The sequence below is a fragment of the Mytilus galloprovincialis genome, chromosome 11, assembly GCF_965363235.1.
Source record: "Mytilus galloprovincialis chromosome 11, xbMytGall1.hap1.1, whole genome shotgun sequence".
Classification (NCBI taxonomy): Eukaryota; Metazoa; Mollusca; class Bivalvia; order Mytilida; family Mytilidae; genus Mytilus; species Mytilus galloprovincialis.
The window spans coordinates 22562837-22851194 of record NC_134848.1 but is presented as its reverse complement, the minus strand read 5'-3'; the positions used below and the strand labels follow the sequence as shown (position 1 = coordinate 22851194).

Below are 288358 nucleotides of genomic sequence, written 5' to 3'. Positions count from 1 at the left end.
TGTTCCTGAAACCGGAGGGAGTTTGAAACAATTTATCTTACTGTTTCATCGTATTTGTTGTTCCTAAAACCAGAATTAGTAAGATATTATTTCTCTCACTGTTACTTTGCATTTGGTGTCCCTGGAATCAGAAGGAGCTCGATACAATACATCTCACTCTTTCTTCGTATTTTGTGTTTATGGAATGGGAAGGAGTTCGATATAATTCCTCTCACTGTTCCGTCGTATTTGTTGATACTGAAACCGAAAGGAGTTTGATACAAATCCTCGTATTGTACCTTCGGGTTTGGTGTTTAGGAAACCGGAAGGAGTTTAATGAAATTCCTCTCACACTTCCTTTGCGAGTGGTGTTCTTGAATCGGAAGATACAATTCCTGTTAATGTTCGTTCGCACATAGTGTTCCAGTCAAAGAGAAAAGCCCAACTTATACAAATTTCTTTATTGGAAAACTAAAATATAATTTTCTTGAAAGTTGAAAAAAATCATTGAATATCAAAGTAAGACAGTTAAATATGTGCCCTTATTATTTTTAGATATAAATAAGACGACAGTAAATTTAGGTTAAATCTCAACAGATCAATAAAATAACCAAGTTACTTATCAACCGACCATTTATCCAAATAATTACAATTATAGTTCAACAGGAAATGAGTCCTCCAATATATGAATGTCGGCCTTCTTTATCATATGATAAATGTTTTATTTCCTTGTATCATTACTTTATGTTTTCATAAGTACAATGACAGAAAGCCAATTCAACAATGCCAATAAATCAAACAACTCACGTTTGCATGAAGATGGAAGATCTTGGTTTAGGGAGATAACCTTTAACTCAGTTATGCGCTTTTCAAGTCAGGTTTCATCAATGTGTTTAATGCAGATTTAAAATAATCTGTGTAACCTAAATACTAAGATATATTTATGATTTTAAGAGCTACTTCCCCTATCCTAAGGTCTACCTCCTTAAGTGCATGTCTCACACAAATCCACATCAAGTCATCCCGAACCAATATTAAGGAAACGTGCATTTTCACTTATGTATCTGCAGTTGAGATCACTTCTAACCTCTCATTAAATCCCGTCAGAATCTGTCAGGAGAACTGTTCTAGGGCAGTAAGTAGAACTGTCAGCCTGGCACCTTTCGGTCAGTTCTAGCTAGAAAAGTTCTTACCTAGAACTGATCCTACCACAGCTTAATGTCAATGCTTGTAGTATAATGTTCAGACAAAAACGTTATACAGTTGTATCGGATACATGTGAATAGTGCTGACATATATTCAACACTATAGTTTTATTAAATAGGATTTTCTTATCCCAGCCATATATATTACCTTATGCCTTAACTTTTTGGAATTTTGGGTTCTTAATACTCTTCAACTTTGATCTTGTTTGGCTTTATAACTGTTTTGCTCTGAGCGTCTGTGATGAGTTTTATGTAGATGTAACGCATGTCTGGTGTATTGAAATATACCCCTGGTACTATTTACACCACTGGAACGATGCCACTGATGGTGGACGTGTCGTTCCCGAGGGTATCACCAGCCCAGTAGTCAGCTTTTTGGTGTTGATATGAATATCAAATATATGGTCATTTTTATAAATTTCCTGTTAACAAAAGTATGAATTCTTCGAAATACTAAGGATTTTCTTATCCATGGCATAGATAACCTTACATGTATTGGTACAACTTTTGGTATTTTGGGTCCTTAATGCTCTTTAACTTTGAACTAGTTTAGCTTGATAACTTTGCAAACGACATTCTATACCAGCATTGTAATCAGCCCGATCATTCCATCGTTTCTATGACAGTACGCATTTTCGAAAAGATATACCATAACTCTAACAATCCTAATCTTTCAACGACTCTCCGTACACAGAAAGAGGACTACTGGATTAAACAATTAGGAGCTGCGACGCCTTATGGTTGCAATGAAAAAATTGATGGTATAGGTATTCTATCTAGTCCTGCGTGTAACTCGGTGAATGTGATGAATATTTTCAACTCGACTCCTCGACGCAGTCATGGTCATGTCATTATACATCACCTTCTCTGCATGATGTCTCTATTAATGACTTGCTGCCATTTATACAAAAGCCGTTAGGTATTCATCACATTCGCACGAAACTTTCTTCATTACCCCTTTCAAAACATTATTCTCTGTTCAATTTATGTTTGGAATCCACTGTTACAAACCCTCATTCAAACCAATAAAAACTTGAAGCTATACTTTCGGATATTGCAACTCACAGACTTATCAAGCAAGTCTGCATTGGAAAAGATGAAAAAGAGAAAAGATCTTTCCTTAATATTTCCTTTACCAACAAAGGTCTAGATGGCGTCAACTTAGGCAATATCCTTCATCATAAATTAGTTCAATCGAAAATACCTCCTTATTTCAAAGACCAGTATGTACCAATCATTTCTTATACCCTTACCAAACCTATTGCAACTAAAATTTTCAATTACAAACACATTTTGCAGGATCTCCATATCGACGACTTCAAGTCTAAACCTCCTGATTGCATTTGTGCTAGGTCCCAATTCACATATAATCCGGCTGGCCATGTTTTTACCGGTGACCTCAACATTGTTAATAACACTTCTCTACGAAATGTGTTATCGAAAGGTCCGAAATATCGTGAACCTAAATTAATCAATTGGAAATACAACTTTAAAATTTTGATGGATTCAGTCGAGGATTATGCCAGGCAATAGGCTAAGCGCGAGAAGGAAGACGTAGACACTCTTTCAGAATGGATTAAGGCAGTGAGGTCGTTGATACAAATCAGATTTAAGAAACTGAATGGGTCTATCAAAGCCCATGCTACGTCAATCTTTAAAGACCCAAATGTTGCAAAACACTTTATAATTACCTACCTCCATGACAAATATGTTCTTGTCCCCGCAGATAAAGCCCAAACAGCATCGTTTTGGGTGTAAAATTTTATTACATTAACTCTTGATAAACAAATTAGGTATTGACAATTCACTTGGAAACTCAACATATACCCTCACGACTCTTATCAAAGAGGAAATCCTGGATAATCATAGGTCTGTTCTATGTTCCTTTGGAATTTCAACCAAAGATGAAGAACGTGATATTCCATCACTGTATTGGATATCTAAGCTACATAAGTGTCCTTACAAACAACGGTATATTGCTGGGTCTTCCAAGTGCTCCACGAAACGTCTTTCTAAATTATTAACATCTCTTTTATCAGCAATCAAAGACGGGTTTCAAAGTTATTGTGAAACTGCCTATTCTAGAGGTGGCGTGAATCAGATGTGGATACTTAAAATTCCAAAGATCTTTTAGAGTACATACAATCTAACTCTCTTTCATCTTGTAATAGTATTAAAACATTTGACTTTCTACTCTTCACACAAGTATTCGACATTCCAAACTAAAGGACAAATTGAAAGAGTTGGTATTGCTTTGCTTCATAAAAAAGAATGGCCAACGTAGTAACAAGTATCTGGTCTGGTGGAGGGATAAATCCTACTTTGTAAAGGATCACTGTGATTCAAACAAAAAATTCTCTGAAACTGATATTATCAAGATGCTTGATTTCTTGATTGACAACATATTTGTTACGTTCGGAGGACGTGTTTTTTCAACAGACTGTCGGCATTCCAATGGAACAAAGTGTGCCCCTCTACTTGCCGACTTGTTTCTTTATTATTATGAGGCTGACTTTATCCAGGAACTTCTTAGGAAGAAAGATAAGAAGTTAGCGATATCCTTTAACTCTACTTTCCGCTATATAGATGATGTTCTTTCACTAAATAAATCAAAATTTGGTGACTACTAGTATGTGGAACGCTTCTATCCCATAGAACTAGAGATAAAGAATACTACAGATACAGCTAAGTTGGTCTCATATTTTGACTTACTTCTAGAAATTGACAATGATGGTCGGTTGAAAACAAAACTTTACGACAAAAGAGATGATTTCAGCTTTCTCATTGTGAACTTTCCATTTTTAAGTATCAACATTCCAGCAGCACCTGCATATGGGGTATATATCTCCCAATTGATACGATATTCTCGTGCTTGCATTTCCTATCATGATTTTCTTGATAGAGGGTTGCTGCTCACAAGGAAGCTATTAAACCAAGAGTTCCAATGGTGAAGTTGAAATCATCCCTTCGTAAATTTGACTGTTTTGCTAAGTGTGAATTCGCATTACTATAAGACGTGTAACGGTACTTATCTATCCCAAATTCATGTATTGTCAAATTTGTTGACGTCTTTTCTATTATATTCATGTGTTATGGTAAAGAAAATTAATCACCGCCTTCATTAAATAGATTTGATTTCGTTCAACGTAATCTGTGCGATGTTTTACGTTTGAAGTTAGATTCAAAACAAACCGGACATATATATAGTATAGTTAATTGCTATTAATAAGTATTGCAATGTGCATTGTGTTTAAATTTAATATCAGCATTTAGTTCTATTATAATCCTAATTCTATCTTATTTTTGAGATACAGTTTTTCAAATGTGACGTCATTTTTGTGCTATTTCAGAAATTCAAATGTGACGTAATTTTTGTGCCTTTTCACCACTTCGTATGTGACGTCATTTTTATGACTTTTTGCGTTGAGGCCTGGACTAAGTCGGGTGTGTCTATTTTCTGTGTTGGTCTTTGTATTATGTATTCGGGTTCTGTTTTCTGTTATTAGTTAAGACTTCAGTTTTATCATGTATATCTTTTATATTCATTTGATAAAATTTACTGTTTGCAATAGCATAAATTGTTCTAAATAATAAGGATGTTCTTATCACAAGCAGAAAACCCTAGCCGTATTTGGCACATCATTTTTCAACTTTTGATCCTCAGTGCTGTACAACTTTGTACTTTTTTTTACTTTCGAACTTTTATATCTGGGCGTCACTGGTAAGTCTTGTGTGGACGAGGCGCGTTTTTGGCGGATTGAATTTTAAACCTGATGCCTTTTGTTATCTATTATTCATGTGTTTCTTTGCCTTATACGTTCTCCTATTTATTTGTATTGTAGTCCTGTAATATTATTTTGTCATATTAATGTTATATTTAACATTGCCATTAAAGTGCGAGGTTTGGCATGCCACAAAACCAGGTTCAGCCCACAATTTTTTCCTTTAAAAATTGTCTTGTACCATGTCAGGAAAATGGCCATTGTTATATCATAGTTCGTGTCTGTGTGTGTAACATTTTTACGTTGTGTTTCCGTTTTGTCGTTTGTTTTCTATTATATTTGAGTGTGAATTCACATTACTATAAGACGTGTCACGGTACTTTTCTATCCCAAATTCATGTATTTGGTTTTGATGTTATATTTGTTATTCTCATCGGATTTTGTCTAATGCTTAGTCCGTTTATAGGTGTGTTACATTTTAATGTTGTGTCGTTGTTCTCCTCTTATATTTAATGCGTTTTCCTCAGTTTTAGTTTGTTACCACGATTTGGTTTTTGTCCATAGATTTACGAGTTTTGAACAGCGGTATACTACTGTTGCCTTTATTTACGGACGCCATCACGAGTTGGTTGACGCCTGATGTATTGAAGTTTTAAACCTGGTACCTTTGATAGACATTTTCCACGACCAAAAAAACTGCTAAGTTATATATTTATAACATTAACCTAAGAAAATGTGGTATAATAACAGATGTTGTTAATATCCACAGGAGACGTAAATGACGTCGATCTAAGCAAATCTACATCACACCTACAACATTTAACGATGAGAAAATTACATATCATATTGTAAGCTATGAAATATCGACATCAGAAACGCAAACAATCTCAAACGACCAAATCACGACATGTCATGGGTTTATGTACAAAAATATTTCTTTGTTTCACCCCTTACCCCCAAGTTCAGTCCGTTTTAACTCATTCTTAACCCCCGTTTCCTTCCACCTTGACTCCCGTTCAATTGTTTTTCATTAAGTGACACATATCACCCCGTCATCGTCATGTTCCTTTACTCCTATCCACCCCATCATTCTAATATTCTTACAAAATCAATTGGCAGAGATTCGTTGGGATAGAGGCTTGACAAAAAACAATGCTATACAATTATAAAGTTTTGTTTGATATTTTATTATAACTGTATGTCTCGTTGTCTTTTCGCTGTCTCCATGTGGTTAGTTAAACCTGCAAAGTAGAAAATAAGATATGAGTTATTTTCAGGAGAGATACTATAATTTTCATATTTTAAAATCAATTGGTGAAATTTTAGAAAATAATAAGAGTTACTGGTATCTATACTGGACTATGCTCTATGATAAAAACATAGTCCGGTAGTCCTACGAATAAGGTGTAAACATGTGTATGATCATGTTATGTATTGTTTACCATACGACAGTTTAAGTCCTCATTTTTCTTTTGATCTTGAGAGCATTGTGTTTGCCCAGGGTAGTAACCATGGTAACTTAGGATTTCTGGCATTATTTCAGAATCAATTTGTCGGGCAGATACAAACGAGAAAACAAAACTCCAGTTATATTATTTTTCATCTGTCTAATTCTACATCAGACCATTTTTAATTATTTTCACAGTATTAAATTTTGCTGTACATGAGTATATTTTTGTCCCATTAAAACCAATGACTCATGCTTTAATTATGTCATTGTGAAGACAACCTGTATATAAAGTAATTTGTCTCCAAAAGATTCATCCCCATGACATGTGACGCTCGAGTAAAAAAGTTAAAAAGGCCAAATAAAGTACGAAATTAAAGAGCATTGTGGACCAACAATTCCCGAAATTGTGACCAAATACAGCTAAAGTAATATATTCTGTAGGTAGAAAATCTTATTAAGTAAAAAGTATTTTTAATAATGTAAAGTTTTGTTAACAGTTATTTTATAATAATTATAACCATATCAATGATAAATTATGTCAACACTGAAGTAAAGACTACTGGGCTGGTGATACCCTCAGGGAATAATAACTCCACTAGCAGTGGCATTGAATGTCATTTTCAACAATTAAGTTTGTGAAATTGTTGCTATCTGTAATACTGTCCAGTACTTTTGAGTATGTCATTTGTGTGACACATCATTAGATTAAATAGTATACATTGAATGGCATTTTTTTTTCTTTTAATCTCATAGATGTTATGGAATTTTCAATACAATGGCATATATCTTGTTGGAAGATCAGTTGACAAAATACATTTGCTTACCATGTTCTAGGATATCATATTTATGTTCGTGCTTGTGTATTGTTTATTTATGGGTTTGTCTTGGTAGCAATCAGATTAAGTAGATTATACACAAAGACATATCTAATTTAAAAACAAAATGGACAAAAATCAAGTTTCAGTTATATTTATCTGTTTTAACAATTATAACATATCCTACCTGGATTCACATACAAATGGTTTTGCTTGAAAGAAACAATAATTATTATCCACGTCATCCCATTTTCGCTGGAGATTAATCAGCACACAACTGCTTCTTCCAAGAGCTATATCAGGATTGTTCACGTACCAGTCGTCAAACTCGTTTGATGCTGTCGTATTTTCAGATTGCCACTCATAATTAATGCTATCCCTTGACCGCTGTAATCCAATGTATGTGCGCAGAAAACCTACAACATGTAGTTGAAAGAAAGCTACCTTTATATATATATATATACATAGATATCAGCAAATTATTGGTTTTCCCTCGCTGGGATTCGAACTCATGCTTTTGGTATATCAAAACAACACCACCTGTACTGTGTCTATCTCTCTAGACTACTCAGCCACCTAGACTGAATTCAATAGTTTTGCTTTTGGTAGCCTAGTGTGACCTTTCATTGTCAGTATAATTTAGAGGTATAATATATCAGTTACTGTGTTATAACTCTATATTCAATTAAAAGAACAGGTAAAGCAGAAACGTATTTTTTAAACGAGATAAATCATATTTATATACAAAAAAGCTTCTGAGGAAAATTGAAAGAATCCCTAATTAAACTTTAGCTTTCGCATTAAATAATTTAAATTATGTTGACTATAAGAATGAAACTTTCATATTCGAATTAAAACAAAACAGTCAATAAATATAGTGTCTCATATCAGGATCTCATGTTTCAATTGTGAACATTTTCTAGCAATATTAAAACAGCACCTGCATATCAAGTAAATACATACATATATATATATATATATATATATATATATATATATATATATATATATATATATATATATATATATATATATATATATATATATATATATAAACGAGTCTTAATTGAAAACTACATTCAATTTCGTTGTAGAAGGGTCTAAAAACAGCACAAACAACATTTTCCAAAAGACCAAAAATGTGAAAAGGTATATTTAAACAAAACGCATTTGACTAACATGTCGAACAACTGATGTTCTTTAACCCTGCTGACTGCCATTGGCGATTGCCAAATAAAATTGATCACAAGATGTAACAAAATGGATCTTAATATAAAGGAGTAGGTCCGGTAAGGAACGATTTTAGCCTCAAATTTCAGGTTCATCCGACATAAGATTTTGAACACTTTTTAAACACTTAAGTGTCCATTTCATTGGAATAAATTAGTTTATGTGATAGATTTTAACTGTTTTAGTCATTAAAACGATCTGATTCAAGCTCAAATATGAAAAATCTACAAAATATGCCGAAAAATGTCACGTTTTAAATGTTTTTTTGTCAAAAATGAAAGGGGCCGCATTCGTGTTCATCCTCAACCTTAACATATGTTATGTATTATCATCAAATACAACTTATATTTCAATATTGAGGATGAACACGAATTTGGCCACTTTTGTTTTTCACGAAAACCGTCTAAAATTTAACTAAAATGATAGAATAGTGAAGATTTCAGTAATTTAGCATGACTTAATGGTGCTAGTACCCGATATTTGTGCATTGTATTGTCAAAAACAGGCCATACTTATGTAGCAGAACCATTCTACTGTCCAATAAATAACTAATAGTTTAAATTCTAACAATTTTGTAAAACTGCTATATTTTGGGGCCGAAAAGGGGTCTTACTGAACCTACTCCTTTAATACTAAACAGAAAATAATTAACTTATGGCCACGATGTTATGCCACAAACATACGGTGTCAATAATTTTTTAGTACACCAGATCCGGATTTCGACAATAAATGTCTCTTCAGTGATGTTAGGGATCGAAACGGTATTTGGAATGCCAAAAAAAAGTACCCTCATTTTTAGAAAAAGTACCCTCATTTTTGGATGAGGGTATATATATATATATATATATATATATATATATATATATCTTCTAAACATCAACCTAAGAATGTTAGATCTGTAAATTTGCTTTCGCAAATGTTTTGTTCTTCCCTCGCCGGGATTCGAACTCATGCTTCTTATGTATCGTGATACCAAATCGCCTGCACTGTATCCGACGCGCTAGACCACTCGACCACCTTGGTTTCACAAAATATAAAGCTTTTGGTGGCCGGGTGTTACATTCCTCGTCAGCTCTAACTCTAAATGTGCACAACTTTATGTTAAGGGGGTCTTGAAATCTTTTGGCACCTTCCAAAGTGCCAATTTCTTATCTTTTTCAGCTGGACCAAATCACTACTTTACTTTAAAAATCATGACCCAAAGGAGTAGGTTCAGTAAGACCCCTTTTTGGCCCCAAAATATAGCAGTTTTACAAAAATTGTTAAAATGTAAACCTTTAGTTATTTATTGGACAGTAGAATGCTTCTGCAACATAAATATGGGCTGTTTTTGACAATACAATGCACATATATCCGGTACTAGCACCATTAAGTCATGCTAAATTACTGAAATCCTCATAATTCTAGCATTTTAGTTAAATTTTAGACGGTTTTCGTGTAAAACGAAAGTGGTCGCATTCGTGTTCATCCTTAATATTGAAATGTAAGTTGTATTTTATGATAATACATAACATATATAAAGGTTGAGGATGAACACGGATGCGGCCACTTTCATTTTTACCAAAAACCATCTGAAAAGTGACATTTTTCGGCATATTAGGTAGATTTTTCATATTTGAGCTTGAATCGGATCGTTTTTAATGACTTAATCTGTTAAAATCTTTCACATAAACTAATTAATTCAAATAAAATAGACACTCAAGTGTTTAAAAAGTGGTCAAAATCTTTCGTCAGATGAACCTGAAATTTGAGACCAAAATCGGTCCTTACCGGACCTACTCCTTTGTTTATAGTATCATTTCACTCCCTACTTGCTATTTGAGGCAGACAATATTGGGAAATAGATTTGGAAGGGGTATGAAAAAATTGGTAAGTAACAACCTGTCCACACTAAGGACTATAATCATGGACAATGAAAATTACAGGACGATAACTGTGTACTCGGATCAGTTGTTCTACCTTTTAGTCAAATGCGTTTTGTTAAAATACACATTTTCACTCTTTTGGTCAATTGGAATATGTTGTTTGTGATGTATTTAGACCCTTCTACAACGAAATTGGTGTTACATGCACACGTATAAAATTGCGGTTCTATCACCATTGATTTAATAGTTATTTGTAATCAGAAATTCTCTATTATAGAAATGTTGATAGGAAATACAAGCTCCAAAACATTGAAGCATTTTGATGATATGTATTTCGTATGCAGAGCTGGTGGTATTTTCCTATATAGAACTAGACAGTTTACAATTGAGAAGCTTAATTCTACGATTTGTTCGGTATTATTTTTGTGTGGGACTTTTTGATAAAATGCATGTCAAAATAAGATCTACGTTTTTGTCCAATTATGTTGTACAATTTTCAATGCTATGACATATATCTAATTTTAAGATCAATTAACAAAATATATTTGCTAACCAAATAGTTCTTCAATAGCTGAAACAATGAACTGGTTTTCTTCTTTGTTGTTTATTTCCACCAGAGTTCCACACATAGAAGAGCACAAAAACTACAAAACATGATTTGATCAGATAATAATAATTTAATTTTGGATGTAACGCGTCTTCTGATTGGCTGACGTTATTTTGTTATCAGCCTATAGACATAATTTAGTCATGTGACCGTGACGTCATCGGCCTTTTTATCATTGTTTTCTATGGTTCAAAATGGAATTTAGAATTAAATTATAAGAAATGACTGTCATATTTTTTCTGTCTATTCGAAATAACCTTTAAAAAATGTGATGCACACTGTTAAATAACCCGCTACGCGCGTTATTCAGTGTGCACCAAATTTTTAATGTTATTTCTTCATAGACAGAAAAAATATTACTGTCATTTCTTAAGTTAACCACATTCAAAAGTTAATGTATACATTACTGAAATTAAAAGTTAAGAGTCTTCTATGAAATAAGATAAAGGTACAAAATAAATGAACACGAATATGCACACATTACAAACACATTTCAATCTTAAACACATATATCAATCATTTATATTTTTAATAATCAATATTTCGGTAACAAATCTTCGATATTACTGTAAAACGTGTTGAACTATCATATGTATGTATATAGATTCACCTTTGCATTATTAAAATTCTTGTAGGTTTTAACAAATGTGTATGTCGAACCCCTGAAATCTCGTACATAAGCTTCGAGATCATCTGGAACACCTGCAGATAGATAAAAGCGAAACCTCAAATGACATGCTATAGTACTGAGGAAACTTCTTGCTTTTAAGTTATCAAAATATAAATGCAGATTCACCCTGTTTTTTTGTAAATGCAATATTTGATTTTGCTTTTACTTCTTAGCACGAATATATAGTGTCGTTAGGAGTAACACTATTTTACAGTGTTTTGTGTCCATACTTGATATCAATGTTAATATGAAAAAACAAATATAATAATACTGATATAAACAATCTTTACGTACTATATTTAGTTAAACATTATGAAAGTTCGCTACTCAGTTTCAAAATAACAAGATTTTCATTACACTAGTATATAATGATAGATTTATATAGGAACCAAACGCACGAAAAAAAAATATAGGACTGTGTGCTAGTTTTCGAGATTTTAGCCATTGAAATTTTGGCGGGAAAAATTTCTCTCTTGATTTTTTTTTTTTTTTTCATTAGTTGATAGTAAAACGTGCTTGACCCTATACTGATCATTTTAACACTTGCCAAAAGCAGATAATTGGAAGATTTTTTTAAAACGGAAAGTAAAACGGAGCGATTAAAGATAAAAAAAGTAGCCAAATAAAACACATATTACATGTAGCATTTATAGGACTCCATACGCCCGACTCTAAACAAGTTATAATGGGATTCCCTATCAGAGAAAAACCAGCTAAACAGGTCAACTTTCCCGTGTCACCAACGTATTTATCTTTGGTGGTAACAATCATGCGCCAGTCGTTGCCACAGGTTCTGTTTAATTGGTCTGGACATTCAACTACAAATATATGTATAAAGATACATCGCATGAAAACATACATACCTTTTTCATAAGATAAAAACAAATTATCATATACTTGGACTAAATAACTTATGATTTCTACTTTATGATAATAACATTAGATTAACGTAAACTCCATATTTTTGGAATTGGTGCTTAGCGGGCTGATATGAAAAGTTTATCATATGCTTCGATTGTTATCACATGCCGTTCCGTAACGTTATCGCATGGCATTCCGGTGATACTCGGCAAATTCCGGAAAATACACATTAATGCTGCGTTTTCAGTGAAAAACATTACAAAGTAGTGTACCAAACAATTATTTAAATAATGGAAAGTATATGTGTAAAATAATAAAAACAAAAAAAAAATATCAAAATTAGAAAGTTACATTAAAAAACTTGACTTTTCCAAACAGTGTTCATTATGTATATTGTTGAATTATTCTTTATGTCGATTCGTCCATCTTAACATATTTTTCTTCTTTTTTGAAGCATTTGATAGAAAGATTTCATATCGAATGTACTTAATATGGGGTCCGACGTCCGTGAACTTTTCAATCTTTGAACTTCGATTTTGGAACCACGTAAACATGGTAAAAGGATCAAAAAGGGGGGGAAAACGAATCTGTTATTTTTTCTCCATTGTTGAAGCATATGATAAAAAGATCATAATGTAATTTTTCATATCTCATGTATTATCAGTTATCGTCATCATGCGGCACTTGGGCTGATATTGAACATCGGGCTGATAATACATGCGATATGCAAAATGTCATGTAAAATTCTGATATTATTCTCTTCTATTTTGTTATTTATTTGACCTTTTTTACCTTTTTTTTAAAGCGTCACTGATGAGTCTTATGCAAACGAAACCCGGGTCTAGCGTACACAGCCTATCGTGAGTTAATATACTATAGCAACATCAAAATATAGTTACGAATCAGTTAACAGAGGTATGTTTGTTCTATAATTCCTTGACCATTTTATAAACTCTAGATGGATAGTAGTCTGAGTCTACCTTATAATTCAATGTGTCCGCTATCCATTATCATTGATATGGTCATGTCAATTGTTAACTATTTACAAAAGTTTTGAATTTTTGAAGATTTTAGTCTTTCTACATCAGGAAAATTACATTTACCTTAGCTGTATTTGGCAAACCTTTTGGGAATTTTGGTCCTAAATGCTCTTCAAATTTCGTACTTTTAAACTTTTTTGATTTGAGTGTCACTGATTATACTTTTGGAGACGAAACACGCGTCTGGCGTAAATACAAAATTCAATCCTGGGATCTTAGATGAGTTTATTTATTTATATACATTGCTGGAAAAGCCAACAGTTAGGGAAATATTTTCGAAAGAGGTGTATCATAATCTCTTTTTATGTGTTATATCAAATGCGTTTCTAATATAAAATAAATTAATTATGTTCTATGAAGTGTTCAGCATTTTGCAAATATGAAAAACTATCCAATAAATAAATGTAAATAAATTAATAAAGAAGTCTACCAAAACATAACAAAATCAAACGCTCGATTAATACGACTAAATCAACCAATGGAAAGAAAGGATGACTTTATACCAAAACTGTGCGACGAAAAGATAGGTTAAGCCTGGTTTAATAGCTAGCTAATTATAAAGCGTACAGGTGTTTGCTAGTTGTTTATAATTTTGTTGATTAACAATAATAAGAGGGACAGGACCTTTTTCGGTAGGTCCGGGTCGGGGGCTTTTTATCCCGGAATTTTGGCATTGATCCTCTTTGGGTCCATGATTTTTTTATTTCGAATTTCGGGATGTCGGGATTTAAATGTATCCGACCCCCCCCCCCCCCTTCAATATTGAACGGGCAACCAAACAAATAGACATAGTAATTACTCACCAACAGTTGGTCTCTTGTGACATCTTTTGCTTTTCACTGAAACAATTAATATATTTTTATCAATTTGAAGTTTATTGGGACACAACAATTGTACAATTAAGGTACAACATTGTACTTTGTAATGACTTTTTTTTGTTAACATCAAAGTAAATGACATCAATACTCAAACTAAACATGCTCATAGGAAACATTGCTTAGCAAAGTTTATCCCATGTTTATCGGGATATTATTACCAATGTCATTTCAACTGATCGGGCGGAGCTTACGTTTTAATTTGCATAAGGACAGTCTATTTGAAGATGTGTGTGATAAGGATGATAGCCGTTATAATTATTACTGATTTCTAATCACCTATCAGTGTCATCAAAAGAATTTAAAAAACAATGACTGGACACTTCATTGATGAGTTTATCCTAAAACACCTATCTATAGATGGACTGGTTTATTGTGAGCGAATCGGTTAAACTCCGCCCAGTCAAGTGAAATAAATTGAGTAATAAACACATGTTATTGCTTAAGCAGCATGCACACATGTGCACTCAAGGTTTTTTTAATTCTCGAAAAATAGAAACGTTAGGGGAAAAATATCTAACAATCAGTCTTATCACAATTGAATGTTCGTAAATATCTCAATGGTGCTAAAATACCATTCTTGAATGAGCAGATATCAATATGTATCGCACCTCAGGTAAAATACCACGTTGTGATTGGTTTAACGCCGTCACGTGGTGGCCCCCTATGATACATCAACAAGTATGTTGCTGATGAACATCATATATGTCAACATATTATATTTTAGTATACTTTGAACCATAGAAACCATCGGTGAAATTTGATTTGGTTTCATATTTGATATAAAACATTATAATTATGACATGTACACATTTATATAGAATGTAACTCCATGGTGACTTATCTTTAACTCTAGTTTCTACATATTTTATATCTTGATCACAGATTAATAATAAAACAAATGTTCCTTTAATCTTAATAATTTAATATAAAATTGTTCGACTCTTTTAAACATTGACAAAATTCTATCAATCAAAATGAGTTGGCGGCTTCATTCGATACACATTTGAAGGTTCTAAAGGATGCATGTGGGATTTATTCGCTGTGTTGACGACACTGGAAGCCTTCGGCTGTTTTATGCACTTTGGTAGGGTTGTTGTCTCGTTGACACATTCTCTTTTTCTATTTGTTATGTTTAATAGTAATAACAATATGGATTACTTTATTAATTATCTTAGAAAGTCAATCCCGTTTGACAAGGTATTCTTGGAATTTATTTTTTTTCCATGTCGACAAATAAGTTTAAGATATTTAAAAATGATAACAATACTGATATTATGACACGATTCATATTGTTTATCCAAACTCAAACATAGATGTACAAGTAATCTGGAAGTTCAAATATTGTAAATTGTGCAAATATCTATATCACGTTCTTGTGACAAAAAGTAATTTATTAATTCCTTAATTTAATTCCTGAAGAAAATACAGTATCAGAATTGTACTAAAAACACAACAAAAATTGCATGGTAATATTATGAATATTGAAACAAAAATTGAAAATTGTGGAAATTTTTATTTCATGATCTGGTGTCAAAAGAGAACTCTATATTTTTATATGAAAATTACAAAATCAAATATCAACATGTGCTTGTTGAGTTTTATATGATAACTAGTGCAATTTAAAAAGAAAAAAATACATATTCCAGCTTAAGTCGTACAATATGAAAAACAAATGGTAATTACATTCAATTGCGATCTCTTGCATATTTAAGTTGGATATGGATATGAATATGCAATTTGAGTCTTTGAACACTCAATGCCTTTCATTACTTCCAGAAACTAATTTGATACAAAATTTCCATTTGAAGATTTTTATTGACTTCTATACAATGATGTCATCTTTATCTAAATGCAAGTGAAAAGAAACTGGACAAAAACGTAAAACCACAAAAATACTTAACTCCGAGGAAAAATCAAAACGAAAAGTACCTAATCAAACGGCAAAATCAAATGATAAAACAAATCTAACGCATGGAAAACAACTGTCATATTTCTGACTTGATACAGGCATTTTTAAATGTAGAAGATGGTGGATTGAACCTGGTTGAATAGCGCCAAACCTCCCACTTGTATCACAGTCGTATCAAATGACATTTTATTTAAAAAGAACTTTTTTCAATAATCAGAGAATAAATGTTTAAAAATTTTGCTCTTTTGATTCCTTTATTTATCCCCTTTCAATATATGTTAGTGTTTTGAAAGGTTAATTATTTTGAAACTGAGAAGCCAACTCCCTTAAGAGACTGTACTAAACATAATGAAACTTCGGGTCTATTATCGAGAAGTATATTTTGATCCGAGTATTACTAACGAGTCCTATGTAGACGAAACTCGCGTCAGGTGTAATTAATTATAATCCTTGTACATTTGACAACTATTATCACAAAAGAAGTATACTGATTGTCTTGAAAGTCTAGAAATTTTGTTAACAATATTGGATGAATATAGAAAACTTTTTGTGCGTTTCTAAATACATTCACGAAAAGTTAAAACGGCGACTGCATGAAGAAATATATTATTAACCATATCAGTATTTATATATTTTCTTATATCCTATCACGTAAATCAATCGTACAAATATTACTTAATACTTATAATCCGTGTCATATATTTTGAAATGTCATATGTTTCGTTTTTAACAAGCATACGAGATATTATAGTGTTTCTTGTCGTGCTGACCATCTATAAGAAACAATTAAAAGCTTCATACATTGCTTTTGATTTCAATGATTCTTTACAAGTGTTTGTTTTTCTTTAAATTCAGAAATAAAAACTTACTTTCAACGTCAGGAACAAATAACAATCCCAAAAGAACGGTTATGGTGAGAATTACTGAATTCATCGTTGACGCTTTTAATGATTCAATTTAATACGTTAATGTGTTGTACATATAGCCAACTGACAACAGTATATATACCCAACATCAGGTATTGATTAAGGAAAATATCTAACAATTAACATCATAACCAATCAGACAATTACATGTTACAGACCATTGAAATCTTATTTGTTGTTGAGCTAAAAACGGTTTTGAAATTTATTCAATCTTCAATCAAGCGAAACACTACTCTTTCTGCCGTTAACAATGCTACATGTGTTTGTATACCACAAGCAGCCAAACGAGAAGTTAAGGTTATGTGACAATTTAACACGTAACTGAAAATATAGGAATGAAACAAAAATATGATTAAATTTTAAAACGGACATGGAAACATAAGACCAGGTAGTAATTATACAAAAGAATCGTGTCATTTCAAACTGCAAACCCGGTAAATAGGCTAATTCACTGGGTAACATTCGTGCTGCAGGAAAGTGGGTTGTAGTTACGACATTTGGAACGTATCTGGTATCTTCTGTGAAAAGGTTATTCCAGAACGGTCAACCAATTCGTAATGGCGTCCGTAAAATTTACGAAGGGATGATTTCAACTTCATAATTTGGAACTTTTTGTTTAATAGCTTCCTTATAAAGAGCTACCTTATCTAGGAAATAATAATAGAAATACAATATCGTGTCAATAGATGAATTTATCCACAGCTATGATAAAAGTGATAATTTTAAAGGAATGTTGTATATTACACAATTTTAAGTAAATATTAACAGGTTTTAAAGTAATGATTTTGAATGTATTGATCAAGTTTCGCACTTTCTTGATATGCCTGAAGACACTGTTCTTAAATGAGCGTTTTCTCTATAGCAATTGAGCATTGTGAGACGCCACGGCTTTTTTCCTAACGCAATGCTCATTTATTCGGACGCCATAAATTAACCCTTTGTCTTCCTAAAATAATTGACGCCTTGTGCCCCTTTGTGGTATCCTGGTCGAGATCAGTTCATGTCTTTTACATTTTTATCATCTAGGTTAAAATCATTTTATTTTATTTCAAATGCTCATAACAAGAAATAAATATCAAATGAATTTGACAGGTTTCACAGATTTTCCCGAAATATGTAACAGGTATAAAGCCTTAAATGTATTCTTAGGTGAATTAAAAAAAACAAGAATTTAAATATGATATTTTATGTTGGAAGGGCACTAGTTCAGGAAAAAAAAACAGGCTAAAAATATCGATTGGTTATCGGGCTCATTTGCGAGATATTTGATTTTATATAAATACCTTATATTTATATTGATATTAGATGGGTCTCAATTCGAAAGAAAAGAAATCTAGAATCTGCTTAAATGTGTGTTAATGATTGTTTTAAGAGTTGTTGAAGTTTTATATGAAAAGACAAATGGGAAAAATTATTTTACCCTTTACTGACAGAAAAAAAACAAAGGAGTCCAAACATTTGACACCAATTTCTAGACCTCACCCAAGAACATCCTTAGTGGCAATTTCTAAAACAAAATGTAATAAGATAGATACTGATATTTGACAGATTCATGTAAAAGAAAGATAACATTACATTACATGTGTATTTTTTATATGGCTAACAGCAATATAGCGTCATTCTGAAACTAACTTTCATTTCAGAATGAAATATAACATTCATGATGACACGTGCTTCTGCCTCAAAAAAACATAATAAACATAAGAAAACTTCAATCGAAATCGTGTTTTCGTGATCACAGCAAACAAAATGATTTTATCCCGCAAGTATTGAATGCTAAGTAAAGAAATGTTATAAAGTTGCAAAATCATTGATAGTGCAAGCTTCATCATCAAAAATTTCTTCAGTCAACGCTTATACACTTTTATACATTTACAAAAAAGTATTCAGTTCTTAAATGAAGGGAGCTATTGCAAAGTACTAACTAGACTATTTCCCATTTTGAGTCTTGACCTTCTGGGGTCAAAAATAATAATATTTAAATTTAACCTCCTGTATTTTACTTGAACATAATTCGACCAGCAATACTTTAAGTTGTTAAGGTTCTGGCTCTCATTCTGTGTAAGTGTTTGTGCCATTGCCTCGCGCCGTAATTAAATACTATAAGAGTTTTCATTTCCAATGGAGGTATTTTAACAGTCTTGAAATGCGTTGATTTCCAATTAAACTACTATTCTTAGAGGCTAACTATTAGACGTTGATGTACATGTAAAATAACACGTGTACATGTGTGTATGTAAAATTACACATGTACATATGTACATCTAAAATTACACGTGTACATGTGTACATGTAAATTTATGTTATATACAGTAATGATCAACATTCTCTACACAGCAGATTCAGCTAAGTTATTTTCAGAAAGTTGAAATGATTGACAAAGCGTTCAAATATTTGTGATGCAAACATAACAAAAAAACAAAAACAAAAATTCATGAGGCGCGTAAAAGAGGGGGGTATCTGAATGAGAGATTGCGAAATAAAATTGCCATTTCACGATGAACGAACAATTAAAAGTTACCTTCACGTTGATCTCTATACTTATTTTTACGAAACACGGTGTATAACGAACCTTTTTCGCAGCTGCCCGTGAAATAACCATGGCAAAACACGTTGCACGAAAATAACCCTATACCTCCCTATTTTATCGATTTGGGTTTACATTTGTTTCATGTTCCTATTCCGGTATCTGATTCAAAATCTGATTGAAATGTACTAGAAGGGGCCAACGAGGGGAGATTACTCCTTAATAGACTATCATTGTACCCAAATGTGATGTAGAGAACCATAGAACTACTAGACTCTAAGAAAGAAATGATTTATTACTTCTTATTCAGGAACAGGGTTACATTAAAACAGGAAAGTAAACTTAGTGAGATTTTGTCCGGCCATGTTTTAAAAAATTTAATTGATTAATTAAATGATTTGAATAAATTCCCTGATTTTTACCAAAGCTGTCATTTAATGATTTAATTAATTAATTTTAAACAGATAATCTATAACATTTGTTTAATTAACACTTAATACTTTTGTTAAATTAATTTTATTTTCATCTAGGATGAGCGCATTGATAGAAAAGAACTGTTATTATCCGTTGTCGGATGTGTGTACGTGATAACAGATAGATGTATATATAAGAGTTCATTAACTTAGCAAAAGGTTGTTGCTACCCTGTACTTTTAATAATTTAGTTAGTCAATCTTCAGACAATGTAGAAGTACTTTTGTAACAACTGTTTATAATTACTTGATCATTATGTTAATATATTTTCATTTTTATCGTAGATGAGAATGTCAATAGATAAGAAATATAATTTATTCAATATTAACATATTGTTAGACACAAACAGCCTAAAAGAGCACAAGATACGTCAACCATTATGACCGAAAATGTAAAATTTTAAATTGTTTAAGATTGGAACATATTGTATATTCACCTGTTTTAATATATCTTGTGATCGAGAGAAGACATTTCAATATAATATTTTATGTATACAGTCAAACAGCTCATGTTAAGTAGTTGTCGGTTGTTGATGTTGTTCATAAAAAAATTGAAAACAACACGTTTAATAATTTCTTGCGTCCGAAGCGCTTTTCTGTATTTGCCTTCATCAGGAACGCTCAAAGCCAAACATTTGAAACCTGAAGATGTATAAGTACCAAAACCGTTGAACTAAATGTCAAAAATACCTTAAATAAATAGCCAAATTCAGCTTAAGTAAACTTTGCCTGCGGGAGTTCAAACCTTAATTTCTCAATGATTTCAAAATTCAAAAACGGACTATTTTAGTAAAGTTTCTAAAATCATGTCAGTACCGAAACACTGACTACTGAGCTATAGATACCCTCGGGGACTGATATTCCACCAGCGGAGGTATCGACCCAGTAATGTAAAAAATTGAAAACTACACGTTTAATAATTTCTTGCGTCCAAAGCGCTCTTCTGGATTTACTTTACCACAAGTGTTTCTCTGCTTTTTTATAAAGATTAAATCGTTTGTATTCTCGTTTGAATGATTTATAATAGTATTTTTAAAGCCCATTTTACATGTAGCTTGCTGTTTGGTATGAGTCAAAGATCTGTGGTGTTGAAGACCGTACTTAAATTTATAATAGTTTACTTTTACAAAATGTGACTAGGATATAATAGTTCACATTATGATTATTTTTTCATAATATTAATCATTTTCATTTTATAACTTCATTAAAACGGACTATACATTGTTTACATTCTTATCAACATTTGTTATACCCAGTTTCTTACTTCAATAAAAACAAAATAACAATTTAAACTACTACAAATTATAAAGTTAAAAGAAACAAAAAAACAAGAAAAGAAACAAATACACGTGCTTGTATGTTTAACAAGTTTTTCAAAAATGAATACTGTGGATTCCTTTAATCTAGTGGGAATCAATTTTCGTGGATTGAATAAATTATCATTTTCGTGGATATTTTATTTTGCAGTTTGCCAAAAGTCTGCATACTTTTCTATATAACATTTTTAATTTGTTAGAAAATATAGTTTGTTGCATCCAGGTAGCCACGAAATCCTCAAAAAATAGTATTTAACGAATAATAATGAATCCACAGTATATTGTGTGGTAAACTTCGATTCACATCCGGAAAGAGAAGCAGCTTAAGGAAACATCAATAAATTTTATAGTGCTATTTATATAATTATTTGTCATTCGAAACGTCATTGAAAAAAAGATCACTGTTTTCTACTGTTGCATTCAATTGGGTCAATACCATAACCCTAATGCGTTTTAAATTCCGGAAGTCAAAAGTTTAGCGGAAACAAAAAATGTCCGATTAAGTGATATTGATTTTTTTTTTTTTGCCTTTTAAAACTGACTGAACTTAACCGTTTGTGGTGATTAGAAAGGTATAGCATCTTGGCGAATACATTTAATCAACATGTTTCCTATTTTCCTTAATAATGTAAATACAAAGGTACGAACAGTATTATTAGGTAAACAAATAGTAAACATAAAATTTTAATTCTTAGTATCGATACATCACTAAATCAGATCTAAAATGAAATTATAAAATCCATGCATGGTAATTCATTTATAACATATAAAGAAGGGGCGAACTATACCAAAAGGGACAGGCAAACTCAACACTACATAGACTAAGCAACACGAATCCTACAAAAGATTTCGGTGACCTCAGGTGCCCCGGAAGGATAAGCAGATCCTGATCCACATATGGCAACAGTTGGGTTGCCTATTTGGCACTTTAAACATTTTTTGATTCCAGTGTCACTGATGAGTATTTTGTAAACAAAACGCGCGTCTGGCGTAAATATAAATTTTTAATCCTGGTATCTATATTGAGTTTATTTATGTTATTACAAATCTGGTAAATAGTTTGATTTAGGTCACATCTGTGAAAAAGAAACGGTGATTGTAATTACGACGCATTGAACATACATGTATCAGATATTTTTTTCTTCTACCCTTTGATTTGTTACTATTTCTGACTCTGTGTTAGGTTTGATACTGAATAAAGTATAGTATTTATTTATATTTTTTTACTGCCCCTGTAATACAGTAACGAAAAACCAGGTTTGCAATGTATACTTCTTAAGAATACGACAAATTATTCTAAAAACATAAACAATAAAAACTTATACATTGTTTCTTGTGTCCCAACAGAACAAAAATATGATAGATAAGTAGAGAAATTACTCTTTTTCAATATTCTACTACTGCCATTCAATGATTTGATTAGTCAATCTATTAACATTCCAAACACTCTTTTAAAGAGGGAAGAAATATACCAGAGGGACAGTCACTGAGTCAAACTCATAAATCGAAAATAAACTGACAACACTTGTCGAAAAATGAAAAAGGCAAACAATAGAACACATGACACATCATAGAAAAATAAAGAATAAGCAACACGAACCCCACCAAAAACTAGGGGTGATCTCAGGTGCTTCAGAAGAGTAAGCATATTCTGCCCCACATGTGGCGCCCGTCGTGCTGCTCATGTTAACATCTCCTATAAACAGTATAATTCGGTAGGTCACATTCATGAAAGTGAGGAGGAACATATCCGATTGTGGAAACGGTTATTTCATAACGGTCAACCAACTTGTGATGGGTCTGTTAAATTTACGAAGGGATGATTTCCACTTCACCATTTGGAACTCTTTGTTTAATAGCTTCCTTGTGTGCAGCAAACCTCTATCAGGAAAATCATGATAGGAAATACAAACACGCGAATATCGTATCAGTTGGGAGAAGCATACCCCGTATGCAGGTGCTGCTTGAATGTTGCTACTTAGAAATGGAAAATTCACAATTGGAAAACTGAAATCATCTCTTTTGTCGTAAATTTTTGTTTTTCAACCGACCCTTTGTTTGAGATGTGCTTGATTAAAACTTTATAATTTCGTAAAATTGTTTTTATTTTCATCCGGAATGAGAAAATAAATAGATTAGAACTTTTATTATCCGTTGTCTGATGTGTGTACGTGATTACAGATAAATGTATATATAAAAGTTCAATAACTTACTGAAAGGTTGTTGCTACTTTGTACTTTTAATGATTTTACTAGTCAATCGTCAGACCATGTAGGAGTACTTTTGTAACAACTGTTTATAATTACTTGATCATTATGTTAATACATTATCATTTTTATTGTTGATGAGAAAGTCAATAGAAAATGTAAAAATTCAAAATAGTTTTAGATTTGAAACATATTGTATATTCACCGGTATTAATATGTCTTTTGATCGAGAGAAGCCATTTCAATTGATATCTTATATGGTGTATTTTATTTCTAGTCCCTCTTTTATTTCAAATGTGTGATAGTACATCAGTGTTTCCTATAAGGGCTACGGTTAAGTACTTATTAAGGCGCTAAAACACGCTGCACCTGTATTCAGTCAGAAATCTGATGTTCATGTTGATGTTGGTTATTAATGTTTCTTGTCTGTTCTGTATATATTAGACCGTTGGTTTTCTCGTTTGAATGTTTTTGGTTGCACCTGTCCTAAGTCAGGAATCTGATGTTCAGTAGTTGTCGTTTGTTTGTGTAATTTATACGTGTTTCTCGTTTCTCGTTTTTATATAGATTAGACCGTTGGTTTTCCCGTTTGAATGATTTTACACGAGTAATTTTGCGGGCCTTGATAGCTTGTTGTTTTGTGTGAGCCAAGGCTCCGTGTTGAAGGCCGTACATTGACATATAATGGTTTACTTTTATAAATTGTTATTTGGATGGAGAGTTGTCTCATTGGCACTCACACCACATCTTCCTATATCTATTTACAATAGTATTTTGGAGCCCTTAATACATGTAGCTTCCTGTTTGATGTGAGCCAAGAGTCCGTGCTGAAGACCATACTTTGACCTATGATGATATACTTTTACAAATTGTGACTTGGATATAATAGTTCACATTATGATTATTTTTTTCCAACTTCATTAAAACGGATTATACATTATACATTATACATTGTTTACATTCTATTCAATATTTGTTTTACTCAGTCTCTTAATAAAAACAGGAAAACAATTTTGATTACTACAATTTATAAAGTAAAAACAAACAAAAACAAACAAAAACAAGCAAAAACAAAAGAAACAAATATACGTACTTATATTTTTTCAAAAATATTTCAAAAATGAATACTGTGGAATCATTTAATCTAGTGGGGGATCAATTTTCGTGGATTGAATAAATTATCATTTTCGTGGATATCTTATTTTGAAGTTTGCTAAAAGTCTGCATACATTTCTATATAACATTTGTAATTTGTTAGAAAATAAAATTTATGATTTCCAGGTATCCAGGAAATCCTCGAATATAAGTGAGTCCACAGTATATTGTGTGGTAAATTCGATTCACATCCGGAAAGAGAAGCAGCTTAAATAAAAATCAATATATTTTATAGTGCTATTTATATAATTATATGTAATTCGAACTTGAAAAACAGAACACTCTCAGTTTTCTACTGTTGCATTCAATTGGGTCAATATAATTACCCTAATGCGCTTTAAATTCCGGAAGTCAAAAGTTTAGCGGGAACAAAAAAATGTCTGATTAAGTGATATTGAAAATTTGTTTTGCCTTTTAAAAGTGACTGAACTTAACCGTTTGTGGTGAAAAGAAAGGTATAGCATCTTGGTTAATACATTTAATCAACATGTTTCCTATTTTTCCTAAATAATGTGAATACAAAGGTATGAGCAGTATTATTAGCTAAACAAATAGTAAACATAAAAGTTAATTCTTTGTGTTGATACATTTCTGAATCAGATCTAAAATGAAATTATAAAGTCTATAACATATAAAGAGGGGCGAACGATACCAAACGGGACAGGCAAACTCAACAAAACATAGAAAACTTAAGACTAAGCGACACGAACCCTACACAAGATTTCGGTGATCGCAGGAGCTCCGGAAGGATAACAGATCCTGCTCCACATGTGACACCAGTCGTGTTGCTTATGTTATTACAAATCTGGTAAATAGTTTAATTTAGTAGGTCACATTCGTCAAAAGGCAACGGGGATTGTGGTTTCGACACAAAGAACATATCCGTTATTACTATAGAATTATTTCGGTTTATGTTGCAATATCAAACCCATGTATGAAGGCACTGATATTTAATTTTTAAACAGCCATTTTTCTAGATTTTTATTCTTACATGACTCTGTCTTATGTAAATACTGAATCCATTTTAGTATTTTTTTCATGTTCTTGTTTTTACTGCCCCTGTAATTAAGTAGTGAATGAATTAGTTTTCAATGTATACTTCTTAAAAATACATTGAATACTTCTTAAAAATGAACAATAGGACAACACATACATTGTTTCTTGTGTCCCAACAGAACAAAAATATGTTATATAGGTAGAGAAAAGACTCTCAAGATTTTATTACTGCCATTAAATAATTTTAATTAGTCAATGGTCAAACATCCCAAACACTCTATAAAAGAAGGACGGAAGATACCAGAGGACAGTCAAACTCATGAATCGAAAATAAACTGACAACGCCTGGCTAAAAATGAAAAAAATCAAATAATAGAACACATGACACATCATAGAAAACTACAAAATAAGCAACACAAACCCAACCAAAAACTACGGGTGATCTCAGGTGCTCCAGAAGGGTAAGCAGATCCTGCTCCTTATGTGGCACCCGTCGTGTTGCATATGTTATAACAAATCCGGGAAATAGTATAATTCGGTAGGTCACATTCATGGAGTGAAGGGGATTGTAGTGACGACGTAAGGAACATATCGGATATCAGGTTTGAAACGGTTATTGTATAACGGTCAACCAACTTGTGATGGCGCCCGTAAAATTTACGAAGCGATGATTTCCACTTTACCATTTGGAACTCTTGATTTAATAGTTTTCTAGTGAGCAGCAACCCTCTATCAAGAACATTATGATAGGAAACGCAGGCACGGGCATTTCGGATCAATTGGGAGATATTTACCCCGTATGCAGGTGCTGCTGGAATGTTGCTACTTAGAAATGAAAAGTGCACAATTGGAGAGCTGAAATCATCGCTCTCGTCGTAAAGTGTTGTTTTTCAACCGACCTTCTGTTTGAGATGTGCTTGATTAAACATTTATAATTTTGTTAAATTATTTGTTTTCTTATCCTTGATAAGGAAGTCAATCAATAAGAACTTTAATTATCCATGTGTACGTAAATTAAAGATTAATGTGTTTACGTGATAACAGATATATGTGTGAACGTTATAACAGATACATGTGTATACGTGATAACAGATAGATGTGTATACGTTATAACAGATAGATGTGTAAAGAAATAACAAATAAATGTGTGTACTTTAAAACAAATAGATATGTGTACGTTATAACAGATATATGTGTTTACGTAGTAACATTTAGATGTATGTACGTGATTACAGATAGATGTGTGTACGTGATAACAGATAGATGTGTGTACGTGATAACAGATAGATGTGTGTACGTGATAACAAATAGATGTGTGTTCGTGATAACAGATAGATGTGTGTACGTGATAATAGATAGTTGTGTGTACGTGATAACAGATTGATGTGTGTTCGTGATAACAAATAGATGTATGTACATGATACGAAAAGATGTGTGTAAGTTATAACAGATAGATGTGTGTACGTGATAGAAGATAGATGTGTGTACGTGATAACAGGTAGATGTGTGTACGTGATAACAGATAGATGTGTACGTGATAACAGATATATGTGTGTACGTGCTAACAGATAGATGTGTGTACGTGATAACAGATAGATGTGTGTAAGTTATAACAGATATATATGTAAAGTTAAAACAGATAGATGTGTGTACGTGATAAAAGATAGATTTGTGTATATTATAACAGATAGATGTGTGTACGTGATATCATATAGATGTGTTTACGTGATAACAGATAGATGTGTGTACGTTATAACAGATATGTGTGTGTACGTGATAACAGATATATGTTTGTACGTGATTACAAATAGATGTATGTACGAGATAACAGATAGATGTGTATACGTGATAACCGATAGATGTGTATACGTGATAACATATATATGTGTGTACGTGATATCAGATTGATATGTGTACGTTATAACAGATAGAAGTGTGTACGTGATAACAGATTGATGTGTATACGTTATAACAGATAAATGTGTAAAGTTATAACAGATAGATGTTTGTACGTGATAACAGATAGATGTTTGTACGTGATAACAGATAGATGTGTATATCTTGTAACAGATAGGTGTGTGTACGTCATAACAGATAGATGTGTGTATGTTATAACAGATAGATGTGTGTACGTGAAAACAGATATAAGTGTGTATGTTATAACAGATAGGTGTGTGTACGTGATAACATATAGATGTATGTATGTTATAACAGATAGCTGTGTGTACGTGATAACAGATAGATGTGTGTACTTTATAACAGATAGATATGTGTACGTTATAACAAATATATATGTGTACGTTATAACAGATAGATGTTGTACGTGATAACAGATTGATGTGTGTACGTAATAACAAATATATATGTGTACGTGATAACAGATATATGTGTGTACGTGATAACAGATTGATGCGTGTACGTTATGATAGATAGATGTGTATACGTGATAACAGATTGATGTGTGTACTTGATAACAAATATATGTGTACGTGATAACAGATATATGTGTGTATGGGATAACATATTGATATTTGTACGTGATAACAGATTGATGCGTGTACGTTATAACAGATAGATGTGTGTACGTGATAACAGATTGATGTGTGTACGTGATAACAGATATGTGTGTGTACTTGATAACAGATATGTGGATAGGTGTGTACGTGATAACAGATAAATGTGTGTACGTTATAACAGATAAATGTATATATAAAAGTTCAATAACTTACCGAAAGGTTGTTGCTACTTTGTACTTTTAATGATTTCATTACTCAATTTTCAGACAATATTGACGTACTTTTGTAACAACTGTTTATAATTACTTGAACATTATGTTAATATATTTTCATTTTTATCGTTAATGAGAAAGTCAATAGATAAGAAGTATGATTTATACATTGTTAAGATATTGTTAAACACAAACATCCTAAAAGAGCACAAAATACGTCAACCATTATGACCGAAAAAGTAAAAGTAAAAATGTTCTCTTTAGATTGGGACTACATAGTATAGTTAATGTTAATATTTCTGTGGATGAAATTGGCCTTTCAATTGATATTTTATAGAGTGTCTTTCTGTGTTGTGATAAATAAGATTTACTACATTGGTTAGAGGTATAGGGGGAGGGTTGAGATCTCACAAACATGTTTAACCCCGCCGCATTTTTGCGCCTGTCCCAAGTCAGGAGCCTCTGGCCTTTGTTAGTCTTGTATTATTTTAATTTTAGTTTCTTGTGTACAACTTGGAAATTAGTATGGCGTTCATTATCACTGGACTAGTATATATTTGTTTAGGGGCCAGCTGAAGGACGCCTCCGGGTGCGGGAATTTCTCGCTACATTGAAGACCTGTTGGTGACCCTCTGTTGTTGTTTTTTATTTGGTCGGGTTGTTGTCTCTTTGACACATTCCCCATTTCCATTCTCAATTTTATAGGTTGGTACACATTTAAACGTTTAAACCCTCTGCAAATGTTTGCACCAGTCCTGTCTTAAGTTAGGAATTTGACGTTTGGTGGTGTGTTTTTTTTGTGTTTCTCGATTTTCTTAAAGATTAGACCGTTGGTTTTCCTGTTTAAAGGTTTTACGGTAGATAAGACCGTTGGCTTTCCTGTTTATAGGTTTTACGGTAGATTAGACCGTTTGTTTTCCTGTTTAAAGGTTTTACGGTAGATTATACCGTTGGCTTACCTGATTAAAGGTTTTACGGTAGATTAGACCGTTGGTTTTCCTGTTTAAAGGTTTTACGGTATATTAGACCGTTGGTTTTCCTGTTTAAAGGTTTTACGGTAGTCATTCAGGGGGCTCTTTATAGATGTAGCTTGCTGTTCGATGTGAACCAAGGCACCATGCTGAAGGCCGTACATTGACCTATAATGGTTCGGTGTGAGCCAAATCACCGTGCTGAAGGCCGTACATTGACCTATAATGGTTCGGTGTGAGCCGAGGCACCGTGCTGAAGGCCGTGCATTGATCTATAATGGTTCGGTGTGAGCCGAGGCACCGTGCTGAAGGCCGTACATTGACCTATAATGGTTCGGTGTGAGCCGAGGCACCGTGTTGAAGGCCGTACATTGACCTATAATGGTTCGGTGTGATATTATGTATGTTGCATTAGCGTTCGTGATTGTTACACTTCAGTATTTTTGTTGTTCAGTTGTTATTCTCTTAAAGTTGATGTTTCTCCATCGGTTTTCGTTTTGAATTTTGCTTTTAGTTATATCCATCGATTTATACCTTTTAAACAGTAGTATACTATCTGTGCCTTCATTTTTAAGATCTTGTCTTTGTATAAGATATTGAAGAGTGAGTTTGAATTGTAATTTCTGCTTCATACATATTGCTGTCTTTATTCCTACAGACAAAAGCTAAAACAATAATGTGAACGTTAGACAAAAAAAACTGGCTTACTCCTTAAAGACAATAGTTACAATGATATGTAAAAGTTTGGTGAATAGATTTTTTACAGACTTAACAATAATATAGACGTAAGAAAAAACAAACCATCTGTCTTTTTGTATACAGACAATAGCTGGAACAGTTAAATATATAAACGTGTCTTTTGTCTTATAGAAAATAGCTCAAACAGTGTTGTCATTGTTAGCAACTCGAGTTATCTTTTCTTGTACATATATAAGTTTGAACAAAAATGAACACAGTATAACGCAAACTTATATCAATAATAGTTTGTTAGTAAAACAGACAAAAATCGATAAAAATTTGAAAAATATTGTTTATATCCTGCGATATATCTTAAATAAACATGTAACATAGAGTTTTGTCAATCTTTTAGAATTGAATGTAAACAATAAAAGCACAAACTTTTAAACTGGGTTGTGGAAATGGAAATTATGAAGTTAGAGAGCAACTCTTTTAACTTTAATTTTGAATTTAAAACCAAAAAATAAAATATACAGTATTCCTTTTCCGACACTCAGTATATAACATTTTATCCTTAAATACTTTCTGTTCATGTGAGTTTCACATGTTTCACTTATGAATCATTTTCTAACTAAATGGTTTGAAATGATAAGGAAAATGATAGATTAAATGTAGTTATAACATTCTATATAGTCCATCCTAACTTCATGCATTGAACGCGCAGCCATTGTCACGAAAAATACGATCGTATAATGGAAAATAAACATCTATGTGCACATAAACAATATATTAGTTAACACATTTTTTGTATTTATAGTTGATTAGGAAATAAATTGCTCCAATTTATATTACTCCCTGATCCCATCTGGTGTGAGTGCTGCCGTGTAGCGGCATTAGTCTATTCTCTTTCGACATCTACATGGTGTCTTATTCGTGTAAAAGTTATTGCTCCCTTTTAACAAAGATAGACCGAAAATTCAGTTTCGGAAATTTTCTTCCCGAAACGGAGATCGAATCAATTGAAGGATTAAGCAATTCAATTTGCAGATAAAACGCGATAATGAAGTCGAAAATATGCCGTACTAGTATTTCAATCATACAGTTTAACTAATGTTTCGATCTAAACGACATCTGGAAAATCTAAATAATCAGTTATCAAAGAAAGATCATTTGAAAGTCAATTTTCAGACATATTTACTGTTGTTAATTCGGAAATGTTCAGTTGTATTTGTAGCTGAGGTTTTTAGTTTGTGTTGATCAGCTTGACGAATCAAGTTCGGCGACTTCATATACCATTTCACGGTTATGTTCCCCATATCGATTTTGATCGACTTTCCCATGTATTTCTAAATGTTTTCCAGTTAAACGATTTCCAGTGGACGATTTCCGGCTCTAAGTATCGTCCTTTTCCGAACACGTATTCTTCATATCGGTTGTGGTCGATGACCGACCTCCTAAGTATTGATGGTTTTCACTTTGTTTGCCTTTAGTAAATTAGTCTTGATTGTAAATATGACTGTCTTTTCGCATCTGGAATCTTGTAAGTTTCTTGTTTATCATCGGTCGATATCATTCGTCGAATAGAAACTATGATATATGTGCTGTAAAATTTAATGTCTATATATATAGATGTATCATTTTAAACTGGTATCACTGAAGTTGAACAAGATATACAGAAAAACATACTATTTTACATTACATTGGGTTGTACATTTGTTGAGGAATCAGTAATATAAGATATATAACAATGGTATCAGGACAAAGCTAAAGCTAAAGCTCGCAAGGGTAAAAAAATTGCAATACAAGGGCATTAGAGGCAAATTCACCAGGCAGTGGTAAAAAACATGCCAATTCGTTTAAAATGGGGGAAAAAAGACAGAATATGCAAAAAATACACTGGAAACCAACCAATAAAAATCAAGCATTCTCATATAAGGTGTTATTATGGTATTACTAAATACATTTCTGAATATTTTTCGTGTCTTCATACATGCAATGTTTTTGAGTGGAACAAATTTTACACTGAATTCGAATTTTCATCAAATCTATATTAATTACGATATTTTTTATCAATCGACAAGTATATATTAAGCCTTAAATATACCTCTCGCAACAGGAACTGTCGTCGCTTTTATATCGTGTGCAGCAACAACCACAGAACATTTATCAATTTATAAAAAAAAATCTCATATAAAGAAAATACATCATTGGTTTTTTGTTATTTTCAATAAGGTGATAAACTTTCAACCTGTTTTTTTAAACTACTTGTAAAGTGTATTCGTACTTACTTTGTTTTGACATAGATATATAGTATGATAAATGTAGTCATACTTTTGCAAACAGTAAATATGTAGGACTCGGAACCGCGATGGTACTCCGATCCGTGATGGTCACGCTGAAGTGCGATGGTCTACGCTGAAGTGCGATGGTTAACACGCTGAAGTGCGATGGTAACATTGTGACGTTAACTTGTTGATATTTACGCTGTAGTGCGATGGCCAACTTCAGACTTGAGTAAAAGCAAAATGCACATTGGCTGTTGTAATAAAATAACACCATTAAAATTTGGCTGCTAGCCTCTTATTTGGAAGATGTTTTAACATCTGTTTAGATCAAACCTAAGACTTTAAGTTTTGTTTTAATCTAATTTTCAAAGTCTCCAATTATTCTTTTAGCACGCAAGAGTATGGAATAAGGTGTTCAAAGGAGAAATTAAAAAAAAGATTCAGCGTGTAGGTCTTTATAATAGTACTACAAGTGTCCATCTCATTTACTTAAATATTATGATAAAACTTAGTTATTGCTCACATTCTTCTTCAATTTATATATACATGTTGTACTGACCTTGAATGTCGGAACAGTATCCACGAAGTAAAAATACCGACAAGTAAATTAATACTTTACTAATAGCGAAGCTTGTCAATTATTTCACGAAAAACAAAGATGAGGATGATAAATTGGGAAGTACACGTAGGGTTTAGTCAGGTTAATTTCTGTCTTGACATGTTTTAGACTGAAACCATAAAAAAAACCAAGAGCGACGGTGTTCTTTCAAAACAAAACAAAAATATCTCGGGAATAAAACAACATTATATGAACTTGATATAGCAAAATCATTGAAACATTGCTAATACTATCATATTTTTTTTAATTTTTAAATTGCCCACATAAAATCATGTGACGCCTACCGTAAGATGAATTAAGATTAATATTTAGATTAGTATACTGTATTTATCGTACAAAAAGTCTGCGGCATAATTCAGAATACGGGTTAGCCCATTTGGTGACCAAGTTCATCATTTAGCCGCTTTGCTGCCTAAAATGTTTTAATATATTTGTTTAACCTCAACATGTAATGCTTAAAACTGTTCGGGACTTGAATTGTTTGTTTGTTTCTTACTTCCTTATTTTTCTTTTTTAACATCAAACCTTCATCTACAAAACCCTATTCTCCTGCCTGCGAATCCATGTTGTATTTTGAAAACGTCATATTATTCAAACATCATACTCAAAACCATCGCACTTCAGCGAAAGGACCATCGTACTTCGGCGTGGACCATCGCACTTCAGCGTGACCATCGCACTTCAGCGTCCCCATCGCACCTCCGAGTCCTACAAATATATAAAAATGTCTACATAATAGATATACATGTTAACACTGAAGTGGTGACTATCATAAGTGTTTCTCGTTCTAGTTTATTATATGGATTAAACCGTCGGTTTTTTGTGATTGAATGATTTTACGCTAGTCATGTTTGGGGCCTTTTATAGCTTGTTGTACATTGTGAGACAAGGCTACTATGACCTATAAAATATAAAAAAGAAGATGTGGTATGATTGCCGCAGAGACAAATGTCATCAAGAGACCAAAATGACATAGAAATTAACAACTTTAAGTCACCGTACGGCCTCCAACAATGAGCAAAGACCATATCGCATAGTCAGCTATAAAAGGCCCCCGTATGACAATGTAAAACAATTCAAACGAGAAAACAAACGGCCTTATTTATATAAAATAAAATGAACGAAAAACAAATATGTAACACATAAACAAACGACAACCACTGAATTACAGGCTCCTGACTTGGGACAGGCACATACATAAATAATGTGGTGGGGTTAGCCATGTTTTCGGATCCCAACCCTCCCCCTAATCTGGGACAGTGGTATACCAGTACAACATAAGAACGAACTATAGAAATCAGGCTTAATTCATCAGATGGACAAAAATTCAAGTGGACGTGGCCGGGTACTTGTACATCCCGACAACAAAAAGACACTAAGAACAGATCTGAGAGTACTCGGAGTTATCTAACAGCTAGTTCAAAGCCCCTAACAACTAATAAAAAAATCATGCATCTAAGATTAAACAATCAATCCGTACACATCCAACATCCAATGGATTTAGTGTAGAGACGTCATAAACAGTCAGAGAAAAAAACATTACCTTGTGCAATGCCAAGTTACAGGTATCGACAGATTGTAGATCCATGAATGTATATGTGTATAAAACATACTAGTAATATTTAGGTTGCTTTTAATTTACTGATAACAAAATCAATATTTATACCAATAAAAACAATATTCAATGATCGTATTACAGTGTTGAATTGGTAACCTTTTAGAATAGGTTTATTTAAAGGAGCGATACGTTTACAGGGATGATTTCTAAATTTCCGGGCACGATTAACAACAAAATTCCGTAAAAATGAGGATGTGCTATCCCGGTTGAAATAAGTTTTCTACAGGTACAACGAAACTTCAAAACCAAATCTTTATATCTATCGAAAAATTTAGTAAAGGTTTTAAGTAATTCATGGTAACGATATCCCTGGTTTAATAATTTACCAGTAATACATAGATTGCGTTCGTTAAAAGAAAAAACGTCAAAACAGACACGGGCATAACGAACGAGCTGTGAAATATAAACACCCTAAGATGGTGCCAAAGGAACATCACCATCTAAAAATGGAAAATTAACAATAGGGAACGAAAAATCGTCCCTTTTGTCGTTAATTTAGTTCGGAGTTTCCTGTTTAAAACCGAAATATCTAAATCCAGGAAAGGACAGTTATTATCGTACAATTTGATTTTTTTAAAGTAAGTTCCTTGGGGTATATTGTGAAAATTCTTGAGTATTTAACGAAAAAATATCATCAAGATAACTGTGTTGTTGAATTTATCAATTAAATGCAATTTCGACGGGTCTTTACTGAGTTTAGTCATAAACTGTGATTCGTAACAGTACAAAAACAAGTCTGCTGTTAAAGGGGCACAATTAGTGCCGATGTGGATACCTACAACCTGTCCATAAAATTTGTTACCGAAACGTACATAAATATTATCAAGGAGAAAATGAAAAGTCTCAATCATCTCATCACACCTCCAGTAAGTATATCTAGCATATTTACCTTTCTCATTAGAGAAGAAGGCTTTAAATGAGTTGCAGCAAATATATTTACATTCAGCTTTACCAAACGACCATTTTATTAAATAGGAATACTTTTAATTAATAATATAGTGCGGAAGTGTAGTGTAAAGAGGAGAAAAATCAAAACTGTCGACAGAATCAAAAGGACCATCAAAAGCACGTAATTTATCTAAAACATCCAAAGAATTTTTTACACTCCAAAAATAGTTTATACCACTATATATGTTCATATATTTTAATAGTTTATGATAAGCTCTTTAATAGTAGTTAACGAACTTGTTAAAAGCACTGAAATATTAGTTGTAGAACACTTACTAGAGGCCGAGATGAACCGACATTTAAATGGTTTGTTGTGTAGTTTAGGTAGCAAATACATAGTAGGGACCTTCAAATGTTCAGAAGAAGCCTTAAGCTTTAATGTGGTTGTTATGTGTTTGTTTACAATATGACTCTCTGTGGAGCGGATGGACCTCAATGTAGATGAATTTAAAATTTGATTCTTAAGAACGTCCGTGTAGTATTTACGGCAGACTACAACCACATTGTTGGTTTAAAGCTTACTTTTACAAATTGTGACCTGGTTGAAGAGTTGTCTCATTGGAACTCACACCACATCTTCTTATACCTGTTCATTCATCAGATCGAAACAAAATATTGTTTATTTATAACTGTATTTGGGTTCTTGTATGTACAATACAACTACGAAATAAACGTGACTGCTTCTATAACTACATTTTATTAAACTAAACTATTTCTTGTATGTATAATACAACTACTAACTAAACTATTTCATAGATACTTAGATAATGACAGGTATGAAAGATAGAAAGACATATGATATAATTAATTGCCGTATTATTTACCATGTCAGAGTCTCTTCTGTAGGTGAAAACTGCGTAGTATTTATAATATGTTTATAGATTTATAATTGATAATATACAGATAAAATGTCAATACACTATACAAACCTCAAACAACATCTACAAACGAAGTTAAAGATACAAAAAGAATTGAGAATGGAAACGAAGAATGTGTCAAAGAGACACAAAACCGATTGTAGATCAGAAATTACTCCAACGGTTCTTCAACACAGCGAGAAAATCCCACCCAGGTGGCCGATTCAGCTGGTCTCTAATCAATAATTTTATACCACCCCAGCTAAAATGGACGTCCCAATAAAATCAAAAATACATAGATAAGCCAAAAATAAGAAATTCCTGACTTTGGACAGGATAAAAAATGTGCCGGGTGCAACATGTTTAGTGAGATCTTGAACCTACCCTGTACCTTTAGCTAATGTGGAATAAATAAACACACAGCAATACACACAGTTAAGATCAGTTTCAAAGATGTCTTCATTAGATGAAAATCAAGCACGATCCCTCCCGATAGGGGTTAAGTGTCATACCATAATAAAATGTATGAGAAAAATAAAACCCATTCATGGCAGCAACTGGTTTCAAATGTGTGTTTTTCTTTCCGATGAAAAGACCATATGAGTGAATAAATATTACAGTGGATTTATTTATTTTCGTAGGTACCAATTTTTGTGTCTAAGGGAAAACTTGCATGTTCGTATATATTTAATTTCGTGGTTTTGATGAAGACATACAAGCCTATAGAAAATTTGCCATTCGTTGAAAATTTTATTTCGTGGTTCACCTGTCACCACGAAAATTGGTATCCAACAAACATTAATGAATCCACAGTAATATCAAAATATGCCATCCTTAAGGATGTTGTCATGCTTGTCATGTTTTGGATTTTTTGTCAGATTTTCGGAATCCTCTGGTTTTATCCATTTGAATGCCTTGAAAAACTTTGTCCGGTGACCCCCATTTTTCTTTTTGTTAATCTTTTAGATGTATAATGATAAGCCATCTGTAAAAGTCTTCTAAAATTTGAATTATTTTTTAATAGTTTTACAGAACTTAAATTTGTCAATGATAAAGCTATGAAAAGTCAAGAGAGAATATTTTCCCGCCAAAATTTCAATGGCTTATATTTCGAAAACAAGCACGGTGACCCATATATATTTTTTTGCTTTTTGGATTCCTTTAACAATCCCCTATCAATATAAACTAGTGTTTTGGAAAGTTAATTACTTTGAAACTGACAAGCGAACTCCCTTAATGACCCGACTACAGTATCGTAACTATATCCCTTCTGCATACGTTTGTTTAAAAGTTTGGTTAGATTTTGAGATGGATGAAGACATGTTAGTGCTTTGTATAATAAATTACCATAAACAAAGGCAACAGTAGTATACCGTTGTTTGAAAGTGATAAATCGATTGAGAAAAAACAAATTCGGGTTACAAACTAAACTGAGGGAAACGCATCAAATATAAGAGGAAAACAATGAAACAACAGAAACACTAAAATGCAATAAAAAAAAAATACAATGCAACACACTCAGAAACGAACTATAAGATAACAATTGCCATTTTTCTGACTTGGTACAGGACATTTAAAAAAAAATGGTTTGTTGAAAAGTTGGGATGTGAAATACCTAAACGTATAGGATGTCTTCAAGTTGATTTATATTTACGAATGTTTTTATGTTAGTATTAGCGGTGATATTGTTTATGTGTTAAGTCAAATTGTAAGTCAAATTGGAAAGTGATGCTAAAATATTTTAGTGAGAATACATATTTTAATCAAAGTATATTACCATAAAAGATTGGGTGTGAACTACCCGAACGTACAAGATGTATGTATGTTGATTTATATTTTTGAATGATGTCCATGTACCGATGATAACATTTGGTAAAAGTTTTGACTAGTTTTTGATATCGAAACCCCCTGTTGACGTCAGACACGCGAATCAATGAATGTGTTTGTAGATGTTTTTGTGTTCTGTTAAATTGTTCCTTTTAAAATTGTTACATGATGATGACTGCTGTACCCATATTTTGACTATTTTATTTATTATGTCTGTTTAGTTCACGCATCAATTTAAATATAACGGAATTTGATGAGACTGTCATCAAAGTGAGATGTTTAGCGCTTTAAAACCAGGTTTAATCCATCATTTTCTACATTTGAAAATGCCTGTACCAAGTCAGGAATATGACAGTTCTTGTTCTTATCCGTTCGTTTTTGATGTGTTTTGTCATTTGATTTTGTCATGTGATTAGATTTTCCTATGGGTTCAGTATTTTTGTGATTTTACTTTTTACATACAACAGCGCATCCAATCAGTTGAGAAAAGTTAGCACCTTCCGATGTTGACATAGGAGCGTGACCATCTAAAACTGGATAAGTAACAACGGCAAATGAAAAATCATATAATTTTTCATAAATTTGTGTTTTACGCTTCTCGTTAACGACAAAGATATCAAAATCCAGGAAAGGGCAGTGTTAATTGTTCAATATTAACTTCATTTAAAGTAAGTTCGGCAGGCTAAATCTATTTAGTGTACAAACTGAAGTTGTCATTATTTAGAGCCAATACATCATCAAAAGATCTTAGAGTTATTAATGTTTTGCATCAGATGTTTTTTTTTCGATGGGTCTTTGCTGATTTGAGTTATAAATTGTAACTCATAACAATACAGAAAAGGGTCCGCAATACTGGTATACAGTAAGTACCAATTTGAATTCCAATAAATTGACGATATGCAGAATCTCCATAGCGAATAAATATTTTATCAAGTAAAAATGCAAGGATAATTATAGTTTCTAAGTAGGTCCAATTTACATATTAGTTATTTTGTTTGGTGTTTCTAAGAAATGACCTCAAAGAGTTTGAACATATGCATTCTGACTGTTTAAATGCCATAGCTTGAATATTATTATAGATAGAGATAAAATGTGACCAGCAATCATGTTCAGCAAAGTAAGATCCACAAATAAGTTAATAAGACCAAAACTGTTAATAGACCCGATAATGAGTTATTGCCATTTATAGTCATTTCTAAAACAATTTTTCAAAAACTTTTGTCATCTTTCACAAAAATATTTTCCAGTTAAATAATTGGGCAAAATAGAACGAAACTTGGCTACAATAACCATTAGGATATTGATTTTTAGAAATTTTCCCGGTGACCCCACCTGCTATCAAATATGGTGGACGTGGCTAAAAATAAAACCTACGTGGTAAAATGCAAGTTTTGTCCATCATTCTGATAACCGTTATAAATGAAGGAAAACTGAATAGGTATGTTGAGATCTATCAACTGTCCATACATGTCAATTTCCTGTAGGAGTTATTGCCTTTTTTTTAGAATTACAAATTTATCTCTTTTTTTTAATTTTGCCTATATCTTTAATTATAATACACAGAGAAACTTTAAATTGCAAAAATTATCAGCAAAAGAAGTTTTACAATTAAGTTAACATTGTCGAACTAAAGTCTTATAATTGAAATCGTCAGTTGACTAGAGTTATTGCCTGTTAAGGACGATTAATACACTTTTTGGCGTTTAGCTCTTATAACCAAAATCTTTAACTTGATAGAAAGAATCTACAATTAAGGCAAATGGCGGAAATTGTCCGATGACTCCTTATTGGAGTTAATGTTCTTCAATGACGATTATAACCATTTGATTTTGCTTTGCCCTTATCATATAATGATAAAAAATATGAAACTTTTAAGATAGATTGAAACTTAGATAATCAAAACCTACTAAAAAATTAAATGTTGTCGATGCTTTAAGTAGATTGTTACTTTTATCCCAGTTAGATAAGGAGCTTTTTTTACCCTAAACATAAGATAAAAAAGGGAGATTTTTGTCATTATTTCTATTATCGTCTACAGTGTCCTTTATTGAATATGCATATAAACCAAGGTGAACGACACAGGCTCTATAGAGCCTCTTATTATTATTTTTTGAATTATGCATTTTTTTCATGTTGATCCAGTGGTTATAACCCCCTTTTCAAAATGGGTTGATTCGGACATAAGTGTCAAATGTTCGGACTCCTTGGTGTTTTTTCATACGATACAAGGTAAAACATTTGCCCATTACACCTATCTATCTTTTAACATTAGACGTAATAGCTCATAAAACGTCATTTGACAATATTAAGCAGATTCTTGATTTTCTTTTACCCAAATAATACCAATGCAAATACAAGGTAAAAGTCAGAGACAGCCTTTTCTCGCCATATTTTATAAATCAAATATCGCAAAAAGGAGCTCCATGACGTATCAATATGATTAGCTTATTTTGATCCTTATCTAATACTCTTCCAGGTGAAAGTATCAATTTTGAATTCTTGATTTATGCAATTTTACCTTAAATCACCTAAGTACATCCATAAGATCAGAAGGCATACGAATATAGTCCCTAGTGTTGACAGTGGGTTACTTGCCAATATTTTTCATACCCCTTCCAAATTTATTTCTCCATGTTTGATGCTTCAAATTGGAAGTAGGAGGGTGAAATTACACTGTAAAAAAACTTGGGTCCAGAATTTTAAAGGAAAGTAGTGATTTGGTCCAGCTGAAAAAGGTTATAAATTAGCACTTAGAAAGCTGTCAAAAGATTTCAAGACGCCCTAAACATAAAATTGTCCATATTTTGAGTTAGAGGCGATGAAGTTTTCTATAATTTTGATATAATTTGTCCCAAAAGTAGTACAACACACTGTAAAAATTTCATTGAGAAAGCGAAGGTGGGATTCTTTTAATTTTCATTTATGTTCTAAAAGAAATGCACTACGAATTAATTGTGGTCTCGTACCTTATGTTTGGTAAATTGTGGTCTCGGACCTTATGTTTGGTAAATTGTGGTCTCGTACCTTATGTTTGGTAAATTGTGGTCTCGGACCTTATGTTTGGTAAATTGTGATCTCCGACCTAATGTTTGGTAAATTGTGTTTTGTAGTTTATATTGAACAAATGTATTTATATAAAAAGAGTATACACATAATACATCCTGTTGGTTCAAAATTGTTTATTTGTTTGATGATAGTTGTACTAGGGTCTTGTTGGGTTTTTTTTCAGAATATAGAAATGCGGGACCTTCCATTCAGACCATCAGTTGCGATTAATTCCTGATATAACGTGAATGTTAAGTCATTGGTTGCATGCAGGACTTTAAACATATGTGACATAAAGACCGCCATAAAAACCTTAGTTAATTGTAAAACGCAGAAAAAAATCTTTAAAATAATAATAACACCAAAAAAGTTCGAACAAGTATTATTTTAAAAAGTCAACAAAGATCAATTCGATAAAGTAACATAACTGAAATGGAAAAAAAAAGAAAGTTAAACGACAGTCCACTGCACAAGTTTTATAAATCTTCTTAGAGTTCTTGATTCTCGAACAGTAACTTATATTATCTACAAGAACAATATACAGAAGTATAGTTTATATTAGAAGTTACCATTAAGTACCAGTATTACAATGTTTGTAGAAGAGAAGATGTAGATCATTATCTAATGCAATGTTTTATTTTGTGTTTACTGTTTTAATTAACTTCTTTGTCGGAAATACAATTCAAAGACAGCTTGATTCCATCTACTGGTTACCAGCCCGTTATGACCATTATCTGTTTATTGATTCTGACATCTACATGATCTGAATGCTTAACAGTTTATTATTGAATCCGAAAGCCTAAATCAAACGTTTTATTGTTCATTATGAGACGAAGAATATTTTTCTCAGATTTCGTTATAAGAGAGAGAACAAGCCTATTGTTGCCTTTGAATCTTTGTAAACTCGTTTGGGAAGCGGTTGTGTGCTCTTTTTTGTGCTAATGCTGTTGACATACTGTCTCTTCTTATCTATGTTGTGTGTGTGCAGACATTTATATCATATATATATATATATATATATATACTACTAACAGTTTATTGTTGAATCAGAACGTATAAATCAGCGTTTCGTCGTTCATTTAAAAGATAAAAACAATTCTGAATAAAGGAATATAAGTGTTCAGTTAACAGTCAGATAACCGGTTATTTCACTTGAAACATATGTTAAGTTTAATCATTCAGAAAAAAAATCATGGTTTCAGAATTTAACGCATGCTGGGTAATATTTTCAAAATCGTACATTTAAACGTAGTGATTGGTTCAAAGCGGCATATACAGTGGAAATTTAACCAATCCCGAGACGTTTTTTTTTTTATTTTTTGGGGGGTTACTAACAATCAATTTACTCATAGTCCTGAGGATTCTGGAACGCCCAAATAGAGAATAGGACTACAATCTCCATTATATGTTGTTGTTCTTCGATTAATGAACTTCCAATGGTATATTTATAATGTGTGTAATTACCTACCTGCATCCGCACGTTGGACATCCATGTCTATCTTTCAAAGGGCCCCCACCATGGTAACAGTGTCTTGTCAGACACATAATCCTAGGACATGGATAAGCTGAAATATAAAGATAATTGATGGAAAGACACATAATCCTAGGACATGAATAAGCTGAAATATATTAAAGATAATTGATGGACAGACACACAATCCTAGGACATGGATAAGCTGAAATATAAAGATAATTGATGGACAGACACATAATCCTATGACATGGATAAGCTGAAATATAAAGATAATTGATGGACACATAATACTAGGACATGGGTAAGCTGAAATATAAAGATAATTGATGGACAGACACATAATCCTAGGACATGGATAAGCTGAAATATAAAAATAATTGATGGACAGACACATAATCCTAGGACATAGATAAGCTGAAATATTAAGATAATTGATGGACAGACAATAGAAGAACCGCCATCATCGGCAATGAGATACGTTTTCATATTCCTTATCCATGTGTACGTGAGTAGTGAACACAACAAAGGGAACATGCAGATGAGGGTCAGGATGGTGTCCACAGAATGGAGAATAATTGCCAAAAAAATAATTGATAGAGAAAAAGAAGGAAAAAGTATAAAGATTAAAGAATAATTAGGTGCAAAAGAATAAACAATAACGGTTGAAAATAAAAGAATTAAGTAATAAAATATTGAAAACAGTAATGAACTATGTATCAAATACAAGGGGAAAATCATGTTTACGAGAATTTTACAGAATACTAGTAAGCGTTGTTTTTTAGAAATAAAGAAAAAACTGCCTCAAATATTTAATGATAAATTACCAACCCCAAAACCTGGGAACAGTATACCTAATATATGTTCCTGCCCAAACCAAGGCCCTCCAAGATGTGCCTTTTCAATATTCCAATCAAAAGAAGCCCCAAATTGTAAAATGCCCAAATTCCAACATGCCAACCAACAATACACATCCTATCGACTGATTGATTAATGGTTGTTTAAAATACGACAAGCGGCACATGTGAAGTAAGGATTGCTTATCCTTCCGGAGCACCTGAGGTCACAACCGCTTTTTGGTGGGATTCGTGTTCAGTTGCTCCGTCTTTAGTTTTTTATGCTTTGTTTAGTGTACTGTTGTGTGTCGCGAATAACAATTTTAAAATCGTTGTTTTTTATGCTTCATGTTTGTTTGTCTTGTACACATGATAAATTCGCCGTTTCAGAATCTAATGAATTCTGGGTAATATTTTCAAAAGCGCACACCAAAATCGTTTGTGATTAGCTAACAGTGTTCTAAACAATTGTAATTCAACCAACAACATGACGTAATTTGCGTTTTGGGATACGAACAATGAAATTACCCATAATCATTTAATTTCTGAAATTGCCAATTCTGTTTCAACTTACGTATTGGTCTAGGTTTCGGTTTACAGCGGCATGTTTCGCAACCACGGCTATCTACGATATTTCCGTACGGACATGATATAAAACACACTCCCGGTCCGCACGCCGGAGGATATATCAACGGTCCATGCTTTGGATAAATACACTTCCTATTACATCCAAAAGTGCAACATTTCTTTCCTCCACTGCAGTCGTAGTCAGTATCACAACTATGACTTAGCTTAGCGGGACATTCTATATTTGACTTAGAACTTTTTGGACATTTGCCAACCTCAGTTTGAAATGCTGAAAAAATATCAAATAACTACATAAAGCCTGCAAATACATTCTCAAAGAATCTGTCTTTAAGTCGTTAATACATTTGATTTATTATATAAATGTTGTCTGCGCTTTTCTCTTTCGTTTTATTTAAGTGCACTCGTGGTTTCATTTAACATCCTGCATTTCGGTAGTACTTTTTATGATTTTTTTTGTTTTTGATCAAAAAAAAAAAAAGAGAATGACTCAGTATTTGAAATTTTCGTTTATTGGATTTTAATAAATAAAAAAAAAATTGTGCTGACTTGAGTTATCATTGATATAATCATAATTATAAATTAACTGTTAGCAAAAGTTTGAATTTTTGAAAACTAGGGCTTTTCTACCTCAGGAATATATTACCTTAGCTGTATTTGGCAAAAGTTTTAGGAATTTTTGGTCCTCAATGCTCTTCAACTTCGTACTCTATTTGGCCTTTTAAACATTTTTTTGATTCGAGCGTCACTGATGAGTCTTTTGTAGACGAAACGCGCGTCTGGCGTAATTATAAAATTTGAATCCTGGTATCTATGATGAGTTTATTTATTAACTTTCACAAGCACCAAACTTTCCGACCTTGATAGACCTTGGTTTCACAGCGTGTAAAAACATATCATTGAAAGTTCATCATCCTGTTATCGTAATCAACAAACGATTCCAGGAAATGTTGTACGATCTTCCATTGTCCGTTATTGTTCAATGGGTGTTCTTCGTGACTTGTGGTTAATATAGACCCTCGTTCAATCACACATTTTCCTATATTCGAAAATAAGCTCTCCTTTATGAAATTTCAATTTAATTTTAAAACGCGTGTTGAAAATTGTTTAATGCATTAATACAGATTATAAGATTTCAAATATTTGCTTTTGAGGGCCCTCATGGGGTTTTTGATTATGTGATTACTTGGCCGTTTTTTTAATGATTATTTGATTATTAAGCCAAATATTTCATGATTATTTGATTACCTAGGACTGTATTTTTAGTTTATGATTATTTGATTACTAAAGATAAGCAAATATTTAATGATTATGTGATTATATTGGCAAAAAAATGGTGATTATGTGATTACTAGGACCCCCCCATGAGGGGCCTCATACTTTATTTTTTATCTTTTTTTGTTTCAAACATTGTACATCAGTATCAGATATAATGTTGTACTAACGTTTTGGCTTACAGCGACATGTTTATCTAATACATTCCCATACATACACCCAATCTTACAAACAGGTCCACAACTTATAGGTCCTATAATCGCTATAAAATTTGACATGTAAAAGTAAGATGACCATATATATAAATATATATATGAAAAACAAAGCCAAATGAAGCAAGCAAAAATGCACAAGAAATCTTTAAAGAGTAGAATTGAATCAATTTAGAAAAGAAGCGACGCAAGGAGAAAAACAAGTACACAAAGAAAAAACACGATTTCACAATAACAGAAAAAAATATTTAAAGCCTATTTCTTCATTTTTTTTGTTTACTTCGCACCTCTCTAAATGATCAAGCAAATAAGCAGAAAAAGGTTTGCATGAAGCTTATTTTTTAACAAAATATCATTTATCATGAAATTGTAATTTCATCATCTGATACAAGATTACATGCCACTGTATTCAGTTAAACCGCCCTTTTTTGTTTGACAATGTGTGCTTTCGAATGGGGATAAATGGTTAGACACCCCTTTTTTATATGACTTGCATGTGTTGTAACCCCGTCCCCCTCCCTTTAAAAAAATTTCTGGATCTGCGCCTGGTATTTTGAAGCTAGTTCACACAAAAAAAAAAAAGAGTGGTTATTTGAGATTCTTAACAATACAAGTCACTTGACATGATAAAAAGCATTATAATATTTACTGCTTTAATCTTCGTTTAGATAAATAGTAAACTCTCAGAGATATTTTTTAACAGTCACAAGTGGTCCGAGAACACAATTAATTCGTAGTGCATTTCTTTTAGAACATAAATGAAAATAAAAAAAATCCCACCTGCGCTTTCCCAATGAAACTTTTACAGTGTGTTGTACTACTTTTGGGACAAATTATATCAAAATTATAGAAAACTTCATCGCCTCTAACTCAAAATATGGACAATTTTGTGTTTAGGGTGTCTTGAAATCTTTTGACAGCTTCCGAAGTGCTAATTTTTAACCTTTTTCAGCTGGACCAAATCACTACTTTCCTGTAAAATTCTGGACCCAAATTTTTTTACAGTGTAATTTCACCCCCCTACTTACAATTTGAGGCATTAAACTCGGAGAAATAAATTTGGAAGGGGTATAAAAATTATTGGCAAGTAACCCACTGTTAACACTAGGGACTATATTAAGGGACGACAATTGTGGTCTCGGACCAAGTACTACATCTATGAATATCATGTGTGTATCTGTGTATACTTAGATGAAGGTTTACAGTCACAAGTATTACATCTATGAATATCACATTTGTATCGATATCTATGTATACTTACGTGAAGGTTTACAGGCACAAGTATTGCATCTATGAATATCATATGTGTATCTGTGTTAGTCCGAGATTACTCTGATGTCCAACGGCTGTTTTGCCAGAGTAATCTCGGACTAATCTGTGTATACTTACGTGAAGATTTACAGGAACAAGTATTGCATCTATGAATATCATATATGTGTATCTGTGTATACTTACGTGAAGGTTTACAGGCACAAGTATTGCATCTATGAATATCATATGTGTATCTGTGTATACTTACGTGAAGGTTTACAGTCACAAGTATTGCGTCTATGAATATCATATGTGCATCTGTGTATACTTACATGAAGGTTAACAGTCACTATTAAGTATTACTATGAATTTCAAATGTATTTAAATATATACGTAAGTGAAGGTTTACAGTCTCAAGTATTACATCTATGAATATCATATGTGTATCTGTGTAAACTTACGTAAAGGTTTACATTCACAAGTATTACATCCATAAATATCATATGTGTATCTCTAGATATAGGGAGGTGTGGTATGAGTGCCAATGAGACAACTCTCCATCCAAGTAACAATTTATAAAAGTAAACCATTAGAGGTCAAGGTCCGGCCTTCAACACGGAGCCTTGGTGTTTCTGAATATACTTACGTGACGGTTTAAAGTCACAAGTATTGCATCCATGAATTTCATATGTGTATCTGATTATACTTTCGTGAAGGTTTACAGTCACAAGTACTATAGCAAAAAATATCATGTACTATGTATCTGTATATATACTTATGTGGAAGCTAACAGACACAAGTATTACATACAGGAGTATCATGTGTGTATCTGTGTATTCTTACATATGAGTTAACAGTCACAAGTTTAACATCTATGAATATGTTGTACTATGTATCCGTGTATTCTTACGAAGAGGTTGACAAGTATTACATTCATAAATATGATGCAAGTACATGTTTATACTTACGTGAAGGTTTACAGTCACAAGTATTACATCCATGAATATCATATATGTATATGTGTATACTTTCATGGAGGTTGACAGTCACAAGTATTACATCTATAAATAGCATGTATGTATATGTTTATACTTACGTGAAGGTTTACAGTCACAAGTGGTACATCCATGAATATCATGTGTGTTTCTGTGTAGGCTTACGTGAAGTTTTACAGTCACAAGTATTACATCCATGAATATCATGTGTGTTTCTGTGTTTGCTTACGTGAAGTTTTACAGTCACAAGTATTACATCCATGAAAAGCATGTGTGAATCCGTGTATGCATACGTGAAGATTTACACTCACAAGTATAATAATAATTCATATCATGTGTGTGTGTGTATTCTTACGTGCAGGTTTACATTCACAAGTATTACAGCTATGTATACCATGTGTGTATCTGTGTATACTCTCATGAACGTTTTCAGTCACAAGTATTACATGTGTGTACCCATATATACTTACGTGTATGTTTACAGTCACAAGTATTACAGCCATGAATATCATGGGTGTATCCCCGTGGACAATCCTCACTACATTTAACTTCGGGGCAGACATAATCTGTTGGTGGTCTTATTACTGAAATCATTAATTGGATAAATATATGTGCTTAGATCAAGTTACAAAATTAAAGTAAATGAAAACAAATGTTTTAAATTAAATTAAGTTTTTCGTGATTCTATCACTGTTTTTCAAAGTTAACAGAAACCCAATGACAAGAAGCTACATGTATTACTAAAATAATATTTTTGAAAGGATTAATAGAAGTGAGAAACTGATGCCCCGCAATCTCCTCGTCCACATAGATCATAGGTACTTGAGAATAGGACAATTATTTTCAACCCTCCACTTTTTTTTCTAAAATCCGTTTTGTTATTTATTTGTTTTTTTACATTTCTGTTGTTTTTGCGTATTTCTGTGAGATATTAACACAAATATAATAGAATATTTTCACTTTATATTATCAATTCAAAGTTTACTATCCACGGCTGTTACTGATAATATATATCTATATCAGGGGGGGAGGGGGCAAAATAATTGTCCTTTTCACCTAGTTCCTATCATCAGTAATAAATGACGTGTGTTGACCAAAAAATATACGTTTCAATAAATTTAGGAATACCATTTCCATCAATCGCCCGCTGAGTCAAGTCGGATATGCTGCAATAGATTTGCTATTCATGTAAACGAAATACATTTATGAATAAAAAACCTTTTGTTGATCAAGGTGTGTTATTTTATTTTTTAAACAAAGAAAAAACAATAAATATAGATTGTTTACTAAATGAAATATCACTTACTCGTTTTCGATGACACTGACTGAAATGTAAACATGATAAATGAATTACGCACTGTGACTTTGAGATGAAGAACAGCAATACAGTTCCTTAGCTTTGTGTGTGTTTTGTCGCTGTGCTTGTACACCGTACTAACTCCATACGTAGGCATATACTATAGGTAAACTAAACTTTTGTTTATAGATATAGGAAGATGTGGTGTGAGTGCCAATGAGACAACTCTCCATCCAAATAACAATTTTTTTAAAAAGTAAACCATTATGTATACTTACATATGTCAAGTTACGTTTTCAATCAATCAATCAATACAAAAACTCAAGTGTCCTGTAATAGCCTATGATCTTGAATACATGTGTCAATGAAACAACAACCCGACAACAGAGAAGAGAACATCCAAATGCCATCGTTTTTAACGCTTCGAGAAAATCCCGCACCCGGAAACAGGTAAAAGATGGTCCATAATCAATTAAATATTTGTATAGTGTCCTGTATTTGTCATCTTTTATCCCAAAAATCAATATAGAGTTATCGAACTTAGTTGTCTAGATGTGAACTTAGATTCCGTGTTGAAGGTCTTATACTGTTACTTGAAGTTGAAGAGCAGCAATACATATAGAAATATGCAAGTCATAAAAAAATAAAATCTTTACATGATTGGTCCCTAATTCTTACTATCGGTTAAATGGACAGATATAATAAGCTATTGTAATATCAGTATCAACAAAGAACATATTCTTATTCGATAAAAAGTTATAAAAATTGATACGCTTAAAAAGTAAGAGTCCGGCTCGAAAAAAATGAATATGTTTTCAGTTTTAGTAAATGTAAATAATTATGTGAACCAATGATGTTAACAAAGTAAATAAAACGTGTCATTTTAAAATACATGTATTTACCTCAATGTTTAGCGACAATAGTAAACTGCATATAATAATCCGTAACATGTTTACAGGTATAATACTTTGCATTCTATGTCTAAACTTTTTATAACAGGTAGATTTATTAAAACAAGCATGAACGTCATTCTACGCGTCAAATGAAACGACAAAGATGAAACTAAGGCCAACACAATTACATTTTGGTTTTTCTAACACTTATACTAAATTTTGACGCAGACAGTTTTTAAATATTTTCATGAATGACCATTAATTAACGAAGACTATTCAATATCTTACAAGTTTTCAAAATACGAATTAAAAGCACAGGCACTTGTCTCAGGGAAAAAAATCTGAGACAAGTGTCTATGTTATATTAAGGTTGATAGGGAGACAAGTGTCTATGTTATATTAAGGTTGATAGGGAGACAAGTGTCTATGTTATATTAAGGTTGATAGGGAGACAAGTGTCTATGTTATATTAAGGTTGATAGGGAGACAAGTGTCTATGTTATATTAAGGTTGATAGGGAGACAAGTGTCTATGTTATATTAAGGTTGATAGGGAGACAAGTGTCTATGTTATATTAAGGTTGATAGGGAGACAAGTGCCTGTCATGTTATATTAAGGTTGATAGGGAGACAAGTGCCTGTGTTCAAAAGCCTGCAATCTATAAATTAGACAGAATTTGTTTTTCTAATATAAAATTGAGAATGGAAATGGGGAATGTGTCAAAGAGACAACAACCCGACCATAGAGCAGACAACAGAAGAAGGTCACCAACAGGTCTCCAATGCAGCGAGAAATTCCCGCACCCGGAGGCGTCCTTCAACTGACCCTTAAATAAATATATATACTAGTTCAGTGATAATGAACGCCATACTAAACAAACCTTCTCCCTTTTTCTGAAACAATAGCATAACATCACAACATAGAAAACATGTTTATGAGATCTCAACTCTCCCCCTCTACCTCTAGCCAATGTAGCCAATGAAGAAAAGTAAACGCATAATAATACGCACATTAAAATTCAGTTCAAGAAAAGTCCGAGTCTGATGTCAGAAGATGTAACTAAGAAAATAAAACAAAAAATGACAATAATACATAAATAACAATAGACTACTGGATGTTAACTGACATGCCAGCTCCAGACTTCAATTAAACTAATTGAAAGATTATGTCTTCATCATATGAATATCAGGCACAATCCTGCCCTTTAGGGGTTAAGTATCATACCATCATAACATATATGATAAGAACATAACCCGTGTCATGCCAACAACTGGTTTTTAAAATAAATGTGCTTAGTTCCGATGCAAAGACCCTATAAGTGAATCAATATTAACGCCAAAATATGCAATCTTTATTGACCTGACAACAGTATCGTAACTATATCCCTTCTTAATAAGACTATTTAATAAGTGGTGCACAGTTAGTCCCCATTGGAATTCCGATAACCTGACAATATACGGAATCTCCAAAGCGAATTCAAGGCTAGATATAGTATCAAAGCATTTCCAATTGACATAGTTTTTTTTGTTTATTGCTATTAAAAAATGACCTAAAAGAGTTTGAACATATATATTCAGATTCTGACTTTTTTAAATGCCCATTTAATTAGGTGTGTAAATTTTTACTTAATGAGAATGTGAGGCAATGTGGTATTTAGGGTAGAAAAATCAAAACTTTGAACAGATCCAAAATCACCAATATAAGACAGATTTCGGTGGGGAAGAGTAGACGGTCGATTCAGGATGCATCACCCTAAGGGAGCTACATATATATATATTTATATATATAAAGTGCCTAGAAAATCAACCCAACGATGTTAGAGTAGATTTGATTCGTTATAATGGATGAGGTACAATAAAGGTCCACAGCATTATTTGTCATCTGAGTCGACTTAAAATTTTTAATGGAAAAGAAAATCGCGTCCAAAATCCAAATCTAAATGGCCTACACAAGTTTCCAACATCCTGTTACGTTGTCATTCATGTATGAATAATGAATACATTAAAACAAGAACAAAAACAACTTAAATATTTTTTAAAACATTTACAGCTTTTTGTTGTGTATCAGTCAATTAAATAGCTTAGACAGTCACGTGATATGCAAAGAACCCTAACCAAAAAAAAAATTAACAGTGGTGGATCCAATGGTGATATACTTGGGGTTGAAACACCCCTTTTTGACGATCGATGTTTTTAAATGAGACCATATATGGGTAGACCCGATGCAAAGACCCTATAAGTGAATCAATATTAACGCCAAAATATGCAATCTTTATTGACCTGACAACAGTATCGTAACTATATCCCTTCTTAATAAGACTATTTAATAAGTGGTGCACAGTTAGTCCCCATTGGAATTCCGATAACCTGACAATATACGGAATCTCCAAAGCGAATTCAAGGCTAGATATAGTATCAAAGCATTTCCAATTGACATAGTTTTTTTTGTTTATTGCTATTAAAAAATGACCTAAAAGAGTTTGAACATATATATTCAGATTCTGACTTTTTTAAATGCCCATTTAATTAGGTGTGTAAATTTTTACTTAATGAGAATGTGAGGCAATGTGGTATTTAGGGTAGAAAAATCAAAACTTTGAACAGATCCAAAATCACCAATATAAGACAGATTTCGGTGGGGAAGAGTAGACGGTCGATTCAGGATGCATCACCCTAAGGGAGCTACATATATATATATTTATATATATAAAGTGCCTAGAAAATCAACCCAACGATGTTAGAGTAGATTTGATTCGTTATAATGGATGAGGTACAATAAAGGTCCACAGCATTATTTGTCATCTGAGTCGACTTAAAATTTTTAATGGAAAAGAAAATCGCGTCCAAAATCCAAATCTAAATGGCCTACACAAGTTTCCAACATCCTGTTACGTTGTCATTCATGTATGAATAATGAATACATTAAAACAAGAACAAAAACAACTTAAATATTTTTTAAAACATTTACAGCTTTTTGTTGTGTATCAGTCAATTAAATAGCTTAGACAGTCACGTGATATGCAAAGAACCCTAACCAAAAAAAAAATTAACAGTGGTGGATCCAATGGTGATATACTTGGGGTTGAAACACCCCTTTTTGACGATCGATGTTTTTAAATGAGACCATATATGGGTAGACCCGATGCAAAGACCCTATAAGTGAATCAATATTAACGCCAAAATATGCAATCTTTATTGACCTGACAACAGTATCGTAACTATATCCCTTCTTAATAAGACTATTTAATAAGTGGTGCACAGTTAGTCCCCATTGGAATTCCGATAACCTGACAATATACGGAATCTCCAAAGCGAATTCAAGGCTAGATATAGTATCAAAGCATTTCCAATTGACATAGTTTTTTTTGTTTATTGCTATTAAAAAATGACCTAAAAGAGTTTGAACATATATATTCAGATTCTGACTTTTTTAAATGCCCATTTAATTAGGTGTGTAAATTTTTACTTAATGAGAATGTGAGGCAATGTGGTATTTAGGGTAGAAAAATCAAAACTTTGAACAGATCCAAAATCACCAATATAAGACAGATTTCGGTGGGGAAGAGTAGACGGTCGATTCAGGATGCATCACCCTAAGGGAGCTACATATATATATATTTATATATATAAAGTGCCTAGAAAATCAACCCAACGATGTTAGAGTAGATTTGATTCGTTATAATGGATGAGGTACAATAAAGGTCCACAGCATTATTTGTCATCTGAGTCGACTTAAAATTTTTAATGGAAAAGAAAATCGCGTCCAAAATCCAAATCTAAATGGCCTACACAAGTTTCCAACATCCTGTTACGTTGTCATTCATGTATGAATAATGAATACATTAAAACAAGAACAAAAACAACTTAAATATTTTTTAAAACATTTACAGCTTTTTGTTGTGTATCAGTCAATTAAATAGCTTAGACAGTCACGTGATATGCAAAGAACCCCAACTTAAAAAAAAATTAACAGTGGTGGATCCAATGGTGATATACTTGGGGTTGAAACACCCCTTTTTGACGATCGATGTTTTTAAATGAGACCATATATGGGTAGACCCCCCTTTATTGTCCTGGGTCACTTACTGTAAGAACACCTTTCAGAAATGGCCAGATCCGCCCGTCAGCATATTACAGAGAGTGGTTACTGTTTAGTATACAAAGAAGCACGTGTAGAGGTCAACATATTACAAAAAGTGGTTAGTGTAAAGTCTTGTCACGGATCATATTCTATGTAAATGTTCGTCCCTGCAAACAAAGTTTTGGGGGAATCACCATATCCGTCCGTCCATTAGTATTTCTGTTGTTTGCCTGTGTGAATATCCGTGTGTCATTATTTATTAAACCGCAAGTCACGCAATTCATCCTTAACGGGCAAAACAAAAATTATCGCTAATTAATGTGTGCTTTTTCACTTTTTCTTTGTCGCTGGTCTTATTTATTATCTATTAAATTTACTGCTTGTACTGATCTTTGTCTGAGGTCGACAACATCAGCACTTCTTTATGGACCTAATTCTGATTTTTTTAAATAGATATAGGAAGATGTGGTGTGAGTGCCAATGAGACAACTCTCCATCCAAATAACAATATATAAAAGTTAACCATTTATAAAAGAACATTTAAATACTCTGGTCTTATTACCTGGAATAATTTACCAAATAATATTAAAGCAATAGATAAATTAGACCAACTGTTTAAACTATTTTCTAACTGAACAGAATAAAGATGCACGAAACTAATGTTTTTTTCTTCTTCTATTGAATACATATGTACTTATTTATGCTATATATAACTGTATTGTGTATTTTAATTTCTATGTATTTTTATGCCCCACCTATGATAGTAGAGGGGCATTATGTTTTCTGGTCTGTGGCTCCGTCCGTCCGTCCGTCCGTCCGTCCGTTCGTCCGTCCAGGTTAAAGTTTTTGGTCAAGGTAGTTTTTGATGAAGCTGAAGTCCAATCACGGGAGGGGGGGAGGGGGTAAGTTCCTATTATTTGGTATACGGGATGTGCTAAAAATATGGGTCATAATTTTGCGAGATTTTATATAAAAATGACCCTCCTTTTTAATGACATCCTATATTAAAATGCATTTACGTTTGATAACTGTATATTGATTTGGGGTATGATCTACATATCATATATAAATATGCTATTGAGAATCCATGCGTATATATAACGATAAAATATATGTGCACCAAACGATGTCAATTCATATATAAAAACTTAAGGATAGCTGGTATATTTATGAATTATGAGTGATGATGAGTAAGTGCTTATATATAAGCATGGGTCATATTTTAAATATTGTATATAAGTATAGGTCATTCTTTCTTAAATATTGATATAACTATAGGTACTGAATTTCAGTGAATGTTATATTAAAATGGGTACGTTTTTTAAGGCAAAAATGGCACACCCCTACCAAAAAAATATTGAAGTTACCCCCCCCCCCCCCCCGTGAGTCCAATCAACTTGAAACTTAGTACACTTGTTGCTTATGAGATGATCTTTCTAATTTTTAAGCCAAATTAGACTTTTGACCCCAATTTCACGGTCCACTGAACATAGAAAATGAAAGTGGGAGTTTCAGGTTAAAGTTTTTGGTCAAGGTAGTTTTTGATGAAGCTGAAGTCCAATCAACTTGAAACTTTGTACACTTGTTGCTTATGATATGATCTTTCTAATTTTAATGCCAAATTAGATAATTACCAAATTTCACGGTCCATGCATGGAACATGGAAAAGAATAGTGCGAGTGGGGCATCCGTGTACTTTGGACACATTCTTGTTTTTTGTATTATTAGTTTTTGAAGGCCTCATGGAAGATTAACATGTCATTGTTATATGTGTTACTTTCGAATTCGTTATTTAAAGATTTTTATTTATTATATGTTACGTGGTATGACCCACATATACATAGATAGATTGTGGTACCGGCGTGGACAAAATTAGTAATCAACTTTATGATGGTGGTATTGTAATGGACAATCATTGGGGCTTAGTCTTATAAAAAAGAAGATGTGGTATATAATTAAGAGATAACTGTATTGTATTTGAAGCTTTAAGGACGTCCATCGGTAGTTTTACTGTCGCAAATTTAGTTTACCTGGCGACGCGGAGCGAAGCTATAGATAGAACGGCGGACCAGTTTACTGTCCACAATAGACCAAAATGACACAGACATTAACAACTATTAGTCATCGTACGGCCTTCAACGATGAGCAAAGCCCATACCGCATAGTCTTCTATTTTAGCGGTAATTGGAGATCATCCTTAATAAGGGACTCGGGGATTATTAATGCTATTTTCCCGGAATTCAGGTGTCAAACTTTATTCGGTTTCTAATAAAGAAAATTAGAGATTAAAATGTTCATTATGCAAGTCACCGTCTATCCAACAAAAACTAATTCGTGGCCACGGTACTCTCAAACAAATCGATTAAACACCAATAATCGATTTTTAATGATTTTAGATATAAATGTGCCTTACGGTTTCCTATAGTTGTTAATTTCTGTGTCATTTTGGTCTCAGGCTTGTAGAGAGTTGTCTCATTGGCAATCCTACCACATCTTTTTTTTTTATAATATCATGTAAAAGTTTTTAAAAAATCAGTTGTGCCGATGTGCAAAATGAATATGTATGTTTTAATGACATTGAGCATATAGATCAGGTTTTTTTTTTTATTAAACGTCTTCTCTTTGTCATTGATCATGTTGATTAAAATGTATCTTGCCAAATTTATTAACATGTGTAACCGGAGAGCACGATTTTTAATTGCTTGTCTCCACCAGGACTCGAACCTGGGACCCCTGTGTTACAAGGAAGCGCGTATACCGACTGAGCTAAAGAAGTACTTCCTTAGCTCAACCGCTTATGCTGACTAAGTATCTACCAAATGTTCTAAGGGAAGCAATCCCGTCACACATGTATGTTAAAGTTGTTTCTCTTTTCCCTTAAGTTTTGTTAATATCAGTGGCGGATCCATCCCTTTTTATATGGGAGGCCAAGTGACTGACCTAAGGGGTCCACTTCAGTCATTCTTCAGTGATTTCCAATATAGTCAACCAAATTATTCCCAATAAAGTCAACCAAATTATTCCCAATATTATAGTCAACCAAATTATTCCCTCAAAACGGGGTGTCCCCCTTTTTATCCCCTCCCTTTCCCCTTTTCCACCTATGGATCCGCTTATGGATATTAATTTTCTATACGCTTAACAAAATAAAAAAAAATGAATTTCTCATATTCATAAAATTACTTTTTTCATTAATTTTCTTTTTGAAAGACATTATCCTTATTAATTAGCGGAAATCCCGGAACTTACCTTTTCCGTGTTTTTTTAATTTATTATATAGTTTGTTATTGTGAATGTTATTTCAATTGGTCGAAATATATCAATCAACCAATCAACGTAGTCGTTTCAAGTTAGATCGGCTAGCATTTCGACAATAACACGATCTTTATTTCCAAAAATACTGTTAAAAAAGATAAAATACTGTAAGTAAACATGTCAGTGCATCATTCAGGTTGAAATTATGATTTTACCTGTATCGAAGTCTATATAAATAAATAACTACTCAAATGCTAATATTTGTAAAACGAAAACCACAGCAAAAAGTTTTCCTTGAAGTTGGAGTTGCAGTTCTGTACATGACTACATCTGTGCTGTAAATTTGTTATTTTACTTTTATTTAAGAGTAAAACCATCATTTATTTAAAAATTTCATCTTATTGTGAAAAATCACTCTTATTTAAAATACAATCAGATAATACTTTTATGTGTAACCATAGTCATGATAGCCCAAATAATTATGATGTCTTAGGCGTCAAAGAAAAAAAATATAATAGCCTTTCAAGACGTCATAATTATTTTCACTAGTGTAACCAGAGATCGTGATTCTCCTTAGAATACAAAATCATCTTTGTCTTCATTGGGACTCTGTGTTACAAGACAATGCATTTACGGACTGAGCTAAAGAAGATGAAGATATCTTCATTTATATATAACTTCCCTGGCTAGGTTCTTCTTTTAACAGTGATTTTATTGTTTGGCGCCAATGTAACAGGACTGTCGAGTTTTCACGAAGCAGATGCGTGAGATTTGGCAAAAATTGTAAATGTCAAAGAGAAAAAAAATATATATCAAAGGAAAATGCCGCCAAATTGTAGAGCATGATATAAAATTATCTCCTCCAGGACTCGAACCCAGGACCTCTATATTACAAGACATGTATACCAACTCGTCCAACTGAACTAATGAAGTCCTTCTCTAGCTCAGCCGCTTATGTCTGGTTAACATGGTCAGTGTTCGAGCTTAGCCATTTTCAGAGAGTGCGTCGCCCACCCTTTCCCAAGTGCCGCTCTGTGCCCTTTTTACAGTTTCCAGGGCGCCCTTCCTTTTTTGAAGATGGATTGTATATTATTTTGTTTGTATTGATATGATCTGCTAATTACTAAATTTTACCGGGCGTAAAGTTTATAACTTTGTTTACGACCCCAAGCTAATCAACAGTTACAGGTGGTGTCATAATCTGTTGTTATAGGATTATCCGTTTATAGGATGGGTCATTACTGATCATTAACATTAATTCATTCAAATAGAATCAGACAGTCAGCAATTATCTTATTATTAAATGCCAGAAAGTTGAAAACCAAAAACAACTCGTGGAAGACATCGTTTTACTTGTTCTCTGTGAAATAAATAGCAAATTCAGACGTACATATGTATTTGTCATTGACTGCCCTCATTTTTAATACGAAAATAACAAAATTGGCCGCAATATTGTTGATCATATTTAAATCTTCTACATACTGTTTATAATCTTCCAAAGAAGGAGAACACCAGAATAAAGAAAGATAACTCAATCTGATTTTTTCCTTGCATTGAGTAACCCACTTAACATATTCTAAAATATGTCTACATACTTCTTTGTCATATATGATTAGGTATTTTGAGTTATGGGAAAAGTTAAAGAGGGTCTTAGTACATGTAGCAGTGTTGGTAAGGTGCCTTGGTCATCTTTCTCTGTTTTCTTTATTTTCAATACAAATTTTCAATGCTATATTATGCTAACATTGTGCTTTTACTGAGCATTAAGCACAGAATAGGTAGAAAGGTCAAACTGGTAAGGCAATGTGTGTCAGAGTCAGACCATAGCAACAGAATGAAGCAGGACACCTTTCAAAACATGCTGCATATAAAGCTTAAGCAATGATTTAAAAACTTATGTGACAAGCTGCTTGACAAGTTTTTCAGCCTAAAAAGTAGAAAGATAGAGTTATAGATGGGCTAATGACAATGAATGATGTAGTTCTTGTATAACTAGTGATTTCAAGAAATAAACACAATGTTTGATTAATATCTTTATTAAAACATGCCCTTTTCATATAATCATATCACAAGTTAAATGCCCTTTTTCAGGATTGGCACCCTGCCCTTTTGAAATTATCCTAGCTGGCACACTGATGGTTCAGTATCTATCTTACATACCAAGGGAAGAAATCCTGTCACACATGACTTAGGGATGGCCTACATCAAATATGAGGTTCCAATTTTGATTGTATGAATGATCTGCCTCAGTTGACCTGGTGTCATTCTAGAGAGCAAGTGTATAGGATTTGTGACTAGAAGATATTTGCTTTTTAACATCTGTAAAAAGGCACCAGTTGATCATATTTTTGTTTGAGACAATCAAAACCATATGGGACTGACTTGATATCTGAATGTTCAAAGCCTTATCACTACCTTTTTTGATACACAAAATATAGTGCATTGATCAAAACATTCTATACATCCTATTCATCATGTTCATGAACATTTCACGAAATTTATGGATTTAATATATGCTCACATATTCAAGGCACAAAATATTGATACACTTGTCAAGAAAATAACATAACATTTGCAAGGTGCATGAATCTAATATGATCACAGGGTTCAACACTAACGGTAGTCCGGTGCCCTCCTAAAATCTAGGAGGACTACTAAAACATGGTTAATCAGTAGTCCTGTGGACCACCTGGAAATTTGTATATGGTCTTGCTATTTCAATGCTAAAAAATGGCATAAAAGTCCTCCCAATAATGTTTACATTTTCAAAAAGTGATGGCATTGACAGTAAAGAACGTAAATTTCATTTGATATTACGAATTTCAAAGCACTTTTGAGGTCCAGGTTTCTGATCAGAATCATCACAGTGTTTGTAACACATGGGATTTTCAATGAAAATGTCTGATAACCAAAATATATGTGAACTGCAGAAAAGACAGCAAAGGTCAAAAATAAAAACGTAGATGAGTTAAAAAAAACACTTTCCAAATTTGGATAACAAAAATCATTACCCCCCTCCCCCAAAAAGAAACTAGTAGAGGTAGTTTAAAAAAAAAAAAAGATAACAATATCTTTTTGGAAGCTTTCCTGTTAAAAAAAACATAAGCATGCCATTCAAAATAATATTAAAGGCATTTTGTTTCAGCAACATATCCACTGAATATGGATTTCAACAGTGGTGATGAAGTTGACCTCTAGTACACAAACAAAGACATTGTATCACTTCAACAAAAGTCTTATAAACTGATTGAAGAATTAATGTAAACTAAAAACATTGACTGATCTTTATCTTTTTTTCTAAATAATTCTGGAATAAAAGGTCAAATGTAAACTAAAAACATTGACTGATTTTTATCCTTTTTCTAAATAATTCTGGAATAAAAGGTCAAATAACTCCTCCAAACAAGGCCTTAGAAATTGGCTCAGAATGCAGGATTTTGCATCGCATTTTTCAAAATTTTCTGGCGGGAAAAGTTTATGAGTAATAAAACTGATTCACTGTCACTGAATGTTAACTTTATTTTATCAGAAATAAAACCAAAATATTTTCAAAACTCAAATGAACATTTGTGTGCTTTTGAGGTGCTCAGAGGACAGGAAATTGCATCTTATTTTTTAAAAATTTCTTGGGTGGGGGGGCATGCCCCAAAACCCCCCTAGCTAGTTCGGGCCACGATGCGGCCCTCAACAGTGATAGAGGTGGCCCTACAGGACTACCCAAATCATTTTCTTGGTAGTCCTTTGGACTACATATCCTTTAATGTTAGTGTCAAACCCTGTAATATCCAGTCAAGGGTCTAACTTAAATAAGTTATTAGAGAAAAATAACATACATATATCGTTATTGTGGGCTAAAATATAAAAAAAACTGTGATAACATATGTATGTTACATGTTTCAAAGAGGCAATATACATCCTTTACTTTGTTAAATTGTATACAAGTTCTATTGGTATTATTATTGTTTTTATGCATACTAAACTTTGGAAAGATATAACAGTTTATAATTTGCCAAAGATGTACAGTTCACCTATGTTATTATAGAAAATATATGCCTGTAATAACTAAAGGGTGTTATTACAGCTTTTTTAATCTCTTCAAAGCCATTTGTCAGACATATATCACTATGTATTTTAATTCATTGTAAGAAATAATGATCAGAGCATGTAATGAGGTTCTGTACAGGCTTCCCAGTAATTCCCAAGTGTCTCATTTTATAAGTTACATGCCTGTAATAACTAATCCTTGTTATTACAGCTTAGTCAAGTTAGTGTATCCCTTAAATTTGGAGCTATCTTACTTTGTCTAGAATTTCTGTTTAAGAATCCACTACAACCAATGCAATAATTAATTTTACTAGAGAATGGGATGGTAAGCAAGTCACAGTGTTATGGTCTCTCATAATTACATTTGCCTTGGTTTTTTGTTAACTGCCTACAGTGCTTACAGTGCTTTGATTGTTATTTTGCAGAGAGAAAATGTCTTTATCCCGTAGAGAATGGGATGACATGAAATCCCAGTTGGAGGGGACTGTCAACAAATTTCTGGGATTTTCAGAGCCAAGTCTTGTTACTGCAGCATTGAATTGTATAGACAAAGGATATGAAAGAGACAAAGCTATTCGTAAGTAATATTAAAACAAAAAGGAGGTAATAAAAGAATAAAGGGACATAACTAAAGGTAATCAAAGAATAAAGGGAGATAACTTACGGTTTTCAGAGCTAAGTCTTGTTACCGCAGCATTGAATTGTATAGACAAAGGATATGAAAGAGACAAAGCTATTCGTAAGTAATATTAAAACAAAATGGAGGTAATAAAAGAATAAAGGGAGATAACTAAGGGTAATCAAAGAATAAAGGGAGATAACTTACGGTTTTCAGAGCTAAGTCTTGGCACTGCAGCATTGAATTGTATAGACAAAGCTATTCGTAAGTAATATTAAACCAAAAGGGAGGTAATCAAAGAACAAAGGGAGATAACTAAAGGTTTTAAGAGCAAAGACTTGTTACCGCAGCATTGAATTGTATAGACAAAGGATATGAAAAAAGAAACAAAGCTATTCATGAATTTCATGTATTTGTCAGAGTTTTCATTAGGGTGTCGTCATTTTTGTCCATGGTCAGCCCAACAGGGAAAAAATTATTGCTCTATAATTAATTTCCTAATTTAGAGTCCCCATGACAAATTAAAGCAATTAAATGTTATCCAATTTTTATTAGTTTTAAACTTTAAATAAAATGAAGATACAAGTACATGTATATGCGTTGAATATCCAAAACATATGTATGTTCAAACAAACTAAAAACATACAAGACTGACAAAGACCAGAGAATTGTCTAATTGGAAAAAAAACAAAGGAAACATAAGACAGGTCTCCATAGATATTTCATTTAGCATCCTGGTATACAGGGGAAAAGGCTAACAACAGTACACCAAGCACAACAATATATAAACTACATAAATATATTATCACTATTTTATGAAATTTTCTTTTTGATCTTGCTGACTGATAATTTCCTTTCTCAGTGAAGTCAAGTGATATGAATACTATCGCTAGAAACTAAGGGGGCATGTGGCGTTGCTAATGAAATTGATAAGAAATTGACAACGTCTTACTAGTTTAAATACACCTTATCGGTAATCCCGGCTGACCCGCCCACTTGAACTTTTGACGCATATAACAATCACTTTTTCCATTGTGGCGTCAGATATTTTGTATTTTGACGTCAAAGTTTTACGGGAACCTGTGTGATATCCAGTAATGGCGGACAAATAGCGATAAGGTGTATAGCGATAAACAGATTATCATTGAGTAATGTCGTTGATATAATTAACAATAATCCATAAATATGCATCAATATTCTGTTGTTATTTTTAGGGAAATTATCAGAAATTCTGGACGACTCCCAATCAGAAAAATTTGCAGATAAACTGTTCAGAGTGTGGGACGAATTCAAAGCTAGTAGTAGAAAAAGACAAAAGAGAAAGGTAAGCTCAGTATGAATGATGTAAACATATTTACCTCTCATACATTTATCATAAACTTAGTCGCACGATTTTATCATTTTTTTCGCATAAAATTTTGTAAAATCGTCAAAAAATATATCATTTGGTAAGTGTTGTTGTAAAAATATGTCAGCTTATTAATGGGCGTGTTTTGAAGCCAAAGTTTAACAATTGTCACCCATTTGTAAACAATCAGCATTACAAAGAAGCGTGGATATTCAGGTAGGCATGTGTATAACAGGTACATTAAGGTGGTACCTAACACTACAGGGAGATAACTCTGTAAAGTCAACTTAACGTTTTAATTACGTTGTGTTGTAAAAGGAATATTAAGCTTCTCAATGATCAAAATTGGTGTTTGTCAAATTGCTATATAACCAGTGTAATTTTTCTGGAAAAAACGGTTGGTTCAAAAAAAAAATATTTTTTTTATTTTTGTTAAAGTCTCAAAGTAAATACTATGACAAAATTTTATGAAAATTAAACGAGCCAAATTGATTTTAGTGAAAGTGTTGAGATATAGTTTATCTTGATGACGGAGCGATGTTTACACTTGGTTTTGTATTTGCAATTGCATATTGCAATCACCAGATTTTTATGAGAAAGGTCATGCTGCATACTGAAAACATGACAAATGTTTGATGGTAGCGAGCAATTTAAAAAAAGTAAATTTCTTCTAAATTTGGACAAATTATAGAATTTTCTTTGAAAAAAAGTATATGTACCGGTACATAAGTTTTATAATAAAAACTAGCCATTTAGATAAATAAAAAACATTTACCTAATTTTTTTTTTAATTTGAAGTTTCATATGACAAAAACTCATCATGTTCAAAGTTCATTTGATGTAAACTTAAAAGTTAAATTGAACCTGAAGTCTCAAAGTATGAAAGTTGGAAAGTAAAAATATTTTTTAAAAGTCTAGATGTAAACTTGATGATCAAAATTCAAATCAGATGTATAAATTTCTTAATCAACTGAATTATTTAAAAAAAAATTAAAAGTGGTGTTCTTGGTAAAAAAAACCATCAAAACATTAAAAAATAAGTGTAACATAATCATGTTCATTGTGATTTAAGAATTTTAATTTTTGACGATTTTAGTTCCAACTACACCGTGTATCATCGTACAGCGGATATAGGTACTAACCAGGTGAGCGTGAGTGATTTTCACCTATAATTACACGGTAACAAAAATTTTTGTTTTGTTCACATAATATCAATGTGTACTTCAATCTAAACATAATTGCTGTTTTAAGAAATGATTTAGTCGTAGCTTGATGATTAGAGATGTCTCATTATTATCCCAAAACAAGAACGATAACTAAAAACATGTGCAAATACTTGTCAAAGAAGTTGGCGCTCGTCTCATCCGATATAATTCTATGTTCATTGGAACCTTTTTTCTGATAGAAGGCCACTGTGTGTGTGTAATATGTATAGCTGTTTCAATAATTGGCATTGAAATCTTTAATACATATGCTATTTTTCGATATTTTATTCTGAAAGAAGCGTTGTGTACGGCGTTTAGCTGACCACATAAATCCTTCTGTACAGTGCATAGTTAAGTTGTTGTACACCATACACAAAAACTTTATTTTCATACTCATTTATTACCCAAAAAGTTTCAAGGAATGAGTAATCACAGGTAGGTTTATGATTGGTAACTATTACTTTTGCCCTATATTAGCTTTCTTTCAAGTAAAACATGTAAATGTCTCGACAACTGTATCAAAAATTGAAAGTTTGTGTGGACATTCACAACTATTTGCGCATGTACAAGTTAATTGTTCTTATTAGAATATCAAAGTTGTTTTATAAATAGGAAAAAATCGATGCAAAAATTATTTGGGAGCAGGAATTTCAAATGTTGACAAATGTACATTGAATATTTATAAAGCAAAACAAAGATTTTCGTTACCGCGTAAGGTCAAAATCGATCATGCCCACTTTATAACTATTTTCTCTTATGTAGACGAAACAAGCTTCTGGCCAACTTAATTATTATCCTGGTACCTTTGATAACTATTGGTTCAGAAGTTTCATATTAAATGGTCTTATAATTTGTAGGAATATGAAAGTGCCGCATCCACAGAAGAAACAAAGAAAAAAAGAAAGTTTGTAGATGATACACCAGAGGCAGCTATAAACCCAAGTCCTGGTCAGCTGACCACAGATCAGGTAAGAAAGGCACTTAAAGGAAGTTCGCTCCCCTTTTTTAAGCTCACTTCGCCCAAAGGGGCCAAGTGAGCTTTTCTCATCACTTGGCGTCCACGGGGTATATCATCATTGGGGTATCTAGTTTAAAAAATGTGTCGGGTGACCTGGCTAACAACCAAAATGGCCGCCATGGCTAAAAATAGAACATAGGGGTAAAATGTAGATTTTGGCTTTAAACTCTGAAACCAAAGCATTTAGAGCAAATCTGTCACGAGTAAAATTGTTTATCAGGTCAAGATCTATCTGCCCTGAAATTTTCAGATGAATCCGACAACTGGTTGTTGGGTTACTGCCCCTGAATTGGTAATTTTAAGTAAATTTTGCCGTTTTTGGTTATTATCTTGAATATTATTATAGATAGAGATAAACTGTAATCAGCAATAATATTCAGCAAAGTAAGATCTACAAATAAGTCAACATGACCAAAATGGTCAGTTGACCCCTTAAGGAGTTATTGCCCTTTATAGTCATTTTTTACCAACTTTTGTTAAATTTTTGTAATTTTTTACAAAAATCTCCTCTGAAACTACTGGGTCAAATTTAACCAAATTTATCCACAAACATTATAAGGTTATCTAGTTTAACAAATGTGTGCAGTGACCCAGCCAACCAATCAAGATGACCACCATGGCTAAAAAAAGAACATAGGGGTAAAATGTAGATTTTGGCTTATAACTCTGAAACCAAAGCATTTAGAGCAAATCTGTCACGAGTAAAATTGTTTATCAGGTCAAGATCTCTCTGCCCTGAAATTTTCAGATGAATCCGACAACTGGTTGTTGGGTTACTGCCCCTGAATTGGTAATTTTAAGTAAATTTTGCAAATCTGACAACGTTAATTTGTTGATCAAGTCAATATCTATCTGCTGTGAAAATTTCAGATGAATTAGACAACTGGTTGTTGGGTTGCTGCCCCCTAATTGGTAATTTTTAAAGAAATTTTTGGTTTTTTGGTTATTATCTTGAATACTATTATACAATACAATACAATACAATACAATATTTTTATTTTCCAAATTAAAGGGCCCATTAAGAGCATAACATTAATTACAACATGACATAAACATTACAGAGTGATTAAAGAAACATAAAATAATAATTGAAATTCAAATGCATGAAGAAAGGATCAGTGGTCAAGGGGAGATAATTTTGATATATTTTAGAGTATCTAACTAATTTTCTGATTTTCTTAGTTGCAGGCCTTTATCCAGGTATGCACATAAAATAGATAGAAATCTGCTATCTTCATTAATCATGATCCATGAAAAAAGATCATTTATATTTAAACTATCTAAACTGGGGTATTTTTTTTATATAATCAGTGATATCTCTTCTGAGGTTATTGTAAATATGGCATTCCAGAAGAAAGTGCATTTCATTTTCAATACAATTTGTATTACAATATAAACATATCCTCTCATGTCGAGGTAATATTTCATATTTACCACATACATTGGTAATTCGTTCATGTCTGCCAGTTTCTATTCTTAAACAGTGATTGCTAAGTCTGTAGATAGAGACAAACTGTAAACAGCAATAATGTTCAGCAAAGTAAGATCTAATAATAAGTCAACATGACCACAATGGTTAGTTGACCCCTCAAGGAGTTATTGCCCTTTATAGTAAATTTTTAACAATTTTCATTAATTTGGTAATTTTTTGTAAATTTTTACAAAATCTTTTCCTCTGTATCTAAAGGGCCAAGTCTATATAGATAGAGAAAATTGTAAGTAGCAAGAATGTTCAGTAAAAGTAAGATCTACAAACACATCACCATCACCAAAACACAATTTTGTCATGAATCCATCTGTGTCCTTTGTTTAATATGCACATAGACCAAGGTGAGCGACACAGGCTCTTTAGAGCCTCTAGTTTTAATTTTTGTAAAATATTCAGAATCCTCTGCTTTTATCCATGTAGTTCCATTCTAAACTTTTGCCCCTGTAACCCTACTTTTTTATTTATAATTTTATTACATATAGTTTCAGAAGTCATAAAAATCTTATCAAAATCCTTGCTACTTTTTGTAGTTTTTGATAGAAAAAAGGTGCCAATGTTAAATATATGAAAAATCTAGAAGTATTGCCCTCCAAATTCTAAATGGCTTATATCTGGAAAACAAACACACTGACTCTTCATTTTTTTCTGCTTATTTGGATCCTTTATTTGTATAATATCAATTTGTAACAATCTTTTAAAAAGTTTGTTATTTTGAAACAGAGTAGCGAACATCCTTAATGGTTCAAAATAGATATTGAAGAAAATGTGGTATCATTACCAATAAGACCAACATCCAACATGTCCCAAGTACAGATAAATTTAAGGTCAACATATAGATTTAAACAATGACTTTTATCATGTCCTCTATTTGTTCTTTATAATATTTTGTCTCCTATAAAAATATTGCACCTGCTTTTTTGTCAATTTTTTGTTTGCTTTATGTACAGTACAAGTCCAAAAATATGGCCAACTTTTAGAAAAATTGCATGTTTACATCTTACAAATTTAGCCAATTCACATTTATACACCTATAGACGAGATGTTTTTGAAATTTGTAAATATTATCTTTTTGTACCTGGACTAATCACAATCGGTTGATGTAAAACATCTAAAAATTTATTTCAGCTCTTCTTTCATTTCCATCTCATTAAATCTAAGAAATGTATGACATGAATGAAAAAGGAAAGAAAAAAAAAAACCCCAAAAAACCTTGAACTATATGCTGGGACGGAAAGCCAAACAACAGTAAACAAAACACAACATAGAAAAATAGACTTGGCGTCCATAATCATTGAACTATACATTTTTGTTTAAGGGCCAGCTGAAGCACTCCTCTTTGTGTAGGAATTTCTTGCTGCATTGAAGACCCTTCCGCTGTTGTCTGCTCTATGGTCAGGTTGTTGTCTCTTTGATACATTCCCCATTTCTATTCTCAATGTCTCATATTTCTCAATGTATTGTTAACAATTTCACATATTTCTCAATCTATTGTTAACAATTTCACATATTTCTCAACCTATTGTTAACAGTTTCACATATTTCTCAATCTATTGTTAACAATTTCACATATTTCTCAATTTATTGTTAACAATTTCACATATTTCTCAATCTATTGTTAACAATTTCACATATTTCTCAATCTATTGTTAACAATTTCACATATTTCTCAATCTATTGTTAACAGTTATACATATTTCTCAATCTATTGTTAACAATTTCACATATTTCTCCATCTATTGTTAACAATTTCACATATTTCTCAATGTATTGTTAACAATTTCACATATTTCTCAATCTATTGTTAACAGTTTCACATATTTCTCAATGTATTGTTAACAATTTCACATATTTCTCAATCTATTGTTAACAATTTCACATATTTCTCAATCTATTGTTAACAATTTCACATATTTCTCAATCTATTGTTAACAATTTCACATATTTCTCAATCTATTGTTAACAATTTCAGTTTCACATATTTCTCAATCTATTGTTAACAATTTCACATATATTTCTCAATGTATTGTTAACAATTTCACATATTTCTCAATCTTTTGTTAACAATTTCACATATTTCTCAATCTATTGTTAACAATTTCACATATTTCTCAATCTATTGTTAACAATTTCACATATTTCTCAATCTATTGTTAACAATTTCACATATTTCTCAATCTATTGTTAACAGTTTCACATATTTCTCAATCTATTGTTAACAATTTCACATATTTCTCAATGTATTGTTAACAATTTCACATATTTCTCAATCTATTGTTAACAATTTCACATATTTCTCAATCTATTGTTAACAGATAAAGAAGATGATGACCAATGCCACAAAGATGATAGAAGAAAGAAAAGCACAGTTAGCAGTCACTATGCCAATTAAACAACCATTGGTTTGTATTTCACAAAATGAGATGTGTCTGATAAAAATCGATCTATGAGTAATTCCATATGTTCGAGTTCTAACAGATGTATCTGAAATGTTGATTGTTATAACAGTCTGCAGTTAAAGTTTATAAATAAATGCAACAGTAGTATGCCGCTGTTCGAAATTCATAAATTGATTGAGAAAAAACAAAACAGGGTTACAAACTATAACTGAGGGAAACAAATCAAATATATTAAGAGAAGAACAACGACACTACTGAAACACTAACACACAAAGAAATGAACTATAATATAACAATGGCCATGTTCCTGACTTGGTACAGGACATTTTATAACATTTTTAAACATTTATTAGATTCATAAACCATCCTGGATTTTTACAAAACTGTGACAGAAGCGTCTTAAAATCAAAAATCTAGAGATAATTTTGGATTATTTTTTCCCCATTTTTGTTAAGCCTGCGACTTCCAGACAATCTATCGATTTGATTGCATACTGTTATTCATTATTTACAAGCATAACTTTTTTCAATCATTTCAAGCATTTCATTTCATTAATGTAAATCTATTATGTGCATTCCCCTATCACACTAAAAAAAAAAGACAACAGCAAAAGTATGCAGACGCTGGGTTCCACGGAAACTGTACACATTTTTCTTGTTTTCAGCCCCAGTTGTCCCGTGATGAAATGTTGATGAATGAAGCTATGGAAAAAGTTAGGAAAACACAGGAACTACAGTCGAGGATTCAGAAACAAATATCTGGCCTAGGAACAGCTGTTCCTGGGATGTAAGTATCTCTATCAGCCCTCAGTTCTTAGATCCTTACAATGTATATATGCATGTATATGTACATGTATATCCTTGAAAACAGGCAGTAATTGAGTTATGCTTAAAAAGAATATGACATTACTGTAAAACAAATCACCTTCGCGGATATTTTATTTTGAGTTTAGTCCTTCCTAGTACACTTTGTGGCGATTTAGTTTCACAATTTTCAAATTTAGTCAATGTAATTATGTAAGGATTTACATTTTCACAACAACTTATATTCCCGTTATTTTTCTATTCGCTAAAGTCGTGAAAATAAATCGCTCGTGAAAATAAATCACTTGCGAAAATAAGTTGGTTTAAAATATTATATGGCCTTGAATTTGTAAAGATGGTAAATTCTACTAGCCTTTCAAACTTCTTTTTATAAATTGATATATGAAAGGTTTAATGCAGAAATGTCAATTGGATGTTTAAATTTTGTATAATTTACCTAAAATACTTATCTTGACATATATTTTGGATAAAATAGAAGCCTTTTTTTAAGAAGGGTATTTTACAAATATTTACATTCTAAATAAACATCTTGTCATGCTTGTAGCAAAATATCTCTTTTTTTGGTAAGGATATTATTGCATATTTCTAAATAGTAAAATTTTACCATTTCAAAGTAATGTTATTTTGTCAATTTGTTTTATCTTACTTTTAACACAAGAAGTTTAAACATGAAAGACAAATGATTAGGATAACTCTTCCTCTGCATCAAGTGTGATAGTTCTTGTAAATTTTGTCCTTTTACATACTGCGGATTTATTATTTAAGGAATGACTAATATTTTTTCTGTTTATGAAGAAATAACATAAAAAATTTGGTGCGCACTGAATAACGCTACGTGCGTTATTCAACAGTGTGCACCACATTTTTTATGTTATTTCGAATAGACAGAAAAAATATTACATTCATTTCTTATAATTTAATTCTAAATTCCATTTTAAGGTGGTACCCAACACTTTAACTAAAATTAATTTGGCTCGTTTAATTTTCTTAAAATTTTGACAAAGTATTTACTTTGACCCTTTCACAAAAATATAAGAATTTCAAAAAATTTGAACCAACCGTTTTATCAGAAAAATTACACTGGTTATATAGCAGTTTGATCATTGAGAAGCTTAATATTCCCTTAACAAAACAATGTAATTAAAACGTTTAGCTGATTTTACAGAGTTATCTCCCTGTTATGTTAGGTACCACCTTAAACCGTAGAAAACCATGAAAAAACGTTGATGACGTCACGGTCACATGACTAAGTTATGTCTATGGGCTGATAACAAAATAACGTCAGCCAATCAGAAGACGCGTTACATCCAAAGTTAAATTATTGTTTGTTGGATACTTATTTTCGTGTGAACCATGAATTCAAATGTTCAACAAACTAAGTGTTTTCTATAGGATTGTACCATATATTTGCAAAACCATGCATGTAATCAAAAATCCACAAAAATGAAAACTAAAGAAAAATGAATTAATCCACAGTGGCTTGGGTAACTCGTGTGCCTAACCTAAAGATTTTAAAAATCATTTCTTTTTATTTATAATAAGAATTTAACATTCATGTACCTTAGAAAATTAAGTAAACATTGGAATTTAAGGGGGTAGACCTTGGTTCAGGGAGATAACTCTTTAAATCAGTTAAGCGTTTGTAAAAGTCAAGTTCATCCATGTATTTTAAGCATTTACCTGAAACAGATTGAAAATAATCTATGTAACCTAGAAGCTTAGAATATATTCTTAAAAAATGGTTGACATAAACGTACTGATGATTTTAAGAGTTATTTCCCTTAACCTAGGTCTACCTCCTTAATATACAAAATGTATAAACTAGTTTGTTTTTATGGTTGTAATATTTATTGGTTTTTCTTTTCATTTCAGAAAAAGTGTGCCTGGTGGTTTAGCAAAGTAAGTTAATAAAATTTATAATTATAAGTTTAGATAACAATGGCTGCTTTCAATTTAAATTTATAGACTTTTCCCTAAAATTAGAATCTGTCACCTTTAAATGAGGTTGTCACTGTAACACCCTCTCTTTGATAATCTTAAAATATACATATAATGCTGCATTGCATATGACAAAATTTCCACACATTACTAGTCATTGGAATGTAACCGTAATCATATTTGATCACAACTTTTGTTGATCATTGATTTGTATGCATGAGGGTGGTTTTTGAGTGCTGAATAAAATACTTTTATGTGATTGCGACCATACATGGATAAATGGTCAATAGGAGATGACACTGAATAAAATACATTTATTTAATTTTTAACTGATATAGATGAATGTTTGTCTTTTTCTTTGTATTTCAGTCCACCACCACTGATTTTAGACAGAGAAGGACGAACCATTGACTCAGCCACAGGAGAAGTTATACAGCTTACACAACACACACCAACACTAAGGGTAAGTTTACAGGAGAAGTTATCCAGCTTACACAACACACACCAACACTAAGGGTAAGTTTACAGGAGAAGTTATACAGCTTACACAACACACACCAACACTAAGGGTAAGTTTACAGGAGAAGTTATACAGCTTACACAACACATGCCAACACTAAGGGTAAGTTTACAGGAGAAGTTATCCAGCTTACACAACACACACCAACACTAAGGGTAAGTTTACAGGAGAAGTTATACAGCTTACACAACACACGCCAACACTAAGGGTAAAAATAAATACTTTGAACTTTGCACATTGACATCCACTGAGCTGTGCTGTGCTTATTGTAGCTGATGCTGCACATTGACATCCACTGAGCTGTGCTGTGCTTACTGTAGCTGAAGCCCGCCCCCACTGTATTGAAGACCAATTGGTGAACTCGTTGTGTTTTCTGCTCTTTGATTGTGTTGTTGTCTCCCTGACATATATCCCATTTCCAATCTCAATTTTAGTGTAATTTTTGTATTGCCTGCAATGAAAGTTGAGGAAAGCGAGACTTATAATGGCGGTGGTGCCGATTTGGAGACGTCAACCATTTTAAAGTTGTCTCCTTAAGTTAGTTTGATAGTTGTGATAGATCAGTGATATTTTCTTTAAAGTTGCATGGTCCAGTAACTTTGAACCAATTATAAGAAATGTTGATGTCTGTCAGATTTTCTTAATCTAATTTTATGCTGACGTCAAGACATATTCCTGTGTCAACTATTTATAATTCATCTGTCTATAGATATTTCTCTTTTACAACGAAATGCAGAGTTTATTTTAACAATTGCTTATTTGATTTCTAAGTATTAAAAATTTGTGACTGTAAAATCAAAGATTGATAGTAGCAAATTATTGTAATACAAAATATGTTCTATTTTCACAGGCAAACATCAGGGCAAAAAAAATCAAAGATTTTAAGGGAATTCTTGAGAAACCTCCAGAGGAAATAACTGAGGGCAACTTCTTTGATCCTAGAGTTGAGTATGTATTAAAAAAAGGAGATGTTTAGTATTTAAATGAAACATCAACCCGACGACACAACACAACACAAGACATCCAGAGGTCAACATAGACATCAGCAATAAATAATTTCTTAACAAAATATTATTTTGGCCAATAAGTAAAGATGCAAGAATGATAAATGTATAATTAAACTTTACGATAAAGCTCCTCATGAAGGATTTAAACTGGTTAGACTATGAACCATTGCAAGACTCTGTTAATTGTATGTTTTCACAGTTTACATTTTCACATTTCTACATTAGAAAATGCCTGTACCAAGTCAGGAATATGACAATTGTTATCCATTCGTTTGGTGTGTTTGAGCTTTTGATTTTGACATTTGATATGGGACTCTCCGTTTTGAATTTTCCTCAGTATTTTTGTTATTTTACTTTTTTACAGCATTGCCTATACTTTTTATTTGTCATACATTCATTTTTGCCGATACACATAGTTTAAATGTCTTCAATTAACAAAATCAATAATGTTGTTTTTAGTTAACTCTATGTTAGTAATTCCTCTTTATTACTGATCTATATTTTAAACTTTATTTACAGTGTGAAAGCTGCACAGAGACCCAAAAGAGGATTTAAATTTCATGAGAAAGGAAAGTTTGAGCAAGTGGCACAAAGATTAAGGACAAAAGTAAGTAGGATGTTTCTCTATTTTCATTTTGACTTCTGTCAACAAGTCAACAACAAAAATCTAGAAATCAGAATAAGAAGATGTGGTATAATTCCAATGAGATAACAATCCACTAAAGTTCAAATATTAAAGTGGATTCAACTATAAATCTTAACTTCAATGAAAGAGAAATTTGATAAAAACCTAGCAGAAGTCTATTTTTCTGCTTACTTTTTCTGTCATAATACAACTAAAAGATTAAGATTGTAATAAAATCTGGAAAATTCAAACAGTGCAATGACATAGATATCATCTTCGTCAAGAAACAACAACCACTGAACATCATGAACATAATGTCTATGTATTCATTAATGTAACCAAATAACTTTGATATTTATATTTCAGGCACAGCTAGAAAGATTGCAGAATGAAATTGCTTATACTGCAAAGAGGACTGGTATTGCATCAGCAGCAAAATTAGCAACAATAGCTCCAAAGAAAGAATTAGTAAGTTGTCAATGCAGAATGGTGACAGACTTATTGCGTGTTTTTTTTTTTAACGTTTTCATTAATAGGGTAAGGCAACAGACTTGTCACGTTTTGATTTAAGAAAGCATGACACACAATAAGCCACATAAAAGATAAGAAGTTGTAAGTGTTTGTGTTTATATAATTACATAAGGCAGCAATGATCTAAGTTTGCAATATTCCTCATTTTGATTCAGTACCACTCAGGGCTTTTTCAAACAGCTCCACACTAAACAGGACACTTGCCGAAAATGCTAAAAAAAATCAATATAAAGTCTGTTGCCATTCTACACACTGAAGTTTTTATTAAAAATATTACCAAGCACAAAAGTCATGTAGTGGTCAATATCTGTTCTCAACATTGTTTGACCTCAAATGAGTTATATTTATGAGATTGAACAAGAATTCTAGGAACAGTTTTTAGAGAGAATATTTTGAGTGGTAAATTTAGGAATAGAAGAAATATAATTTTTATTTGAAATTCGAAGTTGACTTACGAATCTGCTGTTGCTGTAGAATTATAAGGATACAAATCTCAAGCAATTGGGAAACTTAAAATGTAGCATGAAAGAAAAACTATTAACAAAATAAAAAGAGAGGAAGTCATGCTTCAGTTACCTTGGTTTTTTGTTAGGTACATTGTTCAAATGAAATGGGTTTTGAGAGACATGTTTTTGCCTTACAGGGTGAAGGAGAAATACCAGACATAGAATGGTGGGATACATATATTTTACCTTCACACACGTAAGTTTTATATATTTTACTATCACATTATTAGAACGTTTATTTACACATTCATTTTACAATCGGAATTCAAATTTTATGGAACACATGCACAGTGCTAAGCCAAAAACTCTTAGAGTTGGGATTTGTGTAATTAGTCACTCACCATTTGAGAGCCCCTTATTTTGTCGTTACTGCACTTTTGATAGATTTTCCTTCCAACTCCATTTAAACTTAAGTTTGCATCAAATGCTCCCAAAAAAAATTATTAGCAAGCTTGAGTGGTGGCATCCATGTCCTCAGACACAACATCATTGGGAATTCAACTTATTTTCTGTGCTGCTTTTCGAAAACAGAAAATAATAAACCCAAAATAAATTAACATATACACAATGCTTATTGCCACAAAACTCAGATAAAGTAAGAATTTGTGACGCATCACTTTTAAAGTTTTTGAGGTATGTCCCTTTATAAGTAAGCAGGGGCATCATCTGGGTCCCATGAACACATCCCCTATTTATTTTCTTAATCTTTTTTTGCAGGTATAATGATTTAGAGAATCTTGTAGAGTCTTTAACTGGTATCACAAACCTTGTAGAACATCCCATACAGATGAAACCTCCAGGTATTTATGTGCCTTTGTATTAAAATTACAATGCTATAAAAAGTTAACACAAAACCTGTATGTACATGTACAAAATAATCTCAGGTAGAACCTCCAAGATAACACCCTGGTCACGGCACCAATCTCATGATGATACAGGTTAGGCGTTGCATTTATATAAAGTAGAAAAAAATGGCTTTAACACATAGATACCATGCCGTTATTTATACTGCAACTAGTTGTGTTTATTTCCTTAATATAGTAACATAGCTTTATTTTGAATAATGTTAATTTCATCATGGAACACTTTCTCCACAATCAGGGGTTCATTAAGGGTTGAAAATAAGTTTGACATTTGTGTTACGATTTAAAAAGCTATCAATGTAACAGTTTAAGTTGCAGTATAAAAACAAAACTAGGTCACTGACATTGACCTAATATTGTATTTATATATAGACAGCCCAAACACTTCTAGACATTTATATATCCCACAGTACTATGAAAGTCTCTAATCTCAATAAGAGGTTTAATTATTTAAATGATTTGTCCGAATCATTAATGTATTTGCTCCTCTAGATATATTTGTTGGGGGTATATAGGGTTCAATATCTTAGTTTAAAATGAGTAAAAGATAAAGGATCACAGTACCGGTAACTGAATGGCAACCTTTTCTCCTAGCTCTGTAAAGCTGGTTGATAAATTTGAGCCTAGACCCAGTATAAAATTATCAATATTTAATTTTCTGTTTTATATCATTTCCTTAGCTGAGCCTGATAAGGAACCAGAAATTCCAGTCTACCTCACAAAGAAGGAGAGAAAGAAATTACGTCGCCAAAACAGACAGGAAGCTCAGAAAGAGGAACAAGAAAAAATAAGACTTGGTTTACTGCCCCCACCAGAGCCAAAGGGTAAGGAGAAATAAGGCATTGTTTAACTGCATCAGGCTAATTGTTGAAGGCCTTACAATGACCTTTATTTGTAAATTTCTGTGTCATTTGGTCCCTTGATAGAAATCATACCACATCTTTTTTTTTTTTTTATATTTTAAGGGTTTTATTAGGTTCTCCAAATAATGTTTTCCCCTCCAATCAAATGTTATGACATTATATATATAAATAAATGTTATATGTGAGGATACTGCATAAAAAAGATGTTAAAAGAATTGAGTTTTACTTCAAATGCATTAGCTACAAATTACAACTGAATTTGACAGCTTATGCTCCTTAAATGCAATGATTAGCCTGTTGTATTATTCAGTTATTACTGTAAAAAAAAATCATATGTCATTTTGTTGTCCTGTCATGTTGAAGATCTCCTGTTTTACTTTTTTCTGGTTTAAATGTATGAAAAGTATATTTATTTTACTTTCACATCAACTTAAGATAAACCTGTGTTGTTTTTTTTAATTTAATTTATTTTTATGGCCCGGCAACGAAGATGTCGATGCCATATAGTTTTACCCTTGTCCGTCAATCTGTCATTTATTCCGTCATTCAGCATCAAACCATTATTTTTGGTATGTGAGTTAACCATGATGAGTCACACAGATCAAGTGTAAGTTTAGCTCCAAATTTTTTGCTGATTTTTATGCGACCGCAAAAATTATTTTTTACTGTCGTATATTGGTATGACGTTGGTGTGGTGTCATCGTCATCGTCGTTCAAAGACACATTGGTTTTCGAACTAAAACTTTAGTTTAAGCAAATAGAAATCTATGAATTTTAAACACAAGGTTTATGACCACAAAAGGAAGGTTGGGATTGATTTTTAGAGTTTTGGTCCCAACAGTTTAGGAATTAGGGGCAAAAAAGGGGCCCAAATAAGCATTTTTCTTGGTTTTCGCACCATAACTTTAGTATAAGTAAATAGAAATCTATGAAATTTAAACACAAGGTTTATGAACACAAAAGGAAGGTTGAGATTGATTTTGGAAGTTTTGGTCCCAACAGTTTAGGAATAAGGGGCCCAAAGGGTCCAAAATTAAACTTTGTTTGATTTCATCAAAAATTGAATAATTGGGGTTTTTTGATATGCTGTATCTAAACATGTACTTCGATTTTTAACCGGATTTTTGTGACAAAAATGTCGGTTATTGATTTGGGGATGTACGGCGGGCGGGCGGGCGGGCGGCAATCAAATGTTGTCCGTGCATTAACTCATGAACCGTTCAACCAAAGCTTTTAAAATTTTAATATGTTATTACTGACAACTATACGAAGGTCAAGTTCAATAATGGCGATTTTGACTTTTACCGTTCAGGAGTTATGGTTCTTGAAAGATTGAAAAATGGAGTTTCCAGTTGTGTCCGTGCATTTACTCATGAACTGTTCTACCAAAGCTTCCCAAATTTTAATATGTTGTTACTGATGACAGAATGGAGGTCAAGTTCAATAATGACGATTTTGACTTTTACCGTTCAGGAGTTATGGTTTTTGAAAGATTGAAAAATGGAGTTTCCAGTCGTGTCCGTGCATTTATGCATGAACTGTTCTACCTAAGCTTCCGAAATTTTAATATGCTGTTACTGATTACCAAATGGAGGTCAAGTTCAATAATGACGATTTTGACTTTTACCGTTCAGGAGTTATGGTTCTTGAAAGATTGAAAAATGGTGTTTCCCGTCGTGTCCGTGCATTTTCTCATGAATCATTCAACCAAAGCTTTTGAAATTTTAATATGTTGTTACTGATGACAAAATAGAGGTCAAGTTTATTAATGACGATTTTGACTTTTACCGTTCAGGAGTTATGGTTCTTGAAAGATCGTAAAATGGCGTTCCCATTCACGTTGTTGCATTTACTCATGAACCATTCAATTTAAGCTTTTCAAATTTTAATATGTTGATACTGATGACAAAATGGAGTTCAAATTTGATATTGACGATTTTCACTTTCACCATTCATCAGTAATGGTTCTTGTGATATTGCCAGGACACAAATAAATGTTAATAAATACGGTTTGCTGTCGTTGTGACAGCCTCTTGTTGATTATGGGCCCATTTTTCAAGTTGGTCCAAATCGAGGTCCAAAATTAAACTTTGTTTGATTTCAACAAAAATTGAATGAAATGTCAGAAACCTATGTTGTGTCAACGATTAAATCACAATCCAAATTCAGAGCTGTATCAAGCTTGAATGTTGTGTCCATACTTGTTCCAACTGTTCAGGGTTTAAAGTCTGCGATCTTTGTCTTTATTTACCTTGATAGGCATGTATGAAGTAGGATATTTATTGATATTTTATGTTTTTTCAGTACGGATGGCTAACTTGATGAGGGTGTTAGGAACAGAGGCAGTCCAGGACCCGACAAAAATAGAAGCTCATGTGAGAGCTCAGATGGAGAAAAGACAGAAGTTTGTATACTTTAGTTCTCAGTTGAAATACTTTAGTTCTTAGTTGAAATACTTTAGTTCTTAGTTGACACTTAGGAATATACTTTAGCTCTTAGATGAAATTCAGAAATATACTTTAGTTCTTAGTTGAAATTCAGAAATATACTTTAGTTATTTGTTGAAATTCAGAAATGTACTGTAGTTCTTAGTTGAAATTCAGAAATTACTGAATATAAAGATAAAGAGATGTGGACTATGCGGTATGGGCTTTGCTCATTGTTGATGGCCGTAGGTTGACCTATAGTTGTTAATGTCTGTGTCATTTTGGTCTATTGTGGACAGTTGTCTCATTGGTAATCATATCACATCTTGTTTTTTATATTTAGTTCCTAGTTGAAATTCAGGAATATACTTTAGTTCCTAGTTGAAATTCAAAAATTACTGAATATAAAGATAAGGAGATGTGTTATGATTGCCATAAGTCACCTATCCACCATAGTTCAAAGAAAGTTGAAGTGAGAAATTATAGGCAACTGTGCAGTTTCAACTAGAGGCTCTTAAGAGCCTGTGTCGCTCACCTTGGTCTATGTGCATACATGTATTAAACAAAGGACACAGATGGATTCATGACAAAATTGTGTTTTGATGATTGGGATGTATTTGTAGATCTTACTTTACTGAACATTCTTGCTACTTACAATTTTCTCTATCTATAATAAACTTTGCCCTTTAGTTACACAGAGGAAAACATTTTGTAAAAATTTACCAAATTAATAAAAAATTAGTAAAAATTGATATAAAGTTTAACTCTATATATAATAATATTCAAGATAATAACCAAAAACAGCAAAATTTCTTTAAATTTTTATTTAAATTTAAATTTTACAGAGCTCATGAGGAGGCCAATGCTGCCAGAAAACTGACAACAGAGCAGCGACGAGAAAAGAAAATGAGAAAAATTAAAGAAGATACCACGCTTGGTGTTCATGTTTCTGTATATAGGTAAGGCCAGATAAGATATAATGTGTTTCCTATCTCTCTACCTACCCTACCCTATATTTTAAGCTTAGAAATAGCCTACCTTAAAGGTTTTTTTTGTCATTTTTCAATCAGCAGTGTTAAAATAAGAATTTCTCTCCCATATATAGAATAAATGTAAACAAAATAATTGTAAAATAAATTCCCTATCTTCGTACCTATCTTTTTCTATGAGGTAATAGGAAACTTAAAATATATGTTATTTGGCCTAATGTTATAGAAAATGTGATGTACTACCTTAATTTAACTCTAGGCAACTTTTAACAGATTACTGTTAATTTAGAAATTATTGTATGCATTTTCTATTGTCATTTTAGACTAAGATGGAATTTCATTTTTGGCAATATTTAGGAAAATCCTGTTTATTTTATATAAAAAAAAATCAAAATGTGAGTTTAAACTATTGCGATTATAACCCTGTTGCATTTTATGCAATAATGAAAACATTGCAAAAAATTTCTAAATTAACAGAATATCCTACACAACATAATTGGCATAGAATATAATGTTTTTGACTCATTCATCTTTCTTAAATGGCTTCTTCATGTATGAAATGGAAAGATTTTAATATTTGGCCTGGGAATGATCATTTCTGCTACAGTATATATAATACTTCAATTAATTGCATGCAGCAACGTAGGTTCAAACTCACTATTGGTCATGTTATATCACAACTTTAGAAGACATCTTTGTATGATAGGTTTTCATGGAAAATTGATATACAGGAATATGCTTTTTAATTGCAAAACTGATTCATAATATTAATTTGTTAATGACTTTTCCCAAAATGGCTGCCAAAATACACCCAAAGATCTAGATAAATCAGAACTATTTTTTATATGGTGTCAATTTTTTGTAAATGATACCCCATGAGCATGCTTTCCTTTGTTTACCTCAGTACTTGTTTCTGTGCCTCACACAAATAGTTGTAGGCAAAAGTTGTTTGTTGTGATTATTTATAATAGTACCTCATCAAATTGATTAAAAATGATTTTTTTTTTCAGATTGAAAGATTTAAAAAATCCAGCAAAGAAATTTAAGGTAGAAGCTAATGCAAATCAGCTGTTCATGACAGGAATTGCTGTCTGTCACAAAGATTGTAACGTTGTTGTCGTGGAAGGAGGTATGTATACACTACTGTCAGATAACATAAAAAAGAAGATGTGGTATGATTGCTTATGAGACAGAAATTAACAAAACTATAGTTCACTGTACGGCCTTCAAGAATGAGCAAAGCTGATACCCCAAAGTTGGCTATAAAAGTCCCAAAATGACAAATGGACAACAATTCAAACGAGAAAACTAACAGCTTAATTACCCCTCTTGATTACCTATGCAGGATGTCACACCCTTTACTTTGAATAATCAATTTTGAAGAGAAAAAGGTAAAAAAGAATAAAAGAATAAGAATTAAATGAAATAAATATGATAAACGTCTCCAATATACATAATTAATGCAGAAAAAACAATTTTTTTTTTTTTATGGCCCCGCAACGAAGTTGTCGGTGCCATATAGTTTTATAGTTTTACCCTTGTCCGAAATTCCGTCATTCCGTCATTCCGCAACAAACCATTATCTGTTTTTTCTAAATGCCTTCAGATATTGGGCTGATTTTTGGTATGTGAGTTAACCATGATGAGTTACAGATCAGATTTAAGTTTTGTTACACTCCGCTAATTTTTGCTGAAATTACGGGCTTTGGACTTTGATAAATTGTTGAAAATCACAGTTATACAGAGTTTTTTTCTAAACGCTTTCAGATATTGGAATGATTTTTAACCGGATTTTTGTGACAAAAATGTCGGTTATTGATTTGGGGATGTACGGCGGGCGGGCAGGCGGCAATCAAATGTTGTCCGTGCATTAACTCGTGAACCGTTCAACCAAAGATTTTAAAATTTTAATATGTTGTTACTGACAACTAAATGAAGGTCAAGTTCAATAATGGCGATTTTGACTTTTACCGTTCAGGAGTTATGGTTCTTGAAAGATTGAAAAATGGAGTTTCCAGTCGTGTCCGTGCATTTACGCATGAACTGTTCTACCAAAGCTTCCCAAATTTTAATATGTTGTTACCGATGACAAAATGGAGGTCAAGTTCAATAATGACGATTTTGACTTTTACGGTTCAGGAGTTATGGTTCTTGAAAGATTAAAAAATGGAGTTTTCAGTCGTGTCCGTGCATTTACGCATGAACTGTTCTACCAAAGCTTCCCAAATTTTAATATATTGTTACTGATGACAAAATGGAGGTCTAGTTCAATAATGACGATTTTGACTTTTACCGTTCAGGAGTTATGGTTCTTGAAAGATTGAAAAATGGTGTTTCCAGTCGTGTCCGTGCATTTTCTCATAAACCATTCAACCAAAGCTTTTGAAATTTTTATATGTTGTTACTGATGACAAAATAGAGGTCAAGTTTAATAATGACGATTTTGACTTTTACCGTTCAGGAGTTATGGTTCTTGAAAGATCGTAAAATGGCGTTTCCATTCACGTTGTTGCATTTACTAATGAACCATTCAATCTAAGCTTTTCAAATTTTGATATGTTGATACTGACTACAAAATGGAGGTCAAATTTGATATTGATGATTTTCACTTTCAGCATTCATCAGTTATGGTTCTTGTGATATTGGCAGGACACAAATAAATGTTAATAAATCCGGTTTGCTGTCGTTGTGACAGCCTCTTGTTGGCATTTGAGTTAACCAAGATGAGTTACAGATCAAGTTTAAGTTTTGTTCCGCTCTGCTAATTTTTGCTGAAATTACGGGCTATGGACTTCGATAAATTGTTGAAAATCACACTTATACAGACTTTTTTTCTAAACACTTTCAGATATTGGGATGATTTTTGGTATATGAGTTACTCATGATGAGTTACAGATCAAGTTTTATGTTTCTTTCCGCTCGGCTAATTTTTGCTGTAATTTAGGGCTTTGGACTTAGATAAATTTTTGAAAATCAGTTATACAGACTTTTCTTCTATACATCTCCAGATTTTGAGCTGATTTTTTATATGTGAGACTACCATCATGTTTGTGCCCACATGTGTTATTGAAATTGCAGATTTTTCAACAATTTGAGACGGGGCCATTCGTGTCGCTTTGACGCATCTAGTTTTTTTTTATTTAAATTTCCAAAACCGTCTATAGTTGTGTATAGTCCGCACCCCTTGTACAAACTACATATTTAAGGAAAAAAAGTGTGAACTATACATGCCCAAATAAGGTACTAAAATATGAACCAAAAATAAATATGTAACACAGCAACCAGAGGTGTAGCTAGTGTAAAATGATGTGCAAGCATATATCTCTCCAGGGATGATTCCACTATAGCGGCCCTGAAATCAGCCAGCGGCCTCCAAAAAATGTTTGTGAATATAAATTCCCAATTCCAGAAAATAGAATAAAAATCGGTATTTCCGGAAAAGTTTCTGTCACCGATTACGGCAATTATAATTTTTCATAGTTTGTCGTCAAAACATAGTAAAATCTGGATAAGAATGCTGACTACGATTGCATTTTATTAACAACGATTTGATTATGTCAACATCAGGTAACAATTTTAGCAGCCGGATTCAATTGATTAAAATGTTACGGGAGTATTTGATCTCGTAAAAGTAGATCACTTAGCAGGTTGGTCAAACACATGCTTTTTGTCAAAATGGGTGTCACATCAAACCTTGGCAAAGAGCAAATTTTTGTATTACATTGATGAATAAATTTTAATGGGCGCCGATCTCGTAAAAGGAGAATGCCTAATAGAGCCGGTTATGTTTTTGTTGAAAATAATGTTGATGATAGACCATTCATGAAATACGATGTCATCAGTATGGATAAAGTATAAGATATCTCATATGATATATAAGATAGCTTTTAAAAATGAAATTATATAAGATATCTCATATATTAAATGAGACATCTTACATGTATATAAATCTTATATATTATACAAATCTTATATATCATATAAGATATCTAATATATTATGAGATAATTTGAAATTCGATTGACTTGAATAAATAGCTAAAGGGCTTGCCATAGGTTTATGTTAGCTGGTATATATGTTTTTGTAATAGGCGTCGTTTACCAAAGTTAAGATGATAGTGAATCATGTGTAATGATATTCATGTATTACAACATGTACAACTTCCCTGGTCTGAATCCAATAACTTCTTCAATCAGTGTACAGGTGAAACTTAATATACATTTTCTGTTTTTGTCGAGCCTGCAACTTTTGTTGCAGAAAGCTCGACATAGGGATAGTGATCCGGCGGCGGCGGCGGCGGCGGCGGCGGTGTTAGCTAACTTCTTAAAAGCTTTATATTTTAGAAGGTGGAAGACCTGGATGCTTCATACTTTGTATATAGATGCCTCATGTTACAGAGTTTCCGTCAGTCACATGTCCAATGTCCTTGACCTCATTTTCATGGTTCAGTGACCACTTGAAAAAAAAGTTCAGATTTTTTGTAATGTTGAATTCTCTCTTATTATAAGTAATAGGATAACTATATTTGATATGTGCGTACCTTGCAATGTCCTCATGTCTGTCAGACAGTTTTCACTTGACCTCGACCTCATTTCATGGATCAGTGAACAAGGTTAAGTTTTGGTGGTCAAGTCCGTATCTCAGATACTATAAGCAATAGGGCTTGTATATTCGGTGTATGGAAGGACTGTAAGGTGTACATGTCCATCTGGCAGGTGTCATCTGACCTTGACCTCATTTTCATGGTTCAGTGGTTATAGTTAAATTTTTGTGTTTTGGTCTGTTTTTTTCATACTATATACAATAGGTCTACTGTATTTGTTGTATGGAATGATTGTAAGGTGTACATGTCTAGCGGGCAGATGTCATGTGACCTTGACCTCATTTTCATGGTTCAGTGGTTATAGGTAAATTTTTGTGTTTTGGTCTGTTTTTTTCATACTATATTCAATAGGTCTACTATATTTGTTGTATGGAATGATTGTAAGGTGTACATGTCTAGCGGGCAGATGTCATGTGACCTTGACCTCATTTTCATGGTTCAGTGGTCAAAGTTAAGTTTTTGAGTTTTGGTCTATTTATCTAATACTATATGCCATAGGTCAACTATATTTGGTGTATGGAAATATTTTATGATCTTTATGTCAGTAGCGCAGGTTTCTTTTGACCATGACCTCATTTTCACAGTTCATTGCACAGTGTTAATTTTTTGTGTTTTGGTCTTTTTTTCTTAGACTATAAGTAATAGTATAACTATATATATTGTATAGAAGCATTGTTAGCTGTACATGTCTGCCTGGCATGGTTCATCTGACCTTGACCTCATTTTCATGGTTCATTGGTCTTTGTTTAGTTATCTTGGTTAATGTTAAGTTTATGAGACAGTTGTAATAAAGCTTTATACTTAGGGCTATCAACATAATATCAATGATTAGTAAAGAAGGCGAGACATTTCAGCGTGTGCACTCTTGTTACGGTATAATGACATTACTTCGTCTTATATTGTATGTATAAAAAAATTCCCAATTGGGATAAAAATTCCCAAATTGATGTTCAAGGGACCCATTTGAAAACACCTGGAATCATCCCTGCTCTCTGAACAAAGTGAGGCAAACAAATTTTTGGGACCTATTATGCAGATTTTTTTTTCAGTCATAGGAAGTTTCTGCTACATAGAAAATTCATTAATGGAAAACTATTCTATTGAATAGGGTAAACCATTGTACATTGAATACATATGCAACACATATTTGGGAGACATAATTTACTCAAAATTGTCCAAAATCTGCTCTTCGGGTCTTAGCAGAAATGAACATCTCCATTACTAACCAGTACACTGAAATCCTGATGAATATGCATTAATGCTTGCAATGATAACCTATCATTATTCTTGGTTGATCGTACATATGTTTTCAACCGACGTACTCCACTGAACGATCTATCCCTGGTATCACTTGTTACAGGCATTGTCAACATACTACTCAAAATAGTGGTGTAACAGTACAACATAAGAATTAACTATAAAAGTCAGTAAGGCTAGCTGTGTTTCCTAAAGTTGCAGTGTAATTTGTGGATCTAATTATGTATGAATAAATGGAGATGTGTGGTAAACATTAATGAAACACAATCCTAATGACAAAAGAAATCTACATACAGTCTACAATAGACCAATAAATTTAGAGTAAATAAAATAGTAGATAAAATGAAAGTATGAATAAAATGATATTTAACATACTATGATGGAATGCTGACTTTTATGTTCTTATTTCTAGGTCCTAAACAGCAAAGAAAATTCCGTCGGTTAATGATGCACAGGATTAAGTGGAATGAAGACACACAGAAAAGATCAAAAGACGATGGTCAGTTCTAAAACATGTTTTTAGCTCACCTGGCCTGAAGGGCCAAGTGAGCTTTTCTCATCACTTTGCATCCGTTGTCGTCGTCCGGCATCGTCTGTTAACTTTTACAAAAATCTTCTCCTCTGAAACTACTGGGCAATATTAAACCAAACTTGGCCACAATCATCATTACGGTATCTAGTTTAAAAAATGTGTCCTGTGACCTAGCCAACCAACCAAGATGGCCGCCATGGCTAAAGATAGAACATAGGGGTAAAATGTAGATTTTGGATTATATCTCTGAAACCAAAGCATTTAGATAAAATCTGACAAAAATTGGTTATCAGGTCAAGATCTATCTGCACTGAAATTTTCAGATGAATCGGACAACCTGTTGTTGGGTTGCTGCCCCTGAATTGGTAATTTTAAAGAAATTTTGCCGTTTTTGGTTATTATCTTGAATATTATAATAGATAGAGATAAACTGTAAACAGCAATTATGTTCAGCACAGTAAGATCTACAAATAAGTCAACATTACCAAAAGTGTCAGTTGACACCATAAGGAGTTATTGCCCTTTATAGTCAATTTTTAACAATTTTTCGTAAATTTTTGTAAACTTTTACAAAAATCTTCTCCTCTGAAACTATAAAGACAAATTTAACCAAACTTGTCGACAATTATCATTAGGGCATCTTGTTAAAAAAATATGTCTGATGACTCCACCCACAAACCAAGATGGCCGACATGGCTAAAAATAGTACATAGGGTAAAATGCAGTTTTTGGCTCACATTTCTGAAACCAAAGCATTTAGAGCAAATCTTACAGGATAAAATTGTTTATTAGGCCAAGATCTATCTGCCCTGAAATTTTCAAACCAGTCAGGCAACCCGTTATTGGGTTGCTGCCCCTGAATTGGTATTTTTTTAGAATATTTGGCAGCTTTTAGTTATTATCTTGAATATTATTATAGATAGAGATAAAAAGACCAAAGAGCATCATAAAATCTGAGTCCACTTATTGGTTTTCAACACAGTGAGGAAATCCTGTACTCTGAGGAGAGCTTCAGCAGGCCCCTTTAAAAAAAATGTGTACTAGTTCAGTGAAAATGGACGTTTTACTAACTACAAAACTTATAAATGAACTAAATTTAAAAATCATACAAGACTTACAAATACCAGAGGCTCCTGACTTGGGATTAAAATTTGGTTGGAATAAACATGCTAAGTGAGTTCCCAAACCTTCCCCTTTATTTGGTTTGAGAGGAGAACGTAATTTCTATTGTTGCAAAAATTAGTTTGTTATTGTAGCTCAAATGTTATATGACTTTTAATTGTCCGACCTTTTTTTCCTCTTCACATTATGGTCGAGCCCTGACCATATCTTATTTAATTATAATTATGTGTTTTGTAGAAGACAGTGACTCAGAAGAGGAAACAGATAAGAGCAATAAATGTTCTTTGGTTTGGGAGGTAAGTTTACTTTTTAAACAAATTAATTCTTTTCTTGAAGTCTCCTAGAGGGACCTCTGTGCCCAAATGGTCTTAGTAGTTCGTTACTACTGTAAATTCAGATATTATTGCGATGTTGATATTATTGCAAAAAATGCGACAGGGTAATAAAAGCAGTAATCTACACTAACATTATTTTTATTTTTTTATGAAATAATCTGGATTTTCTCAATATCGCAAAAATTAAAAATCGCATTATATTCTAAAATAACAACATCACAATTATAAATGCACACAATAATTTCTGTACAGTATATCACTAGCTTTTCAACACTTAGATAATGAGTTCAAACCCAACATGTGGCATCGTGACAGTTTGTTGAAATTCCAATCTTAAGGTGGTACCTAACACTACAGGGAGATAACTCTGTAAAATCAGCAGAACATTTTAATGACGTTGTGTTCATAAGGGAAAATTAAGCTTCTCAATGATCAAAAAAGTGTTTGTCAAACTGCTATATAACCAGTGTTATTTTTCTGATCAAACGGTTGGTTCAATTTTTTTTTAATTTTATATTTTTGTCAAAGGGTCAAAGTAAATACTTTAAGAAAATTAAAACAGCCAAATTAATTTTAGTTAAAGTGTTATGTACATCCTTAATTTACTAGGATTGTCAGTTTTCCTGTCGAGGTCATGATCTCTATGGGCTACTCCATATTCCTTCACCAATTAAAAAAAGCCTGGATTTAGACGATAGTGCTGGAAGTGGTGTTAAATAATCAATCAATCATTGAGTCTTTGAAATGTAAAAATAATGATTGCACACCATTTCATGTACAGTCGAACCTTGTTGTGTCAAAGTCAAAGGGACCGGACCAAAGTATTCGACTCATCCGAGGTTCGACTCATCCGAGGTCGAGTGTGTCGTCATAAATTTTGAATGCATGAAATACGGTATGAGATTTGTGTAAACTAGATACAATGAACAGTGTGCCTTTTCCATTCAATCTCCATTTTAGGTCTTTCGTAATAATTAAAAACACAAGTACAGATACAAATCATGCACAAATAAAATCAATAGTCTACACAAATATTTACAAAGAATCAATAGTCTACACAAATATTTACAAAGGTCAGTCGCTGTAAATTATGAAATCATGTGCGGCACGAAATAAGTTCTGAACAGTCTCTGATGAGGTCGTCTGCTTTACATTAAATTATCATAAATTTATTATAATTGTCCTAATCCTTTTATCTATTGTAATAAATGAGGTTTAAATCTAACGATTCAATCTCGGCTTGGGTCATTTAAATTCGTTTCGTTTTTATCTCAGGTGAAAAATGTTCAACACACTAACATTCCGCTTGAACGATCAGCAAAGGTGTTAATAAGCGGGCACCATAAACATGTCATTTTAACTGTTATGCAAACAAGTATGTTTACTCAGATTTAATCTCTTTTGAAAATGATTAGTTGACATAATTCTTACTTTCGAAGTTCGAGACATCAGGGTCAATTTACATTAATTTTACTTCGACAGGACTATAAAATTTACTCGACTTAACCGTGTATTCGAAACAACCGAGTTCGACTCATCAGGGGTAATTATGCATTGATCAAACGGAAATTTTACCGGGACCGCTAAATTACTTCGACTCATCCGAGTTTTCGACAAAACCGAGTTCGACACAACGAGGTTCGACTGTACATTTAAAAAAGAAGGATTGAAAATGACGCAACTTTTCACAAGAGATCAAATGACACAGCTATAGGTCACTTTTCAATTCAACAATTCAAACTGTTTTTAGGACTTACATTTTCAAGATGTTGTAAACTAAAAACACATTACATTTATATTTTAATCTACTGTGCCTGTGGATTCATTAATTTTCTTGGGTCCAAATTTTGAGAATTAAGAAAATAAAGTTATTACCTAGGATATTTAATTTGGTGGTTGTACCAAATTTTGCAAACAAGCCTTTTAGCAAATTTGAACTTAACTGAACATTTGAATTTGTGGTTCACCTTAACAAATAAATATTGGTCTCCCATCAATAATAATGAATCCACAGTTATCAGATTTTATCTGCATGCAAAAAATTATTTGTAATATGTCTCCCTGTGTTAAAAACATATTTTTCTTACAGGGTACCACAAAGAACCGAGCATTCGTAGAAATTAAATTCAAAGTGTGTCCGACAGAAGCTTTCGCTAGAGAACAATTCAAAAGATTTGGTGTTGAACATTACTGGGACTTAGCTTACAGTGGTGCTGTCATGGAAACTACAGGAGATGATCTTTGATTCTCATTAAATTTGTTAAATTTGATATGAAATGTAGTCTTATTGAGGAAGGTTCACATTCAGAAATATGTCTCATGCATGACAACCTTAATATGAAAGTAGAAGATTTTGTTTGATTGACATTTAGACAACTACCAACCAGAGTTCAAATGATGTGCCATATTATTAGGCCTGAACATGACAAAATGTGAAACAATTCAAACGGGAATAAAACAGCCGGATTTTTAACAAAACTATAAATTAAAAATATATTACAACCACTAAATAACAGGCTCTTGACTTTGGACATGAACATGGTCAAGAACGAATTGCTGACATCTTTAACCTTTTAACTGATGGTCCTCAGAGTTTATGTATGATTTGATTGTCTGGTAAACATACCTTTGTTGCAAAGTTCATCGGACCTTTAACCTCATTTTCATTGATTATTGTTCCATGTTACTTTTCATGGTTTCTCAGATACAATAAGCAACATGTCAGCTATATTTGGTGTATGGATTGTTTGCAAGTTGTAAATGTCTGTCTGACAGAGTTTATTTGATCTTAAACCTTATGTTCATGGTTCATTGGTTGATGTTAATTCTATGTCAAAAGTTTATCTGAAAAGGAGGCTGTATGATTATCCCAGTATCTGTTATTAGGGTCATGAAGAAATTGCAATAAACAGGAGCAAAAAATGCCCATAGTATTTTAAATTGGTATTTTAAATTGGAATTTTGTAAAAGGCATTCGATCAAAGACTACTAAAATAGCCCTGAAGAGGAAAACTTATTAGACATAAAGTCTCATACATGTAACTGAGCAAAGCAAATCAGAGAACCTTCGAAATCAAAACAGAATTTTAATTCATCAAAGACAACAACAATTTTAAGTTTGAAGTCAGATGCTCAGAGCATACACAAGTAAATATGGTGAAGTCAGATGCTCAGAGCATACACAACTAAATATGGTGAAGTCAGATGCTCAGAGCATACACTAGTAAATATGGTGAAGTCAGATGCTCAGAGCAGACACAAGTAAATATGGTGAAGTCAGATGCTCAGAGCATACACAAGTAAATATGGTGAAGACTATACTCAGAGCATACACTAGTAAATATGGTGAAGTCAGATGCTCAGAGCATACACAAATACATATGGTGAAGTCAGATGCTCAGAGCATACACGAGTAAATATGGTGAAGACTATACTCAGAGCATACACTAGTAAATATGGTGAAGTCAGATGCTCAGAGCATACACAAGTAAATATGGTGAAGACTATACTCAGAGCATACACTAGTAAATATGGTGAAGTCAGATGCTCAGAGCATACACAAATAAATATGGTGAAGTCAGATGCTCAGAGCATACACAAGTAAATATGGTGAAGACTATACTCAGAGCATACACTAGTAAATATGGTGAAGTCAGATGCTCAGAGCATACACAAGTAAATATGGTGAAGTCAGATGCTCAGAGCAGACACAAGTAAATATGGTGAAGTCAGATGCTCAGAGCATACACAAGTAAATATGGTGAAGACTATACTCAGAGCATACACAAGTAAATATGGTGAAGTCAGATGCTCAGAGCATACACAAGTAAATATGGTGAAGTCAGATGCTCAGAGCATACACAAATAAATATGGTGAAGTCAGATGCTCAGAGCATACACAAATAAATATGGTGGTCAGATGCTCAGAGCATACACAAGTAAATATGGTGAAGTCAGATGCTCAGAGCATACACTAGTAAATATGGTGAAGTCAGATGCTCAGAGCAGACACAAGTAAATATGGTGAAGTCAGATGCTCAGAGCATACACAAGTAAATATGGTGAAGTCAGATGCTCAGAGCATACACAAGTAAATATGGTGAAGTCTATCTTCACAACTTCATGTCCCATAGAAGATTGGTCAAAAATGGACTAATAAAAGTTATAACAGGATAACACAGTGACAGGACAACAGAATGCATAACAATTAAAAACTAGTTGTAAGGTGATAATCTTTGTACTACAAAAGTTGCTGAACATGAATTGCTTAATCACACATGAATGCACTATTATTGAATAAATTGTTTTGTCACATCTCAGTAAAGTAAGAAAATTGAAATGCATTTCAAAATTTATTATCTATGCACAATATTGCACAAACAAGAATTTTACATCACTTAGAAAATAGCATTGAAAATTGATCATCTTATTTATACATATAAGCACACATACTTTTAACCATTCCAGTTGATTTTGATTCCTCATGGCTTCTTTACTTTCAACTTTAGTGAACTTTTTTTTTTATTCGAATGTCACTGATAGTCTTTTGTGGATGAAATGCTCATTCAGTACAAAAAATTTCAATCCTTTAAAGCTGGTATATATGATGAGTTTTTTACAAGTTATATATACTAGTATAACAAATGCAAAATAGCATAAAAATTTAATAATATGATTACAGTTAACATAACTGTACTGTTGACAAACTTTTTTCAAGATAGCATTAGCTTTAAAAGAATTTTTGTTGTCTGTAATTTATAAACATTTGTTCCATGTAAAATCAAGCTGGATGCATTATTCCTCAATTTAGCTACAGAGAATATTTCATACTTTTTTTAACAACTTATATATAGGCTTTGATCTTGAACAGACTCTTAAATATATATAACTTAAGACATTTGTTTAGATATCATCTTAGACAATTGTTTAAATATTGAACAAACATGCTAGTTATTTTAGTAGTGTCTTCGACTGGATGCATCTTTGTATAAGTTATAAACTGTCTTTTGTGTCTTTGTAACTCTGCCAAAGTATAAACACGAGTCATTTGTATCTGTAGAATATTAAGGAAAATAATAAAAATAAACATAGAAAACATATTCCTTAAAAATACTGATGTTTCTATTCACATATGCTCCGTGTATGAACGAAATCTTTGGTTTAATTTTAAAACCAAAACCACCCATATTTTGCCAATCATTTTCTATCCCTATAAATTTTTTCACACAGCAGAGTGGACACATTGATTCCAATCCATTCTTTGCATTGGTATTTTTGAAACAAGTCAGTTAAATTCTAAAAAGAAAAACAAGAGGTTCTAAAGTGCTTGTGTTGCTCACCTAGTTCTGTGTGCATCTTCAACAATGGACACTTTCCATTATTGTAGACTATAATATAATTCATGACTTTTTCAGATTTTCTCTATTTGAAGCAGTTTTCAAGATGACAAGACAAAACTTGCATTTTCCCCCTATGTTATATTTTTAGCCATGTTATTTGGTAGACAGGTTCATCAGACACATTTTTGAGGGGGAACTTGGTCAGATTACCACAACTCCTGGATAAAAAACTTTTAAAAAACACCACCCAAAATATTTTATTTGTACTTTTTTCTTCCCAAGATTCCACCCTCATGACTAAGTTTCTGCCCCCTCATTTCCATGTTTCTCTACCCCTGCCAAATCAAATTATTTACATGTATATCTGACATAAAAGGATACTTTTTCCTGAGTTCCTGGTATTGATATGAAGTCCCCTGGTACACCTGTCTTTTGGCTTTCCATTATAACCTGTCAAAACAAACATGTGATCATTTTTATAATTATATTTCTATCTGATTTATCATAATACTTTTGTACTCTTTTTGCTTCATCAGAGTATTTCTTTAAAGAAAATACATAGCACCCATCATTTCTATAACTGTCAAACATTCTATATATCTGTCAAAGATCTTTTAATAAAGATAAAATATTTAAGATCCTAACTGAATGCACAGTACATGAGCTAGAATAACACAATCCTAAAGGAACTCATTTCTGTAGAAGTTTTACATATTCTAAAAATAAATTTAAGGAACTTAAGAATAATTCCAGCAGCACCTGCATATAGTGCATATATCTTACAGTTGATATGATGTTGCAGTGCTTGCATTTCCTATTTACAATGAAGCTTTTATATGAGGGTAGTAATGCCTTTTAACATCAGGCATCAAACAGTCATTTTGGGCTACCGTAAGGGTCAAATTGGTAAAAAATTTACCGTGATTCGTCAAAATATCCTTATTGTGATATTATCCTGTTAAAAAATTTACCGTGATTCGTCAAAATATCCTTATTGTGATATTATCCTGTTAAAAAATTTAAAGACAGATGATGAAGGAAATGTTCCAATTGACGTAACCACAACCCCTTCCTTTTTTCTGGAATATAACCTACAGAATTAGACTATCTATTCCCGTTTGGGATGAAAATTTCAGGGACTGAATTTTCGGCTCTCGCTGGACACCATCTGCGAGTATGGTCTTGAGGAAACGATGATAGTCCGTCGGAAGGGGACGATAAATGGCTGACCCGGGTTAAGAGAGAGCCATATCTCTTGCACGTAAAAGACACCCTTGTAGATTTCAAAAAAGAGCAGGCTAATGCCACTAAAAGGCAGCACTCGCACCCGCAAAGTGGAAAGGGATTAATATAACTTGCAAAACTTGTTTCTCAATCCACTATAAATAAATATGTTTAAACTAAATTATATTAACATCCAAATTAAACTTGCATGAGTAACATGATGGGTGCCACATACTGAGCAGGATCCAAAAATCATCCCCGATTTTTTTTTCCAGGTAATTATATATAATTCTAATGCAACAACGTTTGTAACGTTAATTTTGATTGGATAACGTCACTTTCTTACATGGCATCAATTAACAATTGATGCTATTGGACGTACGCGCAAGCGTTTTAATGTTGTTTTCTGTTGGTTTCATTTGAATGGAGATAACAATATTGTATTTTAAGCTCCGATGGCATCAATTTGGGATTTGACAGTAAACTTAATTTGCGACCATCAAATCCCCAATTGATGCCGTCGGAGCTTAAAATACAATACAGTTATCTCCCAAGTGTTGCTCAGTGTTTTGTTCTCTATGTTGGTTTGTGTACTGATTTCATTGGGTTTTTCCCCAATTAGCAATATAAGTTTGTTTTTAGAATTATGAGTTTGAATGTGCCTTTGGTATCTTTCAGTGTTTGTTAAGGTGGTACCTAACACTACAGGGAGATAACTCTGTAAAATCAGCTAAATGTCTTAATAACGTTGTGTAGTTAAGGAAATATTAAGCATCTCAATGATCAAAATAAGAGTTTCTCAAACTGCTATATAACCAGTGTAACTTTTCTGATAAAACGGTTGGTTCAAATTTTTTGAAATTTTCATATTTTTGTCAAATTGTCAAAGTAAATACTTTGTCAAAATTTTATGAAAATTAAACGAGCCAAATTAATTCTAGTGAACGTGTTGGGTACCACCTTAAATGAAATATACTTACGCTATTAGTTTCTTGTGTAATTCTGTCTAGCTCGTAAAGAAAATTTGTTGATGATAAAGGTTGCTGAAAAACATCAATTCAAATTTGTTGACTGAAATTCTATGCAAACAATCTATTGTTCCACAAAATGTTTTCTTTTCGCTTGACATGTTAATGTAGGAGTTTGCACAATTTGTACAGATAAATTGAAACTTACCTGAAATATTGAAAATTGATTGTTCAAATGATATAACTTATAATATGTCACGTTTGAATACAAAGGATGAGAAAAAAACTTATTGAACAGGATTAAAATCAGCATATATATCCAGATGTTCTGCAGGGCGCAGCTTTATACGACCACAGAGGTTGAACCCTGAACAGTTGGGGCAAGTATGGATACAAGGTCTAAGGTTTTGATAATTTTACACCAGTCAGTAAAAACTGAAATCTTTTTGTCGATTATTTAGAATTAAATATGTATGTTCCACTGTATGTAAAAATATCTGAACTTCTAACCAATCAATTACCAAGACGAGCAAAAATTTCTGCACCTATATTGTATGTTTAAAGCTTTTCATTATTTCTAAGCTATATTAGCTTTGAGAACCTAACACTGATAAAACTTTACCTGTTATTATGTCAGCTGATGTGCCATGTGTTTTTCTTTTGAGATATCATATTTTCGCACTACAAATATATCACCAATCCGACTACACTTTTTCGTCACGTCAGAATTTCGGGTTAATGATTGGTTAGAAGATCAGATATTTTTGCATACAGTGGAACATACATATTTAATCATAAATAATCGATAAAAAGATTTCTGCAAAAAATTTAGATACGAGGTTTTTGCATAGCAGCGACGATATATATAATAAACAGCTGCGCCATGAGCGTATGATACGCCGACGTCTTGTGTGGAAGTTTTATGCAATAATCATAAATAGTTTCTGATGAAGTTTTAAGCAATAACCATTTATTGTTTTTGAGACACGGCGGGACATGTGAAACTACACCCCCCTCCCCCCCCCCCCCACCCTGTTTTTTTTTACAAATATCACTAAAATAAAATTTTGAATCAAACCAAAAAGTATACAGATCTTTAAATTAGTATAACAAAGAAGTGTGTACAGGTTCAAGCAATAATCATAAATTGTTTTTGAGATACGGCGCGACATGTAAAAAAAACCCTCCCCTTTTTTACAAAATACTCAATAACTCAAAAATAAAATTTTGAGTCATCACCAAAAAGTATACAGATCTTTAGATTAATATAACAAAGAAGTGTGTAAAGTTTTAAGCAATAATCATAAATCGTTTTTGAGATACGGCACGACATGAAAAAAAACCAACCTCCTTTTTTACAAAATACTCAATTACTCAAAAATGAAATTTTGAATCATCACCAAAAAGTATACAGATCTTTAGATTAATATAACAAAGAAATGTGTAAAGTTTTAAGCAATAATCATAAATCGTTTTTGAGATACGGCGCCACATGTAAAAAAAAACCTCCCCCTTTTTTACAAAATACTCAAAAACTCAAAAATGAAATTTTGAATCATCACCAAAAAGTATACAGATATTAAGATTAATATAACTAAGAAGTGTGTAAAGTTTTAAGCAATAATCAATAAACGTTTTTGAGATACGGTGCGACATGTGAAAAAAACCACACCCCTGTTTTAGTTACAAAGTGCCGTAACTCAAAAAGTTTAAATCTTATTTTCACCAAAAAGTATACAGATCATTTGACCATCATAAGAAACAACTATATTAAGTTTCATGAAATTTGGATAAGTCGTTCTCAAGTTACGGTGCGACATGTTTACGCCGGACAGACGGACGGACAGACATCGGACATTTGTATACCATAATACGTCCCGTCATAATTTTGACGGGCGTATAAAAACCGATATTGAATAATAAAAGTCACATGAGATTTAAGGGAATTGGTTTAACAGCACTGATAGCTAAACAAAAGCCTCATTATTATTTTGAGAAAAAGATTGGTTTCAAATTTTCAATGTATTTTTGTTGTTATTATATATCAGGCGTGTTATATAGAAAACGACCTTAATGCAAGTACACATACCGGTAGACATATACATGATAAAGTGGTTAGTGCATCGGACTACTAACACAAAGGTTCCTGGTTCGATTCCTGTCTGGGATGAAAATTTCAGGAAATTAATTTTCGGCTCTCCCTTGACACCATTTGCGAGTATGGTCTTGAGGAAACGATGCTAGTCCGTTGAACAGGGACGATAAATGGCTGACCCGTGTTAAGAGAAAGCCATATCTCTTGCACGTTAAAGACACCCTTGTAGATTTCGAAAAAGAGCAGGCTAATGCTGCTACAAGGCAGCACTGTCACCCGCAAAGTGGAAAGGGATTAATATAAGTTGCAAAACTTGTTTCCCAATCCACTATAAATAAATATGTTCAAACTAGACATATACATGTATAAGACTTTGACTAATTTTGGAATATTCAAATATGGCATAAAAGACAAAATTTGGCCAGTTTTGTATGGTTCTTGTATCAACTCAAATTTCAAACAGTTAAAGACATTGTATAGAGATTTCCAAACAAAAAAAATAAATAAACAGTGATATTCATTTGCATAAGGGCTATTCCAGAAAAAAAAATGTATGGGGGTGTTGGAAGGCACATTATATTAATAATACATGGGTGATGGGTATCAGAGCAACTTTTCACACTATAATGCACTATAATTCTCAATTACAATTGTCTGGGTGGCGGGTGCTGACAAAAACTGCCTCCCCCCCTATACATTTTTTCTGGAATAGCCCTAAGGTTGATTACTATCCAAGTATACAGTTCATATGTTTGATAAACAATTTTTTTTAAATCTTACATTTTGTGTCGCCATATTTGGAGGAGGTGGTTTCCTGTTAAATAAAGCATCTTCTATCTGTTGAAATGGTAATGTGTCGTCTGCCTGTATCACAAATAATGGACTGTCCCATCTCTGGTTTGGATTAGGTTCCTCAAATCTCATAAATAAAGCATCTAATCTAAAAATAGACAAATAAACATGTATCTTCCCCCTGTATAACAAATAACGGACTGTCCCGTCTATAGTTAGGATTAGGTTCCTCAAATCTCATAAATAAAGCTTCTAATCTAAAAATAGACAAACAAAAAAAAATTATCTATCAATTACACGCATGATGAAACTATATAACAAACATAGTATTTGTATGTTGAGACCCCCACTGTGACATCATAACATGGCCTTTTACTCATAGCTTGAGGACAAAATAGATATTTGACATTTTACACACCTAAACATCATTGTATTTTTTTTAATTTTCATGACAAGACCACAAAATCTGGTTATTTCTTTCCAGTTTTGCAAAAAACAATTAATGCAAATTCAAACTTTAAATATTAAAACCTGTCTAATGAATGTAGATTAATAATACATGTACTGTCAACTGACTTATTTTCACAGATGCTTTATTTTGCGTTAAGCTCTTTCTAGCCAACATCGCTGCAATTTAATATTCATGATTTTTAAATTCAATTGATGTAGGTTGATAACAGAAGTTTCAAGTTTTAAATTTTTGTGATGATTTATATTCCAGTTATTTTTCTACTCACTTAAGTTGCGAAAAATTAGTTGTTTGAAATAAAATCCATTATCCAGCCTTCTCTTTGGATGATCTTTGCTATTACAACATTTACGAAATACACTCGGGTAATCAGAAAATAATCTTATCTTAAGTATTTGTTTGCCAATAAGATGGAAGCTCAGCAAAAAATTAAGTGAAGTCATGCAGACATTTTTATGCTGCTTTGAATACTCATTGGTGGCCTTGTTTTCTGCTCTTATGTCAGGTGTTGTCTCTTTGACACATTCCTGATTTCCATTCTCTATTCTAATTATTAGATCTTATTAAGTACACAAGAGATAAAACAAGAATGTGTCCAAAGTACACAGATGCCCCACTCAATCATTTTCCATGTTCCATGTTCCATGGACCGTGAAATAGGGTAAAAATCTAATTTGACATTAAAATTAGAAAGATTATACTATAGGGAACATGTGTACTAAGTTTCAAGTTGATTTGACTTCAATTTCATAGAAAACTACCTTGACCAAAAACTTTAACCTGAAACTCCCACTTTCATTTTCTATGTTAAGTGGACCGTGAAATTGGGGTCAAAACTTTAATTTGGCACTAAGATTAGAAATATCATACCATAAGCAACAAGTGTACTAAGTTTCAAGTTGATTGAACTTCAGCTTCATCAAAAACTACCTTGACCAAAAACTTTAACCTGAAGCGGGACTAACGAACAGACGGACGAATGAACGGACAAACGAACGGAGCAACAGACCAGAAAACATAAAGCCCCTCTACTATTGTAGGTGAGGCATAAAAAATGTTATCTAGTGTTCAGTGAATTGCTCTGAAGTGGGTGTGGGTAATTTTGAGTGTTGTAAAATCAATTGAATAAAAATAATGCCAAATACATGTATCTCATTGAATCAAAATCATCTGTAATCACTTAAATACCTGAACACTGTCTTACATTTCATCAGTATATTTGTCCTCCTCTGGTTTCAAACTGTTCCATTCTTTAGCCTTGTCTTTGCTTATATCACATAGCAACTAAAAATCAAGGAATAAGACATTTTACTAGATATGGACACACAAAAATGGCTTTATCAGAAATCACAAAACGACAAACATCAAGGAATATGACATTTAAATGGATGTGGATACACAAAAAATCACTAACCTCAAATCACAAAACAACCCAAATCAAGGAATATGACATTTTTATGTGGATGCATAAATATGGCTTTATACATCTGAAATCACAAATCAACTTAAACAAAGATGACAGTTATATTAAAGAGCTTTTAAGCACTTTAAGCCGTGAAGGTCAAGATTGCAACCATTTTCTGGAACAAGAACTTTAATTACTGAATTAGTCTTATAACCAACAGTATAGGTGCCACATATGTGTACAGGGTCTGCTTACCCTCCCAATTTGGCAAAGCACCTGAAATCACTCCCATTTTTGGTGGGCTTTGTGTTGCGCAGTCTTTGGTTTTCTATGTTTTCTTTTTTGTGCTTTTGTTTGTCTGTTTGTCTCCTTCTTTTTTAGCCATGATGTTGTCAGTTCATATTAATTAGACTGGTATTTTTCACACCTCTTTTTTTTAATTAAGGTGGTAACTAACACTTTCACAAAAATCAATTTGGCTTGTTTAATTTTCATAAAATTTTGACAAAGTATTTACTTTGACCCTTTGACAAAAATATAAAAATTTCAAAAAATTTGAACCAACCATTTTATCAGAAAAAATACACTGGTTATATAGCAGTTTGACAAAGACTAATTTTGATCGTTGATAAGCTTAATATTCTCTTAACAATGCAACGTAATTAAAACGTTAAGCTGACTTTACAGAGTTATCTCCCTGTAGTGTTAGGTACCACCTTAATCAATGGATTGTAAAGGATTCAATTATACATTGTATTTGTTCACCAGTACTGACCATCACAGACAGTCCTGTAACATGTTTATGCTATAAGCCTGATAAATGAAAATGTCTGATGCAACATGCAACAATGCAAAAGTGATTGGAAAGTCTATAGTGTTGCAGATTCGGAAATGGTACAGTCTGTGTTTGTTTGTTGTTTTTCTGTGTATTGATCTAATAAGTTAATCCTTTTTTAACTGCTTTTTATAGTTCGTTATTATGTTGTGCTGTAACACCACTGTCCCAGATTAGGATAGGGTTGAACTTGAGTGCACACACATGTTTAACTCCATAACAATCTTAATGTGGCTGTCCCAAGCCAGGAGCCTTTAGTTCAGTGATTGTCACTAGTTCAACTTCATGTCTGTCAAATTAGTTTTTTGTCAATTATTTTGTTATACTGCACCTACTCATATATGAGATCCAGCAATCAGAGGGAAAATCCAAGCTTAAGAAATGTGGTCAGGAGTGAACTTCCTGATCAAAACTATGTTGGTTATTGCCAATTTACGCTGTTTTCTCAATTGAATTGTTTAATTAATTTTGACTTTATGGTATGGGATTTTCTCATTGTTGGCGGCTGTATGGTTGCTTGCATCCACTCCATATGAACATTAGTGGATAATTGTCAGATGTCTTATTGGTGATAAAATCATGACTCTTTATTTTTATAAAGTCTATAGTATACTTATATTGCTTGAACTTACAACACAATGTGGAGTTTTACATGACTTTGTTATACAGTATAATTCATATCGGTATCCTGTAAATAAAAATGAAATGCTGTTGTACAAAATATATATCATTGAAACAGTACCGTATCCAGCCATGTATAATATGCATTTGTGTTTAATGGGCATCACTTTTCTGTTCCATAAAATCAAAATGTAACTTTTTAAATACAGAATATTATGCCATTAAAGCACATTTTCTCAAGCTTATGATATTTACATTTTACATTTCCTCTTTCTTATTTTGATAATGAAAAAAAATAAATTCAATAGAATCCTGTTTGAATAATTTTAAACTAGTCATATTGGGGCCTTAAGGCCTAAAATAAAATTTCATTTGTTTGGCATTGCCGCCCGACCCACTGAAAAACTTGCCGCCCAAATAATTTTATTTGCATTTCAGAAATTATTTTTTTTTTATTTAAAAAAAATCGAAATTGTGCCGGAAAATTGATCGTATCCACCGAGTTTGTTCCTGGCTTAACTTATTTCAAATCACGATCTTAAAAGCGCTTGCCTTACACTGTATTGGGAGCAAACATTTAAATGACATGGAATAGAAAACGTCTGCCAAAAGTAATGTCAACGAGGCCGGCAGGGGAAGGCATCTCCCTATGCTGCAATGCATTGGTTAAGGGAGATGGATTTTATCAAAAATCAAATTTCAGCTATTCTTTGAAAGAAACGTTCTGAGAGACCTTGTAGAGGACTCAATTTTATCTTTTGTAAAGCAGAAACAGATGATTTCTGCTTGACTTTGTCGCTTCATGAGATAGAAGTTTTTCACCGGGACATCACAGAACAAATATGCGTGACTCTTACATTTGATGAACTTATTAAATATTTGAAATTTATCATTGACAAATTTTCCCTTGAACAAAGTATCTACTATAGTCAGAACCACAATGATGCATTCAAGATAATTATGGCTGTAAGCACCAAAGCTTAAAGACCATAATGATTTACAGGTTTATAGTAGTTTTGTACAAGGAGCCGTAGTGGTTGAGCCATTTAACTTATGGTAATTTTACCAAACTGTGACCACAACTTCAAGATGTGACATCAGGCCTCTGTTCAATGGGCAGTCCCACAATAAAAGTTCAATTTTCACGTCATACATTTTATATGGTTAATTTGTCAGTTTCCTGCCTCAGTTCTGTGTTTTTTTCTGGGTACTTTGGTTAACTTTGCCAATAAAACTGACTGTCTTACGTGAAATTATCCATATGATGTAGAATGTGACATTGATGGTTGACCCCTTTCAAAGAAACCACCAGCATGTACACACAACAATGCTGCAATGCTTTAGACAACATTGATCTGGAGACTTCATGATTTACATGTATAAGGCTTTTAAATGTAAAAAAAAAAAAAAAAAATCCCTACCTACCTACCCACCTGCTGATAGTGTGGGTCGGCAATGCCAAACAAACAATTTTTTAAGGGTGGCCTAATAGATTGCTGTTTGGTGTGAGCAAATGCTCTGCATTGAAGGCTGTACTTAGACCAACAATTGTTTACACATGTGTTTCCAACATGTCCAATGCAGAGTTGTCTCATTGCCACTCATACCACATCTTCTTATTTATATTAACATTCTTTTCATTGAGATCAAACATTTATATTCAAAAGTTAAGTAAGGATTTTAATTTCTCCAAAAACTCAGTAATATCAAAACAATACTGCTTACCTTTAATATAATTTAAGGAATCTAAAATAACTATATCATCTGTGTTAAGTAACCTGATAAAAAGAAAATATACCGTTATATAGAATAACCATACATTGTCTCGAAATATCAATGTTATTTGTACAAGGCTAAGAAACAGGTAGAAAGCGAGGCTGAGCCGAGTACAAATAACTTTTATATTTAGAGACAATGTATGGTTATTCTTTATATACTGCAACTCTTATAACTGTTCTAAATGAAGGATTTAGGGTAAAAAACATCATTTCTTAATTTTGAGCGGAAGATGTCAAATTTCCGCGAACCTGTATGTTTTATTGACGTCATAAATAAAACTCTACGGAAACGCATTGTCAACGTCATAAAAAAGGTGATATACGGTCAGTGACTGTATATCACATATGAATATACGGTCAATGCAATTTGACTGCTCAAATAGCACAGTTGCAGTATATAAATGTTTATTAGGATGACAGACTTCAAACCATGGGTAATATTTATTTTTCCTTCAAACTTTATAAGTTTTAAAACATTTGATATTAACATGTATAATATAGTCATTAAATTTTGAGAATATGATATATTTTTTTTAATTTTGACATCTCAAAAAAGAATATTTTTTAAACAAAAATAAAATGTTTTGCTAAAGTTGTGAAATCTAAAGTTAGTTTTCTATGTTGTGCCATGTGTACTATTGTTTGTCTGTTTGTCTTTTTCATTTTTAGCCATGGTGTTGTCAGTTTATTTTCGATAGTTTGACTGTCCCTCTGGTATCTTTCGTCCCTCTTTTGTATCTGGACACCTGACAAATTATAAATTAGATTTTCAGTTGCTTTATCAAGTTCTTGTCTGATTTGAAATTGAAGTTTCACAGACTTAAAACTTCTTATATCCATGGTGCATTATTTGTGTTGTAAAGATTGTGTATTCATAATTTGTTATAAATTTTAAACCATATCATTCACCCACCATCTTTTTAGTATTCTCCCATATATATTTTACTATTACATGTCTGAAATGATTTTTTTGTGTAATTATATCAATATTTGGTTCATACGTACCCTGATGCTTTAAATTTCAGAAACAAAATACTATTTAAAATTTCTTCTGTTAAAACACCATGAGTATGCTACTTATCTTATGATGACTGGTATCATTTATGGGCCAAGTGTTACTGAATTAAGAATAAGTAATAAGGTATGAATACATTTTTTACCTTTGTACTGAAGATTTTAAAGTTCCTCTTATTTCCTTTTCCTTTTTAGAATCTGAAATATGATACAAGCATTAATTGACAACTAATAGTGTTTGGCGAAAGGTGCTTGATTATAATAATGCAATAATATACAATTATACCAAACATGGTATCAATAAGCAACAATGAACAAGTGTCAATATGAAGCACCTTAACCCAATCTGGGTAAGATTAAATATAAATTATAAAGAAGAAGAAAAAAAAATAATCAAATACATAATAAAATGTGGCTGGAACATGCTCTTTGCTTAAACCACATGCTAACTAAGCACCGGATGACGCAACAAGGGGAGGCAAATCTAGTACACGGCATTATCAATTAGGTACAATGAGAGTTGCCTCCCATTGTACACAATGAATTATTGTAAACCAATTTCACATATCCGTATTTTTGTTGTTGCTGTGAAATTCAGTTTTGAGACAATTTCATTTCAGACTAGCATTCAATATATGATAATGAATTGACCTAAAACTTTTGTTCAGTTAGCATGGTTAGGAGACACGATAAGGGTAGCTTTGACTGGTAAAATCATGTCAGATCCAAAAGGTGTTTGGCACAAAAGCTTTTGATCAGCTAAATGCCATACATATTATTCAAGTTTTTACACTTTCACAACACAAACTTAGTTCGAGCATCAATCTATCAGGGATCAAGGAGGGTGGTAAAGGGTTATTTTCATGCAAGGTTTCTCTGCCTTTATTTCAAGTGTTTCCATGGTTTGACATTTATTTTCTCGTTTTCACCTGTTTGGTTCCATAAACCTGCTTCATGTTTCTTTTTATTTATTTTCCCTGTTTCATGTCGGTACTCTTATTTTCATGCTTGTCCCCTATTTGATAAAAAAAAAGTAATGCAGGAATAATAAATTCAAAGTTAGCCCGGATATTATGTATTTTTTTTTAGTAATTTTATTCCAAGTGTTCCCTGACGAGAAAATCAATTCTGTAATGAAAATCATGCTCTCAGGTTACATTTGCCGCCCAACTAAAAGACTCATGGTACATTGGTTGTTAGAGCACAAGTTTTTTTCCGAGTTTGTATGGTTAGTATGAAATAGAAAGCACTCCCTGTGGTTAGAGTGAAAATCTAGATATATTAAAATGAGGGCCCTCATGGGGTTTTTGATTATGTGATTACTTGGCCGTTTTTTTAATGATTATTTGATTATTAAGCCAAATATTTCATGATTATTTGATTACCTAGGACTGTATTTTTAGTTTATGATTATTTGATTACTAAAGATAAGCAAATATTTAATGATTATGTGATTATATTGGCAAAAAAATGGTGATTATGTGATTACTAGGACCCCCCCCCCCCATGAGGGGCCTCAGATATGTTATGTGTTGTTTGAGTCGTTATGGTATGATTACTCTTGAGGTGTGAGGTGTGATGGGATTTCTAGTTTTCTACCCTTAGCCAGTCAGAGCTCAGACATATGTCAGTCGTGACATAAACAAGTCGATTTTTGTTTTTGACTTAAAGAAGTACATGATGTATTTATTATAAAAATGTGTTTTCAATTTTAGACTTATCTACGTCAGAAAATGACAGACTTGTTTAGGTCTATTTATGTTGATGAAAAAACTTAATTTTACTTGGTGGCTAAAGTATTTATTTTCTCTGTTTCATGTCGGTACTCTTATTTTCATGCTTGTCCTGTATTTGATAAAAAAAGTAATGCAGGAATAATAAATTCAAAGTCAGCCCGGATATTATGTAATTAGTAATTTTATTCCAAGTGTTTCCCTGACGAGCAAAAAGCTGTCTGAGAGTTCACAAGGACTTGAGCTATCTATATTTAATTATCTAATTGAACATCCTTACTAAACACAGATGTTTTACCTCATTAACTGTGGTTCCAGGTGGTTGCATTGTAAGGTTAATTAACATTATCTCTGATTTTTTAGACTCTCATTCATATTTTTCTTTAGAAGACAAAGCATTGTCTTTCAATGTTGTCATTATTTGATTTAGATGCATGACCTTTTTATAAATATGCGTGGGTCTTGAAGTTAACCAATTTTGATAACTTATAGACTTGTAGGAGTCGATATTTGCAACTATTTGATTCTGGTCAAATATTTCTTGCTTAACAATATTTGACTTATAAAAGTCGTATTTTGTCTTGCATTAAAGGGAGACAAATCCTAAAACTTACAAATTAAGACCTCTATGAGTCAAAAGCAGATTCATACTTAATTATGTCTGAGTTCTGACTGTTAGCTAGTAAATACTTTATGAATGATCAGCCGTAAGCAGTTGAGCTAAGTTAGTACTTCTTTACTGACTTTAACTCAGTCAGCCACTGCCTTGTAAATGTAGTTGTAACACAGAGGTCCGTCGTTCGAGTCCTAGAGGAGTGCTGGGGGAGGGCATTCATGGGAAGCAAGTTAACTCGTACCACGGAAAACTCATACCACGTTAACTTGTACCAAAAAAGTTAACTCGTACCAACGTAAACTCGTACCACTGGGAAGTCGTACCATTAAAAATATATTAAAAACATGAATGTTTTATGTTGGTTTTTTTTGTGAACTTAATAAAAATAAAGTTGAATTACTTGAATTTTATACTGGATTTTAAGGAAAGCTTAGACAAAAATACGAATGTTTTTATAAGCTTTATTTTTTAAACTGATCTTTCAAACTAGCTTTAATCCAGAAGAAAGTAAAAAAACATTGCTTTAACTGTACCTTAAGTTGAATATCTATATCCAAATTAAATTAATTAAAGCTGTAATCCATGATCACAAATCGAATGCTATGTTTACAATTGTTGAAAGCCATGTGCTTTTTGGCGGGAAAATTCGGGGAACCTCTTCACAGGAAACAGTTACATTTCATTGTTATTTATAGACAGTAAGAATTTCATTTTGGAAATCATTTTGATTAACCGTTTTAACTGCTAAGATTTATTCATGAAAAATAAATATTTTCTTGGGGTGAAACTTTAATAATATTACAAATATAAGTAATTAAAAAACCAGTCTGAAGTATTTTCTATCCAGGACCAATAGACAAGGAACATTAGCTACAAATTGGTCATTGTACTTTCAAATTATATATATTTTACAGACTTAAGAGGTATTGAGTGAAAGTAAAGTATATATTCATTATTTAACACCATTTAAATGCATTTAAATAAGTTGGTTCGAGTTAGCAGTGGTACGAGTTTGCATTGGTACGAGGTTTTTTATTAGTGGTACGAGTTGACGTTGGTACGAGTTTACAATGGTACGGGATAACTATAATTCCATTCATGCATACATGCAGTCAAAATAATTATGATGTTAATAAAATATCCTTGCCAGACATTATAATTATTTGGACTAAGTCATGCGCTCCTCTTTTCAAAAGCAGCAGGAAACACTATTTTCATTGCCATTGGCGTAACTTGATAAAACTACAAGTATATGAGGGTTTTTTTTTTATAATTTTAACCTGCATAGACTGAATTTCTGTCAACTCCAATACTATGGTCACTTATAACATTAACAGTTTTAGCTTTGAAATGTTCCTTTAGTTGTTGTGCTCGTGTAGATTTGCCACTGGATGGAAAGCCACAAATCAAAACAAACGGCATGTTTTGACCGGAAGTAGATATTGCACACTATCTTCGAAACACAAACCGGACCGGATTTCAGGATCCGGATGAGAGTTCGAAAATTATACATGAGGCTCCTCATGGGGGTGTCCAAGTAATTACATAATTACAAATGTTTTGCAAATATAATCATATAATCATAAATATCTTGGTCTTGTAATCAAATAATCACTATCAAATGGCCAAGTAATCATGAACATGATAATAAAAAAAAACATGATTCAGGGATGATTCCACTATATAGTTTAGGGCCGCTTGGCGGCCCTGAAATCGGCTAGCGGCCCTAAAAAAATATTTGTGAATATAAATTCCCAATTTATGAAAATAAAATAAAAATCGGTATTTCCAAAAAAGCTTAGGACTTTATTCGTTATAGGTTGAAAAATATAGGCAAAGTATAGATGTTTATGAAGTGTCCTATATTTTGACTTCAGTGGACGATTTGATTATGTCATAGATATTTATGATTATGTCAACATGTGGTAAACAATTTAAACAGCCGGATTCAATTGATTAAAATGTTATGGGATTATTTATTTGATCTCGTTAAAGTAGATCGCCCAGCAGGTTGATCAAAAACATGTTTGTCAAAGTTGGGGTGTGAAAGCAGATCTCGGCTAGGAGCAAATTCAAATTTTGAAATAATATTGATAAATCCATTCTATTGGGCGCCGATCTCGTAAAAGCAGATCGCCCAGAAGAGCTGCATGGTTATATAATTTGATGAAAATAAATTATTTTATATTTTGCTCTATTTCATCAAAAGACAAAAGTTAGAGCGTTTTGGAAAAATAATGTTGATGATTAGACCATTCATGAAATGCGATATGTCACCAGTTAATATGGAACTGTTTCTAAAATTATGAAATGATCCTTTCTTCTTCTTTAGAATACCATCAACTTTTTGAGAATTACTTTCCGGTGCATGCATAAATCGTTTCAAGTTAATTTCAAATATTCTTTTATTTATTTATGAAATCTACAATTTTTCCAAATAATTTTAAAGTTCACTGGTCAGTTGCTTTTAATATGGTATATAAACTTTTGGAATTGTCTTTCTGAATATGACAATGGACAAGTTCAATTTTAAATCCATTTTAATCAAGGTAAACTTATAAAGATGACCTGTTGAAAAAATACCAAATGAATGATTGTTCTTCATTGGTTTATATGGCAAGCCATTTTTCTATTTAATTTAATTTCAAGATATCTTATACACTTAATAAGATATCTTGTAGAGTTTATAAGATATTATATGAAATATCTTACAGATTAAATTAAATATCTAATAAAGTTTAGGAAATTTAAAATTTTTAAAATAATTTCATAAAATATAAGAGATATCTAATAATTTATATAACATATCTCATAGATTATATAAGATATCTTATAAACTATATGAGATATCTTATTAACTATATAAGATATTTTATAAACTATATTGTTTATAAGATATCGTATATGAAAGATATCTTAATAACTTTAGGAGATATCTTTAAAAGTATATGATATATCTTATAAAATTTAAGATATAAGATATCTTATATAATTTTCTTTATAAGGTATCCCATAAACTATATAAGATATCTTAGAAACTATATGAGATGTCTTATCAACTATATAAGATATCTTGTAAATTATAAAAGATATCTTGTAAATTAGATATTTATAAGATATCTCATATACTTTCCGAGATCTCTAATAAACTTATGAGATATTTTAAATAATATATAAGACATCTTATGTATATGGAAACTATAGAAGATATCTTATATTAAATGGGATATCTTATATAACAAATGGAATCTCTTATATATTACTCGAGATATCTTGACATTTGCAGGGGCGGATCCAGGATTTTGTAAAGGGGGGGGCGAAGATTATAAATGTCGCCGAGCGAAGCGAGGCGAAAAATTTTTGGGACCTTTTTTCGGCTAAAAACATAAAATAAGTGTAATATGCACAATTTAAACGGTTCCTGGCTTGGGGCATGTATATTTTATAGTTGCTGTATTAAAAGTGTAAGGGTTGGACATTTTTTTATGGACATGGACATTCGATGAAATTTACAATACGACCAACACGAGTTAAAAAAGACAAACAAGCAGTTTTTATCAAAATGTTTGATTGATATATGTTTCACCCAACATAACTTAGAGAACGGAAGTGAGGGGTTCCAAATCCCCCAAAGATTACGAAAGTGTCTGAAATGACAACGAATTTAGACTGATGGTCGACAAATGGAGACATAAAGGTCACACCCAGTAGGCAGGTTACAAAGTATTCAATATATATAAGTCCGGCGAAACAGACATTCAAGTCAGACACGCAAACCCCGGCCCCAAAAAAACTACGCCCGTTTTTTTCATCATGTTCATTTCATGCTAAATAATTTTGTTGGAAATTTTCGTTTTTAATAGCAAAAAACTGGACAAGACTATTGTTTTTAATCCAGATACGGTTCAGAATTTTTGTTCAAGGCAAGAATCAGAGTCAATTTTTCTCTCTCAAATATCTAAGACTGTCTCCTCAAATCAAATGGTTCGTACCTGAGACTTGAAATTCTTATAGAGCTTATACTAAAATTGAGAATGGAAATGGGGAATGTGTCAAAGAGACAACAACCCGACCACAAAAAAACAACAGCAGAAGGTCACGAACAGGTGTTCAATGTAGCGAGAAATTTCCGCACCTGGAGGCGTCCTTCAGCTGGTCCCTTAACAAATATAGTTCAGTGATAATGAACGCCATACTAATTTCCAAATTGTACACAAGAAACTAAAAATAAAATAATACAAGACTTACAAAGTCTAGAGGCTCCTGACTTGGAACAAGCGCAAAAATGAGGCGGGGTGACAGGGGTTCTTTATTCAATTTGTTATTTATAAAATAAGCTGGTGCATTTGGGGTTAAACATGTTTTCGTAGGTAAATAATATTGTGGAATTTCTTTTTCTTGAGGGTGCAATAGTCTATAGAGTATTTACTATTACTTTCTGTTTGGTGGAATAGTGAAATAGAAGTCAATACGTTCTTGCTCAATCCTGTGTTGCTTTGAAGGTTTCCTGATTGTCATGACATCCTCAGCCTAAGCAATGTTTATTACTGTAATTTTAATTTCAAAATGACCGTCGTGTGCCGTTTTTTCAACGCACTGGTCAACTCCACCATAGCAAATCACATGACTTTGACAATCAGTAAATACCACCGAAAAATATCTTTATATTAAGTAAAGAATTGTCGTATAAAAATTAAATACTCGGGAAATGGCAAAGTTCACGAAGTCTAGTCTCGACTGATAAAATAATTTTACAAAAAAAAAAAAAAAAAGTCCGAGCAAAGGGGGGGCGTACGCCCTCTACGCCCCCCCCTGAATCCGCCACTGATTTGATTAAATAGTAAAACGGCTTGCCATAGATTTATGTTAGCTGGAATATATGATTATGTATATGTAATATGCTTAGGTTACGTCCAAGTAAGGTGTCAAAGAAAAAAATATATAATAGCCTTTCAGGACGTCATAATTATTTGGACTAGTGCATCATGTGCAATGATATTCATGTAATACCACTTCCCTGGTCCCAATCCAATAACTTTCAAGTAATCTGGTGATCATATCTATGAGGTCAGAATCATATATATCATAATCAGTAGCCCATCCATAATTATTTAAAATGTTATAACTTCTTAAATAAGTGTAGTCTAAGAGGTTAAACTTAATATACATTTTCCGTTTTTACAAGAAAATGATATAATTTCGTCTTAGATTTTATGCATAAAAAAATCCCAATTGGGATTAAAATTCCCAATTTGATGTTCAAGGGACCCATTTGAAAACACCTGGAATCATCCCTGATGATAAGGCTCATACATGGGAGAAAATTCTTATTACTTAATTTTACGTTTGTTCTTAAAGAGAACATGTCGATACTTTGAACGACCCAAATTAAAGACTCGTTTGCTTCGCTCACTCGATAAAAAGCTTCATTGTGTGACTCGCATGCAGCTGATATTTTACAATATTAACATGCAGGTAACCTGATAATCGGTACCTCTGATAGACGATACATTTTATAAATTATTTTCAGTGAGGTTAAAACATTGATAAGTTATTCGATTATTATTCGATTTGTCGGATTATATTTATCTATGATATCGTTTGCATGAAGGAAAAGTGCGTTTCTTAATTCTCAAGAAAACTGCCGGATAATTAATTTCAGTTGATAACTTCGGGTCAAAATTCAGTATCAGCTTCGGCGGGTAATATGTCTGGACTCAGTTGAAACGTTATTTAGTTCGGTTTAGTCAGGGTTAACGTATTTGGCGTCTTAATACAGTGCTAACAGAGCAAAACCTGGGAACAGTATTAATTAAGCTCTGGTTCCTTTCACAAATTTGTCTATACTTTTTGGACCTTTTGGATTATAGCTCTTCACCTTTTATATAAGCTTTGGATTCCAAATATTTTGGCCAGGAGCATCACTGAAGAGACATGTATTGTCGAAATGCGCATCTGGTGCAGGAAAATTGGTACCGTTAACTTAATGTTATTAAGTAAAACAGGCGAGACATTTCAGTGTGTGCACTCTTGTTTGATTGAATTTGTGGAATAAGAAAACTCTCGTCCACCCATTAAAAGACATAAATGATCCGCCACACTATTGTTGAAAATGCTAGAAGTGTGGCATATATAGAATTGAGAATGGAAACGGGTAATGTGTCAAAGAGTTAACAATCCGACCAAAGAGCAATAAATAGCCGAAGGCCACCAAAGGGTCTTTAATAGGGCGAGAAAATCCCGCAACCGGAGTTGTGATTCAGCTGGCCTCAAACAAAAATATGTACTAGTTCAGTGATAATGAGGTGATAATGGACGCCATACGAAACTCTAAAATATATAAAAGAAATTAAAATTGAAAATCACACAAGACTAATCATAGGCCAGAAGCTCCTGACTTGGGACTGGTGCAAAATTGCGGCGGGGTTACACATGTTTTTTTGGATGTCAACCCTCCCCTATACGTACCTCTAGCCAATGTAGAAAAAGAAATCCACAGTAATATGTACCCATAGCCGTCTTTAGTGAGTTGAGTTACTCTGTTTCTCTAGTGTAAACTAGTAAGTTGAGTTACTCTGTTTCTCTAGTGTAAACTAGTAAGTTGAGTTACTCTGTTTCTCTAGTGTAAACTAGTACAAGTTGAGTTATTCTGTTTCTCTAGTGTAAACTAGTATAAGTTGAGTTACTCTGTTTCTCTAGTGTAAACTAGTATTAGTTGAGTTACTCTGTTTCTCTAGTGTAAACTAGTATAAGTTGAGTTACTCTGTTTCTCTAGTGTAAACTAGTATAAGTTGAGTTACTCTGTTTCTCTAGTGTAAACTAATAAGTTGATTTACTCTGTTTCTCTAGTGTAAACTAGTATAAGTTGTGTTACTCTGTTTCTCTAGTGTAAAACAGTAAGTTGAGTTACTCTGTTTCTCTAGTGTAAACTAGTATAAGTTGAGTTACTCTGTTTCTTTAGTGTAAACTAGTAAGTTGAGTTACTCTGTTTCTCTAGTGTAAACTAGTATAAGTTGAGTTACTCTGTTTCTCTAGTGTAAACTAGTAAGTTGTGTTACTCTTTTTCTCTAGTGTAAACTAGTATAAGTTGTGTTACTCTGTTTCTCTAGTGTAAACTAGTATAAGTTGAGTTACTCTGTTTCTCTAGTGTAAAATAGTAAGTTGAGTTACTCTGTTTCTCTAGTGTAAACTAGTATAAGTTGTGTTACTATGTTTCTCTAGTGTAAACTAGTATAAGTTGTGTTACTCAGTTTCTCTAGTGTAAACTAGTAAGTTGAGTTACTCTGTTTCTCTAGTGTAAACTACTAAGTTGAGTTACTCTGTTTCTCTAGTGTAAACTAGTATAAGTTTTGTAACTGTGTTTCTCTAGTGTAAACTAGTAAGTTGATTTACTCTGTTTCTCTAGTGTAAACTAGTATAAGTTGAGTAACTCTGTTTCTCTAGTGTAAACTAGTAAGTTGAGTTACTCTGTTTCTCTAGTGTAAACTAGTAAGTTGAGTTACTCTGTTTCTCTAGTGTAAACTAGTAAGTTGAGTTTCTCTGTTTCTCTAATGTAAAAGAGGGACGAAAGATACCAAAGGGACAGTCAAACTCATAAATTTAAAACAAACTGACAACGCCATGGCTAAAAATGAAAAAGACAAACAGAAAAACAATAGTACACATGACACAACATAGAAAACTAAAGAATAAACAACACGAACCCCACCAAAAACTAGGGATGATCTCAGGTGCTCCGAAAGGGTAAGCAGATCCTGCTCCACATGTGGCACCCGTCGTGTTGCTTATGTGATTACAAATCCGGTAAATAGTCTAATTCGGTAGGTCACATTCATGAAAGGGAAGGGGATTGTAGTTACGACGTAAGGAACATATCCGATATCATGTAAACTAGTATAAGTTGAGTAACTCTGTTTCTCTAGTGTAAACTAGTAAGTTGAGTTACCCTGTTTCTCTAGTGTAAACTTCTTCTAGTCATGATAAGTTGAGTAACTCTGTTTCTCTAGTGTAAACTAATATAAGTTGAGTAACTCTGTTTCTCTAGTGTAAACTAATATAAGTTGAGTAACTCTGTTTCTCTAGTGTAAACTAGTAAGTTGTGTTACTCTGTTTCTCTAGTGTAAACTAGTATAAGTTGAGAAACTCTGTTTCTGTAGTGTAAAACGGTAAGTTGAGTTACTCTGTTTCTCTAGTGTAAACTAGTATAAGTTGAGAAACTCTGTTTCTCTAGTGTAAAACAGTAAGTTGAGTTACTCTGTTTCTCTAGTGTAAACTAGTAAGTTGAGTAACTCTGTTTCTCTAGTGTAAATTAGTATAAGTTGATTTACTCTGTTTCTCTAGTGTAAACTAGTATAAGTTGAGTAACTCTGTTTCTCTAGTGTAAACTAGTAAGTTGAGTTACTCTGTTTCTCTAGTGTAAACTAGTAAGTTGTGTTACTCTGTTTCTCTAGTGTAAACTAGTATAAGTTGAGAAACTCTGTTTCTCTAGTGTAAAACAGTAAGTTGAGTTACTCTGTTTCTCTAGTGTAAAACAGTAAGTTGAGTTACTCTGTTTCTCTAGTGTAAACTAGTATAAGTTGAGAAACTCTGTTTGCGGACAGTCAGTTGAACCATATACAGAAGCTGTACAAAGTCAGTATTATGACAGTTGTTATCCATTCGTTTGATGTTTGATTCTAGTGTTTGACCTTTTGGTTTTGTCATTTGATTAGAGACTTTCCGTTTTGAAAGTTCAGTATTTGTGTTATTTAACTTTTAGATAATATTGAAACAAAACTTGTTTATGCGTTATAACAAGCATTAAACTGTCTTCACCCTTAGCCACTAGTCCGATATCCCATACAAGTAAAAATAAATTCGGACTCCCTGATACGGACTTGTGAGTTTTTGCAAAACTTTATAAAAAATGTTTGAATATTGGTCTTCAGACTAGTAATCAGAAAAGTTTTAGTTAAGACTGTCATTGTTAATTTTGTGATGGAAGTAGATCGTAGAACTGGAGTTACACCTTTCTTTCCGTATATTATTTATTAGAATTGAACACATCAGATGTGCAGCACTCTCAATTTATTTTTTTGATAATGTTACTACAGATCACATGATGTAAACATGGTATCACTATGGCATGCATTCTATCGAAACTTGCTATACCACGTTTAATAAATTAACACCAAATATAAAAAAAGAAGATGTGGAGTGTAGGTACCGTACGGCCTTCAACAATGAGTAAAGTCCATTCCGCATATATATGTTACAGTAAATAGGTGAAATTAGGAATTACATGTAATTACTAAAATTTAGGAATTACATGTACTTCCCGATGCACTTAGTAAATACAAGTAATTCCTAAAACTGCACAGTTATTACCAGTAATTACTAATTTTTAAATGATTTTTTACACCTATTTACTAACTGTTAAAACAATGTTGTAATATGGTCAGCTGATCAAAAGTTATGGTAATACCTACTCGAAGATCAGTGAATACTCTTCGAAAGTGATCAACCTAAAATGTTCTTTCTTGTTATTGGTGTATAAGCTACGAAATACATAAATATATAGCAAATTAAATATGATTTTTGTGTTGTTAAGTCATTAATTATAATGAAATTAGAATTCAGTTTTAGCAGGCAATCTCACTGGTTCTATTTTGTTAAATATGCTGAGAAACATGGTTGATAAGTTGTGCACTTGAAAGTTAATAATTGAACCTCTTTGAATGTAATTTAATAGTAACTTGGAAAAAACTAAGATCAACTATAAGTATTATACGATAAAAGTATTATTTTACAAACTTAACTTCAATATATTATCTTATGATCATAAACAAACTTCTGTCCAAGTTTGATGGAAACCCAGTCATAGTGAAAAGTTAATGTTAAATGGGATGAAAACTACAAACATGTTCATTATAGCATGTATAATAAAATGCGGAAAAAAAGGATTTCATTTTTACATGATTTATTTACCTCTTAATATTTGTCTTATGATCATAAACAAGCTTCTTTTCAAGTTTGGTAGAAATCCAGGATAATTTAAGAAAGTTATCAAAATTTAGCCGCTGATGACGGAACATAGGTTGGTTCGCTATGTCTCGCGTTTTTGCGATAATAGTCACATGCATGCTCGACAAAAATGAAAATAATGTCAACAAAAGGGGTGAAATTTTAAGGTGACTAGATTCATCACAAATGTCTGACAGAATAAGTCATTGTTGTCGCTTTGACACATTCCTCATTTCCTTTCTCAATTTTATAGTTAATAGATATAGGAAGATGTGGTATGAATGCAAATGAGAAAACTCTCAATTCAAGTAACACATATTTTTCAAAAGTAAACCATTGTATGTCAAGGTATGGCCTTCAATACTTAGCCTTGACTCACCGAACAGCAAGCTATAAAAGCCTCCCAAAAATACTAGTGTAAAACCATTCAAATGGAAAAAAGGAAAGTTCCCCTATATAAAAACGAGAAACTAGGAAAACTGATGAACAATTTAAAAAAAGGAATTTAACTTTTGTCATTGGGCAACTTGAAAAGCAAAATTAATATAAACAATAGGCTCTCAAGATCCTGAATCGCTCACCTGATTTTTTTAACTCAATTTATTCCTCAATCATGATTTATGTTTTAAAGTTATAATGTATATCAGTGTTTTTTTACATTGCTTTTTTTTGTGTCATATATGCCACAAAAGGAATATATAAAGTTATGTAGAAATCATCAGATATAAACTAAATTTGAACTTGATCTGCAATTTGTCAACTTAATACCAATTCTGAAATCAATATTTACAAGCATAAGGGGTAAGTGTGTAGGTAATTTTTAAAGTCCAAGGACCACAACTCTGCACAAAATCATCAGCCTGAAACAAAATTCCAACGTCATCTATAACTTGTCTGGATAAAACTTTTTACCAACTTTCAAATCAATATCACTTCAAACTTCCCACAAATGTCTGTCTAAATTTTGGATTGATATCAATGTCTTGCATGCTGATTTTAAGGGAGTTTCAAAACGTATTAAACCACCATTTTCCAGTTTCGATTCACAAACTCTAAAGAGTATGCACTTTTGATGTGCCTTATCAATGCTTATATTCCTTGATCCTTAAGTATAAGCCATAAAAATCCCTATCCCTTTACTTTCTTGTTTGGTAACTTGAATTATGTCTTTAATTTTAAAACAAAAAATCAAGTCACTTAGTCAGTAAATAGCTGTAAAAATGACATAAATAATCAGTAAATACCAGTAATCACTGAATCAACTAGTAAATACATGTAATTACTAAATTGGCTAGTGATTACAGGTATTTACTGAAATGTTTAGTAATTACGTGTAATTCCTAATTTCACCTATTTACTGTAACATATATATAGTGAATTATAAAAAGGCCCTGAAATAATGTAAAACAATTCAAACTAGAAAACTAACAGCGCGCGTCTTGAATTGTCTTCACAGTAACGCTTAAAACAAAACATTTGGAAGCCAATAATGTAATGATATGTCTATATTCCAAATGATCCCTACCCCCCCCCCCCCCCCAAAAAAAAATAATTGTAAGGATAGACAATTTGATCTTTTGCTAGTTGCATTTGTTTTTAGCTTTGTGTCGATTTGATAAGTTCAGCCTTTCAAACTGATGTTAAAGGTTTTTATCACTATTTTGTGCATTTTTCCTTTGATCTTTTTTGTGATAATTTTTATATCATGCTACTCGCTTGAGATGATAAATTATCGCTAGAAACTAAGCATGCACGTGGCGTTGCTAACGAAATTGACATGAAATTGACAACGTCGTCATAGGTAAAATAGCGATGAAAAGATTATCATTGTTCATCTCAACTCGATTGCCTTTCTCGCTTTCACCGTCCCGGCTCAAGCGAGAAAACAATATCGTTGAGATGATCACCGATAATCTACAAGTACATATATTACATATTGGTGAACCGTGAACGTGGATTAAAGAAACGCACAGCAAATTAAAACTCAGCTTTAAAGAAGTTTGGGTCCGAAGTTAGCATAGTTAACAGAAGAAACCAAGTAAAATGATAATGATTAACATAAATTACCGTGACAGAATGACAGTAATAAAAATTATTTGATAAGATAATTAAATATATATAGAGGTATGGTAATTTTTGTATATTAAGTGGGAATCCGACTAGTAATATAAGTTTTCTAAATGAGTCTGTATCGAGTCAACCAATCGTATTATGAATCTCATTAGTCTGTCCAATTTGAATCAATACAATGTACCCCTAGGCTAAGGATTTTTTTAATACATTCAAATTATGTGTTATTTATAAAAATAACAAGATGTGCCTGGTTGCTAATGAGAGAACCCTCCACCAGGGACATGATATAAAAGTTTACAACTATATATATAGGTCACCTTCAACAATGAGCAAACCCATACCGCGTAGTCTATAAAAGGCACAGAATTGACAAATGTAAAACAATTTAAACGAGAAAACCACCGACATGATTAAACTACCGTTGAAAATAATGAACGAAAAACATATACTTTGGTTCGTTTGAATTATGATCAGAATATCTTGATAGAACGTTATAATATAATTCAGTATTCTTTTTAACAAACTAATCATATAAGCTTTAAAATTCGACAGTGGCTTTTTTGCCAGCTCTGCCGAATAAAATATCTTTACTATTCAAGCTGTTAAATAACATATTCCTATAGAAATGACTATTTTACTACACTGGCCGCAATATAATTAATTTGTTATTTTGTAGGTTCCTTGTGAATGAAATTTGATAATTGCTTTTGAAAAGTACTACGAAAATGTGGATATAAAAGAATAAAATAACATACCCATGATATCGAAAAAAAACATCCACCATTTTTTAGATACATATACATATATAATCGATAAAAAAACCACATGTATCGGTCAAAGTGAAAATAAAAATTTATAACCAGAAAAAAATATTGCACATCCACTTAACAAAATTGCAATAAAATCATATCAAAACATCTGCTAAGTTGCAATTATTTCTGAAATCAGTCCGTGACAATATAATCTTATGCTACATGTATGTATATTAAGAATAAACTCTCATTTTTTTTAACTGTGTTATAAAAAAAAACATAAGTTAAAAATCTCATCCCATCATCCCATCATAAATTTGAAGAAAAAAAACCCAAATATAACAAAATGAATCACAAAGCTTCAAAAATGTTTAAATTGAATTTGCTTTTGAAATACATACGGTAGTGACAATAGAGTTCGTATATATGCACACAAAAACATGACAGTTTTTAACTTGGCCTCCGCATACCTAAGGCTGGCAAAATACGGCACTCTTGCTATTTTTGATGATGCGCCAACAACAACTTCCCTATATATCCCTTGCCGGTAAAATTCCAATTCTATAGAAAATATCCCTTGCCGGTGAAATATCTTTTCTATAGAAATATGCTACTGCGCAGGGGCGGATGCAGGAATTTTCGAAAGGGGGGTGCTAACCCAGGGCAAAGGGGGGGTGCAGGGGGGGTGCTAACCCAGGGCAAAGGGGGGTGCAGGGGGGGGTGCAAAACATATGTCCCGATACAAATGCATTGATCGGCAAAAATAAAGGGGGGTGCGCACCCCCGGAACCCCCCCCCCCCCTGGATCCGCCACTGCTGCGTCAGCTTGAATTAAGTTATTTTCACAGTGGCGGATCTAGAAATTTTCATAAGTGGGGTCCACTGGCTGCCTAAGAGGGGGCCCGATTTCGTCAAGCTTCAATGATTCCCTATTAAAAGCAACCAAATTTTTTTCTCAAACGGGGGGGGGGGGGGGGGGGGCTCCCCCTTCCCCCAAACCCGCCTCTCAGTGTTTCATATCAGAGCAGGCAAAATAGCTTTCAAAAATAAAAAAAATATAAAAAAAATATGACACGGTAACGATAATTAACAGTGGCGGATCCAGAAATTTTCATATGTGGGGGCCCACTGACTGACCTAAGAGGGGGCCCGCTCCAGTCACGCTTCAGTGATTCCCTATATAAGCAACCAAATTTTTTCCCAAAAAGGGGGGGGTCCTCTGCCCCCCCCCCCCTAAATCCGCCTCTGATTAAAAACATATTTTAATATATTTTTTTTATTGGGTGGATTTTTGAAAGCTATTTTGCCGGCTCTGATGAAAATAACTTAATTCAAGCTGGCACAGTACAGCATATTTCTATAGAAATGATAGTTCACCGGCAAGGGATATTTTGAGGGCACTGTAATAAAGAATGGTAACGTTACTCGTCAATTTCTTGGTTTAGATTACAAAATTGACAAAGCTTTTCACAATATCGTTTTTCAAAGTTTCCCGTTTCTACATCCTTGGTCAAAGGGAGATAATTATTTTTTATGTTTATTGCGCCAAAACTGAACAAGTTAAAAAAACTAGTCGATATATGTCATATTTTTTTTAATAATGCTAAAATATGTTATCACACTAAAAATACACTTTGCGAGGTCAAAATTCTTTATCATGTGTGTGTGATCCTAAATTATGCCCAAAATTGAAAATGACAAATTTATATGTTGCAATTCTTCTTTTCTTTTTCGAACATTTTAAATGAACAAAATTTATACTTTGATTAGGTTAAGCAAAACACTTGATGTTCTTTTATAAAGTTTTTCAGGGGCGGATCCAGGATTTTGTAAAGGGGGGGGCGAAGATTATAAATGTCGCCGAGCGAAGCGAGGCGAAAAATTTTTGGGACCTTTTTTCGGCTAAAAACATAAAATAAGTGTAATATGCACAATTTAAACGGTTCCTGGCTTGGGGCATGTATATTTTATAGTTGCTGTATTAAAAGTGTAAGGGTTGGACATTTTTTTATGGACATGGACATTCGATGAAATTTACAATACGACCAACACGAGTTAAAAAAGACAAACAAGCAGTTTTTATCAAAATGTTTGATTGATATATGTTTCACCCAACATAACTTAGAGAACGGAAGTGAGGGGTTCCAAATCCCCCAAAGATTACGAAAGTGTCTGAAATGACAACGAATTTAGACTGATGGTCGACAAATGGAGACATAAAGGTCACACCCAGTAGGCAGGTTACAAAGTATTCAATATATATAAGTCCGGCGAAACAGACATTCAAGTCAGACACGCAAACCCCGGCCCCAAAAAAACTACGCCCGTTTTTTTCATCATGTTCATTTCATGCTAAATAATTTTGTTGGAAATTTTCGTTTTTAATAGCAAAAAACTGGACAAGACTATTGTTTTTAATCCAGATACGGTTCAGAATTTTTGTTCAAGGCAAGAATCAGAGTCAATTTTTCTCTCTCAAATATCTAAGACTGTCTCCTCAAATCAAATGGTTCGTACCTGAGACTTGAAATTCTTATAGAGCTTATACTAAAATTGAGAATGGAAATGGGGAATGTGTCAAAGAGACAACAACCCGACCACAAAAAAACAACAGCAGAAGGTCACGAACAGGTGTTCAATGTAGCGAGAAATTTCCGCACCTGGAGGCGTCCTTCAGCTGGTCCCTTAACAAATATAGTTCAGTGATAATGAACGCCATACTAATTTCCAAATTGTACACAAGAAACTAAAAATAAAATAATACAAGACTTACAAAGTCTAGAGGCTCCTGACTTGGAACAAGCGCAAAAATGAGGCGGGGTGACAGGGGTTCTTTATTCAATTTGTTATTTATAAAATAAGCTGGTGCATTTGGGGTTAAACATGTTTTCGTAGGTAAATAATATTGTGGAATTTCTTTTTCTTGAGGGTGCAATAGTCTATAGAGTATTTACTATTACTTTCTGTTTGGTGGAATAGTGAAATAGAAGTCAATACGTTCTTGCTCAATCCTGTGTTGCTTTGAAGGTTTCCTGATTGTCATGACATCCTCAGCCTAAGCAATGTTTATTACTGTAATTTTAATTTCAAAATGACCGTCGTGTGCCGTTTTTTCAACGCACTGGTCAACTCCACCATAGCAAATCACATGACTTTGACAATCAGTAAATACCACCGAAAAATATCTTTATATTAAGTAAAGAATTGTCGTATAAAAATTAAATACTCGGGAAATGGCAAAGTTCACGAAGTCTAGTCTCGACTGATAAAATAATTTTACAAAAAAAAAAAAAAAAAGTCCGAGCAAAGGGGGGGCGTACGCCCTCTACGCCCCCCCCTGAATCCGCCACTGTTTTTATTCATTAATCAAGTAAAATAACCTTTGAATTATTTTTAGCACTGACCACATGATCATAGGGGGCGCTTAATGAATCAATGTTAATGGTGTTCTTACTTTGCATGTCCAGTTACATTCATTCAAACGTTCTAATGACTATGACGTAATACATTTTTGGGTGGATGACGGACGCGCTGGATTTTCCGCCATTTTGTTCCCGTTTGAACCGATTTGAAAGAAACCTGATAAAATTACATGCATCCATATTTGTGTGTTATAAAAGTAAGAAAGGTAAACAATAATTTATTTTGTTTATTCCAAAAATGTTTTAAGACAAATATGGCTCTAAAAGCTGAAGCTCCGTAAGGTGGCTAAGCGATAAAATGGTGCGTGGTCGAACCCGTATCCGGCCAGGAAACTTATTTGGCCCAAAAAGTAATATTCGAAGGCAAAACAAAATCCGCAATTTTGAAGTTTAGCAATATTTATTCAAATATTTTCAAGATTCACATCTTCTATTCAATAAAATGAAGCCTCTCCGTTTTCATGGATAATCTTTCATTTTGTCTTTACGGTGGATCTCTGCCAAAATTATCTGACTTAAAGAGGCCTCAAAGTTCATATATCGAACGAGAACTACACTAAACTAAGTCTATACCAAGATTGTCGTAGCTCAAAATTGGTTGTTTGGACTACTAATCTCAATCTTAAACATAACAGCTGCTCTATGTCCTCTATCCCTAAAAGCATGAAAAGTAAAAGAGTACAAAAAATATACATGTCTTAAGTGAAATTATATTCGTTTTGACTTTTGTTCTTCAAAACAGATTAAAAATATATCGGTGATCTTTCGCAGTTTTAACTATTTCAATTATTTTTTCTGGTGGTGCAGTGGTAACTAGATGGTTAATCCCATGATGGTTTGAGGTTTGATAGTTTGACAGTTCATCATTATGATAGGAGATAGTCAAAATAGTTATGACGTCTGGCAAGGCTTTTTTTTCTGAACACGGAAACACCTGAAATAAAAATCGCAAAAACGTTGCACCGAAAATAAAAATTGAGAAAAATGATGCACGAGAAACATAATCGTAAATATAAAGGAAAAGTTATTACTCAGCTCTTCTTGGAAATCAAATAATCATTATTAATGGACATGAGGACCCTGCAGTCATCTTTTAGTATCAGCTACTTGCATCTGATTTGAAAGAGACAAAAATATTCAAAAATAATTTGATAGAAATTGATATTCCGGGAACACATGCTTTAAAACAATCTTCATAATTTAGTCCCTGTTTATTTTTTAATCACAGACATGACAAGCACGAGAAATCAGGTGTACAAAAACAAAACACGGGGGAAAAAATAAGGGGAAACACGAAGCACTCATGTCGGACAAAACACAAGAAAACAAGAAATTTTATAAAATGTCTAAACACGAAAATACATGAAATAAAAAGGAAAATAACCCTTTACCACCAGGGTTTAAGCTAGGATTTTGAGGGCTTTAGTCACTTTTGCGCGCTATTAAAATCAACCTTATTTTGTGTAAAAGCAATGGAACAATGATGTATATTAATACTAGCTTCATCTTTTGACTTACATGTAGTCAGATTTTAAGGGATTGAGGCACCAGCTTGATTGGCAGTTAATGTATGATTTGACTGTATTGGCCATTATTATGAAAGATTCTGACATGGAATCCAGAAATTTAGTTCACAATTTCTCTTCAGTTTGTTCCAGGGGTCATTCCTGATCAACAAAAGTTGGATTCTATTTTTTTTTTAAACAAGGAATCACAGCAGAAATTAATTTGCAATGATTATTTCACTGCATAATTATTATCCTTATAAAACGTCTAAGTCGATATTTGGAAATCATTTCTATCAAGTTGGAAATGTATAAAAATCCTTTCTGGATCGATTATAATGACTGAAAGGAGGTTGTAAACAAATCAACACTAGATCACGTTTACTACTTTCGGTTTTAAAATGAAACGAAAACGGGAAGTGACACGTGGATAATAAATTCAAAACGAGTCCGGATTCATCAGGAAATTATCATTTTTCGATTTAAATTCCTTTAGTAAGAGATATATATTTGTCTCTCTCGTTTAATTGATTCTAAATGATTTCGTATTTTACGTTTTTAATGTCTATAAATAGTCAAAGGAATACTTTCACACATGCGTAAAACACAATACAGGAAGCACCTGTTTAAAACATTTTCTCGTGAACTTTTTGAATAAAAACATTAAAGTTCTTTATTTTAGAAAGTTTTTTAGGAAAATTTAAATCAAATATGACGAAAATGCCTTCGAATGACGAATCTACGACAAACTATCTTCAGATTGTGATCGTTTGGGAAATATTGAAATTCAAATGCGAACTGTCCGGGTTGTTACATTTTTGATTAAATGACGAAATTATACTCCTGGTTGTTGAAATGCCGACTGACTGATTTTCCTGGGGAAATAATAATGATGGTCATTCAATTATGGGGTTAATTAATAAATAACGGATAAGTGACCCATCTGATGGCGATAAGCGGATTAGTTGTAATCAACTTGAAACACCTGTTGAAAATGTTAATTACCTGGAGGTCATAAACTTGTCAAAAACATGAAGACAGGTAGATTTATAGTTTTTATTGCGAAATTCTTTTTACACTTTCAAAATTAAAGTGACGAAATTGATTTGAAAAACTTTCGTCAATGAGAAAACCCTTTCGTAAAATACGAAAGTGACGAGCGCTAGCAAAATCACTGTTTACCACCCTCTGATAGGGATTCATTACCAGGGACGATTCCAGGTGTTTTCATATCAAATGGGTCCCTTGAACATCAAATTGGGAATTTTTATCCCAATTGGGAATTGTTATATATGCATAAAATCTAAGACGAAATAATATCATTTTCCTGTAGAAGCGGAAAATGTATATTAAGTTTAAGGAGGTTTGCAGGTATAAGATTTTCAGAATAAAATTAAACATTTATTTTTCATTACAAATTTTATTAATTACCTTTAGTAGTTGTTACTTTATCATATGGTACAAAAATTATTCCAAAAAATCAATTTGTGTTGGCCCCAGGTGACTTTTAAAATGTAGATATCATTGAAAAAGCTCCAAATTTTTTACCTTTGGTGCAAAAATGCCATTTTTTGGCATTATACATTTTGTAATTGAAATATCTTTTTTAACTCATCGGTGACCTATGTTTTTTTATTGTTGTTTTCAAATTCCAAAAAGTTGTGCCACATACTGCTAAGGTAATCTATTCCTGGGATAAGAAAATCCTTAGTTTTTCGAAAAAAATAAAGTTTTGTAAACAGGAAATTTATAAAAATGACCACATAATTGATATTCATGTCAACACCGAAGTGCTGACTACTGGGCTGGTGATACCCTCGGGGACGAAATGTCCACCAGCAGTGGCATCAACACAGTGGTGTAAATAGTTATCAATAGTTATTTGTAACATTTTGAATAATTATGAATAGGCTACTGATTATGATATATATGATTCTCAGAGATATGATCACCATATCACTTCACAGTTATTGGATTGAGACCAGGGAAGTTAGATTTTTGATTATAGGCCCAGTTTTCAAGTTGGTCCAGATTGCGGTCCAAAATTAAACTTTGTTTGATTTCAACAAAAATTGTATATATGGGGTTCTTTGATATATGTTTTTTTTTAAATCTAACGATGTATTTAGATTTTTAATGTTTGGGCCCGGTTATCAGATTGGTCCACATTGAGGGATTAAGGGTCCAAATTTAAAATTTATTTGATTTCATCAAAAATTGAATTCTTGGGGTTCTTTGATATGCTGAATCTAACCATGTATTTAGGTTTTGGATATTGGATATAGGTAATGTCCAATTTAAAATTTAAAGTTTTTAATTTAAGTTCTTAGACCACATTCATTATGTGTCAGAAACCTGTGTTGTGTCAACTATTTAATCACAATCCAAATTCCAAGCTGTATCAAGCTTGAATGTTGTGTCCATACTTGCCCAAATGTTCACGGTACGAACTATGTGGTCGTATAAAGCTGCGTCCTGCGGAGCATCTGGTTATTGATTGCATTTGAATAAACTTTTTTCAACTTAAAAAACCAGGATACAAATCCAATGATTGCATGTACACTGACAGGCCTATTAGACAGGGCCTCATGTGTAGAGTCTGAGAAGACTTTGGCATTGATGAAAACTGGAACCCAAGTCCTGTGACATGACTAGATTCAGTTGTTCTCGACTCAAATTTTTGAAAAGTATTTCAAAAGATATTAATCAAATTCTGTTCTATTGTTTGAATTCATTTTGTTCCTTGAATCAACTTAAGGGAGCTACCATTTGATTTTTATGGGGGGGGGCTAGGATGAAAAATTTTGTCCTGCATTTTTTTTAGCTGTAATCTTTGTCCTGCCTTTTTATTTTTCACTCTGTTCGGTCCTGCCTTTTTTTTTTGTTTATCCTGACTTTTTTTTACCGAAATTGTCGTCCTGACTTTTTTTTTTGCAAGTGTCTCATCCTGCTTTTTTTTTACTCAAAACTCCTGTCCTGCCTATTTTTTTCAAATTTCATCCAACACCATGGCTTAAAAAGTAAAAACAAACAGACTGAGAGACAGACATTAGTACATAAAACACAACATGGTAAACTAATGACTAAGCAACACAAAACCCCACCTAAAAACTGGGGGTCATCTCGGGTGCTTCCAAAGGGTCAGCAGATCCTGCTCCACATGTTATATAAATTGAAAGATGTGATTATGATTGCCAATGAGACAATCAATGATCAAACGTAGACCAAATGATGTTGATTCATGATCATACACTGTCACATCAATGACTACACAAGATTTCGTTTCATAGGCAACATCATGATCTGGTGAGAATGTGAGAAGGTTGAGTAAATTTTTGCTGAAATAAGTACTGTAAATTCAGAAGTTATTGCGATGTTTTTATTATTTCGAAAAATGTGATAGGGTTATAATTGCAATTTAATTTAAACTCACATTTTGAAATTTTTATATGAATTAATTAGACATGACAGGGATTTTTCTCAATATCACAAAAATTCAAATCGCATTTAAGTCCAAAAATGAAAATGACAAAATCGCAATAATCATGATAATAGATGCATGCAATAATTTTCGAATTTACAGTATAAATACATGTAATAGTACTATTTAGTAATTATGTCTATATAAATATTTGAATGAACTTTAATGCATTTCTTTTTCATTCTAGGTTTTTAGTTAATGGCTGTACAGAAATAACGTCAAGAGGTCAACATGCCTACCACCCCGAGAAGAGCCGCAGCAGCAAATAAAAAAGTAGAAGACTCAGATGGAGATTTAAAGGATGATCAGAAAAAGGATACAAATAAAAAAGATGCAACGGCTGAAGAAGTATCTGATGGAAATTCAAGAGGGCGTGGACGACCAAAGAAAGACTTGTCAACTCCTAACAAGGATGCAATAGATGAGGAAGAGGAAACCAGTACGGATTCTACAAGGAAGAGGCAAGGGAGGACAAAAAAAGACATACTAGTACCAGAAACAACAGAAACACCTGAAAGGAGAGTCCGAGGGCGATCAAGAAAAGACACACCTGGGACACCTGCTGTAAAAGATAGTGAAGAGTCAAAGAAAGGCAGGGGTAGACCAAAGAAAAATGAGGAAAAAGATGGAAACGATGAAATTGGCTCTCCTAGCGATGAAAAAAGAGGACGTGGTCGACCTAAAAGAGATTTAAATGACACAGATACAACAGAGTCTGATCTGAACAGTGGGAGTGATAAAGAAAGGATTGAAGTAACGTTACCAGGCCGTGGGACAGTCATAATCAAGTCTGAGCCAGATGATACCTTCCACATGTCAACTAGAAGGAAGACTGGTTTTAGTTGTGAATGTGGGCAATCTTTCTCCGTAGAATATCTCCTTGAGGATCATCAGCGGAGATGTAAGAAGGCTGAAACAGGTACTCCAAATATGGTAAAAACTATTAAGAAAGAGCCGGGATCAGCCACTTCTACACCTAAGGCCAGAACTAACAGAGAAAAAGCTAAAGAGACTCCAAAGGAAAAGGCCAAGGACACTCCAAAAGAAAAGCCTAAAGTGACATCCAAAGAAAAGTCTAAAGAAACACCAAAAGAAAAGCCTAGAGAGACACCAAGAAGAAAACCAGAATTAAAAGCAAATATAAATCCAAAGAGTGGAAATGACAAAGCAGAAACAGAAACTAGCAAGGACCTTAAAAAATCTGAGCCTTCTGAATCGGAAAAAGATTCTGCTGACACAGTTGAAAGCTCTGTAAAGGAAACAAATGATAGTGATAACCAAAATAAATCTGAGGAAAAAGACATTGATACGCCCATGGAAACCATACTAGTCAGACCTCCTGGTGTTTCTAAGGAAATTTCAACACCTGTTTCTCGTAGTAAGGCAACTGAGGTTAAGAAGATTCTTGTTGTTACGCCTGAAGGGCTGAAAAGACAAAGTGTTCCCCAACCTGCAGTTTTAAAAGTAGAAAAGAAGCCTGTTACCCCATCCACAAGAGTCATGGTCATGCCGAAGCCAAAATCGGCAGAAAAGAAAGTTGTTGTCCTCATGGGAACGAAAGAAACAGAAGTGAGTATTGATGCCATTGATGATGATAAAGAGGAGGTAGAATTAGAGGCTGTAACATATCAAGCAGTGGCAGTAGAGGGTCAACAAGAGCCCGTCATAGAACCGGAAGAACCATCTTCAAATGTTGAGACAAATGAAGAGGAAACGGAAGATATAAAAGCTTCAGAAACCATGGAAACAGAGACTGTAAATGATGGAGATGTACAGACTGCGCAACAGGAAGTACAAATAGTAGAGGTTGATGCTGTAACAGGCCAGGTAATAGTGGTACAGGAAGGTCAGCAGAAAGTTGAGAGCAATGAAAGTGCTGAACAGGTACAGGTAGTAGAATTAGAGGCAAGTGCAGAGAAGATGGCATTGCTACAGGAGAGCTTAGGGTTAATGGACATACCACAAGAACCTGTGGAACATTCTGTTGAGGAAGGAAGCTCTGAAGAAAAGGCTATTGAAGAAAAAATGGAAGTTGATCCGAGTGAAGAAGGGGTGAAGACAGAAGAACATAAAGATCAGGACGAGAGAGAGGAAGGCGAGGTTAGTACTTAGGGAGCTACCATTTGATTTTTATGGGGGGGCTAGGATGAAAAATTTTGTCCTGCTTTTTTTTTTAGTTGTAATCCTTGTCCTGCCTTTTTATTTTTTACTCTATTCGGTCCTGCCTTTTTTTTTACTAGTTTATCCTGACTTTTTTTACACAAATTGTCATCCTGCCTTTTTTTTTACCAAGTTGCTCATCCTGCCTTTTTTTTTTACTCAAAACTCCTGTCCTGCCTATTTTTTTCAAATTTCATCCTAGCCCCCCCATAAAAATCAAATGGAAGCTCCCTTATACAAGCAGTGTAAACACTTTAAACGAGTTTTGCTTGAACAGAAAAAAAGCAGATAGTTATAAATATGATTCAAAATGATTGCCAATTACAATGAATGAAACAACTCTTCACCAGAGTTCAAACGTTTTGGATATTATGCATTTGTAGGCCACTGCACTGCCTTCAATATTGAGAAAAACCCATACTGTATCGTGTGTTTAGGGCTATTCCAGAAAAAAATGTATTGGGGGGTTGGAAGGCACATTGTATTAATAATACATAGGTGATGGGTATCAGAGCAACTTTTCACACTATAATGCACTATAATTCTCAATTACGATTGTCTGGGTGGCGGGTGCTGACAAAAACTGCCTCCCCCCCTCCCCCCCCCCCCATACATTTTTTTCTGGAATAGCCCTTAGTCAAATATAAAAGCCACAAATGAAAAATGTTAAACAATTTAAATTAGAAAATTAATCGCTTAACTTTTTAAAAAATATTTATTTGTGAGAGCTTAACCTTCCAGTAACCTCACTGTCCTGGAAAGTAGTGTAAGAGCACAACATAAGAACAAACTTTTAAAATCAGTTGCAAAAAGGGTTAACTCAATAGATCGGTTCAAAGCACAACAAAATGTGAAATGAATTATTTCAGGAAATGCTCTGGAATTTTGAAATGCCACTGATTTGTGTTATAGTATCAATTTTTGCAATAATAAAAATGTAACAAATATTTTTTTTTTTAACACAATACATATATACCTGTACTTAATTTGTCCATGCATTTTATTGTGCAGTGTTGCATGTGATCGTTTTTTAAAAGAAAACAAAAGAAATCATAATAAACACTGATAAAGACGATGAAAAAAAGTTTGTTTTTTTTTAATTTTTAGTATTTATAACTTCCAATTTACAACATAATATACACAAATATAATAGCAATATATAATATATAAATCTATAGATATTATCTACTCAATACCTCTTTCTATTAGGAAAAAAGTTTTATCTAGTCTGTTTATACATATATATATATAAGATATGTGTGGCATGACGGCCAAGAAGATAACTCAACACCAGATTTCAAATGATGTTGATTAAATGCATTAAACTCACTGCCATGACCTCCATCAATGGGCAAAACTCACACCACATACAACATGTACAATAAAGGCCTGAAACAGTTCAAACTTGAAAACTAATGGCCTGATTTATGCTTGAAATAATGAACAAAAAAACAAATATATATATGATATATATATATATATATATATATACAGCAAGAAACAAAAACCACTTTGAATTACAGGCAAATGTGGACAGGTGGATATAACTACATATATTTTGACAATTTTATTTTAGGTGAAAGAAGGAGATGAAGACGACGAAGAAAATGAGGAGGATGAGGAAATTTTAGATGACGGAGCTTTGGATGGTAAACGTAAAATTACTGATGACGAAACATGGACGCCTCTTGCAAAAAGGATCAGGAGATCACTGGCTACACCAGCAACTGGTACGAAGATAAAGAGTTCTTACCGACCAAAAAAACAACCAAAGAATGCTTTATCCCTGTTATCTGAAGCTGCTAAGAAAACAATGGAGAAAGCTAAAGAGGAGAATGTTGAATTGGATCCAGTTCAGTTGAAGATTTTTGAAAGTCTTGTTTCTGTTGCCGTTAAAGATGAAGATATTGATGAGGACGAAGAAGATGATGTGATGGAAGTACGAGTGATTAAACAAGAAGAATCAGCTGAAGGTATTGAACTCGATGAGGATGGTGAAGTGGCTGCGGTTATTTACAACGATGATGAAGAAGCACTTGTAGATATTTCAGTTATTGAGTCCATGGTCGATTTAGAATCAGCTGAATGTGGCATCTGCTTCATGAAATTCAAAAATTCTAAATACATGAGAAACCATCTTGTCACCCACACAGGAAATAAAAAATTCACCTGTGAGGTCTGCTCCAAAAGATTCATGAGAAAATACGACTTACAACAGCACATGATGAGAGTCCATTCGTTCATCAAGGCTGCTCGTGGGAAAATTATTTCTTCAGAAGAAGAACTTTTAGCCAGTAACAGTGAAGCAGACTTAAAGACCTGTCAGTATTGTCAAACCCATTTCACCACTCAATTTATGCTGGATGCTCATTTGGAGGAGAAACATTCGGAAGAGAGGCCATTTGAATGCCCTGTTTGTCAGTCCAAGTTCCCAACACAGAAGAAACTTGTTCGTCACAAGGACTCTGTCCATTCTGAACGGCAACACCAGTGTGAACATTGTGAGAAATCCTTCAGGTTTCTATATGCATTGAAAGAACATGAAAAGACCCATAACGAAGCCAAGCCATTCTTGTGCGACGACTGCGGAAAAGGCTTTGCTTTGGCTAAATATCTGCAGAAACATAAACAGCGCCACACAGCTCCAGAAGTGATGGACAAAGTTTATAATTGTAGATATTGCGATAAAACGTTCGACAATCTGCATGAATATCAACAGCATATAAGGACCCATACAGAAGCTGAGGACAGAATATTCCAGTGTGATCAGTGTCCGAAACGTTTCTTTAAACAGGTAACGTACCATAGTTGTTTAGTCTCAATACTAATACACACAGTTTAAGAAAAAAAATTATTTTATTTTGTGGTGGGGATTTAAAAAAAAAACCCAGAATTCTCATATAAAAATGTAGCATAGAACTAACATGACTAAGAAGATGTGATAAAATTGCCTATGAGACAACTCTCCATCCACGTCACAATGAATAAAAAGTAAAGAATTTGAGGTCAAAATACAGCCTAGCTCACATGGAACATGTACATATACATATTCAAAGGGATTTAAAAAAAGCATACATTTTCTTGATGTGGGTTTAGTATTTTCTAATCTTATCAATTTCCACCCAGTGGCGGATCCAGAAATTTTCATAAGTGGGGGCCCACTGACTGACCTAAGAGGGGACCCGCTCCAGTCATGCTTCAATGATTCCCTATATAAGCAACCAAATTTTTTCCCAAAAAGAGGGGACCTCAGGATTTCATGTTTTTAAACCCGGGATTTCGTGAGACCCCTCCTATCCCCCCTCATGGCTAAAAAAGAAAAAAAGAGATAGTACACAAAACATCTCATAGAAAACTGAAGACTGAGCAACAACAACTTGTGCTAAAAAATGCACCACAATTTAAAATGGATATCACTAGAGGATTCTGAATAAATTACCAAAAGTCAAAAACAATATTGTAGCTATCATCTTTATTTAATGAATTGTACCTTTTTCACAGGCACATTTGAAAAGACACATCATGACTCATTCGACTGTCCGTTGTTATGAGTGCACGTACTGTGCCAAGGCGTACAAAGATCCAGATACACTACGGAAACACATCAGGTTTATCCACAAGTCCGCTGAGGAGGACGGCAACAGGAAGGAGTATCCATGTCCATTCTGTGACAAGGTCTTCTATAGCAATGGTCATCGTAAGAGACATTTGATTAAACATACAGGTTGGTATATCATCATTCCGTTTTATAAATTCTCTGAGTTTGACTAATTGAACGAAAGTCTGATGATCACAATTACTAGTAGTCAAGAATTTCTGCAGACACATTAATCTATTTTGAATAAGAAACATATATATAGAAAATCCAAAGTTGACGAAACAAATCAGAATTTAGTTCTAGAAAAAAGGAAGAGAACATATTAAGGTGGTACCCAACACTTTAACTAGAATTAATTTGATTTTCATAAAATTTTAACAAAAGTATTTACTTTGACCCTTTGACAAAAATATGAAAATTTCAAAAATTGCTACCAACCGTTTTATCAGAAAAAATACACTGGTTATATAGCAGTTTGACAAACACTTATTTTGATCATTGAGAAGCTAAATATTCCCTTAACAACACAACGTAATTAAAACGTTTAGCTGATTTTACAGAGTTATCTCCTTGTAGTGTTAGGTACCACCTTAAATAGGAGATAAAAAAAATAGCTAGGTACATTGTATATTCAAAACTCATATACATATTAGTCAAAGAAAAATTGACAAGAGCCACGGTAAAAAACGATAAAAAGACAAACTACTGTGAAAGTACTTTAATTTGTGGGTATAATCAATTTTCGTGGTTTGAGCAATATTTACATGGGCGTGGGTTTTTAAATTCATGGATTTTAGTTTCTAAAAATAAAAATTAAGGCCTTTAGAAACGAAGGTTACAAATAGTCTGGATTGAAGGAAATTGCAAAGTAAACATGAATCGTGTAAATCGAAGTGATAACACTAGTTAACCCATGATAAAGTAATCAACAGATTAAAGACCATCAAAGGTGTTAATTAGACCATAAACATGTCACAATTGAAAATATATGCAGTTGTAATAGTGGTCAATCAAATTGTGATGGCTTCCAAAAGTTTCAAAGAGAAGGCTTCAACTTTACCACTTAGGACCCATGGTTCAATAGCTTACTTGTAAAAAAATCCTGCAGAAAAAAATGTACAAGAGTAAATGGAAATAGTATTGTTTGATCATGTTAGAGATAAAAATGCAAAAAAATATTACCTCAGGAATATGTGTGACAAAAGAAAGAAAAAAAGGAACATCTTTAAAGTCATGACAACTCAAGTGAATTTTAATTTTATCATGTTTCTTTTTTTTTCAACAGGTGAAAGACCATTCAAGTGTGAAGAATGTGGGAAAGGTTTTACAGAGAAAAGGAGTCTTCAGAATCATCAAAGAATACATAGCGGTGAGTATACAGATTACAGGACAGAATAAGCATGATTAAAGGGGGGAGGGGGCGTTATAAATGGAATAATTAAAATGGGAGGGGGAGGGGGTACAGAACAGATCTAGAATAAGGAGGACAGTTACAGTAGAAAGGGAAAAGATCACAGGTGGAGGAAGTAAAGGACAGAATAAGGGAGAGGTGTTACTTGACAGAATAAGAAAGGGGAGTTACAGGACAGATTAGGGGGGGGGTTACAGAACAGAATAAGGGGGGACAAAGGACAAAATTTGGGGGAAGTGTCACCTTTACAGAATAAGGGAAGGGATCACAGGAGTCTAGAAATTACATTTTAATATAATGAATGATTTAACATGAATTGCATAGGTAATCTTTTAAAGGATATAAGACTCCTGAAATGAGTGGTCATGTAATATGAAAATATGTTGGTGGGGGTATGACATGTTTTCAACAGAGACCAAATTATGTAGACCTTAGCAACTATAGATCACCATAGTGGCTTCATCAATGAGCAAAACCCAGAGTACATAGCAATTAATACACAACTAAAAATAGCTGTCTGATTTTTGTATAAAACAAAAAAAAACAAATATGATTTACAAGTTCACAATTTCAATGTTAATCATTCCTCTTGTACAAGTCTGAATGTTTGTCAACTTTTACAGCTTACATCAAAGATGTGCTAGTTTTGAAAATGAATAAAAAAATGACATCAATCTACTGTTATTTAATAATTACAAATATCTGTTTCAGGTGAGAGACCTTACTCTTGCAAGATATGCGGCAAGGCATTTATCCAGCTCTCACATTTAAATCGCCATACCTTCCTCCATACTCAGATACGTAATTTTGAGTGCGAGGAGTGTGGCAAGAAATTCTTTGAGAATGCTGACCTCCAGAAACATCAGCGAATCCACTCAAAGGACAAGCCCTACAAATGCGAATTTTGTGGCATTGGGTTCTCACAGCCAAACATATTAAAATGCCACAGGAGGCGGCACACAGGTGAGAAACCGTACGTCTGTGACATTTGTAATCGTGCATTTATCCAGATGGGGGCACTGCAGACACATCGGAGATTACATACTGGAGAACGGCCCTTTAAATGCAGTTATTGTGGACAGGGATTTGTGTCGAAAGAGAGGATGAAATTCCACACCTACATTCATACGGGTATCACACCCCATATTTGTCACATTTGTGGTAAAGGTTTCAGGTTAAAGTTCAAACTTCAGAGCCATCTAGATTCACACGAGGGCGTCTATAGGTACCAGTGTAAAATCTGCAATAAAGGATTCTTAGAGAAGACGAAGCTCAATCGTCATATTAAACAAATTCACGACGATCCATCTAATCCAGATACTGATAGCTATATTGAGAATAACATCCGAATTATACAACGGCCAGACCCAGCAACTCCAAAGTTTCAGATCGTTGAATTGCATCCAGATGACGAAGCAACTACGACTCACGTCATTGTTGAAGACGATACACTTCGTAACTTCAGTGAAATTGCTGTCAACAGCATGTCGCAGCCTGCGGCCAATGAGGAGGTCATAGAGACAACACAGACGGTCCCAGGGTCGTACGAGATACAGACTTCAGAAGGAGACTCGACTAATGCTGTACAGCATATCCAGTTCGATTCAGAGTCTGGAGAAATCACTGCCTCAGGGGGGACAACTCTATTTGATGGTACTACAACTATCAACTTGCCAGAAGGAATCATTTATGAAGGAATGGAGAATGGGGAGGAAGTGGTATATGTGGTGATACCAGAAGATAATCAAACTGTTATCCTTTCATAGAACTGATATTATTATTAAGGAAGTGGTGTGTATGGTGATACCATTAGATGTTCAGACTGTTATCATGGTTATCCTTTCATAGAACTGATATAATGGAAGGGGTGTTTGGGGTGATACAATTAGACTTGTTCTGTCATAAAACTGATGTGAAGGAAAAAATCATTTTTCTAAATTATGTATTAAATTAGGAAGAACGATTTAGGAAATCTGCATTAAAATACTCATAGACATTTATGTTTTAAAACTGAAATAAATCTATTATAAAAGTGCAAGGCCAAAATCAAAACTACCTGCAGTGTTTCGGGTTAACAATACAACCCTTTTTACAACTTTGATTGGTGTATTGTAGAGCATAATGCATGGAATAATTCTGATATATGTACAAGTAATTAGGTGTTAAATTAGAGTGTTGTCGCTGTTTGTCAGGAGTTATCACTTGTTATAAAATGATTCACTGAACACTAGCTATACAGCAGAAAAGGTTTGTTCCGGGCTATTCCATTAAAATGTTATGATAGGGTAGAAGGGAAGTTTAATTATTGAATGTGGGTCATTGGTCTTTTTTCAGTATGCCTCTGATACCATTATGCAAAATTATCTAAAAAATGGTTCTTGGTTGTAGGGATATATATTCTAAAGTCCTTTCCTACCTTCCCCCATATATTTTAATGGAATAACTTTTTCAGAATCCTCTTGTTTGTACATGTATATATCATGTAAATACATGTAGCAATACTGAAATGGAATTGTTATGTATAACATTAAACATGTATAAATTTTTTTGAAAATTGTATTGTGTTCATAATAATAACTTCATTTTAATATTTGAAATGATTATGAATTTAGGGCAACTTTAATTACTTAGATAAAAAATTACATTTATTAACAAGCATTTAGAACACACTGTTCTTTAATTTTGCAGTAAAATTTAATGAATTCTGATGTAAGAAATGATTAATCATGTTGAAGATGAATAAAATTAAGAAAGGAATGTCTATTTTTAGAAATGATTGACAGCATATTTTTAGATTGAGGATACATTATTTTATTATCATGGTTATTTTACACTACAAGTTGATAAGTCCCCCCAAGTAAAAAATGAAAACCATGTTTCCTCGATCAGGATATTTGTGGCGGCTCAAATTCATCTGAAATCATGTAATTAAAGATAAATTTAATCGCAAAGAAATTTTTATGAAAATTTTACTGATTCAAAATATAATGAAATGAAAGATCCTCATTCAGATCCATGGGTTAAGTTTTATAGAGGTTGTTTATCCTGTTTATATATATGATTTACGTTTAAGTAAGTTATACAACATTGTACAATGAAAGCTGTTTTTTCTTTGTTAAGTTATTGGTTTGTATTTAAAATGATTGTGTATATTGTGCATATGACATGTTTATTGAGATATTTATGCATGCTATTTGCAAGATGATTTTTATGACAAAAAATTATTGGAAAATCAAATTTCATTCTTTATATAAAAGGTCAAGGATATTCCTATAATTTTTTTAACAATGTCTATGTTTTCTTTTTCCTTTAAAAGGGGATATATTCTTGCATTTAAAATTTAATCAAATTGCATGCAGAAAGTTGTGTATTTTATATCATGTATATTTACTTGTGTCATGTGCATTTAGGATAAGTATTCAAACTTGAATAATGTTTTTATTTTGAATAACATGAATTGCAATATTGTTTGGAATGTGTGCTATTTCGCTTATGTGTAACAAATTATAAAAATGCATTTTAATATTTTTTTAACAATTTTCCTTGTTGGGAATATAAAAAGATACGTTTTTACAAAACAATTTTGAAAGGGTTTTATTTTTTCTTCAGAGTTTAGTTTATTTTTTGGCAAACTTAAATTTGAGCTTGTTTAAAAGTACATTGAAAAATTCTATATAACTTTGAATAGTTTTATCTGGTTTTTTTCCCCTTCATTTTTCCAAATAAAATATTAATATAATGTTTGTTACTTTGATTTTTGAAGCAATCGGCATGGTTCAGTATTTACATTATTTTATATTGGAACATTTCTTCTTTCAAAAACAATGAAAAAATTACAAGGATTTTATAAGATTTTCAAAGTGGACATTTTGAACTAAATGTAATCAATTTATGGTAAGAACAGTAGTGGTAAGTGAACAAAAGGTTTAAGGGATAAAACCAGAGGATTCAGGATATCTAACAAAAGTTCTAAAACTATAGAAGTGAACATACTTAATTTATTTGTTGTTGAAAAATTGACTATAGACACCCGTTGTTTCATTGTTTCAAATATGTACTCAGAAGTATCAGGATAAAGTAACTTTTGAAATTTATATTCACTGATAATTACCTTACTACATTGTATTAGTTAACGTTTCATTGTTAATCAGTTTGAGTTACATTGTTGATATAATTACATTAAAATATCAAACTTCACTTTTTAGACTATTTTGACCTTTTTAGCTCACCGTTCCGAAGGAATCACTTGGCCATCACTTGGCGTCCGTCGTTGTCGTCTGTCTGGTGTGAACTATTTCAAAAATCTTCTCCTCTGAAACTACTGAACCAATTCTAACCAAACTTAAGCTGAATGATCCTTAGGGTATCTAAAATCAAGTTTGTGTTTTATTTTCTGTTTTGTCAAAAAACATGGCCACCATGGCTAAAAATAGAACATAGGGGTAAACTGCAGTTTTTGGCTTATATCTCAAAAACCAAAGCAGTTAAAGCAATCTGAAGTGGGGTTAAAGTGTTTATAAGGTAACGTTCTATCAGCCCTGAAATTTTCAGATGAATCTAATGACCCATTGTTGGGTTGCTGCCATTAAATTGGTAATTTCAGGAAATTTTGCAGTTTTTGGTTATTATCTTGAATACTATTAATGATAAAGATAAAGTGTAAACAGCAAATATTTTCAGCAAAGTAAGATCTACAAATAATTTCATATGACCAAAAGTGTCAATTGACCACATAAAGAGTTTTTGCCCTTTAAGGACAATTTAACACAATTTGTTATACGACCGCAAATTTTGAAAAAATTTTCGTCGTATATTGCTATCACGTTGGCGTCGGCGTCGTTGTCGTCGTCGTCGTCGTCCGGCGTCCGAATACTTTTAGTTTTCGCACTCTAACTTTAGTAAAAGTGAATGGAAATCTATGAAATTTTAACACAAGGTTTATGACCACAAAAGGAAGGTTGGTATTGATTTTGGGAGTTTTGGTCCAACATTTTAGGAATTAGGGGCCAAAAAGGGCCCAAATAAGCATTTTCTTGGTTTTCGCACTATAACTTTAGTTTAAGTTAATAGAAATCTATGAAATTTTGACACAAGGTTTATGACCACAAAAGAACGGTTGGGATTGATTTTGGGAGTTTTGGTCTCAACAGTTTAGGAATTAGGGGCCAAAAAAGGGCCCAAATAAGCATTATTCTTGGTTTTCGCACAATAACATTAGTTTAAGTAAATAGAAATCAATGAAATTTAAACACAATGTTAATGACTACAAAAGGAAGGTTGGTATTGATTTTGGGAGTTTAGGTCCCAACAGTTTAGGAATTAGGGGCCAAAAAGGGACCCAAATAAGCATTTTTCTTGGTTTTCGCACCATAACGTTAGTATAAGTAAATAGAAATCTATGAAATTTAAACACAAGGTTTATGACCATAAAAGAAAGGTTGGGTTTGATTTTGGGAGTTTTGGTCCCAACATAATAAGGGGCCCAAAGGGTCCAAAATTAAACTTTTGTTTGATTTCATCAAAATTGAATAATTGGGGTTCTTTGATATGCTGAATCTAACTGTCATGACTGTGTATGTAGATTCTTAACTTTTGGTCCCGTTTTCAAATTGGTCTACATTAAGGTCCAAAGGGTCCAAAATTAAACTTAGTTTGATTTTGACAAAAAATGAATCAGTTAGGTTCTTTGATATGCTGAATCTAAAAATGTACTTAGATTCTTGATTATTGGCCCAGTTTTCAAGTTGGTCCAAATCGGGGTCCAAAATTAAACTTTGTTTGATTTCATCAAAAATTGAATAAATGGGGTTCTTTGATATTCCAAATCTAACTGTGTATGTAGATTCTTCATTTTTGGTCCTGTTTTCAAATTGGTCTACACTAAAGTCCAAAGGGTCCAAAATTAAACTTAGTCTGATTTTAACAAAAATTGAAATCTTGAAGTTCTTTGATATGCTGAATCCAAAAATGTACTTAGATTTTTGTCGAGCCTGCAACTTTTGTTGCAGAAAGCTCGACATAGGGATAGTGATCCGGGGGCGGCGGCGGCGGCTACGGCGGCTACGGCGGCGGCGTTAGCTAACTTCTTAAAAGCTTTATGTTTTAGAAGGTGGAAGACCTGGATGCTTCATACTTTGTATATAGATGCCTCATGTTACGAAGTTTCCGTCAGTCACATGTCCAATGTCCTTGACCTCATTTTCATGGTTCAGTGACCACTTGATAAAAAAGTTCAAATTTTTTGTAATGTTGAATTCTCTCTTATTATAAGTAATAGGATAACTATATTTGATATGTGCGTACCTTGCAAGGTCCTCATGTCTGTCAGACAGTTTTCACTTGACCTCGACCTCATTTCATGGATCAGTGAACAAGGTTAAGTTTTGGTGGTCAAGTCCATATCTCAGATACTATAAGCAATAGGGCTAGTATATTCGGTGTATGGAAGGACTGTAAGGTGTACATGTCCAACTGGCAGGTGTCATCTGACCTTGACCTCATTTTCATGGTTCAGTGGTTATAGTTAAATTTTTGTGTTTTGGTCTGTTGTTCTCATACTATATGCAATAGGTCTACTATATTTGTTGTATGGAATGATTGTAAGGTATACATGTCTAGCGGGCAGATGTCATGTGACCTTGACCTCATTTTCATGGTTCAGTGGTCAAAGTTAAGTTTTTGAGTTTTGGTCTTTTTATCTAATACTATATGCCATAGGTCAACTATATTTGGTGTATGGAAATATTTTATGATCTTTATGTCAGTCGCGCAGGTTTTATTTGACCGTAACCTCATTTTCACGGTTCATTGCACAGTGTTAAGTTTTTGTGTTTTGGTCTATTTTTCTTAAACTATAAGTAATAGGTCAACTATATATGTTGTATAGAAGCATTGTTAGCTGTACATGTCTGGCTGGCATGGTTCATCTGACCTTGACCTCATTTTCAAGGTTCATTGGTCTTTGTTTAGTTATCTTGGTTAATGTTAAGTTTATGGTACAGTTGTTATAAAGCTTAGCTTTTTTACTTAGGACTATCAACATAATATCAATGATTAGTATAGAAGGCGAGACATTTCAGCGTGTGCACTCTTGTTTATTATGGGCCCAGTTTTCAAGTTGGTCCAAATCAGGATCTAAAATTATTATATTAAGTATTGTGTAATAGCAAGTCTTTTCAATTGCACAGTATTGCGCAATGGCAAGAAATATCTAATTGCACAATATTGTGAAATATCAAATTTTTTTTTAATTAGAGTTATCTTTCTTTGTCCAGAATAGTAAGCAAGAAATATCTAATTGCAAAATATTGTGCAATAGCAAGATTTTTTTTTAATTGGAGTTATCTTTCTTTGTCCAGAATCAACTTAAATCTTTGTTATATACAATATACAATGTATATTCACTTTTTACTACCAACTGATAAATTAAAATAATCTTTACCATTCAGTGATAACAAGCAGTTTTTTTACATCTTAATGTTTTATGATGTATTTAAATGAGTAGTTATTGTTGCAAACTCCATTAGAAATTTTAATTGAGATTAGTTTTGGAATAAGGGAAAGGGGGATGTGATTAAAAAAATTGGGTTCAATTTTTCTCATTTGAAATTTCATAAATAAAAAAGAAAATTTCTTCAAACATTTTTTTGAGAGGATTAATATTCAACAGCATAGTGAATTGCTCTAAGAGAAACAAAAATTTTAAGTTCATTAGAACACATTCATTCTGTGTCAGAAACCTATGCTGTGTCAACTATTTAATCACAATCCAAATTTAGAGCTGAATCCAGCTTGAATGTTGTGTCCATACTTGCCCTAACCGTTCAGGGTTCAACCTCTGCGGTCGTATAAAGCTACGCCCCGCGGAGCATCTGGTTTATCATGTTTTCTAACTTTAAAATATCTTCTTTTCTGAAACCACTGAACCAATTCAAACCAAGCTTAAGCTGTATGATCCTTAGAATGTCTAGAATAAAGTTTGTGTTTTATTTTCTGTTGTAAAAAAACATGGCCGCCATGGCTAAAAATAGAACATAGGGGTAAAATGCAGTTTTTGGCTTATATCTCAAAAACCAAAGCAGTTAGAGCAAATCTGACGTGGGGTTATAGTGTTTATAAGGTAATGTTCTATCAGCCTGAAATTTTCAGATGAATCTAATGACCCATTGTTGGGTTGCTGCCACTAAATTGGTAATTTTTAGGAAATTTTGCAGTTTTTGGTTATCTTGAATACTATTAATGATAAAGATAAAGTGTAAACAGCAAATATGTTCAGCAAAGTAAGATCTACAAACAAGTTTATACGACCAAAATTGTCAATTGACCCCTTAAAGAGTTATTGCCCTTTAAGGACAATTTAACACAATTTGTTTATAATGTAAAGTTCTATCAGCCCTGACATTTACAGATGAATCTCATAACCCATTGTTGGGTTGCTGCCACTAAATTGGTAATTTTCAGGAAATTTAGCAATTTTTGGTTATTATCTTGAATAGTATTAATGATAAAGATAAGCTGTAAACAGCAAATATGTTCAGCAAAGTAATATTTTTTCTGTCTATGAAGAAATAACATAAAAAATTTGGTGCACATTGAATAACGCGCGTACCGGGTTATTTAACAGTGTGCACCACATTTTTTATGTTATTTCGAAAAGACGGAAAAAATATTAGTCATTTCTTATAATTTAATTCTAAATTCCATTTTAAACCGTAGAAAACCATGAAAAAACGTTGATGACGTCACGGTCACATGACTAAATTATGTCTATGGGCTGATAACAAAATAACGTTAACCAATCAGAAGACGCGTTACATCCAAAATTAAATTATTGCCCTTTAAGTACAATTTTACACAATTTGTTTATTATGTTTTCTAAGACTTATTAATATACATTAAACCAAAAAAACAAACTACAATGAAATTGGACACTTAAACTCTTAAACGAAAGATAAATGCCAAAAAATCAAGGTGAGAGATTCAGGCTCTTGAGAGCCTCTTGTTTGACAACTTGGCAGTAGAAGGCTATAATTTTTGTACTCTGGTTAATTCAGCCCTTTTTTTCTTGCCTAAGGAATGATTGTAAGGTGTACATATAAAAAAGAAGATGTGGTATGACTGCCAATGAGACAACTCTACAGGAGAGACCAAATGACACAGAAATTAGCAGTTATAGCTCACCGTATGGCCTTTAACAATGAGCAAAGCTCATATTGCACAGTTAGCTTTAAAAGGCCCTGGAATCACAAATGTAAAACGATTTAAAAGAGAAACCTAATGTCTGTCTGGCAAGGTTCATATTACCTTGACTGTTTTCATGGTTCATGGTTAATGTTAAGATTTTGTGGTTTGATTTGTTTCTCAGGTACTATAAGAGATAGGGCCACTATATTAAGGGTATACAATGATTGAAAGAAGGTCAAGTCCGTGTGGCTTGGTTCATCTGACCGGAACTACATTTTTATAGATCATAGATAATGTTAAGTTTATGTGATACTCGTGGTACAGACATGAAATAAATCTTCGGTAAAACACACGAGACATTTCAGAATGTGCTCTCTTGTTGAATAAGTCTATAATTTTGAAATATTTATGTCTAGAGCATCACCAAAGAGACATTTAAGGCTAACACGTGCATCTGGTGCAACGCAATTGGTGCAGTTAATGTTATTACCCTTCTTGTGCATTAGATACTGAATTTGCAGTTACATAGATGTAAGAAAATTTGTTATGAGTGCCAACTCTTCACCTATAAGCCACAATGTGTAAAAGAAACTCATTATAGGTCAAATTATGGCCTTCAACACGAAGCCTTTGCTCACAACGAACTTACTGCCACACAGTCACAAAAATTACTTAGTGTGAAACCATTCAAACAGGAAAACCAACGGTCTAATCTATATGTAGCTTGCTATAAAACCAGGTCTAATCCACTATTTTCTACTTCAGAAAATGCATGTACCAAGTCAGGAATATGACAGTTGTTATCCAGTCGTTTGATGTGTTTGATTTGAAAGCACTTAGATATCTAGTGTAAATAAAACTTGTAATTTAGCTAAGACCGCTATTTAAACAAGACGGGGTTAAACTAGTTTTCATTACTTGATCCATTCTCATTAACATTCTGTGCATGAAAAACAACCATATTCCCTATAAAAGACGTTCACCTAGGTATGTGTGCATACTAGTATCCAAACAATGACACTCTCCAACTTTGTAGACGAGCACAAAATTTATGAAAAAAATCACTTTTTCGTTGTACTTGTTTTGCTGACCTTTTTGTCTGGTTAGGTTCTCTTTTATCTGCTTTATTGTTTGCTAAAAAAGTCGTCATTTAAGGACAATAACTCCTATAAAGAGTGACAGTCTACTGTTCAGTTTCTGTACAGCTTGACTTATTTGACCAATATGGCTAACATGACTAAAAATAGAACATAGGTGTAAAATGCAGTTTTTTGGCTTATATCGCTGAAACTAAAGCATTTAGAGCAAATCTGACAATAGGTATAAATGTTCATCAGATTAACATCTATATCATACTTATACACAAAAAGTATTTCTTTATACAATTTTAACTTTCATATTTGACTGTTTAAGTATATATAATTATATATTCTTTTAAATGTTATCTCATCCGATAATATTTTATGCATTTTATGAATGTGACCTACCGAATTCCCTTTCATGAATGTGACCTACCGAATTAGACTATTTACCGGATTTGTAATCACATAAGCAACACGACGGGTGCCACATGTGGAGCAGGATCTGCTTACCCTTCCGGAGCACCTGAGATCACCCGTAGTTTTTGGTGGGGTTCGTGTTGTTTATTCTTTAGTTTTCTATGTTGTGTCATGTGTACAATTGTTTTTCTGTTTGTCTTTTTCATTTTTAGCCATGGCGTTGTCAGTTTGTTTTGGATTTATGAGTTTGACTGTCCCTTTGGTATCTTTCGTCCCTCTTTTAATGCATTTTTATTTTTGTTATTATGTATATTATTTTTTAAACTTCTCTGTAACCTTTGTACTATCATGGTTTTATGAGAATAAACTATCTACCCTTAAATCTGCGTTTTAATGGTGACGGATGTGCAATCATAACATAAAAAAACTGTGTCATAATGTCGACGGATGTGCCGTCATAACATGAAAGATCTGCGTTTTTATGGTGGCGGATGTGCCATCATAACATTTAAAAATCTGTGTCATATTGTCGACGGATGTGCCGTTATAACATGAAAGATCCATGTCATAATATTGACGGATGTCCCGTCAAAACATAAAAGATCTGCGTTTTAATGTTGGCGGATATGCCGTCATAACATGCATGATTTTCGTTTTAATGGTAACGGATGTGCAATCATAACATTAAAAAATCTGTGTCATAATGTCGACGGATGTGCCGTCAAAAACATGAAAGATCTGTGTCATAATATTGACGGATGTGCCGTCAAAACATGAAAGATCTGTGTTATAACGACGATAAATGTGCCGTCATAAAATGAAAGATCTGCGTTATAAAGACGGCTGATTGCCGTCATAACATAATAGATGAGAGACTTGTAATGGAATAGATATCTCCTAGTTGATATGATAGTCACAAGTATAAGGTTTACCATTAAGTTGGTTAGTGTTTTTCTCATTGTTAAATTTCCATACAGAATCGGACTTATCGACGTAAATTAGCTACTAACGACATGGAGGATGTATGTAGGTTATAGACATTTATTGCATACCTTCCGAGGCACAAATACAGACATTAGTTTACATCAGAGCTCAATCTTCAGTTTTCTGTGTTATGAAGACTGTTCGCATGTTTGTTCTCATTTTTTTCTCATCATTGATGGAACTTCCTTCAATTAACGAATTTTAATAGTCCATTGGTAGTGGGTTTTTTTTTTAATTTTTTTGAAAAAATATCTAAAACCAAGTGCAGGTCCAGCATTTATTGATAATGCGGATTCTATGAATAGTCCAATGTACAATTATTTCTTCCCAAAGCCATTCTACAACGATTTTCAAGTTTTCATACAACATTTTGGAAGCAAACTTTACAAAAAAAAGACATTGGCAATTTTGTAATATGTCTCATTTCACACATTTTGATTGGTCTAACTGTATGCTATTTTGTAATACCAAAGATTTCCTCCCGCCCAGACCATTGGTGTCAAAAAGTAATTTTAGCCAAAAAAGTCATATATACGACATTTTAGAAGCCCAGCGACGATAGGTATACTTGTTATTTTTTAAATTTTAATAATCAACTTCTTTACAGCATTTTATTTTGTTATTTTTTTGCATCCGTTCTGTTCTAGGATACAGATAATATTCTCATCAATATAACATAAACATATTAAGCATTCCATACGATTTATTACGTTAGTCTACATATATCCGTGTAAGGTTACAATATGGACACCATTTTACACAGGGTAGCCGTAAGCAATGTCATTGTCGGAATCGGCATAGATGATAATTCCGGGTTTCACTTTCATAATCATCGGGTATAAAGAACCGATAGTATGATGTCCCGGTCCGATATCCGCCCTCGCAACAACGTAAGAAGAATTTAAACTTTGTGTATCGTACACATGGGGATTTTTATAAATAATACCTTTGCCGTCTATCTGAAGAAATGGGTATTCGGTACTCTTCGTAGTAATAAGAATATGGTGTCTTAAACCATCATTGGGAATTGTAAACTCCTGAACTCTTCCCAGCTTCCCTTCCGGTTTAATAATAACCATGAAAGGTACAACAGGTTTAGTTTCTCCCTGTTGATAATAAACTGCCATAACTGGTTTGTCAGATTCTACTTTTATAGAGGCGTTGCTGTTGATATCTATGTAACCCCCAATTTTGTCTACTACTTTTGTTGCTTGTTTGAAATGTTTGCCGAGGAGAGTGATGGATGTATTTGGATGTGCAGCGATTAAACGTAAAATGAATTGTTTGTTATCAAATAATGGTGGTATAAAAAATGACGTTCCTAGTTCTTTAACTGGAGGTACCATTTCCAATAACTGATTCATCAAACCACTATTCACGGGTACTTTTGCACCATCAACACCAGACTGCACTCCTATAGCTTTGTTTGATTGGACTACCGTACCAGTCAGGTCAGTATTACTGGGAAGTTCAATGGTTCCCCTTTCTGGTAAATGAATTGAAATTGTATCACCATCTCCATACTTTGTATTATTATAACTAATCGTTTCAGTCTTTTCGAGTAGTTTCAATGTTATATTTACGTCTGTATCGACGGATGTTGCAACGATTCCGATAAACGATTCCCCACCCCCAGAAGGGACGAAAGACGGAATAACATACGACGTTGATAGCTTTTCTTTTGGTAAAACAAAAAATCCTTCATTGGTTATCGTATCCTTATATAAGGCATATAAATCAGTTTTGCTTGATGTAAGTATATGTACTCCTTTCTTTTCAATTTCGTTTCTAATGACTTTGAATTCCGATGGAATATCGATTACTTGTGAAGTATTAAAGATCGATATGTTTTGACATAATCCGATATCAGGGTTGTATATAACTAACCATTTAACTTTAGACGATGATAAATGTAGTTTAAAGGTTGACATAAAACTAAGGAAACCATTGTTACGCATCAAGTAAAATTGTCCAGTATCTAAAAAATAAATGTTAAACTTTTGATCATATAAACAATAAGTTTTAGTACCACTATGAAATAAGACCATTTCCAGGCAAGAAACTACATTTCTGTAAATATAGACAATGCAATTTCCCATAGGAACTCCCTTTGCGGATAAAACTGTGACACTTACTATGTAGTTTCGTGAAAAATTATATCCTAGAATGGAAAACTGATAAGCTCCTATTTTTTCAAAGCTCAACATAACGGGCCTGTGCGGCATATTTTCAACATGTATATGCCCTGAAGTTGTTAAAGTTTAAACTTTTACTAAAATTATGTACCACCCCTACCTTTACATTTTGCCTACTTCAGAATTTATCTTTCACCACAATATAATGTTTTTATAGTTGTTACAGTCCGAAGTTATGTCTCTATGAGATGAAACATAGAGATAATATCTGGGAACCAGTATGTCAACAAATCAAATTATCTATGAATATTATATTAAAAGAGGCGTGGTTTGAAAAACATCTGTAAGTGCAACCTATGAGGTACCACTTACGACATCTCCATGTTTCATCGTTGTGATACTCTTTGTTGTCATTTTAGCGGTATATGTATCATTGCCATAAAGCACGAGGTTTAGCTAACCACATAAACCAGGTTCAACCTACTATTTTTTTTTTATTTCCTGTACCAAGTCAGGAATATGGCAGTTGTTATCGAATAGTTGGTTTCTATGTATGTTGCATTGTCTTTTGTTTTTTGTTGCACTTCAGTGTTTCTGTTGTTCTTTGTTTTCCTCTTATAGTTGATGTGTTTCCTTGGTTTTAGTTTGTAACCCAGATTTGTTTTCTCTCAACAAAATTTTTAACAGTGGTATACTGATGTTGCCTTTATTTATTCAATCACATGGGTGAATTTTGATAGAAGTAATAAGTTGTCGGCTGCAATTATTATGTCATTTGCGATTACAAATTTCGAATATTTCACAATTCGAATGCCAATTAACAAAAAAATCAATAATGTTAAAAAAAAATATGAATACCTTATAAAATATAACCAATTTTGATACGTTAGTAAATGGTTAATCGGTTTTCCTCCAATTTTTTTGTCTAATAAAGAATTAAGAATAAAGCCGTAACCTGATATAAGCGTCATTTGCTATGATTGGTCCAACTGCCAGTTAATATGCAGTTGTCACGATATGGAATAAAAAACATTGGTAAACAGTCTTGAATACAATAAATATAAGAAGATTTGGTATGAGTGCCAATGAGACAACTCTCAATCCAAGTCACAATTTATAAAAGTAAACCATTATAGGTCAAAGTACGGTCTACAACACGGAGCCATGGCTCATACCGAACAGCAAGCAAAAAATAAAAGGGCTCCAAAAATGTATGAATTAAAATTCGTCTTATTCTTACTTTTTGAAATAGGACCTTTGCATGCTGCGAAAGGATCTACTGTCGTCGTCTGCTCAGCTGTTGTCGTTTGCTCAACAGTTGTTGTCATAGACTCTGTCGTCTGTTCGGTTGTCGCTTCTAATGTGGTTTCCTCTGTTGTCGAAATTGACTCAGTCGTTGCTTCCTCTGTGGTTGAAAGCTCGTCTGTTGTTGACACCTCTCCTGTGGTTGACACCTCTTCTGTGGTTGATACGTCGTCTGTTGATGACACTTCGTCTGTTGTTGATATTTCGGCGTCGGTAGTCGACCATTCTTCTGTAGTCGATAGTTCATTCGTCGTAGATGATTCTGAGGTTGCTTCATCTTTAATGGTAGTGGTCTCCAAACTTGTTGATAGTTCACTATTTGTTGTTGTTGGTGAATTTAGAAGATCTATTGAAAGCAAGATCAAGTATACAAATGACAAAAGAAAAATAATAATCTGTACTTAATACATTAATTTTATCAACGTAGTGTATTTGAAAAAGTATTTTGTCATCATTAGAAAAGATGAACCAACACATTATGAAATGCATGCGTCCGAATCGCTTAACTCGATTTACCTTTATCAGCCTCAAAGCTGAATGCTTGACTTCAATGTTGTACTTTGTTTAACCTTTTTGTTTTTTCGAGCGTCACTCACGAGTCTTGAGACGAAACGAGCGTCTGTTGCAATACAAAATTTCAATCCTGGTATCTATGATGAGTTGATTTGAAAGCTAAGGAAGGATGTATATGAACCGAAAAAAAACGCCGTTTTAGAATCTAATGCATTCTGGGTAATATTTTCAAAAGCGTACATCAAAGCATCGTGATTGGTTCAAAACGTCATAAACAATCGAAATTCTGCCACTGACGTGACATCATTTTCATTTTGGGGTACGAACAATTGAATTACCCACAGTCCTTTAATTTCTGAAACGGCCAACTAAAGAGCAACATAGGCAACCCCACGTGAACAAATAGCTAAATACTTCTCAGTTCAACTTTGCATAAGTTATGTTGTTTAAACATTTGTTATCTCCAATAGGCATAGGTCTATTGTGTGTCAATTTTATGACGCGTGATTGCAAATGAAAAGATAACCAAAGCAAAGGAAGATTGCTTTCATTGTTTTTTTTACATCTGCAAGCATTTCAACATGGGATAAAATATCACATAGCTTTAGGGCGGACTCCCAGCATCAAGTGCAGTGACAATATTTATCCACCTATATAAAAAAAAAAACGTTTCTCCAGGACACTGTGGCTTTAAAACGACTTAATGGTATGTCAGTGACATTGTAAATATGTTATTTTGTTTAAACGTTAATCCATGCTTTTATCTTAATATTTTTTTCGATCACTATAATCTTTCTAATCATTAAATGTGATTTATGTGTAATAATTCATTTGATTGTATGCTGAAACTTTGATCCCTATTTACATTCGGGGCTCCTTTAAAGGATCATATGATCATTTATGATGCAGGAGTGATTATGTATCTTACCACAGCGAGAACAAGTAGAAAAACAACCATAACTCTTGATGTATAATTCGTTCTCACACACTATATCTTTATCTAGAAGATGACAATAGTGCATGTGCTGATTTTCATGGTCTAGACATGACTTGTCACCAGAGGGAGTCGTTTGAAAGTTTCCCGGTTCTTTGGTTACCAAGGCAACCGTTGAATCCATTGTAACCACAGGAAGTGTTACACCAGAATTTGGATCCAGATCTAGTTAAAAGAAAGTTTATTTCAAAATTGCACAATAGGAGAGAAAATGAGGAAAATGTTTAAAGACCATAAAACGATAACATTATCATGGCACGCTTTTGGGTTTTTTTCTTTTTCTTTATGCATGGTCTTGGTTGTGCATTTTTAGGTGTGAATTTCCATTATTCCTAAAAAAATAATTTACAGTAATTTCCCCACTATTATGACTTTTGCTGTAAGCCCTTCCTACAACATTTCACGGCGATTTAATTTCGCTATTTTATGTTATCATGAATATTTTAACTTGATGCTTTTGAATAAGGGTAGATTCTTTTTTTAAATATTTGCGAAGAGTTAAATTCGCCATTATTTATTTACTCGCAAAAGTCGCAAAAAATAAATCGCTCGCGAAAATAAGTTTAAAAGAGGGACGAACGATACAAGAGGGACAGTCAAACTCATAAATCGAAAATAAACTGACCAATCCATGGCAGGAAATATAAAAAAAAGACAAACAGACAAAATATAGTACACATGACACACATAGAAAACCAAAAACAATAAGCAACACAAACCCCAACAAAAAGTAGGGGTGATCTCAGGTGCTCCGGAAGGGTAAGCAGATGTGGCATCCGTCGTGTTGCTTATGTTATAATAAATCCGTTTAATAGTCTTAATGTTTCTCACCACAACGATGACATGTTGAGTAACAACCGGAAGTAATTATATGCTGTTCGTTGAAGCAGTCCACATCAATGTTTATATCTTTGCAATAATGTTGTGTATCGTGGTCTTTACAGGCTTTATCACCAGCTGGCGTTGACGTTTTGATAGGCTGGCATAATAATGGGTTGATATCACAGAATAAATCTGAAAAGGAACGTAATGAAAATCAACAAATATTATAATAATAACTTAATAAACACAAACTACACTTACAAAAGAAGCAAAGGCAGCACATAAAGCAACGATTAAATTAGAATTGAAATAACATATTTATTAACCCAACACAACAAATGACCACTAGTGTTCCTTGTCTTCAGTTCCAAATAGACGTTTTTTTATTATATTTTTTTCGATGTGTCTTCAATGGCGAGGTAGCATAATTGCCCACGATATGCGAAGTTTTTCCATTACCTGCAAAATTTGTCATGCACTCTTATCTTTGTATTTGGTGTTTAACTCATTAAAAAAGACATGTCTTAAATCAATATACATTTTATTATGTAACAGCAACAAAAGGATTTTGTACTATCTGTTATTTAACAGTTCGTTTCTATGTATGTTGAAACTTGCATTTTCGTATGTTTAATGTTGCACTTCAGTGCTCTGTTGTTTCGTTGTTTTCCTCTTATAATTTATGTGTTTCCTGAGTTTTAGTTTGTAACCCGGATTTGTTTTCTCTCAATAGATTTATTACTTTGAACAACGGTATACTATTGTTTGCCTTTATTTGTTTTGTTAACCAATGTTTGATGTATACGTATATTCCTGCCAGAACCGAAGTACTGGCTACTGGGCTGATGATACCTTTGGGAACAAACAGATCATAAACAGACGTATCGACCAAGTGGTAGTAGCGACATTACCGGTACCATGCAATTCTACTGTAGCAGATGTGTATTTCGACAAATAAGTTATTTTCACTGATGCTGGAGGCCAAATATATCGTATACGTTGATAAGTTATAAGTTACACATATACTCACTACAGCGTCCACATGTAGAATAACACTGAGATTTAAACACTGATTGCTCATCATAGCAGACAACATCCCTCGATTCATATTGACAATATTTTGTCGAACCATCCAAATCGGCACAAGGAAAGTGGTTACCTATAAGATATCATTCATGAATAATAAAAGAAAGAAAAAAATGACAAATTGATACAAACTTTTTAAAGTGTCGCGTTTCGTACTAGTATGCAATATTATTCACATTCCGGCAACAGATGATCGTATTTACTGTATCAGAACAATCAACCAAACCATTTAAACTTTAATTTCAAATGGATCACTTTCTGTTCATCACTAGGAAACTTAAGCAACAACCATCTATCAAGGATATCAAGATAGGTAACGTGAGTTCTGAAATATTTGATTTACTTGGAGATACCTACTTCGAATGCAGACGATGCTGAAATGTTCCTACATAGAAATGGAAAGTTCACAATTGATAAATTGAAATCAGCTTATTTGTTTTAAATTTGGGTTCTCATAGGACAATCGTTGCCAATTTCCTTATGTATCGGAAGATACCAGACACACGTAAATATTTGAGAATTATGATTAAGTAATAGTTTTGTGATAATTCATTCTGATCAATTATTTTCAAAAGTGAACACCAAAACGTTATCGAATTGGTTCAATTCGTCGTAAACATTGTAAATTCAACCAAGGACGTGATTTTTTTTTTCCATTTTGAAGTACGAACAATAAAATTTACCCACAATCCTAAATATTCAGAAACGGCCTGAAAAACTTAACTTACTGCAATATCCACATGTAAGATGACATCCTATACCGAGGGCAACTTCAGCATTCGAACATATGTTGACACTTTTTTGCAAATATGGACAATTTGGGTCAAGGTCACGGCAGTGTGGGTGGGTTTTCACTGGTAAACTGGTTGTAGATGCAGTAGGACTAGTGTTGTTGTTTGTTTTTGTTATACCACTTGATTTATTTGAAGAACCATTTCCGCTAAAATTAGGAATCCCAGTTATTGGCGTTATCCTGTTTGAGACTGTGGTTGTTCCGTCAGAAGTGGCTCCACCGGAAGTTGGCATGTCTGTACTGTTCATGGATGACTGCACTGTACCGGAAGTATTACAAGTAATTGGACATATTTTTGATATAAGTTTATCGCTACAAATGATTTTCTCATTATATCGCGATAACAGATCTTTACATGCAGTACTTTCATTAGTGCCAGCTGTCTGTGATGTAAGAATAGATTTTACAGTAGTCATTTTTTCAGAAGGCATGCTATTTGTTGAAGGCAAGAAGTCACCACATCTTTTGCAGGTTTGCGGACAGATGTGCACTGCTGTTAGTTCGTCTGAACATATAGAAAAACTTTTGCTTAAAACCGGACATATTGATTGGTCTATACACACTTTTTGTCGATCAGTTGTAACTTCAACACCACAGCGTCCACAAAAATGACGACACAAATTATTCGCCACTTTTGGCTCATTACAAATGTCCAATTTCAAAGCATGCGCCCATACTGTGCAATGTTCTACATCTTGTGACTGACACGAACCTGTAGAGACATCAGGAACAGGAGTCGTAAGCGCTGAAATAAGAAGCACGCAAATTATGCTAGCACGCATAAAGGAATTAGTAATCTAAGTCAAAAGAGACCAAACATAAGTTTTTATATTCTTATCTATATTATAGTAGAAACCAAAGACATTTGAAGACGGTTTTTTTTATTAGATTTATTTCACTGTGTGTATCATAAAAAAATACTCAAGCAATTATGGGCGCAAGCTATTCGGTCTCTTCCCACCTTTAATATTTCGAATACTCAGAGTGCTTTTTAACCATTTGTACTGAAGAGTCAGAATATTTGCATTTGTGTAACCTCCTATACACTTCTTAAAGTTATCAAAGGTAGCAGGCTTATATTTTAATACGCCAGACGCGCGTTTCGTCTAAATAAGACTCATAAGTGACGCTCGGACAGATCAAAAGAGTTTTAAAGCCAAAGCTGTACAAAATTGAAGAACATTGGGGACCCAAAATTTCAAAAAGTTATGCCAAATATATGGCTAAGGTAATCTATTCCTGGGATTAGAAAATTCTTAGTATTTCGATAAATTCATAATTTCGTAAACAGTAAATTTATAAAAATTACCATTCTATTGATATTCATGTCAACACCGAAGTGCTGACTACTGGAACTGGTGATACCCTCGTTCGGGACGAAACGTCAACGAGCAGTGGCATCGACCGAGTGGTGTTTAATAGTTATCAAAGGTACCAGGCTTATAATTTAATACGCCAGACGCGCGTTTCGTCTAAATAAGACTCATCAGGGACGCTCAGATCAAAATAGTTTTAAAGCCAAAGATGTACAGAGTTGAAGAGCATTGAGAATGTCATGGAAAGGTAATTACATTGAGGCTTCAAGCTTTTTAACAAATATATTGTATAAGTCAATTTGTAAAAATAAAACTGAATCATCAACTGGTGTTAGGAAATGGATGCGTATTTTACAAATTGATGGGAATCTTGGTATTAACCAACTATATGTTTTCATGTTTCATTATTTAGAAGAAAATAAGTTAAAAATATATAAATGGAAACTTTTACAATTCATATTAACAACAAAACAATTATTGTTTAAATGGAAACAGAAGAATGACAGTCTATGTAATGTATGTAACGAATAAGAAGATTATAACCACTTTTTTTTTATTTTTGTCGAATTTTAGAAACTATTTGGAAAAGTATTTATGAGTTAATCAAATAATCAAATTTAAATTTTAGAGTATCGTTAAAGCAAGTAGTCTTTGGATATAAAATTTTTGACACAAATTATTTTGGTCTGAATTATTTCCTAACAATTTTAGGTTTTTCTATATACAAATCATATTATGTATCTAATCAGAAATTGACAAAGGTAAATGTTTATAAAATTTTTGTTCAAGAATACATTAAAAGATATAACGAAAACAGAACAATGAAATTTAATCCTTTACTGAAGTCACTAAAATGAAATTTAGCCGATAACCTGGGTAATCAGTGGAATATAACAGGATACACCAAGAAAAGCTTGGTTTCTTGGTGTAACAATGTAACAAGCATATTTGGTGAATAAATATATAATGTTGTTAAAAAAAAGAATGTCATTCGTTACAAGCAACACATTGAAACCTTGTATATTAAATATCATGTCAGTAGGCGTGTTTATTATTTTACATACTAGGTCAATGGTTGTGTTTAATTATTAATACACGGTTTGTAGAAATGCTTCGGTACTTTAAAATAACGATTTTGGTTCTCAAACTAATATACATTGTAAACATCAGAATTATATTTTTTGTCATTCGTTTTAAACAAAAGAGTGTAAATAATTTAATGTTTTTTTTTGTAATGTTGTGCTAAAATAGTGATATCAAAGTCTACTACAACGTCAAAATTCCCCAAATTAAGAAAGTGGAAAATTTATTTTCACAGTGCGCGAATGACCTTAAACGGTTGGAAAGGAGTCATTACATTACCTATTAGAGGACGTACAAAATTCACAAACATATTGAACTCCAAGGAAAATTCATAACGGAAAGTTTCTAATCAAATGGCAAAATCAAAAGCTCAAACAGATCAAACGAAGGTACAACAAATGTCATATTCCTGACTTAGTACAGGCATTTTCTTTTGTAAAAAGTGGTGGCTTCAACCTGGTAGCTAAACCTTCCACTTGTATGACAGTCGTATAACATTCCATTTTATTGACAACGCTGTGTGAACAAAATAAACAGACATGATAGGTAAAAATGACAAAAATAGGGATACAGCAGTCAACGTTGTGTTATTATCTTTACATACGATAGTACTTTGTCTGACATATTTGTGAAAGCTTCATACCTGGTTTGAATTGATCTTTATTGCAATAATCAGTATCGCAGCATTGTATGACATCAATGGCCTGGCGACGGCGACGGCGTCCGACCGGACTGAACTGGGCGATGTTTCTTGAATTCGGACACATCTGATAAAAAGTGCAAAACATTAAACTATTTGTATCAAAATATTCTATTGAAGCAAAATATTGATTAACTCTTTAAGTTTGTCTGTAAATTTAGGAATTTGTGTAGAGGGTTAGATATGAAATGCTTAAATACAATAGCATTGAGAGAGAGGTGTAAATGGTATAAACCATAATATATTTTCGAATTGTTTAGTAGAAAGTAGAAAGAGCTGTATCATATATAAATGAAGAGGTTTTTTTCAAACTTTGACAAGCGAACTGAAATTCCAGGTCAATACAAACTGACAAGCTTAATCGTTAACAATTAACCGAACAAATGTAAAACAACTACAGTATTTCTGACTTATTATTTATATTATACCTGGTTTTATAGCTTGCTAAACCTCCTACTAATTTATCGTTCCGTAATAGTGAAAAAAATTGGAAACGCAACCCAAACGGATCATATCTGACTTGAGAATTCATTATAAAAACAAATAAATCCTCCCTCCCCCTTTACAGTGATGGCGCCTTTTCTCCATTTTATTAACTATGATGTATTTGATGTCGTATGTATACACAATCTATATAGTGAAATATTGTACTCACTACTTTGGGTACGCATCCTTTTTCATATGTTGTATGTCCATATATATCCATGTATCTGCGAGTTCCACAAAGTTGGTCGTTCTGAAAAAATAAATAGATAAACGAAATTCAGGAAACGCGACATAGTTTAAATAGTATAGATGGATAAACGTATCGAAAGGTAAGAAACGAACATTAAGTAAAACACAATTCTTTCAACCCTACTCATTCGGATAAGATATTTCCAATCAAGTTCTTTGATGGGTCAAAAAAGCGACTAGATATATGATAAGGACGAACGTACTCGAGGAGTTTGTCTATCTGTTACCTAAACATGCAAGGAGAACATTGTTTAATCACAACACCTGCACCCAAGTCGACCAGTTAAAGGTTCAGACAGTTATGCATTCATCTAAAATGCAAAATTGAATAAATATCTCCACCGTACGAACAAAGATGGAGATACGCAAAAAGTAAAATAAAAATACCGAACTCCAAGGAAAATTCAAGTCCCTAATCAAATGACAAATTCAAAGCATTTACATACTCGTTCAATCTTCCCGTGGAAACAGACAAGCAAATTAACCCGCAAAACCCTGATCTGAAATCTGGTGATATATTCAAATGCGATATAAAAGTAAAATAGCAAAAATAACGAACTCGAAGGAAATTTCAAAACGGAAAGTCTCTTATCAATTGGAAAAATCAAATGCTCAAGCACATCAAACGAATGGAAAATACCAAAGGAACAGTCAAACTCATAAATCGAAAATAAAGTGACAACGCCATGGCTAAAACTGAGCAACACGAACCCCACCAAAAACTGACTATCATACTCCTGACTTGATACAGTCATTTTCTTACTAATATGTAAAAATGTATAACAATTTATTACAACCACCCACGATCTTAAATCAGTCATTATATGTGTTACCTTTTCTAGTTCACATTGTGTGTCAGCATGACAAAGGTCTGGATTCCTGGCTTTAAAACACGTGTAGCAGAACAGTCCTGCAGCAAATGATAACACGTGTTAGACATGTTTAAACAGAAACTTAAAGTACTATATAAACTGATGTTAGTAATACACAAAAGATAGATAGTAAAATTGTACATTTTTTCTGAACAATTTTATCAGTTTTTTTTTATGACTGTGATTTTAAAATGCATCTAACTTTCAAATTTAATATAGGAATTTTCAGTTTCGATGTCTCTTTGTGCGTTCTGATACAGTACTATGTAGTGACTTTAGTAGGGAGGTACCATTTGATTTTTATGGGGGGGGGGGGGGGGGGGGGGGGGGGGCTAGGATGAAATTTGAAAAAAATAGGCAGGACAGGAGTTTCGAGTAAAAAAAAAGGCAGGATGAGACACTTGCAAAAAAAAAAGTCAGGACGACAATTAAGGTAAAAAAAAGTCAGGATAAACTAAAAAAAAAAAGGCAGGACCGAACAGAGTGAAAAATAAAAAGGCAGGACCGAGATTACAGCTAAAAAAAAATGCAGGACAACATTTTTCATCCTAGCCCCCCATAAAAATCAAATGGTAGCTCCCTTAGCTCATTTCCGGCAACAAAAATCTAGATCCAAGCAACTCATAAACTGTTTTTGACCACTGTGTTTGATTGGAGAAAACTATTGATTTCAATCTGTTAAAGGTTAGGGTCACGGTTGCTAGAATCGAATAAAAACAATTTGGTATATTTTTCTGTAAAAGTAAAGAATCTCGTTGGTTCCTTAAATATAAACATGGAATCTCATTGGTTGACGATTCAAAGCAATGACTTTCATTAGCTGTCATATAAAAGCCAACGCAACACGTTGATTTCAAATTTTTGATTTATATGAGCCTCCTCATGGTGTTTTTGATTATGAGGTTACTTGCATTTTTATAGTGATTATTCGATTATCAGACAAAATATTTCATGATTATTTGATAATCTAGGACTGTATTATCTTTTTTTTAATGATTATGTGTTTATATTGGCCAAATCATTGTGATTACTTTGACACCCTCATGAGGGTTCAAATGACAATCTGAATCAATTTACCTCTTTCTTCTGATGGAGAAATCCAAGCAAATAAGATTGTTGCTATAACCAGACCTGCAAAAAGGTACAGATAGTATAACAACACAATTGAAATTAAGTACAAAGCTCGTGATTCCAATATTTACATGTTTTAACACTGACAGCAGTTTGGTTTATTGAAGTTACATTTTTTTGTTGTTGAAATATTGACCCTAACCTTGAAGTAATTACAACAGTAGATTTTTAAGTTTTAATCTTTAGCATTATATCCCAAATATACACAGAAAAGAGTCCCATTAAATCTAACTTGAAGAAAACTAAAATTAACGATTTTAAAGTTCCTATGGATATTTGCTTTGCTATGGAAGAAAACTCTGCAAAAAGGCAGAAATATCAATAAAAATTGATACAAAATTTTACCTTTACCGCTTCTTTTCAACAGAATGTATTGATCCTTGATATTTCAGCCATCTATAGAGTATGACAAACAACTCTAAAGGTGTTTTCATACCTTTTATCAAGCTTCAACCTAGATTTATTAATTCATTAGTTGACCTTTTATTCGATTTTTAGCATGTCAAGATAAAGAATCTCAAATTTAATAATACTAATTAAGCATATAATTTCTTCTTCTTTTTATCGTTTGAAGTTCCTAAACAAGGAAGATGCTGAACAAATATAACTTACAGATATAAACAATACCAAATATTCACATTATTTTCTCAAAATGGTCACAAAGCCATGAATCGTTATTGGGTAACTGGGGTATTTAAAATCTAGTTTAACTAATGATATTCAAGCGGATTTTGTTTTGATATTTTTAAAATGAGAGGTTGTTTTTAATATTTCGTTTAAAAAGTGTTTTCTCATTGCTAAAAAGTGAAATCACAAAACTACTAAACTCCGACGAAATTTCAAAAACGGTAAGTCCCTAATCAAATGGCAAAATCAAATGATAAAACAATCAAACGAATGGACCACAACTGTCATAATCCTGACTTGGTACAGGCATTTTCAAATGTAACAAATGGTGGATTGAACCTGGTTTAATAGCGCTAAATCTCTCACTTGTATGACAATTGCATAAAATTCCATAAATTTACAACGATGTGTGAACAAAACAGACATAATAGGAAAAATTATCAAAAAAAGGGGAACAGCAGTCATCACTGTGTCACAATCTTCATTAGAACAAAAACAAACTAATATTTAACAAAAATGGACAAAAAGCATTTATCAAATTTAACAACCACATTCATTGCTTACTTATATATGTATTTGACATCAACCCATACAGGATTGAAATATTCAACTGTTAGTGTTTGACGTCGCAGTAAGAAATAGAAATAATTTTATCATTCAAAGTATTTTCAAAATTATAATAGAAAAATAACATAATGGCAGGATCTTTAAAAGTACAAGGCCATGTCATATGTACAAAAGAAACACAAAAAGTCACACGTACAAAACATACCAGTAAAAATGGAAGATAATTCAAACAACACATTGACGGGATGTATAAGTACCGAGCCATCTTTAATGAATATCACAGAAAACAGACCAAACAAGTAATATTAATAATAGAACAAAAACAAATAAAAGAACAATATAACACGTTATTAAGATGATAAACAACGTCAGTACGCAGAATCTAGACATCAAGACCATCATATATTATTTGTGAAGTTGATACGGAATATTTATCAACAAAGTCTTGGTACCTTCCGGTAATCTTTTTTAGAAAAAGGACGAGACGTTCTTTGGCCTACTTCTGGTTCATCAACTTTCTGCTAATACACTGGTTACGTTTTCCAAATGTCTGAGTAGGAGCTGCAAGCTCTTGAGTATCGAATAAGTGTATATGTATATGTATGGAAATGTGTATCCCATTTAGAGGTGAAGTTGGTATAGTGCTATTAAGGTGGGAAAAATTGATAATTTCAAAATTAAAATCACTCGTTTGTCAAAGATTCTGGTACTGAGATGACTGTGTATGTCAATTTCGAAGTATATGTCTGAGGCGGAGGAAGCCGTGTAACTTGTTTCTTTAATTTCTATTTCCGGTTGATATATTAATGGAACCCAATCAGAAAAGTTTGGACTGTTATTGAAAAGAACACCATCAATATATCTGAAAGCGAAATTATATAATCTGGCTTCTTTGATTTTCTTGTTTTTTGACAAGTGTCTGAACGAACTCCGATTCATATGGAAATAAGAAGAGGTCTGCAATGAGAGGTACACAGTTTGTTCCCAAAGAATGCCAAGGCTATGTATTGAATACAGTACTTTGGACTCTTTGTACTTTTTGTCGTGAAATTATGACTTTGATGAAGAGTTGTCTCATTGTCACTCATATCACATCTTCTTATATCTATGTTGAGAGTATAACTCTTGCTGAGCAAGACAACATAGATACACGCTCTAAATCACTAACCATTGAAAAGAACCGTTTCAAAAACCCTTCACCTATAGGTCACGTCAGAGTTGGAAGTTAAAATTATCATCCTTAACTTTTTTATTCAAACGTCACGGATGAGTTTTATGGAGACGAAACGCTCGTCAGTCGCATATACAAAATTTCAATCCTTGTATCTAGGTTGAGTTCAAGTCTAACTCGCCACATTTTTCTAGTGACGAAATTTCCAACCAAATATACTACAGCCCCTCCCGCTCCAAAAAACTACCAATATAACAAATAAGAAATATGGAGTATAATCAGAGACATATAATACAATTATATTATATGTCTCTGGTATAATCATATAATAGTACAAAATAATGCGAACAGTTAGATATAGACTAATTATAAAAATATAGATATAGGAAGATGTGGTATGAGTGACACATGTGCCAATGAGACAACTCTCAAAGTCACAATTTAGCAAGCTATGAAGGGCAGAACTGAATTACTTGTGTAAACCATTCAAAAGGGAAACGGTCTAATCTATATTAAAAAAAAAAGAGAAACGAGAAACATTTATGAACCACATACAACAAATACTGAACATCAGGTTCCTGACTTAAGACAGGAACAAACAATTACAGAGGGTTTAAACGTTTTAATGGTTCCAAACATTCACCCTTATCTGAAACAATAGTGTAACTTCACAACATATAACTAGTTACACTTTGGGGCTAGTATCATGTCTTATACTATAATAAAGGATCGCTATGTCTCGCCTACGTAACGGAAAAGCGAAATATACCGGAGGGATATGCAAACTAATGATTTGAAAATAAAACTCGTAAGTAAACGCTCAATGTTTCTATCTATTTATTTATTGTTGAAAAAAATCTTTGTAGTTCTATATCAACTTTTTCTTTTGGCTTTATGTAAAATTTTATATGCTTTCTTTCAACTATCTGTATTCCAAAGTTGTATTTTGAAAATTTGAAAGTCTAGACTTAACTAATTATAATCATACTACCTTTAACCGTCATTATCTCCTGAAACCAGCCAGCATTTATCGCTATTATATGGATATATAAGTGCTATGACTAAAACGCCTCTTATCTCTATTTTGTATAGGTATAGTTGTATATTAGAAACTGTAATATTTTAATATTTAATTTTAAGAATATGTCATATTAATAAACGGTGTTGTCGGTATTTTATTGACGTAAAATCAATTGATTTAAGATTTAACACTTGTTCGTATGATCTGCGAGAAAACTACTTAAGAAAATTACCATTTAACTGCAAATAGGGCTGGGGGTATAATTTTTTTCGAAAATGTATTTTGAGTCCGAAATTTGATTCCAAAAAACATTGCGGTTTGATTGATAACGCCGATTTTTTTTAAATTTTGACTAACCCCCCCCTCTTTTTTAAGTTAAATCGTTGCTCCCAACGTCAATTTGATAACATTCAAGTCATTTGAGATCTGGTGAAAAGCAATCGTACCTATGAGATGGCAAGATAATGACTGTCGGTATCGTAACGAAAAAACAACTTATCTGCTTTCGTAAATGATGTACAAACTTATAAAGGTTGTGGTAAAAACATTGTTTCATCTTTACTTTACTCCTAATCTCAAGTCCGAAAAAAGAGAGGAAAAAATACCAGAGGGACATTCAAACTCATAAATCACAATAAATCAACACCATGGCAAAATAATAAAAAGAAAAATAATAGTACACAAAACACAACGTAGAAAAATAAGGACTACAAGCAATTCCACCAAAAACAGTCACAAAAATCACCACGCACACCATTTACGAATTGCTTTTAATGAAGAATTGTTTTTAATGAACAAAAAAGAATTTTGGTGTGCATAGTTCTTTGATTTGATATATTGCGTTATTGAAATGTGTAAATGTATTTTATACAACTACATTATAACGATATAAATTAATATTCGATATAGCAGAGAATAGAAACATTGAGTGATGCTTCATTTCATTTCAATAATTATTTTCCACTGGTCCTGCCTAATGTTAGGTGCATTACTGGAAACACAATTTGTTTACTTTCCTTCCCAAAACTGTGTCTATTTTTTCACCTATTTTGTAACAGTGTCATAGGGTCACACGAAGTATTCGTTTAAATTGAAAAACCGAAAAAGTCAGTCAGTTTAAAGATATTAGATAATTTTCAAATGTTCACTTGAATTAAAGTGGTATATATTACTTAGTAATGCAATAATTTATCTTAAAGTTGCATGGGAGTTTTCGCCTATTAAAATATATCGATGATTACAGATTTAACGAGCCTCTTCATGTGGTTTTTGATTATGTGATTTACTTGGCCATTTTTATAGTGATTATTTGATATCCATGCAGGCCTAATATTTATGATTATCTGATAATTTGATAATCTAGGACTGTATTTTTTTCATTATGTGTTCATCTTGTTTAAAAGAATAATTGATGATTACCGGTATGCGGTTATATTGGCAAAACATGTGATTACTTGGACATCCCATTGAGGGGCCTCTTTAGCAGAAAAACTTAATCCTCGAAAGACTCATTATACAAGTTATTTCAATTAAATCATGAGTCTCAGTTTTTTGTTCTTTGCAGCTATTATTTTTAAAACACTTATAAGATAGAAACTGTAAACGACTAAATGATCAATCAAGAAAAGATTCCAAATTAATCAACCTCACCAAAAATACTGATCTTTATATGAGTTTTTGCCTTGAATGACGATTTTGATAAATGTTATAAATTTTATATGACCACGCAAGATTTTGCTTATTTGGTATGCATTTTACAATGGTAAAACAAAGAATATGATACATTTATGACACAAGAGAAGAACATGCACAGGAAAAACACATAAAAAGCAAAGAAAGTATAAAAAGCAAAAAAAGAGAACTTTTATTGCTGTCCTTCATCTCAAAGTCACAATGAGGTCTTTAACAAGGATAAAAAATAAAACCTTCTTACCTCACTTAAAGTTTAAGACGATCCTAGCACCGGAGTAAAAAAATCAGATCGACTTTGTTATATGTAACAACATCCCTACAGTGTGTATATATTTCTACATATGTTGGTATTTGTTTTGTTAAAGTTCGGTGATTCTGTTGTTCTGTTGATTTCATTCTTATACATGTGTTTCCCTTGTTTTGTGTTTGTAACCAGGATTTGTTTTCGCTTAATCGACTAATGACTATTGAACACAGGTATGCTACTGTTGTCTTTTATTTCTTAAATGCGGTATAAAATAGAAGAAGACAAATTAAAATTATGAATAGTGGTCAAGTACTAAACGAACAAGAGGCTCTTGTGTTCCTGTCTCGCTCACCTGGTATTTTTTGGCCAAAATTAGATGTGTAACAAGGTTATGAGTGTTGCATGGAAATACTGTGTATCGAGATCTGCCATGTTGATCATCTAGGCTTAGTTTTTTCGTTTGAATTGTTTTACAGTCATTTCGGGGCCTTTTGAAGCTGATTATGCGGTATGGGTTTTGCTCATTGTTGAAGGCCGTACGGTGACCTATAGGTGTTAATTTCTATGTCATTTTGGTAACTTTTGGAGAGTTGTCACATTGGCAATCATATCACATCTTCTTTTTTTTTATATTGACTAAGTGTCTGTTTGTATATAAATATTATAGTCAAAAAATTAACAAACAGAAAATACTCTTTTGGAAGCAAAATTGAAATTGGTAAAGTGGTTTCAAAGAGAAGATCTATACCAGTTTCCGACAGACGTCACCATGATACATTTGTCGGTTTAACACAAGCGTCGAACGATGTGCCAATGCTGATACAATTGCATACCTTTTACCATTGACTTATGATCAGTTGTTTTTTTAAACAAACATAAACACAAACCTGAACTTTTTAACTATGAACAAGTTTCAAATTCAATGTACCATGATGAGGGGGTGGAGCTATATAATCTCCATGGAAACGATAATTGTAAATGCCAATAAATTTAAATACCAAATATCATTGATTTGACATTAGCTGATCTTACACAAAACAAAAACATGTAAACTAAGCAAAAATTTTCAAGTCAATAGACCATGACTGAGGGGTCGGGGCCAAATATTTTCCATGGAAATGAGAAGTGATTATGCTTATACAACTGCATATAAATTACCATTTGCCTACCACTAATGGTTTCCCTTGAGCTGACCTAATCACAAACCAATTAACTAAGCAAAATGTTCAAAGTCAATAGACCATGACCTAGGGGGTGGAAAAAAATAATCTCCATGGAAATGAGATATGCCATTGCTTATACAACTGCACACTAAACATCATTGACCTACCACTATAGTGGTTCTCTGTAAACTGACCTAATCACAAACTAATACATATGTAAACCAAGAAAAATGTTCATAGTCAATAAACCATGACTAAGGGGGCGGAACCAAATAATCCCCATGGAAATTAGATATGCCAATTAAATGTCATTCAAACACGTGACGTCACATTGTAAAGTGATGCTATTCAAACAAGTGACGTTACATTGTTAAGTAATGTCATCTAAAAATGTGACGTGACATTGTAAAGTAATGACATCTAAGCATCTGATTTGAAATTGTAAAGTAATGCCTTTGCTTCTTTGTTAGAAATTAGAAGTTTGTTGGTCTGCTTATCAAAGTAGATGGCAGACGGTTGACACAGACCATCCTCTTTAGTGAGTATTTCCTTGTAATGCTTTCCATCGTTTGTTATAAAGACTACATTTGCAGAAGCCTCTCCGACCACGAAGACGTTTCCTTCATTATCTAAACTAACGCCGGAAAGACACTGTAAGACTGAATCATCTTTAAATGTCCAAATATGTGACCCATTATAATCACAACATATCACACTGTGCATGTCTCTATTGGTGAAGTAAATCTTGTCTGCGAAAACAGATATGCTCGAATTCATGGGCAAGTCATAACTGATCACCCGAGAGGGAATGTTATCATCAATGTTAAGTTTAATAACACCCCGTCCTTCAACACAGACAAACATTGAGTCGTGATCACGGGCAATACCCCATGGACGATTATGAAGGTTAATAAACTTAATTTTCTTTTGGTTTTCAACGTCTATAATGTGTATTCCAGTCTTCTTTAATGACCCACCGGATGTGATAGCCACAGTTTTATCATGGATAAATATAACGCCAAACCAGCTACTATGACCAAACATCATGTTATAACTCAATCTACCTTTAGACGGCACAACCTTCAGCATTTTATGGTCAGTGAAAAACAAATCGCAATAAGCTGATATGCAACAACCTCGTATATTGTTCCCGCCAGTTTTAATTATCTTCTGAAGATCTAATTTCACATTAATGATGGTTCTTGCTGGATCTTTCATCATTTCTTTTTCAACATTGTTAAATTGTTTATTTATTTGAGTTCTTATTTGTTGAATATGTGAAAGATTTTGTTTCTTCCTTTTTCCGGAGTCTAGCCGTCTAGTTTCTAATTCTTGAAAGTCCGTGGATGTCTTGGTGACTTCAAACCACCAAAGAGATTCGGATTTAGAAATTGGAACTCCTTTATTATTTCGGGGTGCACAAATGACTCCTTCACATGAGTCTATTTCTGAAAGTCTATCTTCAAAATGTAAACAGTCCGTAGATGTCTTAGTGACTTCAAACGACAAGAGAGATTCGGGTTTTGAAATTGGTGCTATTTCATTATTTACGATTGCACTAATGACTTCTTCACATGATTCTAAGTCTGAAAGTCTATCTTCAAAATTTAGAAAGTCCGTAGATGTCTTAGTGACTTCAAATGACAGGAGAGATTCAGATTTAGAAATCGGTGCTTGTTCATTATTTCCGATTGTACTAACGACTTCTTCACATGGTCCTGAGACTAACGGTATAGTTTCCAAATCTTGAAAGTCCGTTGATGTTTTAGTGACTTCAAACGACACAAAAGTTTTGGAATTATAATTCTGTGCTAGTTCAACATTTTGAGTTGCACACATGGCTTTTCCACATAACTCGGAATCTAACGGGCTAGTTTCCAAATCTTGAAAGTCCGTGGATGTCTTCATGGTCTTTATGACTTCAAAGGACAACCGAGATTCGGTTTTTGTCATTGGTGCTAGATCATTATTTTTGGTTTTTGAAATTGGTGCTAGATCATTATTTTTGGTTTTTGTAATTGGTGCTAGATCATTATTTTTGGTTTTTGTAATTGGTGCTAGATCATTATTTTTGGTTTTTGTCATTGGTGCTAGATCATTATTTTTCGTTTTTGTCATTGGTGCTAAATCATTATTTTCGGTTTTTGTCATTGGTGCTAGTTCATTATTTTCGGTTGTAGAAATGATTTCTTTATGCTCTGATTGCCAAATATATGTTGATATTTTGGACATCGGGATACCTGAAATATAGAAATATGTAACCTTAAATAATAAACTGGATATTTTCGTTTAGTCCCATGATAGATGGTTTATTTCAATTTAAAAGTTTTTCCTCGATGTAAACAAATATATTGATATAAGAAGATGTGGTCAGGTATGAGTGCCAATAAGACAACTCTACATCCAGTGCAATTTCAATTAGATATAGGAAGATGTAGTATGATTGCCAATGAGACTAATCTCCATTCAGGTCACAATTTATAAAAGTAAAAGATTATAGGTCAAAGTACGGTCTTCAACAAGGAGTCTTGGCTAACATTGAAAAGCAAGCTACAATGAACCTCAAAACATATTAATGTAAAACAGGAAAACCAACGGTCTTATCTATATAAATAACGAGAAACGAGAAACACTTATGAACCACATCAACAAACGACAACTACTAAACATACATAACAATATTACGTCACATGTTTAGATGACATTACTTTACAATGTGACGTCACTTGTTTAGATGGCATTACTTTTTAATGTTACGTCATGTGTTTGAATGACATTACTTTACAATGTTACGTCATATGTTAAAATGACATTACTTTACAATGTTACTTCACATGTTTGAATGGCATTCCTTTTCAATGTTACGTCATATGTTTAGATGGCATTACTTTACAATGTTACGTCATATGTTTAGATGACATTACTTGAAAATGTTACGTCATATGTTTAAATGGCATGCCTTTACAATGTAATGTCATATGTTTAAATGGCATGCCTTTACAATGTAATGTCATATGTTAAAATGGCATGCCTTTACTATGTAATGTCATATGTTAAAATAGCATTACTTGATATCAGCCAAATTCAACTTGTTATACTGGTCAATGTTACTTCACATGTTTGAATGGCATTCCTTTTCAATGTTACGTCATATGTTTAGATGGCATTACTTTACAATGTAATGTCATATGTTTAGATGACATGCCTTTACAATGTAATGTCATATGTTTAAATGGCATGCCTTTACAATGTAATGTCATATGTTAAAATAGCATTACTTGATATCAGCCAAATTCAACTTGTTATACTGGTCGCTAGACATTATAAAGGGCGTTTTTTTCTGAAAATTTTGATATTTTGTTTGGACTTGCTTAATTGATTAATCACTACCATGTAGTAATGATCTCTTATCAGACTTGTGTGTATGTTTGGCAGGGTCAATTAGGATGTAAAGTCAGGGTATCACGATTTCCCGACAAATACAAGAACAACGTAATATCCCAAAAACAAACTGATATATCCTTATAACAAGATTTTTTTATGGTGGCATACTGTGTTAAATTAGTGTAGTAGCATACAATTATAACAATCAAGGCGTTCATAATTAATAAAAGTCACACAAAAAAAAGTCATAGGACATAAAGTCACAAATTTGATAGGACAAAAAGTCACAGAACAAACAGGCACAAATTATTTTTTGACAATGGTTTGAATATATATACAAGAAAGATCCGGAAATATTTTCTTTTTATTGCATACATTCATTTCTAAGTTTAAGACATTTTCATAAGTCCTGATAAAAGAAAGTTTATTAAATTGTAATCCTGCAAAGGATTTATTTCATGGCACCATGAAGCCATTTAGATACAAAGCCACTTTGACAAATTGTTTTCATGACAATTATTTGATCATTATTAGAATTTATTAAATAAATAATAATAAAAAAGTTGCCTTTTATAAAATATTTCCAGAAGAAAAAAAAAATGTCTTATAAACATTAGAGTGTTTTGACATGAATATCAATAATGTGGTCATTTTTATAAATTTCCTGTTTACAAAACTGAATATTTCGAAAAACTAAGGATTTTCTTATCCTAGGCATAGATTACCTTAGCCGTATTTGGCACAACTTTTTGTAATTTTGGATCCTCAATGTTCTTTAACTTTGTACTTGTTTGGCTTTATAAATATTTTGATATAAGCGTCACTGATGAGTCTTATGTAGACGAAACGCGCGTCTGGCGTACTAAATTATAATCCTGCTACCTTTGATAACTATTAACACCACTGGGTCGATGCCACTGCTGGTGGACGTTCCGTCCCCGAAGGTATAGCCAGCCCTGTAGTCAACACTTCGGTGTTGACATGAATATCAATAATGTGGTCATTTTTATAAATTTCCCGTTTACAAAACCTTGAAGATTTAAAAAAAAACTAAGGATTTTCTTATCCCAGGCATAGATAACCTAAGCCGTATTTGGCACAACATTTTGTAATTTTGGACCCTCAATGCTCTTTAACTTTGTACTTGTTTGGCTTTATAAATATTTTGATTTGAGCGTCAATGATGAGTCTCGTGTAGACGAAACGCGCGTCTGGCGTACTAAATTATAATCCTGCTACCTTTGATCACTATTAATACCACTGGGTCGATGCCACTGCGGGTGGACGTTTCGTCCCCGATGGCATCACCAGCCCAGTAGTCATGACTACGGTGTTGACATGAATACCAATAATGTGGTCATTTTTATAAATTTCCTGTTTATAAAACTGAATATTTCGAAAAACTAAGGATTTTCTTATCCCAGGCATAGATTACCTAAGCCGTATTTGGCACAACTCTTTGGAATTTTGGATCCTCAATGCTCTTCAACTCTGTACTTGTTTGGCTTTATAAATATTTTGATATGGGCGTCACTGGTGAGTCTTATTTAGACGAAACGCGCGTCTGGCGTACTAAATTATAATCCTGCTACCTTTGATAACTATTTGTTCAAGGAAAATAATTTCAAAACTGAATTGTGATTTTCTGTCCTACATTCAATTAGGAGAGTCTGGATGGGGTATACAGAATAACTGAAATTTGGGTTGAAAATGTTTTTCATTGCAATTCTGCAATTCTGCTATTCAAATACCTTTATCTTTAACCATTTCTAGGAGAACACTAAGACAATCTTTGTGACCAAACAGTGAAGCCAAGAAAATCGGTGTTAGTTCCTGGCCAGTACAAATGTCAAGTTGAGCACCATATCCCACTAAATAAATAAGGATATCAGCATGACCGTTCATTGCAGAAGTGTGGAGAACACTGTAACCTGGGAAGATCTGATGGTTTATATGTGCTCCGTTCTCCAGTAGCAGTATAACGCATTCTAAGCTGTTCACATTTACAGCTGAAATTACAATGTAAACATGTTTATTATATAAAAAGAGAGAGAGAGAGAGAGAGAAAGGGGGGGGGGTAACCGTACAGCATTCAATATTATAATGTTGTCTGTAGTTAAGCCATTTCAATTGATATTTGATCATATTTTGAAGTGTGTCGTTCTAGGTTGTGATGTTACACTATTGTTTCAGATAAGGGTGAAGGTTGGTACCTATTTAAAAAAAACGTTTAAACCCACTGCAATTACAAAGGCAGGAAGCTAATGCTCAGTAGTTGTCGTTTGTTGGTGTGGTTCATAAGTGTATTTAGTTTCTCGTTTTTTTATATAGATTAGACCGTTGGTTTTCCCGTTTTAATGGGCCATTTATAGCTTGCTGTTCGGTGTGAGCCAAGAGTCTGTGTTGAAGACCTTACTTTGACCTATAATGGTTAACTTTTACAAATTGACTTGGATTGAGAGTTGTCTCATTGGCACTCATACCACATCTTCTAATATCTATGATAGAAACCACTATAATCTTCTCCATCCCATAAAGTCCTTTATTTTAGGTCGTTAGTTTTCTCGTTTGAATTGTTTTACGTTTGTCATTTCGGGCCTTTTATAGCTGACTATGCGGTATGAATTTTGCTCATTGTTGAAGGCCGTGCAGTGACCTATTGTTGTTAATTTCTGTGCCATGTTGGTCTCTTGTGGATAGTTGTCTCATTGTCAATCATACCACATCTTTTTTGTTATATTTAGTTACCTTCCCAGAGAGGAACAAAATTTTCCTTGGTTGTTGTGTTAACATTGGCAGAATATCTAATCAGGGTTCTGCAACATTCAAAATTGCCACCTCTGGCTGCCAGTAACAATGGCGTCTCTCCTCTCAATAATGTTTTACACTCCACATTTACATCTAAAAAAGTCCATTTATAAAAAAAAAACTATTTGTTTAACCAAAAGTTGCCCTAGAAACTGTTATAAACAATGTCATTATTGCTGTTTCCTCTTATAAATATTCTATACCAGGAGCGGATTCAGCCATTTTAAAAGGGGGTCCTAACACAGGACAAAAGGGGGGTTCCAACTACATGTCCCCATTCAACTGCATTGATCGTTCAAAAAAGGGGGATCCAATCCCCGGATCCGCCACTGTATACCTTTTATTCCGTAAGGAACAAATACTGTAATATTTGTTCAAACGGAAACAACATTTATTATAGAATAATTCTTCCACTTGGAACTCATGTAGGAATTTCTATTCCGTGTCACTACTAGTGTGGACACAGATGAGTGTTGATAGTTTGTGTTACTAGATTTGCAGTGTTTTCTCCACCTAGTTTATGATTGGTTGTGCCCCAACCAGATTATTCCTAAGCTACCTGTTTGTTATCTCATATATTAAGCTTTTTTTCAATGAAACATTCATCTTATCACAGAACTGCTTCATATTTGTTTAGGGACCAGCTGAAGAACGCCTCCGGGCGCGGGAGTATCTCGCTGCATTGAAGACCCATTGGTGGCCTTTGGCTGTTGTCTGCTCTATGGTTGGGTAGTTGTCTCTTTGACACATTCCCCATTGTCATTCTCAATTTCATCTTACATTTTCAAATAAGTATTAAGCAAAAGCTAAAAATTACTACAGTAAATAATACGGTAAATTTCTTGTTTATAATAAGCAGACACATGATGACGAGTTGAATACTGATAAATTAATTACAAGAACACATGTCCACTACAGCGGTTTTATCAAGATGTAAAAATTACTATCATATAGACTATTAAAGTCAGGGTTGTATAGTTTTCGCATAAAACTTATTTTACTGCAAAACTTTAATGGTCACCAAACATGACATCATTATTTAGATAGTCAATTATTATCAGGCGTATTGTATGATCAAAGTTAATTGAATAAGTCATCCATCAGCATAAGTAAAATTTCACCCCATCCACACCCCCCCCCCCTTCCACCCCCCCCCCCCCCCAATTTGTTTTAATGTTTTAAAGTTGTACTACCTTGCCTCAGTAAAAAGTCTAAACAACCATTGTTCCCATGAGCAGCAGCATCATGTACTGGTATCCATCCCTTGTTGTCTTGTACATCTACTGGATCACCTGAAACATTATTTCATGCTTTAAATACAGTTAAGGATGTACTAAAGTGAGTTTTAGTTATTTGTGTCATATGTTCGGACTCCTTGGTGTTTTCCCTTAAATTCAGGGTAAAAAATGTTGGCCCATAACACCCATTTTTCTTTACATATAAGACTTTATCAACATGTTTAGCTTATTTTGTCCCTTAACTAATGCTCTACCAACTTATAGTATCAATTTTAATAATAAATTTTTGATTTTTTTAAATTTCACGTAAGTACATTCTAAAAACTATATGATTCCAATTCACAGTGTTCGCATAATAATATGGGTTAGCCGTAGGTATTGTCTACCAACTGAATAAAGAAATTAGAGGACTTTAAAAAAAAGGGGGGGCAAATTTAATTCTATCATCCCTATTAAAATACATATAAGTTAATCAAAAACAAACTGACAATATTATGTAAGAAGATCCTGCTCCACATGAGATACCCGCATTCGTCACAACTCGGCAGATTCCGTACCTCCATCTAACGGATAGGTGGATAAATGCGGAGTCACCCAAGATTTGCCGACTCTTGTTAAAATGAAGATGCATCAAACGATAGCTGATTTGTATTAACTCTTATCTAACCCTAAAGCCCAGATCACATAATGGATAGTACGAACGGAGGCCGAACGGATATTTTTTTCAGTCCGTTCATGTCCGTTAGACGTCCGTTCATTTCCGTTTCATGTCTGTCCAGCGTCCGTTTTATACGTCGACGTCCGTTCTGTCCGATGGAAAATTTTGATCATGTTCAAAACTTTGAACGGACGTTCAACGGATGTAGTGTCGTTTGTACATCCGGTAGAGTCCGTTTTTTAACAATACTTGTCCGTTCCGTTTCCGTTTTGTATCCGTTACTTGTCCTTTGTTCGTCCGTTAGAGGTCCAGTAGACAAATTCACCAACGGAGACTACTACCGGACGTATCGTACTGGTATGGATAGTAAACCCTATATTGACAGAAACATGTGCCTATGCCAGTAACACGGAAACTTTTTGATTGTATATGCGATGTACATGTATTATTAGTGTCGCTTTTAATTTTTACTATATCTTGTTCATCGTTTTTATCCAGTTCGCTTCCGTTAGGTATCCGGGGTTGTTTTTTTTTCGGTACTCGTCCGTTGCATGTACGCTCGACATCCATTCTGTCCGGTGTCCTATAGCCATTCTTCCCAAATGCCAATTTTCCGAGGGGAAAATTGGCATGATCCAACTTTTCCCACTCAGCGTTATGGGGGGAAACCAGGATCAGGCCAATTTTCTCCCTTGTAATATAACGTTGATGTCAGTTCGAAATTTTTATCCAAAATTAGCAACATTTTTATTATTATTCTAGCGGTACCAACCCTTCATTGTATTAATAAACATGTGTTATATATACATGTTTATATTTTAATGCTGTCTGTTCGGTATTAAATGAAAAATTAACTAATATTAACAAACAACATAATTGTACTGCATGCTCAAGAAGGTGGCGGCTTTAAACATTGGCTTCACTAAAAATGTTGGTATGGTACACAATAATCACTTAGCATCGGTATAAGAGAACTCTCAGTTACTGAAACCAATTACAACTATTTTTAAGAACCATATTATTTAATAACGAAATGACTACTAACGATTTATTTTGTATGAGACATTGCTACATTTCATATAAAAAAAAGCATGCAGAGACAGACTTCAACTGCGAAACCATATATATTTAGTATGGGAGGGAAATGACGAGATAGATAAGACTATTTTGTTTTTAAGCTTTACTTGCATCATTGAAATGCAAGTTTATTCGTCTTACTAGCCTGTTGTCAAAAAAACTAAATCTGCAACGTGAATTGTTGTGGCAATACATATTAAAAATGTTTCTTGGCTTATAATGAATTTCAGCCAAAACGTTTTGGCATTTCAAAGCATGAGGGTATTAGTATGGAGTATACAAATATAGCAAGTTTTCGTTTCAAAAGAATGCATGTAAATGTCAGCATAATGAAGATTCGGAATATTAGACAACATAACACAATAAAATTGCAATTACAGACGGACTGATGAACATGTAGACAGACGGATGGACACGTGGACACATTATGATATGGTAGTCATGTATAGACCGACTAGTGGACACATACACAGTCAGGTATAGTAATGCAGATTGGTGGATATGTAAACTGACTGGTAAACATGTAGATAGACTATCGAACACGGGGACAGACTGATGGATATGTAGACAGAATAGTAGACACAAAGACGGACTGGTGAATATGAAGTCAAACGTGAAAATGCATACAGACTAATAGACACATAGACAGACCGATGAAAATGTAATCGGACTAGTGGACAAACACAAACTTGTGAAAACATATCCAGACTGTTGAGAATGAAGACAGACTATCATAAAAGACTGGTGAAAATAAAGACCAATCAGTTGACACATAGACAGAATGATGAACATATATATACAGACTTAAGTTAATGTTAATTGACAAAAAATATTTGTCAGCGTAAAAATCTAATTCTAACTCTATTGTGTTTAATTTTCAGACTTGTATAAATATAGTGAAATCTATACTATGGGGGAAATTTTGGCATTGGGAAATGTGACTATATGTATACGTATTGCTAAATTTCCGAGGGGGAAGAATGGCAATGATCCAAAATTTCCCCGGGGGAAAGATTGGCTCATGCCAGTTTTCCCCCGGGGGAAAACTGGCATGGGGGAATAATGGCTATATAACACCGGTACGTTTCCTTTTCACGTTTGTTGCATATCCGGTGTGTGTCCGTCATGCATTCGTTACGGGTCCGTTTCGTTTGGTCTGTGCATCAACGGACTCCAAACGGAAAACTCTTTTTGTTCATCCGTGAGACGTGCGTTCGTGCTATCCGGTAAGATGTGACCAGAGCTTTAGACATCACAATATCCGAAAGCCATCAGTCATATAAATTTTCTAACCTTGAACTTCACCGAGTGTTACATTTTGAAAATGTACAAAAGAGGTACAAGTATTAACAACAGACATTGAGAATTTCAAAAGCTCAAATATAAAAATCTTGGGTATTAAATCGCCTTTAAATAACTTCAAATAAGGGGTCCATTAACAATTTCGGTCATGTTGACTGATTATATCAGTCTGATTTGTAGATCTTGTCTTGATTTTGTTATTTATTATAGCTCTCAAGGTAATAGGCAAATATGAAATAAATGGGGAAAATAATTGTTTACAGGCAGACGCTGTCTGAGAGTTTTAATGTCGATAGACAGAAAGAAGGTCTTTTACAATTTGTTCCGTCATATTTTCTAAGTTTTTTTTTAAGATAAAGACAACAATGCATTTTAGCCATGTGTTCTTTATTTAGCCATGTCGGCCATGTTTGTGGGCAAGCAGGTTCAACGGACACATTAATATTCTAACCTAGAATGATAGTTATGACCAAGTTTGGTTAAATTTGACTAGTCTTTTATGGGAAGATGTTTGTAAATGTTATCGGACGACGACGAACGATGGACAACGGACACCAATTGAGGGATGAGAAAAAAAAAACCAAGAAAAGACATTTGGGAGTCAACAAACCAAAGTTCAATCTTGAGAGCAGAAAAACTAGAAGTCATCAGCTATTCAAGGATCAAAATAAACATCCCCAAAATAATAATCATTGGTGCTGGAAAGGAAAAAACTAACCATGCCATACTAGCTGCCATTCCGACTGAAGCACATGTGGCCTGGTGTATTTCTTTAGTTTCTATTGAAGCACATGTGTTCCGGTATATTTCTTTGGTTTCTATACTAAAGCACATGTGTTCTTGTATGTTTCTTTAGTTTCTACTGAAGCACATGTGTTCTGGTATATTTCTTGGGTTTCTACTGAAGCACATGTGTTCTTGTGTGTTTCTTTAGTTTCTACTGAAGCACATGTGTTCTGGTATATTTCTTTGGTTTCTACTGAAGCACATGTGTTCTGGTATATTTCTTTGGTTTCTACTGAAGCACATGTGTTCTGGTATATATCTTTGGTTTCTACTGAAGCACATGTGTTCTGGTATATTTCTGTTGTTGCTACTAAAGTACATGTGTCAGACTCCTGGTATGTTTCTTTGTTTCCTACTGAAGCACATTTGGCCTGGTATGTTTCTTTGCCATCCATTACATAGCATTACTATTAAATTAAATTAGATGTAAAAAAAATATGTGGTACCGTATGAGAGCCAATGAAACAACTACCCACCAGAGTCCAACTGACGAAGATAAAAGCAAATATAGGTCTCGGTACGGCCTTTAAGAACGACAAACATCCGATGAGCCTTTTAAAGCTTACTTTGCCGAATGAGTTTTGCTCATTGTTGAAGTCCGTATGGGAAACTTAAGTTGTAAACTTCTACGTTATTTAGTCTCTGGTGGAGAGTTTGAATCTTCTTTATTTTTAGAAGTTATAAATTATATGTACAAATCAAATGGCTCGCACTAGAAACAATATTTACAACTCAACAGAAGTATGTAAGATATTCTATATTGATGAAGGTAAATCCTGTAAAGCGATTCGGTCGCATGGAATTCAATAAACTTGTGTTGTTTTCATTTTCTATTATGTACAATTACAAAGCAGCAAATTAAAAAAATAAACTATGGTAAACTAAAACAGAGGTCCAAAGAGTATGTATAAATTTCATCTGGATCTATGTATATTGTCAACATTGAATTTAAAAAAAAGATGTGGTACATGATGATTTTCAATGAGACAACTCTTCACAAGAGACGAAATAGCAAAGAAATTAAAAAAAATATAGCCCCCCCTTTTTTTAGGCCAGTCAGCGGGGCCCCCTATAAAAAAGTGGTTCCGCCACTGATCATAAATGACATGTAAATCATATCTTATAGCTGATAATGTTTGCTTTTTTTGTTATTGTTTTCAATTAAGATCATATAAACAAATGGTATAAAACAAATCATCATTATTTAAGGGCAATAACTCAAAGATAGACTGGCAGTTTTGTGTAGATAGACAGACATCTGTGCACCTGGCAGATGTTTTCTATCTATATATACAGGGGCGGATCCAGCCATATTTAAAAGGGGGAAGAAAGCCCATATCGCATTGTCAGCTATAAAAGGCCCCGAAATGTCAAATGACCGAAGGTAAATCAATTCAAACGAGAATGTAAAGCCTCGGTCACACCTTACCGGATAGCACGAACGGACGCCTAACGGATGAAAATAAAAGTTGTCCGTTGACAAAATTGTTATCCGTTGGGAGTCCGTTGATGTACTGACCGAATAAAACGGACGTGTAACGGATGCATAACGGACACACACCGGATATGAAACGTTCGAGAAACGAACACGTACCGGACAGAACGGATGTCGAACGTACATCCAACGGATGAGTACCGCATAAAACGGACACCTAACGGAAGCGTACCGGATAAAACGGATGAACAAGATATACGGAAAAAGCAAAGGCGACAATAATAATACATGTAAAACGCATATATATTCAAAATGTTTCTGTGTAACTGATTTTGGTTTATTCTTCAAAATTCCAACAAAGGGCAGTGTCTGGCCTGAATAAGAACTGCTTTATTGTGAAGACGTGCCTATACTCTAAGATCGATTATGAATAATAAGAATTCATGAACCTTTAGAAATCTGACATACCAATAATTGGAATTTCTGATGCGAAATTTTCAATTGGCATTCATCCGTTTCAGATCCGTTCATCATCCGTTTTATCCGTTATACATCCGAAAGAAGTCCGTTTCTCATCCGTTCAACATCCGTTTTATCCGTTAAACGTCCGGTAGAAGTCCGTTGGTGAATTTATCTTCCAGACCTCCAACGGATTTATAACGTACACGTAATGGATACAAAACGGAAACGAAACGGACGAGTACCGTACAAAACGGACGCCTAACGGACATTTTATCCGTTGGACGTCCGTTCAAAGTTTTGAACATGCTCAAAATTTTCCACCGGACATAACGGACGTCGACGGATAAAACGTACGCTTAACGGACATGCAACGGATATGGACGGACGTCTAACGGATAAGAACGGACGTCTAACGGACATGAACGGAATGAAAAAAAGTTATTCGTTAGGCGTCCGTTCGAGCTATCCGGTAAGGTGTGACCGAGGCTTAAGCAAATAAAAAGACTCCAATTTGAATGAATAAACTGTCCCGATGTCCCGATTGGCCTGTGTCATAGGACATTTTAAAATATGTAACGTAAAGATATAAATTTGCATTTTGACGTATCCCCCCCCCCCTCCCCCCCGGAAATACATCAGTATTTGTGTTCGTACGGTATAAGGTATATACATGTACTTTTAAACAATTGTGTCACATTACTTTGCCCTAATTGGAGAAAATGTGTCATATATATAGAACATTTATTATATACATGAATATACTGTGAAACGTAAAGATATTTGCATTGTAACGTCATTCTATTCCGGAAATGCATCAGTATTTTTGCCCTTATAAGGTAATGCACTTTTAAACTATTGTTTCACATTACTTTGCCCTCATACAGAGCCTACCAAAAACTGTTAATATTATTCAACATAAATAAATTATTTATTGAAAATAAAGTTTCAGCACACTCAAAATGGTTTTATTTATCCGAGTCAGTTATTTTGTTTACCAGTTTGATTTTGTGTGCCATTTTTTGTTTGTTTATTATACACGTGATCACATGTAATACTATGTCATCTTGCAAAACCCACTTGATGTCAATGACAGTCGTAACTGTAAAAAACAATCAAAGGTATTTTTCAGATATAATTATGCCTAAACTTTGAAGTAAATGATGTATGAGGCTACAAGAGCTTACCTGTTCAGACTCTTACCTAAATTGACACAGAACGATTCTCAATCGTTGTTGAGCAAAGGGGCGTGCCAATTCAATCGAGTTTGCTAGATCGAAATAAAAGTTGATACGCCCCTTTTGTGGACTATACTTCAACATCAAATTGGAGTAGCACTATTGTCGCAAATACAGACCGTCAAAAACTTCAAAATGCTGTATAGCCAGTCAAGGTCGTAAAAAACCTCCATCATCATATAATTTTTATATATAATTATATGCAGGTTAATGATGTTTTTTACTATCATCTTATTTTACAAATAGCTTTCTGAATTACGGCAAGTTATGAAAAAGAAAAAAGAAAGAAAGAAGGTTTATTTGATTTTCTAACACGTTATATATATCCGGAATGCACATAAGGTTCTGCAACACGCAGCGTGAACGTCCCACACCCAGAGATGGGCCTCATCTATCAGCCGAAGGCTACCAATGGGTCTTCGACGCATCGTTAACATCACGCACCTGGAGGTGGGCCTCATCTTTCATTAAGATACAGAAATAAATCTTCATTTTGCCATTTCTTTATTTGGAAGATTTCATATTTTTTTTCAAATTTATTTAAGCTATGTTCACACTGCCGATCAGATCAACTCGATCAAACTCAATCAAGACGATTTAAGCGATCGGGAGACTGGTCTGACTCAATCGCCAATAATGTTCGGGGTGGTCTACCATGGTCGTCAGGCGTTACCTGACGAAGCCGCACGACAACTAATCTGAAAACATCGCAAATCAATCGTATGCGACACACAGATCGTATATATTCTTTCGACAAGTCTTTTTGGGGAAAAGATAAAATTGAGAATGGAAATAGGGAATGTGTCACTGTGACAACAACCCGACTTAAGAGCAGACCACAACCAAAGGCCATCCATGGATCTGCAATGCAGCGAGAAACTCCCGCACCTGGAGGCATGATTCAGTTGGCCCCTAAACAAAAATGTTTACTAGTTCAGTGGTAATGGACGTCATACTGAACTCCCAAATATACACAAGAAACTAAAATTAAAAATCAAGCAATAATAACAAAGGCTAGAGGCTCCTGGCTTGGGACAGGCACAAACACGCGGCGCCGCAGTGGCGGATCCAGGGGGTTTCCGGGGGTTGGAACCCCCTTTTTTGACCGATAAATGCATATAAATGGGGACATATAGTTGGAACCCCCCTTTTTTTGTCCTGGGTTGGGAAACCCCCTTTTCAGAAAATTCTTCTTCTTCTTCTGTTAAGGAGTTGACCTCATATTTGAATGCTTTAATAACTCTGCATCTGGGTTCATACAAGGCATACTGGGTGGCATGATTGCCAATGAGACAATTCTCCAAGTCTAATTAAAATATAGATCTCCGATTTCGTTATACTATAAATTCCGCTATACTTTGTAAAAATTTTACTTAAAATTAAAATGAAAATTTACATTTTTCACGGTAAAGTCGTGTTTTTTTTCTCACTTATTGATAGTTAAAATTGAAAATGGAAATGGGGAATCCGAATGTGTCAAAGCGACAACAACCCGACCATAGAGCAGGCAACAGCCGAAGGCCATCCGGCAATGGGTCTTCAATGTAGCGAGAATCTCCCGCACCGCGGAGGCGTCCTTCAGCTGGCCCCTAAACACATATGTATACTAGTTCAGTGATAATGGCATCATACTAAAACTCCCAATTATGCACAAGAAACTAAAATAAAAAATCATACAAGACTAAGAGTATGTATATAGTATAATGAAATCGGTACCTATATATTAATTAGATAACTGATTGACAACTCTCCAGAAGAAACCAGAGACATATATACACACATGTACACCAAATAGTACAGTTAACAACTGCATGTATAGTTCTTGAAATATTAAACATAAGCACTTTTAATGGATTATGATTTCTATGTTAAATGTTAAAAAAAATTATATTATTAAAAATGTCTTGAAATATTTAACTTGAATATTTTTTTACTGACATGATTTCTTTTCTAGAACATGTAGAACAAACAATATATTTTTTAGGAGTACATGCATGCACCGTGATTTAGGTTTATACAATGTATATCTGAAAAAAGTCAACCGTTAATTTTATGGTTCTAAAATTGAGTCATATTTGGAGAATCGCACTTTTTTTTTATAAGCAACAAATAAAAAAAAAGAATAGAGAAAGATGGGAAATAAGGAATAGAAAATATTGACGTGATAAAATGTAAAATAAAAGAGAAACCGTAGTCAGAATTTGTAAAGAAAAAAAAAAGCATATATATATAGATAGAAAAATTGCAAAAAAAAAATTAAAGGTCCTACGTACCAACCTAGGTTGTCCTCTCCTTAAAATATCCAGTATGCCTTTTGGAATATACAAATTGTCAAGAATTTCAATAACAGCCGGGAAACAGACTACCACACAGACCCCCAATGATGAGCTCCCCTCCCCCCTCCCACCCCCCTCAATGATTGCAACGGTATAAAATCCAGGCTAAACGGGGAACTAGGATACAAAAATATATTGACCAATCACAAACCGAGAGAGTACTCTGAGAATTTAGACTTCACCATATTAAACCATAGTTAAATCTGAGAGTATCCGAATGACATTGTAAGAGCGGGAAATAATTGCGGAAAGGCAGCTGTGAAGCAAGAAAGGAGTCTACTGTCTACGAATCTAATGGGTGTAGAATCGGAACCTGCGAGCAAGAAGCCAAAAATGCCCCTTGACAATGTGGTTTTAAGATTTGCTAAATTGACAGCCAATGCTCTATGTCCGACTAGAGGTTCTAAGTTGGCCGCTGGATATGATTTGTACAGGTATTGAAGAAGTAAAATGCGCCTATATTTTTCGCTGACCTTTACGTTTTTCTATATCTCCAGTCATCTAAAAGTTTAATGGACCGATGATCATGTCCATTCGAGTCAGTCGAGGAAAGCGATTGTTTTAACTAAAGAAAGCCGGGACATAAATTGAACATAAAAAAAGATGTGGTATGATTGCCAATGAGACAAATTTCCACACAAGAGACCAAAATGACACAGACATTAACAACTATAGGTCACCGTACGGCCTTCAACAATACACCTTATCGCTATTTGTCCGCCATTGCTGGAAATCACACAGGTTCCCGTAAAATTTTGACGTCATAAAACAAAATGTCTGACGCCACAATGGAAAAGTGATTGTTGTTGACGTCAAAAGTTCAAGCGGACGGGTCAGCCGGGAATAGCGATAAGGTGTATGAGCAAAGCACTCTGCCATATTTTTTTCTCCAAAAATAAATATACAATCTTTTAAACATTGGGTATCTTCAAAATTGAAATTGTTAAAAAAAAAAACTCAGAAATGAACTTGTCGACTCATATGGAAAATATTGTATCAAATATAATGATAAATAAGTTCCCTTTACGTATTGAAGGCGGTAATTATAGTAGAAGTAGAGTTAGCTTTGATGCCAGAAGTAACATTCATACTGTCAAGACGTCCATGGGACGTATAAACTTATTTACACTTTTGGTATTTATCTGTATCTTGCCTCCGAATGACCATAAATCTACTCCGAATCACCTTTTGACATCAATCAACAATCACTTTTAAATAGTGACGTCAAATTATGTTGAATTGTGATGTCAAAATTTATGGCGGACAAATTTGCATACAAGTGTAAATACGTCTATTGACCATACCTTGAAAATATGTGGCAGCCTCAAGACGATATCATTTATGATTTAATGAACTGGTGTCGTCCATGTTGTGTTAGAAATACGTATTTATCAATAAAGCATTTAGATATATGTAAATGTTTGTAAATCTATCATGTTGTAAAATTTGTCATCATGAAGGTTGTTAATTGCTTATTTTTTTTAACATAAGTATTAATTTTGTCAATAAATTATAATGGATAAACAAATTAAGATCACTGTTATTTTAAATACACAGCAACTTAACTGTCTACAGGCAGATGCAAAACGCATTTAAAAAATTATTCGGGTAGTGTTGTAATAATATTTTATGTTACAACCTTGTGCATGTTGTGGTCTTTACATGTATGGTCAATGAGGCAGTATAACCGACACATCTTATAGATGTCATAGAAATGTGGCCATTGCGTCTCAAAAAACTTTGTCATAGTATACCAATATAAGATCTAATAAGCTGTTTACTGAGGCCACAATTAGAAATATTTAGGTTTGCCCAAACCCTACCCAAGGTTGAGACGGTGGGTAGGTAGGTAGGCATTTTTTTTTTTTTTTAAAGAAATTGAAGTATCGGATGTTTATTAGTCTTCATGCCTATCTGATTAAAAAAAACTTCTTCAAATCGGGACAATAAAAGAATTTGAGTAGGCAGCTTTTTTCAGGGTAGGTAGGGTTTGGGCAAACAAACTTATTCTCTTTTATGGCCTGACGCAGAAAACATTACAATACAACACAATAATCTTTATTCTTAAACATTGTTTCTATAAATAGTCTTGAATTTAACTATTAAGTGTTGACCAGCATATATTTTTCCCATTGGTCAGTGTGCTCAAAATAGATTAAGGAGAACTAATCCATTGTTTAAAAGTTTAAAAAATATTGTCTATGTAAATTTTTCTTTTCAGTGCCTATGATTATAAGATTCCATCGAAAGGGAAAATTTGTGCAATGACAGACATACAGATAGCTTTACCAGAAGGCTGTTATGGTCGTGTGGGTAAGTACGACAGACATACAGATAGCTTTACCAGAAGGCTGTTATGGTCGTGTGGGTAAGTACGACAGACATACAGATAGCTTTACCAGAAGGCTGTTATGGTCGTGTGGGTAAGTACGACAGACATCAGTGTTCTCCCCAGGATTTTTTTAAGGCGCAAAATTCAAGGGCGCTTAACTCTTTTTTTAGAGTGAACTTTTGTGATCTGAAGCAATCAGTCATTAATCCATGACATGCAATATGAATTATAATGCAGAGTATTTAATAATGAATTACAAGAATATATATATGAAATAAATTGATTTTAAACACAAAAGTTATAAAATTTATAAGTCAAAATACAAATATTCATCTCTGTACTCTGCTACTTCTAGGGATAATGTTTCAAGATAGTGTTATTTTGTTGGACAGTCTGTTCCTCAATTTTGTCTTTATCCTCTTTAGGGTTGAAAACCCCCTCTCACAATAACTTTTGCTTATACCCCCTTTAACATTTGTAAGCCATGAAAACTCAGTCAGCCACTTGTCATTGAAACCAGAAACATGGTGCTTGCTGTTATCACTTGCTAAAACTTTAGCTAGGTTGAGATTAGGAGAAGCAATGACATCTGCTTATACTGACAGTGAAGAGGAAGGTGTAATATTCCCCTTTTCATTAGAAGTCATTAGGCTAAAAAAAAAACTTCTACTTCCATCATCTGCCTTTTGCTAAGTAGAAGTCACCCTTTTGTTATTTGCAGAGAACATGTTCATTCAGAATTAATAAAATCGAATATGGTTAAGATATTTGATCATATTTGGTATACAACTTTTTAAAACAAAAATATGTTAATGAACAGCTGACAAGTTTCCGTAGTTTTACATTACGCTTCCGTGTGTTGATCTATTATTGTTAAAACCTATCTCTGACAGGCAGATATAAACGAAACTTATGCAAGTTTTTTAAAGTTAAGACCATTGAAATTATCAACTAGTGACATTATATAGAAGCTGCAGCAATTCCGTACCCGTGTTGATTGTCACAATGATATTTCCTGACGAACGGAATTTTGCGATCGATGTTCAATGATCATTTTTATTTCTAAAAACACGACAGTTTGAGACAATTTACCTTGCAAGTAACATTTTTTCACTTTATATTAAAAATAAATCACTTCTCTTTATCTTTAATCAAAGTTTATTTTATTTTTTTTTAATTACAAATACTCTCATTCATAATTTTCATCGAAAATATCTTAAGCAATGTGTATTCAAATTTATCACGTGTATTCATCACGTTCATTGGTCGTGTTAAAATAGATTCTTCTTCTCGACGACCAATAAAAAAATTCGTTATTTAAATGGTCAAGTGATCACACACACAATGCGTAAATACAATGTATTTGCGATCTATTTCTTCAATTTCTGCACTGAAGTTTTTAAATTTTTTAATTTTCTTCTACAAATATCTATCTTCTTGATGATCATGTACGCTATTACATGATAACAGTCCGATAAGGCTGAGATAAGCGTGGCTCAGGTAAAACTAATTATCAGTTATTGCGTAACACTGACCGACCTCTCAGCGGTGATCAGCAACTTGACAATTTTAACCAACATTTATAATGAAAATGTGAAAATTAACACGCTGCGGGATCAAGTATTAAGGGACAGCGGACAATTAAGACGCTGCGGGATCTTCGAAAATATTATTAAGGCGCTGCGGCACCGCAGCGTCATATCGGCCTGGGGAGAACACTGGACATACAGATAGCTTTACCAGAAGGCTGTTATGGTCATGTGGGTAAGTACGACAGACATACAGATAGCTTTACCAGAAGGCTGTTATGGTTGTGTAGGTAAGTACGACAGACATACAGATAGCTTTACCAGAAGGCTGTTATGGTCGTGTGGGTAAGTACGACTGACATACAGATAGCTTTACCAGAAGGCTGTTATGGTTATAGAAAGGGAATGGTTTTATATTTGGTCTGCAATTTTTTCATCTGCATCTGAGTACCTGCTTACTGTTCATGTTTACCAATAGAGTAAAATTTACTTGTATATCAAAAAAACTTTCGTCAAAATTTTCTCGACTTCTGATGAGTTGTACATGTTGTAGTCTGTAAGCAATTTGACATCTGGATTGCTAATAGTTTTTTGTACACCCGACAAAGAATTTTTTTATCAAAGTTTGAGTGGCTTCATTGAAAATGAAAGACGATTTATGCTTCAATATACATGTTACCTAAACCAATTGCTTGCAGCAAGATGAATGGTTTTGTTTCTACATTAACATTAATTGAACTTCTTTTTCAAGATGTGAATGAACTGTCTAAATTTTTAAATGATTTAAACGAGGAAATACATCTAAACTAGAAGATGAGAACTCTACATCCAGTCGCAATTAAAATGTTAACAATAATAGGTCAGAGGCCTTCAACACATAGCCTTAGCTCATAACAAACAGCAAGCCATAATGACTAGTGTAAAACAATTCAAATAGGAAAACAGCAACATTTACAGCGAATAATATTCAACACAAATGATGATAAACTGCACCACTGGACCTCCAGGCACAGAGGGAATAATTTGCCAATGAGTCATTTACTACTTTATATCAATGAAGATGTACAAAATCATAGTGTATTGGTTTTGTAATTGCCATGCTTCTCATCTGACAATACAACAATAAGTATTGTTATTTAAAAAAAGAATTATATCTGGTTATAGATTTGTACGATCAACCCTATATATGCGTCTGTCTATTTAAACATTTCATCTGGTTTTGTTTTTCAGCTCCAAGATCTGGTCTTGCAGCCAAGCATTTTATTGATGTTGGAGGTAGGTTCCTGTTTGATCTTGTATAGTGTTTTCAACTGGAGGGGATTTGATGGTATTGCCAATGAGATGACTCTACATCCAAGTCACAATGTGTAAAAGTATGACTTCAACATGGAGTCTTGGCTCACTCTGAACAACAAGCTATTAAGGGCCCCATAAATGACAAGTTTAAACCATTCAAACAGGAAAACCAAAAGTCTAATCTATGAAAACAAAAACAAAACACTTGAGAACCATATCAACAAATGACAACCACTGAACATCAGGTTCCTGAGTAAATGTGCAAAACAATGACAGGGTTCTAATGTTTTTATAGACACCAACCTGAAACAATAGTGAGTGTAACATCACAACATAAATGCACTACACAGCTACTTTTTCCTACATGTAGGTACTATTTCTGAACAAAAAATATATAGTACTGGAAATTTACTTTTAATATTTAGTACTATTTCTTTACATGTACTTTAAAATTATTGTAATTTTTAGGTACTTGTATTTTACAGTACTTGATTAGTATTAAATATTTTGGTACAGAAATAATACCAACAGTGATCACTATATTCCGTTTGAAAATCATAATTTTAAGAGATTTTAAATAGAAAAACTTTCAAAATGCCGAAAATGTAACGGTAGTAACCAAAAATCTGTAGTACCTATTAATTTTCAAGTACAAATAAAGTACTGTAAGGCTTAAATTAAAATATTGTTTGTTTGCCCTTTACCGACCGACCCTATCAATTCGTTCCGCCTGAAAATCTTTTATTTGTATTTACCAGCAAGATTTTATTTTATTTTATTTTTTCGTTCCTACCAAAAATCTTATATATGTATTTCCCGCTCAAAACTTTTTTACCGGAATCCTCGGGTTTTATCTTTACGTATAAGGTCCAGTCCGTTTGGTATCACCTGAGCGTTTGACATGAACACTTGCATTTGAAGTTTCAAAGCATTTGTTTGAAATCGATGTTGAACGCTGAAATCATGATATGAAGTACGTTACTCTGTACCTTTAAACTTAAAGAGCAGGGTTCATTTATAAAAAAGTTTGTTTGATACAAAAGTATTTACGTGTGTACAAACTAATTTGTAAACGGACGTTGTATTCTATGTAGTGATGGCCTTTTGTGATCCGCATATCAGAATGATTATGTTAACGATGCCGCTAAATTATTTATATCTGACATGAACCAAAAGTGACAAAACCCTGTAAAGTGGAGAATATCTGGCAGTAAAATCGCCAAGTTTTCCATACAGATCATTTATAAATGTGATGCAAAATACGTGACAATTGAGTTTTAAGTCTTGTAGCATTTTTATTGGAAAAAAAGGCACACACGAAATTTGTAACACTCTAGGGACTTTTTCTACTAGTAATTTATGTCTGCCCGCACATTATCTTACCAGTACAAAGTTATCTCTTATATATTTTTTTTTCAAAACTAATAGTCCCAGCGGAAAACTTATTTGCAAAAACAAACGGACAAAAAAATGACATTATGCAGATTTTGTATCTATAAAATAAAATATTTTACCTACCTGCCTACCCATGACAAATAATATACCGAGCCAAGTTATTTTTTTGGGGAAAAAAATAAAATATTTTACCTACCTACCTACCCTGTTTCAAAACATAGGGTCGGAAAAGGGCAAACAAACAATATTTTAATTTAGGCCTAAAATAGAGGTACATAAATGTTACAATAATTTTAAAGTAACAAAATAGTACTGAATATTAAAAGTAGATTTCTAGTACTACAGATTTTCAGTACAGAAATAGTACCTGAGAAAGTAGCTGTGTATGAAATATTTATTGAAAGACAAAAATCAATGACCATACACAGAACAAATAAATATGATCTTTGGCAATGCTGAAAAACAAAATGGTCCTATTCTGTTACCCATAAAGGGCGTTCTCACTTCTGATAAAAGTTAGACAGTCTCAAATTCTTGATTAAACTCTGAAACCATTCATATGTTAATCACTATGTTGTTTTCTTTCAGCTGGAGTAATTGATCAGGACTATCGTGGTAATGTCGGAGTTATCATGTTTAATTTTGGAGAACAGGAATTTGTTGGTAAGAGTTATAACAAATATTATAAATGAAGAAGAAAAAAAACTTGATCCCAAAACCAATTTTACATATCACAAACTGTTTATCAGGAGATATACCATATTTTTGTTATTTGACAACTGCCATTTTTAGTCTTGTTTGGTTAACCCAAGTTTAAATCTAAACCTAATCTTATTGGCCATTACCTTTTCTTTATGCAATGATTGTTAACATGAGAAATCTCGTTAGTACTTTGGCCAACCCAGATAAATAAAATAAACATAAACATGGAAGTTTAATGGTGTAATTGATTTTGAAAGAAAACATTGCACACACAAATTCATATAAGGGTTTTTCCAGAAAAAAATGTAGGGGGGGGGGGTTTGGAAGGCACATTGTATTAATAATACATGGGTGATGGGTATCAGAGCAACTTTTCACACTATAATGCCCTATAATTCTCAATTACAATTGTCTGGGTGGTGGGTGCCGACAAAAACTGCCTTCTAACCCCTCCATACATTTTTTTCTGGAATAGCCCTAACAACCAATATGACAAAGTTTTAACAAATAGAAATGCATGGAAAAATTTAAGAAAAATATAAACTGCTCTCTAATTTGCTTACTTTTCCTACTCCATGATTCTGTGTTAATTGTTTGCTAAGGCCATGTTCAGTAAAACTTGAGATTCCTTTTGTCAATTATATGTTGCGGATTAGCAATAATTGTTAAATAAACTCATCATAGATACCAGGACGAAATTTAGTATATACGCCAGACGCGCATCTTGTCTACAAAAGACTCCTCAGTAACGCTCGAATCCAAAAAAGTTAAAAAGGCCTAATAAAGTACGAAGTTGAAGAGCATTGAGGACCAAGTAGGGAATAACTATTTCAACCCATACCTTATTTGTTGCTACAATTATAGAATTGTCAAAAAATCTTAAGGAAGAAATGTGAATTTCCCAATACTTCAGGAGTCGATTTCACAAAAAAAACTTATGACTAAGATTGATCGTAAGTATACTGATTTGTTCATGCATGACTTGTGATCAATCTTAGACGCAAGTTTTTTTTGTGAAATTGACTCTAGGTATGTTGTATGTTGAATTTTTATCTATTGTAGGCTCAAATTCATATCACTGGACTTACTTGTAACCAATAATTAAGTTTAGATTTATAGTAGCTTAATTTAATTCAAAGAATATGATGCTATTAATTAGATTGACATTGTGTTTAATAATTTTAATTTCAGTAAATAAAGGTGACAGAATTGCTCAGCTGATATGTGAAAGAATTTATATTCCTGAACTAGAAGAATGTGAGGTAAAAAAAAATTGTTAAATTTATGGAACTGTTTTAAAATAATGAAAGCTTTATAAGTTGACTGTCCTACAAGCTACAGGTTCAATCCCAGTGATATTGTTTGCATTAAATTAGTGGAAAATAAAGATTTTTCCCCCTGGAGAAGAATCCCAATTTAAAAAAAAATGGCTTAGAATTATTCCCCAAAAAACAACTTTTTTCCCAAACAGTGCAGTCTCAGTAGTAATTGTGCAAGAATAGAAACTGAAAAACACTCATTTAAACAATTTTCTTGCCTAAAATGACTATATGTGCAAATTTGAGGGTCTATTTATGTATCATCACTGACAAAATGGGGTCTTATTTTAAAGCAGGGTTTGACTGTTGAAATTGGGTCTGTAAATTGAAGTTTCAGTCAAATCATGGTTTATTTTAAATTTCCCAATTTGATGAAAATGACGCATATTTTCCCAATAAAAAAGGGTAGAGGTAGTTTTTAAAAAAGCCAACAATATCACTGAATCCACCATGTCTACCAAATCGGGAAAATTACTCTTTTGATGGGTTTGAGGTTTGTCATTTTATAAAGGACATTTTGAATTTTCCATGGTAGTTTAGGTATTTTGTTATTATCTTTTTATTAGACAGCAAGAAAAAAATCAGGAGACATCTAGCAGCTGTCATACAGAATTCATCTATCTTGTCTTCACAATACTTTGAATCTATAAAATACACATAACAAGGGTTATTTTAATTTGTTGGTATACCAAATAGACAGAAAATAGACAGAAAAAATTTAAAAAAATGTTTTCAATTAATTAGTCTTTAAAAAAATTGACAGTTATCCCTTGATGATGTGGTGTACTTCGAAAGCAGTATTGTGGTTAGATACTTGTCAATGTGTTCAATCTGTACCTCTATCTTAACTTCTGGAAATCTTTATTTTACAGAACTTGAATGCAACTGAAAGAGGAGATGGTGGATTTGGTTCAACAGGAACCAATTAAAAGGGGCATGATGATCATGGTAAACCAATCAGATCAGATGTTACAACAGATCTTGTTACTGTGTCAGCTTACATTAACAAGACAGATTTAAGGTGGTACCCAACACTTTCACTAAAATTTATTTCGCTCGTTTAATTTTCATAAAATTTTGACAAAGTATTTACTTTGAACCTTTGACAAGAATATAAAAATTTCAAAAAATTTGAACCAACCATTTTATCAGAAAAATTACACTGGTTATATAGCAGTTTGACAGACACTAATTTTGATCATTGAGAAGCTTAATATTTCCTTAACAACACAACGTAATTAAAACGTTTAGCTGATTTTACAGAGTTATCTCCCTGTAGTGTTAGGTACCACCTTAAGACACTTTCTGAATGATTGAGACCATTGATATAATATATCTATGATTTGTCTACTTGTATGTTTTCATCTTAATTATGTGCATGTAAAACATGTATGTTGTCTAATATTCATGAATTGTTTTGTAAATTTCATATAATTGTGTGTGTGTGTGTGTACTGGTGAGTGCTTGTGTAAATGAATCATCATCTGAATGGGTATTAAAATGTTTGAGTAAATGAGTCGTTATTGTGAATGCTTGTGAAGATCAATCGGATAATTGTGTATGTGCATTTGTGTAAATGAATCATTATATGAATCGGATAATTGTGTATGTGCATTTGTGTAAATGAATTATTATATGAATCTGATAATTGGGTTTTGTTTTGTCATTTAGACCTCTATCGCAATTAAAATCATGTAGCCATACAAATACTATGTCTTTCAAAAGAATTTCAACTGTTTAAATGTTAAAGGATTTTTCATTTAGAATTTGGGCATAAACACGATTTTTTATCATGATCTGTGCAAAGAAAAAACCCAAGTCCTATTGATACTAAAATAAAAATGAAAAGTGATAGTATTAACTCAAATTTTACCAATAATACAACTTTTGATACATGTTTTCCGCAACCAGATGCACAAAGATGTAGTAATAGACACTGAGATAAATTAAAATGTATTAAATTAGAATTGATTATTTCACAAAGTTTGAGTAAGGGCTATTCCAGAAAAAAATGTAGGGGGGGGGGGGGGTTTGAAGGCAGTTTTGGTCAGCACCCGCCATCCAGACAATTGTAATTGAGAATTATAGTGTGAAAAGTTGCTCTGATGCTAATCACCCATGTATTATTAATATAATGTGCCTTCCCCCCCCCCCCCCCCCATACATTTTTTTCTGGAATAGCCCTAATATTAATAGCAGTTAATTGTTGAAGCAATATTGTTGACCGTTTCCATGCACTAACTTGTGTTCAAATTGTTTTTAGTGCTGTTTGTTTTTCTACCTCGTGTAAGAATTTTGTTGCTTTGTTATATTATGTTTGTAAGGTCCTGTACACCACCAGATTTTCTCTGAATTGTTCTTGTATGGCTTAACTTAGCAGCTGAAAAGTTTTTTGATCAGTGATTCAAAGAATGAAAGTTATAAGGCAAAATTACATACTATTTATAAATGAAACATTTATCTGCTATGAAAAATGTCTTTTTTCCCTAAAAAGATACAGATTTTTGTTAAAATAACCATATGACTTTTTAGTAAACATGAGTCTTGCCACAATGGCAAATTTCGTTGACATGAAATTCACCTTCAACAATAAATTACATATTTTAATGATTTGAATTAAAGTCATAAGAAACGAGTGACCGGTGAAAAATAATGTTCTTCCAATTCTTGAACTAATGCATACAAACATCCTAAACTTCGTCTTCTGTGCTCGAATTTATCATTTTTTTCGTGTAAATTTCGTATAATTGACAATTTTTTTTCTCAATCGGTCAGTGTTGTTGTGAAAATATGGCAGGTAATTAAAGTTCGTGTTTTGAAGCCGAAGTTTAACGATTGTCACCTGTTTGTCAACAATTGACGAAAAATAAACAAAAAAGCATGGAAATTGAGCACGTGTTTAACATGTAAATTCAGATAATAGTTTATTTTAAGGACATCCATGCGTATTGTGGTCACCGGATTTTTACGAGATGGGTCACACTGAGGTCACCTTGCATACGGAAAATATGTCGGGGGAATATCTTGCTGGAAGGAAGCTATTCAAATAAAGTAAACTTCTTCTAAATATGAATAAATTAAAGAATTTTCTTCAGAAAAAAGAATATGTACATAAGTTTTATAATGAAAACTATCCATTGAGTTATAAAAATCATATGCATTATTTTTTTTTGATTTGAGGTTTCTTATGACTTTAAATTAAGTTGTTATTTGAATAACTTCAATTTCTAAATTCACATGAATTTCACGTGAAAAAAAGCAACTTGATTTTTTTCCCCATATAAGCTCTTTTGTGGTAAAATTTACTCGTTGAAATTTCACACATTTTCATGAAACACTATAAAGGGCATAAAGAAGAATAACTGGAGTTTACAGGACCTTAAGATACCACCGACTTGTGTTCAATCTGTAAATAGTATTATTGCAATTGTAGTATAGTTAGTTATGGTACCAGTTTTGTAGTATATTTAGTTGTGGGGTACCAGTTTTGTAGATTGATTATGGCTATATAGCCAGTCAAGGTCGTTAAAAACTGCCATTATCAATGTAGATTACATAGTTATTGGGTACCAGATTTGTAGTTTATTCCCTAATAAAGAGAACCAGTTTAAATGGCATTCTAGAATCTCTGGTTAAGGTTGTACCAATATTTTAAGTAAAAGTACTGTACCAGTAATTTAGAATCTCTGATTAAGGATGTACCATTATTTTTAATAAGTGTTCAAATTATGAAGTATATATTCAATCATGGAATTTATGGAGACAGTGGTGTAAATTTGCTGCTCCTTGTCAGGAAAAACATTATAAAGACCAAATTTTACAGTATATTTGGAAGCTCCTGCATACTTGAGTAACAAAGATATCTGACATACTTTTTTTCCGATCATATTTGTTAAAAACACAGTTGTCTTGATAATATAGAGCAAAGACTTCTGTACAAACTCTGGTGCTAGGGGCCATTTCGAAATTAAAAAGTTGTACCATTTTATGTACAAAATTTAGTTCAATTTGTGGATGAATGGTATTCCAATTTTGTATTATCTGCTATTTCATTTAAGAGAAACAACACACCAAATTTTTGTTTACAACTATGATTTTGCCAGCTTCCTTAAGATGTAAACAAACTAGTGCAAAAATAAAGAACAAAAGTAGAATTGGTTTTCATAGTTGTAAACAAAAAATTGTGAATTTAAAGAACAAAACTAGAATTCCTTTTATGAAAAGGTTTATGAACAAAACAAATCCGATTTTTTTATGTGTTTTGAAAGGACTTTAAAAAAGTTATTATATTCTTAATAAAATGTTCATTAGTTCACTAGTTTTACTTTATTATGCCGTGATAAGAATTATATGAAGTTGATAGATGAGACATTGGTGTGTTGTTTCCTAGTGCAGTGGCTTCAACAATGCATTATGTGTGATAAGTTCATATCAAAAGTGGTTGTTCAATGATATTTGTTATGCTGATGCATTAGCATTGGCAAATACTACTTGCTTCCGTGCATGGAGATTACTTGACCCCTACCCTTTAGTCATGGCCTATTGACTTTCACCTCAAGATGAAGTTTGTTCAGTATAGTTGATTGACTAATGATAAGTCAATAATGTTTTCCCCGGCACATGCTTTTGCAGAAGACATAGAAATACTGGGTGTCTGTCCGTCCATTCTTGTAAGGCCACATTTAAAAGAATGTCTGTTTCCCCTTCCCGGGTCTACCCTTTGTAAACTGACCGGACAGGCAGGTCTTCTTTTTTTTTTTTTGATGATATTAACTTATTTGTAGATCTCACTTCGCTGAACATCACTTCTGTTTACAGTATATCTTTATCTACTCAATATTAAAGATAACCAAAAACAGCAAAATTTTCTTTCTTTTTTTTTTAACTGGATGTCAAGATGGCCCCCTTTTTTTTTTAACTGGATGTCAAGATGGCCCCATGGCTTGAATAGATCATAAGGGTAAAATGTCGATTTTGGCTTGTATCTTTGAAACCAAAGCATTTGGAGCAAATCTGACATTTGGTTAAAATGTTCATCAAGTTGAGATCTATTTGCACACAAATCTGGCAACCTATTGTTGGGTTGCTGCCCGTGAATTGCTAATTTTTAGAAAATTTTGCTGTTTTTGGTTATCTTTAATATTGTAGATAAAGATATACTGTAAACAGAAGTGATGTTCAGCGAAGTGAGATCTACAAATAAGTTAATATCTGAAGGAGTTATTGCCCTTTTTGTCGAGCCTTCGACTTAAGTCGAAAAAGCGAGACTAAGCGATCCTACATTCCGTCGGCGGCGGCACCACAAATATTCACTCTGAGGTTAAAGTTTTTGAAATTTTAATAACTTTCTTAAACAATACTGAATTTCTACCAAACTTGGACAGAAGCTTGTTTATGATCATAAGAAAGTATCCAGAAGTAAATTTTGTAAAAATAAAATTCCATTTTTACCGTATTTTACTTATAAATGGACTTAGTTTTTCTGCGAGGAAACATTACATTCACTCTGTGGTTAAAGTTTTTAAAATTTTAATAACTTTCATAAACTATCCTTGATTTGTACCAAACTTGGACAGAAGCTTGTTTATGATCATAAGATAGTATCAAGAAGAAAATTTTGTAAAAATAAATTTCCACTTTTCCGTATTTTACTTATAAATGGACTTAGTTTTTTTGCCAGAAACAAAACATTCACTCTGTGGTTTAAGTTTTTAAAATTTTTATAATGTTCTTAAACTATCCTGGATTTCTACCAAACTTAGACAAAAGCTTGTTTCTGATCATAAGATATTATTCAGAAGTAAATTTTGTAAAAAAAAAAATCACTTTTTCTGTATTTTACTTATAAATGGACTTAGTTTTTCTTCCAGTTAACATTACATACAGTCTGCAGTTAAAGTTTATAAAGCATTTATTAGATTCATAAACTATCCTGGATTTTTTTACCAAACTTGGAAGCTTCTTTCAATCAAAAGACAGTATCGAGAGGGAAATTTTTATTGATGTTTTTCTTCATTTTTGTTGAGTCTGCGATTAACAGCAAAAGTAGGCGAGACACTGGGTTCCATGGAACACTTACGAATTTTTAGTTAATTTTTCACATTTGTTCGTAAATGTTTGTATTCTTTTACAAAAATCTTCTCCGAAACTAATTGGACAAATTAAACCAAACTTGGCCACAATCATCATTAGGGTATCTAGTTTAGAAAATGTGTCTGATGACTCTGTCTGCACACCAAGATGGCTGGCATGGCTGAAATGGAACACGGGGGTAAAATGCAGTTTTTAGCTCACCTGGGCCGAAGAGTCGCGTGAGCTTCTCCCATCACTTTGCGTATGTCATCTGTCGTCGTTAACTTTGACAAAAATCTTCTCTGAAACTACTTGGCAAAATTAATCCAAACTTGGCCGCAATCATCATTAGGGTATCTAGTTTTAAAAATGTGTCCAGCGACCCGGCCAACCAACCAAGATGGCCGCCATGGCTAAAAATAGAACATATGGGTAAAATGCAGTTTTTGGCTAATAACTCAAAAATCAAAGCATTTAGAGAAAATCGGACCAGGTAAAATTGTTTATCAGGTGAAGATCTATCTGCCCTGAAATTTTCAGATGAATCAGACAACCTGTTGTTTGGTTGCTGCCCCTGAATTGGTAATTTTAAGGAAATTTTACTGTTTGGTTATTATCTTGAATATTATTATAGATAGAGATAAACTGTAAACAGCAATAATGTTCAGCAAAGTTAAATTTACAAATAAGTCAACATGACAGAAATGGTCAGTTGACCCCTTTAGGAGTTATTGCCCTTTATAGTCAATTTTTAACCATTTTTCGTAAATCTTGGTAATCTTTTACAAAAATCCTCCTGAAACTACTGGGCCAAATTAATCAAAACTTGGCCACAATCATCTTTGGGGAATTTAGTTTACAAAATGTGTCCGGTGACCCGGCCATCTAACCAAGATGGCCGCCATGGCTAAAAATAGAACATAGTGGTAAGATGCAGTTTTTGGCTAACTCAAAAACCAAAGCATTTAGAGCGAATCTGATGAGAGGTAAAATTGTTTATCTGATCAAGAACTATCTGCTCTGAAATTTTCAGATGAATCAGACAACCCGTTGTTGGGTTGCTGCCCCTGAATTGGTAATTTTAAGGAAATTTTGCTGTTTTTGGTTATTATCTGGAATATTATTGTAGAGATAAACTGTTAACAGCAGTAATGTTCAGCAAAGTAAGATTTACAAATAAGTCAACATGACCGAAATGGTCAATTGACCCCCTAAGGAGTTATTGTCCTTTATATTCAATTTTTAACAATTTTCATAAAATTTGTAAATTTTTACTTACATTTTCCACTGAAACTACTGGGGCAAGTTCATTATAGATAGAGATAATTGTAAGCAGCAAGAATGTTCAGTAAAGTAAGATGTACAAACGCATCACCATCACCAAAACCCAATATTTTCATGAATCCATCTGCTTCCTTTGTTTAATATTCACATAGACCAAGGTGAGCGACACAGGCTCTTTAGAGCCTCTAGTTTGCTTATATCTCTGAAACCAAAGCATTAAGAGCAAATCTGACATTTGTACCAAATGTTCATCAGGTTGAGATATGTCTGCCCTGAAATTTTCACACACATTGGGCAACCCGTTGTTGGGTTGCTGCCCCTGAATTTGTAATTTTAAGGAAATTTTGCAGTTTTTGGTTATTATCTCAAATATTATTATAGATGGAGATTAAATTGTAAACAGCAAAGTAAGATCTACAATTAAGTCAACATGATCAAAATAGTCAATTGAACCATTAAGGAGTTTTTGCCCTTTATGGTCAATTTATTGTCAAAATATTTTTCTCTTAACAACAGCGATGAGAGGAATGATACAATGGATATTTGTAGTTCAATATATAGTTCAAATTCTTAACATGTTTAAGACTTATAAATAAGTTACCATCAACGTTTTGCCAAACTGCAATGCAAAAAGAAACAAACAAATGAGAAACTAGTAAAATCTTATTTATTTTATTTATGAAAAAAATACTTTTATACAGCAACATAGACAATAATCTAACTTGTTAACTTAGACAAGCTTTACAGTTAATGTCCTAATGCATATAGAGTAAGGCGTAAGACTTTGTTTAGCTTGCTTGCTTTGTTTGTGAATTGCACAATAGTAATTGGAATAACTACTGGGCCAAGTTCATTATAGATAAAGATAATTGTGAACAGCAAGAATGTACAGTTAAGTAAGATCTTCAAACACATCACCATCACCAAAACACAATTTTGTCATGAGTTCTGTAATGTGTGTCCTTTTTTTAATATGCACATAGACCAATGTGAGCGACACAGGCTCTTTAGAGCTCTAGTTGTTTTTCAAATATTTTAAAATGACCAGTTGTTGGCTCGGTTAATTTGTTTTTATACTTACCCCATAAATGGATCATGGTCTGTCCGGCTTTAATAATTTGTAGGATGTTCATACACCTAACGAAGGTGTGCATGGCCACAGGATTTTGACTTTTTCCAAACACTTTCAAATTCTGACAATGACGGGTATTTTTTGTCACTTTTATAGGCATAGGGATCCGGCGGCATCAGCTAACTTTTTAACAGCTTTATCTTTTAGAAGGTCTAAAGCAAAGGTTAAGACCTGGATGCTTCATACTTTGTATATAGATAACGTATGTAACGAAGTTTCCGTCTGTCACATGACCAATGTCCTGATCCCCATTTTCATGGTTTAGTGACTACTGTACTTGAACAAAAAAAGATCTTTTGTAATGTCAACTTCTCTCCTATTATGAATAGTAGGATAACTATAATTGGTGTGTGCGTACCTTGTAAATTCCTCATGCCCGTCATACATTTTTCACTTGACCTTGGCCTCATTGCGTCAGTGAACAAGGTTAAGTTTTGGTGGTCAAGTCAATATCTTATATCCTATAAGCAATAGGTCTAGTATATGTGCTGTATTGAAGGATTGTAAGGTGTACATGTCAAACTGGCAGGTTTCATCTGACCTTGACCTCGTTTTTCATGGTTCAGTGGTCAAAGATAAGTTTTAGTATTTTGGTCTTTTTTCTTATACTACTAGAACACACCCGTGATATCGCGGGTCCTTGACTGAATTAAGTATATAACTATGCGCAAGCCTTATTTTATTATTAGTACTGTCATCTGATAAAGTCATGCCGATTATAAGATACACAATTTTCTCTGCTTTCAAATCTTTCTGTTTGAACCCGTCGAACTGGAACTTATCAATTATTGGTAATATTAATTATTTGGAAAACAAAAGGTCCTGGAATGGAGTATTTTTTAATCAACAGCATTGTCCTATATTAGTTATAAATAAAGTTGAATTCTTTGATTCGCTGTTTTACGTCATGCCCGCTAACAAATTGAAACTTATTTTTAGTCCAGATTTTTAGTATTCGTATTGTTATCTTAGAAAGTCTTACGGATTAAAATACTACAATAGGTAACATTTTGACAATTTAGTAGTGTCAACCCTGTGATTATGACCCGTGTATATAGCATATTAATCCTGAATACACCGTTTGGTGGTGCGCCTGTCAGATGCGGAACGTACAGATAAGGTAATAGGTAACAGGGGATTATACTATTGGTATCGGTATCGGACTCGACCCGGAACTTCCTAATTATTGGCAATATTAATTACTTAGAACATACTCACCCCTTCTCGTCCAATGAAAAGTCAGTTTTTTGCCCTCTAATTTTCATAGTACATGGTTTTCCATGCACTATGAAATGCTATACATGAATTACTTTTCATTGTCAGTTAATTATGAAAATGAACTCTTAATAGCTGCACTAACGAAGTGTACAATCCCCTAAGGCATTTTCCTTGGGAAAATAGCCTACTGATTAAAGATGAAAAAGCAAAGATTAAAATAAAAAAAAATTGAATGTTGCAAAATTTCATGCATTTTCTAATGGTACACATAGATAGAATACACCAAAAAAAAAAAATGGGAAGGATAAATAAAATGATATATGTTTAATTTATATACCTTACATTTAAAGGAATTATTTTCGTTTTCTTTAAAAAAAAAAAAGACAATACCAGACTGCTGATTTATAAAGCAAAGGATTGATTTCGGAGAAACACAATACATTTAAATTTATCAATAAAAAGTAAAGCATTTAGTGTTGAATGGTCTGAATTCAAGTATTTATGCAGAGAGTTTTATATTTATAAAAAAAATCAAATTTCAAAAATGGGATTTATATAACATTGTGTTGCTTTTTAAAATAAAAAAATCTAAATATATAATTTATTTGCCTCCTATTGGAGAGTATGAAACAAAGCAAAGACAATTACAATTAATCATATACAAACAACACGAGTTATGATTTACACAGAGACAGTCAATAAAGACGAGATCACGACGAAAAGTTCAATTATTTACATATGTTCATTACAGTTTGAAGATAGTTTATGTACTTCTAGCAGCAGTTGCGGTTCTGTAACAATTTACAAGAATTGTAGATAAAGTTCACACACGTGAAGTTAAACTGTTCACGTTCTTTATTCTGTAGATCAAAATCGGTGTCACAGGCAAGAATACAATTAAGCAATTTATTGTCAGTCATATTTCCTAAGTGAACACTAAATGAAATCGGGTTTATGTCTATAACACTCCTCCAAAATTGATCTCGAGCATCAACTGTATAGTCACATGATAGTATCGCATGAGTACAAGGATCATCAAAAAGTTTACCACATTTATCGCACAGTATTCTGTTGTTTTGTAAGTTCTCGCGTATAAGACAGCACGTTGATGTTACAAAATGGGCCTGTCTGCGCATCAGTGGGTGACGTAGTGCTACTCTCCACGCCGCATGCGGTACACAAAACGAGTGAATGTCTTTGAAAACAACAAAATCAGGATCCACTGCCATCCGATGATGCCACTTTACTACCTCAACCTGGTAAATTGACGTCTTGACTACCGATTTCCAAATTGCCGAACTTGGGAATTGTCCATCATTGAGAAACTGATCTAGATATTTCGATAAACCATATTTTGTGAGTATTTCAATAATGTCAAAAGCGAAACCTGATCTGGTGTCATATTGATTATATCTAGCATCAATGAGTCTACGGAGAAGAATACGGAATGAGACAGCTGAGTATGGAAGGCGACATGTTCTTCCAAAAAACAACAGTTTTCGTTCACATATAAAACTTTCAATTGAAAGCCATCCTAACAATGACACACACATGTCGCTTCTTGTTCTTCTTGGTAAACCTTGTATAAATTTACAAATATAGTGGTGAGTTCTTTCAAGCATCAGTATTTCAGTGCAGGTAAGTTTTCCCCAGAGTTCACAACCGTATAGTGCTTTCGGATAGCAGAGCTGACGTATAATCTTTGCGCATACAATTGGATTTACAATGGCTGGGTGTATTCCAAGGCGTATAACTGATGTTGTTGTCGAGCGCAAGGTGCGACAAGCTTTAAGAGTTCTGTCCATTGTTTTTAAAGATGTATCTAGTTGAATACCAATATGTCGAGCAGAAGTTACATAGTTAATCGGTTCTTGATATAGATATGTTGGAGTAGAAGTTCTGCGTTTACCGAATTGTAATAATTTGCTTTTTGCTGGTGAAAACGTGAAACCCCACATGTTACTATAGTTCTCACATATTGTTACCATCCGTTGTGTCGAAACGCAGTTTGTAGCAATAATAGCAATATCGTCTGCTTGAACTGGAGAGCTAGCATTAAGATCGTGAAAGAATGCACCTTCTTTTGAAGATTCTAGTTCGTTTATAAGGTCATTTATGAAGATCAAGTACAGTTTAGCTGACAAGGAACTTCCCTGGCGAATACCACGCTTTAGTTCAAACCATTTAGACAATTTACCATTTGAAGACACGGCACCATACAGATTAGTGTACATACTATCAAGCAAAAGCCAAAGTTTACCATGAGCTCCATACTCGTGCAGTTTTAAACGAAGTCCATCATGCGGAACAGTATCAAAAGCTTTCGTGCTATCTAGTAAAACAATATAAATAGTCCCATTCTTTTCAATATGATGGAGAGTTACTTCTTGAAGATTAAAAGACGCATTGAGGCTGCTTAAGAGCTTTTGATACGCTACTTGCTGTCCGTTTGGAAAATCTGTTCGTATGCTGGAGAGCTTGATGTCGATTAGTTTTTCGAATACTTTTGTAATACTTGGTACTAACGAAATTCCCCGATATGAATTTGTATCAGTTCGGCTTTTGTTATCACCTTTATATAGGAGGATAATCATACTTTTGTGCCATTCTTTTGGTACGTAGGCATATTGCAGAATCAGATTGAATAAATAACATAAGTGTTTCATTAACAGTTTGCCACCGAAACGCAGGTGTTCGTAAGCAATGTCATCATGACCACATGCTTTGTTACATTTTAGCTTATTACATATGTCATGTACTTCCGAAAATTCAAAAGTAATCCAATTGGCTGAAGTGTCTTTAGTAGCACTATTTCTGATAGCCTTCACCTTCTCAGAAATTTCATTTTGACGATTACAATCTTTGTAGTTTGTAGGCGAAAAAACAGTGCAAAAATGTTCATACCAAATATCGCATATATCGTCAGAATCAGTGTAGAGAATGCCATCTTTCTTAAGCGACATGCATCCGGAAGACTTCTTCTTTCGTCTGTTTAAAATGGTCCATGCATGTTTTTGATCTATATCGATTTCTTTTTCTAACCTGCGTGCAGTTGAACTTTCAAACTCATCAAATGCTTTTCGAAGTGCAGCACGAAAAAGTCTTTTTGAATTTTTATATGTCACAAATGCATTACAATTGCTGTCATGGCAATGACATTGATTTATCCATTCTTTTCGAGCGGATCTCATGTTGTTACGTAAAAAAGTCAGGTTGTTATTCCAGTATGGTTTCATGTAACCTTTATAACTGATGTGTGGTAAAGTTTCAATCTCAGCAGTTTTTATAGAATTGATAATTTCATCGTAATAACTTTCAATCGTTGTTTCGTTAATTTGACCACTAGGATACTCTAAAGTCCACAGTTTTTGAGATACTGCATGAGAATAGTCTGTTACTGCGCCTTTATTTCGCGCACGGTCCCATGCCACTTTTGGACGATTTACAAACACTGGAGGTTGTAAGTTAGCTCCCTTTCCACGAAATTCGAACGTACATAGTACTGGATGGTGATCAGAGATACAAAAAGTATGATTGTCTAAGACACTCGCTTTCCGAATGTTTTCAATGTTGTCAACGTTAATTATAATATGATCTATTCCGGTAGCCGGACCTCCATGATGCGACTGAAACGTACAAACGGGTCCTGTGCAAATCGCCTCCATATTTACAGACACTAGGTTATGTTCAATCATAAGTGAACGGAAAAAATCACTTCTTTGGTCTGATGAAAACATGTATCTTGGTCCATTGATTTTCGTATTAAAGTCACCCAATAAAACTACTGTCCCAATTTCCTGATAAGTAGTATATAGTTCAAACATATATTCGACATGTTCACGAAAGAAATCAATTGAGTGAGAAGATGCAGGTAAGTACGCACAAAACGCAAAAAATGTTTCACAATTTGGAATATTAACTTCAATACCAAGGAATCTAGAGTTGTTACAGTCTATCACCGACGTATATGGATAAATGACTTTCGAGACTAAGAATGCTACTCCTGATCTATCATTTACTCGTAAGGATTCAATATTTGATTCGTCCACGCCTTTCGAGATAGACACAAAGTTACTATCTATTGAGTCAAGTATATGCAATTGATATGATCGAAGCCAATGCTCAGACAGAGCACAAATGTCAACATCATTATTACGTAAGACTTCTGAGAGATACGGAATGCTAGAAAAGATTCCTCTACAATTCCAACACATGAAATTTAAACTAGTCGTATCCATGATTTTTGTTGTCAGGTACCGGAATTGAATGTTCTGCTGCAAATTGCTCCCATGGCAACCATGGTTTAACAAAAATGCCCTTTGGCCAGAATTCAGGGTTCTTTATCAGAGCTTCATCTTCAGCTGCGACATTCAGATGAGCAGATGCACTCCGTCTGTACTGTTTGTCAAAATATCGTAGGAAAGTCACCTTAATGTTCCGACTGTCTAAAAATGAACGCATTGCATTTTCGGATGAAGTTCGTTTATCGATTCCGCCAACATAAAATCGGGATATTCTCTTCTTGTTTCTTGATACACCTTTAAATTCGGAAGTTGGGGGATTACATACGGATCTTGGAAAGTGTACATCAATCTTTTGTGTAGAGTCGATTTCGTTTTCAGGGTTCTTTGGTGCAAGTGTTGTCCTTTTAACAAATGACGCTTCAACTTCGGGTTCCTTTATTTCCGGTGATTTTTGTAATACATCTGAGACTGAATCGTGTGTTTTTGATTTGCCTATGTTCGAGCGTAGAAATTCGTCAGATTGCATTTCAGATACAATTTTGGCATATGATTTTTGTATGTTGGTCTCATTCGTTTTTGCATTTCGTTCAACTGTGTTGATACGTTTTCTGATATCAGTTATTGATGAGGTAAGTGAGGATGATGACGAGTCATATTTTTCTATGCTGGTTATAGTGTCTTTAAGTTGTTCACTTAAAACCTGAACTTTGGTACGCAATGAATTTACACCGGAGGCTTTCGAGTCAGATATTTTTGTAATTCGGATACATTCAGAGTCGAGTCTTGACTTGGTTTCATTACACAATTTTATTGTCGCCTCAAGTTTTGACTTGCTTTTCTCGGCTTGAACTTTCTCCGTGGAAATTTCCAAATCTAAGGACTTCACTTTATTTGTCAGTTCCATAATGACGTTTTTGTTTGTTTCGTGTATTTTTGAACTCTGACATAGTTTTTCAGACATATCGGTAACTGTCTTTTCTAGATGGGAATTTTCATCCTTCAATCGTGAAATAGTAGATCTTGATAAATTGAGCTGATTTTGAATGTTAATTAACCTTTCATTTTGCTTGTTAATTTTGCTATTCATCGATCTGTTTTCTGTTTCAAGTTGTCTAGTTTTTCGTTTGTCCCCTTCGTAGTTTTTTCATGTGTCAATTTCATTTCTATAGTAGAGCTTTCTATTTTAATGATAGTTTCTCGCATACACAAATCAGGTATTTCTACAGGAGTAGACGAAACCACGTTTACATCCAGGTATGAATTATTTCTACCAGAGGATTTGCTGCTTAAGGATTCTTTCAAGTCATCGCAATACTCTCCGACTGAGGCAAGCCTGAGCACAAAACAATCTCGTCCAAGCTTTTGTACCAGAGGTTCACCATTTTTTGTTTTTGGTTGAATACGCTTTTTTAAGACTGCAGAAATAAAGGGAAAGTCAGCTCTACCTTTTGCTTTTATAAAATATTGCATTCTTAATTGTTCTAATAAATCGGGATTATTGTTGCAAATATTGCATAAACATGAGATAAAGGAGTCTCTTGGTAGATTACTGCATTCATTTTCGATGCGTTGGAAAATTGTTTCATTTTCATTAGGCAAATGTTCATAATTTATGACAGAATCATCAACTAAATGTTCAGAAGAACCAATATTTAGAAAATGGTTTGCTATCATTGAAGAGTCGCTGTACAAACTGTGTATTTCACTTTCATCGGTAATGCAACAAGACTTCTGAGCTAATTGTAATGAACAAGGTGCTAACTCGGTATACGTTCGATCTACCGTTATATCATTATGATCCATTGTATCTTTAAGTCTACAGATTATTTTACCCTTACGGCAATGCAAAGTCCAAAGTCCAATTTTAACATAACATTTAAACTCCTGTATGCTACTTAAATTTTCAAACTCTAACGTGAGTTGTTTTTAGTAACGGTTGTGTAATGTTAAGTTTTTTCGATCACTTTGTATATAGTTTATATGTTGAAATGCAAGGAAAAACTCACAAAAACTTCGAACAGTGTGTAGAAATATCCAAAATAACGATATCCAGCACAGTATTAAGAAAATAAAGTTTGTAAAATCATCAAAATAGTAGGAGTAGTAGTAATAGGTAACAGGGGATTATACTATTGGTATCGGTATCGGACTCGACCCGGAACTTCCTAATTATTGGCAATATTAATTACTTAGAACATACTCACCCCTTCTCGTCCAATGAAAAGTCAGTTTTTTGCCCTCTAATTTTCATAGTACATGGTTTTCCATGCACTATGAAATGCTATACATGAATTACTTTTCATTGTCAGTTAATTATGAAAATGAACTCTTAATAGCTGCACTAACGAAGTGTACAATCCCCTAAGGCATTTTCCTTGGGAAAATAGCCTACTGATTAAAGATGAAAAAGCAAAGATTAAAATAAAAAAAAATTGAATGTTGCAAAATTTCATGCATTTTCTAATGGTACACATATATAGAATACACCAAAAAAAAAAATGGGAAGGATAAATAAAATGATATATGTTTAATTTATATACCTTACATTTAAAGGAATTATTTTCGTTTTCTTTAAAAAAAAAAAAGACAATACCAGACTGCTGATTTATAAAGCAAAGGATTGATTTCGGAGAAACACAATACATTTAAATTTATCAATAAAAAGTAAAGCATTTAGTGTTGAATGGTCTGAATTCAAGTATTTATGCAGAGAGTTTTATATTTATAAAAAAAATCAAATTTCAAAAATGGGATTTATATAACATTGTGTTGCTTTTTAAAATAAAAAAATCTAAAGATAAATAAGTATTAAATTTTACCTGAAGCAGAAGAAAAACAATTTATCCTTCCCAAACTATGTCAGTACTATTTCATTTCATCCATTGAAATGATCATTACCCATGTTTTATATTTATTTCATTATAAAAAGTGAACTCTTATTTAGGTTTGAATATTACAATGGGAAAGGATAGTTTTGTAAGGTCACTCGAAAGTGTGAATATGTTCTAAATTGGTCAGACAATACTTGGTCATGTTTTATGAAGATTTAAGCCCTCGGCTTCGCCTTGGGCTTAAATTTTCATAAAACATGACCAAGTATTGTCTAACCTATAAATAGAATATACTTATACCTTCTCGTCCAATTAAAAGTCAGTTTTTTCACCTCTAACTTTCATAGTACATGGTTTTCCATGCACTATGAAATGCTATACATGAATGAGTTTTCATTGTCAGTTAATTATGAAAGTGAAATCTTAATAGCTACACTAACGAAGTGTACAATCCCCTAAGGCATTTTCCTTGGATTAAAGATGAAAGAGCTAAGATTAAAACAAAAACGTTTTGAATTTTGCAGAATTTCATGCATTTTCTAATGGTACACATAATAGAATACAAAAATAAAAAAAGTGGTAAGGATAAATAAAATGATATTTATTTAATTTATATACCTTACATTTGAGGGAATCATTTTCTTTTTCTTTCAAAAAAACACAATGCCAGACTGCTGATATATACATGCAGTGTCGGAAATTGTCTGCCCTGTAAGGGGAGGCAGTTTATTATCAGTGCTGGTACTGTGTATTACTACATGCATATTTTATTCTATTTTCTTACGAAAATTTATGCTTTGCTTGTAGAGAACGTATTTAACATTTAAAAGGACAAGTTGTCTATTTGCAAGGGCGATAACTTTTTTGTCACACGGTATTTAAATTTAAATATAGACTTATTACCTATTTTTTTTAAGTTTAAATAAAACAGAAATAGCACATCCGGATGTTAATAATGTCAACGACAACAAGAAAATTGGGATAGAAAGGTATTTGGAGAAGAAATTGTATTATTTTTGTAGTTCAAATTTTTCCGAATCATTGGTAATGTCATTAGGTTGGGAGAGACGGGTTTATAAAGGTAAACTTCTTTCAATTTGTTTTGATGGGAGGCGAACTTGCACATTTCACTTCTGATCTAACTGCTCTGTTCTGGTAATATGAAATATGCAAGATACACGATGTTTATACTTACAATGTAAATTACGTTTTACGACAATGAGGCAGCAACCTACCAACAAATGCATTTAAATGAAATCAAAATTTATAAATGCATTGTCTTCAACAAATGACAATGAGGCAGGTACACGCCTACACAATATGTCAATCTCTAAATCACCATAAGACAGGTGTCAATACAATATGTCAATCTCTAAATCACCATCAGACAGGTGCCTATACAATATATCAATCTCTAAATCACCATCAGACAGATGCCTATACAATATGTCAATCTCTAAACCAGCATCATACAGGTGCATATACAATATGTCAATATCTAAATCACCATCAGACAGGTACCTATACAATATATCAATCTCTAAATCACCATAAGACAGGTGCCTATACAATATATCAATCTCTAAATCACCATCAGACAGATGCCTATACAATATGTCAATCTCTAAACCAGCATCATACAGGTGCATATACAATATGTCAATATCTAAATCACCATCAGACAGGTACCTATACAATATATCAATCTCTAAATCACCATAAGACAGGTGCCTATACAATATGTCAATCTCTAAATCAACATTATACAGGTGTCAATACAATATGTCAATCTCTAAATCACCATCATACAGGTGCCTATCCAATATGTCAATCTCTAAATCACCATAAGACATGTGCCTATACAATATGTCAATCTCTAAATCACCATCATACAGGTGCATATACAATATGTCAATCTCTAAATCACCATAAGACATGTGCCTATACAATATGTCAATCTCTAAATCACCATCATACAGGTGCCTATACAATATGTCAATCTCTAAATCACCATAAGACATGTGCCTATACAATATGTCAATCTCTAAATCACCATCATACAGGTGCCTATACAATATGTCAATCTCTAAATCACCATCAGACATATGCCTATACAATATGTCAATCTCTAAATCACCATCATACAGGTGCCTATACAATATATCAATCTCTAAATCACCATCATACAGATGCCTTTACAATATGTCAATCTCTAAATCACCATCAGACATATGCCTATACAATATGCCAATCTCTAAATCACCATCATACAGGTGCCTATACAATATATCAATCTCTAAATCACCATCATACAGATGCCTTTACAATATGTCAATCTCTAAATCACCATAAGACATGTGCCTATACAATATGTCAATCTCTAAATCACCCTGAGTATGGTGTCTTTGCAATTTGTTATATGTGTTATAAAAAGGCGATTTAGCATAATTTGAAATTCGAAAAAAATGTATATCTATATGAATAAATCAGTCAGAGCAGCATTTAAGTCAAAAATATAAAAACACGTGGAACCCCCTTAATACGAATCCATTCGTGGTTTCCTAAATCGAGTGAAGAATTTGACCTTCTTTGTAACAATTAATGGCTACAATTATATAGTGAATCTTTTTTTCCAGTGAGTAATGAATATATCCGAGAAAGAACCTATGTCTATTGAAGATAATGAGAAATACACTATTACAAAAACTGAGGAATATAGGTCAATTACAGTTGAGCATTGCAACAAAGCAGGAAATTCGGGAACCAGTATAACAGATCACAAAGAACCAATAATGGCTGCACAAGGAAATGAACATGGTGAATCAGTCTTATCCAAAACAATTAAGAAAAATTTTGTTAGGATATGTGAACTTCTCGAGGCTTTTCCTCTAAGTGACTATCTTTTTCAACATGACGTCATTACAATGGCGGAACACTCTGAACTTCGACAGAAATGGAAGTTAAGTCACTCTGATGCAAATGACGATTTGTTGAAAAAACTTTGTAAGCGAGAATTTGATCCAAAAATTCTAGAGACAGCTTTAAGAGAGACTAAACAAACTGGTGTTCTAAGAATGCTTTTCGTTACTATGTAATAAAACAATATTTAGCACGGTGTTGTTCTTTTAGTTTTTCTGCAGGTCTGATATATGCTAGTCGTGAGTCGTCTTTGCCTTTATTTGCATGGTTCAGTGCATGACTGCTTGAAAAGATATTTAGCCCTGTTGATTTCACACGTATTATGAGTAATAGGATAACTATATTTGGCAGGATAGAGGTTACAACTAAAAATATACACAGGACAACATTTTCCCTCCTAGCCCCTCACCCCTAGCTCCCTTGGATATGGATATTAGGGACAAAAACTTAATGGGATATGGGATATTGATATTCCTATACAAGCCTCATTGGTAGGTAGTTTAAATATTTGGGTATCCCAGCAGGGGAACGAATACACAACCTTACGGACCAAAGGCAAGTCTGGATAAAAAAAAAATAACTTTAACTTGCAAAGATATATAGGACTCCTTATATAAAATAGTTTGTCATGTATTTACACCAGAAACATCGATAAACTAGGGAAAAAGAAAAATCACAAAAACACCGAACTCCGAGGAAATTTCAAACTAGAGGCATTTAAGAGTCGGTGTCGCACACCTTGGTCTATGTGCATATTAAACAAAGGACACAGATGGATTCATGACAAAATTGTGTTTTGGTGATGGTGATGTGTTTGAAGTTCTTACTTTACTGAACCTTCTTGCTACTTACAATTATCTATAATGAACTTTGCTCATTTGTAACAGAGGACATTATTTTGTAAAAATTTACCAAAATTTACCAAATTAATAAAAATTGTTAAAAATTGACTATAAAGGGCAATAACTCCTAAAGAGGTCAACTGACCATTTTGGTCATGTTGACTTATTTGTAGATCTTACTTTGCTGAACATTATTCCTTTTACAGTTTATCTCTATCTATAATAATATTCAACATAATAACCAAAAAACGGCAAAATTTCCTTAAAGTTGCCAATTCAGAGGCAGCAACCCAACATCCGGTTTTCCGATTCGTCTGAAAATTTCAGGGCAGATAGATATTGACTTGATAAACAATTTCCCCCATGTCAGATTTGCTCTAAATGCTTTTGTTTCAGAGTTATAAGCCGAAATCTACATTTTACCCCTATAATCTATTTTTAGCCATGGCGGCCATATTTGTTGGTTGCTTGGGTCACCGCACACATTTTTTAAACTAGATACCCCAATGATGATTGTGGCCAAGTTTGGTTAAATTTGGCCTAGTAATTTCAGAGGAGAAGATTTTTGTAAAAGTTAACGACGGACGACGACGGACGCCAAGTGATGAGGAAAGCTCCCTTAGTCCTTTGGGCTAGGTGAGCCAAAAAGAAAGTCTATAATCAAATGTCAAAATCAACAGCTCCAACATATCAATAAATGGATTACAACTGTCATATTCCTGAATTGGTACGGAAATTTTCTTATTAAACCAGGTTTTAAGGCTATCTTAACCGTGTGTCTCATTAGGGTCTAAGCGTGACGCGGGATTGTCAATTTTTTTGTAAGAGTAACACGTGAAAGTCAAATTATTGTTTCGTGAAAACGGAAATGAAGTCTAGTGGGACACGGGAAATTACAAAAAAAAATGAGAATTGCTTGCGTACATAGAGTCAGCGCGATACGGGAATCTGACAAAACAGATGGCGGGATCCGGGATCAACCGACCCCCTCAACCTCTCACTTGCATATATATATATATATATATATATAACAGTCGCATCACATTCCACCATATTGACAACGATATGAGAACAAAACAAACAGAAATAATACGAGTAGGTAAAAATGTCAAAAATAAGGGGGTGCAGTATTCATTGTGTTAAGTGTTATCTTGTTCATAGTCTTGAATATTTTTGTGCTGTGTATATATATAAAAAAAAGAAGATGTGGTATGATTGCAATGAGATAAATCTCCACCAAAGAGCAAAATGACACAGAAATTGACAAAAGTTTCTATAGAATACCGTAGGGCTTTCAACAATAATCAAACAATACCGCACATAGTCAGCTATAAAAGACCAATGCTAAATGACAATGTAAAACAAATCAATCGAGAAAACAAACGGCCTAACTAATGCACATTAATACATTTTACCTAATACAGAATGTGGCGGGATTAAATGTTTGCGGGCTCCTTGCCCTCCGCCCTAAGCTTAGACAGTGGTGTAACAGTACAACAGAAGAACAAACTATGTGTGTTATTTTCATATTTCACTGTTTTGTTTTATTTCTTATGCAATGAGTTTTCTGTTATGTCATTTCTCTAGAACAGTAAGTGAACCACTGCCCAATATCACAGGCACTTGGGTATTATAAGATGCAAACTTTTTATTATTTTTATACGCCCGTCAAAATTTTGACGGGACGTATTATGGTATACAAATGTCCGGTGTCCGTCCGTCTGTCTGTCTGGCGTAAACATGTCGCACCGTAACTTGAGAACGACTTATCTAAATTTCATGAAACTTAATATAGTTGTTTTTTATGATGGTCAAATGATCTGTATACTTTTTGGTGACAATAAGATTTAAACTTTTTGAGTTACGGCACTTTGTAACTAAAACAGGGGTGTGTTTTTTTTCACATGTCGCACCGTATCTCAAAAACGATTCTTGATTATTGCTTAAAACTTTACACACTTCTTGGTTTCACATGTCTCGCCGTGTCTCAAAAGCAATAAATGGTAATTGCTTAAAACTTTCTCAGAAACTATTTATGATTATTGCATAAAACTTCCACACAAGACGTCGGGCGTATCATGCGCTCATGGCGCAGCTGTTTATTATTTTTCTGTTGTTGATAAAAATATTCAATTTTCTATATAATTTTACGATTATACTTTGTTTCTTAGTATGGATAGTAAAATTGAGGTTTTTCTTTGAGTCGTTTAAATCACTCGAAACTAGATATGTATAATAAATATAGAAAGTTCAATATTTTAATCAACAACAAAAACAAAATATATCTGCATCATATACCCATGAAGCGCCTGTGCCCAATATATACGCGTGTAGCTAGGAATACAAAGTTCTAAACACGGAATACCATGATCTAAATAAAAATACATGCGAACATGTTTAGCTTGATGTTTGGTGTGAGCCAAGGCTCCATGTTGAAACCATATTTTTGCCTATAATGGTTTACTTTAACAAATTATAACTTGGATGAGAGCTGTCTCATGCATTATCTTAGTCTTGTTGAATATCAATTATATAGTCATTTTAATAAATTTCCAGTTGACAAAATTTTTTTTCTCAAAAACTTAGGATTTTTTTTTACCCCAGTAATAAATAACCTTAGCCGTATTTGGCACAACTTTGTGGGAATTTTGGATTCTCAATGCTCTTCAATTTTGTACATGTTTGGCTTTTTAACTATTATGATTTGTGAGTCACTGATGAGCCTTGTGTAGACGAAACGCGCCTCTGGCGTATTAAATGACAATCCTGGTAATCCTGGTATCTTTGATAACTATTTACACCACTGGGTCTCTGTTCTTCATAATGCTTTTTCCAAATCTCTTTTTATTATAAGCAAGGGGCAACTGATGTTAATTGATATTTTTAGAACACTATTTTTGTTTGTTTTGAAAATAAGCTTACAGTTAATACAGGAGCCTATTGTTCATTCGTTGGTTCATGTTTGTCCTATTTGTTTCTGGTAAATTGTTTTGTTATAAGACGATAACAATCAAACCAAGCAGTAAACGAGAACTCACAAAACCAAAAGACATTTACATCAACAGTTATAAATAGTAAATAAGAAACAACACACACTCCACTAAAAACTGGGAGTGAAATCAGATGCTCCGGAAGGGTGAGCATTTTTATATTAGGCTGTTAGTTTTATCAATCAAATTGTTTCATATTTTTCATGTCTCAGTCTTCTATAGCAGACTTAACAGATTTTCTCTCATTGTTGAGGGTTGTATGCATGGTTTAATTTACATCAATTTCATTTGAATTTTGTTGGCTATTTGTCCCGTTGGTAATTATACAACATCTCCGTATTTTTAAATTAAATGAGTGTTGGAACCTAATGTTCAGTGTTTGTCTTTTGCTGATGTAGTTCATAACTGAATCTTTTTTTTTAATATAGATTAGACCATTAGTTTCCTGTTTAAATGGTGTCTCACTAGTCATTTTTAGGGCCCTTTATGGCTTACTGTTCATTGTGAGCCAAGGCTCTGTATTGAAAGTCATACTCTGACCTATAATGATATACTTTTACAAATTGTGACTTGGATGGAGAATTGTCTCATTGGATATTTATTTTTTTTTATTGCGAAAGGCTGAGTACAAGACTATATAAAATATGTCATTTGTTGAACATATACATTTTTCGGTTCACTTGTACCCATGAAATCCATGAAAATTGGTATCCAACGAATAATAATGAATCCACAGTACTTTTACAAATTGTGACTTGGATGGATGGTTTTTCCATTGGCAATTGTACCACATCTCCTTATTTTTATATAAAAAGAGTAAATGCATTACTACTGGAAGTGTTTAATGACCTTGACAAATGCATTACTACTGGAAGTGTTTAACGACCTTGACTGGCTGTTCTGCCCTCCCACAGTCAGTATAAATGCATTACTACTGGAAGTATTTAATGACCTTGACTGGCTGTTCTGCCCTCCCACAGTCAGTATAAATGCATTACTACTGGAATTGTTTAACGACCTTGACTGGCTGCCCTCCCACAGTCGGTATAAATGCATTAATAATACTCAGAAGACAAGTTTTATGAATGGATTATTTTAATCATGTAATAGATGGCATTTTATTTCCGTAATGGGGAGATAACTCCTGACAAATGACATCCATTTTAAAGTAAACATGTTTTGTTTCAATACAAAAAGCACATTCTTTTAACAAAATAAAAATCTGTTCACAACTCAAATTAAGACACATACAACTGCTTTACAACCCGTAAAGATTGACATTTGACTTCAGATATTCTCAGCCTCTGTTTCAAAATTGTTCAAATCGTTCTTATATAATTCGTAAAAATTTGAACAAAAAGGAAAACAACCCAGATTCAAAATTAATCTGCACAAATTGTCTCCTGTTTTTAAATTTCTCAGTACGACCTTTGACCTTGACAAATGTCGCGGTCAATGAACCAACTGGCAAAGGTCAGGGTCAATCGTTACGGGTTGTACGTATACCTAAAAACAAACAGAAATTGTACAAATATTAGCTTTGTTACATTTAATGCGACAGAATTATTATAAGACTATAGTTTCTACACTTGGTTCAAATTCTGTATGAAAAAAATAAGATTCTTCATCATTTTGAAGATCAACCAATATTCTTTGACACTGATTAAACCTGAGGTTAAAACTGTTTATAAACTTAAACCAAGTTTAATGCTATGCATCACTGGAGTACGAATTCATCTTTTGTAACGTTCATTTTGATTGAATAGCGTCACCAATTTTCATGGCATGAATTCACAATTGATGCATGAAAACATATGTGCAAGTGCAGACGACATATGACATGTTTTAAATGTATGATTTGACATTGTTTTCTGTCAGTTTCATTAGAATTAAGATAATAATATTGTATTCTAGGTAACGTGTGGCTAGTAAACTTAATTTGCGACCATCAAATCACCAATTGGTGCCGTCAGAGCTTAAAATACAATAGTTATCTATTTTATCTTTATGCTTTTTTTCAGAACAAAATGTTTTAAAAAGTGATCTTTTTCCCTCCATTAATATTAAATATTATCTTTCAAATCTTCCTTAATATGATTTGAAAGCGAACTTATATTTGACTTAAAATATAAGTAGCATTACCAAATTCTGTGTGTACTACCAAAGGGCAATTTTATGAAGAAGAAAAGTTAAAAAAAAAATTGAAAATTGCAAAAACAAAAAAAACAGAGCCTTATGAAAAATAAAGTTACAGTGAAGACAATATTACATAGTTTCAGATGTCACATGGTAATTATGGTCCAATGATGCATAGCTTAACAAACCTACAGTCTTTTTACTACAAGTAAAACAATTAGATTTAGACCAATCAAAAAAGGTTTCTCAAAACTTGATTTCCATATTTTTTTCTTTAAAATCTAAAAGAAGTCTACTTTTTAATAAGACATCATGATATATTTCATAAATATTATGGTTAGTTTAAAATTTTCGTAATTTTTAAATAATGTGTTTTAAATAAACAAATTTTCAGTCTTGATAATATTTTAGAGTTTTTTACACAAAACCCAAGAAGCCTTGAAACATTGTTTTTTTGAATGGTCTAAACGTTAGCACTTATTTTTGGTACAGTTACAAAAAAGAGGTTGCAGTGAAATATAAACAACCTTGAACTTAGCAATTAGAAATTACTCATGCATGACATTTATTGCACTGACCTTCAACTTTGACCTTTGAACATTTGATTTGTATTGGTTAAAAGACTAGTTACATGAAGAAACATCTTAACATGTGAATCTAAAGAGATTAAAAGAGGCAAACAGACAGAGAATGATATGCAAAGGTGAATAAGTTATAAAATTGAGAAATTCTCAAAAGTTGTGTAGTCATCTGGTCAAATTAAATGATTATGAAAAATAACTCTTGAATAGGGTGGTTCACACATGGTATAAAAACATTGTGGAAAGTTTTCAATTTGTCCAGATTTACAGGAGTTCAAAAGTGTGGAACGAGTGAGTGTCATTGTCCGAAAGGCTAATTCCTAGCTTCAAATTCTCAGTGAATACTTATAACTGATAGGACAATGGTTAAATGTTGGACAAGTTGTATGTCAAAATCTGTAGGTTTTTTTTTTTATATTAGTTTAAAAGTAGGATGCATATTTTGACAAAGAAAAAAGCTTTGGTGCCATCTTGAATGTTTTGATCACAATAAAATCCTTTGGCAGTTTTTTTCAGACTAATGCTGATAGTTTCTCTAATATGAAGGGTGATAGTGGGATATTATTTTCAATCATTTAATCTTAAGGATGTACTTAGGTGAGGTTTTGGAATTTGTGTCAAATGTTCGGACTCCTTGGTGTTTTTCCATACAATACAATGTAAAATATTTTGCCCCATAACACCCATTTATTTTTTCATATAAGGTCATGAAAGGTTATTCAATGTTATTTACCAAAATTTTAAAAGATTCTTGATTTTCTTTCTTTTGTTTTGAGACCCAAATAATACCAATGCAAATATAAGGTAAAAGTCTGAGTCAGCCTTTTCCCGCCATATTTTAAATCTCAAATATCTCGAAAAGGAGGTCCATGACCTATTAATATTTTTAGGTTATCTTTATCCTTAACTGATGCTCTACCAGCTTATAGTATCAATTTTAATTTCTTAATTTCTTAATTTTTACCTAACCTCACCTAAGTACATCCTTAACTTATCTCAAATGATAATTTCAAACACTTTGAATATGATCTCTTGTTTCCTTGTTTGAAGTCAGATGACTTTATTATGCGATTCTTTAATTCAGATCATTTAAAGTTTCTATTTAGATGGTAAATAGTCTTGTCCTGGAGTTGTGACTTGCAAGGGGTCCTAACCATCGCCCTACAACTTCCATTTTATATAATACAACAAAAGCATAGTATTGGATTGAAACAGGAAAGCCAATTTCCTTTCAAACTTTTCTTAAGGGTAAGAGATTGAGAAATACAAAACCATCAAACATCTTTGTACAGGTTAGTTGTTGTCTTTTTGTACAGGTCACTTGTTGTCTTTTTGTACAGGTTAGTTGTTGTCTTTTTGTACAGGTAAGTTGTCTTTTTGTACAGGTCAGTTGGTCAAGCTACTATGAAAAATAATGCCCACCAGAATTTTTAATCTGTTTGGGAGAAAAGTCTATGAAGCTTAAACTAATATATTAATGACATTATAAGTACAGAAAGGTTAAGATCTGAAACAGCAATTTCAAATGTCTTCTATCTGAATACAACAAATTCTATCAGAAAATAAATCCTGAGGACTCTAATCTGTACAAACCAAAAATATGTGTGTCATAAGTATGAATGAAAGGTCAAAGGTTAAAAATTAGGACAAAATTGCTTGACCATGGAAACAACATAAATCCATTCTGTTACAAAAAGCTGATATTAAATATTTGTATGTATGTATATCATGTTCACCATGTGCAACCATTGCCAGGGAGAATTCATTTCACAGTATGATCAAATCAATAACTGCACCCTGTACGGTATTTCAATTTTAGAATTGAGTTCTGCAATCAGAGAAGTCATGCTTAAATTCATTTTTTTTTGTAATATTATCAATTGTAAAATGATTCACTTTTCTATATTTGTGTATACTATAAATACATTGCATTTCAAAACTGCTCCTTCAAAAATATTTTATCATTCACACGTTCAGTGTTTGTTTGATTGGAAATTTTAAAAGTCTTGAAGACAAAACAGATATTCTCATACTCTGAAGCGATTCTGTGTCCATGATGGTTGCCATGGTAATTTGTTAGTTTGTGATAAAAATTGCTTTGTTTATAATATACATGGTATAAACTTCTTCAGCGGCCAATCATATTGGACACCCAAAGACATATATTGACTGGTTAAATATATCACAATTTACAAAGTCTCATTCTAAAAATAGCACAATAATGAAAGTAGGGAATCCCCTAATGAAACGAATTATTATGGTGACAAATAATAACTTAAAAAACATCTCATTCCATTCACAAATAAATATGATTCATAAACACAGTTATATTATTATACAATTAAAGCAAGAAAGATTTACAGTATTACCTCCCTTTGAACAGTGTTTTTAAGGAGTTCTTTAATTTAGATTTCTTCAAATAAGAAATCTAAAGTAAACTCCATTCTGAAGATTAGTTATAAGTCAACCAGATGTATAAAACTGACCGGGTTTTATGATGAATGGACAGGAAAAGTGCACTAAATGTACAAGATAGTGCACTAACAGTACAAGATAGTGCACTAACAGTACAAGATAGTGCACTAACAGTACAAGATAGTGCACTAAAAGTACAAGATAGTGCACTAAAAGTACAAGATAGTGCACTAAAGGTGCATGAAAGTGCACTTAAGGTACACAGTATCTCATTCTGTTATTTCCTCGATTCCAAAATGGGCAAAACTTATAGATTGGCAACAGCAATCAACCTTAAGATTCAATCATCATGCAAATTGAACATATCTTCCGAGAAAAGATTTCAGGTTTGAATTTTGAGTTTAATTAGATTTTTCCATTGTGGTAAGGAGGAAATCCACATTTATATCTGGCCTTGAAGTCATAAAACTTTCGAGTCAGTTTATTTGTATTCATACTCCAAGTACAACCAATCAAAGTGTTGGATTTTATGTTTTTAGCACGATTTTGTTGCTCCGAGCACTGAGCAAAGTTTTATGACTTCAACCCGACCTGTTTCATCGTAAGGGTTGGTAGTAATCTTACAATATATCAAACAAATTCATCTAGAATTAAACCTATGCAATAATTGATACATCAATAAGGAGATAAAATGATACCCTAGGGAGTTGATCCCCTAACAATATAGGGAGTTAGGAACTGCTGTATATAAAAGTTTATCTCAAATGAAGATTGTAAAAGATTGCCCCATCTGTTAAGGGGAGACAACTTTAGCAAAAATGATTTATTAAAAAAAAAAAGTTCCATCATTTTAGCTATGATAATTGTACATTACAAATATGGTAAAATATTGCACTTTCATACTAAGACCAACATTTCGCAAAAAATAATCGACAGGAAAGAACAGTAATGAAAACCATTGTCTACAAAGTCATCCCAGCCTGCCCTTAAAACTCAAGCGGAAATCTTAAATTCTTCAAAAGATGAAAAAGTTTTTAAAAAAAGTATTAAAAAAAATAGTAGTCATATAGGCGCCATCTTAAACTTTGGATTGTAAGAAGAGATTTCTTTGAACAGTGCCAAAATTTCTATGGTTGCTTTAAACTTTTTATCTTTCAAGTCTTCAGTGGAGGCCATTTTGAATTTTATCTTTCAAGTCTTCAGTGGAGGTCATTTTGAATTTCATCTTTCAAGTCTTCAGTGGAGGCCATTTTGAATTTCATCTTTCAAGTCTTCAGTGGAGGCCATTTTGAATTTTATCTTCAAGTCTTCAATGGAGGCCATTTTGAATTTCATCTTTCAAATCTTAAATGGAGGACATTTTGAATTATGGATTGTAAGAATGACTATTTGAGACAACAGTTTTAACTAGCGTCTTCCACATGCCCTAAGATAAATACATTATATAAAAGTCTGGTTGAAAGGTTATTTTTCCTTTTTTTCACTCATGCAAGACCAACAAAATATATCTATGAACTGAAGACTCACAGAAAACATCTAAAAAATGCATTCATTCAATCTTTCTAACATCATAAGTTTGTTACCATGGTTATGTCAGCTTGATGCCAAAGTTCACAAGGTCGTATCCTTAGTGACTCAAATTCATTGCTATAGTAAATTGACCTCTTTGAAAGAAAAAAAATGGCTGATTGTTTCATCAGTTATCAAAGATCAAAAACAAAGAACTATTGTAATTACTTCACCGATGATTGCGTAGGAAATCATTTGCAAAATACAATGAAATATACAGGCCTTTATCTACAGATACCTTAAACAAAAATATTGAAACCTAAATTTGTTTATAAGCTCTTCACAAATCAGTTCAGGATTACTAGGAAACTAGGTTAAGGGCAATAACTCTACGTTTGTGCCAACTATTTTTATAAATATATTTCTAGCTTACATATATTATTGTTAATCTGTTTCAGGTAAATGCTTAAAACAAATTGAAGAAACTTTTCAAACGCATAACTGATTTAATAAGTTATCTCCCTTAACTGAGGTCTACCCCTTAAAACTAGAAAAAAAACATCTGATTTCAAAGAAACAAAAAAGAGTGGAAGGCTTGAAAACTGAATGCAACATTTAATAGCACTGTAATATCACTCGTCATATTGCACTTGAAGACCCTGTTCGTATGGCAAGAAAAAGAATTTGGTCAAAAAAGTGTTTCAAAGACATAAAAATAAATCTACCATGGGTTTGCCTAAAAAACTTCTCGGTGGTGTTAAGTGCAGCTACACAAATTGTTTGAAGGATTTTCAGGAACTTTTCAAAATTAAGCAGTTTTTATTTCCAAATGAACACTTTTATATTTGGTTGGTGGGCAAGTTTTTGTACTTGACAATAACTGATCATAACTCTGATCATTTTGAAGATGAATGGGTGGTCAAAGCCAAATAAATTAGATATTCATTTGAAAAAAAAAAACGTCATTTTGAGACAGTTCCCACCTAAGAAATGATTTAAGAGTTTTTCATAAATGCACAAAATATGTTATTACATCAATTTTTCTTTTAAGATTCACTAATAAAAATACAAAACTAGCTGACATATATACATCTTCAACATCGAATCTAATAAACAAAAACTTCAAAATCTTTTCCATATGAAGGTAGATTTTGTTCATTTTGTTTAAAGCAAAATGCCCAACATACATTGTATACCATTAATGTCAAACCAATCTAAAAATAGCACAAAATAAATGTAGCAAAACCCCAAAGTGTTACAATTACACGAAGCCTGTGATCTGATACTGTTTTACAGAAACCTGATTCTCTAACTGCAAAAACGATTATAACGAAAAAATTCATTGGTTGAAATCAATTGACCATTCTAAAAATAGCACAATACAAAAATGAAAGTAGGGAATTCCCCTGACACACATACACAGCCATACACACTCATAGAAAACAAAGGAATTCCTATCAGACAGATACAGAATAAATAGAGTCTACATTCACCACAGAACATCTGAACTAACACATGGAGGTCACCAAGTGATAAAAGTAATGTTGCCCTTTCACTATCGCCCTTAGAATTATCACTTTGGTGTCACCCTCAGGGAGATATACCCAAGTGATAAAAGTAATGTTGCCCATTCTCTTTCAGGGTGATATAGCGGCATTATCGACCTCAGGGAAATATCACTTTGGTGTCAACCTCAGGGAGATATAACCAAGTGATAAAAGTAATGTTGCCCTTTCACTTTCAGGGTGATATCTCTTTTGTGTCACCCTCAGGGAGATACATCTTTACAGTGAAAAAAAAAATCAAAATGTAAAAAAAGCTACATGTAAACACTGTTGAATGTGTGGAATAAATTATTATGAATATAAACCTCCTGCATAACATTCATAGCAATGACATGTGGGCCCTGATGTTATCAATGGTTGTATTTATATCATTTTAAAATATTACGTTGTTCATGAAAAAGAAAATAACAAATCTTACATCTTGGTACAAATCAGGGAGGAAATCAACTGCAGCTATCAAAAGCAATATTACCCCTTTTGGGACTTATTTAATTGTTTGGGTTTCGCTATAACAATGAGGATACAATAATTGATTTCTTATTCCTGATCTTCAGAAAATTATTTTTCCCAATAATGTTATTTGAAGCGCCTCCAAAGCTATATGTACAGCTGTATTTTGTTCAGAAAAAGACATATATCTTTAGCTAAATAGTAATTACAATAAAAAGGATTTCTTAATCTTTTAGGTTTTGAAAACTGTTAAAGCCAGGATCATGATAGAATATTTAATAAAAAATCATAAAAATTTGATCAGCAATTCAAGGGAATATGGGTACAAGTTTAAGAAAGAATAAACTATGTGCAATAGGTCTTCTATGCACTTAGACCTGTTAGAAAAAAACCTACATATTGCTCAATTGAATAATTGTGAATAAAATTATATAAAGTATATTGAATCTATATGAAAGATTCTTTTAGAAGAAAAACCTATAGAACTAGAAAGACAGATATCTTTATCAAATTAAAATCAAAGTGCTTGGTAGCACTATTGGCAACATAAGATGTCAATTCTTTCCAGTCGAACAGATTCACCAGTGATTAAAATCTTATCTTTATTTGCATCTGGGAAAAAAGGAAACGACGAGGCATACATTTCCCCCTTGAAAATTCATTAAATGACAATACCTGTATCCCAATGAAATGAATATTTGTTCTCAATAATAAAACAAAAAATTGAGGACAAAACTTTTATCACCCAGGAGAACCATGTTATGTTCAGACATTTATCTACTTTTAACAGGTTTACCATTAGTATAATAATATAGTGTTAGAAAAAAGGTCCATATACGCTTCTCATCTGTCTCTTAACCCAAGTCACAAAAAAATCTGACAAGAGAAAGACAGATTTCTGATCCTGGGTAACCATGGTTTCGCCATCGGCAACGATCTCTCATGACATTTGCCGTCGTCCAGAAAAATAACAAAATAGAGTTAGCAGTCATCTCCCTTTTTCACTTTCTTTCCGCCGTTCCACAAAGAAACACAACATATTTGGGACGTTCAGCAAGATGTTCGACATATTTAGTTGCTAAGTGATGATGATGGTTGCCAATGACAACAAATGCATCTCCATGACAACACATATAAACATACTAGCTGTCATATAAAGTATAGTTTATTTCTGACCAAGGCCACTTTTTCACGTTTCCATGGAACTACGTAATGGTCTGAATAATTGTCTTCTCACACTAAATTATATTCCTTTAAATTCAGTTGCAGAATCGTATCCTTTACGGCTGCAAATACGAACCTAATATTTTCTGTATCTGTAAACAGAAAAGGAAAAATTTAGAGAGAGACATCAAACTTCTTGGTACATTAAACATATAACTTCAAGGAATATTTTTTAATCTGTAAACAGAAAAGCAATTTAAGAGAGAAACATCCTCGAAAGCTACGTGGATCAAACTTCTTGGTTCATAAAACACATATTTCAAGGAAAAATATTTAATGTGTCAATTGACTGTGGATTCATCTATTTTCGTGGGTACAAATGTTTGTGGATTGTGGAAAACTTGCATTTTCGTTGATATTTGATTTCGTGGGTTTGCCAATCTAGAGAAAATATTTAATTTGTAGAATTTTTGAATTCGTTGTTCAACTTTACCCACGAAAATTGGTATCCAACAAATAATAATGAATCCTCAGTAAAACTAATAACTATACAGACTGATTTTCCTGAAACTATTAAGACAAGAAACAACAAATTACACTGCTCAATTATAAAGATTGCATTGTATTTGGTAGAGGAACACACAATGGAAATATGTTTAATCTAATAGTTATCAAAGGTACCAGGATTATAATTTAGTACGCCAGACGTGCGTTTCGTCTACACAAGACTCATCAGTGATGCTCGTATCAAAATATTTATAAAAAAATATGCTGTAAATAATTATAGTCTACCCTTGCACAGCTTTACAATTTTTTTTATAAAATAGTTTTGTTATAGCCCTACCTATCATTTTGTAACTTGAATATTTGAGTACATTACTATAATTGATAACTGCTTAAAACGTGCACTTTAAGGAATGTAAAAGAATGTTAATCTGACTGTTCTATGTTGTTTGCTAGAGATTCATCCCTGAAAAAGGACTATCAAGTCAGAGACAAAATGGTTTGCCTTCAATCTCTACTCTAAATATATTTTACATTCAATAGTTTTGATTGATAGATTTAATTTTTTGTGTTTTAAAGTGACTTTTCAGCACCGCATTTAGGCTTTTTTGTGGCGGCCAGTTTTTATTCGTGGAGGAAGCTAAGGCGCCGGAGAAAACCATTGACCTTCGATTGGAAAACTGACAATCCTGTGTAGTAAATTAAGAATCGAGTAAAGTGCATCCGCATGAGCAGGGTTTGAACTCACAACCTCAGTGCTGACTAGCTTGTGATTACAGTAGTAACTACTTAGGCCACGGAGGCCCCTCAGAAAATAAATCATACCTGTTGCACATGTAAAATGAGAATATATGATCTTGTCTGGGTCAGGATTTAAATCGACAAACATCCTTACCTGTTGCACATGTAAAATGAGAATATATGATCTTGTCTGGGTCAGGATTTAAATCGACAAACATCCTTAAAATAAACTCTCGTGCTGCCTGTGCATCCTTCTTTGCACCTGAAACAAAAGAAAAACAGATGACAGATTTAGTAGAAAGTTTTTTGTTATATATAAAAATTTTATCTTATATAAAATCTCTTGCTGACCATGCATCCTTTGTTGCATTCAAAGAGCATGATCTATGAGTTTGAATGTCCCTCTGGTATCTTTCGCCCCTCTTTTGTATTTATTCTCCATTTTACTTTTTAGCATAGTGGTCAATCTTGTTTTTAAAAATATCTGAATAATACATATACATGTGGTATGACTATACATGTGGTATGACTGAAGTCTGAGTACCATGAACACCACCAAAAACCAATCCCATGTTACTCCAAATCCTGTAGACTCGAGTGATCAGACCTAATTCTGTAGGTCACATTCAAGGAAAAGAGTAAAGGTTTTATGAAAGAGCATAAGGTTTATTTTTAGATTTTCATCTTAAATTTTATAATGCTATAACCATTAGTTCACAATTCTAGAATATTTCTATTAAGAATTGAATGCTTCTTTTTGTAACTTCATTGGGGTGTAAAAGCGTCGACCGAAGTACATTTTGTAAAAGCGCTTCATACTAAAAATGTGCATACATTAATGATAGTCCAAACAAATACAGAATAGAGGATAATAGGACTGCTGAAATATTTAAGGAATGACTGTAATATATTTTTCTGTCTATGAAAAAATAACATAAAAAATTTGGTGAACACTGAATAACGCGCGTAGCGAGTTATTTAACAGAGTGCACCACATTTTTAGGTTATTTTGAATAGACAGAAAAATATTCCAGTCATTTCTTATAATTTAATTCTAAATTCCATTTTAAACCGTAGAAAACCATGTAAAAAAACGTTGATGACGTCACGGTCACAGGGGTGTGGAAATATTTGTTGTGAGCACTTGTCCCTGGGCAAGTAAAACTAAAAATTTTACTTGTCCGGAAAAAAATTTACTTGCCCTGATGATCCCAATAAATATTGAAGTATTTCTTGTTAGCTAATATATGATTCTTACTTAGCACTATTGTGCATCACAAACGAATGAAATCCATTTGTTTATATGTGTAAAAAATTAGGAAAGAAGGAAATGGGTTAACATCAGTGGGACAGAAACCAAACAGCAAACCAACCAATGAAATGACATGTATAGGACAACTTTGCAGCAGTTTTGGAATAAAAATTGTAGCCAGTAGGTACATAATATACTAAATTTGAGGACAGTGATTTTTTTTTTTTTTAAATACTATGTGTCCTCCGTTTGCATTTAAGGTTTTCTACTCCACTCATGATTCTTTTGTCTTGCTTGCCCAGCTTTTTATAACGTATTTGTCAATCTGAATCTCGATACAAAATCTAAAGAAATGACACAACCGGTAAATGATGGATAAAACTTAATCGACGATCCAGGGTCAATGGACAAAGCCAATGCAATGTTACGCGACTCTTGTTCGCATACTTATTTTTATTTATTTTGGCAATCGATCTATTTCCAGTATCATGTAATATTTATCGTCATGAACATTGATGTTTTTACTTGCTGAAGATTGGTTTCTTTTACATAAATTAAACATCTTTATACGTTTTGAAATTAATTTTATGTTTTTGTTGGATTTGAACTTTGTCTTGTACATGTTGTATATTTTTTTACTTGTCCACGGGCAACCAAGACAAAAATAATTACTTGTCCGGTTGTTCAAATGTACGAGTCGGGCGAGTCGGGCATAGCATTTCCACACCCCTGGGTCACATGACTAAATTATGTCTATGGGCTCATAACAAAATAATGTCAGCCAATCAGAAGACGCGTTACATCCACAATTAAATTATATATAGATAGAGAATTATGGGTGAAAATATAACCAGAGAAGAACTACACTAAAATATTATGGATTAAAAAAAATAAAAAAATAACTTAAATATCTAAAGAATAAAGAAACGAAGGACCTCTCATCCAGACCTTCATAAATGCCAGAAAAGCTTCCTATAAATTTATACTCCTGAATCAGTTTTCTTAAAATACAATGTACAATGATCATGATGATGTAAGTTGATGACCCAATCATCTTTTCTAGATAAAAATACAACTTTTTTGACTACATGCCTGAAGGTAAAATGTTGGACTATACATTTAACCTAACATTCCTTGCAATTTCTGTATTTGTTAAAGGGAAACTTCGCAAAAAAATCAAAAATTGATATTATGTTCATTCTGTATAAAAATGTTCAAATTCATAGATATTAAAGTTTTATTCCGCTCGATAAGCGATCACCATCGATTTTAAATTTAGAGTATCAATTCTCCGAGATCCGCCATCTTGTCTTCTTTCTCGATGAATAAAAAACGATATGTCTATAAACCACAAAGAAACAAAACTACAGTAACCGATGTAGTCGTAATTGCGTGTCGATATCTTGTCAATCGTACGGTTGTTTAATACGACTAACTAACTTGATACGGAAAATATTCTTACTTTTTTTAAATTACCATGGTCTGTTGTTTTTAAACTGTTGATATTGGAATTAGGTGAAAAGTCAAAGTTGAAATCATAAATAAGTGTTCCGTGAAAATTGTTTTCGAAAATCTAATTTGTTCATAATTCTTTAAAGTAATAAACTTTTTTCAAATATATTTTGATCTTCCCTTATCTGATCACCAGCATGGCTAAAGGTATTACTTCCAAAGGTATTGTGAGGAGTGTGAGGTGACACGTCCAGGTATTCAAGCGATTTCCTGTCGGGCTTGCAAGTTCATGCATCGTTTCACTTCTGCAGGTATTGATCAGTGTACACGGCTGATAACTTATAACTTATAACTTTCCATTTTGAACTATCAGATGTATAATATACAACTCTGTCTTACTTGTCATTACTAAACTCATACGCTTGTTTATAAATAACATTTCTGGTGTAAAGAATATAATTCATAATATATAAATAATACCCAAAAAATAAGATTTGATGAAATTAAAATCTATTTAAATATTTTTTCAAAGGGTGAATTTGGGAAAATGTAATATATAGTCATTGTCAATAGTGAAGGACAGATTGGAACAGACCAGAAATATTGATTTAAAAAAATGTACGCACTTGCCGACGATTCGTTTATACGACTGGATATAAAGTTACGGAACTATAGCGCAATTTAAAATATATACGTGTATACATTGAACATAAGAAAAAAACATATATTTTGAATAAATAGGGGTAAAAGTGTTGTAAATAGACTAGCCAACGTATGCCAACAGTATGTAATCATCGAATGTCGATAGACTACAGTTGTATACCAAAAGAAGAAGAGAACCAATTTGATTTAAATACAGGTCGATGTATAACTTTTGCTTTGGTTCATTGAAGCTGTGGACCTAGGAAAATCACAGATTTATATTTCAATAAGATTGTTCTCAAACAAAGGAATGAATTCGTCATCACAATTGTTATATATGCCACTGGACGAACACTAATTATCCCCAGGGGATGTGAATATTTTGCTGGGAAACTTTTGAGTATCAAAGTTTCAAATTAATTTCGGGATTTATTTTCTTTCTTGGTATTCAATAACCGAAAAAAGAATAAATTACTTGTTCGCTAAATAGGGATATTCTTGTCAGATAAAAGAATTTTAGTTATATTTAAAAAATAGGGAAATATGACATTAAATTGGTTCTGTCTTTTTTTAAACATCGTTAAAACGATGTGTGTCTAAGGTGAACGCCACAAGAACCCTGTAATACTAGTACGAGAGTATATCATGTAAACATTCCTTCTCAATAATATGGTTGTATTGGAAAACTTTTCATACAGATTGACAACTCATTGTCCGATATGCATGTAATATTTGCCACATAACGCCCATAGTTCTTTCTACCATCATCACCTTATTCCTTGATATTGCTGTAAACATCGATGGTTCACACCCAAACAAAATGGGAGTAATGAACCTTCAGAGCTTCTCCGTGTTATACACTTGTGAAATATATAGACGAAATTTCTGTATTGAAATGAATCTACATCTCACAAACAGGATTTTCAAATAACGATTTTGAGTAATCACCTTACAAACCAATATAAACGTATGGCAAGATATAACCATGAAGGAATTTAGTTTTTGTCAGAACTCATCACTATATCATAAACGTATACGTATATATATGCATACAGTTTCAAATATCAAGAACAAGCGTTCGATGTCGATAGTCTGTTCTCTAACTGTTCAGAGTTAGACATGTCACTTGTTCATTCTTGGAAGCCTTCATATTCCCCGTCTAACGATGGGAACTCTTTCTGATTGTGTTGACTATAAATGCTTGTATGGTAATTCTGTCGTTTATCTGTACAAGCGGTTGCATTTCCTCTCCTTTCCCAACAAACAAACGAACGAAACGCAACTAGTCTGATTTCTCTGGAGCTCATCCTCAATGGCTCTTATACGTCAGGAAACTTACATGTATACTAATAATGATTGTTTCATGAACAACGATGTATGAACGAACTATTATAAATTCGTCAATATCTGTAATGCATGACTAAAGTATAACTTTTATTACAACTACTGTATTACTTATTTGGATTAATGACGGCTATCATGTTCAACATTGCACAACTATTATCATAGAATTTTAAAAAAAATCCTCAAAAATCCTCAAAAGATGTAATGCCTTAGCTTAGATAATTAGTATTCTTTTCACAAAAAGTTCGTGTAAATGATTGTCAAATGAATTTAATTATGTAAGAATAAAATGTTAAAAAGAAACTAAAAAAAAATTATGCATGTTGTATGTTGTATTTTTTTGTCAATTAAAAACTTTAAAATTGCAATAGTTTTATTAGCATTTAAACACAGCCAGATTTGAATACAAGTTAAGAAATTCCGGTAAGGTCAATGATATCAAACAGATGTACAATGGTATATCAAATTGGGTAATATTGCATTTAGTTTTTATTAAAGATTAAAACTACTATTTTTTGCTTCATATTTGAATCTTTACGCCAATTGCCGCTAAGAAAGTAATCAAAAATTGTTTCCTTTTATTTTTATACACTTTCGGAATTACGAATCTGAATTTTATTTTCAATTAATTTACACAATTTAATTATTGTATCTTTATTCTCATCGTGTATTTAATCTTAGTGTATTAACATCATGACAGCATATACTCTAATCCTTTCTATTTAGCCTTTCCAAATAACAACATTTATACCTGTGTACGCTTGAACTCACACCTGCGGCTAAATAGCTACAAGGTAAACGAATTGACCTCAAGCCGAGAAATATACAGTGACCTTTACAAAATAATATACACACTCTGCTCACACATTAGTTGCATTGAAATGATTATCAAAACAATAACGGTAAATAGAACTGAAATATTTTCAGTTCAATATCAGTAAAAATGTTCAATAAATATTTTATGAAAAAAATCTCAACAATAATTAATTAAATTTATTCAAAAACATTTACTAGAGATAATTTTATAGGAGTTTAATTCAATCAATACAAAACGGTATATATATATGCATATTCACTTTCGTTCATTCTTATATTGTGGTTTATAACTTCGACCATTCGTCAGCTGTGCGCTTTTAATTACGTATATTGTCGATAAGCTATAAGAGTTAAACAGATTTTATTTTTTCCCAGAATTCAATAAATCGGGCTAATACGTCACGACCCACTCGAGAATTCAACCAAAAAAGTTACAAATACTTGATTTTCTCCGTTATTAGAAGGAATATAAATTTAAAACTTTGCAAATGTGTTTTTTATGTTAAGATGAACATAATTAGATGATAAGTAAAAAATCGCGGAATTTCCCTTTAATGTTCAAACAAACACTGTTTTCCGACTTAAAATTTCTTGTTTAAATACAATTCATTTTAAAAATCAGCAGGATTTGAAATATTTTTCAAAAGATTTTTTATTCAAAACAGCTATGCAGATATTAGACAGAAATAATCGTTCGAAAAATAAAGTATAGGGAAAGATGGCCTAAAAATTTTTAAGAATACATAAAAACCATTGCATCCCACTTTGTTATTCGACTTCAGAAAGCTAACATAGAGATACAGATCTAGACTATGTCAATTTATTTGTCAAGCAAAATCCAACAGTTTTATTTAGATTTTACTGTTAAACTAAATTTCTAATCTTATGTAGATTTTACTGTAAGACTAAATTTCTAATCTTATGTAGATTTTACTGTAAGACTAAATTTCTAATCTTGTGTAGATTTTACAGTAAAACTTAATTTCTGATCTTATGTAGATTTTACAGTAAAACTTAATTTCTAATCTTATGTAGATTTTACAGTAAAATTAAAATTCTAATCTTATGTAGATTTTACTGTAAAACTAAATTTCTAATCTTATCTAGATTTTACAGTAAAGGTAAATTTCTAATCTTACATGTCTTATGTAGATTTTACTGTAAAACTACTTTTCCATGTCATAAGTAATATGTAAAACACATAAATCATGACCCATTTAACACCTGTACAAGTCCTTTAACACATAAAACAACCTCCCACATAGTGTACATGATGTAGTTACATTGCCACTGAGGGTGTCAAGAAATGTACCATTGTCAATTCAATCGAACTAATAATAGTTTTATATAATGATTATGAATGTTTTTCTTTTCGACCTGTCCTTTGAAAAAGTGGCCAAATGATCAAAACATTCTCTTAAGGATGTTTGCTCCTCTATTTTTTACTTTTTGCCAGATTTTTAAAATCCTCTGGTTTTATCCATGTATTAACATTAAACAAATTTGCCCACTAACCCCTACTTTTCTTTTCATATTTTTATCACATATAGTTTAAAAGGCCATATTTCAAAATCTTATAAAATCCTTGTTATTTTTTCCATAGATTTAACAAAAAAGGTGCCGATGTTAAATGTAAGAAAAATCTAGAGAGAATTATTTCCTGCCAAATTTTCAATGGCTTATATTTTGAAAACAAGCACACGGACCCTTCATTTTTTCTGCTTTTTTAGTTCCTTTATTTATATACTATAAATTTAAAACAGTCTTTTATAAAGCTTGTTATTTTTAAACAGAGTAGCAAACATCCTTAAAGATATTCACTCCTTTTGTTTTGGAATTTTTGTAAGATATTCAGAATCCTCAGTTTTTTTTCCAATAAACTTTCTCCCACTACTTTTCTTTTCATAATTTTATAACATATATAGTTTAAACAACCACATATACATTTGAAAATCTTATAAAATCATTATTTTTTCATTGTTTTTGAAAGAAAAGTTGCCAATGTTAAATGTATGAAAAATCTAGAGAGAATCATTTCTCAAAAAAATTCTCCACAACTTGTTGAACTTATAGCTTGAACAACAAGCACATGGACCCTTTACTTTTTCCAGCTTTTTTTAGTTCTGTTATTCATACAATATCATTTTGTTATGGTCTTTTAAAAAGCTTGTTACTTTGAAACTGAGTAGCAAGCATCCTTAACATGAGCATTTCCACCTAGAACTAAAGACTGTCATATAAGTGAGAGGTTTAGCTAGCTATAAAACCAGGTTCAATCCACCATTTTCTACATTTGAAAATGCCTGTACCAAGTCAGAAAGATGACAGTTGTTGTCCATTCGTTTGATGTGTTTAATTATTTGATTTTGCCATTTAATTTGGGACTTTCCATTTTGAATTTTCCGCGGAGTTCAGTATTTTTGTGATTTTACTTTTTCCTCCAATACTAATTCTAAACTCACCATCAAATTCAGGAAAGTAATCTACCAAATGTGATAGCATAATTTTCTCTTCTAGGAGATCTTTCTTGTTGAGAAAGAGGATTACTGAGGAGTTCTGGAACCATGGGTATGTGATAATGGTCCTAAACAATGCTTTAGATTCCTCCATACGATTCTGAAATGGAAGAAAGAGGATAACTGAAGAGTTCTAAAACCATGGAAACAAACATTTTAATCCTGGAACTATGAACCTTTTCCTATGTTATGCTTTTGACTTCTTTTTCTTTGACTCCACTATTTTTGGTCGTTGTCTTTGACTCCACTATTTTTGGTCGTTGTCTTTGACTCCACTATTTTTGGTCGTTTGTTGATGTGGTTCATAAGCACAAATGTTCTTTGTTTCATGGTTTTTATATAGACCCTTGGTTTTCCTGTTTTAACATGTCAAATGGTTTTACACTAGTCATTTTTTTAGGCCTTTTAAAGCTTGCTGTTCGGTGTGAATCAAGGCTCTGTGTTTAAGACCATACTCTGAGCTATAATGGTTTACTTTTACAAATTATGTCTTGGATTGAGAGTTGTCTCAATTGCACTTATATCTATAGACAATTGTTCATTGATGGCATAATCTTGTCTGTGTTGTTGGGTTACTCACAACATAAATTTTATCTATACTTATATTTTTGTATAGACAAGAATCAAAACGATCTTTTTTATTTTCTATAATGACTTTATCAGCAACAAATTATAATATCAAATCACCCTGCTAAGACGAGCTGATTAAGTCAGTGTAAATGACAAATTTCTATTATTCTTTCAATGATTCTGACCATGGCCACAATAAAAAAAAAATTTTGATTTGCCCAAACCCTACCCAAAGGTTGAGACAGTGGGTAGGTAGGTAGGCATTTTTTTTTTTAAAAGAAATTGAAGTATCAGGTGTTTATTAGTCAGGGGCGTAGCTAGAAGAAAACGATGTGAAAGCAACTACTGAAAATTTTTTGGGACCCTTTAATGAAGAAAAATGTTTTTTTTCGTTTTTCAGTCATAGGACGGTTTAAAGAGGAGCTACATTTAGATATGAATACTTGAATCTTCTGAATAGAGTAAATCATGGTTAATTTAATACATAAACAACACATTTTTGAATTACAGAATTTACTCAACATTGACCAAAATCTGATCTTTGGGTCTAAGCAGAAACGAACTTCTCCATTACTTTGTCAACATTCACACTGAAATCCCGATCAATATGCAGTAATGCTAGCGATGATAACCTGTTGTTGTTCATTGTTGATCGTACATTTGTTTTCAACAGACTTAATACACTGATAGATCTGCATGTTAGCACTCGCGAGATGTTATAAACCAGCGTACGTGTTCTCCATCGAGCGACCTCCCAATTGAAATTGTCTGCCAAATACATGCTAGGTCATTTTGTATGTCTCAGACAATGTTGAGAATTATTCGTTGGTTATATGTCCTACAACACGAGGAAGCAGATACGACACAAAGAAGCTATTTTCTGATAATACCAGACACCCTCTACTCTCCAATTCCATTATCATATGGTCTACGTGTGTGAACGCACTATATAATGAGACTTTCGAATGCTGTTTTGGCGTGTTTTCAGGGTGATTGGCTCTGGTAGTCTGTCGAATACATTACCTCAGCATATTTTCAATAATATCAAAGGGTTTCGATAAATCTAATGGTCGATTGGTACATCGCATCGCCAACAGATAAGCCGTACGTACTCTGTAAAATGTGCTCCGAAACTACACGTCTTAGACTGAGTATAATAAATTCAAATCTGGTAAAAGATACAAGTTACTGTCCGATTTTTACATGATCTCCAATAAAATGTTTATTTTGAAATGCCATTATTTAATGACAGTTCATCAATTAAAAAAGTGACAACATATGTGTTTCTTTTAACCATAATTAATTTATAAATTTTTATTTTGGTATATTTTTTGCTTGCCGAATCGATGTGCACGCAACTGCGTGTTAGCGTATAGGGAGCTACGTGCCTGTTAGTCTTCATGCCTATCAGATTAAAAAAAAAACTTCTTCAAATCAGGACAAAAAAGAATTTGAGTAGGCAGATTTTTTCTGGGTATGTAGGGTTTGGGCAAACAAACCTATTCTTTTTTATGGCCCAAGTACTAAAAATTCAGAAATAATTGCGATGTTTTTAATGATGCAAATAATGCAGCTTCTTGAGTATCACAATACCTGGATTCATTATTATCTGTCGAGTACCAATGTTTGTGTATAGTCACCTAAACCACAAATGTTCATAAATTTATATCTATAGAAAATTTGTAATTTTTTGAAAGTTTTAAATCATGGCATAGCCCGTCCCCCCTTTTGTGGGAAAATTTGGTTGATTATTTAGGGAATCACTAAAGCATGACTGGAGCAGGCCCCCCTTCCCCCATTATGAAAAGTTCTGGATCCGCCACTGCATGGTTCCCTCGCAACCACAAAATCCAACGGATAACAATGTATCCACAGTAATTGATTGTACGTACTCCATGACCATTTGATCCCAAGTAATTGATTGTACTTACATTATGACCCTTTGACCCCAGTAATTAACCTTACTTACTTCATTATCAGATTCCACTAAGACTTGGTCATATTCACTTAAGGCGACTAGGAACATGATGGACGTTACATTTTCAAAACAATGGATCCATTTACGTCTTTCAGACCTCTGGCCCCCTACATCAACCATTCTGGAAAATAAAAAACAATAAAAATACATTTTTCTATATTACTAACCACCTATATAATCCCTTAAATAAATAACAAATTTAAATTTTAACATTTAAGTGCTTTACCTTACTTGATTTAGTTTCTTATTCATACAAATGAACTGTTGACAAATGAGTTGCATTGTGTAGAAATCAACTTCATGCAAGTGTATGTATACATGTACGCTTTGAATGACTTTGGAACTTGCATATGCAAAATCAATTCTAATGCAACAACGTTTGTAACGTTCATTTTGATTGGATAACGTCACTTTCTTACATGGCATCAATTGACAATTGATGCTATGGGACGTACACACAAGCGCAGACTGCATATGACAAATTTTAAATACATGTTTTAACGTTGTTTCAGTTCGTTTCATTAGAATGGAGATAACAATATTGTATTTAAAGCTCCGACGGCATCAATTGGGGATTTGATGGTTGCAAATACCCGTTTACTGTCTCCGCTAACGCGTCGCCAGTAATCACAAGTCAGAAGATACATCATCAGTACTGAAGTATGTAGAATCGATGTTATGTTCAGTGTTCACAGAATCAGAAATATAATTTAAACTGAATAATTTATTTCAATATACATAGTACAGTGTAGTACAGTATTAAAGATCTGACAGAGAAATCTGACTATTGTTACATCAAATAATTAGACTGAAACTGCCACAAAAGAGACAGAGAGGGTATAAAAACAGTTATTCTGTGAATATGAAAAAACTTCAATTTTCTTGAATATGCAAGACTCAAGATATTATGAGAACTATCTTGAGTCTCATTCTGAGGTGAGCCATGGAAGAGTAACCTACAACACCGACACGGTTTGTAAATGACCACATCCCAAACAGCCATGTACAGACTTACCGAAATATGATACTATCCAGATCAAAAGGGTATTCTATAATCCCTGTAGTGGGAACTCTGACACGTAAAATATCTTGTAACGTCGGTAGATAATTTGGTTGAGTTAATCTGTCTACATCGTCCAAGTAACTGAAATAAAAAAGTCATAGTTTAAGGAGGATCAGGACTATTTGACTGCCCATAATTTCACGCATGGATTACAATGCACACAAAACGTATGTGTCGTAAATTCGATATTAATTTTTAAAATATTTTGATTGATTAGAGATGTCAAATCATTGTAGTTACGTCACTAAAAGTATATTATCGTTATTATGTGTATCTGTGAAAGGCTCAAAATGACATTTTCACCATTTTCCCACAATAATTTGGGTTTTAAGGCAAAATAAATAAATAAATTTTCCTTATCAGTGACCTATGTTTTTTATTTGCTTTGAAGCTATATTTCAGCTTTTATAACAGTTTTGGACCAAGTGTCATAGAATGTTTTTTTTTATATTCCGATAAAAATATGTCAACACCTCAATTTTCCTTATCAATTCATTGAAAAATGGTCCCTTTTTCATACCTGTTTAAAAGTAAAATTTTGAGCTTAAATGGTCCGCGACCCCTATTTTTTTTCGACCAATTTGATTCACTTTCTGTAACCAAAAATATGGCACTTCTAATAGAAACCTTAAATAGACCCGAGCCACCTTAAGTTGATGTATATCAAATATATATAATTGCCCAAAAGAGTTAACCCCTGGCTATTCTTGGATTGGATTCTTTCGCTCTTGAAAGCCAAAAATTCCATTTAGATCTGTTCATTTCTGCCTCTCCATTAAAATTAAAATATGTATAAGACTTCGTTAACAAATATCAAATAAAACCTCAGGTGTTGTATATGTATGTTTAACATTATGATAAAACAAAATAAATGTGTCCTATTTTTATTTTTTTAATTGTTATTTTCTTAAAAAAATCATTTCAAATGTCATACAAGTGAGAAGTTTAGCTAGCTATAAAACCAGGTTTAATCCACTATCTTCTACATAAGAAAATGCCTGTACTAAGCCAGGAATATGACAGTTGTACACATGTTATTTATTTGTGTAGTGTGTTTGCCATTTGATTAGGGACTTTTCCTTTTAAGTTTTCCTCTGATTTCAGTATTTTTTGTTATTTTACTTTTGAAGTGTCTTTTTAGTGTCAAGTTCATTGACTGTATCCCTGCCCTACTTACTACTTGGCTGAGTCTGTGAGCTGGTACTCTCTCCTTCTATCATAGCACTCTTGTATACCACTATCACACCATAAAAGCTTTATGGCATCAACGAATTGCTGGTCAAAAGTTGTCACGGTCTCGTAGTCCACTTGTCTAATCATGCTTCCATTCTCCTGCAAAAGAAATGAGAAAAACACATAATATTTTTACCTCTTACACGTTGAGTGACCATAATTTGTGGGAGGTACATTTATGAAATGTAAAAAAAGGTTTTTGTCTACTTTTTAAAAATTATTATTTGGATGGAGAGTTGTCTCCTTTGCACTCACGCCGCATCTTCCTATATCTATTGATGGTAAATTACATAACTTCAGCATCTAAATTAATTATAACTTGTCATACTTGTACTTAAAACAATCAACTGGAATTCAGTGGATTTAGTCCATCTTAATCAGAAATACTTATTTTATTTTCTCTTCCATCATTATGATGCAAAAGCTTATATGGTAAAGTCATGTAGATTTGACAAAAAAGTCAATATAAAAATAAGTTCAAGTAGATCTTATATGAGTACAAAAATGGAAACTCAACACATTTTGTAGCAAAAGGTTAGAAAACAATTTCAAAATGGTATCTACTGCTCAAAATGAAAATTTCACTAGACAATCAATCTATTGGTTGTTAGGGCAAATTAAATTCTTATTTTACTGGTCCAAGAAGCATTTTCCTAGATTAAAGTCGGCATGTGTCAACACTAACGGCCTTGCCCATCATGTGTGAACTCTAACTAGCACAATAGGAAAAGGCAAATCAACAATAGGAAAAGGCAAATTAAGCTGAAAGGCTGTGTATTAGGACCCATTTAGCTCTAAACTCCCCTGACATAATCAAAACATTTTTTTTTTATAAATAAAAAATATCAAATCAGAATATAGTTGTTATACAGTAAAATTATAATCAAAGTGTTTACCATGGTGGACTAAATAAAAATTATCATCTTCTGAAGGAATGCTACATGTATGCTGAAATTATATCTATTTCAGACCTAAACCTTTTTATGTATGAAAATACAAACTGTAAAATATTTGAATTTGTTGTATCAAAACTGCTATTTTTCAAAAAATATCAATAAGTGACCAAAATATACCTAATTTTCAATTGCGATTCAGTCATTTTAAGAAAACACATATTTGTTGCGATGTTGGTGTCATTAGGAATTAATTACAACAAAAGCATCGTAAGATTTAAAACCAAATTGTGTTGAAAAGCTAATATGTTTTTCTTATGGAAAAAAAACTTGATACATGTTAATTTCAAAATACATAAATATTTGATCACATGTTAGTTAGGGACGACATCAAAAGATCAATGTAAGATAAAAAAAACTTAATTCAAATAGTTTGAGGGTGGGGGGATTGAACGGCTGCAAGATTTGGTTATCCGACATTGATTTTTACATATATCCATATGGGTCAATCAATTTTTCCCAAACTAAGTTAAGAGGGGGGGTGGGGGTCAGTGAAAAAACTATGTGAATTAAGTTTTTTATCCTTCATTGAACTTTTGATGTTGTCCCTTAAGCACAAGAAGATCCCTATGACTATATATCATTTAAAGGGATTGTAGACTAGATGATTTCATTTTTATAAAACTTATGAAAATGAAATTTGTGAGACAATTAGCCATTAAAAACCAGACAATTAAAGTTTGAGAATCTAGTATTCAACTTAGGCATAAAAAAATTATATAAGTATGATAAATATATATGCAATTCTACTTCACGATCCTAAAACCCATTGTGCTAATTAAATTCAATATTTAATCTTATTCTTAAAAATAACAAAATAATGTAATGAGCTAAAATCAACAACAACTTAAATTTTAGAATCTTCTTGTACCATTGAATGTAATCTTATTTCAAAACCATGAGATTGACAATTCTAAATCTCCCTTTATAGGAGCTACTACTTTCATGACTTTGGACATGATTCATAAATAACATCTGCAATAAAGTTTACTTTTGATGCATTTTATCACATGGATATCCAGAATGCATCATTTCAGGATGTTTAGGACTAAGCCATAATCATGTCATTTTAAAAATGAATTAATTGCATAAATATTCAGTTAAGAAATTGTTAAAGAATCAACCCATTATGCATTTTTTTTTTAAATGCAAAGTTGTAAACCCCACTGGCAAAAAAATTGTTTGCTAGGACTTCAGGGATAAAAAGATATCTTTTCAACTTCGTTATTTATTTGGCCTTTTTTACTTTTTTGGATTTGAGCGTCACTGATGAGTCTTTTGCAGACAAAACCCGTGTCTGGCGTATATACTAAATTTAGTCCAGGTATCTATGATGAGTTTATTTGCTCCTGTGGACAAAATTTGGTTCCCTAAGATCATGTACATGTGACAAAAGCTAGGAAGAAAAATTTGGTCATTGTTTTTAAAAGTAATAAATAAAGAACAGAGAATTGGGGATTATCCAGTTGGTAAATGAACAGGTTACCAGATAGATAATAGACAGCAGGGTACCAGACATAATGAACAGGGTACAAGTCTAAAAGAGCTGTGAAAGTCAAAGATTAACTACACATATTTCATGAGTGAGTGAAAGGTTCAAGAGTCTTTGAAATTAATTAATCAAAAACTTAAATATCACTGATTATACATGTGTTAATAGCTGACAACAAACGTTAAATATAAAAGCAACTCTATGAGCCAAAGAAAGGTTAAGTTTTCTGTTTACAATCTACAAAATAGTTGAGATTAAATTTATAATACAAATGTACATAAGGCCAAATAAAAATATATGTGTGGTTCCGGTTACATACTTTTAAAAAATAGGGTCGGTAGGTAGGCAAATTTTTTTTTTTTTTTTTAATTTTTATTTTTGAATGTCAAAATCCGGAAAAAAATCGTGTGTTTACCAAAATTGTTTCCGGTATTATACACGCCCCAACCGGAAGTCCACCATTTTTACATGTGTTTGGTTGTAAAATAAACAGTCATGATACGTTTTTAGTTAATTTTGTTGCATTCTGTTATGAATTGTTGCATTTTAGCCATAACAGATACTTGTGATGGAAATTCAGATGACAGAAATCTATGAATTTAATTATTTTAATTCACAATCCTCAAAATTTGATCGTTTGAAAATTTATTTTTCAGAAATGAAAAAAAAAGTTCTAGGGTCGGGGGGGGTTTTAACTAGGGTCGGTCGGGTCACTGGAACCACACATATATTTTTATTTGGCCTAAACAGAAAAGTATGTTCTCCTCATTTTGATATTTAAGAGAAAACAGACAAAAAATAAACGAATTTCTCAAACACTCAAATTTTCTCTACTCTTATTAATCTATTTTGTTCAATTCATGCCTTAACTAAAGTTGTTTTTCCATAGATCATGTAGCATGTGTAGTGAGCAACGGAGATTTCTCATGTAGATCTTTATTTGTGTTGTTTGTGTTTGTGGTCCAGGTGTTGTAGGGTTTGTTTTTCTTCTTAATTTGGCCACAGTTTTTAACAACTCTTAAGCTTTAATTTGTATCATGCAATCTTACTTTTTAAAACAGAGACAAGTACATGATGTATCAAATTCTCACAAGCTGGTTTCATGATGAATGTAAAAAGTTCTTTTGTGTCCAATAAATATGCTTTTCTGAATTTTCCTTTTATATAGAAATCTCAAAAAGTATAAGATCTGAAACTTGTGGAGAACTATTTGACCATAAAGTGACAATTCATAACATGGAATTTTGTATCTACTTTTTTCTGTGTTTTGTGCTTAGGGTGGTGTACGCTGGTAACACAAGAGGAAACCCGTGAAAAAGCATTTCTAAGGTCCAATAAATAAAGTGCATCATGACGGGGCCAAGTGTGTTAGGTTGACCAAAAGATGGAAAGTGATGAGGCCTTCCTAAGGTGTTAAATGGCCCAGAAGATGGAGAGTGATGAGGCCTTCCTAAGGTGTTAAATGGCCCAGAAGATGGAAAGTGATGAGGCCTTCCTAAGGTGTTAAATGGCCCAGAAGATGGAAAGTGATGAGGCCTTCCTAAGGTGTTAAATGGCCCAGAAGATGGAAAGTGATGAGGCCTTCCTAAGGTGTTAGGTTGACCAAAAGATGGAAAGTGATGAGGCCTTCCTAAGGTGTTAAATGGCCAAGAAGATGGAAAGTGATGAGGCCTTCCTAAGGTGTTAAATGGCCCAGAAGATGGAAAGTGATGAGGCCTTCCTAAGGTGTTAAATGGCCAAGAAGATGGAAAGTGAAAAGGCCTCCTAAGGTGTTAAATGGCCCAGAAGATGGAGAGTGAAAAGGCCTCCTACGGTGTTAAATGGCCCAGATATTAATCACACCTGTTACCTGTGTCAGTTTTTTATCTGTAATAATACGCATATTTATCTGTAATTAAAGCACATTGTTCTCTTAAAACACATTTGAATAAAAGAACAAAAAAAGACATATGTATATTATTGAAATAATGCCTCAGTACAGTTACCACGGTTACATATATACACTAGCTGAATATCCCATTTCCCATAAAACAAGAATGTGCCCCATCCGCAATATCAATTTCTATGTTAAGTGGACCATGAAAATGGAGGAAAATCTCTAATTTGGCATTAATTGATCAGATTAGAAAGATCATATCATAGGGAACATGTTTACTAAATTTCAAGTTGATATGAATTCAACTTCATCGAAAGCTACCTCAACCAACAACTTTAACCTGAAGCGGGACAGCCAGACAAATGAACGCACAGACCAGAAAACATACTGCCCATAAATGGGGCATAAAAAGTGCTCATTAATCATACCCTTAATTCCGGCTCGTCTAAAAACTTAAAAGATTTAAATCCTTTAAAAAAATAAATTTCAATACAGACTTAAACAAAATTAGATTGGCTTATTGTTGAACCTCCAATTAATGGATATACATGCTGTTAAAGCAGCGTAAATAAGCCCAAATCTACCACATGAACATCACATAGAAACAGACTAAATATGTTGTGTTTTCAGTTACTAGACCATTACTTACATGTATAATACTAACGTTTTACCCTAGATTCACATGATCAATTATAAATGGAAATTTTGGTCCAATTCTAACACCTTGACTGATTTTGGTTAAAATGATTCAAAAAATTTTGGAGTTATCTCCCCTTAAATGGTAATTACTATTGCTTATCAACCAAATTATATCTTGAAATGTCCAGCTAAACAATATAAACAATTAAATTAAGATAATTAGTTTGATCAATTGCAAGCTTTCTACTTATTGATACAAACATGACAAAGGCACTGCTTATTTTCATAAAGAGGATTTTAAAACATATACATGATATAAAGTCAATCTAACCCCTACACATTTTCAGATTAAAAACTGAAAACACACAATTTTTGCCTGAATCTCATGCAAGACTAGCAAGACATACACATACATTTAGATATACATTACAGCTCTTCTATAAAAGCATGCAAAGCAAACCTTTGACCAACTTGCTTGCTATGTTTGCTGGGATGTTTGAAAACAAAAGGTAGGTAATATGTATCAGTCTGTTTACAGTACTACATACTGGAATGTGATTGGACAATAAACATTTACTTCATTTCATGTCAATTTTTATTGTCCCATCAAATCCCAGTATATATAAAACCAGACTGAAAACTCCACCTACCTATTGTATGCAAACATCCTAGCAAACATAGCAAGCAAGTTGATGCAGGGATGATTCCACTATATAGTTAAGGGCCGCTTGGCGGCCCTAAAATCGGCCAGCGGCCCCAAAAAAATATTTGTGAATATAAATTCCCAATTCATGAAAAGAAAATAAAAATCGGTATTTCCGGAAAAGTTTAGGACTTTAATCGTTATAGGTTGAAAAATATAGGCAAATATTCGTTCATAGTGTATTAATTTACATTTTTTGATTGAGTTAAGCCTGCCAATTGATATTTTATCGTGTGGTTTTCTATGTTGTGATGTTATGCTATTGTTTCAGAAAAAGGGAGAAGGTTTGGATCCATTAAAACGTGTAATCTCGCTGCAAATGTTTGCACCTGTCCTAAGTCAGGAATCTGATGTACATTAGTTGTCGTTTGTTTATGTAATTTATCAGTAGCACACCCATAATTATTCAAAATGTTACAGTGTAGAGGTTAAACTTAATATACATTTTCCGTTTTTACAGGAAAATGATATGATTTCGTCTTACATTTTATGCATAAAAAATTCCCAATTGGGATAAAAATTCCCAATTTGATGTTCAAGGGACCCATTTGAAAACACCTGGAATCATCCCTGTGATGAAAGGTTTGCTTTGTATGCTTTTATAGAAGAGCTGTAAAAACATACATTGGAATTCACAACCATGCAAATAGATGTAAAAGTAAACAAAGATTGCATGGATATTTCAAAATTCATACATATCATATAGCAGGCCTAATATTAAGGTGGTACCCAACACCTGGACTAAAATTGATTTGGCTCGTTTAATTTTTATAAGATTTCGTCAAATTGTTTTTTTTGACCCTTTGAAAAAATCATAAAAAATCATAAAAAATCAAAAACTTCATCACTTTCTCAGAAAAATTGGCTAGATATATGGAAGTTAGACAAATACTAATTCTGATCATTGAGAAGCTTAATATTTCCTTGACAATACAATGTGATTAAAACTTTTAGCTGATTTTACAGTTATCACCCTGATGTGTTAGGTACCATCTTAAGGATGTACTTAGGTGAGGTTTTGGAATTTGTGTCAAATGGTCTGACTCCTTGGTATTTTTCCATACAGTGCAATGTAAAATATTTTGCCGCATAACACCCATTTATTTTTTCATATAAGACTTAATAGCTCATGAAAGGTCATTTACCAAAATTTTAGAAGATTTTTGATTTTCTTTCTTGTGTTTTGAGACCCAAATAATACCAATGCAAATATAAGGTAAAAGTCCGAGTCAGCCTTTTCCCGCCATATTTTATATCTCAAATATCTCGAAAAGGATCAATATTTTTAGCTTATCTTTATCCTTAATTGATGCTCTACCAGCTTATAGTATCAATTTTAATTTCTTAATTTCTTAATTTTTACCTAACCTCACCTAAGTACATCCTTAATACACAACAAAGGGACTATGCTTTTAACTAAGAATTCATGCATTGATCATGTTATAATCCTGGTACCTTTGATAACTATTTACACCACTGGGTCGATGCCACTGCTGGTGGACGTTTCGTCCCCGAGGGTATCACCAGCCCAGTAGTCAACATTTAGGTGTTGGCATGAATATCAATAATATGGTCATTTTTATAAATTTCCTGTTTACAAAACTTTGAGTTTTACGAAAAACTAAGGATTTTCTTATCCCAGGCATAGATTACTTTAGCTGTATTTTGCACAACTTTTTGGAATTTTAGATCCTCAATGCTCTTCAACTTTGTACTTGTTTGGCTTTATAAATATTTTGATATGAGCATCACTGATGAGTCTTATGTAGACGAAACGAGCGTCTGGCGTACTAAATTATAATCCTGGTACCTTTGATAACTATTGTCATATATTGAAGAGCCATGAAAACTAAAATTACAATATAGGTTGAAAATAATTTGTAAATAATTTGGCTTCAATTAAAATCTATGTTGAAACAGAAAAGGTCTATATTTCAGCAAAGATAAAAAGTTCACAAGACAAAATAAGAAATCTTAGTTTTTTTCTTTGAAATAAAATATTCTATAAGTCAAGTGAATCTTTTTACACGATAATTTGTACAAAAAATACTATACATTTTTAGTAGAGTGTTTTTCTTGGGTGGTTATCTGCAGTCAGTGATACATTTTTTTTAGCCTGTCCCTTAAATGAACAAGCCAACTTACTTATTACTACCCTCCTGTTTGGCGATAATGAACTAGGCCAGATAATCATAGTATGCCCAATTGTATCCCACATGGACTAATCTCAATGCTGAACCCTACCTTTAGATCCTTATCTTTTTTAACTACTTGCAAACCATATATACATGAATATGGTCCGCAAGTAGTCAAAAAATATCATAAGTACCTGAGAGCTATTTACAGCTTCTCACCTAGGACAAAGTATATGCCACATGACAATGTATGCTGCATGACAAAGTATGCCAGACTTTACCTTATTCCTAACAGATCCTTACCTCATTGTCAGGATTGTGGTAAGCTATTTTGAGCGTGTCCATGGCCCTGATCATGGCATGCATAGCCATGAAGATATTTTGGTAGACAATTTTAATGAACCCTCGTTTGTCATCGTCAGAGTATCCTGCTCCATGGATAATTCTCATCTGTTTTATAAATGTACTTTTTCCACTTTCTCCTGTCCCTGTAAAAAGAAGAAAAATGTTGTTAATTGACCAAAAAGCATTATTTTTATCATTTTCTCCTGTCCCTAAAATGTGAAGACAACTTTTGTTAATTATCCAAAAGCATTATTCATGTTATTTTTACCATTTTCTCCTATCCCTAAAAAGTGAAGAAAAATTTTGGTCAATTATCATAATTATTGATAAGCATTATTCATACCATTTTCTCCGGTCTGTACACATTTAAATTTAAACAGAGTGTTTGACCAAATATAAATATATGTGTTGTTCCTCTTACCAAAGCAACCCTTGAACTTTTTTTTCCTCCATTTCTGAAAATCATTTTTTGAACAATCCTTTTCATTGGCGGATCCAAGGGGGGAGGGGGTTGTGACCCCCTTTTTTTGGCCAATCAATGCATTTGAATGGGGACATATAGTTAGAACCCCCCTTTGTCCTAGGTTAAGACCCCCCCCCCCTTTTTAAAATGGCTGGATCCGCCCCTGCTTTTTGTGGAATAAATTTCAATATATAAATTCAAAGACTTCTGTCATCTGAATTTTCATTTTTTCTGAGCAAAATTTTAAGCTGGTTTTATTATTTAGAACAAACATGCTACACCTGGTGACAGACGTCCATCATAAGTATCTACTAGGGATTAAAATTATAGAAAAACACAATAATTCTGTTTATTTTCTAACCAAACCTATAGAAAACAGCAAACTTCGAATTCTAGTAAGGGTGTGTAAAGTTACAAAATTGGTCTTCACTGAGACACATTTTTTATTTTTGGACTTTTGACCCCCCCCCCCCTCCCTTCTAAGAAAAAAATCCAGACCCACTGACCCTATTTTTCTTCAATATGTAACTGCAACCACACATATTTTTGGTATTAACATTTTAATAAGATATCTTAAAACCATTATTTTTGTGATTTGGCCTTAGATAATATTTGTGTATTAAAATGATATGCTATTCATTAATCAATATAATTGCCTGGTTACACCTAACTAATACCTGGTATTATACTAATTACTAACCAGTATTTATCAATGGACAACCTCATCTCTGTCTTGGACTGTACATTTTGTTTCTCCTGTGGATCCCTTTATTTTTATATGGCCCCTTTATAGCTTGCTATTTGGTGTGAACGTACCTTTACCTATAATGGTTTACTTTTATAGATTGTAACTAGGATGGAGAGTTGTCCTATTTCTATTATTTATTTTTCATGTTTTTGCTGTTTAAAGTCTGCATACAAATAAACCTGTAGAAAATTTGTTATTCGTTGAACAATTATTTTCGTGGTTCACATGTTCTCACAAAATCCATGAAAATTGGTATCCAATGAATAACAAATAATGAATCCACAGTATCTATTTATAAAATATTATCGTAGCAATCCACAGATTTATAAAATATTATCGTAGCAATCCACAGATTTATAAAATATTATCGTAGCAATCCACAGATTTATAAAATATTATCGTAGCAATCCAGATTTATAAAATATTATCATAGCAATCCACAGATTTATAAAATATTATCGTAGCAATCCACAGATTTATAAAATATTATCGTAGCAATCCACAGATTTATAAAATATTATCGTAGCAATCCAGATTTATAAAATATTATCATAGCAATCCACAGATTTATAAAATATTATCGTAGCAATCCACAGATTTATAAAATATTATCGTAGCAATCCACAGATTTATAAAATATTATCGTAGCAATCCACAGATTTATAAAATATTATCGTAGCAATCCAGATTTATAAAATATTATCATAGCAATCCACAGATTTATAAAATATTATCGTAGCAATCCACAGTTGCATGTACATGTAGGTGTAGATTTTTCAAACATGGCGTGCAATTAAAATTCATTTTTGGATAGCTGAAGATGACTACAGAGTTCACGAAAAGTGTCAGTCCTCACGATTTTACCACCAAAATTTTGCATAGGACTGAGGGCTATTCCAGAAAAAAATGTATGGGGGGTTTGGAAGGCACATTGTATTAATAATACATGGGTGATGGGTATCAGAGCAACTTCTCACACTATAATGTACTATAATTCTCAATTACAATTGTCTGGATGGCAGGTGCGGACAAAAACTGCCTTCCAACCCTCCCATACATTTTTTTCTGGAATACCCCTGACACAATTTTAGGATTTTTCAATAGAATTTATAGTAAGGACCAGTAGATTTTCCTCAAGGACCACCAGGGAAAATAAGATTTCGCAATCTCTGAGACTATAGCCTTCATAGGTTTCTCTTCAGTATATTTATCAATGGACAACCTCCAGTGATATTGTTTGCCTCAAATTACAGCTGAAATTCAGCCTTTTCCCCTCTAGAGAAAATTCCCAATTACTAAAAAAAAATGGCTTAAAATTCCTCCCAAAAAGTTTTACATTTTCCCCAAACAGTGATGGTATTGGTAGTAATGTTTGTAAATATCGTATTCATGTTATTATTTTGATATTAGAAAGCACTTTTGAGATCCGGTTTTCTGATCAGAATCATCATGGTGTTTGTACCACATGAAGACTTCAAGTTTTCAATGCATTAAGTACCATCATTGCTTCTGTTTCTTTCCCCTCTCCGAAAAGTACCTTTCAGGTTGAAAATGTCTGACAACCAAAATATACATGAAAAAACAGTGCAAAAAAGACAGCAAAGGTCAGCAAAAAATCGGAGATGTGTTTAGAATAAAATATACAAATTTCCCAATTTCAATAAAAAATATGCATTTTTCCCAATAAAAAACGGTAGAGGTAGTTTTAAAAAAAGATAACAATATCACTGACCTCATCTTTTACAAATGTACTTGGACTGTACATTTTGTTCCGATCATTTACAATTTAAAAAGGCTGCAACTGACTAGTTGTGAGATTTCGCAAATTTGGCCCATGAAGATTTTTCATTATGACAGCTAGCTATATATACATGATTTAGTGTGCATTAAAATTCATTGTTGGATAGCTGAAGATTACTATTGCCTTCATAGTGGGTTATAATATTGAGGCGATTTTAGAGGATTTTTCAGCCCCCCCCCCCCCCCTTTGTTGTTACAATTAGTTGATTATATAGGGAATTACTGAAGCCACCTCTTAGGCAGTCAGAGCCCCCCCCCCCCATCTCCCTTGATGAAAACTTCTGGATTCACACCTGGTTTAAAGGAACACCAACGTTGTGTAATGTATATACTATGGGTGGATTTCTGTATGGAAGTGTATTTGCATGCCACCTCTTAGGCAGTCAGAGCACCCCTCCCCCCCCTTCCCCATCTCCCTTGATGAAAACTTCTGGATTCACACCTGGTTTAAAGGAACACTAACGTTGTGTAATGTATATACTATGGGTGGATTTCTGTATGAAAGTGTATTTGCATATACAAATGTATCCATACCAGATATCATGGATATTGGTATGGAAATTATTGGATTTTTTTCCTTAACTTTTAATTTTGTATCACGAACATAAAATACCCCCAAAAATGTTATGGGCTCATTTTGTAGAAAACTTTTAACTCAAAGAGCTTGAAATTGAGTTCACACCAAATTTTGAAGGAATATGTGACATTTGCAATGTTTGCATCAATACATGTACATGCAAAATTATAAAAATACACAAAACACAAATATGGAAGATGATCTAAGGCCATAAAAAAGAATAGGTTTGTTTGCCCAAACGCTACCTACCCAGAAAAAAGCTGCCTACTCAAATTCTTTTATTGTCCTGATTTGAAGAAGTTTTTTTTTAATCAGATAGGCATGAAGACTAATAAACACCCAATACTTCAATTTCTCTTTTTCCAAAAAAAGAAAGAAAATGCCTACCTACCTACCCACTGTCACAACCTTTGGGTAGGGTTTGGGCAAACCAAAATATTTTTAATTGTGGCCTAACGTTTTGTGTTATCCTATTATTTTGATTTCTAAATGTGGAGGTGTACATGTAGTCCAGGGTCATATTTGGAAATTTGCATTATTCATGACCAAAAAAGAGCAACTTCAGACAGCTTATAACAACTTTTGTTGAATAATTTTTGGAAAGGGCGAAGTTAGCAATCATACTAAGGATTGGTAGAGGCAAAAATTTCTATAAGTTTGACTTTCAACAAATACAGGTGGACCTTTAAGTCTTTTTGGTCTAAAGTCCTGGACCTTCCATTGTCTCAGGCGAAATAAAAGTATGTGCATGTGGTTCCAGTATCATCCTTAAATAAATGGGGAATGTGTCCATGGGACACAGATTGTACCCCTGCTTGCATATCATATAAAGTTATAAAGGGACATAACTGATGAACCGTAGAATTGAAGATACCCAAACATGTACTTGACTAGAGTTTTGTAGTAATAACAATTGTGCATAAGTCTTATAACATGCATTTGGTTGAGGCTAACTAAGTTAGAGAACAGAAAAAACTCAGCAATTTTTCCATTTGTAAAAGGCGTAACTCTGGAAAGGTAAAAATGACACGCCCAAAATTCAATTTTATCAAATTTTGAGATGGTTCTATTTAAACAGACCTACAAGTTCTAATTTTTGTTTTCTTTCTGTCAACAGGTTTGAATAGCGTTTTTTGCGTCGATTACACTGCCTGAAGTTGATAGACATCTTTATAAATCTAAAAACTGTCAAATTTCATTATTTCATGTGTGAGGGGATTGGTTCTGATTGAGACATCGTGAATGAGTGAGGGGAAGTGCAAACATTTTTTAATCTTTAACCTTGTGACTTTTCTTCTCTCAGTGAAAAATCAGGGTAATGCATTTATAGCACGTCACCTTTTGATTCAGAACATAATTTGAATATATCACTGGGGTAAATGTGATCTCCGTAACTGCAGTTACGTATATCCAAAGATGGCGGACGACTTTCTGATCAATATTTGTTTTGTCGGTTTTGTAATAACTATGTTCTATTCTTCGGTATTTTGTGTCTTTATAAACTTATTTACTAAATTTGAACCTGAAATACTATGTTTTTTGTCATAGTTTATCCGCTAAATGGAGAAATTGGTCGTCCAAAAATATGCGATGATATGGGTAACTGTAAAGACTGATATCCGTAACTGTATTAAACTTTTAGAAAAGGATATCCGTAACTGTTTGTTGTTCAAAGAATTAACAGCTACTAAATAATTGCATGCATCCAAGACTAAACTATCCATCATTACACATCCAATGAATTTGGTGTAAAGACGTCTTAAACACAGTACATGATGGGTTTGTTGTATAGATTATAGGTACTGACTTTGTTTATCATTTATGGGGTTCTTTTAATCTGTCTATATTTTTAACCTTTTCGGTTTGGTCCATTTTAAAGGATATTCTTTTGGCTTGGCTCGGTACTTATACATCCCGCCATTGTGCTATCGTGCACCAGTCATTTTTGTGCTCGTCTGTATGCTATTTTGTTTTTCTTTGTTGAAAATAATTATTTGTTTTGAAAAGAATAAGACTATAAAACAATGTTGACTGCTGTACCCCATTTTTACATATTATATCTGTTTGTTTTGCTCACAATTTGTTGTCAATATAATGTATTATAATTTATGCGACTGTCATACAAATAAGAAGCTTAGCAAGCTACACAACTAGGTTTAATCTACCATTTTGTTACAAAAGCAAATGTCTGTACCAAGTCTGGAATATATTTTTAAGACCGTTGCTAGCAATAAGTTTGATGTGGTTGAGCTTTTAATTATATTTTGCCATTTGCTTAAAGTCTTTCCGTATTCAATTTTCTTGGTATTTTCGTTATTTTACTTTTTTCGTTATACGCGATATGCTTGTCTTGGTTGCAAATGTTTCGTCTGAAATAAGCTACATAAGTTCCTTCTCTACCTGTATATATAGCTAACTAGAAATGCTGCTGGCTTGGCTATATAAAAATACAGAATAGCTAGCATAATCAATATATTTTCACACAATATTGTACAAACTTTTAAGAACAATTCAGATTCCGATTTATAATGATTTCGATAATCAGAGACACTAATTTCATCTCATACGAGGACAAATGTATAGAAATAAAATCAGTTACGGATATCTATATTTCCAGTTACGTATCCACGGCAATTTATTTTTTCAGTTACCCATATCATCACAGTTTTTTGTTAACCCTGAATGTCGTGCAGGTTTTTCAACATGAAGAGAAAACACACATGCCTTTCTGCGATCTTATAATCACAATATTGAATAGATACAAGTTGCGATGTAGAACCATAAGAGAGGGACAGTCAAACCATGTAGGGGTCTACTTGCGTATTCGGAAGAAGAAGAACTCCTAGTTTGAAAATAAACTGACAATAATCACAATACTGAATACAAATGTAGATAAGTTGTGATTAAGAGCCATAAGAGAGGGACAGTCATGCTCATAGATTGAAAATAAACTGACAACGCCATGGCAAATAAAATAAAAAGACAGACAGACAATTAATAGTACACAAGACACAAGAATGTCATGTGAATTCATCTTCTGAAGAAGCTGACATAAGCATAGTACAAAAAGGCAAGTAGCAATTATGTCTTCTGTCTAACAGATCTCAGCAAAATGAATAGACGAAGCAATTGGTCCTTCAATATTAAAGCAAAACATCACAAGTAGAAATGCTTGGTATCTTCAGCAAAAATAAAATAGACACACACTGATACAGTTTTCTATGGATTTTTTGTTTTTATAGAAACAATGTTGTTTTATTAATAATACTAGGTTTTAAGAATGTAAATATTGAATCATTTCAGATTAAGCATTAGAATAATAATATAATCTGGGTAAATATATGATTAATCACTGGGTTAACTATTGTGTCACCGGTATTTTTACCACAGAAAAGGTAATGTATTCCATATACTGAAAGCCAAGATGGCGTCCATAATAACAAAATGTAAAATCGAGTTTAAACTGATGCTACGTGTATTTTAATTGTGTCAGCCACAAAGTATATGTGTTCATGTACCAAACTGCTGATGGGGCCATCTATCGCGACGAAAATACCGAAATAAACACAAAAACCAAAATGAACATTTAGCATAATTATTCAAAATGGCGTCTCTGTGTATCAACCTTTTGCATTAAAAAAGATGCGGCATATTCGTTTTATACCGGTTATTGGGACAAGTGTCGAGTGCATAACTTACCCAATAATAAAAGTTTTAATTCCCTCCTTGCATCTCTTTTATCTTTCCGTAGTTGTTTTTCTATTTCTGTATTAATTCGTTTTTGCTCTTTCGCTTCTTCGCTTAGACAGCACGCCATTTTCATTTCAACTTAGCCTTACTTTAATTCAGGCCGAGCTATCTCCCTATCCTGTCTGACCCTTATCAGGCCCGGGGGTTAATCGTTACCCCGTGGCATCCAAAACATGAGAAATTTCTTGGGTTGAAAATGCCGTGAATTGTCACCGGTGAAATTGTTGTTTATCGGTATAGAGGCCCTTCAATCGATCCTTCCAACCAAAGGGTGTGACCATTTGCCGATAGCCTCCGAAAGAACGCATCGGGCGATATCAACCAGGCAAAATGCCAAATAGGAAATTATTTAGAACAGTTAGAAATATTTATTTATTTATCTGTTTCAATCAATAAGATTTGGGATTCTTTTTGGTTAAAACTACGCCCAGATTATTACAGGTTGCGTGTAAGTAAAATTGATGTAACAGCCAACAGCCTTGTATGTTATTATGGGATGCGAGGCTTCCAGTTGCATAAAAAATGAGCCGGTTTCATTCACAGAAATTTTATCGTAATTTATGAATTACGCGATCGAATATATTGACACATATATTTTGTGTTAAATGAATGTTTAATATTATGATTGTGCTAATTTTTAATTGAAATAAAAAAAAGTATTTGTTTATAAAGATTCTTAATTAAAAAAATAACAAATAAATGAAAAGCCGACGAATGCATTAAATCAGATCGGTAAAAATATAATTATTCTTTTTTTTTTCAATGCAGCCGGGAAATGTTTTGAAAAAAGTTGCAGATTAAAGGATACAATTGCTATTCTTATTAAATTCATTTAATCAAAATTGACATATTATTAAATATAATTAATAAAAATAAAAATTAATTGAAATTTAAGTTATCAAAAGTTTTAAGTGGTACAATCATTGTTGTATCATTATCTACAATTAAAATCTTGGCCTATATTAATCTTATATAATATGTCTTAGTAAAAACAAAATCCGCTCGAATGGTATTCGTGCACAAATTCAATGCGCACCTTCTGAATTTAGTGTTTTCTTTGACGTCCGCGTGACAAGGTGTCTTCTATGACGTCCGCGTGACAAAAGGTATCTTCTTTGAGGTTCGCAATTTTACCGATGTTCTTCGTAATTCAATAAGAGGACATGAAAAGTGCATTGTAGGATAAACAAATTAATTAATTGACATATTATTTTTTTTCCTGGATCCCAACATTAATTTAGAAAATATAAACTACCCGGTAAAGGCTGGTATATATACGTATGCGTTTATAGAATGTTTTTTTTTTTAAAAGCGTTTTAGTGTTGTTTCCTAAACAGATTAACAATACATGCAATATAAATAAGTCCAGAATTATGTGTTTATCAGGACAAAATTGAAATGGCTAAAAATTTCGAGTGCCACTCGGAAATGATGGTAAATTGGATATGGACTTTAACCTTGTATTTCTGTATTCTTTATGTTTATGCCATTTTTCTATATTCTGGCCAGTATTCCTTATTTTTCATATTTTAGCAGTGGCGGATCCAAAGGGGGGGGGGGGTACGGGGGTTGGAACCTCTCCTGTTTTGGACGATCAATGCATTTGAATGGGGACATGCAGTTGGAACCCCCTTTTATTTGGACGATCAATGCATTTGAATGGGGACATGTATTTGGAACCCCCCTTTTGTCCTGGGTTAGGAACCCCCTTTTTATAATTGCTGGATCCGCCCCTGCACCTCATTATTCTCTTTATTCTGTATTTTTCGTCCGTTTTTCTATATTCTTTCTATTTGTATTCATTATTCTCTATTCTATATACCCCCATCTACACCCTCATGGACACTGCGAGACATGTTGGAGAGGTCCTTAACGTACAGAAAGCCTTTTATAGCTACACAACCACTCTCTTTACACCATGCATCAGATTTACCGCCCCAATCGGAATGGACGTGAATGTGAATTAATAGATAAAGGCATCAGTGGTATACCGCTGTTCGAAATTCATTAATCGATTGAGGGAAAAAAATCCGGGTTACAAACTAAAACTGAGGGAAACAAATCAAATATAAGAGAACTACGACACGACAGAACATAACATTAAAATGTAACACACACAAAAAAGAACTATAATATAACACCACTGGCCATTTTCTGACTTGGTACTGGACATTTTAAGAAAAAAATGGTGGATTGAACCTGGTTTTGTGGCATTACAAACCTCCCGCTCTTATGGCAATGTTAAATATAACATTAAAATGACAGGAGTATAACACAAATAAATGGTAGAACATATAGGACAGAGAAACACACGAAAATTAGCTAATAAAAGCTTACAGACCCACACAAACTATCAGACAGCCAATTTTAGCACACCGCAGTGGCGGATCCAGCCATTTTAAAAAAGGTGGGGGTTCCCAACCCAGAGTAAAGGGGGGGGGGGTTCCAACTATATGCTCCCATTCAAATGCATTGATCGGCAAAAAAAAAGGAGGGGTTCCAACCCCCGGAACCCCGGAACCCCCCCCCCCCCCCCCTGGATCCGCCACTGCACCGGTTTTACTGCCGATTGAAAGGAGATCAACTGTGACCATAATTCTATTCCTAAGACTCCCTTGGTATTCCCCAACAGTGAACAATGCTTCTGTTTATTTTGGCTTTGGGCATACCGAACTAAGCATATATTGATGCATCAAAAATAATACTAATAGAAATGCGAAGATGTGGTATCACTGGTATATATGATTCACGATGTAACAACTCTGTACAAGAGAGAAAAAACGACAACCACTGAATTACAGACTTCTGACTAGGAACAGGAACTACATTTGCATTGTCATTTCGGGACCTGTTATAGCTGACTATGCGATATGGGCTTTGATCATTGTTGAAGACTGTACGGTGGCTTAAACATACATTTTAAGGGCTACCAATATTTTTCAAAAAGAGTCTGAAATTGTTGCATGGTATTAGTTACAAGTGCGACCTATTGTCCCTTTACACAATGGTTTAACAGTACAACTTGAAAAAAAAATTGAGAAGGCCGGCTTAACTCATCTGATGGATGGATACAAAGCTGAAATAGTCTAGTAAAGTGAACGACCATAATAACTACCAGTAACTTAAAACGACAAAATTATTTTATGTCTACCTGTGCGAATTTCAAACGCGCAATTTTACACCAGTATTTAAAACCTTCCATCCTTTATGGGTGCATTTTACATATATAAATAAAATCGTATAATATAAGCAAAATGAGGATGTTACATTTGATGTATGCCTTTTTGTGGTTCTTCGTTACATTTGTTTTTTATAGTGATTAAAATTAATGTTGACTGCCTACTTTTGACATTTTTACCTATTGTGTCTGTTTGTTTTGTTCACGCATCGGTGACATTTTAATGGAATTTGATGCGACTGTCATAGAAGTGAGAGGTTTAGCTAGCTATAAAACCAGGTTCAATCCACCATTTTCTACATAGGAAAATGCCTGTACCAAGTCAGGAATATGACAGTTGTTATCCATTCGTTTTATGTGTTTGAACTTTTTATTTTGCATTTGATGGGGACTTTCCTTTTTAGAATTTTCCTTGTGATTTTACTTTAAAAAAAGGGGGATTTTTTTTTCCTAAAAGATATTCTGATTCTCAATTTGAGGGACAATATTGTGGTCTTGCAGATGACAGAAAAAATATTCTGAATCCAGATTTCCCCGTCTCTCATAGCGTTTAATTTTGTGAGAAAAAAATATACGATTTGATTGATGGCGTCGAAAAACTTTCCGGACTCAGACAAGAACCATACCCCCTAGAAGTTAATTGATTGCTTCCTAAAGTGAATATATTTTTTAATCCACTTCAGTCAAGTGGGTCTTTTTGCCAAAGATGGGAAATTGCATCGATTGATAAATTGTTGTTTATATATATATATATATATTAACGCTTATTTGAAAATATTCATTTTTGTTTATTTCTGATCTATGGAAGAAATATACAATTGGCCTTTTTAACTTTTTTGGATTCGAGCGTCACTGATGAGTCTTTTGTAGACGAAACGCGCGTCTGGCGTATATACTAAATTTAGTCCTGATATCTATGATGAGTTTATATACAATTCTTACTTGTTCGTGTCAGAGACCTGTCTGAACTGTTTGTAGCTTAAACTTTACTTTACTTTATTTAGTTCTATTATAACTTTATGGTAGTACAATTTGCAAGTTGCAAGATAATGAAACAATCATGGTGCCCAAAATTGTTAGCTCATAGGCGGATCCAGGGGGGGGGGGGGCTGGGGGCTCGGGCCCCCGGCCCCCCTTTCGTGGGAAAAATTTGGTTGATTATATAGGGAATCATTGAAGCATGACTGGAGTGGCCCCCCCTTAGGTCAGTCAGCGGCCCCCCCTTAGGAAAAGTTCTGGATCCGCCACTGTAGCTTTGTATAGTACAATGAAAGATCATGCAAAGAACTACACAATAAAACACAGTAAATAATTATAAAGATTAAAGTTCATTAAAAAAACATGAATACACTCAAAGTTTAAACAAAGTAACATGATTATAAACCACATCAAAAGTGACCTGGAGGAATAACATAATTCTATAGTCCTAGGTCTATGGGAGACAACTCCTGGTCGATTTTATTATATTTTATTTTCAAACTACAAAAATGTACATTGATACTTTCCAATCCAAGTACTTCTTTCGTTCTCCAAAAAAAGGGAGTGCTATAATCTAGATGAGATTGAAGTAAAAAACAAATCTTCAGATGAAAGAATCCTAACAAATTTTAATGAATAATTTTATCAAATAACGCTAAATAAAAATGGAATTTAGAGCGTTTGATATCAGTGTCCCTGAGCAAATTTAAACATATTTTATTTGCTGAGTTAAAGCAAAATGGATTAGACACAAGTTAATCATACTTATGAAGTCTTCTCCATAATACAAAATAAAACTACAATAATAGTATAATATAATGGGCATGCACATTAAACAAACAGTTTATAGAATATAACTAGCTATCATTGGTGAAAAGAAGAGGGAGAGAAAAAAAAGAAAGACAAAGTTTGAAAAGTCATATATTTCTGTGATGATGACGTGTGTGTCGTTGATCATGTTGATGACGATTATGATAATTTTCCGTGCCAGTAACAATAACGCTCTATCAAGGCACAAGCAATCTGTTTGAACTTTTTATAATTACATTAGATGTATGTTTCATTATAATACTTTATTCTGATTGGCTAACTGCACATCACGAGTTATTCCTTAAGCAATTGCATCACTTAATAAAACTTATCATTCATAATAACACGTGGTCCCACAATAAAGTGCACAGGCGAATTAAATAAGAAAAAATAAAAAATTCTTGTTTTCATGAGCATAGCTAAAAAATGTAATTATAAGTATTGAATGCTTCTTTTTGTAACTTCATAGGTTTGTAAAAGCGTTGACCGTGCGCACATTTTTAGAATGAAGCGTATCCGCGCTTCATACAAAATGTACTTCGGTCAACGCTTTTACACCCCAATAAAGTTACAAAAAGAAGTATTCAATTCTTAAATGAAATTTGAACATGCCAGTTTAAAAATTCATGTTCGATATGAACGCATTCTTCATAAAGAGCAAGTGATGCAGGTTTGATTTGTACACATTTGGAGCTAGGTGATGATTCTTTGATTCGAACACCTTCTTTGCAGTGCGTTTTAAAAGGAAACATTAAATGATTTATAACATTTCAGTAAATGTGAAACTTCCTTACTCTTTTAAAAAAAAGGTGGAGGTTTCACACTTGAACTTCAGTGAAGTCGTAATGGACGTGTAGAAAAAAAGTCTTCACTACTGTTGGCGCTCGTGTTAGGTGGAAGATGGATATGAAATGATTTGGGGACCATCTCTTAAGGTTCAAAGTTAATACTTGATATTTTTGCTACATGATTGGCGTGTTTGATACTACTGATTTTTTTTCAAAAACCAGAAAATGTTAAAATAAATTCATTTTAGATCAATTTATTATCAATCATGTGAATAATCTAGTTTTTTTTTTGTGTATATATATATATATGTCATACTCAAGCGTCGTTCTTATGACATCAATCAAGACTAAGCAACACGAACTCCACCAAACACTGGACAAACAGATCCTGTTCCACATTTGTCAGCCTTGGTGTTGTTCATGTCTGAAGTCGTAATAAGAATTGTCGTAAAGCTTACGCATAGAAACGTTAACATACTATTAGGAATGTTTTCAGCAAGTTATGGGATATTAATGGGTATTGTTTTGCAATGAACTGAATGTGTGATATTTTCGTCACAATATAGCCTTTCTGGAAATGTAATCATCGTATGTTCGTATCCTCTCAAACTTCATCTATATATAGCGGAACGTGAAACAGTTACAGTCGACTCCATTGAATGTGTAAGCAAAGATGATGTATTTGGTTAGCTTGCTTGCTATTTTAACCATGAAGTCATTATTAGGTAAGGTATACTACCCTCCTTTTAGAAGTAGCCTGTTCTACAGACAGATAGCTTGGTTATCTTTCGGACTAGTCTCCTCTTAAAAAAGGCGAGTTTACCTTACCTAACTAATGACTTCACGGTTCAGCTAGCAAGCAAGCTAACCAAATATATTATCTTTGCATACACACTCAATGGAATCAGCTGTCATGCTTTAATGTTTTTAATGTTTGTTTAGGGGCCATCTCCGCCTCCACGTCTCCGAATGTGGGATTATTAAATTGTATTGGAGACTGTGGCCTCGGCTGTTTTCTGCTCCTTGGTCGAGTTGTTGTCTCTTTGACACATTCCCCATTTCCATTATCAAATTTAGCTAATACTAACTACTTTTCTACCATCAACTTGTGGAGAGGAATGAAATACTTAAGCTACTGAAGGAATATAAAATGAGATGTTTATATATCTCAACTTGTTCGATTTGTTCGATTTCGTGTTTGCCTTTTTCTTATTTAGCTATGGCGTTGTCAGTTTTTTTCTACTTATGAGTTTTAAACTTTTAATGTATTTTTGGTATCCTTCGCATCCCTTTGTTCACATTTTCTGATGTTATTAATGCTAATTTTCTTACGATAAACAAAAATTTACACTGCGCTAAAATAGTATAGAAAGTTATTTATTTGATGATAGATTAATATATATAGTTTGATCACAACTAATTGAAAGATATTCTATAAGAGTAGAATAGAGAACAATGGCCTTAAAACTAGAGAAAATGAACCTCAAAATCCTGATCACGGCAAAAACGACAAAAAACAAGCAACCATAGACATAAGGAGATGTGGTATGAGTGCCAATGAGACAACTCTCCACACAAGTCCCAATTTGTCAAAGTAAACCATATAGGTCAAAGTACGGGCTTCAACACGGAGCCTTGGTTCACACCGAACAGCAAGTTATAAAGGGCCTGAAAAAATGACTGGTGTTAAACCATTAAAAACGGGAAAACCAACGGTTTAATCTATTATATAAAAAACGAGAAACGAGAAGTACTTGTGAAACACATCAACACACAGCAACTTCTGAGCATATGATCTTGACATAGGGCAGATGCACGGATGTCGAATATTCAACTTTATTTACAGCGGATTCCATTGAGTGTGTAGCCAAAGGTAATACCTTTGGTTAGCTTGCTTGTTAGCTGAACTGTGAAGTCTTTATAAGGTAAGGTATTCTACCCTCCTTTCAAAGTAGCATAGTCCAACAAGGTAAGGTATTCTACCCTCCTTTCAAAGTAGCATAGTCCAACAGACAGATCGATTGGTTTACTGTCGGACTAGTCTATTCTTTAAGTAGGGTAATTTACCTAACCTAACAATGACTTCACGGTTCAGCTAACAAGCAAGCTAACCAAAGATATTACCTGTGGCTTCACACTCAATGGAAGCTGCTGTAACTCGGCTCAAAATTTTCTTTTATTACGAATAAAAAATCCAAATATAACATGTGCTCAATATTTTAAAGTCATTTTCCAGCCTTTTAAATTAGCGACAGCAAGAGCGATATATAAGTGTATAAATCTTTGTTAAAATAACCTGCATGCTGACAAACGATGAAACCTATATCATCTCAATCGCTTTTTTGGGCGAAAATGGGTTCAATGTGGATAATGTGACGTTATTCGAAAACACGGAAAGTGGTTGATGGATTTTGATGGTGATCGAACTCCCAAAAGCGGCAAGGAGTGCAGCCAAAAAAAATCAGACTTTAAAATAATGCATCTATGAGTGAAGAAAAATATGTAAATATGTATAGTGGACGGATACAGGTTACAATTTTGGCGCTAACATTTCTATTTTTATTGAGAGGGAAAATCCGGAAGCGGGTTAATTTTTATCAAGTGTGAACTGGGGTAATTGATTCGGGTTAATTAATCCGGGTTCGACCTGGTGCAGATTTTTATAGTGTGAACACGGTATAATATACCAAAGTATTATTTTCATTGAGACAGGAAGGGGCAATAACTTCATGCCAGACTTCGGATGGATTGTAGTAATCTAAACGAACATTTATTTTATCTAAGAAAAATCTTGTTGAAAGTAAAAACTGTACTTGCAGCAGAATCGGGAGCAGTAAGCATTTTTCTCGGGTGCAATACTTACCCCTTGTTTGAAAACGAACGAATGAAACAATTCCGTTCCCATACAATATAAAAACACTCCTGTTTGGCAGCATTATTCTCAGTCAAGAACAAAATCTACTCGTTTTAAACAATTTCAACAACTGTAAGTAGATTCAAAGCGATATTGTTGGGATCGCGATATGGGTGAGACAGTCTTCACAAAGTCTTGAAAACACACACTGCGGCCGTTACATATATATAGGAAAGATCTGACGGGGTTGGGGTTGGGGTTGGGGGTCGACTTTTTATTTGCAGTTATTTCCCTTTTTCTTTTTTAACAGGGACACGGGTTAATATAAGAGAAACCTTGTTTCCGATTCCTTTGTATTACTTTATTTATATTACTGTATTTATATGTACATTTTATGTACATGATTTTTTTAAATAAAATATGTTTCAAGTAAAATTACCAATGAAAATTAAATATTATCAATAGTGAGTCACGTCTTTTTAATTATCGACACTTAAGTTATATAGATGTAGGAAGATCCAAGTAACAATTTATATAAAAATAAACCATTATAGGTTAAGGTACGGTCTTCAACAAGGAACCTAGGCTCACACCGAACAGCAAGCTATAAAGAGCCCCAAAAATTACTAGTGTAAAACCATTCAAACGAGAAAATCAACGGTATAATCTATATAAAAAACAAGAAACGAGAAACCCTGTGAATTGTATATATTTTATCTGTTCTTCAATTCACAGGAGAATCGCTTGTAGAATGTAAATGAGTATTTTGACTACTTTAATACTACGGGTTAAATTCGGTTTTCGTCACTCATACAAGAATTATGATACTTGATTTTTGAAAAAAGTAAAAATTTGCAAATCTATATGGGCTCAGAGTTTTTTTTTAATTGACTGAAATTTTAATGTTATGGTTTGAACCTCTAAAGACAATTTAAATTCGATATTTTATGTTTTCGAGTTTAGAATTCCTGAGTTATGGTACAACATTATTGGAAAATTCTACATGTTGTGATTATATCTCTATATACATAATATAGTTTAAGCAAAAAAAAAAAAAAAAAAAAACCCATAGAAATGTCAAAAGATCGTTTTTGGAACCCAAGAGCATGTGTTAGATTTTATACTTTTATACGTATTCTTAATATGGTGCGTGGAAATTTAGGTTGAAAATGGTCGTCACACAATTACATATTTACGGTGAATTAGTATTATTTTAATGATTAACTGTATTCGATGACCGAACATTCTAGAGAATTGCGAATGAGCAGGGGCGGGTCCAGACATTTTAAAAAGAGGGGGCTCCAACCCAGGACAAAAGGGGGGTTTCAATCACATGTCTCCATTCAAATGCATTGATCGCCCAAAAAAGATTAGTTCCAAACTCTGGTGGAGAGTTGTCTCATTTGTAGTTATGTCACATCTTTTTTTTATTATATATAGCATCATGCAGACATACTCCTAATGTGTACCTATTCTAGCTATCCAAAAATCAAAGATGTGGAACATATTTTATCATAATCATTTATAAACTTTTGGCAATCAATGTTTCTTCTTCATTAGATAAAATACAATGCTAATGTTTAGTGCTTAGTTCAGGTTGGCTGTATTTGTTCAACACAGTTTGATATGGAAAAAACAAAGAACTTTTTGTAAGAAAGCACTGTCAAACATCCGAACATACTATCCACACTGATCTGTGTCCACATTTTTATGTATTATCAATATGTCTTTTATAACATACTATTTATTTGTACTTCGTCTGTCTTGTCTCGCTATACATTATCGTACGTTTGTAACTATATTGTCCTCTTGCACATATGTATGTGTCAGATGTTATGTATAAAATCTTGAATCTTGAATCTTGTAAATATTATAGATAATTGTTATAAATATATAACAATAAATCATATGATATACATGAAATCTGGTTATTATTTTTCGAACCATCTACTTTGGAATCGAAATTTTCGAAGACCAGCTTTATATATAATCACATATTTCAATTGGTTTGAAGTCTAATGAAACATCCTACATGATCTCATCACCGGGGCGGAAATAGACATTTAAAAAGGGGGTCCTAACCCAGGGCAAAAAAAGGGGGGGGGTTCCAACTACATGTCCCCATTCGAATGCATTGATCGTCACTGCATCAAGAGGTTTTGTACTTAAATTGCTACTTTCAGATTCAATATTTGATTAACTTTATTTTTTTTGCTGCAAAAATCTGTACATATAAGAATTAATTAAAAGCTGAGGTAATGCCTTGTTAGAAAAGCGTTTTTGTTAACACGAATTGAACTGTGTTTCTTTCTATATTGTTATTAATTTTAGATATTAAAGCGAATTTATGGCGCATTGCAATTCGTATTCAAGTTTACGTTCGGGCGTAAAACATTTCGAATGCGGATTAAAATAAGAAGATGTGAATGATTGCAAATTAAACAGCTCTCCATCAGATACCCAATGACCTAGAAGTTAAGAACAGTGGCGGATCCAGAAATTTTCATAAGTGGGGACCCACTGACTGACCTAAGAGGGGGCCCGCTCCAGTCACGCTTCAGTGATTCCCTATATAAGCAACCAATTTTTTCCCAAAAAGGGGGGGGGGCGGGCCCCCTGCCCCCCCTAAATCCGCCTCTGAAGAACTATATGACACCGTAAGGCTTTCAATAATGAGCAAACCTTTACATCGTAGTAATCTATTAAAGATCCCCAAATGACAAAACAAATTATAACGACCATATATATGATAAAAAAAATAACAGAAAACAAAGATGTTAGCCTACCATCATTGTTTTTTGAAACCTAACGACACAAAATTAACAGAAATAGCTTTAGCTTAGCGAAAATACAAAACTTTAACCATACGATATACTTTAGATCACCCATGTCTAGATAGTACGAGAATGCATTCGACAAGGAAAGTTGAACGAGAATCCGACATCAAAACGTTAACCATATGCTAAGCTTTAGGTCACCCGTGTCTAGATAGTACGAGAATAACATGATGGGCAGTGGCGGATCCAGGGGGGGGGGGGGTTCCGGGGGTGCGCACCCCCCCTTTATTTTTGCCGATCAATGCATTTGTATCGGGACATATGTTTTGCACCCCCCCCCCCCCCCCCCTTTGCCCTGGGTGCCCTGGGTTAGCACCCCCCCTTTCGAAAATTCCTGCATCCGCCCCTGATGGGGAAAACTGAACGAGCATCTGGAATCAAAACTTTAACTATTTGCTAAGCTTTAGATCACCCGAGTTTAGATAGTCTGGAAATTCGACGGGGGAAGTTGAACAATCATCAAAATGGTTTTGTTAAAACTTGACGAATCTATACATCCACGGCGTGCTCAACATGTTCAAACAGGTGCTTTATTGCTTTATTTTAAGACGTCCAATAAAAACGCGACAAAGATATGCTATTTGACTACATGCATGTTGCTAGTGACAAAAAGAAACAACACGTGTTTCTAGTCTGACACATTGTTTACACCCCCATATAGTCCAGACCAAAAGTTCGACTTTGATATAAGTTCTAAGTACTTATTTATTAAAAGAAACATGTCAATTTAGGTATGGACAGTATTTAAAACTAAACACTCTTAATGTGGTTATGTATATAAAATTTAAGAGACGACACTTGTTTATAGATAAATAAGATATTAGCTGATAACAGTTATTAAAAATTACGGAACATTCTTGTTCATACGACAATCTGCCCCGAAACATAGAAACATCGGTATTAAAAATGACGCAGTCATGTCAAGATGTTTATGATAAATTAAATTGGAATTTAATTTTAATACAGACACAAATAAAATAATTCTAGATTAACGAAGATCGATATTGGGGTGTGGTTTTATGAAGGTGTATATCAAAACAGTGCATTCATCTCTTTGAACTCCACAATTTGTTTACAGACCGTTCATTTTGACCGTGCAGTAAACTAGTTTACTAGACCCCCCTGTCTCTTCCCTCTTCCCCATATCTCTCTCTTTTGTTTTAGTTAACAATAAGACAACATGTGAAACAATTCAAGCTTAAAAAACAACGGCATAATTCCTGACGAAATAATATGATAAAAAGGTGAAAATGTGGTATGATGGACAATGAGACAACTCTCCACAAGAGACCAAAATGACACAGAAATTAACAACTATAGGTCAATGTATGACCTTCAACAATGAACAAAGACTGCAACTAAAGACAATAACGGCATCAACTGAAATACAGACAACTCCTGACTTATTGGGCATGTACACAGTAATCATTTGATTTTCTTGGGGGGGGGGGGGGCAATAGATCCCCCCGGACAAACTATCTATTTTTTTGGCGACAAGTCGAAAACAAATTTTTCTTATCAATTTGATCATTACATATAGTGTCACTGAGCTGAGGGTCAAACAAAATTTTTTTCTCAGGGTCAAACACCTTTTTTTTTCTCCAAAAGCTGGAAACAAACTTTTTTTCCAAAAAAATCCATAGACCCCCTCCCCCACGAAAATCAAATGGTTGCTGTCTAATGTGGCGGATTATAAATATGTTTGTGATCTCAATCCTTAACTGGAATGCTGATGTAGGGAATGATCCTGTCCTTTTTTTAAAGTCGGGGAAGGGTTTTCCAACCCAAGTGCAAAATAAGGGGGATTCCAACCATATGTCCCCATTAAAATGCATTGATCGTCCAAAACAAGCGGTTCCAACCCCCGAAACCACCACCCTCTCTGGATCCGCCAGTGTGATTTCACAGAAAGGAAATAAGAAGAACGACTGTAAAAATCAGTTGGAAATGATTTTACTCGATCATAAGATTGGCACGATAGGACACAAAATGGCATTCAAAAGTACACGCAGCTAATGAAACCTAGTTCAAATCCAAAATCAAGTGAATAAAGTATTTTCTCCCAAGTATCAATCAATGTACATTTGCTGTTAACGTGACGGAATATTTCATTTAGGGAGCAATCATTTTAATTCAGAGAGGGTATGGTATGGTTTTTTTGTCACCTGTCAGAATTTTTTTTTCGAACGAAAACGTTTTTTTTTCTTTTAATGAAATTTTTTTTCTTTAAAATTTTACACTAGATCTATAAAGTATGAAATTTGTTTTGGAATTCAAACTTTAACCCCCCTTGAAGTTAAATGGTCGTTACCTTAATACTCATTATCCAAAGCTGTATAATTAAACTGATAAAAAAATGAAAAGCATTTTCACACTATAATTGAACTGGGTGTAGAGTGAAGAACCGTTTATCTCCTTAATACAAATTATTATCAATATAAAATGTAAGACTTTCTTATCTATATCATCTTAGTTCTAGTGTGCCAAACGAGACTATACGTGACCAAACGAGACTATAATTTATGTGCACGAAAAGTTAAAAGTCCAAGGAAAATAACGCAGTTCTTTCAAAATGTTATCTGGAATTTTGTTGTGTTGTTTTATTAGTAGTGTAGTCGGACATGGAAGACTTCTGGATCCACCTGCTCGCGCTAGTATGTGGAGAGTTGGTTTTAGTACACCCAAAAATTATAATGATAATCAATTAAATTGCGGTGGATTTATGGTAAGTGTGTTTGTATATACATATTTCCAAAGAAATTGTAATAGACGAATATACGGTACGGGTTTTTTTTCATTGTTGAAGGCCGCATTTCATTTGTCAATTGTATATCATTTTTATATAAATTTCATGTTGCAAAACTTTGATTTTTTCGAATAATTAGCCGAATATGACTCAACTTTTTTAAATTTTAGGTCCTCAATGCTCTTCAACTTTGTACTTGTTTGGCTTTATAACTATTTTGATCTGAGCGTCACTGATGAGTCTTATGTAGACGTTTCGCGCGTCTGGCGTTTTAAATTATAACCCTGATACCTTTGATAACTATTTGGTAAAGTGTTTTGTTATAAATTAGGCTGTTAGTTATAACAATTAGATTGTTTCATATTTTTTATGTCTGTTTTTTTTTATAGCTGACTATACAGTGTGGTTTTTATCTCATTGTTGAAGGCCGAACGGTTACCTATCATACCACATCTTCTTACGTTTACATTGTATAGTTGTAAGTTGCTCTGTAAATTAAATTTTCATCCCAAAAGAAGATATGATTATTTCTCTAAAGTGGATAGAGAATTGTCTGATGGGTTGTACTGTGACACCACTTTCCCAGGTTAGGGGAGGGTTGGAATCTCGCTAACATCGTCATATTTTGTATGTATGTGCCTGTCTAAAGTCAGGAGAGTGTTAGAGTGTTAGGATATAAATAATATATACATAGAGAGAATGCAGGATAGTAAAACAAAATTTTATTGAATCAGAAATAAAAGACTAAGAACCACGGGGGGCTCGGTTTCGCAGAAATAGAGTGTTAGAATATAAAGAATGAAGAATGATGATAACAATTTGATAATTTTAAGAAATCAGAAATGAACGACTTTATTCAGAACCACAGGGATATGGTTAGGAGATAAAAAATTTGTTAATCATTTTTTTTGTTAATTTTCTTTAATATTTCCTTTCTATACATGTATTACTTTATACTTCTTTCTTTTCTATCAATGTGCAGTTTACTATCCATATCTGTATACTGAAAAATCCTACCTTTTGTTATACTCACGCATCAAAACATTTTAATAGCGGACCCAGAAATTTGTGGCACCCACTGACTGCCTAAGAAAGTGCTCACTCCAGTCATGCTTGAGTGATTCCCTATATAATCAACCATTTGTTTTCGCAGAACAAAAAGGGGGGGGGGTCCGATCCCGGCCCCCTAAATATGCCGCTGCATTCTGGGGACTACAAAGTATAAATAATTGAAAAGATTGTCCTCAATATTTATGGCGTATTTAAAATATTTTCTACATAACACAATTCTTTTACACCCTTTGTTGACAAAAAACTGAATATATTTAAAATACAGCTTCAAACATAGACTAAGCAATGAAGTCAACTATCTTATTCTAAAATAAATATAGAACAACCATACTTTGTCTCAAAATATAAATGTTATTTGAACAAGGCTGTGCCGAGCATTTCTACCTGTTTCGAGCCGAGTACAAATAATTTTTATATTTCGAAACAATGTATGGTTATTCTTTATATCACTGCAACTCTTAAAAATGTTCTTAATGAAATATTTAGGCTAAAAACCATCATTTTTATTTTTTCATCAAAAGTAAAGTAACAAAAATACCGAACAACAAGCTAAAATTAAAAACGGAACGTCCCTTATTATATCAAATGGCAAAATGAAAAGCTCAAACACATCAAACGAATAGATAGCAACTGTCATATTCCTGAATTCTTATGTAGAAATTGGTGGATTAAAACTTGTGTTATAGCTAGCTGAACCTCACACTTATATGACGATCACATAACATTTCAATAAATTGAATGCCAGCAACTGCATATAGTGGATTAAACGCCCTGGTGTAATAGCTAGCTTAACCTCACACTTGTATGACGATCACATAAAATTACTTTAAATTGAATGCAAGCAACTGCATATGGTTGTCTAAACCTAGTGTTATATATAGCTAGCTAAACCTCACACTTGTATGACAATTAGATAAGATTTCATTAAATTGAATGCTAGCAACTGCATATGAACTTAATTTCACCCTCTCGGTACAATATTCCAGATCTGACTTCCAATCGCCAATCTTCGGTTGAATCCGCTACTCTGCTAGAGGTACGGAGACGGCCGAGTTGTGACGAATGACATGACTTCATCACGATTTTCATGAAAAAAGTCATTGAACTAAGAGTCATCAATGGTAAAGTTGAAGTCCTCTCGTTTTTGATCGCCCCGCGATTTGGTTAATCGTTACGGCATATATGTATATATTAATAAGAATGTGTGGTATGGATGCCAATGCGACATTTCTCCAGCAGTGACCAAATGACATAGAAGTAAGCAACTTTAGGTCGACGTTTGGCCTTCAACAATGAGCAAAACCAATACCACATAGTCAGCTATACAATAGTATCGAAATGACCAAATGTAAAACAACTCAAACGAAAAAACTAGCGGCCCCGATTAATGTACTAAACAATAAAACAAATATTACCATACTGGATATGGCGTGGTAAAACATGATAGCGGACGACTCTACCCTAACATGGGACATTGGTGCAACAGGTCAAAGGCAGAACAAACTGTAAAATCAAAAACTGTGGACCAACTTATTGTCGCGGATACTTTATTTCACGTTTAACCCTCTAAGCCCACTTCGCGGCGATATTTAATTACATAAGGATAGATCCAAGTTTTACATATTCGCGACGATTTATATTTGCGTTATGTTCTACTCGCGAATATCGCGAAAAAAGTTGGTTTACAGTAGGCTACATGTACATGCAGCAACAAACGACAACCACCCAATTTCAGAGTCCTTGGATCAGATACAAAGAAAATGTGGCGGGGTTAAACCAGTTTCGGACGCCAAACAACCCCTAACCCAGGACAGATGTTTAACAACACAAGAACAACTGTCAAAAATCAACTGAAAAATTCTTAACCTATCAGATTATTACAAAGCATAAACATCACTGACAACAACACAATAGACACAGATCTGAGAATATGTTGCCATATTTGTCGTAGCCACAATACTGTGCTCTTCTCTTCGTTTATTTCCGGAATGAAATATTTTGCTGTCTATGAAGAAATAACATAAAAATGTGGTGCACACTGAATAACCCGCGTAGCTGGTTAATTTAAAGTGTACACCACATGTTTTTTCCTTATAATTTAATTCCAAATTCCATTTTAAAATAAACCGGAGTAAATCATGAAAAAACGTTGACGACGTCACGGTCACTTGAAAAAAATGTCTGGGAGCTGATAGACAAAACACCGCCAGCCAGTCAGAAGACTATCTAAACACATTTTCTGTAAATAGATACAGGAAGGTGTCGTATGAGTGCCAAATGAGACAACTCTCCATACAAGTCACAAGTTAATAAAAGTAAACCATTATAGGTCAAGGTACGGTATTCAACACGGAGCCAAGGGTGTAAGGACTTTAAATGTACACATGTCTCGAATTTAAACACTTTTGAACGTGTTTTGAATTAAAACATTAATTTCTAATCTAAACACGACCCTTAACACATTGGCAACCTAAACATGTTTTCAAATGTTCAGACCCAAACGTGTAAAATAGTACACAAATGTCAAGGAACAAAACACAATTTTTATAGGGCCCCTTATTCATCCTTGGTAATTAAGTTTAATATCCCAATCTTTTGGTATGATTGTGTTGCTCAATATGTAATTTTCTCTCGTTATTTTTGCTGTTTGCTGCCTATTGTTTTGCTTTCCTTGCTTTTCTAGCTTTTGGAAAATTGTAGCTTACCTTGATGCTGTTTTCGATATGTTTGTTTATTATGAATATCGTTTTTACTTTTCGGGGACTCTTACATTTATAAAATCTTGGCAATGATGGGGATTTTTTTTTACCCTTCATTGCCAAGATTTTACTAAAAAGCAATACGCTGTGATTTGGAAATAGATGGAAAACTGAAAATTTAAACTAATTTAATTAAAGTAGATACGTGTATTTGCTTTAAATAGCAGGTATCAATGGGGTACAAACAGTATGATCCGGCCACGTCCATTCTGTGTAGTATTTCTATTTGTATCCATCTGACGAGTAAAGCCCTTTTTCACTGTTTTTTTATAGTTCGTTTTTATGTTGTTATGTTATACCACTGTACCAGGTTAGGGGAGGATTGAGTTTCCGCTAAAATGCTTAACCCCGCCACATTCGTTATGTGCCTGTCCTAAGTCAGGAGCCTGTAATTGAGTGGTTGTCGTTTGTTGATGTGTTACATAATTGTTTTTTGTTAATTTTTTGGTACATAAATTAGAACATTAGTTTCTCTTTTGAATTGATTTACATTTTGTCATATCGGGGTTATTTATAGCTGACTATGCAGTACGGGCGTTGCTCATTGTTGAAGACCTACCGTTGATCGAAGGTTGTTAATTTCTATCTCATTTTGGTCTCTTGTGGAGGGTTGTCTCATTGGCAATTATACCACGTCTTCTTTTTTATATGAGTATGGCATTGGGAATTTTTCAAACAAAGATCAACACACTAAATATACTGTATACTTGTAGTAACCTGATCTCGTGGTTTGCAGAGTTACATTTGTCCGCAGGTAATAAAACTAAGAATGGCCACCAATGTGTCTTCAACACAGCGAGAAAACTCCGCACCAGGAGGTAGAGTTCATCTTGCTTCTCAACAAACATTTTTACTAGTTCAGTGAAAATTGACGTCACTCTAAACCCCCCCCCCCCAAAAAAAAAAGACTAAGAAAGGTCAGAGGTTACTGACATGGGACAAGCAAAAAAAACCCTTCCCGTCATATACCTAGCTCTTACCAATGTCGGTAACAATCACACGACAATACGCACAGTAAAATCGACCATGCAAGGGGTGTATAGCCATTCATGGTTTTTTATAACTTCCATCATCATCAGTAAAACTCAGTTTAAAAGCAGTTTGGGTCCGGTATCAGAATAGAAGTCATTCTTCTGTGATTTCGAGGGCATTTTTACGCCTGTCCCAAGTCAGAAGCCTCTGGTTTTTGTTAGTCTTGTATGATTTTTTAATTTTAGTTTCTTTTGTATATTACGGAGTTTAGTATGACGTCCATTATCGCTGAACATCCGATACAGTTTCTCGATAAAATGTCATTTTTATAATTTTGTAATATGTTGTAGGCCTTGGCGAGTTGTAAAATAAAACACAAAATAAAACATAGGTCACCGTGCTTGTTTTCGAAAAAATTGAGGCTGAAAATTGGGGATTTGTGCAATTTTGTAAAACAATTAGGCAATGTTATAAAATTTTTGGAGCAGATATTTTTCGTCGTAAATTATTAAGATCGGGTTCAATCTGAAGCTGTGATAAGTGACAAAAAGGAAAAAAAGAAATCACTACACGAATAACTATACAATTATTCAAACCTTGCTTGACATTGCGGACCAGATGCTCAAAGTGGTATTTTTTTAAACCTAAAAAAATGGAAATAAACTGTTTCTGAAAATGTCATTTTTATCATTTTTCTGCATAAACTGCATTTTGTCATGCTTTCAAATCTCAAATAAAAAATATAGGTCACCGTGCTTGATTCCTTGATAAACGCGATTTATCCTAAAAATTGCGTCCCCCCTTTTGTAACCTCAACGTTAGCGCTAAAGTGCACGACGTCACTGGCAGACAATTTCGACGTTATCTCTGCAAATTACTGGCGACAATTTTCAGATTTATAAAATTTATATTGCTTGTAAAGTACTATCTACGGAAGCGTATTAGCGCCACACATTTTTTTTTTTATTTTTCTTCCTATGTTTGCGTTATAACGCAAACCTTTGCGTTATAACGCAAACCTTTGCGATATAACGCAAACCTTTGCGTTATAACGCAAACCTTTGCGTTGTAACGCAAACCTTTTGCGTTATAACGCAAACCTTTGCGATATAACGCAAACCTTTGCGATATAACGCAAACCTTTGCGATATAACGCAAACCTTTGCGTTGTAACGCAAACCTTTGCGATATAACGCAAACATTTGTTTTATCTTATTTCTTATTTAAGATTCAAAGGAAACAGTAGTTATTAATGGAGGAGGCTGGATATAATAAAATTTATCACCTTTGTAGTAATTGCAAAGTAAACTCCTTGAATAATTAGATCATATCAATGACTAATAATGAGCATAATAATATAAGAAGATGTGGTATGAGTGCCAATAAGAAAACTATCCATCTAAGTCACTATTCGTAAAAGTAAACCATCATAGGCCGAATTACGGTTTTCAACACGGAGCATTGGCTCACACTAAACAACAAACTATAAAGGTCCCCAAAAACGATATCCAAGTTACTACTAGTATATATATTACAAAGAAAATTGAGTAAATTGAGGTTATACCTAAGAAAAAAATCAACCCTGCTAATATAGCTATAATCGAATATAAATATACTTCCAAAGTAAGCTCTCGTTTGAGAACTGTGTAAAGTAGGTTACATTCAAACAAGCTACCCTTTGGCAATAAATGTATAGAATGAAGATGTTTTATTAATAAAATTATGTTCTCTCTATTCAAATTGCTACCCAAGCATCTTAAAAATACTTCATTATATTGAAATGAAAATTCAATGACTTTCTATCAAAGAATCTTGATCATATTCTGAGATTTAAAAAAAATGTTTCCTTATTAATAATTCATTTTAAAGCAGAAAGATCATTTTGTCTATTTGACTTGGAGGTTTCACAATTGTATGACATTATTTTTGATCTTTCAATTTTAATATGACTATATACTATATCTATTTTCTTGTTAAATTATATACTTTTCTGATGCACAAATCAGTCTTAATTTATGTATAATTGCACTTCAATTATTCCATTATTCCTATGCATATTTATTATAATGATTTGGCCTTGTATGTATGTTTCTTTTTTTTATCTACTAGTAAATCACATCCGAAATGAATGACAGACGGACATATATACAAAAGTTAATGAATAATTGAAATAAAGATGTTTGCGTTATAACGCAAAGGTTTGCGTTATAACGCAAAAGGTTTGCGTTATATAACGCAAATGTTTGCGTTGTAACGCAAAGGTTTGCGTTATATCGCAAAGGTTTGCGTTATAACGCAAAGGTTTGCGTTATAACGCAAAGGTTTGCGTTATATCGCAAAGGTTTGCGTTGTAACGCAAAGGTTTGCGTTACAACGCAAAGGTTTGCGTTATAACGCAAAGGTTTGCGTTTTAACGCAAAAGGTTTGCGTTATAACGCAACGCAAAGGTTTGCGTTATAACGCAACGCAAAGGTTTGCGTTATAACGCAAAGGTTTGCGTTATGACGCAAAACATAGGAAGAAAAATAAAAAAAATAAAATGTGTGGCGCTAATACGCTTCCGTAACTATCTATAAATTGGTTATATTGTTTCCGGAAATAAAATCATGTGAATAACAAATACCTCTCTCTGTTTGTGGTCTAAGGGAGAAACATCTCAAGAAAAGTTATAACAGAATGTTGATAATTTTTACGGCTTTTAAAATTAAAGACTCGGCAATTTAGAACTTGACATACAGGTACATTTACTGTACACACTCGTATTATTTCATACCGTATGTTGACCTCTAGATTTGTTTTGTTTTGTTTGGTGGGCTGCTGTTTCATTACAAATATTCCTTAAAATCCTTTATTCACGTTTTAATCACTGAGAAATCCGTTTTTGTTGATACGAATTAAAAGTTCACGTCGTTTGGACAGTAAATCAAATTTAACGCGCATTGCATTTCGAATTAGAATTTACGTTAGGACGTGAAACATTTCGAATGCGAATTAAACTAATTCGAATTACGTGTGAACTCAGCATTACCCTGCAAACGGAACTTCTTTTTTTGTACATAAATTGCAGCACATACATTAGGCCGTTACTTTTTTCGTTTGAATTGTTTTACATTGTCATTTCGTAACCTTTTATAGCTGAATATGCAGTATGGGCTTCGCTCATTGTTGAAGACCGTTCGGTGCCCTATAGTTGTTAATATCTGTGTCATGTTTGTCTCTTGTTGAGAGTTGTCTCATTGGCAATTAAACTACATCTTCTGTTTTATGTGTTCAGAAAACAAAAGCAAACTCTTATAAAGGAGAATCTTCAATTTCCTAAAGAATGCTCTTGTGACAGTCTTGTCCATGCAAACAATGAAACTATAACTTCTCTCATATCGTAATTTTATTGGTAAATAACTTTTATATTTTTTTCACCATAGCGCGTACATAAAATATTGCACGTCCATTCCTCTGTCTGTCCTTCCGGTACTTCTGGTTAATTACATTTTTCAAGTGAACAATTCTTGCCAACTTTTTATAAAACTGATATCGTATGGACACGTTCGAAAATCAGTGCATATCAACTATTCTTTAAAAGAGTTATGCCATTTGGAAACATTGATTATATTGGAAATTGCATTGTATTTGCTGTCATCCCGTCATTTCTCTTAATATATTTACAAAAAATAGAAAGAACAAAATAAACAGCTGCGCTACGAGCGCATGATACGCCCGTCGTGTTATTAAAAAACATTATACATGTTTTTAAAATAACACGGGGGTTGTACAGCAAGTCATGCTAAGTATATCTTGACTCATTCATTATTCTTGCTCAATAGTAAGTTTGTATATCACAACATGTTTTATATGATCCCCAAATTGAAGCTCAATAAAAATTCAAGAACTCAAAAATGAATTAAGGAATCATCACGAAAAAGTATACAGATCTTAAGAATAATTTAACTAAAAGTATGTGAAGTTTTATGCAATAATTATAAACAGTTTCTGAGATACGGCGCAACATGTGAAAACCCACTCTTTTTGTCATAAACTCAATAACTCTAAAATCAAATTTTGAATCATCCTCAAAAAGTATATACAGATCTTCAGATTTAATATAACTAAGAAGTGTGTAAATTTTTCAGCAATAGTCATAAATCGTTTTTGAGTTACAGCGCGAACTGTGAAAAAAAAACTGTTTTAGTTACAAAGTCCTGTAACTCAAAAAGTTCACAAAAAATTAAACAGACTGAAAAAACAACCATGTTCAGTTTAATGAAATTTGAATAATATGCTGTTCCATGTTTACGACGGACATTTGTATACCATAATACGTCCCGTAAAAAAAATTACGGGCGTATAAACATATTGTTGGCTATTGCCTTTTGTTAGATAAAATACGTGCAACGTTGAGGAAATAAGAACTTTGTTCTTTTATATTAGCGGCGTGTACCTCCGTTTTCGGAATTGGTTTTAAAATATCATTGGTTTCCTGTGCTGCAATACAATGTCATGGATGATGAATGATAATAAAAATGATAATTGACATGCATGATATTACTTACACCAAAAGGGTCAGTCGTCTTGAGATTGTTCACTTTACATTATTTTGTTGAAGATCTCAAAGAAACAGTAATTTGTTTTATTTCTTATGATGTTATTAGACTGTTATCCTGTTAGAATCAAATGCACTAATATTAATGGCGAAGAAGTTAGCATGCGGGAGAAACAGAAATTGGAGCATCGAAATTCCACATTACGTTTCTTATTACGGAAAATTACACGCATTACGTCCCGCAAAAAAGTGACGTTATTCGGGAATGCAAACGCTTAACGTCGCGCCAAGAGTTAACTCCCTTGAAACTGTATCGGATGCCCTTAGGTTGAATTGAAGACCCATTGGCGGCCTTCCGCTGCTGTCTGTTCTTTGGTAGGGTTGTTGTCTCTTTGACACATAACCCATGTCCATTCTCAATTTTATTGTCTTTGTTGAATGCGTGTCGTCATCTGAGTTTTATACACTCCATTGTATTTACATTTCAATTTTAAAACATAACAAAACTATTAAGGATTGAATATAAAAAAGAGGTGTGTGGTATGAGTGCCAATGAGACAACCCTCCATCCATGTCACAGTGTATAAAAAAATCAACAATTATAGGTCAAAGTACAGCATTTATCACTCAAAACATCAAGCTATAAAGGGCGCAACATGACTCATATGAAACAATTCAAAGAGGAAAATCAACGGTCTATATAAAAATGAGAAACGAGAATCAATTAATAAGAACCACAAAACAAACGACAACCACTGAACAACAGGTTCCTGACTTAGGACAGGTGCATACAAATGCAGTGGGTCTAAACGTTTTAACAGGCGCCAACTTCTTAAAGTTCTTAAGAATCTCCATATACATGTTATAATTTTAGTTTGAAATATTGTTTTGATTTATTTTCGGAATGCCATGAATATTTTTATACGAATATCAAAGTCATCAGGTATAAAGCAATCGAGATGGTCATTGCACCAAACAGTAACTACCTAAAATTTGTATTCAGTTTTCTATGATGTCTTTATCGTATAAAGGTACACTAGAACACACCCGCGAATTTCGCGGGCATACACAGCTTGTAAAGTGTTATAGGATGATTTTTTTAAAAGATAGTATGACTGGAGAATTTCATATAAGGTATCAGAAGTCCGTTATGTGTTTCCTTTCTGTTAAATGCAATTATTTTTCGTGTTTCTGACCTTATACCACAATTATTCTTCCCCTTTGCTACAATGCATTTTTTGGTAAAAGTCAAATTGAATTAAAAATTTGCACCGCTTCAAACATGAAATAAATGAAACTGCTTATAGACCATTATTATTCTAATAAAATGTGCCTCTAGGACAATCCATCAGTGCTTTTCCTTTTGAAAGCCCTATTAACATACAGATGACCGTGGTCATAAATAAGAACAATGTCTATTTATTCACACATGTCTTTAATGTAGAACAATGACCAGTGAAAGAATCCAAATTTCTTCCATAATTATATCGTTTATTTTTGTAGAAAAAAAAGTGATTTGATCGATCGCTGAAAAACTTTAAAAAAAAAAATCGGACTCAGACATAAACCAAAACCATACCCACCTAGAAGTTAATTGATTGCTCCCTAATGTGAATACTTTTTTAATCCACTTCAGCCAGGTGGATCTTATTGCCCAAGATGGGAAATTGCATCGAGTTTTTATTGATATTCTGTTGTTTTTAAATTTGTTTTTTTTTAACGCTTGTTTGAAAAGATTCATTATCTATGATCTTTGGAACAAATGTACAATTTTGACTTGTCCGTGTCAGAGATTTGACTGCACTATTTGTAGCTTAAACTATACGTAGGGATTTATTTTCTATTATAAATTTATGGTAATACAAGATACCAGATAATTAACCAAGCATGTTGCCCAAAATTTAAGCTATGAAATGAACTACAAAATAAAGCACAGACAAATAATTATAATGATTAAGGTACATTGAAAAAATTCACGAATACATATTTAAACAAAGTAAAATAATTATAAACCACATTCAGTCAAGTCACTTGGAGGAATATTACATATTCTATAGTACAAGGTCTATGGGAGACAACTCCTGATCGATTTTATTGTATTTTCTTTTCGAACTACAAACATTGTACATTGATTATGGTACTTTCCAAGTATTTCTTTCGTTCTCCAAAAAAGGGAGTGCGTATAATTTAAATAAGATTGAAGTGAAAAACAAATCTTCAGATGAAAGAATCCAAACAAATTTTATTTCATCAGATAAACTTAAAAAAAAGAAAGAATTTAGAGCGTTTGATATTGTCTCTGAGGAAATGTATTAAGAATGCATTCTTCATAAAGAGCAAGTGATGCAGGTTTGAGTTGTACACATTTGGAGCTATGTGATGATTCTTAATTCGAACACCTTCTTTGCAGTGCGTGTTAAAAGAAAACATTAATGAGTTATAACATTTCTGTAAATGTGAAATTCTTTTTCTGTTAAAAAAACGTTTAAAACGAGATGGAGATTCACATTTTTCTTTCGAAAAATGCCTGTTGTATCAAGTTAAGAATAAGACAGTTGTTTTTCACTTGTTCTGTTGATTGACAGCGTTTAAATGTTTTCAACTATTTCCCTTTATGGTTAGTATATGTTACACTTCCCGCCAACACGAACTGCCTAAATGAACCTCAGTGAAACGTTAACATACCTACTATATATTAAGAACGTTTACTTATAAATAATGATATATTCTTGGGTAGTTTTTTATGTCCCATTTATAAGCATAAAGAATAAGTTTTCTGATCTTTGCGTCCGTCCGTTCGTCCGTCCCGTTCGTCGTTTGTTCGTCCGTCTTTGCGTCCGTTCGTCCCGTCCGTTCGTCCGTCAGTCCGTCCGTTCGTGTGTTCCGCTTCAGGTTAAAGAGTTTTTGGTGAAGTTGTAGTCTAATTAACTTGAAACTTAGTTAGATGTATTGAAGACCTAGTGATGGCCTTCGGCTGTTTTCTGTTCTTTGGTCAGGTTGTTGTCTCTTTGACACATTCCCTATTTCCATTCTCAAATTTAGTTAATGCTAACTTCTTTTCATTCATCAACTTCTTGAAAAGAATGAAATACAGAAGCTTCTGAAGGAATATAAAATGAGATGTCACTATACTGAGGTGTTTATATATCCCAACTCCATTCGCTCGTGTAACGAAAGACATTTTTGTACTACTGGAAGGTTATTCATTAGGCGCTTTTCAATATCACGAATTATTAAAATAAATATACGGTACAAGGACATCATTCCTAAATATACAACAATATACAGACATCTTATACGTTCAGTTATTTCACATCCAATATTTTATGGTAATATTCTATACAAAGCACAGAAATGTCGGCATTCACCTCAAAATTCAACCAAACCTTCAAACAGACTTATACAATCCCGTCTTCTTTTCTCCGAACGAATTAAGAACATACTTATAATTTCCTTTTTTCTAGAATCAATATTTATTTCAAAATGGTAAATGTGGCGTATGTGGCGATCCAAACCAAGGGCCGAAGGACAACGAAGCTGGCGGGCGGTTCGCCACTGGTACCATAGGCAAAACTTATAAAACAGGGCAGGTCATAGACGTGTCAATACAGATAACCGCTGATCATAGAGGATGGTTTGAAATGAAACTCTGTCCAAACAACAATCCTGCCAAAGCTATCACTCATGCATGCCTAGATAGTCACCTACTGAACGTTGTTGGGTCTGGAACACGGTAAGGAAACATCTCAACGTTTCATTCCGATTAAGATTGTTACAAGATCTTGAACACAGTAACAACAGTAAGGTCATCTAAAAGTTTCATTCAGATTAAGATTGTGAACACACGTGGAACACGGTAAGGGAACATCTCGAAGTTTCTTTCAGATTGAGATCGTTACAAGATCTGTAACATAATAAAGTAACATCTCAAAGTTTCATTCAGATTAGGATTGTGAATACATGTGGAAGTTGGAACACGGTAAGGGAACATCTGAAAGATTCATTTCGAGTAAGATTGTTTCAAGATTTGGAAAACAGTAAGGGAACATCTCAAAGTTTCATTCAGATTAAGATTGTGACTTCATTCTTAACACGGTAAGGGAACATTTCAAAATTTCATTCAGATGACTGTGATTACATATGGAACACGGTAAGGGTTCATTTATATTAAGAATGTGATTAAATATGAGACGCAGTAAGATAGCGTCTCAACGTTTGATTAAGATTGTTAATTAATCTGGAGCACAGTAAGGTAATATCTCAATTGTGACTACACGGTAAGGGAACATCTCAAAGTCTCAGTGAAATTATCTAATTGTCTCTTTTTATTTTTGCCGCATGTATTTTAATATTTGCACACCTATTTTAACCTAGGACAACTCGAGTGTGGATAGATACAATGAATTCGCATTACTTAATTCCAAAACTTAAAAACTGAATTCATTTATTTTCGTGGGTGAAAATTTTCACGGATTAAGGAACACTTACATGTTCGTGGATATTGAATTACGTGGTTTTGACGATGTTTGCATATAAGCCTATAGAAAATGTGTCATGTTTTGAACATTTAATTTCGTGGTTCACCTTTATCCACGAAATCCACGAAATTTGGTATCCAACGAATAATAATCATTAATGAATCCACAATAAAACAATATTGTTTTTCATGTTTTACAGACCTATAGTTGTTAATTTTGTGTCGTTTTGGTCTCTTGTGGAGAGTTGTCTCATTGGCAATCATACATATACATCTTCTTTTTTTATTTTTATAGTTGTATCTTTTTACTTTTTTGACGTATTTTAATATATGCACACACATTTCAACTTAGGACGTCTCGAGTGTGGATAAATGCAATGAATTTGCATAACGTATTCCAAACTTGAATAAAACAATATTTTTTCATGTTTTACAGATATATTAACACTCCTGGAGTTGGAACAAAACGTTTCCAAGTTGAACTTCCTGACGGACTTCAATGTTCACAATGTGTCTTACAGTGGAGATGGCACGCAGGTATATCATAGATTATAATGAAACAGCGTTTGTAACGTTCACTTTGATTGGATAACGTCACATAAACCATATATTCTAATGAAACAACTTTTGTAACGTTCATTTGGATTGGATAACGTCAATTATTTACATGGCATCAATTGACAATATTATTGATAGTATGGAACGCAGACGGCGTTTGACAGATTTTAAATACATGTTTTAACGGTTGTTTTCTGTCAGTTTCATTAGAATGGAGATAACTGTATTGTACTTTAAGCTTATACGGCATCAATTTGGGATTTGATGGTCGCAAATTAAGCTGACTGGCGACGCGTTAGCGGAAACAGTAAACGGGTATTTGCGACCATCAAATCACCAATTATTGCCCTCGGAGCTTAAAATAACAAAAAAAAAAAAAAAACCAAACAGTTATCTCCTAATTGCATATAATATTACAAGACGTTTAAAATACTGTTTAAAAGTTCACTTATTTATTTATTTGATTACAGACCAGACTGCAATTTTACACTTTTCAGCGGTCGTTCTTAAAACATATTTTAATGAATTGACCGAGAGGTTGTCTAATGTGGTTATTGTCACGTATCTAAATAGAACACCATAACAATCAATTATCAATAAACACATCCTCTCTTATCTTGATAACAAGGCGAAGAGGAACCATTATCATCAAGTGCTGGAAAACAACATTAAGGATGTTCGCTTGTCATGTTTTGGAATTTCAGATTTTCGGAATCCTCTGGTTTTATCCATTTGCATTCCTTAAAAAAAATTGTTGTGAACAAAGACATCGACCCACATTTTTTTTTATATAAATCTGTAACATGGATAATTATAAGCCATCTTAAGTCTTATAAAATCTTTGTTATTTTTAATAGTTTTTGAGAACTTCAACTTGTCAATAATAAGCTGTTATAAATAAAAATCAAGAGAGAACAGTTTCCCGCCAAAATTTCCATTGGCTAATATCTCAAAAACAAGCACATTGAGCTATATTTTTTTCGGCTCCTTGGGTTTCTTTATTAATCGGATCCTCTGTCAATATACACCAGTATTTTGAAAAGCTTGTTATTTTGAAACTGAGTAGCGAACTTCCTTGAGAAAGTAACATGTGGCAAAGATTACAATTTTATTATGTCAGTCTACTATCAGATAATGACCTTTCATCTGTACTTTTACAAGTTAAGCAGGTATGCAAAAAGTCTGGGACATTATACCTGAGGCGCTGTGCCAATTGGCCGTTTCAGAATCTGATGAATTCTGGGTAATATTTTCAAAAGCATACACCAAAGCGTTGTGATTGGTTTAAAATGTCCTAAACAATGGAAATTCAACCAATGACGTAACGTTATTTTAATTTTGGGGCACGAACAATAAAATTACCCATGATGCTTTAGATTCTGAAACAGCCAATAGGAAGTTAAGATAAAATGCAAGATGTGGTATGATTGCAAATCAGACCACTCTCCTCAAGAGACCAAATGACACAGATATTAACAACTTTATGTCATTGTACAGCCTTCAACAATAAGCAAATTTGATACAATCATAAAAGGCCTCGATAGGAAAAATGCAAAACAATTCAAACAAGAAAACTAACAGCTTGATTTGTCTATTGATGTTCAAAAAAATGAATTTGCACCACAGCAACAAACGACAACTACTACAGTATACGGACTTGGGACAGGCACATATATACAGAATATTGCGAGGTTAATAAACTTGTCTGAAGACGTCAACCCATTCTTAACCTGGGACAGTGGTATAACAGTACATTATAAGAACAGGCTATACACACCAGTTGAAAAAGAGGTTAAATCAGCAGATGTTTGTAATTGAAACACATCAAACAAAAACACAGTGGACGTGAACGGGTACCTGTACACCTCAACAGAAAAAATCACTAGATACATATCTGAGAGTACCAGAAGCTAGACAGCTAGTTCAAAGCCAATGGCAACAAATTAAAAAATCATGCATCTATGGTTTACCGAGGAAACATGCAAACTTTACTTTCTCTTCTTTCCCCACATTTATATAGACTGAAATCGTCATTTCCGAAATTATGCATTCTGGGTAATATTTTCAAAAGCGTTCACCAAAACACTGTGATTAGCTTACAATGTCCCAGACAATTGTGGTATAAACGATGAAGTTACCCAGAATGCAGTAGTCAGATATTAGTAAGGTAGATATGATGAACTAGTTTTTGCCTTGATTTTACTTTGTCTTGATTGGTTCCATTTGTAACACATTCACTTCCGGTATTCTTATAGGCACATTAACTGACCATGGCTACATACCTTTTTCATGGTGGTCCATAGATGACCAGGCGCAACCAATCTTAAAAACGACTCTTTTGAGTGGTTTAGTTTTCCCGAATTCGCGTTCGTCAGTTTACTTTGCAAGATTGACTTAGATGGCCGTTACAGAATCTAAAAGACTGTTTGTATAATTGTTCGTACCCCAAAATAAAATAGCATCACTTCAAGTTCATTGGTTGAATTTCCATTGTTTATGAGTTTTAAACAAACCAAGAAGCTTTGATGTACACTTTTGAGAATATAACCCATAATGCATTAGATTCGGAAATTTTTTATTGTATTTTGTAGGGAACAACTATGGTGTAGATCCCGACGGACGAGGGTGTATAGGATGTGGTTCTCAAGAAGAGTTTTACGGATGTGCTGACATTGCAATCACCGGCAACGGACAGACTCACGTCACTCAACAACCAAGCATCACATTCCGTCCGATACAAACATTTAAACCATTTGTAACAAATGCACCTGTACAAACTGCGAGACCGGTTCAAACCGCAAGACCGTTTACAACCGCAAGACCGTATCAAACCGCAAGACCGGTTCAAACCGCAAGGCCGGTTCAAACCGCAAGACCAGTTCAAACTGCAAGACCAATACAAACTGTGAGGCCGGTTATAACTGCAAGGCCCGGTACAATAACTTGCAAGGCTATAAATTATTGGGCAGGAGTTGTGGCTCTTGACCAATGGTGTACAGTAGAATGCCAAAAAGGAAATTGTCCACCAACTGCATGTTCTTGTCAAGGTCTAGGTCGTTAATTGAGTGGTTGTTTCACGGACTATATTATGTAATTAATAAATATGCTTTTTGTGCATAGTTATAGATTTTACACATCGTGTTTAAATATACCATTGAAAATGAATTATCTAATCAAGAGATAGAGGCTTCACCACTGGTTCTGACATTAAGGTCAAGAACAAATTGAGTGACTTTAAGTGTTCTGTGATCTAAACGAAACGTACAGACTTCGCAGAAGAGCGAAATGCATATTATATATCCCTGCCTATGATGGACACTCCATCACTCGAGGGCCTGAACGCTTAATTTGAATAAAAAAAACTGTCAAGAATTCAGGATTGTGATTGATACTCTCATTTTTATTTATTAGTTCTCCGGGCTTGAATAAAGCCACCGTAGATCAGAGGAATATAACAACTGAATTATCCGGGTAAGAAATACCCAGATTTGTCTGTACATATGTACTATATGAAGTTCTATAATTCGTTGAAAATTTCATCAATCATACCTGATGAGAAATTCTGAAATTTCAATGGTATTTTTAGATATGGTATTATGGTTGGCCTTAGCTACTACATATCATCAAACATGTTTATACTCACTTTCTTTTATGAAGAATTGATTTACCGTGATTATTTCTAGCAAAGCTTCGTGATTGTAATTACTGATTCATCAATTGAAAATCAAATTATTAAGATCACCAATAAATTTTATAATTGTTTATCATTATAATGCTGTGTTTTGTGTCAATATATAGAGTGATCACGATTGCAAGTAGTTCATCTACTATAACGCTAGCCTATTAACACTTGAAGGATCTGCTTACCCTTCCGGAATACCTGAGATCACCCCAAGTTTTTTGTTGGGTTCGTGTTGCTTTGTCTTTAGTTTTCTATGTTGTGTCTTCTGTACTATTATTTATCTGTTTGTCTTTTTATTTTTAGCTATGGCGTGACGGTTTTTTTT

At 33.1% G+C, this 288358-nt stretch overlaps 10 protein-coding genes and 2 long non-coding RNA genes across 16 annotated transcripts; 6 read left to right on the top strand and 6 right to left on the bottom strand.

Annotated features, from left to right (window-relative positions):
- Positions 1-6069: 6069 nt before the first annotated feature.
- Positions 6070-17245, bottom strand: LOC143051056 (asialoglycoprotein receptor 2-like). Its single transcript, XM_076224111.1, has 7 exons — positions 17101-17245; positions 14248-14283; positions 12182-12361; positions 11484-11575; positions 10820-10910; positions 7359-7587; positions 6070-6147 (listed from the first exon to the last, which is right to left on the bottom strand). Exons 1-7 carry the CDS (start codon positions 17162-17164, stop codon positions 6138-6140), a joined length of 702 nt encoding a protein of 233 aa, XP_076080226.1. The 5' UTR covers positions 17165-17245; the 3' UTR covers positions 6070-6137.
- Positions 17246-41773: 24528 nt separating this feature from the next.
- LOC143051885 (uncharacterized) lies at positions 41774-50344 on the bottom strand. The gene is made up of 6 exons (XM_076224880.1): positions 50231-50344; positions 49338-49356; positions 48502-48615; positions 44288-44569; positions 42875-42971; positions 41774-41931 (listed from the first exon to the last, which is right to left on the bottom strand). The coding sequence occupies exons 1-6, from the start codon at positions 50300-50302 to the stop codon at positions 41928-41930; spliced, it is 588 nt and encodes a 195-aa protein (XP_076080995.1). The 5' UTR covers positions 50303-50344; the 3' UTR covers positions 41774-41927.
- Positions 50345-57083: 6739 nt separating this feature from the next.
- On the top strand, positions 57084-90886 carry LOC143051884 (U4/U6 small nuclear ribonucleoprotein Prp3-like). Of its 3 annotated transcripts, none has more exons than XM_076224877.1 (20): positions 57084-57151; positions 62026-62177; positions 63434-63543; positions 65630-65740; positions 69592-69678; positions 70340-70461; positions 72372-72398; positions 72807-72900; positions 73808-73905; positions 74484-74571; positions 74956-75057; positions 75764-75822; positions 76344-76426; positions 77170-77313; positions 79657-79756; positions 80624-80737; positions 81778-81896; positions 87040-87126; positions 88519-88577; positions 90706-90886. In XM_076224877.1, exons 1-20 carry the CDS (start codon positions 57099-57101, stop codon positions 90859-90861), a joined length of 1965 nt encoding a protein of 654 aa, XP_076080992.1. In that variant the 5' UTR covers positions 57084-57098; the 3' UTR covers positions 90862-90886. The 3 variants fall into 3 exon arrangements, with proteins under 3 accessions (XP_076080992.1, XP_076080993.1, XP_076080991.1); XM_076224878.1 differs by lacking the exon at positions 57084-57151 and adding an exon at positions 57621-57723; XM_076224876.1 differs by lacking the exon at positions 57084-57151 and adding an exon at positions 57862-57893.
- Positions 90887-92955: 2069 nt separating this feature from the next.
- On the bottom strand, positions 92956-108954 carry LOC143051882 (protein KTI12 homolog). Its single transcript, XM_076224875.1, has 9 exons — positions 108786-108954; positions 105303-105354; positions 104090-104142; positions 102376-102431; positions 100708-100787; positions 99023-99182; positions 96160-96222; positions 94337-94405; positions 92956-93669 (listed from the first exon to the last, which is right to left on the bottom strand). Exons 1-9 carry the CDS (start codon positions 108925-108927, stop codon positions 93526-93528), a joined length of 819 nt encoding a protein of 272 aa, XP_076080990.1. The 5' UTR covers positions 108928-108954; the 3' UTR covers positions 92956-93525.
- Positions 108955-123818: 14864 nt separating this feature from the next.
- Positions 123819-140106, top strand: LOC143051881 (uncharacterized). Of its 2 annotated transcripts, none has more exons than XM_076224874.1 (6): positions 123819-123951; positions 128928-130840; positions 132477-133694; positions 134402-134624; positions 135784-135867; positions 136621-140106. In XM_076224874.1, the coding sequence occupies exons 2-6, from the start codon at positions 128972-128974 to the stop codon at positions 137673-137675; spliced, it is 4449 nt and encodes a 1482-aa protein (XP_076080989.1). In that variant the 5' UTR covers positions 123819-123951; positions 128928-128971; the 3' UTR covers positions 137676-140106. The 2 variants fall into 2 exon arrangements, with proteins under 2 accessions (XP_076080989.1, XP_076080988.1); XM_076224873.1 differs by having other exon boundaries at positions 123819-123960.
- Positions 140107-148260: 8154 nt separating this feature from the next.
- On the bottom strand, positions 148261-164517 carry LOC143051880 (uncharacterized). The gene is made up of 11 exons (XM_076224872.1): positions 164417-164517; positions 161007-161060; positions 159891-159967; positions 158978-159058; positions 158266-158389; positions 155159-155968; positions 154375-154503; positions 153354-153536; positions 152457-152687; positions 150951-151361; positions 148261-149553 (listed from the first exon to the last, which is right to left on the bottom strand). Exons 1-11 carry the CDS (start codon positions 164427-164429, stop codon positions 148331-148333), a joined length of 3336 nt encoding a protein of 1111 aa, XP_076080987.1. The 5' UTR covers positions 164430-164517; the 3' UTR covers positions 148261-148330.
- Positions 164518-172471: 7954 nt separating this feature from the next.
- LOC143052074 (ankyrin repeat and SOCS box protein 3-like) lies at positions 172472-179196 on the bottom strand. Its single transcript, XM_076225044.1, has 5 exons — positions 178840-179196; positions 176855-176858; positions 174934-175032; positions 173681-173833; positions 172472-172941 (listed from the first exon to the last, which is right to left on the bottom strand). Exons 1-5 carry the CDS (start codon positions 179194-179196, stop codon positions 172676-172678), a joined length of 879 nt encoding a protein of 292 aa, XP_076081159.1. The 3' UTR covers positions 172472-172675.
- Positions 179197-184467: 5271 nt separating this feature from the next.
- On the top strand, positions 184468-195463 carry LOC143051879 (deoxyuridine 5'-triphosphate nucleotidohydrolase-like). Its single transcript, XM_076224871.1, has 6 exons — positions 184468-184703; positions 186491-186582; positions 189361-189405; positions 191410-191484; positions 192715-192785; positions 193715-195463. Exons 1-6 carry the CDS (start codon positions 184564-184566, stop codon positions 193769-193771), a joined length of 480 nt encoding a protein of 159 aa, XP_076080986.1. The 5' UTR covers positions 184468-184563; the 3' UTR covers positions 193772-195463.
- A 15043-nt stretch (positions 195464-210506) lies between these two features.
- On the top strand, positions 210507-212735 carry LOC143051054 (uncharacterized). The gene is made up of 2 exons (XR_012970564.1): positions 210507-210612; positions 212260-212735. It is a non-coding gene; the product is annotated as an uncharacterized LOC143051054 (long non-coding RNA).
- A 7347-nt stretch (positions 212736-220082) lies between these two features.
- LOC143051878 (uncharacterized) lies at positions 220083-220773 on the top strand. Its single transcript, XR_012970933.1, has 2 exons — positions 220083-220407; positions 220456-220773. It is a non-coding gene; the product is annotated as an uncharacterized LOC143051878 (long non-coding RNA).
- Positions 220774-222335: 1562 nt separating this feature from the next.
- On the bottom strand, positions 222336-256075 carry LOC143051877 (guanine nucleotide-binding protein G(q) subunit alpha). Of its 2 annotated transcripts, XM_076224869.1 has the most exons (9): positions 255736-256075; positions 248407-248591; positions 244600-244638; positions 240250-240404; positions 239025-239153; positions 238001-238130; positions 235408-235561; positions 227594-227701; positions 222336-226346 (listed from the first exon to the last, which is right to left on the bottom strand). In XM_076224869.1, the coding sequence occupies exons 1-9, from the start codon at positions 255857-255859 to the stop codon at positions 226264-226266; spliced, it is 1107 nt and encodes a 368-aa protein (XP_076080984.1). In that variant the 5' UTR covers positions 255860-256075; the 3' UTR covers positions 222336-226263. The 2 variants fall into 2 exon arrangements, with proteins under 2 accessions (XP_076080984.1, XP_076080985.1); XM_076224870.1 differs by lacking the exon at positions 244600-244638 and having other exon boundaries at positions 255736-256074.
- A 13622-nt stretch (positions 256076-269697) lies between these two features.
- LOC143051876 (uncharacterized) lies at positions 269698-287483 on the top strand. The gene is made up of 4 exons (XM_076224867.1): positions 269698-269956; positions 282781-283049; positions 284230-284330; positions 286943-287483. Exons 1-4 carry the CDS (start codon positions 269804-269806, stop codon positions 287410-287412), a joined length of 993 nt encoding a protein of 330 aa, XP_076080982.1. The 5' UTR covers positions 269698-269803; the 3' UTR covers positions 287413-287483.
- The last annotated feature ends 875 nt before the right edge of the window (positions 287484-288358 follow it).

What these genes read in the sequence shown, in the direction of transcription:
- LOC143051056 (XM_076224111.1), bottom strand. Translation starts at nt 17,164, where the DNA reads ATGAATTCAGTAATTCTCACCATAACCGTTCTTTTGGGATTGTTATTT. An exon ending in ATTTGTTCCTGACGTTGAAA is followed by an intron (nt 14,284 to 17,100) that starts GTAAGTTTTTAT and finishes TAATTGTTTCAG; the next exon opens with TGAAAAGCAAAAGATGTCAC. An exon ending in AGAATTTTAATAATGCAAAG is followed by an intron (nt 10,911 to 11,483) that starts GTGAATCTATAT and finishes CATGTTTTGTAG; the next exon opens with TTTTTGTGCTCTTCTATGTG.
- LOC143051885 (XM_076224880.1), bottom strand. Translation starts at nt 50,302, where the DNA reads ATGCAAAGTATTATACCTGTAAACATGTTACGGATTATTATATGCAGT. An exon ending in TTGTGACTGTAAACATACAC is followed by an intron (nt 44,570 to 48,501) that starts GTAAGTATATAT and finishes ATATTTTTTCAG; the next exon opens with CATTTCAAACTGAGGTTGGC. An exon ending in ACCGAAACCTAGACCAATAC is followed by an intron (nt 42,972 to 44,287) that starts GTAAGTTGAAAC and finishes TTTATATTTCAG; the next exon opens with CTTATCCATGTCCTAGGATT.
- LOC143051884 (XM_076224877.1), top strand. Translation starts at nt 57,099, where the DNA reads ATGCTGACTAAGTATCTACCAAATGTTCTAAGGGAAGCAATCCCGTCA. An exon ending in AACACACACCAACACTAAGG is followed by an intron (nt 72,901 to 73,807) that starts GTAAGTTTACAG and finishes CTATTTTCACAG; the next exon opens with GCAAACATCAGGGCAAAAAA. An exon ending in TTCTTTGATCCTAGAGTTGA is followed by an intron (nt 73,906 to 74,483) that starts GTATGTATTAAA and finishes CTTTATTTACAG; the next exon opens with TGTGAAAGCTGCACAGAGAC.
- LOC143051882 (XM_076224875.1), bottom strand. Translation starts at nt 108,927, where the DNA reads ATGCCGTTTGTTTTGATTTGTGGCTTTCCATCCAGTGGCAAATCTACA. An exon ending in GTAAAACTCCACATTGTGTT is followed by an intron (nt 100,788 to 102,375) that starts GTAAGTTCAAGC and finishes CTTGATTTTTAG; the next exon opens with TTGCTATGTGATATAAGCAA. An exon ending in TACCAGGAACTCAGGAAAAA is followed by an intron (nt 93,670 to 94,336) that starts GTATCCTTTTAT and finishes AATATTCTACAG; the next exon opens with ATACAAATGACTCGTGTTTA.
- LOC143051881 (XM_076224874.1), top strand. Translation starts at nt 128,972, where the DNA reads ATGCCTACCACCCCGAGAAGAGCCGCAGCAGCAAATAAAAAAGTAGAA. An exon ending in CGAAACGTTTCTTTAAACAG is followed by an intron (nt 133,695 to 134,401) that starts GTAACGTACCAT and finishes CCTTTTTCACAG; the next exon opens with GCACATTTGAAAAGACACAT. An exon ending in TCATCAAAGAATACATAGCG is followed by an intron (nt 135,868 to 136,620) that starts GTGAGTATACAG and finishes TATCTGTTTCAG; the next exon opens with GTGAGAGACCTTACTCTTGC.
- LOC143051880 (XM_076224872.1), bottom strand. An exon ending in TTCTCCATCAGAAGAAAGAG is followed by an intron (nt 159,968 to 161,006) that starts GTAAATTGATTC and finishes CATTTGCTGCAG; the next exon opens with GACTGTTCTGCTACACGTGT. An exon ending in AAGGATGCGTACCCAAAGTA is followed by an intron (nt 158,390 to 158,977) that starts GTGAGTACAATA and finishes ACTTTTTATCAG; the next exon opens with ATGTGTCCGAATTCAAGAAA.
- LOC143052074 (XM_076225044.1), bottom strand. Translation starts at nt 179,196, where the DNA reads ATGGATGGCAAAGAAACATACCAGGCCAAATGTGCTTCAGTAGGAAAC. An exon ending in AGACTTTTTACTGAGGCAAG is followed by an intron (nt 173,834 to 174,933) that starts GTAGTACAACTT and finishes GGACTTTTTTAG; the next exon opens with ATGTAAATGTGGAGTGTAAA. An exon ending in TTTTGTTCCTCTCTGGGAAG is followed by an intron (nt 172,942 to 173,680) that starts GTAACTAAATAT and finishes TTGTAATTTCAG; the next exon opens with CTGTAAATGTGAACAGCTTA.
- LOC143051879 (XM_076224871.1), top strand. Translation starts at nt 184,564, where the DNA reads ATGGGTGTAGAATCGGAACCTGCGAGCAAGAAGCCAAAAATGCCCCTT. An exon ending in GCTGGATATGATTTGTACAG is followed by an intron (nt 184,704 to 186,490) that starts GTATTGAAGAAG and finishes TTTTCTTTTCAG; the next exon opens with TGCCTATGATTATAAGATTC. An exon ending in GCATTTTATTGATGTTGGAG is followed by an intron (nt 189,406 to 191,409) that starts GTAGGTTCCTGT and finishes GTTTTCTTTCAG; the next exon opens with CTGGAGTAATTGATCAGGAC.
- LOC143051877 (XM_076224869.1), bottom strand. Translation starts at nt 255,859, where the DNA reads ATGAAAATGGCGTGCTGTCTAAGCGAAGAAGCGAAAGAGCAAAAACGA. An exon ending in CAGATAAAAAACTGACACAG is followed by an intron (nt 240,405 to 244,599) that starts GTAACAGGTGTG and finishes TTTCTTTTGCAG; the next exon opens with GAGAATGGAAGCATGATTAG. An exon ending in TTACTTTCCTGAATTTGATG is followed by an intron (nt 227,702 to 235,407) that starts GTGAGTTTAGAA and finishes CTTTTGTTTCAG; the next exon opens with GTGCAAAGAAGGATGCACAG.
- LOC143051876 (XM_076224867.1), top strand. Translation starts at nt 269,804, where the DNA reads ATGTTATCTGGAATTTTGTTGTGTTGTTTTATTAGTAGTGTAGTCGGA. An exon ending in GTTGTTGGGTCTGGAACACG is followed by an intron (nt 283,050 to 284,229) that starts GTAAGGAAACAT and finishes CATGTTTTACAG; the next exon opens with ATATATTAACACTCCTGGAG. An exon ending in ACAGTGGAGATGGCACGCAG is followed by an intron (nt 284,331 to 286,942) that starts GTATATCATAGA and finishes TGTATTTTGTAG; the next exon opens with GGAACAACTATGGTGTAGAT.